Below are 288,358 nucleotides of genomic sequence, written 5' to 3' on the forward strand. Positions count from 1 at the left end.
TGGAGAGGAACCAAGGAAGAGGGGAATCAGAGCGAAAAAAGAATATAAAGGAAAGGAAGAAGGAAGCAATTTAGAATGAAAGATAAAGCTAGGAAGAAAGTCGATGTAGGTTGCATTGCTCTGTGTGTGCGCGCACACCCACCCACCCAAGGATGAGTATGAGAGGTGTGTTTGTTTCTAGGAATGTTGGCTCATTTCCTTGAGTGATCTGCTTCTCAAGGGCATATGATCTTCACTCCATGGATTCATAGGATTTGTGACATCACTAGAGCTTGCCTTGTGACATCACCAGGCCCTGCCATGTGAGCCCCAGGCTTTTGGATGCTGGAGACCAGGGAACCTCAAGGGCACTAGATCTGCTACACTCGCTCTGCCCTGCCAGGGAAGGAACATGGGAGTTGTGTCAGCAACCGCTGGGTGGATCCAACAGTCAGCTCCTTACAATCACAAGGGTGACTATTCTTGTTGTCATCTCCTTCATGATCAGTGTAGCTCACCTCTAAGTGTACATAGCTCAATTACAACCTTCTTCCTCAGATCAGGACAGCAAACAAGAAAAATTAGCATGGCATAATCTCAGAGAGGGTTGAAAACTGAAGTCCACATCTTTCTAAGTCAGGATGCCGTTAGAGGGAAAGAAACGAGTGTATATCTTGACCCTGATTTTAAACAACATTTGGATTTCTGAAACTATTTCACCCTTTCTGTGTGCTAAGTTATAATTTCTTTTTTATTCAGTCAGCAAGCTACAGAGCGGTCAAAGAAAACCCATAACTACAGAAAAGCATGTGTGAGACCAGGAAAAGAGCAACTGAGACACTCTTTCCAATCCAAAATTGTATGGCATGTAGAGGGCTCTTAAAATACAATATGAGAGGCTTTCATATTTTATTTTATTTTATTTTATTTTATTTTATTTTATTTTATTTTATTTTATTTTATTTTTTGAAAAGGTATTAGTTTCATGTAATCCAGAATTTGTAAAAGAAAATTCTCAGAAAGGAGGCATTGGAATGTGGCAGTAGACTAACCGAACCACTTATCTCAGACCTGATTTATTGTAAAATTTAAAAAACCGAAACATCTAAATAAGCCAAGGAAGAGCTCTGCTCATTTATCAGAGTGAACATGCACTGTTAAGATAAGGGAATATGATCTGAGGCACTATTCCTGGCAGGTGTGGGTGTTGAATGGGCATTCCAGGATAAACTTGGAGATGAAAAGGGAAACTCCTAAATTTACATGGATTCTTAAAAGGAAATGCTGGTAGGTGAAGCCAGAGCCAATGAAAAGAAGAGCTAGCCCGATTGGTTGTAAGATCATAGAATCTTAGAGATAGGAAGGGACCGCAAGGGTCATCTAGTCCAACCCCCTGCAGTGCAGGAATCTCAGCTAAAGCATCCGTGACAGATGGCCATCCAACCTCTGCTTAAAAGCCTCCAAGGAAGGAGAGTCCAGCACCTCTTGTCTGTTCCACTGTCAAACAGCTCTTACTGTCAGAAGTTCTTCCTGATGTTGAGTCAGAATCTTCTTTCTTGTAACCAATCCATTGGTTCGAGTCCTCCTCTGCAGAGCAGGAGAAAACAAGCCTGTTCCCTCTTCCGTGTCACAGCCCTTAAGATATTTGAAGGTAGCTATCATACGCAGGTGGCGCTGTGGGTTAAAGCCTCAGCGCCTAGGACTTGCCGATCGAAAGGTCGGCGGTTCGAATCCCTGCGGCGGGGTGCGCTCCCGCTGCTCGGTCCCAGTGCCTGCCAACCTAGCAGTTCGAAAGCACCTCCGGGTGCAAGTAGATAAATAGGGACCGCTTACCAGCGGGAAGGTAAACGGCGTTTCCGTGTGCGGCTCTGGCTCGCCAGAGCAGCGATGTCACGCTGGCCACGTGACCCGGAAGTGTCTCCAGACAGCGCTGGCCCCTGGCCTCTTGAGTGAGATGGGCGCACAACCCCAGAGTCTGTCAAGACTGGCCCGTATGGGCAGGGGTACCTTTACCTTTTTATCATATCTCCTCTCAGTCTCCTCTTTTCCAGGCAAAACATAACCAGCTCCTTCAAGCGTTCTTCAAGGCAGGTGTTGAGGGGCTGATGAGGTAGTTCTCCATTAGCCCTAATTCGTCTCCACTGGTTCATGCAGACTGTCAAGTACCATATTTTTTGCTCTATAAGACTCACTTTTTCCCTCCTAAAAAGTAAGGGGAAATGTGTGTGCGTCTTATGGAGCGAATGCAGGCTGTGCAGCTATTCCAGAAGCCAGAACAGCAAGAGGGATTGCTGCTTTCACTGCGCAGCAATCCCTCTTGCTGTTCTGGCTTCTGAGATTCAGAATATTTTATTTTATTTTGTTTTCCTCCTCCAAAAACTAGGTGCGTCTTGTGGTCTGTTGCGTCTTATAGAGCAAAAAATACGGGTACTTTGTGTACAGCAAAAAAAATAGGTTTGTGCGATTAAAGTGGATTAAAACACTTTGTTGCCCTTGTGCAAAAAACCCCACTTTTTGCAGTTAGGAAAGTGATGAAGAAATGCCTTGAACAGTGTGGAATGCATAAATGATTGATTGGTGAGAAGGTGAATATACGGCCCGTAAGCGAATCAGGGTGACTGTAAAAAGGGATTGGACAGATTTGTGGAGAATAAGGATATGAATGGCTACTGGTCCAGTCTCAGAGGCAGTACAGCTCTGAACACCAGCTCCTTGAGATTGTGAGCAGGAAAGGGCTCTTGGGCTCAGGTCTTGGTATCTGGTTGGCTGCTGTGAGAACAGAATGCTGGGCTAGATAGGCCTCTGGTTTTATCCAGCAGCCAGGCTCCTCTTATGTGTGTCTGAAAAGAGAACAGAGAGTTTTAAAGGGTTTCCCCTTCCCTGAAGAAGTGAGAGGAGACTGAGAAGCATTTATCCTTCTTCCATTTAAAAAAAGAGGAAGTAATGAAGCTGAAAAACCTTACTTGTCTGAGAAAAGCTGCCTGGATGATCCAAAATAAATTTTAGATAAAAAAAAAATGGGGGATTTTGAAACAAACGGAAGTTGAGGAATGTCATGCTACTTGGGGAGGATATAAGAACAGAGCCTATTCAATTGCAGCTCTGAAGTCGTAGCAGGCACACCCTTCAAGAGAGGTCTGCCTGTGTTCCTCCTGGGTCTCCTTTCGAAGGCAAGTGAAAACATTTTTATTTCACCAGGCATTTGGGATGTAACTGGAAGTGTGCTTTAACTGTTGCTCTGTTATCAACAACTTTCGTAAAGACTCTCCTCCCTGAAAGAGAGGGGAGTGCTTGTGGGCGGGAGCCCGAGCACCGCCCAGCAGGGGGCATTTGCCCCCTGCCTCCAGCTCACCTGGCTGGCGCTCACGCCCCCCCTGTGGCCATCCAACCAGGTGCCACGGAGGGGGCGTGTTCAGCAGCCTTTTGCTGCATCGCCAGCCTTTCCCTGGCCTCATTCCTCGTCGTCCCGTTGCGTAGCCCTCGTAGCAATCGTCACAACTTTTGTGGTATTGGTGGGTAGGTTAGGCATTGGAATAATGTGTTGTGGTGTGTCGAAGTCTAGGTGTGGCCATCGCCTATGCCTTCAATGTTTAGGGGTATTCCGTTAAAGGAATCTGGCGGTCGTGTATTCTGTCCGATGCCTGCTTGGTGGGAGGCCATGGCACGACCCTCGGTGACAGCAGGAGGTGAGCCTATAGTTGGATCAGCATCAACAGGCTCCACCTACTGGTGAATAAACCCACTTGTTCCGATCCAATGCCTAAGCCAATACCTTTTCATTGCTGTAATCAATAAAGTTGTGGCCTTTTCTAGCCCATTAACCTTATATCACGTGTCCTTGTGTCTTCATTTCACTTTGCAGGGTCGGGTCCTCGAACCACAACTGTGTATCTGCATGCAAACTGTTCTGGGGGGTTGGAATTGTATGGAATGTTCAATATTTGCAGGGAATGACACAATTGGTGGATTATTTTCCTTGCAGGGTAGAACAAATTTATATGTTTGTTTGTTTGTCTGTTTGTTTGTCTGTCTTTTAAAATTCTTGTTTATTTATTTTAAATAGCGCTATAACACCCCTTGCCAAATTTGGATTCAGGATAGTTTGCAATGACTTCCAGATGTCGTTGGATTCCCAACTCCTGTCATAGCCAACCATTGTTCATGCTGGCTGGAGCTGAAGGGTCATAGATTCCCCGCCCTTGTTTTACACCATTAACAGTACAACCCTATACATACCTACTCGGAAGTAGCTTCCATTGAGTTCAGTGGGTTTTCTTCCAGAGTCGCAGTCTAAAATGGCAGAAAGCTATAAACTACCATATACAATTAAAAAACACACCCAACTACAGTGGTACCTTGGATTAAGAACTTAATTTGTTCTGGAGGTCCGTTCTTAATCTGAAACTGTTCTTAACCTGAAGCACCACTTTAGCTAATGGGGCCTCCTGCTGCCGCCGTGCCGCTACCGTGCGGTTTCTGTTCTCATCCTGAAGCAAAGTTCTTAACCCAAGGTACTATTTCTGGGTAAGCGGAGTCTGTAACCTGAAGCATCTGTAACCCGAGGCTCATAACATACTAGTCCGTAGGGAGTGTTGCAAACTTATTTCAGATCTGTGCGAGCTTACTAAATAGCAGCTGTATTGTTCTGTAATTATTTCACCAATAGGTTGACTGCATCTTTGCGAGCGAAATTCCGGAGGAAGTGAGGACAGACAGCCACATCTACCTATTCCGTTCCACAACATCGTGTGTGCAATGTCCTGCTTTTAAAATGAGTCCTGCCACACAGAGGGAACTAATCTGAGAAGATAAGCAAACAGCATATTGATCCAGTCAGATCATATAGGAGGAAAAACACCCTTTCCCTAAGGAGCCACAGCCAGCATGACAGAGGTAAATGTATAGATGGACTCTGTTTTGTTTTGCACTCTTTAGTTTTCAGCCAGCCTCCGAAACAGGTGATTGCTTTATGCTGCTGTAAGTCTATGCGTACAAGTGATCTGAAGCCATGGCACTGAAGAAGTCAAGCTATCAATGCCTTCAGCAGCACTGCAGAATCAGGGCAAGAAATAGGTGTACACAAGTCTGAGCTCATCTGTGAAATCTCTTGATGGCCTTGGTCAAATGATTCTTTCCCAACCTCAGTTACCTCTCTCTGATGTGATGATACTGATGTCCTTGTTGTGAGGATGGGTGAAGTAATAGTTGTAATTAATTCTGTGCTGTGGAAATGTTATAGGCATGCTCGTTCCAGGCTGACGACATATGGTGGAGTCAGCATGCTGAATGAGCTAAGCACAGCTGGGTCTGGAAAGTGTGCATAAAAATGCATTTAGACTAGGGAGGGCGACTTGAACAGGTGCATAGATTAGGCAAAACTGCGTTAAAACATGCATATTTTGAGAAATGCATATTAAAAAGCTGGTGAACTTTTCATAACGGCATTTCCCCCCTAAATAAATAAATATATATCACAGACTGATGCAGAAATGTTAGAAACATATATAATTGTAGAGTTGGAGGGGACCCCAAGGGCCCTCTAGTCCAGCCCCCTGCAAGGCAGGAATATGCAGGTGGCCCATATGGGGATCAAACCAGCGACACAGGTGGTGTTAGCACCATGCTCCAACCAACTGAGCTAACTGTCGTTGTGGCAAACTGAATTTAAGACTGGGAATAGTGTGAAACTGAGAGAAACTGAAATTGGCAGAGTTGTACACCCCTAGAACCTGCCAGTGCCTGAGTGGGGATGTTCAGGAAACCCCATATAATAAGATACCTTGAGCTCAAAGGAAGAAATGTAAGGTATAAATGCTCCCTCCCCAGAAATGCTAGGCTGGCTCTCTCCTTGCTGCCCTTCTGCTGGCAGGTGAAGACTTCCTTATTCCTACAGGCTTTTAGGGACTGACTGCTCTGAATGAAAATTTCATTGTAATTATCTGTATGTTTTTAATAATAATAATAATAATAATAATAATAATAATAATAATAATATATTTATATCCCGCCCTCCCCAGCCAAAGCCGGGCTCAGAGCAGCTAACAATAGAGCTTATATATATGTGTGTGTGTGTGTGTGTGTGTGTGTGTATAGTTTTAATTCTATTAATGTTTAATTGTTTTTTTCCCTATGTTTTAAACTGTTCCTATTTTTACTGTAAGCTGCCTTGAGTCCCTTTTAGGGAAAAAGGCAGAATGTTAATGATAACACTAATACTAATACTAATACTAATACTAATACTAATACTAATACTAATAATACTAATACTAATACTAATGTAGTCAATAGAACAGATATCATACAATACATAAGGGCAAGTTGCTCCAAATCTTACCTTACATCCTCCATTAATTCACTGGCCACTATTTCTCAGTCTCAAAACCCGTTGCTTTAATAATACAGTGGTACCTTGGGTTAAGTACGTAATTCGTTCCAGAGGTCCGTTCTTAACCTGAAACTTTTCTTAACCTGAAGCACCACTTTAGCTAATGGGGCCTCCCGCTGCTGCCATGCCGCCGCTGTGCGATTTCTGTTCTCATCCGGAAGTAAAGTTCTTAACCCGAGGTACTATTTCTGGGTTAGCGGAGTCTGTAACCTGAAGCGTATGTAACCTGAAGCATATGTAACCCAAGGTACCACTGTATTGACCTACCTTACAGAGTGGTTGTTAGGCTTGGCAAGATTATGTGAAGTGCTATATTTTCAGCCCAACCCCATTGTGTGCTATATTTCAGATTCTGTTGAGTTCAAGAGACTTTACTCCCCATATACAGCCTGACTGAGAGGCCACAAGTCTGTGATGCTTTCTAACGACTTAAAACTTCCACACTCTGATGAATGCAAAGTGACCATTTTATTTACTGGACCCCAGGGAAGCTTTCCTTATTTTAACAGAAGTTAAAGGCTGGTGATGGAAAGTGTGAGTGGCTCTCCGTGTTGCCCCCGCTTTTTATTTCCTTTAGATTTTCACGGTCAGGAAATGATGCTAATGGCAGGGAAATGCCTGTTGTAACGTGTCTTTCTGTCTCTTTCAAGGAGGAAATGGAAGATAGCGGTCTCGAAATCGGACTTTTTTACTACGTGTTGATGTGGTTTGTCATCTGCTTCGTCTGGTGGAAATGGAGAGCAGGGCAGAAGTTAAAAGATATGTACCTTGTAGGGAAATATGTGTTCATCACCGGGTGTGACTCTGGATTTGGAAAGCGGGCGGCCAAAACCTTTGATAAGAAAGGGTTTCAAGTGATTGCTGCCTGCCAGACTCAACAGGGAGCCGCCGAGCTGAAAGCAGAGACTTCCAGGCACCTCCACGCTGTGCTACTGGACGTGACAAACACAGAGAACATCAAATCAGTTACGGAATATGTTAAAAAAGAAGTAGGGGATAAAGGTAGGTGACAGGCACCTGCACTCTTCCCAAAATCTACTAAATGCAGTGCAGACCCCAAGAGGGCTCCTGCACATTTAAGAGAGGCATAGAATTAAGGGCTGCTGTGAAGGAGGAAGGCTTAGTGCACAGAATTTCTGCTTCTGTGCAACCTTAAAGATATAGCCTCCAGGTACATATCTGCTAACCTGCACAAAAAGCCAATGAATTGTTTTGGTATTTCTTAGGTTTTTCCTTTCCTTCTTAAAGCAAGTTTTTAATTAAACTTACGGTTTGGGGTATAAAGTAATCACCATGCATTGTGGCTTCTGTCCACTGGGTGAGGGCTCATCCACACTTCTGCTTGCCCCATGCCTCGAAAGCATGGGTCCAAGTGGTTTTCCTGCTTTTTCCCAGGGAAAATCCCCTGTTTAGTGCTAAATCGAAGCAAACATCAATCTGGAGGAATGCCCAAATTGCCATTTGCTCCGATTGAGCACTAAAGAGCAGCTTTTCCTGGGGGAAAGAGGTGGGGCAAGAGGAAGTGTGGATACCTCCTGTGTCTCTTAGGTCCAGACTTGAAATTATTTGTATATATAATTGTTGGTAAGTCTTTTATTGGCTGTTTTGTGCAGAGTGAGCTCTCTCCCCCCCTTCCTGTTTCCACAGCCTTCATGTTTTAAAAGCATAGAAAGGAAATTTGAAGTAGGTTGTGCAATGATGTGGCAGAGTGTGGGTGAGGCTGTGAAATTCTAAAACTTATTAAGAGGCTTGTTGAACAAAATGGGCCTTACTTCTGAGTAGGTATGGGGGTAATAGCATGTGAGCAGTAGAGAAAGGGGTGAAGATTACAGGGAAATTGCAGGCATTTTAAAATTACGGCTTTTTATTGTTGTAAGCTTAGTGTTGTAACTCAATGTTGTAATTTAGTTTAGACACTGCCACACAAACCTTGACTCTTATTAGGAGCGGTATTGGCTATGGCAGGGTAGAAATAAAAACGGTGGTCTTATTTTTAATAAGGGTTTTCTGCAGGAATTCTTCCAGGGTTGGGGGACAGTAGAAAATGATAGGAATGTATGAAATGGCATGGAGAAAGGGGATAAGTAAGTCTTTTTTTCTTCTTCAAGTCTCATAACACTAGCACTCTAGAATAATCGCTCCCATAAGAGGCAGTGACGGCCACCATCACTGGATGGCTTTAAAACAGGATTAGACAGATCTATGGAGGACCAGGCTATCAATGGCTACTAAGAACAATAACTATATTCTCCCTCCACTGTCGAAAGCACTGCAGTCTGCTTCTGAATACCAATTGCAGGAAACCACAGGGGCAGAGAGTGCTGTTTTGCGCTCAAGCCCTGACCGTGGGTTTTCCGTGGGCACCTGGGTTGCCACTGTGAGAACAGGTTGCTGGCCTGATCCAGTAGGTTCTTGTTATGGTCCTGGGGAGCAGGCTAGTTTCTCATAAACCAACAAACAAAAAAACGAGAAGAATACCTGCCTGATTTCAAAACACTTTAAAGTTGCTCTTTTTAAGGTCACGCCGCTGTTCGTGATTTGGATTTGTTATTAACTACGTCCTGCGTAGGGGAGGCACTTTACTATTTTATATGGCAAGCTCCCTCATATGACAGGATGCAAACCGAAGTATTGCTTTAGTGAGTGAGCAGTTACTTGTATGTGTGGAGATAATTGTCCTATTCAGAGCTTTCACATTGCCCTCATAATATTACAATACTTATCAGCAGTGGCAACGCACACATTCATCAGTGAGTTTCCGCATGATGAAATGTCAAGTGGTGTGCATGCGTGTGTGAATTAGCCCTCGCTCACTCAGGCTAAAGTGTTCAGAGTAAAGAAATGGCATGATTGTGAATTGCTACCAATTAACATAGCTGGGTTACTGTTACGACCTTTCTGTTTTTACGTAGATGTAATGATATTTATATACCATTATGATGTTGATCTTGTTATCTGCCTTTCGAATAATAATGATAATGGGGATGTTAAATCACAGAAATCAATTTTTCCAAAAAAGTTTCATTCTCAGACATAATAAATTATCTTTTTCTTTGTTTTTTAAAATATCTCTCTTCCCCTCCCCCCATAGGTCTGTGGGGCCTGATCAATAATGCAGGAATTATGGGAGTATCAGCACCAACTGACTGGCTGACCATCGAGCACTATAAAGCACCGATTGATGTTAATCTAATAGGCCTCATCAATGTTACTATACACATGCTGCCATTGGTGAAGAAGGCAAAGGGAAGGATAATAAACGTAACCAGTGTTGGAGGTGTTCTACCAATATGCTCAGGTGGTTATTGTCCATCCAAATATGGGGCAGAAGCATTCACCGACAGTTTAAGGTAAAATGATAGCTAATGGATGGCCTTCATAATGCATACATGATTCAACCCAAACTGAGCATGGATTCAGTGCCTGCATGCAGTGGATAAAACAGGGCTTAGTAGAATTCTGTTTCCACCATGCCACTGCCCTCACCACCACCGACATCCATCCAAATCTATCTCCCATGCTACCTGAATCAGGGGTCATCCAGCGAAATGGTACACCCCTGAGACAGTGCTCCTTAATATGTATCAGTTCAAAAACTAATGTAGTTCTTGGTCATCTGTTTTTTTTACTCCACTTTCTCCACTTTTCCTACATTGCAAGATATTAGTATATTAGACTTATTTGGATGTAAATCATGGGCTCCTCCTGCCCATGTTCTGTCTGGTGTCTGTTCACAAATGATATCTTACTTGAAACATAAGTGCACATCATGAAAAGGATTTGAAGGTCTGTGCTGAACATCTGAACCCAATGTCTTCTTGGGTTGCATTGGGCGCATTAATTGTGAGGCAAGAACCAATTACCAAGTTATTGCAGAGAATGGCCCAGATCCCTGGGATCTGGTGGAGCCATTAATATAAAATGAATGAAGAGATACAATCTGGTTTAAATGTCAAGGAGATAGGCAGGAGTTGATATGAGGACATGCATGATGGATCTCTTGTATTTGTGAGGTTTACCACAAGGACTCCAAAGGCATCCCATGACCTTGACTCATTTTATATAGAAACTGAGAAGTTTCATTTATAAGATCTTTGTGTTTGTGTGCAGAAACTATAATGTGCTGCTGACAGAATCTACATAGCACTTTCTCTAAAAATCCGCCCACATTATTGACAAAAATTAATGACAGCTTTTTACTTTCTTTGCAGACAGGACATGAAACCATTTGGAGTGAATGTTTCTTGCATTGAGCCAGGGCTGTTTAAAACAGGGCTTTCTGACAGAGACATGGTCATGAGACAAAAAATGGCTGTTTGGGACAGTCTTCCTCAAACTATACAAAAGCAGTATGGTGAAAAATACTTAAAGGAAGGTAAGCCATGAGTTGCTTTGTTTTGTATTAATGGAGAAAGGGTCTAAACATAATACTGAAGTAGTCAGAAGTAGAGATGCCATCAAAGTTCACCCAAGCCTGGTTGAGAAATTAACTTCCAGGTTACTCAAAAAGGCACCTCAAAAATAGGAGAACTCTGTGACTGAGTCAATTTATGTCATGGTTTTGTTTTTAATGCATTGAATATGTCTCACTGAAAAAAATGAGAATAATAATTTTAAAAAGATATTTTCTGTGGCTCAGATCAATATCTAGGACAGAGAAGAGTTCCTAGCATTCAACCTCCTCTCATCTCCACCAGCCCACGGTCAAAGCACACTCCTAATCCTTCCCTTCATTTACCAGAGGTGAATGCAGTAGCGACAACATGTAGTAGAAAGGAGGGAAGCTTTATTGCTTCCTTCCCTCAACTTCATGCTCCACAGTATACATCATGACTAAAGAGTGGTAGGCCTTGGAATCGTCCCAAGGATTACCCACAATGCCAATAGACCTTGCAAAGACTTCCATGTCCTGCCTGCAGCACAGCTGGATAATGGAGAGAGAAGGGAAGGGAACGAAAGGAGATAGGAAGCCTTATTATTTAACTGCAAGTAACAATATGCCAATGCTCTTTGCACAGTGCAAAACTAGCTGCACGTCAACAGTACCTCAAATAAATAAGTAAGGATTGCACAGAATTAAGACTCTTGAAGCTTATTGCTGCATATATTTTACCTCCCTCTCCTGGTTTCATTCTCTCTGCAGATGCAGTAAAGAAGGAGAAACTAGTGAAGCTGTGTCAGAATACAGACATCTCATTGGTTGTGAATTGCATGGAACATGCCTTAATGAGCAAATATCCAAAGGCCCGGTACAGTGCAGGCATGGATGCTAAGATTCTTTGGCTACCACTTTCAAAAATGCCAACGTTTGTGCAGGACTTTGTACTCATGAAGAACAAAGTTCAGCTGCTTGACCCAAATGCTGTGTAAAATTGCATCCGAAGAAACTCCAGCTCGTGCTTTTTCAAGCTGTGCGTACCGAACAATGAAGATGAATACCGTACATCTGTTTTCACAGGTGATCAAGCATCCAGATATGTTGGCAATAATTGCTTCTCTTTTCTTGTTTACCCCTTTTTAAAAAAAGCAGTTGTCATAAGGACTGCTTTGCCCAGTGGTAGTGAAGGCAGATCTAAATGACTCAGGCTTAGCATTTGCCAACTCAAATAAATCTTAGTGAACCGACCAGTCAAATATTGTTCGAGTAATAGTTTGAAATTATTAGTTTGTCAGAATGTTGTCAAAGTACACAGATAATTATGCCCGTTGCAAATGCTACAACCTGTTAACAGAGCCTGGTTCCTCCTAAGAGCTCTACCCAACACCTGGGAGGTATCTCTTTCTCATCACACAGAAAATACTATTGACTTGTACTATTGACTTCCCAGGAACTTATGACTTGTCCCATTTTTCCTTAACAAACATTTTCTGGTGCTAAATGCCTCTGAGCATATTTTGGCTCTCTTTTCTTCCCAAAGGCAATAGATCCTTTGGGGGGATGGCTTCCAAGGGCCCCTGAGCATATATAGAACATCTTTCCTTTCTGAAGAATGTGTTCCCTTGCGTATCTGAAGATTGGAAGCGCATATCCCATGCCCTACCCCCAGGCTGCTTGGCTAGGGTGGTCTATGGGGAGGCTAGTAGAGCAGAAGTGTGCCAACTCCTTCCTGAATGAGTGGCTGGCCTGGCTGGCCCATGAGGCAAGCTGAGACTCCCAAATCAGTGGCCAAATGTCCTGAGCCGGCCCTAATGAGCAATGAGTGATCCTGACTCTTCCAAAGCTGTACGCCGGCTCCCTCTGCAAATAAGCGAGATGAGCGCCGCAACCCCAGAGTCGGCCATGACTGGACCTAATGGTCAGGGGTCCCTTTATCTTTACCTTTACCTTTACCTTGTAGATGGTTCATCCAAGGGTTTATAAGTGTTGAGCAGTAGGAGACATAAAGATTCTGCTGCATGACGGGCATACACTTTCAGTTGTCTTCGACTTTTCAGGGGGTGGGGGGGAAAGAGGACCTTGGGGCTGAACTTCAATCTGCAAACCAGTTCTTTGTGTGGCTTATAAAATTTACCTGTGGGTGGTTTACCTTGCAGGGAGGGGGTTATTTTTTTGGGGGGGTTGGTTGTTCTTGTTTCTATTATGCATTTTGTGTTTTGTCTTCTGTTTTTATATTGTGAACTGTGCTGAGATCTCAGCAGTTCTCAAACCATGTGGCAGGTTTCTCTTCAAGTGGTGCAGGTCACCCTATTTATGGTGGTGTTGGTGCTAGATATTCCAGAGAAGGACAGAGTCCTGAGACAGGTGAATCCTCCTCCTCCAGCTTTGATCCAAAATCTGGGTAAGTGGGTGGCAGCTGGGTGGGGTGTAACTGTCAGGAGCTCGTCCTATGCTCACGTAGGACCCTGGCAGAGACACATGCCCAACTGGCATGTTCTCTCCCTCCTGGTCAATCGTTCGGGAGCTTCAAAAGCTTTCTTCAGCCCGAACATCACAGCGACCGATGCCAACAGACATCGGCACACTTAGGGAGCCGCTGAGTCTTTGCAGCTTGCGTAACAGACCTCAGCATTTTGGCTAATCTACTTTATTTACATATAAACACACATGGAGCACTGCAACATGGATCCCTCTCTCTCTAGCACCAGACAGCAAAGATAAAAAACAAAGGACAATAGTCCCACTTCATGAAACACAGTAACACAAACATCCTGTCTCCATCACTTCCTACTCTGTGGAGTCAAAACATCCACTGTCATGTGATAGACAACAATCCTATGACTGCAATCACGGAGCACGAATTCTAGCAGTAACTGCATCCTCACTCCAATTGCTTTGTAGTAATTATACGTGTGTGTGTGTGTGTGTGTGTATTTAGGAGGGGTGAGCAACATATCCTATTGTATTCTTCTAAGTTCTCCAGTCCACACATCTGTGATCACGACTGTAGAACACGAAAAGCTCTGTGTGTTCACATTTGAAACAGATTATTAGTGTTGCATTAGGAGAGCTTGCAAGGTAGAGTAAATTCAGAACAACTTTCAGTTGTTTGAGGAAAGCTCCTCAAATAGCAGCCAGTATAAAAACATCTGTCCAGTCTAATTTTTAGAGTCTGTTAAAGCTAAAATAGCCATTTTAGTGCATCTCAGAGAATTATCATATGTATTGTATTATTGTTTTTTCCATGCAGGAGTCATTAATTTATTGTGTGTTACAAACTATACTGTTCTGTATTTCAATATTACGTTATTTGTACATTGTAAATATTGGTAACGTTTTGTTAGAAGCAACATACTTGTCCCACACAATGGTATAATGCACACTAGCTTGCCATGTTTATAATTGTTCCTTCCAATGGACATAAGGGCATTCATAGAATAAATACTTGAAGACTATCAGAGTAATATGCCTGAAGTGCAATAGGTTTATCCAATGTTAGTCCTAAACAGAGTAGACCCACTGAAATAAATGGACCCAAGTTAGCCATTTCTATTAATTTCAATGTGTAGGGTTACAGACTAATGGATTTTGGAGAGGGCTCTATGAAATTTTACTTTTGTGTCTTGTTAATATTTCTACCTCAGTTTAGGCATGGCAAAACCACTGAAGCTATTTTTTTCTTTTCCGTTTTGCACTTTCCATGCAATGGGCAGTTGTGTTTGCTTGCTTCCTCTGTCATTCATGAAAGCCTTTGGTGGGTTTACATGCAAAAAGCTTGTGATTCTTAACTGTTCAGTGCTGTTTAAATAAACATACCTTTCTCCCTTAGGAATCATCCTATATATACTAATAGTGAAGTCTGTTCTATAAGTGCTTGTCCTTATATGGCCAAAACAGTACCATCCCCACAGAAGAGGGGAGGTATCAGCACACTTGGTGTAACCCCTTTGCAAAAATAAATGGAGAGGATAATCCCAAAACAGGCCAATATAAATAGTGGTTTAATTTACTCTCTAAAATAAAGCCTTAAATTAGTCCATATGTTTCTATAACACTGATATGCAATGGTTTCTTGTGGAATAACAGAATTTCCAGTTAATATAAACTTCCTTTTGATCTATTTTGAGAATCAAGACCAGCCAGTTGTCATGTCAAACAAGTCCTTGGGCTGATGGAACTACAAGTTCCAGGGTGTGTAATATAGTCATGGGATGGCCCCATGAACTTACTTGCCACTGGTTGGTTTCACGGTGACCTGAAAGCCTGATCACTTTTGGTTTAGCCCCAAGGTTGGAGATCTCATGCCTACCTTCAGGAAATCACGTTATGTAGTACACAAAGTACTTAACTATTCTTATTAGGCTACTTCATTAATTACTCTATTTGAGAAACAGAGATCTGTGGAAATAAAGAGCAAGATTTTGGGGAAATTCTCAAGGAATTCACCAAATTCACTTTCCATGTGTCTATGTTTAGATCCTATATAGCCTTATTATCAGGGGCAGCCCATCTATGAGGCAAGGTGAGGAGACCGCCTCAGGCAGCAGGATCCGCAGGGTCATCAGATTCCAATGTAGATCTTTATTTCCCCCTTGTTCCTGATGTAGATCTTCACTCACCCCTTCTTCCCTGGCAAGGAGGGATTCCATTTTGTGGTTTGCCTCAGGTGCCAAAATGCCCTGGGCCAGTCCTACTTATTATTATTACCTTTGCTGGAAATCGTTTTAAGCATCTGATAATAGGCTTCAGAATAATAGTGTCTTTCAAGCAAACCTAAGGTTTAGCTCCATTGCTCAGGCTGAAAATAAAGCAAGTGTCCTTTTTCACAGTTAATATGTAACTTACAAGCCTCCCATTTGCAATGTTTTATGCTGCCCACAGAGTAAAGAACTCTAGTCCATCTGTCTGCCTTTGGTGGTGTTGTGGGTTGTATAAGGCAAGACAAACAGTCTTTAAAAAGGAGCTAGAGATTAATGACCAAACACACATTTCCTCTGTTTTGAAAAACTCCAGTCAGTAACTAGTGATCCTGTTGTGTAATAACATTAGTCTGTTATCTCCCCATGAGCAAATCACCACTAAGCTCTGCTATTCTGACAACACTGAAAACTTGTTGAAGAACATACAAAGGAAACAAGTACCTGATTTCAGACATCCCTTCTCATATATAATAATAATAATAAAATATTATACCCCACCCATCTGGCTGGGTTGCCCCAGTCACTCTGGGCAGCTAACAACACATATAAAAACATAATAAAATATCAAACATCAAAAACTTCCTGATACAAGGCTGCCTTCAAATGTCTTCTGAAAGTTGTATAGTTATTTGTCTCCTTGACATCTGATGGGAGGGCATTCCACAGGGTGGGCGCCCTGTGCCTAGTTCCCTGTAACTTCTCTTCTCGTAGTGAGGGAACTGCCAGAAGGCCCTCAAAGCTGGGCTGAAGTGTTCAGGCTGAAGGACAGGGGTGGAGACGCTCCTTCAGGTTTTATGTTCTATCAGTTCTGATAGTAACAACCCCTTGTTTGATAGGACAGAACTGCCCAGACCTCACACTGCCCTGGATGGAAGTAATTTGCATGTATCTGTGCATTGAGTCTGGCACTCCCTTGAATTAAGGAAGCTTCCTAAAAAAACAACAACAATTATCCTCAGAAATTTTAACCCCAGGATCGCCGTCCTACGCATGTCTACTGGGAAGTAATTTAACTGCATTCAATGGGATTTTCTTTCAGGTATATGTGTGCATAATACAGATTAGCAACCTGTTATAAGGGGTCACATGTGACTTGAGCTTCACTTTACATGGCACCCTTCCCCCGCCACCAGCACCTTCCAAAGCTACCCAATTCTTCCATCCCATCAGTCCCCCCCACCCCGTCCTGTTCATTTTCTTCTTATTTTTCATTGATTTTTTAAAAATGGTTTTTTATGCATGCATTCTTGGAGAAGACTTATTATCTGGAGCTATTCCAATCAGTTTCAGAACTGAATCAATCTTGGTCTCTATCAAGAGACAGAGACAAAGAGACAGGGGAAATGAGACCTTGTTGCTGCTGCATCTTGGGCGTTTAGTGGCTTTGGACACCATCAATTATGCCATCATTTCTGAGTCAGTACATTGGGGTGGATATTGGAGGCACTGTTTTAAGGCGGTTCTGGTCCTACCTAGAGTATCATGTCCAGAGAATAGCACCAAGGGAGAGCTCCCTGGCCCCCTGGTATTTGCAGTATGGGGTGCCACTGGGTACCAAACTCTCCCCAAATTCTCCGTGCTGCTGCACTCAGGGCCTGCTAGTGGCCTTCCAATAAGCAAGTGGTTGGTTACTGAGAGTGCAGGATGCTGGACTTGGCCTGATCCAGCATGGCTCTTGGGGTGGTTGTTGTTGTTGTTGTTTTCCATCTATGTAAAGCCAGTGGGAGCGGTCATTAGGAATTTCGGGACAAGGTGCCAATCACTATGCTGATGACGCCCAGCCTCATTTCTCGATAATATCTGAGTCAGGTGTGGCTATGTAAGCACTGGATGAAACAGAGGGCTGGATGTGGGCCAATAAACAGAGTTTCAGTCCTTTCAAGATGGAACTGCTGTAGATGAGAGACGTGCCAGTTGCCTGTCCGGGATGAGGATGTGTTCCCACTAAAGGAACAGATCAGTAACTTCATGTGCTCCTAGATCCAGATTTGACTACGTTATCTCAGTGGTTTAAAAAAGTTTGTAATGCCCAGTGCTATCTTTCTAGAAAAAGAGGTAACAGAACTAGGGTTGGTATATCTCAAAAAGTAAAATTTCTGACACCCGCAAAATTGTTGCACTTTTTTGGGGAACAAACATAAATTGTTAAGGGAAACCTCCCCCCCCCCAAAAAAAATTGTGATTTTAAGCTTTTGGAGCTGTTTCCACTGCTTCCCCCATACATACGGGTTTTCCCTGACATTTTTCTGTTTCAGCAAAATTCCCCCCTGACACCATTTTTATACCCAAAAATCAGGACGTCAGGAATTTTCCACACGTATGTCAAGTCTAGCTGGAACTCGCCATGAACACCTCCCTCATTCTCTTAGAATGGTAATGGCGCCCACCTGAGAGGTGCTGGAACTGAGTTCTGGCAAGTCCTGGCTGAAAAAAAACTCTGGTTATACCACATAGATCTATTTACATGATTATTCAGTATAAAAATTGATTTTTTTTTAAAGTAACCCCATAAAATTTTGTGGTGCTTACTTTTCTGGAGACCTCCATAGGACTGGAAAGTCTAATCTGATGTAGCCATGGTGAAAATCAAAACAGGGCAGCCTTTATTCTAGATTAGTTAATCCAGTTAATCCAGACTTTTGTCACTGGTTCTATGCATTAGCAGCCTGACTGTGCCACTACAGTGGTACCTCGGGTTACAGATGCTTCAGGTTACAGACTCCACCAACCCAGAAATAGTACTTCGGGTTAAGAACTTTGCTTCAGGATGAGAACAGAAATCATGCGGTGGCAGCGGGAGGACCCATTAGCTAAAGTGATGCTTCAGGTTAAGAACAGTTTCAGGTTAAGAACAGACCTCCAGAACGAATTAAGTTCTTAACCCGAGGTACCACTGTATTAGCATGAGGCTCCTGATGGATTATCCCTGAGGGAATGTAGGTCTCAACAGAGGCAGACAGACAGACAGACAGAGGTTCTTTCCCCTGACTGTCTTTCTGGAATTAGTAAAGGTAAAGGTAAAGGTACCCCTGCCCGTCAGGGCCAGTCGTGACCGACTCTAGGGATGCGCACTCATCTCGCTCAAGAGGCCGAGAGCCGGCGCTGTCCGAAGACACTTCCGGTTCACGTGGCCAGCGTGACGAAGCTGCAACTGGCGAGCCAGCACATTTATCTACTTGCACTTAGGGGTGCTTTCGAACTGCTAGGTGGGCAGGAGCTGGGATCGAGCAACGAGAGCTCACCCCGTTGCGGGGATTCGAACCGCCGACCTTACGATCAGCAAGTCCTAGGCACTGAGGTTTTACCCACAGCGCCACCCGCGTCCCCTCTCTGGAATTAAATGTTGAATAAAAGTACATTATCTTTCATTAATGACTGCCTGTTAGTGAAGTTTGTTCATCTGTGCAATGAAGGCTGAATACACACTATATTTTTAAAAGTACATTCAAAGAATCATGGGAACTGTAGTTTACCTCACAAATAGCTATAATTCCAAGCACCCGTAACAAACTATGGATATGTGCTTTAAAGCTGTGATGTGTTCATAGCCAAAGAATCAGTAAAGAACTGTTTGTTTTCAAGAGATGTCTAATTCTTTATTCTGAGTAAAGATGATAAATTCTTATAGACAGAGGACATGGTTATCAACAGCTGCTTCTACTCTCAGATATATTATGCCTCTGAATCCCAGTTGCTGGGAATATCCTCTGTCCAGAAACAGTGGTGCTGCTGAGGCAAAAGTCCAGGCCCCACTCAACTGAGCATCATTATTACCACATTATGAAATAAGGGCATCTTACCAAAAAAAAGCAGCAGGTATGGGAAACCTTTGGCCCTCCAGATGTTGCTGAACTACAACTCCCATCAGCCCCAGCAAGCATGGCAAATGGCCTGGGATTATGGCAGTTGTAGTTCTGCGACATCTAGAGGGCCAAAGTCTCCCCACAGCTGGTCAAAAGAGTCTCCTTATGTAGGCTTGCCATATGTCCTCTTTTTCCAGGGCACGCCCTCTTTTTCAGGAGTATGTAAAATGAGAGTCGTCACAGCGACACATAGCTAAAAGCAGAAGTCGGCAAATGTGTCCTCTATTTTGCTCTTCAAAATATGGCAGCCTTGATAGTTGAAGCTGTGTGCATTAGCACGCATTCCCATCGAAAGAGGTGGGTCTCCAAAAGGTCATTCTGTTCAGAGTCTTAAATTATCTAACCACTTCACTGTTCAGAAGCACTTTAGGAGTTCCACAGAATTCACACACCTATTTCTTCGCCATAAGATGATACTTACCTCACAAGACGTATTTTTACAAAGTGAGACCAAGCAGTAGGTGAGTCACATTCCTACGTGGCGGAGCATAAATGAGTATAAGATCTAGTCAACTGATTATGTGAGCCAATTCTATGAATTCAAGATCCAATCTTCATGGGTGTGACCCAAACTTGACTACCAGTGATAAGAAGGCAAAACAGAAAGTGCAGTGTAACTAAACACTAATTTTAGTCATTCCCCACAGCACTGAGTATGTTTATATAATAAATCTCTCATTCATTATACGATGGGCTCATGAAAAAGTACAAAAAACTTTCAAGGCCCATAGAATATATGTTTGCAGTATGCATAGCAAATCTTTCATGCTGCAATTGTATCTTTCATCTGAAACTAATTACAACCTAAACCATTTAGCAGCCCTGCACATGCACAATATCTTTTATTGTCAAGTGTCTTGTGTTTCCATGTTAAAATTCATAGGTAAGAATGTTCCTGAGGTAAATATTTTAATGTGTTATTCACAGACATTCCAGGAGCTGTAGACAGAGTTCCAAAATCAGATAGGACTTACAGAATCATTGAGAAATGCTGACTTTTCTAGAACTGCTTTCTATAGCGCTGGAAAGATGTGACCGTCCAGATTTTATTAGACAACGGCTCTCATCACACCTGACCATTGACTATTTTGGTGCTGATGGGAGTTGTAGTCCACAACATCTGGAGAGTCACAATCCCTGCTATAGATAAGAAGCTGACAGACTTTTCGTTCTTGCTGAATAAATGTTGCGACACCAGCCCACACTCTGCTTAAGCAATTTCCATTATTGCTTCAGTCATTTCAGTTCCGTTGAGTTTTCTTTCGATCTCTGAAGAAGCCAGAGTGTTATCTCAGGCACAGGTGAGATGTGATTCTGTTTTGGAAGTTTTCTTTTGACTAACAAATGAAGTCATTCATAAATCTGTATTGCTAGTAGCTATAAACCATTGCAAAAGCAGTAAAATGCCTACTAGCACAGACATGACATAGCTAAATCTGTTTAAAAGACAATCAAAATTAAAATGAACTTCGAAACTTCCTGAGGTTGCTGTTAGATTTAGCTGCTGAAATGAGTGAATCACTTTGACAAGCCATTTGGTTCAAAACTCTCACTCAATTTATTTATTTTTTAAAAAATAATTTATTTTTATTTTATTTTTTGCTGCAAAAGGGAACAAAGCAACTTGATAGGATAAATATGCATATTTACTGCATAACAAGTAAATCACCATGGGAAGAATTCAGCGTCACACTAATGAGATCTCCTTATCAGTGTGAGCATTTCTGCTTGTCTGGTGGAGCAATTTCCCCCTCTTCCTCAAAGAGAGGCAGACATACTTGCTTGGTCATTTCAGAGCCCAACACACTCAATAAAACTAGCTTTCCCCATACTCATTCTCCACTCTGATCCAGAGCTTCACATCAAATCAAGAGTTTGTCTCAGAATTTCAAATTGCCGTTGGTGCCATGGCTATAATAAATGTTGTGCGGATGCCTGATTATCGTCTTCCAAAGCAACTACAGTGGTACCTCAGGTTACAGACGCTCCAGGTTACAGACGCTTTAGGTGACAGACTCCGCTAACCCAGAAATAGTACCTCGGCTTAAGAACTTTGCTTCAGGATGAGAACAGAAATCGCACAGCAGCGGTGCAGCGGCAGTGGGAGGCCCCATTAGCTAAAGTGGTGCTTCAGGTTAAGAACAGTTTCAGGTTAAGAATGGACCTCCAGAACAAATTAAGTTCTTAACCCGAGGTACCACTGTACTCTATTCTGAACTTAAAAATGGAAAGCGTAATGCTGGTGGTCAACAAAAGAGGTTTAAAGACTGTCTCAAGGCAAATCTAAAAAAAAGTAGTATAAACACCGACAACTGGGAAACACTGGCCTGTGAGTGCTCCAGTTGGAGAACAGCCTTTACCAAAGGTGTCATGGACTTTGAAGACACTCAAACTCAGAATGCAAGGGAGAAATATGCTAAGAGGAAGGCACGCTTGGCAAATCCACACTGGGATCAACTCCCACCCGGAAACCAATGTCCCCACTGTGGAAGGATGTGTGGATCCAGAATTGGCCTCCACAGTCACTTATGGACTCGTTGTTAAAACAGTGCTTATGGAAGACAATCTTACTCGGCTACGAGTGATCACCAAGAGAAAGAGAGAAGTAATGATACCCTCCCTACATGTGTTGTTTCTCAAATTTTCAAATATGTAGCCAGGTTCTACTATTCAAGTCCAAAAACCTGCCTGCCAGATAATGAATGAAATAGTTTATTGGGGATGCTGTGCAGTTAACACCCACAAGATGGCAAGTCCCTCAAATCATTTCTTAATCTATTTATTCTTTGAACAGTACAGGGAGGAGATCTGCACACAAATGAGCAGGGGGCAGCTTTCAGATTTCAAAAAGTTATTCTAATTTGAATTGGCACGCCTTCTGTTGGCAGCTGAGGTGGGAGAAGCATGCATTAAGGATATAAATCAGGCTAAGCCTGAGTGAAAGGGTCAGCTGGGGTCACTGGCATTAAGATATCCACCGTCTCAAGGACCTGACTAGTGCCAGTAAATGCCTGGAAGAAAATCACAAGACTGCCAGAAAGATGTAACTGTGCAGATGCTACTGAGAAGCCTCATGAGTTGAAATCCCAACTACCATCCATTCTGAAACCAGCATAAAACCCGAGAATTGAGTGTTCTGACCCTGCAATGAGCTGGAGAGACATCTCTGCAGAGTGTAAGTACAAGTCACGGAACAAAACCAACGCCTTGGCAAAATGGTTCAGAAGATATCGCAGTCAGTGTATTGACAGGTGACTATCACATATAGGCTGAATAATCAAAAATAGGTCCCACTCTATGAGTATTGTATAGATGATGATGGTGATCTTCATTTTATTTAATTTATTGATGTTGTTGCTGCTGCTGTTACATTAATATCCAGTCTCTCTTCTACCATGGAACCCAAGGCAATGTCAATGTCTTTCTTTGATAGTCATCTCAGGAAAGTGGTGGCCTCAGATATCGTCAGACCAGGCCCTGAGATTTGTTCATTGGTGCTTCCTAAAGTAAGTGTATTTAGGCTCGGTGTCTTGCTCTTTCAAGGGAACAATCCTCAGTCCAGTGGTACCTACTCACAAGTAAGTGCACATAGGGCTGAAATCCTTACCAAAACAATTATGGATGTGCCTTAATGATTCTGCCTGAGCTCCCTCCCCCATCACTTAAAGCAGGTCTGCTCAGTTGATGACCCAGCAAGCTAATTCTACCAAGAGCTTGATAATGGGGATCCTGCCTGGGGTGGCATAGACAGGTTGTCAAAGACCTGGTATACCACCGTCAACAGCTGCTGGGTGAGCTATGTCTGGCTGAGTGGGTCATGAAATGGGCAGTCCTGATTTAAATTCCCCTTTATCTCTGGCCTGCATTTCATGTGGCTGCTGTAATTGGTGCTCTCCTTGAGCCTGCTGGTTATAATTAGTTTTCTATCTGACAGAGATTTAAGAGATAAAAGGCTCATGGAGATAGATCCATAGGTACTCAATTGCAGTGCCTTACTAGTATCTTATGCTGATGAACATCAGCATAAGAATTTCCTGGTGAATTTCCTGGTGGGAGGATAAGTGGAGATACCTGTGGTGTTCCTTAAATAATTTATCAAGCATTTCTACCAAAGTATCAATGTGGGTATCGCTTTGAGGTAAAGCTTTTTTCTGGCCCCACTTATCACTAGCATGTGCCACTCAGAATGTGGCTTTACTCACTTCTGACATCAAGTGTTTAGGGAAGCACTGAAGGACCACATATTTCTGTCTCTTTCTTCTTGAGTTTTGTTCTGCTGATGGTTTGTGTGCTGTGTCTTTGTATTTTTTTAGGGTGAACGTTTGTGATTTATTTTTACCGGCTCTTAATTTTCAATTTTTTTTGTACTGTACTGTATTTTAATTGTATGACACCTTGGGAGGGTTTAAATAATTACTGTAAATCAGGGCATTTTTTCAGCCGGAACTCAGTTCCGGCCCCTCTCAGGTGGGCGCCATTGCCATTATAAAAGAATAAGGGAGGCATTCATGGTGAGTTCTGGCACCAATTTTTTTTATAGAGAAATAGGTAAAGGTAAAGGTAAAGGTACCCCTGCCCGTACGGGCCAGTCTTGACAGACTCTGGGGTTGTGGGCCCATCTCACTTAAGAGGCCAGGGGCCAGCGCTGTCCGGAGACACTTCCGGGTCACGTGGCCAGCGTGACAAAGCTGCTCTGGCCAGAGCCAGAGCCAGAGCCAGAGCCAGAGCCAGAGCCGCACACGGAAACGCCGTTTACCTTCCCGCTGGTAAGCGGTCCCTATTTATCTACTTGCACCCGGAGGTGCTTTCGAACTGCTAGGTTGGCAGGCACTGGGACCGAGCAGCGGGAGCGCACCCCGCCGCAGGGATTCGAACCGCCGACCTTTCGATCGGCAAGCCCTAGGCGCTGAGGCTTTAACCCACAGCGCCACCTGCGTCCCCTTTATAGAGAAATAGCATTGCTGTAAATGTTTCTGGCTATATTTGCTGACTTTATTGCTTACAACTTCCCTGTGTAACTCTAACAACATGCCAAGATATCATCATTACATCGCCTCACAATTAAGAGCATTCATTTGCCCAAGCAAACATGTGTTTTGCATGCTTCATATACAAAGATGTGCAGATAGAAAACTTCCTTGGCATCACTTGCTGAATAAACACTGTGACACATTTTTGTTACAATGGTCAGGCTAATGAAAGGCAGTCAAGAAAGAGAGAGAAAGAGAGAAAGAAAGAAAGGCACTCTCACACCATGCTAAATCTAGTCTCTGATAGATCAGACTATAGATTGTCAGCACCAGTATCAGCATACAAAACACAAAGCAGAGGGGTCATTATACTCACCAAAAAGAGCCCAAAGTTTGCGGTTTGCTCAGGGTTGCGATCTGTTTCCATTGCAGAATGGCATTGTGGGAAGTAACAGAAAGAACACAGTCCTCCACATCACTTGAGAGCCATCAAACTCCCCTCCCCTCTCCCTTCACTATCCTGTGTTCATCATTGCCCTGAATACTAATGAATGTTCACCACAATGGGCACTGCCCCAACTGCTAACTGAGCTCCCTTTTTTCACATTGAAGGGTTTTTCAGATGGGAGTTAGTGGCCAATATAGAGCAGATGCCATCTTGAAAGCAGCAGAGAACAATTGAGAAACTGCTGTGGAGGAATCTGCTCCTCCAAAGCATGTTACTCTTGGATACTATTCAGGTTGTGCCAGAAGTCTCTAACTGCCAACTTATACTGATGGGAAGATTCAATGAAACTGGAACGGGAAACAAAAGCCTCTGTGAAGTGCCCAAAAGACAGGGGGCACTTGTGGCAGATAGGTCCACACACTGCTGTCCTGATGTTGTTTCAGATGGCGGACAGATAGGGATGATGGCTGTCATCCTTTCCATCGCGGTTTGCTGGTTCATCAGAGACTGCCTAAAAGTGGAAGGACTGAGGGGGAAGTATATTGTCATCACTGGATGCGACAGTGGCTTTGGCCATGCTCTGGCTAAGTACCTCGACCAGAAAGGATTCCGCATCATTGCTGCGTGTCTCTCAAAGGAAGGGAGCCAGGAGCTACTAGCCAACACTTCCTTGTCATTGCAAACTGTGGAGCTTGATCTAACGGACCCTGGCAGTATTGACAAGGCTGTGGAGTTTGTCCGGGCAGAAACTGAGGGTGTAGGTAAGCAGCCTATAGAACGCAGCCTTGCTTTCAAAAGACAGGGGGCACCTCGAGGCAACCTGAATTGAGCATCCATTCAGAATGGTTTGCTCAAAACTTGTCCAGATGGTCTACAACGTCTGTGGGGTTTAAATGACATACGCTATTTCTCGAACATTAAGCTTGATTTGAGGCACCTGGGCTCCAGAATTCCCTAGGTATATGCATTTTAGATTCATTTCAGTTTTTAAAACACAATTATACACAGTGCAAAATGTCAAGATAAAAGTATTGTTCATGTGATATCATTTACTTCTGCTAGTGTAAGAATACATAGTGTAACAAATTACAGCCAGAAATTTTTCATATATAGATATATAGTGTAACAATCTGAGGTCAGGACAAGTCTCCAAACCCACATTACCAGTTCATTCTCTGATATCCTGTCCATGCTTCTTCACATTTTTTTTTATTATTATTCCTAAAATACTCAAACAGGACTGTATGGCTTGGTAAATAACTCTGGGAGATCCATACCCATGGCCCCCACCGACTGGATGCAGCTGGATGATTTCTACAAAACCCTGGATGTCAATCTAATGGGGCTGATTGGGATTACCTTGAAGCTCCTCCCCCTCCTGAAAAAAAATAAAGGAAGGATTGTCAACGTGTCAAGTGTTCTGGGTCGCCTGGCATTTCTAGGGGGTGGCTATTGTGTGTCGAAATGGGGAGTGGAGGCATTCTCTGACACTTTGCGGTGAGTTGCCGTGGACTTGTGGGTGACAGATGGTAGATTACTACTGTCTCTGTGATCATAGAGTTGTAGAAGGGATCCCAAGGATCATCGAGTTCAACCCCCTGAAATGCAGGCATCTCAACTAAAGCACCCGGGACAGATGACCACCCAACCTCTGTTTAAAAACCTCCAATGGAAAGAGGGTTCACCACCTCCTGAAGGAGTCTGCTCCACTGTCCAACAGTTCTTACTGTCAGAAAGTTCAATCACATCTGTGACTGCCTGCAACTCAGGCTGAACTGACTGAAAAGTATAATTGTGGGTTCACGTGGAAAAGAAGACAGGAAGGTCAAAACTCATTTGTCACAACTATTTATAATAGTCAGTTGTAGGATTACTGTGGAAGAGGATGCATCAGGGCTACAGCATGGAAAAAGCTAAGTCAGGAGCATTTGCTTCCTGTAATGGTGGCACAATCTTGGATTTGCAGGAGGCAATATGCAGGCACAGATTCCACCTACAGGACCCCATTCTGGGTGAGAAGCCAACACGCCAGCACTGTCTGCTTGACATGCATAAGGTCCCATGTTCAATCCTCAACATCTCTGGCTAAGAGGATCTTGGGTAGCAGCAGGTGATCTTAATCTCTGCCTGGTATAGCTTGATCCCATTTATTCCAATGGGAAGGGAACCATAAGCAAACAAATAAGACTCACGTGGCCTAACTTTTACCATTCTTTTATTAACATCCAGCAGGACATTGCATATGCCACGTGCATCCTCTTCAGTTTCACCTGCCCCACAGCCTTAAGATTGCACCATTAATTGGATTGGTAAAACCCACCACAAACTGATGAGTTTTTAAAATTTTTCTCTTAGGAGGGATATGCATCATTTCGGAGTAAAGGTGAGCATTATCGAGCCAGGATTCTTTAAGACAGGAGTAACTAATATAGGGGACATTGAGAGAGACCTACAAAGACTGTGGAACCAGCTGACTCCAGAGGCCAGAGACTCATACGGGGAGAAATACTTCCTTGATTGTAAGTGCAAATGTCCAGCACAAAAATTTGGGATGGTTTGAATGCCTGCATTTTATTCCAATTATGTGATGATTTCTGCAAGGATTACTTGGCGTTATACCAAACTTAATTTTTTGAAAATGAATGATTTCCAGCTTCGAATCATTTTGTTGACTGTGATGGGAAAGAGCTTCGGTTTCGATAGGGAGGTATGGGGTGGGGTGGGAGGGAGCCTGAACTGTTTCCCGAGTTGGAATGCCATTGATCAAATGCATTGGGAGATACATGCGTTTTCAAAAGATCACACTTCATGAAGGCAGAGAAAAGTGACCATGGGGAATTATTATTTGGAGCACCAACTCATAGCTCAATGGTAGTGCATAGCTTTGCATACCAGAGGCCCTGGGTTTAATCCTTGGCATCTCCAATTAAAAGGACCAGGTAGCAGGCAGTAGGTAGGATCTCTTCCTGAGACCTTGGAGAGTCAATTACATGATAGACAACTAGGTAGGCAAATAACTTCACCTGCCATAACTTCACCTATGCTCTTCAACTTAGCTTTCACAGGATCTAGGGACAGGTAGGTTGCCGTGTTGGTCTGCCATAGTCAAAACAAAAGAAAAGAAAAAAAATTCCTTCCAGTAGCACTTTAAAGACCAACTAAGTTAGTTCTAGGTATGAGCTTTCGTGTGCATGCACACTTCTTCAGATACACTGAAACAGAAGTCACCAGACCCTTCTATATAGTGAGAAGGTGGGGAGGGGTATTACTCAGAAGGGTGGTGGGAATGGGTGATCTAGGATCTAGGGAGGTCTTATAGATCCTGTTATAGTCAAACATTACAGGTCGCATCCAAAATATCTTGCTATATGTATATGCCGTCTCTTAAACTGGATTGCATTGACAAGGGAAACGGAAGGGCACCTTCTGAGTGTAAAATAATCTTGGTGAATTGTGAGGCAGGCAAGATCTAACAAGCTGCTGAGCCTTACTGAATCAGCATCTTCAGTGCTGAAAGTCCTCCCATTTTGTCCAAACTGTTAATGTGCTACTACGAACAGAAACTGGCAAAATGCAACTTCACAATGGTACCTCTAGGACAAGACTGGCACAGCAAGACACCCCATGGGACACATTTAGAAAAACAGGTGCACAGATGACTCAAGAAATTGTGTTAGCTGCAGGTAATGGGGTTTCACGCTGTATTTTATGCAGACCTGACTGCTGTTGAATGAATTAGGAGTTGCTGAGTTTTATGCGGAGCATGACTAGTGGGGTAAAGTGTTTGCATCGCTGCTTTAGAACTACAGTTGTGTCTTGATCTCTGTTCCCTTAGCTTTAAAAATCTGGATTTTCACTTGATTTGATGGGGTCTTTTATCTTCCTAGCAGATTTAAGGCTGCAAAGGCTATCCATGAGAAGGCTGTGTGATCCTGATGTTTCTAAGGTCACAAAGTGTATGGAGCATGCCTTGACCGCCAAGTACCCAAGGACGCGCTATGGAGTTGGATGGGATGCCAAGTTATTGTGGCTCCCGCTCTCCTATGCCCCCACGTTCCTCTCTGATGCGATGCTGAGAATGCTTTTTCCAGTTCCAGAGGGTGACAGTAATCCAGCAAAAAGATATCAAATAGATGTTTAAGGAAAGTGAATGTGCCTGCATTTTGTTTTTTTTTAAATTATTTTTATTAAGCTCTTTTTCATGAGAAAAGAAAATCACAAAGAAAAACATAAAAAACAAAGCAAAAACAAAGGAAAACAAAGGTAAACAACGTCAAAAAACAAGACCCAAACTCACCAACAAATACAACAACCAAAAAACACTAACAAAGAACACACCCACCCGTCACCAACAGTGATTGACTTCCCTTCAAAACGGCTTGAGTTGTAATCCCACATTATCTTCCTACGGGGTATTTTTATCTCCTTTATTTACACCTCTCAAACTTTATGTATCGCCCACTGAAATTTTAATATTTCCTAAGTTTGTTTCCATATATATAAAAAATTTGCTCCAGTCATTAATAAATTTTTCATTTTTCTGCTGCCTGATCTTCTGTGTCATCCTTGCTAACTCTATATATTCGAATAATTTGGATTGCCAGTCCCTGATGGTTGGAATATTAGGGGTTTTCCAGTTTTGCGCCAGCAGTATCCTGGCTGCTACCATTGCGTATTGAAACATGGTTTGATCTTCTTGTCTAATCTCCTTCCCAACCATCCCTAGAAGGAAGGCTTCGGGTTTTTTAGGGAAGGTATATCTCAAGATCTTTTTTAGCTCGTCATAGATAAGTCCCCAAAACCTTCTCACTTTTTCGCAGGTCCACCACATATGGTGGAAGTCTCCTTCCTTTACCCTGCACTTCCAGCAAGACTTGTCCCCCGTCTTATACATTTTCCCCAGTTTCACAGGGGTAAGATACCACCTGTACATCATTTTTTGTAAGTTTTCTCGAAGGTCAACACATGCTGTAAATTTCATGTCCTTATTCCAGAGTTTCTCCCATCTGTCGAAGTCCAGATTGTAACCAAGGTCTATGGCCCATTTGGTCATCACCTCCTTTACCTCTTCATCCTTCATATCCCAATCTAATAGTTGACTATACATTTTAGATAGGAGTTTGGAGTTTCCTTCTATTATTTCCACCTGAAATCTGGACTTTTTCTCGCTCATCCCTATTTTTTTATGCTCATTCCATAGGGAGTTAATTTGGTAAAATTGCAACCAGGTTGTTAATTTATCCTTCAGTTCTTCATAGGGTCTGAGCTTCCACCCTTTATCTGATTTTACCAATAGATCCTCATAGGTCCATCTTTGACCTTCCATATTAGGTTTTTTAATTGTCAGAATATCAACTGGTGATAACCACCACGGGGTGTCTTTTTCTAGAAGTTTCTTATTTCTGTTCCATACCTCGAGTAGTGCACCTCTAAATATGTGGTTGGAGAATCCTTTATGGGCTCTTTCCTTATCTTGCCATAGATACGCATGCCAGCCAAATCTGGCATCGTACCCCTCCAAATCCAGCAGGTCTACATTTTTCAAGGCAATCCAATCCTTGATCCAACACAGACACGCGGCCTCATAGTAAAGTTTCAGATTAGGAACGGCAAATCCTCCTCTGTCACTACGGTCTGTAAGTAATTTAAATTTAATTCTTGCTCTCTTGCCCTGCCAAATGAATCTGGACAGGGTTCTCTGCCAGTCCTTAAATGCTGTCGTGCCCCTAATCACCGGAATATTCTGAAAAAGGAACAGCAACCTTGGGAGAATACTCATTTTAACTGCAGCCATTCTGCCCGACCAAGACAATCTTAACCTGCCCCAGGTGTCCAGATCTTTTTTTAATCTCCTTCCAGGTCTTTTTGTAGTTGTCTTCTACTAAATTTATATTTTTCACGGAGATCCAAATGCCCAGGTATTTCACCTTCTTCACCACCTTAATTCCTGTTTTCGACTCTAGCAGATTGCTTTGCTCTTTAGTTAAGTTCTTTGTCAGCATTTTAGTTTTGACTTTGTTTAGCCTAAAGCCGGACAGATTTCCAAACTCCTCAAGCAACTCTATAACTTTACCGATACTCACTACTGGTTCTCCTAACGATATCACCAAATCGTCGGCATATGCTTTTAGTTTATATTCTTTGTCCCCTACTCTAATTCCCTTTATTTCGGGCGTTTCCCTGATCTTATTTGTAATCACTTCCAGTACCATAATAAATAGGAGGGGGGATAAAGGGCAGTCCTGCCTTGTACCCTTCGAGATCACAAATGAGCTAGTTAAATTGTTATTAATAATTAGTTTGGCCCTTTGTTCTGCGTAGATCGCCCTTATACCCTCCAAAAAGGGCCCCTCTATACCAACCCTCTCCATACCTTTTAGTAGAAACCTCCATGACACATTATCAAATGCCTTTTCGGCATCAATGAAAATTAGGGCTGCGGGGACATCGATCTTAAATTCCAGGTACTCCATAATATTTATTATATGTCTTACATTGTCCTTTAAATGCCTGTTAGGGAGAAATCCTGTTTGGTCTTTATGGATAGATTTCGATAGGTATTCTTTAAGCCTGTTTGCCATTATTCCTGCAAATATTTTATAATCATTATTGAGTAGTGATATCGGCCTATAGTTTCTTATGTCCAGCTTATCCAGATCTGATTTGGGGATTAACGTGATGTGCGCCTCTTTCCAAGAGTCAGGCACCGAACCTCCTTGTAGGATATTATTTATTACTTTGCAGAGAACCGGGACCAGATATTCTTCTAAGACTTTGTAGTACTTTTGGGATAGCCCATCAGGGCCTGGTGCTTTCCCTGATTTCATCCTCTTAATTATTTCCTTGATCTCATCAACCGTTATTGGTTTGTTTAAGTAGTTTTTCTCCTCATCCGTCAGCTGTTCTTTTCTATTCTTTTCCAAGTACTTATCAATTTCTTCCGTGTCTTCCTCTTCCTTTTTATACAAGTTTTTGTAAAATTGAAGAAACCTTTCCTCTATTTTAGCGGGGTCCTCAAGTATTTGTCCTTCTACTTGGATTTTGTTAATCACGTTCTGTTTTTTCCTTTTTCTAAGTTGCCACGCCAGTAACCGCCCCGTTTTATTCGCAGATTCAAAATACTTTTGCTTCATTGATCTAATTCTCCATTCTACCTCTTGACTTATCAATATCGAGTATTGCATCTGCAACATTTTATAGATTTGTTTGGTCCTTTCGTCACTAGGGTTCGTTATTAATTTTTTCTCACATTCCCCCAGTTGCTTGACTATTTCTTCCCTCTTTGATTCTCTTAATCTCTTTCTGAATGCATTTTGCTAAATAAACAATCCTCTTAGGACCGCCTTACTGGCGTCCCAGACTACATTAATTTTTGTTTCTTTATTCAGGTTCATTTCAAAATACTCTTTAAGGGTAATCTTAGCCTTTTCAATTATATCCTCATTTTCAAGTAAATATTCATTCAATCTCCATCTATATGGGCCAGATGATTTACATTTTATTTCCAACAGTATTGGATTATGGTCAGAAAGGGTTCTGGGTTGTATTTCACATTTCATTGTTCTTGTTGATAATTCACTTGAAACCCAGATCTGATCGATTCTGCCCCAACTCTGATGTGGTTCTGAAAAGTACGTGAATTGTTTCGTTATTGGATTTTTATGCCTCCAGATATCAATTAGGTCCAGATTCTCTTGTAGATTATTAAATGATTTGGGGAGTTTCCCTTGGTTCGATTTCCTCTTTTTCCCATTTCTGTCTAATTCTGGAGATGGTACTCCATTCAGATCTCCAAGCAGAACTAACTTGTGGTTTTCTAGTTCTAATAACATTTGCTCCAGTTTTTTAAAGAAATCTGCTTTCTTTGTATTGGGTGCATATACGGTTACCAGAATGTGCCAACATTTTGAAGCAAACTGTTGTCTCCACGGTGCTCTTATAGACTCTTCTATCTTGCCTGGTGAATATAACTTCTCTGAAATTTCTAATCACAAAATCATAGGATTGTAGAGCTGGAAGTGATACAAATCTAAATGAAATAAAATACAACTGCTCAGTGTTGAGGGAAATGCTCATGCTGGGAGTGAGTCTTGGCACAAATTAAGCCCAAAGAGTTTACAATGCCGAGCTTCTTAGATTTTTTTCTATTAGGAAATTATTGGTTCAGTACATGATTTGATGGGCACAATGGTCTTGGAAAAGGAACAGGATAAAGGTTTTGTTTGTTTAAGGTTTTCTGATTAATCATTAAAAACTAGCTCAATTAAAGTTTACCTCCGTTCACCAGAAAGAGAGAAAGCCACACAACAGGACAGTACAGCAGCTCAAGAAAATCCCATATTTTCTTCCATGCTACTTTGTGTGAATGCCAAGCAGGGCTCAGGATATTGAAATTAGATTTCTGTTAAATGCCTTGAAAGATACCTAAATGGAACTTCCCTTCAAGAAATGGCTTCTAATCAGAAAAGGTTGTTTGTCCTTGTGCCAGGCCCAAGCTATCATCAATGAAAGAACTGAGATCTTAAAGCTGATGCAAGAGCACTGTTGCAATATAGATGTCTCCCAAGTTTATTACCCATTCATCAGCATTTTAGTGCAAATTTCTAATAAGCACATTTTAATACACAGCTTTGACTAATGTACATTTTTGCAAGCCATTTACCCTAATATAATGCACTTGGGATGTTATTTTTCACTAACAACATCATTATTATATATTATGCCGTTCCCATAATATATACATTTTGATAAACATTGTTCATCTGGAGAACTATACCACAAAATCCAGGTGCATGCAAATTTCTAAGGCTAGCTTTCTCCTTTTTTTCCTTTGCACCACTTTATTTCTTTAAAACTGAACACTTTTCAATAATACACACACACACACATAAATGGCCAGCAATTTTAGTTCACATATCATTTGGGGGAAGTGTGAATCCGATAGATTCAGCTTTAAACATGTACTGAATCAAACTTCTCCATTCTTGGCAGCAACAGACCTTTACTCCTCCTGCCAGGCAGTTTTGCAACTGACCTCTTTGCTGAAAAGCTACCTGAATAGGTCTTCTATGTGATTATGGATGTGGCTATTGACGTTTCTGTGCTTGGACTAAGTAAGTGCATTTGAAGTCACCACAATACAAAGGAGGGGCACCGTGGCCAATCACTAGCTCTGTCTCACAATAAATGACAACCGTGTCCTTAAGAGAGGAAAACGCCTTGATTCAGCCACAAAGCATTTCCACCATGATCACCCTCTGCAGACTTATTTCTACTTACTTGCATTTGGCTGCTAACAATCCCATGGACCTGAACTGAACAGTGTACATTTATTTTATCTTATTTGATAAGTTTTATATATTGCTTAATCAACAACAAAAGTTTTCAGAAAGCATTCATAGGGATTTTTTTTTTTTAAGTTGAAGTTTTCTTGTTCCAGGTTCCTGAACTTATCTGTGCTTAAAAATAAATAAATAAGAATTTGGGGAGTTCACACCTCTTTAAAAAATAAAGTCATGCCACAGCAAATGACCACTTCAAATCTTTCCGATATGCACGCGATTGTGTTGCAAATTCCCTTTTCTGCAATTTTCTTTCGAACTACAAACTATGTATAAGCATATCTACCCTTGGGGAAATGGTGGTTGTTTCTGACTTCTGAATTCTACCCAGTAGATGAGAATGTGGCTCAATGCTCTACAGTCCATCAATGATAACACAGGCAATGATAAAACACACATTAGATTTATTCAGCAGCAGCATTTTCCAGTTTTCTAATCAAAGTACGTATCAAGGTAATAAAACCAAGCATATTAAAAGAGGGATAGCATTTGACTTGTGAGAATTCAGGTATATATATATATATATATATATATATATATATACACACACACACACACACACATATACACGTGCTCCAAACAGCAGAAGTCTAGTCTGTTATGAATTTCGAAGCCTGGTGTTATTCTGAGTAGCTAGGTCAAGAACACTAAATGGCAGCTCAGACTATTCCTGGAGTGGCACATACAATTTTCCTGAAGGGGTTCAAATTATGGCTACAAAGCAGTCTTGATCAGTAGTAAAAACTAACAAGATGTATAGTACAAGGCTGTATCAGTAAAAATGGTTTCCCTTTCTATTGTTGCCCAGATCAGGAAATAAATAGTTGACAAATATCAAAAATGTTCACATGAAAAACATCAGAGACAGATCATTTTAAAGCGTACCAGTATTGTTCATATTGCTATGGCACAGAAATCAAGCATTTTGGATAGCAGACTAAAATTGGTTTTAACCATACACAAATGACTTGCAGAGGCTTCAGCTGAGAATAGAACTCTTCCATTGATGACCAGGAAAACAAGTTGCTAAATTAAATGTGGATGCAGCAAAAATGTAAAGCACACCCCAGCTTCCTACAGACATTTGGAATGACAGTGTATAAAACTGGGACCTTAAGGAAAAGATGATGTCTGAGGGAAAGAAGGATTCTATTCCCAGCAGGAAAAATATTAGCCCGAGAAAAACATTCTGTGCCACTTGTAATTCTTTTGTTGCCCAAGAAAAGAGTTGTGGAAAGTGTTCATGTTCTGTTTCTTATCATACAAAGAGGCACCTATTTTTCATATGCTCTGGTATGTAAAACAGAGAAGGATAGAAGCACCAGTGCAGACTTAGCAGAGCGCTGCCTATAAATATATGCTCTGAAGGTTGTTGCAACTCAGCAGAGGGCCACCACCTTCTCCTCTATATTATTTAGTATAATTAATTACATAGGGGGCGCACCCCTCATGATGCAGTTTCAGAATAGATTCATACGAAAACATCGACATCCAGATAATCTTTCAGAAATTTACAAATGTACAGTATATTTATAACATTACTTTCAGAGAGTGTCAGTGCAAAGATATACATATAGTACACCGTGATAATTGCTCATAAAAATAGGCATTGACATGTGTAAAAAATAATAACAACAAGGCATGGTTTCAACAGAAGTCTCCAGCTAAAGGCTAAATATATTTCTTTATAAAGAGATGTGAACCATTTTTTTTCCTCCTTCTGTTTACAAAAATATATGTGCAAACGAGTGTGCCTAATTATTCCCTATTTGAGCTAGTTATACAACAGAGTCCTCTTTGACGAGATTGGCGGTGTCTTTGAACGAATCCTCAGTTGCTGTATAGGCTAACGGTTGATCTCTTTTGAGAATGATCTTCTGAGGCAGTGATGGAGATGGGGGAGGGACACTTTCAGCATCTCCCCTGTGTTCCTTATCCATCTGAAACAACAAAATGTATTGTACGATATGCTCTGAACATAGCTCTCCTCAATTGACGCCTCAGTTTTAGTGACATAAGCAATAGATCAACACACACACACACACACACACATTCTGTGTGTGTGTTGATCTATTGCTTAACGTGCTTTACAGAGTAGAGAATAGGTCTGAGGGACCTAAAATCTATCATTCAACACAGGGGAAATGGCAGAGGCAGTGGAGACAGGGAAGCAAGCAGCAAGTCACTAATACATAGACTTAGTTACAGGCTCTGTTACACCTGGGCATGGGAACTAGGGGCCTGTGGCAAAGGCTTCACAAACATGGTGGGTACTGAGGAAGGATCTGAAGGCGGATTGAGAATTTTATTTATCCTCCAAGGCAGCCTTTCTCAACCTGTGTGCCCCCAGATGTTGTTGAACTACAACTCCCATCACCCCTAGCTAGCAAGGCCAAAGTTCAGGGATGGGAGTTGCAGTCCAACAACATCTGGGGACCCACAGGTTGAGAACTGCTGCTCCAAGGATCTCAAGGCGGTGGACATGGTTCCCCACCTCCCCACTTAATCCTCACAAGACCCCTGTGAAGTAGATTAGGCTAAGAGATGGTGACACTGACTTTGTTGTCAGGGGCAGTTCCAAGCTTGTGGAGGAGAAAAGTAGAGTGTTCTCTTTGTGGGTGGGGGGGAGAGAAACTGAAGAACTTCAGAAAGGGGGTGCAGCGGCAGAAATGAAGCTTGGGGACGGGCCTACTAATCTGCAGTGAATGGTGTATCAGGGAGACCTACTAGTGACCAGAGTGCTTTAATTCCCGTCTCATGCTCCCTCTCCTCTTCCTTTGTGACTCAAGTTATGTAACTCATATATCTACGTACGCACATTCTACTCTTTGTAATCTCCAGTCCTCATTCCTTCCTCTTGTGGAATGTATTGCCACAAAACTGATCAGTACATATGTACCAGCAGCGAACACTTTATGTGCCTCTGGTTGAGGAGCAAATCATTCACATGCTTGTTGCTGCCAATCCGGAAGTGGCTCAAAAACAGAGTGGAACGGGAGGGGTGGGGATGGGGACTTATGCAAGCTCTGCTGATGCACATGGGAGTCAGGAACGGAGCCCCCACACAAAATGATCTCTGCCTGTAGTCTCATATCCAATAATCTTACAGGACATGCAGCAATCCTTTCTGCTATGCCCAGAATTCTACTATCTTACACATTCCAGAGTACACACTGCTGAGAAAGAGAGCAGTGCAGCAGAGGGCATCCCTGCTGAACTGAGGTCCCCAGAGAATCTGACCTACTTCTTAGCACTTGATTCCAGTGGGAGATGTGTTGGGCTAAGGCCTGGGAGCCCAAATCCTACCACTGTCATGGTGAGGTTCATGTTCATACGCATGGCATTTATCAAAGGGTCCATGCCCTTCAAAAAATGGCTTCTAATCAGAAAAGGTTGTTTGTCCTTGTGCCAGGCCCAGGTTATCATCAATGAAAGAACTGAGATCTTAAAGCTGATGTAAGAGCATTGTTGCAATATAGAGGTCTCCCAAGTTCATTACCCATTCATCAGCATTTTAGGGGTCCATGCCAGTTTTATGTTTTAATCCATCTGTCATAATGACAAACCAAGAGACAGACAGACAGATGTCATCCGGCACTGCCTTTTTTGTGTGTGTGCCAATAATGAATTTGAGCAAATTGACTTTACCTCTGAATAGATTGGATTTTCAAAGTTAGTACTCTGCTTCAGTTTTCTTTTAAAGAAGCTCCACTTTGACTCCTGGAAGTGTAAAAAAAGAAGTTTGAGACTTTGCACTTATTTTTAGATCAATGGTGATTCAACAAACAGAAGCTGAAAAACGAAACTATTCCAAGAAATTAAAAAAAGTCTGACTATTTAGCACCTGGTTTAACCAAATGACAAGGATGATCATCACGGTTCCTGCAGCACAGACTGAGGCAAAGGTGGAGAGAGGAAAGACTAAAACAGATGCATGGTGGAGTTAAACAGGCACAACTTTTAGTTATCAGATCTGAACCAGGCCAAAGTGTGCATAAAGTGAGACACAAGAGGGCAAGAATGGGTGTAAGAGGAGAAATAAACAGGCATAAAGATGCAGATATTTACAAGTGATGTCCACCTTTAGTTTTTGTAAACAAAGCATTCTTGGTACATATCTAAATTATATGCAGTATCATGGAAGGCAAATATTATTGGATGATATCCAATGAAGCAATAATTAGAGCAGACCCATTGTAATCAATGCACTTAAGTTACTGACGCCATTGATTTCAATGGGTCTGGCTCCGAGTGTGCTTAAAATTGAATATCCCACATTCATGAATCAAGCGCTGTATGGCACACAGAGCTTGACATCCAAGGGCTCTACTAAGCAGGATGCCTCATTCTCCATATTCAATCCTGGCACATTTTGCAGGAACAGCCTTCTATTACCGGTGATGCATCTGTACTTGCAGGAGGCTGAGGAGCACTGGGAGATACTGGCGTGGCATATACTGGATTCTCGAAATTTTCATTCCCTTCGCTGCTGGAAGCTGTTACCTGTTGACACAAAAGTGTTTGAGAAAACAGCAAAAACATGCAAGCTATTTTGTTTCTTTATTGCATTTATATACTAACTGCACTCAAGGTGGTTTTAATTTTTAAAAAATAAATACTAAAGCAAATAATATAAAATGTAACATTGACCAGGTGTCATGGACTGGTTGGACACAGAGGAATGGTGGGAGGAACCAGCTGGGAAACCACCAAGGGAGTGGTGGCGGGACAGTGATGAGTGATCACGGAGAGAAGAGGGAGAAGGCTGGGAGGAGGAGGTGTTGGAAGATGAAGAAGTAACAGGGTTTAGTGAGCAGGGAGAGTCTGTGGCAGAGGGAAGTCAAGAATCAGGGGGCAGAGGCAGATGCTGAAGCAGGAGAGTAGGAAGAGGGAGGTCAAGAGGCAGATATGAATCAGGCTGGTGAAGAGGAACAGGTGTCTCCTGCTGCTGCTGTGACAAGCTCCTCTCCTCACTGGTCTCCCAGAACCAGCAAAGGCATGAAGAGAGAGGAGGTGAGATTAGCGCCACACAGGCACAGTCTCCAATTGCTTGCAAGAAACTTTGGAGAGCAGGAGACGTAAATATGGCTGCTGGGAGGCAGAGACTTTTAGTCTTGGCAACAGATTTCATGGAGTAGGGACCTACAGGGCATGAGCTGCTGCGTTCCACTAGGCCAGAAACTCAGCCAAGTCTGTGAAGATTGTGTTTCACTAACTCCAGCTTTGAATTGTGCGATTTACTGACCAGCTTGCTCTGGGATACCAAGGTTGGGAAGGAGGGGACAGTTTAATTGAAGGAGCCCCTTGGTGTCTTCTCTGCCTGCCTCCCTTCTTCTCTTCCTCCTTCTCCTCACAGGAAAAGATGGTGTCCGTTGGGTGCTCTGTGTGTGTGTGTGTGTGTGTGTGTGTGTGTGTGAGAGAGAGAGAGAGAGAGAGAGAGAGAGAAATGGGACAATCTGAGCAGAGCAGGCCCTAGTGCTGTCTTGGGCTGCCTGCCTTGCTCTCAAACATCTTCAAACCTACAGATGTACTTTCCAAAGAAGGAAGACTGGTGAAAGCAGTATCAAATGGTTAATAGGCTAAGAAATATTAAAGACCACCTATTATGTTTGTCCCTTACTTGTGTGGGAGGGACTACGTTCATGTCCCCAGCTCCTCCGTCTTTCGTCGTGTACATCGGGTTCTCAAATGTGATTGGCTGCTTCCCAGTTTCAACAGCAAAGTTTTCATTCTGAGAACAACAGTGAGATGCTCACTTCCAAATAATATTGTGTGGTTTTCAAAAAAGTTTTAAGCAGAGTGGAACTAATGAACCCAACCTAGTCATGGTCATTAATTTCACTGGGTCTCCTCTGAGTAAAATATAGCTGAATACCACACATTAATTTTATAAATTCTTAAAGCAAAACGTAACAGTAACATAAGAATTCCATGTAATTTTAATTCTTCTGGGATAAATATTTTCTCTCTTTTAAAAAGAAAAAAACCAAAATATAAGCATTATATACTCTAGAATATATTCAACCCAGCATGGAATTTACTATACATTATTGTTTCCAGTGACATATGAAAAGAATAGTGTATAAGATTATCAAATCAAGCCAATTCTCCTAAGTGTGGCTGAAGGATGATGCTACATAAATCATTTCAACTGGTAAAAATAAAAATATTTTCCCATCAGTCACTAAAAAATGCCACGCAACAGAAGGCAAGGTTCTACAAATCAAACATCTTGCAAGAAAATACACCCAAAACCATAATTTCCAAATAGATACCGCACTGTAGAGCAGGGATGCAGGAACCTGTGGCCCTCCAGATATGATTGGACTACAACTTCCATCATCCTGTGCTGGCTGGGGCTGATGGGCTTCGGAGTCCAACAATCACTGGAAGGCTGCAAGCTCCCTCTCTTGGGTTCAACCCCCCCCCCCAAAGAATCAGCTAATTAATGAAAAACAGGAGGATTTATTTATTTTTCATGGTGGGAAAATGGCTACTTTTGGAGGGCATGTGCATTAGTCTTTGTTTTAGACTGGTAATTTATGTTCTCCTTGAGGACAGAAGGTTAGTTGGAATGTGGAAGGGTAGGCTGAAACTTCAAATGAGTATCTGACAATGGAAGAGATTCACCTCCTAGGGGAATACCGTAAAAAACCCATTTTAAGGAACTAACAATAAGAATACTGCAAACATGCCGTCTAAAAGCTGGCAAGAAAATTACGGGAAAATGGGGAACTGAACTCTCTTCCTCAGGGCCTATGAGGCAGAAAAGGCAGGACATGAAACTGCTCTCTGTCAAAGGCACCGCCAGCTGCCTTCCTGTTTTGAAGGAACAGAAATGGACAGAGGAGAGCCAGAGTCTGTTTTTCCTCTCAATGGCAGAAGATCAGCCTGCACAAGGAGGCTGAAAGGCAGTGCGTTTTAGGATATGAAACCTCAATAGTGCCAGTTGATAGTAATGTCAATTCCACTGTGGCCTGGAGCAACCTGCATTGAGAAAATAATATTTACTATATCCTATATTTGTCTGGAAATGTATTCTAGGGTCAGGAGGTGTGTGTGTGTGTGTGTGTGTGTGTGAGAGAGAGAGAGAGAGAGAGAGAGAGAAAGCCCTCCTACAGTTTCCTGATCAACTAGAATTCCAGTGTACAACATTCCCCAACAATTCCATGTGTAGAGAATTTGCCGGTGCGATTTTTGGCATAGTTACGGGATCTTCAATATAATATTCAGAGACAGCACAACCACCTCTGAAAACACAACTGGCTCTTAAACACACACATTTATTTCAACTGAACATGTGCAAGGGAAGTTCCATGTGAACAGGGTGGTTCAAATCCAAGGTCCACCAGGGTGAGACAGTTTGGATCCAGTGGATCTGAGGATTTCTGGGCTCAGAGGGCCTAAGCTGCTTTTAAGTTCTCACCCTGGCTGAACTGGAGATATGCCAGCGTAAGTTCTGCAACCTGGTTTAGCTGGTGGAACTCAAGTCAGTGTTACTTACGCCAAAAGTGGTGTGGCAGGGGAATCATGGGAGCAAGGAGAGACTTACACCTACTCCAACCTCCTTTCAGCTCAGGCACGTGACCTAGCAACCTTGCAAACACTCAGCCCGGGGGAAAAGGATGGAGTAAGCTAAATTTCTCTAAATGTTTGGATTGGGGGAAACATGTACCAATAGCTAGGATTGTTCTGGAAGTGTGACCCTCATTTTACAAAGTATGCCCATTTTTGGTAGGCAAAGCATTTCCCCATCACAATACTACGGTGAGAGGGCAAAATGAGACACTTCATATGGGAAGGGGGGGGGAATTCTTACCATTTGCATTGCTCTGTCAATAGCAGATTCCGCTCCAAAGCCAGACCCACCAATGTCCATGGTCACATCAGCTCCAGGGCGGAATGTTACCCCACTGCCATTTTCCGTGGATTTTACAAGAATGCTTAGGCTTTGAAAATAAGAACATTTTTAAAAAAAAAAAAAAAAAACAACAACCAGCAGAAGATGGTTTAATAAACATTACCTCCTCATCGTGTCTTTTTTAAATCAAGTTTTAATTGTTTGGAACTGATGTGGTAATAATAACTCATATGATTAAAAAAAGAAAAGTCAAACTATTTCTTGAAGAAAGGCATTTCTAACACTGCAAGCAGAAGTCTCCATTGCTACTTAAGCTGAGTCACTTAAACATATCTCTACCGTGAGACAAATGTCCTCAGAGGTAAGGGCTGGAAAAGTGTGGATTTGTTGATATGGCAAGATATATGGGTTCACTGCGAAAGCTACACATGGCACCTCCAATCTTGAACACAGACAGCCCCTGTACCCATGTTTCTTGCTCTGTCCCTTCTATAAGCTGACTCGTGAAGAACGTCTGGGTATGTATTGGAAGGGCAAATAGGGCTCTACAAAGACATGGCAGATAGCCAACATAACTAAAAACTTCTTTATTTGTTATCCGGGATGAACAGTTGAGCGACAGCTGGATGATGCCGTCAGTTTTCAACAAAGACTTTGTGAAGGACAATGCTATTGATTATTGGTATGCAGAGACAAGTGGAAAGCAATCTAGGCACTGGAGTCCAGCACTCACAAGGTATCAGTAGCTAAATCTGAAATCCCAGAGACATGAACCAGAAAATGCACATAGAGTTGTGTCTACTGTGACTTCATGTTTCTAAGAGTGTCAATAAATTCTTGCTCTTCCTCCAATTCAAAGCAACTCTAAGCATATTTTTCTTGCAAGTGAACCACACTGAACACGGTGGGACTTACAGGTAAGCATATATATAGGACTTGCAGCTGCAGGAAATGATGCTTCGAAACATGTATGGTTTTGTTGCTTGTTATTAGCAGAGGCCATTGTGAACCACTTTTAACACCTTTAATGTGTACAACAGCAATATATTGAGACATTTAGACCTTGCAATACCTACCTTGGAAATTTGGGAAGCGAAGGTAAGAGAGAGCCCGTCCGTCTGTAATTTAAAAAGCCTCCCACAGCCAGCGATCCAATGATGATTGTCAGAATGATGGTCAACAACACGGCCACTGCTGCTACCAAAGAAGACAAAGGGTAAGCGAACAATACGGAAGATACCGCTCAGATGTCAACACTGCCTCAAGAATAACTTATAGATTGGCTCTCTCATGCAAATGTTTTCAGGCCTGTGCTTGGTTATTCTGGATAAAAGTATAGTTCAAAGCTTACTTGTCCCAGGAGGCACACCTCGCGACAATCCTGCTTCGCAGTAATTTCCAGTATAGCCATACGGACATCTGTAAAAGGGAAGCGAGATGCCTAACTGGAATTGACTACTAAAACATTGGCTCTATTTATTGCCCTCTGTGAGGTACATTGGCATGGCATGGTTTTTCAAACTCATTCCTTAGTAATTACATGTTTCAATGGGAGCACACACACACACACACACCTCTGCTGACTGTTTACTTGGAAATGAGCATGTAGGAATGCTGAGTCACAAATGAAAGAATTCAGCTTTGTAAACATTAAAGAAGTTTCAGTGGAGTATCAGTGGCCCCTACAGGCTCAGCTGAACGCAAGTGTGTGTGTTTCTTTTTTGCTGTTCTTAAGAGATATTCCTTTAATTGGTAGAACAGGCATCTGAGTAACTTGTCCTCTGACCCTTTCTCTTAAAAATAAAAAACTTGCTGCATTTAAAATTGTCCATCTTTCATTGTCCAGCTTGCCGTTTCCTCATTTCCGAGGCAGCAGATATTCAGCTTTACAAACACCTTTAGAATGAGGTCTTAAGAGCTACAATGAGCAAAAGCCTCATTTGAGGTGAGGTATCTGTTCTTGGGCTGTACCATTTCAGACTACTTCCCCTCATATAATTTACCATATTTTTTGCTCCATAAGGCGCACCGGACCATAAGGCCCTAGTTTTGGGAGGAGGAAAACAAGAAAAAATTATTCTGAATCTCAGAAGCCAGAAAGGCAAGAGGGATCTGGCTTCTGGGATACCATGTGGCTGTTCTGGCTTCTGGGATAACCGCGCCAAGCCTCTTCAGGGCAGCGGGATGAAGGCTCCCCCTGCCCGAAGAGGCTGTGCACGGCTAAGGCAGAAGCCAGGGCAAGCGCGTGGCTGAAGGGGCGCTGCGCAGTTCTCCCTCTGTGCGCAGCACCTCTCCATCGCAGGAGAGGCGCTGCACAGAGAGGGAGAACTGCGCAGCGCCCCTTCAAGCGAAGCTGGAGAAGGAACAGAAGGAGACCCTTCTGTTCCTCCTCCAGTTTCGCAGGACAGGTGTGTCGGAGAGGCGCTGCACAGAGAGGGAGAGCTGCGCAGCACCCCTTCAGCGAAGCGGGAGGAGGAACAGAAGGGTCTCCTTCTGTTCCTCCTCCCGCTTCGCTGAACGGGTGTTGCGCAGCTCTCCCTCTCTGCGCAGCTCTCCCTCTCTGTGCAGTGCAATTCGCTCCATAAGACGCACTCACATTTCCCCTTACCTTTTAGGAGGAAAAAAGTGCATCGTATGAAACGAAAAATACGGTACTCCATGCAAATTCAAAGGTAGAATAGGGTACCCTACAGCTTTCGCCCCGATGTGCTAGTTTTGAATGTGTGCTGTGGGATGAGGAAACATTCAAACATTCTACACACCCCTTCCACCTGCAGCTTGAAATGGCACAACCCATCAATGCATACAGCTTATCAGTGGGGCTGATGCTCATTGATTCTGGTTTTCAGTACGCATGAGCACTGAATACATGAAGAGGCTATCAAGAAAGCACTGACTAGACCTGCTCCCATAGCCACTGACATACATGCGGGCCATGATGCGCCCTGGCCAATGCAAGATTGGGACCAGTCTGAGCATACGTAGATGCGTGGGGTTCCCTCTATGGTGATGGAATCTGCACAGAGGACTTTGCTAATGGGCACTCAATAGAATTCCAACTAAACAGAAGCTCTGGCTGACCAGGATTCCTGCTCCCATGGAGGAAGCACTATGTGGCATATATGCATATAGCTCGCCCATCAGACTAATGCTGTTCGTGTGTCAGCAGGATGATAGTATGCGACTGGTGTACATTGTTCGCGAGTCGTCTTGAGTGCATACTGAAGAAAGGCAGGGTAGGGAAATTTTGTAACAAGCATCTCTTTTCGCTTGCAGACTTTGGTGATGTTATAAAGAGCAGATCTTCATGTGCTACAAATCTCACCTGGTCCTTCCATATAAACTTACTTGCATTTAGGAAGCCCACTTTCATCAATGTAGCATGTCCCTCCATACATGCACCTACAGGCAGGAGGCATCGTAGGAGGAGATTCAATGGCTATAAAAATGGAAAGCATGTGTTAATAGTCTTTATGTACTCTGCAAAACATAAAGCACCTTATCAATCTCCAATTATTTCCACCATTTCTGCCTTCTGGGAAATGATTTACAATGAGATTAAGAAAGTGCTTAAGTGCACTTTTCACAAGAAACCAGAGGCATTTCTCTTGGGTATGGTCGGCCAGCTGGTGCCGAAGAAGGATAAGAATTTCTTTTTGTACGCTACTACGGCAGCAAGGATTCTCCTAGCAAAGTATTGGAAGACACAAGAGCTACCCACGCTGGAGGAATGGCAAGCGAAAGTGATCGACTTTATGGGACTGGCAGAAATGACCGGCAGAATCCGCAACCAAGAGAAAGAGACTGTGGAAGAAGATTGGAAGAAGTTTAAAATATATCTTAAGAGTTACTACAAAATTGAGGAGTGCTAAAATGCTGAGGGAGAGGAAGACATAGAATTGCAGCGGTAAATTGTGTTTAGTTTAGGCTGAAATTGAAAAGGAGAATGAATTTATATTTAATTGGCTAAGAAGGGTTGCTGAACAATTGTTTAAAATAAAGGATGCAAAAAGGGGAAGGTATGGGGAAGTCCGGGAAAAGAGGTTTATGGAAATAAGGTTAAGAAATTATGATTTTTTGTGTTTGTTTTTATGTTGTTTTTGTGTATGTTATAAATTTGGAAATTAATAAAAATTTTATTAAAAAAAAAAATTATTTCCACCATTTCTTTACCTGCATCGCACTCTGTCGAACTGCCTTCCACAAAACGAGCTCCTTGTGGGCAGGCACAGGTGTATCCTCCAGGTCTCAGCAAGCAGAGGTGGCTGCAGACATCCTTGCATGGATTGGACACTGTAATGATAAACAAAGACACACCTGAAGATCTTTTAGGAGAGCTAATGGGATCCTTCCAACCAGACAAGAGAAATAGGTTGGGAATATGGAAGCTGTAGACTCAGTGGAGACACAGTGCTGCTCCATAGGCTTGCAGACTTGTCCCTCCCCGTCTCTCGGAGACATTCTCCCGCCCTGTCAGTTTCCGAACCAATCGGTCATGTTATCTCTGCACTGGTGTTTCTGTCATTCGCAGTTAGCGCCAAGCCACAGTTTGCAGCCATGACCAGAAACAGATATTTCACTAACAGTGGTTAGTGAAAACACAGGCAGTCAAAATGCAAACCATAGTTAGTTACAAAGCTCATAGGAAGGGAAAGATGGCTGCATAAGAGGGGAAGAGAAAGGAACAGGGAGAACCAGGCAAGCCTAATTTCCTAGAAGAATTAAGTTGGCGCCAACCTCCTAGGACAGAAGCAGGCACTACAATATTAATGTGTCTGAAGAACACCTTGAGTGTTTTGCCCCATTTCTATCCATGGCATACACCTCAGGTAGTGTCTTGCTGTTTTAACTACACTCCTATTTTTTTTTTTAATAATATTTATTAAAGATTTTCAAATATAACAAAAAAAGAAAAACATCCAAATTTAAAACCTTATTTTCATTGGCTTCTTTCCAGGACTTCCCCTCCCCTCCCCCTCTTGTATTCCAGTTCTTTCAAATAGATTCAACAAATTCTTACCCCAAATTTTAAAATTATTATCATTGGCCCAATTTAAAAAATATTTTCCCATCCCCTAAAATCGACCTGTTCCCTTCTGCGAGTTCCCCTCTTTAATATGCAATACAGATTAAGATAAACAGAAAAATAGAAAAAAGAATAAAATGTAATTTAACACCCTTTGGATTCCAAATTTCCCTCCCCCCCTTCCTGGTTGCGTTCCCAATGTCCGTCACTGTCTACTGTCATCCTGGAGCTCCCACATCTAAACCACAGTCCTTCACCAATCCGCTTTGCCGTCTTTTTATTAGTCTTTGCCGTCTTTTGGTCATCTGTGATTTCACATGTCCAATCTTGGAAGGAGTCTATCTTCCAACTTTATCCAGTTCTTGTTATTCTTGTTGTTCTTATTGTTCTCTCTCCTCCTCTTTTTTTTTTCCCCTGCTCTCCTGCAAAAATGTTCTAATTCCAAAAAGTTTCTAATTCCTCTGCAGAGGCTTTGTTATTCAGGAACAAAACATTACGTCAAGTCCCTTCCATTCTTCAATAGATAAATCTATTGTCTCCTTTAGTGTGTAGACCTCTGTAGACAAAATAGTGTTCCATTTCTGCAGTTTCCCAGGCGATAAAAAGTCCTATTCAAATTCAATGCCAACAATACTTGTAGTGTCCCACAGCTCCTCTAGAGGGATTATAATAACTCAGTTTCCTTCCCGATCAGACCCAACAGTCAAAGTAACTTATTATTCCTTGTTTTAAACAATTTATATCCAATTTGTAACAAATGTGACCAGCAAAGTCCTCGTAACAAAGTTCTCTTTTTGTTCTTCCGCTTTGACAGCTCCTTTGACAGCTGTCAAAACCTCTATTTCTCCTCTCCCGGCGCTCTTACGGATCGCTCCCGGGGTTTCCGGGGGGGGGGGGTTGCATTTTAGTTCACATTCCACTTTTCTCCTCCAGCCCAGTCTTATAATTTTCCATCGCGAAATTAATAACTTTATCAAAAAAAAAAAGGTTGTGCTCGATCTTAGTTGTCAAATCCTTTGTTTTAGCTCCTCTACAACAGGGGGGAGGCTGACTTCCTTTTTGCACCTCCCCCGCTCACTCCAAATTTAAAAAGAATTTTTCCCCTTTTTTAATCCAATTACTCACGGGTTATTCTTTTAAAGTCCAAATTTTCAATGGAAGAAGTCAGCGCTCTCCGTCGAATGGCATGCGGCTTCGCTCGGCAGGGGAAGCGGAGGACTCACAGCACCCCCCCCCGTCACCCACTCCGCAGCCTTTAAAAAGGCTCCTTCGCGGGTCGGGGGGGCGCAAACGGTGCCCGTCGAGTCACCATGCCCATGGGTTTCAGCGCCCATGGTTTTTAAGGGTCCCCGCGTCGCCGGCGCGGTAGAACCCAGCCCCTGCCGAGCAGGCTCCCTCCGGAGCTCGGAGGGAGTCTGCCATTCGGCGATGGCGCCAACCCGGAAGCCTAACTACACTCCTAATACATGCTATTTCCTGTCCTCCCCAAATGGCAAGGGCAGCTACGAAATAGTCCATGCCTGAGATGGGCAATGCAGGCAGGCAGGTGAATTCATTACTGCCTCTGCCATGAGATGAACATGATGTACAAATGATAAAAAGGTAAAGGTACCCCTGCCCGTACGGGCCAGTCTTGACAGACTCTGGGGTTGTGCGCCCATCTCACTTAAGAGGCCGGGGGCCAGCGCTGTCCGGAGACACTTCCGGGTCACGTGGCCAGCGTGACATCGCTGCTCTGGCGAGCCAGAGCCGCAGACGGAAACGCCGTTTACCTTCCCGCTGGTAAGCGGTCCCTATTTATCTACTTGCACCCGGAGGTGCTTTCGAACTGCTAGGTTGGCAGGCGCTGGGACCGAGCAGCGGGAGCGCACCCCGCCGCAGGGATTCAAAATGGGAACAACGTGCTTCCTCTCTGGCTCACAACCAGCTTTCTTGGATGTTTTAAGAAATACGATGCCGTTATTTTCTTCCAGTTGTTGGTCTAATGATTGAATTGCGAGAAGCTTTGTATGAAGAGCACCCTTCCAAAATGGTGCTGCGCAAGGTGGGAAGCCTCTGTCCATGCAGATATGTGCTCAGTATTCAACCACGCCCATCATTCATTTTGTGGGCAGAGGCCAATTCCCACCTTGCCCTTTCTCCCCAGACAGGTGATCAGAAATTCTTAAAATGGACAGTAATAACCTTCTCTTTTGGGCATGTGGAATCTCTCTCATCACATTCCAACGTGTGCAGCTTTCCAGGGGCCACAGGAGAAACAGAAGTGCCTCACCCAGAGGAAATAGCCCCTCCTTTATTGAACTCCACCTCTCCTTCCTATTCTCCGTTTGTGCCATGAAGAACCATAACAACACCATATCACAAAGGGGAGAAAATTGTGTACAGTGGAAACAGGAACAGGAAGAAGGCTTAATTTACAGTTCAACCAGAAAGGCTTATTCAGCAGCTCACTCGATGAGGACTCTGGCCAGCACCAGTTCTATGCTTTCAGAAACACCAGTATCATGCGCGGAGAGTTGTTGTAAGCTATTAACATTTACATAAGCACTAGGGCAATAAAACTATTCGAATGTATACAAGAATTTATGCTTTTTTCTGCATATTTTCCTTTTTATATGTATCTTTGTTTGCTCCTTCTCAATTTTCCTTCTTTTTTCTGTATCGCTTTATTTCTTTTAATTGAAATCACCTTAACAAAATATAACTACTTTAAAAAGCAAAGATTCATAGATGATGCACTATACAAGGCTGGCCATTACCTGACTGATTGCATCTGTGCTGGTGATAGATACGGACTTGAGTAAGCCAAGGGTTTATAGTCAGCATTTTTACTTTCTCTCCTTTTCCAAATTTGTCTTCTTTCCAGACCTCCCCTCTTTCCTTAGATATCCAGTATAGGTGACCCTCGAAGACATCAAGGCTGTACGGGCTGCTAACTTCTCGGTGAAATAAAATAGTAGGTAAGTTAACATGCAAAAGGAGAGCAATGTTGTTTGTCTAACTAACATTCTTGAAACCAAAGTATACCTTCCTCCACATCATATTATGGCCATTTTCTAAGCTTTCCTTCTGGTGGAGATTAATGTATGCTTTGGAAGCAAAATCACAGTGACCTGTAAGAATTTCACAAGTAAACCAGAAGTACTTTCAAAAAGACTTCAGGTTTTTCCTTCACAAATGAAAAGAGCACAGGAATCTGCACCACTTGCCAAATCTATACTGTTGCAGGGGTTCTCAGACTTTCTACTCTGGCTGAAAATTACAGAGGCAAGCAAAATGGTGGCAAACAGAAGCAGAGCTTGGCATAATCTGCAGGCAATTACTGACATACCTTTTTACTGAATTCTAATCCATCTTTGAAAATTGCTGAATTATTTGTTGCAGCATTTTGCTTGCGGCAAGAAATTGCACAGCTTAACTTTCCTCAAGATAAATGCAGACATTTGCTCTGGAGGCATTGCTATATGTTCTGGGGGTGTTTTACCCATCTCCTGCCATTTCTTCTCATATTCTCCTTTCAATGTTCAATTTGCACCTGTTCCCATACACTCACTGCAAACTGTATGTTTCATTCATCCCTCCTCCCTAGTTCCCTTCACATTCACTTCCTCCTATAGAAAAGCTTTCCCTTCTTATACCCTTGCTTTCTATCCCCAATTTACACTACTACTAATACCTCATTTTCTTCAACACCTCACCTCCTTTGGCAACTTTCCCTCAGGGGAGAGCCCTTCCTCCTTACCCCCGAACTTCTCTGTTTCCTGGCCACACCTTTACAAGAAGTTATTGGTACTGGCATTGGTTGAACCAAAAGCACTAATGGTTAGGGATTGGTGTTGTCAAGTGTGGTGGCACTGAGCTGGCTATGACACAGAGGGCCACTTGAAAGTGTGAGTAACTGTAATAGTGCAAGTCCCTTGTCCCTCACTTCATCGATAATAACCAACCTGCCCCCAGCCATCTGCCACCATAGTCTCCCAAGTATCTTGGAGAAAACTTGGATTAAAATTGCCTCAGTCCATGTTCATATACATACGTCCATGCAGAACAATCTTCCTGTCTGTTCCGTCAAATCTCATTGATTCAATTAGGTTTTCCTTCATATCACTCCAGTAGATTCTGTCATTGTTCAAATAATCAACTGAAAGGCCAGTTGGCCAGCCAAGGTCTTCAAAGACCAATGTCTGCCTCTGCTGCCCATCCATCCAGGCGCTTTCGATTTTGGGTTGCCTTCCCCAGTCAGTCCAATACATTAGCCTGAGGAAAGGAGAATCAGTATTTTTAAATGGTTAGATACAACATAGCAAAGCACACAAACACTATACAGAAAAAGAGAGAAATCTCCATGAAATGAGAATCAAGTCGGCAGGAACTTGGCAGTTCATGGCTGACCACTTTTTCCCTCAGAGAAATATGCTCCAGAGTCCTTTTGTAGCTATCCAACTTTATTTCATATTATGTGCACACGGCTCTGTTTATCTGTTCTTGCTGCATTTCATTTTATTGATTATTTCTACAGTATTTCTTTGCCTCTTTTATCCTTTCTGCAACCTTGTAAGTAAGATTGAGAGATTACGATGTACCTAAAATCAAGACAATGGTTTTCACAGCAAAATATCCAAACTATTGCCTCTCTGCTGTGTCATGAAATTATTTTTTGTTTCTAAGAACCATTCTCTTTTTCTCTCTTTTGTGTTTTCCACCAATAATTCCCTGCTAAACTATTTCTTTACAATGTGCTATTTCATGTTACATTGATAAATATTCCCTTTAAAATGATAAGTGACTCCCATCAGAGGAGATTGGCGCCAATAACTCAGACAGACACTAATTATGCTTGCTGTTTCTAAGCTATGCGGACTTTGCCAATGCACAGACAGTGGAGCCCAATACCTAGGCAAAGTAAAAAGCTACTAATGCACATCAATATGAGGATGATTTGCTTTTGAAACTTTCCCACAATGTAAGGGTTCATTGTGGCCTATTTTGTTTGTTTGTTTGCATGCTGCTTGCTTTTTATGCCCATTTTTACGACCATCTGCTGATGAGAAAGCTATCAGCTGCGCTAAAACAATTATCATGCAACACAGTTAACCCCGAACTGATGTACTGCTTGTTATATGTAATTGGAGTGTAACTGGTGACTTTAGTTATTTATCAGTTCCGTTGTAAAGAGAAAACAGCAGAATTCAGCCCAAGGGTCCCAACAACAGAGGGGAGGGAAACCATCTGCCCCACTTTGCTGAGGTCTGTCTCTGCTTCCAGTCGTGACTTAACAATAACCACGAGAAGTCTTGTGACATTTGCCCATCGCAACCTCTGTTAGTTATTCAAAGTATTTCAGGTAACATATAGAATATAGATATTAATGTGCATTCGATATTTCCTATTCATTAGATATTTTAGACAGTTCATGCAGCATCTCCTTTCATTTATATTCATGCTTTAAGCTGCCAAAATGCTTACCCAAGTTTGGGGTTGACAGCAATAGCTGCTGGTTGGTCCAGTGAAGAGTAGACGAGCCACTTTCGGTATCTCCCATCAAGCTTTGCCACCTCTATTCGATTTGTCCCAGAATCAGTCCAGTAAAGGTGCCTAGTTGAGATCCAATCAATTTTTTTTAAATAAAAAATGAACTGTGTATTTTGTCAACATCAACTACAGTGTATGGGAAAGGCCTTTAAAAAATATTCAGTAGTAAAATGCCAAAAATTCAGAGACAATGCCAAATAAATGTGATACAATGCACACGAGTTTATGGTTGCTGTGTGAGAGATGTAAATCCCCTTGTTCTAACCCCCCTATTTGCTCTGGGTTTCCCTCTCAGTCCCCTGGAACAAATTTGGGTAGGCAGGGAGAAGTCCCACTTCATGAACCAAAATTGTTTCACTCATTAAATCACATTGTTGGGATTCAAAACCTGGTGTCTGGAGCTCACAAAAGAACTGATATTAGATCTGGAAGAGATATCAGATCTAATGCAGATGTGGGAGATAGGATCTGATTGATGGGATTCTCCCCCCCTGCAGACCACTTGTGGGTACAGACTGGTTCATCTGTCAATCATCTGATGTCACAATGGGCCAACTTCAAAGGAAAAAACTCAGGAGTGCTAATTCAAGCTGTGTCTGATTTTAAGCTGGAGCTGTAAAGTGTGCCCCTGATTCTTCCTTTTCATCAAAAAGTCACTGCTTTTTTAATGTGGCACCTTTTTGTGTGAATTTGGCATAGCAGAGGATTAAAGAAAAAAGATGGCAAATTCCAAACGTGCTGCCATTTAGATGCATGGGGGACGGGGGAGAGTTGTGCTCCTGACTCTTCCTTTTGGCCATAGCTTTAAGTTTCTCATGCTTGATGTCGTACACCTGGTAAAGTGCACATGGGTTGCCCAACATGGCAACCTCTGAGGTCTGGGAAATGTTTAATTAGTGGTTCCCTCGCACTGGACAAAAGGGCATTAATAATCATTAAAAGAAATAATAAAAAGAAGCTAAAGGTCAGAAATCAATCCTTCATTGTTTCAAAACAGGTAGAGTACCCTAGATGAGCACCTGCACTGATGGTTGGGACATACATGTTTTGAATGAGTCCAGGACTTTTAACCAAAAAGGTTACTCTATTATCAAGCTCTTCCAGCCTGGTCTTTGACTCCAACCCCCATCAGCCCCAAGCTGCATTGCTAAAGCTCAAGGATGATGGGTATTGTAGTCCCAACATCTGGTGGGTACCAGGCTGGGGAAAAACATTCATTCTCATATATATATATATATATATATATATGTGTGTGTGTGTGTGTGTGTGTGTGTGTGTGTTTTCAAAGATGAATAAGGTTTTCTGAACCATTTTTATTCAGTTTTTGCTCTTACCTCCCAACCCAATCCACAGCTAAACCAACAGGACTGACCAGGTATCTCAGGTTCAAGTCAACATCTTTCACGGGATTATTTCCGCTGCTTTCAAATGTGGGGATATAGGCACGTTTGATGGAACCAAACTCTGAACCACGCCCCATAATGCTGTAGTATATGACACCTGTGGAAAGTTCAGAGATCACTTTCCTTTTTTCTGTCATTAGAAACAATTCATCATTTACTCAGGTCAAGATCAGACCCTAAGGTCACCCAGTGCTTCTGTTGCAGATATAAGGCAAAATATAAGTGAATTGCCCCAAATCCTGACTAGCACTTAAAATGGGCACTTTTAATGAGGGGAACCCCATAGCACCCTAGAGACCCAATAACTTTATATCCCAGAGAGGAGACTCAGAAACAGGTAACAGGGAGATGGTTATATGTGACGTTGAATCCGCTCAAAATATTTAATTAACGAAGCTGCTGTGTGGGTAGAACAAGGTCTGCTCGTGTAACAGGACTTTCCATCCCTCCCCTTCTCATGTGTGCCCCCTAAATCTGCTCCGGAGGGTTGGGGGGGTAACCAGGTTTAGGTGGGGGAATGGGAAGGGGCATGCAGGGGAAAGAGAGGGGATAAAGTCCTGTTGCACAAGTGGACCTCAGCTCCTGCTAACATACCCCAATTAGAGTACTGTTGAATTCCACCCATTACTTTTGTTCCTGAGGCCAGATTAAAAAAAGAACCTTCTTTTTTAGTTAGCTGAGGGATAGCCGGGGAAAAAAAATCAAATATACTCACTGAGGCCTATACCCTCAGGATCCCAGTGATAGTCTATGGCTTGGATGTGCTCCTCATTTTCAATATAATCAGAATACTGCTCAGATGACATATTATACCTTCGAATGCGGACGTTGTCAGGCAGGAGTAATATTGGTGGGTTACCTGAAAAGACAGTTAATACATTTTGTCACTCCTGTGTTTAGCAATTATTTCCATCAGGGAATTCAGGGTAAATAACTGATGTGTCAAAGTTTCTGCTTCCATTTTGAAGAAAACATTTTTTTCTGAAACTCTTGGACCACTTTGGACTGGAAAGGTTGGAAAATTTGGAGGCTGTTCTGCAAATATTCAATGTTTCCCCTGCTATGGATTTTAAATCCTTGCTATCCCATAGTTATACTTGGTAGCATTGTTTCTTCAAACAAACTTTCTTCGAAGGTGAAGGGTGTCAGGATTCAAAACATTGTTTTTTATATCAGTCACTTGTGCAGACCTAATGAAACTGGATGACCCATTTTATCTTAGAATAGCAGTCCCTTGTACAGTAACACAAACAGCTTTCAAAAGTTGCCTCAGTTTCAAAAGTACCTTGCCACACGGCACGAAGATGCTCGAAAAACAGGGCACTATGGACAGGGCATTTTTTGAGTGGTGATGTCTTGATGGTAGAACACCCTCTGAGGAATGGCTGGCTGGCACCTATATTGTGATCTTTTAGACCAGTGTTTCCCAACCTTGGGCCTCCAGCTGTTTTTGAACTACAATTCCCATCATCCCTTGCTACTGGTCTTGCTAGCTAGGGATGATGGGAGATGTAGTCCAAAAACAGCTGGAGGCCCAAGGTTGGGAAACACTGTTTTAGACACCAGTTGAATTCCAGTTAACTTTATTTATTTATTTTAGTAGTATTGTAGATCAGGGCAGCATTTCCCCCCTCTTTCCAGGTTTTTAAGCTGCTTTTTTTTTTTTTTTTTTGGCATCATTTTTGTGTTTTCTGGGTTGTGCTTCTAAGGATTTTCTTTCCTAAATTATCCTTTTCATCAGTTATGAAAAATCCCTTGTGTGAGTCTTAACGGACTTGCTATATAAGCCTTCTGATTTATTATTATTATTATTATTATTGCAATTCTGGGCGGAAAAGATATAAAAATAACCTGGGTGGAGAAGTTATTAAAAAATTAATCTGTTTTAACACACAACGAGGTCGAGAATCATGCGTGTTAACTTGTCTGCCTCTGCTTCCTTTTCTTCTCTTCGTTCGAGGCAAGAGTCCACCTCCTCAAATTCTATCACGCAAGGGATTCACTACTTTGTTTTGGCTTGCACCTAAACTTACAAAGGGTTAAACCATGGGCAGAAGAGGAACATACACTCAAGTCCTACCCAAGAAGCATGGGCTGCTCTTCAGATTCTCACATGATCAGAATGAAGAGCAGAAGGAGGTTTTTAAGCCTGCTTTGATTGAACGTGCTTAGAAACTTGTCCCATGATCAAGAACCCTCACAAACCAGGGTTCCTGCTACTCACGGGGAGTATGAATGAATCATTCTCAGGGATGATTCAACCCCTGGCCAGCACTTTCTTGATCACCTGCCCTCGGGCAGAAGATATAGAAGCATGATTAGTCGCACCAACAGGGTAAAGAACAGCTTCTATCTGTGGGCTGTTAGGCTGCTGAATGAAAAGATAACAACAGGGCAACTGACTTTCGGGTTTGGGGTGTGTGTGTCAGTAAACGAGGGGAATTAAGACTAAAAGAGCTGAGTGAGGGGTGCTCATGTAATTTCACTGTATACAAGTTGTACAAGTGACGATAAAGTATTTCAATTTCAATTTCTCAGCACCTTCTCCCTTGAAAACCCTCTTCAGACCTTCACACCAAACAGTGTGACAATCTGAAAAGCAACTCAGGGGCGGGGGAGACATTAGGGGTGGGGCTTAGATGTACAACCCTGCCCCATCCACAGTTTAACCCAAGGGAATTCAACTGACTGGTCTTATAAAGGGTTTATCTTTTTTCTATCTATGCCCCACAGTCCATGAACCTATATTCAGGTAGGTACCATGTTGGTTTGACGCAGCAACACACACACACACACACACATATATATATAAGCTTTCGTGTGCATGCACACTTCATCTGTATCTGAAGAAGTGTGCATGCACATAAAAGCTTATACCAAGAAAAAACTTAGTTAGTCTCTAAGGTGCTACTGGACAATTATTTTATTTTATTTTTTATAGTCCATGAACCATACATGCCAGTCTGTCAGCAAAGTGTCTTTGATTTATATCAATATAAGCTGCCTTTAGAGAAATTACTACAGCTAATTTTCTCTTGATGACAACCAGCTACATCATGAACAGCCCTTTTGTTCTCTGGAAATCTGCAAGGCTATCTGCGAGGGCAAGAGACAGGACACTGAAGATGTCACAGATAAGTTTTAGTTTGTTTTCAGATTCAGCGGCGTAACAGCAGTCAAATGGTTTTACTGAGCCTTACAATCATGATTCTACACAAATGAGTTGGGAAGAAGCGAGCAGAAGACAACAGACAGCAATGCAATGCAGCATGGTGGCCAAGAAAATAAGAAAGACTTGTTTCAGAAGACAGTTCATGGTGCTTAGTTTTAATTTAATTTGGCTCTAATGGAAATGCTGGCTGAGCTTACCACTGGCAGCACACTGGTCTCCCTGCTGATCTCCAACAGATCTGAATCCCTCTGCACAGAAACACTCGTAACTTCCTTTGGAATTCTTACAAATCTGGGGGCATGTTCCAAAGATCTCACACTCGTCAATGTCTGAAGGCAAAGAGAAAGTATTATAAACTTAATGACAAAATAACTGCCTTGTTGTCGCAGCAAAGGCCTATATAATGTATCAATCTTTTTATCACAGGAATGGGCCTCTTTAGCTTCTCTTGACTCTCTTTCTTGTCTCCCTTGCTTTGCTCAGGTCCTTTTCTTTTTAAGCCCAGGCACCCAAGTTCTGGGTCCATCCCTGCCCAATATTCAACTCATTTTTTCTCTCTTGCCTTTTCTATTTCCTTTTTTCTTTTTACCATGGTCCATTCCAATTTTCTTCTTTCCTTTAACTTCCCCCTTCCTCTTTTCTCTCCCTCATTTTATGAATATTCAGACTATGAGCTTACAAGAATGGAACCTGTTTTATCTTTTTGTGCATAACGCAGCATTAAGAATAATGACAGCAGCGGTAGCCATACTGCGCGAGCCTGTAAAGACGTATGTGCACAGACATTTTATTCCATTCATTGTTCTTTGGATCCAATCCAATGCACTCTGCAAGCAGACACTGCTTTTCAGTGAGAAACTACAGTAGCCATTCCAAAGAAAATGAGTCTTCACAGGTTTGAAGAGGAAACCTACACCAGCAATCCATGGCACAGAGAAGTATCACCCTAACCGGTTAGGCTCCAAAGAGCAACACAAGGGAACCTGCACCTAAATGCTATGAGAACCTGCACCTAAATGCTATTAGGAACCTGCACCTAAATGCTATGAGAAAAACAGGATTCCACATAAATAAACAAAACATCTCAGTGTGATGAGATGCTTAGAGAGCTGGCACAGAATTTTTTATCTGTGCCATAATGAAAATGATGAGAGAGTTTATTAAAACTGAGCAATTTGGAGATAGAAATCTATTTCAAGATGAAAGGTACCATCACAGGTATTTCTGTTCAGTTCACTGGGGCTGTATCCAGGTCTGCAGGTACATATAAATCCCCCTTCACTTAAGTTGGTACAGTTGTGTTCACAGATATTTTCAGCACAGGTCCTACCCGTTCCAGAATCTAAAGAACAAAACAAAACATAGGTTGCATTTTAATGAGAAACTGAAACAAATTTCTCCCCCACCTCTGGTTCTTAATAATAATAATAATAATAATAATAATAATAATAGATTCAGATCCTCAAAATGCATCTACTGAACTCCTGAAATCTCATTCCAAAGAAAATTTTTGTTTTTAGTTGTTGTTTTGAACTATTAAGGAACATTCCGCCTGATTTCCTCCACTGTTTAAAATTCTTTACAAATAGAGGCTGATAGAACCTCTCCTCCTTCACAGCTGGCCTAAGCAAAATATGCCAGTAATGTAGGGATGTTGCTGGCATCCTTTTCTTCTGTGGGATCATGTGGGCTTTAGCTCACATGTTCTTTGAGTTGTGTCGTGGATGGAAGGGGCTCACCCAGCCCTTCAGCTACATTAGGACCATCACTGCAGTGAACATCAAAGAAGAGGGATGGAAACAGATGAGAAGGTGCAGGGAGCGAGGGAGGCACACACATCAGGTATTAAGAACAGAGGACTGGGGGAAGAAGAAGGCTGGGTTTGCATTCCAGGATTTATTCTGTTCCTGAGGATTTCTCAACGTTTCCCAATAACACGGGCACACGCAAAGCTCTCACCTCAACACTGGTTTTCCTCCCCATAACAAACGTACAGTTTGAACTCAGTGCAAGCTACTGCGGTACTTACTGCAGCCTAATTCATCAAAGTGGTCCCCGCAATCGTCATAATTATCACATACGTAGTGTAGTGGGATGCAGTTTCCATTGCCACATTTGAATTCCTCAGTAGTGCAAGGCTTAGGAGTGGGTTCTCTGCCTGCATGAAGATAATGCACACACATACCTCTTCACACAAACATATGTCCCGTTTTATAGCATGCATATTGCAGACGTTGCTATACAAGCTGTGTTAGGGCAACTTGGCCCAATCCCCTGTGGTGGGCTCCCACACACATCTCAGCTTTTGTCTTCCCAATACCGTTAAAGCTACCTGTCCAGCCTTGAGAGACACTCACAGGGAAATTCCAGAGTTGGGCTTGATTTACTGTTAGGCTGAAGAACACGCATGCTGCCAGAGCTCAGAGTGTGCTCAGTCTCTGGCTGCTAAAGCCCCACCCCCACCCCCGGCTTACAAAGCCTTTGCTCATCCGGGAGGTATTTCTCTCATGGTTGTGCAAAGAATCTGTCAGCCTAAGAATCAGGCAACTCTTCCCCAGCTCAGATTTAATCTGAGCCACTAAAGAATCCAGGCGCTGTCAAAGCTTGTCTTTTGTTTCAGTTCCTCTCTCAGAGCTCAGCTTACAGAACTTCAACAGCATCCCTGTAGCTTACTTATTAATATCACACACATCTATAATGTCTGTATCTGAAATCACTGCCTTCCCACACTTTCCCCTCCTTTGATGCAGATTTTTTTAGCATATCAGGGATACTCAGAAAATGAGAGGGAAAACTGAGGGAGTGGAAAAGTATGAGAAAGTAGTGAACTAGAGGAGAATTTCATATAGACAACGGAGAATTCATGGAGGTACTAGCCACACTGAATGACAGTATGGATGAGCCCATGTTTCATTCATAGCTATAAAGGTCTACAGTATATTCATACTACTGGTACTGAATACAGTGGTACCTTGGTTTACAAACTTAATTCGTTCCGGAGGTCCATTCTTAAACCAAAGTGTTCTTAAATCAAGGCATGCTTTCCCATAGCAGCAGGGGACTCAATTTACACTCAACAGGAGGCAGAACATGTTCTGCTTCCAAGGCAAAGTTCACAAACCAAAACACCTACTTCACTGTTCTTAGACCAAAGTACCACTGTAATTGGGGAATAATGACATATTTCTTGAAAAATACAAGCCACTGCATGTTCTTTTTTATCTAGCAAACATGTTTGTGAATTAAACATTAAAAACAGTAGGATCTAAGAGCAGCCTTAACCTAGAATTACTGTTGATCATCATTAGGCACATTCATCTCTTAATTCCTGAATGTTATGCACACTGATAGACCTACAGTGCTCTTCTTTCTCATCGCTTCCATCTCCACAGTCGTCCTTTTGGTTGCACAGCTCATGGCTATAGATGCAGCGGTTGTTCCCACAGCGAAAACGGAACGGTTGTTCACATGCAATATCCACTGAAATAAAACAGGCCAGTGGTTTCTAACTTGGTTTATAGGATACAAATATAAAAGCTTTATATTCAAAATGCCAGGCAGCAATCCTAAACTGCAGTCCTGGAGCACTGCCAGAGAAGAAGGCAAGGTCTGGCTTTTTGTGTCGTCTGAACTCAGGCTCGCGGTTTGTTTCTCTCCAAGCAAACCACAAGAGGCAACCAACGTTTGGGGGAAACAAACTATGAGCCCAGTTTCGGACATGACCAGTCAGGCCATTGCTTGTTTCCTTGAAGTACCAACAGCAGGAGCAGGTGAGGGCTGAAGCACGTGCGGTTTCATGACACTGCTCATTGACATCAAACCATTTGTTTATTTTAGCCATGATTTATCCAATGCCAGTGTTGCACTGGCCTTCATCAGGGCAAAAGGACTGAAAGATCCTGCACTCTCCCAGAGTTCCTCCCATCTCTCTTTTGGTACTTTGGTTCTCTTGATATCATCTGACTAATGTAAAATGATGTGTGTTAACACAAATACATGGGGGTCCAGAGCTCATTCCTGACTCCTGAATTCAAGCTAAAAGGCCAAATATAATAATCATGTTTCGTTATACCCACATTAGCCCCACTGAACCAGTCACAAGATAGGCAAACTCTGTGAGGTTCTCCTGGCCCAGAAACCTTTTGAGTTTCCAAAGGGGAAGCAGACAAACCAGGAAGAGGCAACAAGAGTTTTCATGTGCAGGAAAAGCCTGCATTTCACTGGCTGTGTTAGGACTTTAGACATGCACTGAAGTTTCTGTAAGAAATGTACAGGCCAGAATCCTAAAGGCTTGTGTTTCTCTTTGGGCAGCCCACCATGCCACATAACAATCTGCTTTTGAAAGCCAAGGGGAATTTCAAAAGGATATTTTGACATGGTGCAGCAATTGGGAACCAAGAGCCTGTGTTTCAAACGCATCCTACTGGATATGCCCAGCCCTTTGGCATGCACTAAGAGAGTTGTATGGGGTGGCGTTCAAGGTGGGGTCGATTCAGGCTTTACATTTTTCTCTCTAGCTTACAGCATAAGTTAAGTTCTTCGTCTGAGCCATCTCCACAGTCGTCGTCACCGTCACACTTCCAGTATGGCTGAATACATACATGGTTTCTGCACTCAAACATTGTGCGTGGGCAGTACGAGCCGTTAGGATAGCGGGTGGCTGGAAAACAGAAACGCCTTCTTTTAATATCAAAATCTACTTGTCCTCATAATACTATGCAGACCTGTACCCACTGATTTGTGGGTCATCTTCGGGAGAAGAAAAGGATAAGGAGTAAATAAACCCTACACAAATCCAGAGTGAAATCCCTAAGATGATTGGATGGTGCCTGTTATGTCTCCTTCTGGCAACTTCTGCAGCCAAGCTGGTGTCAAACGTATTGCTCTGCTTCCCTTTGGACCACATCAGTGAAGCCAAGAGGCGAGTCCTGTCATCTGAATAGCCCATGATCGCCATACACACTGCCCAGGCTTGCACCCCGGGGAGGTCACTTTGGTGCTGCTTACGCAGCAAAAACAGGTCAGGAGGCAGCAAGTTACAAGTTACCGGTCTCTGACCCATTTCAATTAATGGACTTAGGCATTCATGTTAATTTCAATGGGTCCAATCTGTATAAAGTAGTACCTCGGGTTACATACACAACAGGTTACATACGCTTCAGGTTACAGACTCCGCTAACCCAGAAATATTACCTCGGGTTAAGAAGTTTGCTTCAGGATGAGAACAGAAATCGTGCTCCGGCGGCACAGTGGCAGCAGCGGGAGGCCCCTTTAGCTAAAGTGGTGCTTCAGGTTAAGAACAGTTTCAGGTTAAGAACGGACCTCCGGAACAAATTAAGTACGTAACCAGAGGTACCACTGTATACCTTAGTTGGGTACAACCCTGTATCATTATTTAAGCTCTGCTTGAGAACATTCAGCATTTCTTGGAATCTTTCTAATGGCAGAAGAAGAAAAATACTAAAATGTTTCATTTCTCCCACCCCACAGAAAGGAGAAGTTCATAAGGGATTTCAGTAAGTTTCTGCCCCAGATCTAGGCACTCACGGCAAGTTGCTTCATCAGAGAAATCCAGACAATCGGCACTTCCATCACACCGGAAACGTTCTGCAATGCAATGCCCACTGTCGCACTGGAAATAACCTGGGTGGCAGGTCCTTAGTTCTACAAAGTAAAATAGACTGGCGTCAAAATGTCTCTTTTACAAAAAGTGCTTTTGTAATGTCATATTTGTCAGTTTGCATTTCTTAGTGCAGAAAGTATTGATCTGATGCGTAGAGATCTTTCCTATTCTAATGAATTCAAGAGGGTTCAGGAAGCTTCTCTGTGTGAAAGAAACAAGCAGAAGGTTCATGATGTTTGGGTTATTTCTTCAGAGAAGAAGAAGAGTTTGGACTTGATTATCCTGCCTTTCACTCCCTTTAAGGAGTCTCAAAGCGGCTAACAATCTCCTTTCCCTTCCTCCCCCACAACAAACACTCTGTGAGGTGAGTGGGGCTGAGAGACTTCAGAGAAGTGTGACTGGCCCAAGGTCACCCAGCAGCTGCATGTAGAGGAGTGGGGAAGCGAATCCGGTTCACCAGATTACGAGTCCACCGCTCTTAACCACTACACCATGCTAGCTGAGTACAGCTGGCTTAAACTGGTTATCTTTTCTGTCAAGGTCATGTTGACTATAAAAGTAAGGCCAGAAGGAGCCTGAGTTTCACTTTCTCTTTCTATCTCTTTTCCTTCTCGTGTGGTGTTCTGTACATAGTATGCTTAGTGTTGAGGTTTAGTCTTATTATAAGTTATTGTAAGTTAAGTCTGCTGCAACTGGATTTCTTATGGACAGTGCCAATCCTGAATATATTGAATTTGTGACCATTATGCTCTTTTGCCTTCAGTAGCAGTAAAACTCTGCTGGATGAAATATAATTGCATCTGGTCCATTTTTTGGGACTGCTGCAACGTGCTTAAGTTTCCACTCTGCTAACTATACATTGGAGTTCTACTCCGGATCAATATTAAGTAGAATTCCATGACAATATTTTCAATATGACGTTAAATTTATTGCATAATCCTTTAGGACTACAGACAGGGCTTTTTGGTGGTGACCCCAACATGTTTCAAATTCTATCCCCAGGGAAATACATACTGGTCATTACTGTTTTTTAAAAGAACTGTGGTATTTTCATGATTTATATGCCTATTTTTACGGAATTGTGTTTTGAAATTTTATTTGTAAAAGTGAGGGCAACATGCTTTGAAAGACAAGCTGGATTAAAACAAACAAACAAATAAATATGCTCAAATTGCAATACCCACCACAGTCCCGTTCATCTGAATTGTCCTCACAGTCATTGTCGTGATCGCATATCCACCGAGAAGGAATGCAATGCAGGTTGTCACACCGATATTCACTTTCTGTGCACTCACGGGGACCTTGCAATGAAGAGATGCAGCATACATGAAATGTGTGGCGTGTTTTTATGCTAAGATGTTTCACAAGCAACTCGGCCCTGCGCCCATTTACCCACTCCCAACGGAGGCTAAGGGTTTAATTAAGCTATCCTTGCCGAATTCTAGTTAACAGAACTGGTATGTAAGAGTATAAAATAACAGTTTCAATGTTGGAAATGTCATCTCCTTGGCATTACATCTCACTATCTTTAGTGTTTTGAGGACTGCCCTGTGAATTTATTATTTGCTGCTTAGGTGGATCGGACTGTGAAATGGATTTTGCAAGGGGAATTACTTGTCACAGAGATGGCTATCTTTAGCGATATGCTGAAACAGTGTTTCCCAAATTTGGGTCTCCAGATGTTGTCCCCCTCCTACAATTCCCATCATCCTTGACCACTGGTCTTGCTAGCTAGGGATGATGGGAGTTGTAGTCCAAGCAGTGGCGTAGTGTGGGTTGTCAGCACCCGGGGCAAGGCAAGTAATTTGCGCCCCTAACCCGTGGATTTGCGCCCCCTAACCCTAACCCCCCCTGCACCCCCCACGCTACGCCACTGAGTCCAAGAACAGATGGAAACACAAGTTTGGGGAACACTGGGCTGAAATAACCACTATATATCTATATCTACCCTAAGTTAGACGAGCATTTGTTTTATTTCTGTAATGAGTGATTTTATATTATGGATTTTTTTAAAAAAAACCCAACAACAACTGATAGGTAAGCAGTGAAACTTCACACACATGCACACCTAAAGGTATCCATTAAATGTTATGGGTGAATCCTAGATTCCCACAATGAAGCAATATCCAACAGTGATACTTAACTTCATACCTTGATCCTGAGAAAACTGTACAAGCATGAGGATTTTTAAATAATTAACATGCACCTCGTGTCGAACTTAATGCAAAATGCACCATTCAAACAGGCAGCCTTTGGCTGCAAGGCTATCAATAGTCGGAAAGGAAGGAAATATCTTACTGCAGTTTTGTTCATCAGATTCATCTCCACAGTCATTATCTCCATCACACTTCCACCGCAGTGGGATACAGCGATGGTTATCGCAGCGGAAATCTCCCAAAGGATCGCAAGTAATCTCCTCTGCAACACACATACACAGTTTATATTTGACAATACACCAGCACAGACTAACATGCTATTCTCAAATATGAAAACAGGTACAGCAGACGTGGTACAATGAAATGTCAAGCAATTTAGGTAGGTTTTCAAAGCGGCTTCTTAACATATATACTTTGTGGAAGAGGAGAAAAAGCTTCCCATAATCCAAGTATTCTCTCTGTGTCTAGCTTTTGCAAAAGGTAAACAGAGTGCTTTTCACTGCAATGTGTGATATAACTATCACAAAGTGGAAGAATTTGACTTCCCAAAATTAGAAAATCATCCTCCAGGCTGAGTATATCTTCAGTACACTCAGCTGATCAAACCTCTCAATCACCACATCTTAGCATAATAAATGATTTAAAAAAAAAAAAAATGCTGGAGAAGCTGTAAAGAGCACCACCTAGATTCTGGAAACACTTGCCAAGCACAACTCAGCTTTTGGCTGCATTTTCTTGTCACACTAAACCATGGTTTAGTAAAATGCACAAGAGGAGGAAGGTGCTGCCATGAGTTCCAGCCTCTGCCCCCCTGCCCCGCGGGGTGAAGCAAGAAGGCTTACTTTAGCAGCATTTATTTACTTTCAGTTTAAAAACAAGCCATCTTCAAACCTTGGATTATGAGGCTGGTTTAAACTGTTTAAACTGACCACAATTATAGACAAACCACAATCTCTGGACCACACAACAAACTGAGACTCAGGAACACAAAAAGTAAACACTGTCAGAATTCTCCTCCTAGCAGTGCAGGGAAAGGAGATAGGGAAAAGAAGCATATTAGTCTTGAGGCTTGTCCTTCCAGTTCTTGCATATCTCACCAAGCCATGTTTTACTGTGACATGCAAATACAGCTAGTGTCTAGCTACCTGCAGCATTCATCCACAAATACCACATTAAAGATTGCCAAAAGCAAAATATATACCACTGAAGGAGAAGAAATAATGATGGCAACAGCAAATCTGGGAGGCTCGAACTACAGGTGAAGGCAACAGCTAACAAGCATGGGGAGCAAATTTGTCTCCCAGACAAAGCATTATGAACTGTTGTAAGCTGACCATGAAAACATATCTGAGCCTTGTCAGCTTTGAAGCAGAATGTACACCTTATTTAACAGGGAAGGCTTTGCCGCCTTGCTATGATTACTGTTTTTCCTTCTTCTGATGCCTTTGAAGTATCCAAAATGGATGCAACGAGAGGTGGTATAATGGTTTGATTTAACTAAAATGAATCTTTATTTAGTTTAAATCTAACCATCCTTTCACCTCTAGGTGCAACCATCATGGATGCTTCAAATGAAGTTCAAGGAAAAGACAGCAATGGTAATAATGCAGAAAACACTTCCCATTCACAAGTACAGATAACACTAATTGCCTGGACAGTGTGACCCAGTGACCGAAAAACTGCTTCAGATAACTCAAGACATTCACATCAGCTATAGCCAAGACTGTAATTATAGTAAGTGACCTCCAAGGTTACATCAAATGACAAGCATCAATTAGAGTGACATGCCGCTAACAGGGTTTTCATTGCACCTTCATTTGCGGCCTAATTTGTGAAGCAGGTATAAATGCAAGTGCATGGAATTTTGGCCAAGGTCATTGCCATTGCTTCACATCTTGAACAGCGTCTGAGGTACACAATGATTTTACAGGTACATTTTGCAGGCCAAAAACGTACCGCAGCCTTGTTCATCGCTGTTGTCTCTGCAATCATTATGACCATTGCATACAGCCCAGAATGGGATGCAACGGTAATTTGTTCTACAGCTGAATTCTGTGTGGTTATCACAACGATAGGCAGGGCCCACTGAAATAAAAGGAAGAGTCAACATTTGAATACTTTGCCTTTTTACGACAGCTGCTGCACACCGCTGCCAAATACATTTCAGAGAATGTGTTACATGGGATAGACAATGTACAGACACCATGGCCTGCCCCAGATTTATTCATATTTAAATGTACAAAAGGGCTTTTATACTTAAAATGAAAATGATAACATTGCAAACTTGTTTTGGTGCCTGAGGCAGAAAATATAAATGGTAGCCATGGTCATTGGTATGTGGAATGCCCTCCCATCAGATGTCAAGGAGATAAATGACTATACAGTGGAACTTCGGTTCCCGAATGTCTCCGTTGTTGTACGTTTCAGTTCTCGAACGCTGAAAACCCAGAAGCAAATGCTTTCGTTCTTGAATGTTTTTCAGAACTCGAACGTGCAACGCGGCTTCCGCTGAGTGCAAGAAGCTCTTGCAACCAATGGGAAGCCACGCTTTGATTTTTGAATGTTTCAGAAGCCAAACGGGCTTCCAGAATGGATTTTGTTTGAGAACCGAGGTACCACTGTGCAAGTTTTAGAAGACAACTGAAGGCAGCCCTGTACAGGGAATTTTTTTTTTTATGTTTGAGGTTTGATTATGCTTTTATATTTGTTGGAAGCCACCCAGAGTGGCTGGGGCAACCCAGTCAGATGGACAGGGTACAAATAATAAACTACTTCTTCCTCTTCCTCCTCATTATTATTATTAGGGAAAAAACTGACCAATTTGCCATTTGTCTTCTTGTTAGCTACTCTGGTTTCCTTTAAGGAGGAAGGACAAGCTATACAAGCAATCCATCAGCCAATCAACACAAGCTGTGCTCTACTTACTGCATTCATGAATCGGCTCGTCCGAGTTATCCCCGCAGTCATCGTCCACGTCGCATTTCCAGGACTGGGGGATGCAACGGCCATTGTCACATTTAAATTGGCCTGGAGGGCAGGTCCTGCTGGCACAATGAGAAGCATCTTCATCCGAGTTATCACCACAGTCATCCTCTCGGTCACACTGCCAGGCTTCTGGGATGCATCGCTTGTTGGCGCATTGCCACTGATGAGACTCACACTGGTGATTGGCTAGAAGGCAAACATAATTGTGGTATTAGTAGATTACTTTAAAATGAAATGAAATGAAATTGCAGTATACTCTCACTTATCCAAACTGCTGCAGGGATAAAAACAAACCAACCCTATTTTGATCAATGCTGCTGTTTAGCTAAATGGGAGTGCTATACAATGGTACCTTGGGTTACAGATGCTTCAGGTTACAGACTCCACTAACCCAGAAATAGTACCTCGGGTTAAGAACTTTGCTTCAGGATAAGAACAGAAATCGTGCTCCGGCAGCATGGCAGCAGCAGGAGGCCCCATTAGCTAAAGTGGTGCTTCAGATTAAGAACAGTTTCAGGTTAAGAATGGACCACTGGAACAAATTAAGTTCTTAACCCGAGGTACCACTGTATAAACAGAGAAAAGACTGACATGGAGATAATATATGTTGGGTAAACTACTAAGACTGGGTGATATCTGGTTTTCAACATTGTGATATATCACCAGCTAAACATCACAATATACTGATATGTCATGATATCGGATATAAAGATGGAGCTATGTAGAGGTATTGGCTGGCTTAATGGTTTTTCACACGTCATGATTCGCTGCTCCCTGAAGGAGGCAGGGGAGAGTTGAGCTGACAGAGTTAACAGGGGCTGCAGGAATCGAGAGCAGTGACTGGCTTCACAGTTTTCTCCACATTGTGATTTTTGCATAACCCTAACATACCTCATCAATCACAACTCTGTATATGAAATAAGAGTATACTGTACGCTAAATATCTCAATGCAACACGTACTATAACTCAAAATAATGTGAGCTTAAAGAATACATATACAATCTCAATGTCACCGGGTTCAAGAGTTCAACTGTAATGTACTGATGCTGTGAGTTAACTGGACTGATTGCAATTTCGCATACTCTACTGATCAAATTAGCCCTAACATACACCATGATTCACAATATATTGCAAGATCAAAAATTATGAAACTGATATCACGATATGGACTTCAAACCATTTTTGGACAATATGTCAATATATCACCTAGCCCTATAAACTACATGTCAAGACAACAAAATCTTTGTTAGTGGGAGTGCCTTGTTAACAGGTTATTTAACCATACTAGTTTCCTCTTCATGGAACAAGTAATTTCTAGACCCATTATTGCTTGTACCGAGTAACAGGTTAATTTAGAGCATGGATAGGCCAACTAAGGCCCAGGGGCCGGATCCGGCCCAATCGCCTTCTAAATCCGGCCCACGGACAGTCCGGGAATCAGCATGTTTTTACATGAGTAGAATGTGCCCTTTTATTTAAAATGCATCTCTGGGTTATTTGTGGGGCACAGGAATTTGTTCTTTTTATTTTTTTCCAAAATATAGTCCGGCTCCCCACAAGGTCTGAGGGACAGTGGACCGGCCCCCTGCTGAAAAAGTTTGTTGACCCTTGATTTAGAGACTTAGCACTTGCAACATACCACAAAGCACACGATCCTCATCTGATCCATCAGGGCAGTCTGCCAGGGCGTTGCACAAGTAATGGGAACTCGTACAGTTGCCATCATTGCACTGGAACTGCCCAACTTGGCAGTACCTGTGAGGGCATGTGGGCGGTTCGTCGGAGCCATCCCGGCAATCTCTCTGACCATCACATTTCCACCATATGGGAATACACCTACAAAACAGAGAGACGCCATAATGTTTGTTTCAAGGAGGCAATGCCTTTGACATATTCTATAGTCATGTTTATTTGGAAGCAAGTCTCACCTGAGCTCAATGGAACTCAATTCCTGGCAAGAACACTTAGGATTGTAAACACAAGAGCCTTTGGGATGATTCCCATCATGAATTATTAGTGTTTTCTTGTCCCAAGGCTTCGTGCATGCATTTATAGTAGCCCCTTCCACACAACTGAGCCTGTCCTAGAAAATACTGCATGGGCATGTATACTGCATGGGCATGTATGGGCATGTGTATTTATAGACTGTAGGTGATTTCAGAGGTATTAATTTATCAGTGTCATGTATCCTTCTTCCAGGTACTTTTCTCCTAAGTACTGCTAAGACTGCAATGCTCAGTGAAAAGGGCCACCCTTCAAAGAGCTACACAGTCTTATGATCAGGAATGTGATAACCCAGGGATGAAGGGTTTGGGGGCACCTTTAATGATTAAGGAATTGGGCTACTCAGCGGCTTATACAGTGGTACCTCGGTTCCCAAATGGCTTAGTTGCCGAACAAATTGGCTCCCGAACGCCACAAACCCGGAAGTAAGTGTTCCGGTTTGCGAATGTTTTTCAGAAGCCGAACATCCTGTGCGGCTTCCGCTTGAGTGCAATAAGCTCCTGCAGCCAATGAGAAGCCACGCCTTGGTTTTCAAATGGTTTCTAGAGTCGGACAGACTCCCAGAATGGATTAAGATTGAGCACCAAGGTACCACTGTATAGCGCCCCAAAAGCAAGCGCAGAAGCACAACAAGCAACTGTGCCATCCCACCATCATTTTTCTCTCTCCAGCCACAGCCACGACTACAAGAGATAGAGGGAGGCTGTCAGAAGCATGGCAGGCTGTAGGCTGTAAGCTTGCTTATTTATTTATTTATTTATTTATTTATTTATTCATTCATTCATTCATACATACATACATACATACATACATACATACATACCCCGCCCATCTGGCTGGGTTTCCCCAGCCACTCTGGGAGGCTCCCAACAGAATATTAAAAACACGATAAAACATCAAACATTTAAAAACCTCCCTAAACATGGCAGTGCCATGGTGTGACAAAGGAGTGGCAACAGGAAGGAAGTACAGTCATACCTCATGTTATAGACGCTTCAGGTTACGTCTCTTCAGGTTGCGTCCCGCAGCAACCCGGAAGTACTGGAAAGGGTTACTTCCGGGTTTCGCTGCTTGCACATGCGCAGAAGCGCCAAATTGCGCCGCGCACCTACGCAGATATGACGCTTCAGGTTGCACTCTTTTCAGGTTGCGAACGGGCCTCCGGAACGGATCCCATTCACAACCAGAGGTACCACTGTACTAAGGCAAAGAGCAGCAACGGGGCACAAACCTGGAGAAGTAGAAGTGATGTATCATTGTCTGTTACCTCTGTTCACGAATTCTATGCTTCCAAGTGCCACCAAGACTTGGAAGAGCTAGTGCAGCATAGTGATTAGCATGTCACACTAGAACTGGGGACACCCAGGAACAAATCCCCACTCAGCCCTGAAGCTCTGATGGTGACCTTGCATCAGTCACTCTTCCCTCTCAGCCTACCTTTCCCCTTAGTGGGGATAGCTAAGCTGTCTTGGGCCTGAGAGCCACGTTCAGCCTTGGCCAACCCTAGGGAGGGTGGGACACATGCCAGTGATGGGCGTAGCCACTCCACACACTCTCTGTACCAATCAGCTGAGGAGAGGGTTATTACCCCCTTCTCTGCTCATCAAGTGATTGGTCTGATTACCAGGGGTGGGGCACTCTTCATCTCCATTAAGGCTCTGGGCTTCATTCACCTATTCTTGTGTCTTAATATACAGCCACTGCTGCCTAAATTGTGATGGGGTGGAATGAGATTCCTGAACTGGGAGTTTCACTGCACCCCCCCCCCAATGCCCAGCCAAATGAAGAAGATAAAATGAGAGCGAGGGCCAATGCCATATTTGAGTCCTTGGAGGTAGGACATGTATATGTGGGAAATATTCACGTGCGACGTAAATAAGCAAGTAAAACAATGGTGTGTGATTTATATGAATACCTTTCACTGTCTGCACAAAGGAACTGAGTGCTGGAACACATCGGAAGGCAGTGAGCAGTGTTTCCAAACTGTATTACCATGAAGTTATCTGGACACTCACAGGAATAACCATAACCACCACTTTTTATTAGGCACAGATGAGAACAACCACCATTGTTGGTCCCGCAAGGATTACTTACTAGCAAAAGAAGACAGGGGGCAGGAGAAAGAAAATATAATTATTCCCCGGCAAAGAACAACCCACAAATGAAACTATTGCCACTTAAATTGCAAAGAATGCTTTAATCTTTGGTGGCACATGTCAACTTGCATTCACGAACAATACTGGGATTCTTTCCCATTGATACATATTTGCAACAAATTCAACGTACCAAAAGGTAATACTGCAACATGTATCTTGGCCTATTGGACAGATGTACCCTGGCTATGTTATCTGGGTTGAACTATGGATTGTGCCCGTATTTCATTATAAGGAAGGGGAGATCCCCATGGTCTCTGAAGAGCATGAGAACAAGTATGGGCTTGAGTCAAGCAAACCAAGGCTCAACCCAATGAAGGAGTTTAGTTTAAAACATGCTATCAAGAGAAACCATTGCTGATTCAAATCCAGGGTCAAACAAGAAGTTGAGCCAAGTATAACAAGGTATTGTAAGTTAGGTGCAAGGGACCAGCATCAGCAGAAACACAACAACCAACCTGCCAGCAGCTTTTTCCTAGTCCCTGTTATAGGGTTGCTGGGATCAAAACAGACAAGAAACATCCAAATTTAATTAATTCAATTACCCTTTTAGAATAAGTGCAACAGTGCATGGGCAGGCAAGGATCCCAGATGATGACACTAGCTATATTCAGGGGAAACACTAAACCATAGTTTAGAACTTGCACGATCCCTCTCCCCTCTCTCCTTTCCATGTGAGTAAGAAGCAGTTTTTACTTTTAGTTAACCATGGTTAGCTGTTTGGTCCAAACTGGAAATTGTGACTATTGATGATTAGTTTCAAAACAAGGCAACTTCAAACTATGGTTTATGAAGCTGGCTCGTTTAAACTAACCACAGTTAATGTTAACCACAGGTCCTAGCAGTGGAGTCTGGTTCATTAGGACAGATGGGGCACTACCCCACCAACTTCAGCCTGCCCCCACTTCCCTTCCTTCTTTCTTACAATCCATCCAATTGGGGGTGTCACTACCTGTCAGCTCCCTCCTCCTTGGTTTCAATGTTGCCCTTGTAAAACTTGGCAGGGGGGATGACAGGGACGAAACAAAAATTAGTTGGTTCTACCTATCATTGACTCTGGCTCCACCTACTCTTGGGCTCCCTGCCTTTTCCCACACTGGTCCCAATGAGTACCAGCTGCCACTGGGTCCCAGTATATAAGAAACAGCAAATTGTGGTTGACTAAAAGCTTCTGAATTCCTCCTCTCAGCTGGGTGGGAACAGGAGAGGGAAGTGGTATGCATAAGCTCAGAAAGAAGTTAAGCTTATTTATGTGCTGCTGTGGGTTAAACCACAGAGCCTAGGACTTGCCGATCAGAAGGTCAGCGGTTCGAATCCCCGCGACGGGGTGAGCTCCCGTTGCTTGGTCCCTGCTCCTGCCAACCTAGCAGTTTGAAAGCACGTCAAAGTGCAAGTAGATAAATAGGTACCGCTCCAGGCGGGAAGGTAAACGGCGTTTCCGTGCGCTGCTCTGGTTCGCCAGAAGCAGCTTAGTCATGCTGGCCACATGACACGGAAGCTGTACGCCGGCTCCCTCGGCCAATAAAGCGAGATGAGCGCCGTAACCCCAGAGTTGGCCACGACTGGACCTAATGGTCAGGGGACCCTTTACCTTTACCTTTAAACCATGGTTTTGCATCACATCCAAATGCAGTCATAATATTTACATCCAAGAGAATGCTAAAAAAAATAAAATCATTCTATGAGGGTGAAACATTCAATAAGAACCAGACCCCTGAAAAATGCCTATGTTGTCTCACACCTTACTTCTGAGTTACATGCAGAATTCAGAGGATTAGACCTTGAATAAAGAATGAAGACACCCACATCAGTAGAATGGATTGCTTACCAAGTGGCTGCCTGTATGGGTGATAGACGTGGATATCAAAAGGTCTGTGAGTGGTGTTTACCAGAACTGCCCTGCCTGATCCATTGTACTTATTTCCCTTTTCAACTGTCCTCGTGTTCCAGTCAGTCCAGTAGATGGTGTCCTCAAAAATGGTAATTGCAAATGGGTGAGGTAATGTCCCATCGTACACCGTATGACGGTGTTGGCCATCTAAATCGGAGTACCTGCGGGAAAGAAGCATGCATGGGTAATGCTGAACTTTTTTCTATTGCTTTAGAGCGAGTGAAAAAGAAATGTAACCAACTATGTTCTTCCAAGGGTCTCCAAATGGAACCCCAGACATTCTGTTCACACAACTGATTACCTCCACTCAGTTCCACCTCCTGTGTTGTAAAACAATGCCTCCCTAAGCATTCTTTCCAGAAGATGTTAGTAAGATGAAGGTTCAAGTTCAGAAGGGCCTGTAGCTCAGTGGGAGAACATCTGATCTGCATGCAGATGGTCCCAAGCTTCATTCCTTGGTCTCTGCTGGTAGAGCTTGCAAAGACTCCTTGAGGGAAACCCTGGAGAGCCAACTGCCAGTCAATGTAGACAACATTGAACTAGAGGGACTTGGTAAAAGGCAACTTCCTGTATTCCCAAGTTACCTCTCACTACCCTCTAGAGAAAGAATGACCTGTCACCTCCAACTTTCTATGTTGCTTACCTTTTGCTGTCTATGTGACTAAAGATATTTTTTTAAAAATCAGGGGCATGAAAACATATTGGGTTGCTGAGTGAAGTATTGGGCGTAAGAATCACTGGTGGAACCCAACCTCCAACCTCTTCACCTCCAGTCAGATCTGCAATTGTAGTATTTTGACTCCCTCGCCTGGGATTCTAGAGTGGACAGGAAGGAGGGGAAGAAGGCAGGCCTTTGAGATTTTAGCTCCTCTGGGCCAGATCTAGGAGCTACTCTGATCTCCATTCTTGTCCACTCCCACTGAGCCATTTGGCGAGTAAACAAGTGGCTGGAATGCATGCTTGGAGCCCTCAGAAGAACGAGACTGGGAAATGAAATTTCCTCTTTGTCTTTCCAAGGGTTCCCAGGCATGCCCCTAGGTACAGAGGCCCCAAAAAGATGGGTTATACCTACCCATAGACTGGCATAAGGGACATAACAGTCACAGTCCCTAAGACCACAAGTCTCATGTTTCCCATAGCTGCTGATGGAAAGAAAAACGCTTCCATATTATCTGTTCCCAGCCTTTGGGATTTCAAAGAGTGCTTTCCATAGGCTTCTTCACCATTAAGAATGTAAACAGCATATTCATATAATTAAATAAACAACTATCTGACTTTCAGAAGACATCTGAAGGCAGCCCTGTTTAGGGAAGCTTTTAATGTTTGAAGTTTTATTCTGTTTTTAGTGTTCTGTTGGAACACTAGAGTGGCTGGGGAAACCCATCCAGATGGGCAGGGTACAAATAATAAAAAAATATTATTATTATTAATTAAAACGATAGACTTGAGCTATATGCTATGTACACCAGGGCTAGGGAACCACAGGCCCCGAGGCTTGGTGTGGCCCCTCTGGCCTATTTATCTGGCCCTCAAAACTCTCCCAGGCCACACCCCTCACTGGCTGTTCTATGTACCAGCTGTGAGCGTTTTAGTCTGATGCCTCTGAACTCAGCTAATGCTTCTTGCTCGCCTGGATGGAGGATGAAGAGAGGGGGGTGACTGTGTATAGAAACTAGCCAGCAGAACAAAGGTAGAATTAATATTTGCTGCTTCTTGCCCCACCCTCTGCTGACATGTGACCTTTGGAAAGTAGCCCAAAAAGAAAGGCAGCACTCAGGCTGTGAAAGCCTCACGTCTGATATACATTTATATTTTCTGCTAAATTTTAAACACCCCAAATTCCTTTCTGCTGTTTGTCCTCTATACTTTGATATGTTTTAAATAGCTTTAAATCTTTTCCCTGTTGTTCACAGACCTTTCTTATTGATGACATAATGCAGAATGCTAAACTACCAAATCTGTCGACAGACTACTTTGGTGACCGACTACAGATTTTCAGATTTGGGTGGAAATGCAACGCAGAAGCGAAACTGATGAAGACATTCCAAGAGAAGCAAAACGGTTTGCTCGTAATTTTCCTATTTGTTATAAAGCATAAACCAAAGTATATCTCTCCAAAACATTTTGATGTTAGTGACAAACGCCCATAAATTGTTACAGCGGCGCAACTGAACTAACATATATTCTAAATGGGTAATCATGGTTGTGTCCCTTTAATAAAGCTGAAGCAGACTAATTTGGCAACCCCCAAAATTTGGTATGAAGAGTTACCCAGTTGCTTTATTCTTCTCTATGTACGTACTCAATGTAGTTTAGGTGGGCATCCGCCCAGTAGAGCTTGTCGTTGGTGTAATCTATGGTGAGTCCATTAGGCCACTCTAACTTGGTAGAGATAATCACAGTCTTGTTCTTGCCATCCATTCCCAAGCGTCCAATATATGCTCGTTCTCCCCAATCTGTCCAATAGACCTGCCTGGTTAAACAGATACAACGTAAATTAATCTAGTCTTCATTTGTAATGCAATAGCACATGCACCAACGTAAAAATCTGGTGGTTTGGAAGGAACAACGTGTGGGAGGAGGCAGGGAACCCATCAGGTAATGTATACTTTTATTTCATTAGTTATAAGTAAAATTGGGTGAAATCCAATGGTGACTTTGTGTGAGTGTAACAGACTTCTACAACAGGACTTCCTCTTCCTCCCCTCCCCAAATCTGCAGACTTGGTGGCTTTCTCATACAGCTATATATACTTCCCCCAATGTATATGTATTTCTGTAATATTCAGGTTCGGGTGATTATCAGCTTCATTCTTTCAGTTCTAAACTTTGCCTCTTTCATTGCAGCACTGCTAAATCGGAATAAATGAGTAGCAGCGTGAGTAGTAGATAATGCATTCAGCCTTACCTCTGAAAGAGGTAGATAAGAATGATCTCCAAGCAAGTACGTTAAATGCATTCAGAATAATAATAAAATAATAAAAAATAAAATTTTATTTATATCCCGCCCTCCCCAGCCAAAGATGGGCTCGAAATCTGTGCATCTCATCGTGGATTTTAAAAATGCCCTTATTAGCCTTTATCCCAATGGTTTTCTGCAGTCAGGATACCATAAAACAATTGTACTAAAAAGAAATAATCCTGGAAATAGCTTACCCATATTTGGGGTGAACAACAATAGCTCTAGGGTACTGAAAACAGAAGGTGTTGTTGCGATCCAAACACCGATCAACTAGTTTTTTCCGGAACCGACCATCAAGCTCTGACACATAGAGGCAGTCCTTGGAGGAATCTACCCAGTAGAGTTTTCTGAAATATTTTACAAGGTGCCTGTTACACAGAGTCCTCCTCGTTTTATTTATTTTATATCAACTGTTGTTTTTCCTTAAGGGTTGCCAACCTTTTTAGGCCTATGTTAAGGTTACCACAGGGACGCAGGTGGCGCTGTGGGTAAAAGCCTCAGCGCCTAGGGCTTGCCGATCGAAAGGTCGGCGGTTCGAATCCCTGCGGCGGGGTGCGCTCCCGCTGCTCGGTCCCAGCGCCTGCCAACCTAGCAGTTCGAAAGCACCTCCGGGTGCAAGTAGATAAATAGGGACCGCTTACCAGCGGGAAGGTAAACGGCGTTTCCGTGTGCGGCTCTGGCTCGCCAGAGCAGCGATGTCACGCTGGCCACGTGACCCGGAAGTGTCTCCGGACAGCGCTGGCCCCTGGCCTCTTAAGTGAGATGGGCGCACAACCCCAGAGTCTGTCAAGACTGGCCCGTACGGGCAGGGGTACCTTTACCTTTACCTTTAAGGTTACCACATTTTTTTTTTTTCAATGAATCCGGGGACACTTTTCAACTTCCTACTAAATAAATGGATTTTGTCAGGGGACTGATTTGTAATCTGGGGGCTGTCCCCAGGAAAGGGGGACGTCTGGTAACCTTAGCCTATGGACATATTTGGGTTATTGAGCAAGCGCTGTAGCCATCAGCCTGTCTCTGGTCACTTCTCTTCCCCATCCCACAGATAAGTTCCTCCCCACCCAAAGGACACAAAGAGAGACGCTGTGTGGCAACCCACTTTGCTTTCCCAAGGGATCTTGGGAAAAGCCAATAACAATAGACTTAACCTAAGCCCCACCACGCACACTGCTACTGATGCAGCCCGCCATCTGTTAAGGACTGCATGCAAAGGACTGTGAACAGCAGGCACAAGTGAGATATGCATGGCTTTCTTTGATTGATTGATTGATTGATTGATTGATTGATTGATTGCCATCATAGCCCACCTCCTCTGTTGACTGAGTGCATTTATACCCCTGCCTTTTCTCCATTTCAGCCTCACAGCAACCCTGTGAGGCAGGTTAAGCTGAGAGAATGTGACTGGCCCAAGGCCATCCAGTGAGTTTCATGGCTGAGCAGGAATTTGAACCCTGGTCTTGCAGGTACAATACTCTAACCACTACACCACAATGGTCCTTCTAACTCACATTTAGAAGAAAGCCTGGCAAATTTTGGAGAATGTGGGTCGAAACATTAGTCCACATTAAAATAATCACCTCAGCAATGACTATTGCAACATACTGAGATTTACCTGCCAACCCAGTCAACAGCAATGCCTTCCCCACTGGGCACGCCATCATTTATGATTACTTCCTTGCTTGTCCCATTGAAAAACATTCTTTCAATGACTTTCCTGCCCATATCAATCCAGTACAGCCTTTTCTCCACCCTGTCGAAGTCCAGCGCCACCACGTTTCGGAGTCCTTGCAAAATGAGGGAGTAAGACTGGCCATCCGTCGTGAGATTTCTCAGATAGTAGCGGTTGCTGAAGATGAGGTAAGGCGAGATGTTGCTATTTTGCCGGCAGCTTTTCCCATCCGGCTCCCGGATGTAGCCCGGCGCGCACTTGCAGATATAGGAGCCAATGGTATTCTCACAAATCTGGCTACACACGGATGGTGTCTCGCTGCACTCATCAATGTCATCACAAGACCTTTCATTTGACATGAGCCGATATCCAGGACGACACGAGCAATAAAAACTGGTCTGGGTGTCTGTGCAGTCATGGTCGCAGCCGCTGATTGAAGAGTCATTACATTCATTTATACCTGTAGCCAGAAAACAGAACAAAATAGATCACTCAACTTTCATCCGGAAATAATGCAGCTGCAGCATTTCTGCACTGGTCTCTGCTTGTACATTTAAAGAGCTGCCATTCTGCTCTTGGAATGGGTTTTGATTAGCGGAGAAGCCCACTAACGCAAGCCAAGGAAAGAGATTCCTCCCTGCTTCTCCTTCCTGCTGCAGCCCCCCATGCCACTAATACCACCAATCTGCTCCACATGGTTAGGTGACCTTTCAGAACTGCATGGGAGGTGGTGTAGGGGGAATAAGAGAAAACTCTTTCACTTGAAGTTCCCTCTGTTGTTTCACAAGCGCAATGGCAGCATTGGATTTCACTGGAAATGTTCACCTTGTGTGTGCCACAATTATATTATATATAGTGACTGATTGCATCAACTGTTGAATCAACTACAACAGGAGCAAACATCCGGGCTGCACAGAATGGTCATAGTTGGTTTCACAGAACACAACGGTTTCTTATCCTCATCAGTCCTGATAGACCAGTAATATGTAGATTCTGTCACCTTTGTCTTTAGGAAACTGTAAGCAGAACAAACTGCTTCCCAATCCTCCTTCACTAGGAGTTGCCTCTGCTGGATCACCTAACCAATCACTCCTGGGCATGTGGTAAGATGAATCTGCTGTATGAATTTGCTCTTCTAAGAACACTGGGTTCTTATATACAGTGGATGTTAACTAAATGGTAAGATAAACCACCCAATTTCTCAAGCTGAAGGTGAACACTATACAGTGGTACCTAGGGTTACAGACGCTTCAGGTTAGACTCCGCTAACCCAGAAATAGTACCTTGGGTTAAGAACTTTGCTTCAGGATGAGAACAGAAACTGTGCGGCGGCAGCGGGAGGCCCCATTAGCTAAAGTGGTACCTCAGGTTAAGAACAGTTTCAAGTTAAGAACGGACCTCCAGAACAAATTAAGTTCTTACCCCAAGGTAGGTAAAGGTAAAGGTAAAGGTACCCCTGCCCGTACGGGCCAGTCTTGACAGACTCGGGGGTTGTGCGCCCATCTCACTTAAGAGGCCAGGGGCCAGCGCTGTCCGGAGACACTTCCGGGTCACGTGGCCAGCGTGACGAAGCGGCTCTGGCCAGAGCCAGAGCCAGAGCCGCACACGGAAACGCCGTTTACCTTCCCGCTGGTAAGCGGTCCCTATTCATCTACTTGCACCCGGAGGTGCTTTCGAACTGCTAGGTTGGCAGGCGCTGGGACCGAGCAGCGGGAGCGCACCCCGCCGCAGGGATTCGAACCGCCGACCTTTCGATCGGCAAGCCCTAGGCGCTGAGGCTTTAACCCACAGCGCCACCTGCGTCCCGCTAACCCAAGGTACCACTGTATAAATACCTAAGTCAAAAGGTTCTATACACACCACATCCTTTCTCATCGCTGTTATCAGAGCAGTCATCCACTCGGTTGCAGACTTTGACCAATTCAAGGCAGTTCCCATTGTCACACTTAAAATGATGGGGAGAACAGGTTGCCTCTGGCGTAGCGCAGAGGTGCTCCAGCTCATCTGATTCATCGCCACAGTCGTTGTCCCCATCGCAGATATAGGCTTTGGAGATGCAACGGCCATTTTGACAGGTAAACTGATACTGTGCACAGGGCTGATAGACGCAACCCCTCTCGTCACTGCTGTCACCACAGTCATTACGCCGGTCACACCTGGAAAAGAAATCCAGTTTTGGAACGTTACAAAACAGATGTAAACTGCCAGCCAGGTAGAAAAGTAAGTTCTGGTTAATACGATCCAGGGGGTGAAATGCTAGTATAAAACAGCTGAAATTCTCATTTCTTCAACCACTGGAGAAGTCTATCTGTTGCAAGCGCTAAGTTGCAATGTATCAGATTGTTCTTTGCTCACACTCCTCTAGAAAAATACCTCCTTGCATATCTTCCTCTGAATATTATCCACCATTTCTCTGTGGCAGCTGCCATTCCCCACCCCAACCCCACCCATAATGCCTCAAACTAACACTACGTCTAGAGCATTGTGGAGGAAACAAAATGGTGTCCAGGCTCCCAACAAGTTTGAATGTTAAAACTTGGAGGGGAGGAAAGAAGCTGTGCCGTTGCTAGTGGTGACCCCCATAATCCTTGAGAAACTATTGAAGAATGTCTGCTTTCCCTGGAGAAATTCAGTATAATAGTAAGTCCACATTATTCTCTCTGCCGGCAAATAAGGTAGAGAATTTTGAGAGGTCTTTTGCACACTGCTCTGGTATGGTGAAATGACCTGATCTGAAAATCGTGGCAGAAGTAGTGCTCCTTATTCAAACAGACCAGAGAAACTATTCCATTGAAAAAGCTCCGCTTCAAAGGGATTGCATACAAAAAGATTTCAGGGAAAGCTTCACAAATGTTTTGTTGATCATGATAAATGAAGATGCTGAACAGGATGGCAATAATATCACCCAAAACTGCAGTATATGCGACTTCTGATCAGGCAAATTCTGGAGGAGTATTCTGGTTGGGCTGGACAGGGCATTTCAGCACAGCAAGCAAATAGGCAGAGAAACTCCTCCATAGACATATTTTTCCCTGTCCCACATGTGAGCATAGAACTCTACCTTCCACTGCTCTAGGTTCAATGTTATAGCATCAAACAATAGCGGTCTAGCATCACAGACTTTTGCCAGCATTCCAGCATAGGTTTAAGAAAGAGAAAAAGTTTATTAATATTATTATTAAATTATATACCTCCCTTCATCCAAAGGTTACAGGGCAGTTTACAACACAAAAACACAAAAACAACACACATCTCTCACACAGACATGCACACACATTTAAAAGGCCTTAGATCAGAGTTTTCCAAACTTTTCAAGTTGGTGACACACTTTTTGGACACAATAATTCAGTTTTGAATCATTTTGTGACATAGTAATTCAGTTTTCCTAGTAAACCAAAGGTTAAACTAACTCTTTCTAGCTCCAGGAGCACGGGGAACATTTGTGCGACACACTGAAACACTAATATGTCGTGACACACAGTTTGGAAAGCTCTGCCTTAGATTGTTTAACAGCCAAAGGCTTGGTTGAAAAGGAATGTTTTCATTTGGCACCTAGTAGGTAGACATCAGGGACGCGGGTGGCGCTGTGGACTTGCCGATCAGAAGGTCGGCAGTTCGAATCCCCGCGACGGGGTGAGCTCCCATCACTCGGTCCCTGCTCCTGCCAACCTAGCAGTTCGAAAGCATGTCAAAGTGCAAGTAGATAAATACCGTATTTTTTGCATTTTTCGCTCTATAAGACGCACCTAGTTTTTGGAGGAGGAAAACAAGAAAAAAAATATTCTGAATCTCAGAAACCAGAACAGCAAGAGGGATCGCTGCACAGTGAAAGCAGAAATCCCTCTTGCTGTTCTGGCTTCTGGGATAGCTGCGCAGCCTGCATTCGCTCCATAAGACACACACACATTTCCCCTTACTTTTTAGGAGGGAAAAAGTGAGTCTTATAGAGCAAAAAATACGGTAGGTACCACTCCGGCGGGAAAGTAAACGGCGTTTCCATGCGCTGCTCTGGTTCGCCAGAAGCGGCTTAGTCATGCTGGCCACATGACCCAGAAGCTGTACGCCAGCTCCCTCGGCCAGTAAAGCGAGATGAGTGCTGCAACCCCAGAGTCAGCCACGATTGGACTTAATGGTCAGGGGTCCCTTTACCTTTTTTAGGTAGACATCATTTTTCACTAGATGCAAGCTTAATGACATGGCACTGGGGCTGAGAGTTAAGTGACCTGTATTTGGTTACACGGTGAGCTCTACGCTAAAATAGGACTTTTAAGTTCAGGCTGAGGTCCTTTACTATTAGCTGTACTTTCTTTGCCGAAACTGCCCAACCCATCATAAACAAACCTGTAAGCGTTACGGATGCACAGCCCGTTGCTGCAAGCGAATTCATTGCCCATGCACGGTCTCCTTGTGCAGTTCTGGTGCTCGTCGTAAGCATCGCTGCAGTCAGCATCACCATCACAGACCCAAGCCCTAGGGATGCACCTTCTTAGCGGGGGCGCATTGTTCACACATGTGAACTCAGAGTCTGAGCAGATGCGGTTTGCTGGGGGGGGGGAAGCACAATATTTCAGCAGCTGGTTTAAACTTGCCCTATTAGTCATTTACACAAGTCTCTTGTCCCTGGCCCTCAACACCTCTTTGACCTCCCAAAGTCTTCTGCAGCCCTGCGTTTGCCAAGAAAGATGTCTAGGGGGTAAAGAAGCAACGTTATAATGTCATAACGGTAAAGCAGGGGTCAGCAAACTTTTTCAGCAGGAGGATGGTCCACTGTCCCTCAGACCTTGTGGGGGGCCGGACTATATTTTTTTGGGGGGGAGGGAATGAACAAATTCCTATGTCCCACAAATAACCCAGAGACGCATTTTAAATAAAAGCACACATTCTACTCATGTAAAAACACCAGGCAGGCCCCACAAATGTTTTTATATGAGTAGAATGTGCCCTTTTATTTAAAATGCAACTTTGCATTTTAAATAAAAGGGCACATTTTACTCATGTAAAAATACACTGATTCCTGAACCATCTGTGGGCCGGATTTAGAAGGCGATTGGGCCGGATTTGGCCCCCGGGCATTAGTTTGCCTACCCATGCTGTAAAGCTTTTTGTTTGATAGGTACTTACCACAATTGTGTCTTTGGTCCTCGTCGCTCATGTCACCGCAGTCATTGTCACCATCGCAGATCCACGTTGCTGGTATACATCTGCCATCGTCACATCTGAACTGTTCGCTTGAACAGCTCCGCACAGGGGAAACTGGAAAAAGAAGAACAGTGTTCGCATTATTCTTACTAGCACATTAAAAGTCATGTTCCATGTGACAGTCACATTCAGACGTAACACTAACTATGGCAAAACTAAAACCTCAAAAGGTATAAGTGATTGTTTTCTCTTGGCCAATGCTAGCTAAACCTGCGGCCAACAGATGCATTAGGTGGTGTAGGCAAAAGGAACTTGCGGCACTCCTACTTTGGAATGTGCACACACCAGCTTGGTTGTGCAAAGAGGCGTATCTACGTTTTGTATCTAGTACAGGCAATTCCCCATTAATGCACATTCAAGTCAAGCGTGCCTGTGTGCACACGCATCATCACAAATCTGGAAGTGGCACTTGAAGGGGCAAAAAAGGCCCCCCAAATGTGCAAAAAAATGGCACAAAAACAGCTTCCAGCAATCTCACAAGACTATGCAAGTGCAATCCCAAGAGCCTTTGCACTGACCTTTGAGGCCTGCGGAGAGTTGGCTTTTGAGCAAGAAGGTTTAGAGCGCATCTGGCAAGTGCTGCTGGGGTTCTTAAGGGTTTTTCAAAGGTTTCCAGATGGTTCAGAGCGTATTTGTGGACTTTTTCAATAGTGTTCCCAATATATGCGATTTCACTTAAATGTGCAGTGCCTCAGAACACAACCCCCATGTAAATAGGGAGTTGCCTTTAGTGGCTGGCAGGGCTGGGGGGCAGACGATGTTCCTCTCCATCTTCCCACTGCCTCTTAAGCTGAGGGAGAGGGGTCTGGTAGTGGGGGTGCAGAGCAGCACTGTCTTGTTCTTTGGATTTGACTTGCCAATGCCTGGCAGAAAGATTGGCCAGTCAATTAATTCATCTCGTTCTCTACTCAGGGCATACCTTTGCAAACGGCTCTGTTTTTAACTTCTCACTTACCACAAGAGGTAGGCTCATCTGAGCCATCAGCGCAGTCTACTGCTTGATCACAGTACCAATGAGCAGGAATGCAACGCCCAGAGGAGCAGCGGAACTCGCTGCTGCTGCAAGTCAGCGAAACTGCAAGGGTAAAGAAAAAACACAACTTCTACGTTTTGTCTTATTCTTTTGCTTTAGATTCCCAACTGTGCGGAGTTGTATGTCTTTTTTGTCCATGATTCTCTCTCTCTCTCTCTTTTTAATTATTTATCATTTTACATCAAATAAAAAAAGATATTGTTTCACATCAAATTTCAATACCCCGTTCCGACCGACCTCCCTTTCGGCGGTTGCTTAAATTTATAGTACCTTCACTGAATCTCCTTGTTTAAGCTTAATTATTAATTATCCCATATATATTAAAAACTGATTTTATCTCACTGCACATCTTTACTTTAATCCTGCTAAAAAAAAATTCAATAAATGAATTCAATAAATGATTTCCATTCTTAAGTTAAAGACTATCATCTTGATTCCTTAATCTTCCAGTGAGTTTCGCCATTTCTACATATCCCAATAGTGATTCTCTTATTTAAGGAGCTTCTGTCTTTTATTTAAATTCTGTAAGTTATGCAGTATAGCCATCTCTCCCTCCCTCCCTCTCTCTCACACATGTTAACTGTGTCTTTTTCAAGGCAATCCAAAAAAGCAAAAACAAAGAAGAGAAGCTACAAGAATGTTTGGCTTTTCACCAGAAATCAAGCCAGAGTCGGAGGAAATGGAGGAGGGTAATTGGGGGGAGCCATTAGCTTACCGCAGTGAGTTGGGCTCTCATCACTCATGTCTCCACAGTCATTATCCCCATCACAAAGATATGTTCGAGGAATGCATATGTTTGTGCTCTGACATTTTGTATAACCAGGTTGACAAGTACGGTCAGCTTTAAAGGGCAAAAAAAAAATATTAAAGAGTTTTCGATTTCTTTTAAAAATAACATGTTTCTGTTTTTCAAAAAGTAATTGCACACAGCCCTACTAGCGTTGTTCTGGGATGAAATTTTGAAAGGTACCCTTATGTATCTAGTAATCAATCCCAGACACACCTAATATGCCTTCTCCAAGACTGAGCTAATATATTCACTCTGAGGGCAGTAGTTTAACTATCTCATGCTCATGCTCATTATCTGTATGTTCAAAATAACTATTTTATCCATTGATATATGCTCACTATTTAAATCAGATATACATTCTATGGAACCATGATTGCAGCTTTTTCCTGCCTCTCTGCTTTCTGCAGTCATTTAGGAGAATTATCCAAAATGTGGTAAAAAGCACTTTTCAAACTGCATCTCCACGGAGCAGATTTCTATCTGTTAGACAGAATAGACAGGTTGTGCCTCATATCATGAGAGACAGAAACTAACTCACATGGCATATTTGGTCAAAGCTGGACAACTTTAAGTGAACCTAGCAACATTTGTCATCTGTCTATAATATTTGTATAGAATGGTTACATATATATATATCACAATCCTTTCTAAATTATTTGCCAGATTTAACTATGGATTTTCAATGCGAGTATTTAAAACAGTTATGTGAGTAGTAAAGGCTTGAGTCAGTTTTCCCTTGTAATAATAATAATAATAATAATAATAATAATAATAATAATAATAATTTATTTATACCCTACCCATCTGGCTTTGCTTCCCCAGCCACTCTGGGCAGCTTCCAACCAAATATTAAAATGCAGTAATACATCAAACATTAAAAGCTTCCCTGTATGTGTGCTGTATGTGTGAATCTGATCTTCTGTCTTCCTAAAGAGCATCTGCCTCTTGATTCAAAACATATATTCCTCCATCAGCTACAGCCAACTGCTCTATAAAAATGTCTTGGAACAACCAAGCAACAATTGGGACACCTGCTTCATGTTAATCCAGCATCACAACAAAGACCCTGGTTTAGCATTTAGTGTTAAGACCGGCTTATCCTGCGACTCACCAAGTCGCAAACAACCTCCCAGCAAGGTATCATGGCCAGAGGCATGCAGAAATAAAAAGCCTAGAGAGCCCCTCATAGCCCAGCCTTCAAGACTGGTAAACACTGCACATTTGGGGTTGAATAGTTTTAAGGGTCTATCTAGACTGCAATCCTAGAAATCATTTGTAAAGTTCATGCATGGAAAGGAACAGGATTTCCTTTCGACTGAATGGGCACACTATTGCAATGCACCTGAGAGACAGCTGCTAGCAAGGGGTGGGCTTCATGGCAAGGGCCTTATTCACCTTTCTCCTATCAGTCCACTGATCTCTAGGTTCCAAGAAAATTGGCTTATGCCACCGTAGCTACCAAAGGCACTATTTGTTTCTCTGGCAAACGAGACAGTGTTCCTTGACAGTTCCACCTCCATCTAGTAGAATTGTTATTGAAAATATGTGTCAAAGGTTTCACTGATGAAAACTCTCTCTGCTGGTCTTGCGATATAAGTAGAGAGAGGAAGACCGAAGACCCCTCTCCAGCACCACAAAACTCGTTCTCTGATCATTTCAGTCCTATGCACAAACTGTACAGCCAACAAAAGATGGCGTCAGGCCCACTGCACTACAGGAGCATTGCTGGCTACTGCTCCATCAGCAACCAACCAGAGGTAGAAGACATGAGGAAAACCCACATCTTAAGCACTTGGTCTAAAAAAGCTATGGGGCTAGGTACATTGGGTACATTAATCATTTCCATGAAGGAAATGCCAACATTCCCATTAATTTCAAAGAACTAACAAATTGGGGTGGTTATAAAATATGCACTAATGATACGCTATATGATTCAGTCTGGGACACATTATCCTTAACTGGCCTGGTTCACGTCACATTAAACTAGCCTATTTTAAAACATGATTCGACTTGAACAAGCAGTGTTGGTGCACACTTCTCTAAAGCTCTTAAATTGTTCCCTCCCCACTCCTGCCGTGCCCCGAAGGAAGCACACCAGAGGCTGGCTTTTCATTACAACTCTCAAACAAACCCACAGCTGGGAAGCCAAGGTGATCCACTGCAACACTGCTTCCAACCTCCATTGTCTGAGGCAAGAATGTTTCTGGATAGCAGTTGCTGGGAATCAGAAGTTGACAGAGAGCTCTTGCTCTCAGCTCCTTCTTACAAGTTTCGTATGGGCCGGCCACTGGACTAGATTCCCATTGGCAGGGCTCATCTTATGTTCTTAAAGTTTGTCCTTGATTTCCCTGCCATGGTTTGTCTTAGGAAACAAACCACAGTCACTGGTTCACAAATAACAGGAAACCAGCCCCTCATTTGTTTGTTCTCTGGCTCAGCAGGAAGAGCAGAAAAGGAAGCAATTAGGATCATATACGCTTATTTTTCATTCCTTAAACATAAAAATCCAAACCAAACCAATTCCCCCTCTCCTCCTGCCCCGAGAATTGCACAACAAATGGCACCATGAAATACTGATTCAAGTCCTTGCCATAATGTTCCATGGTGGCAAATGCAATAAATCAGTCAGTCTCAGGTGCCAACAGACAATCAAACAGCAGCCATTCAGTTTTTCAATGTTACTTGTAGATTTGACAGTGGTCTGGTTTCCACAAAACACTATTTCAAACTATGGCTCAGTGAGAACAAGCAAGCTTGCAAATACCCAGGAGAAAATCATGAGTATTTCACTCTTCCCTCAGCCCTGCTACTGCCATACTGCCAGAGCGAAACTATGGTTTGGCATGGCATTAAGTGCGAACCTGAACTCATGGTTTGTCCTGCTCCCAAAAACCCATGAGTTGTAACCAAGGTTTGCTCTTGTTTTACAGCTCAACAGTTTGCAAAAAAACAGATCCCAGGTTTGCATAGCATCAGGAGGACTAGCAGGAAAGGAAGCTGCCATGATTCTCTCACTGGGTACCTACCTATTTGCTCATTCTTGCTATGTCACAGCTTGGTTTAGCGTTACATGCAAATGATACCATTGTGTCAAAAATACAGTTTTTGCAAAGTGCTTTCTTCTTTTCTACAGAATATTGATTGATTGATTGATTGATTGATTGATTGATTGATTTAAGAAGTTGTTTCTTCTTCTGTAGCCTAACGAGTGAGATCCTAAAGGACAATACATAGTTTGTAATCAACTTACGGCAGTTTCTCTCATCTGACGTGCCATTATCATAACAGTTGTTTACACCATTGCAGACGTATTCAAGAGATATACACCTTCCATTACTGCAAGTAAATTCTGTGTGGGAGTCACAAGTTCGGAACAAGCAGCCCACCTCATCACTGTTGTCTCCACAGTCATTGTAGTGATCACAGCGATAAGCGTAGGATACACACCGCCCATTGCCGCAGGTGAAAGCTGTTGGCTGACAGGTATGAAAAGCTGAAGGGAGAGAGGAGGCGACAAAGCAATGTCACTGACAGAAGAGAACCTGAAGGCCTTGACAAACACATCAAAGAAATACACACACACACAGCACTCGGTTTGTTTTACCTGCCAGGGCAAACACGGCTGCAAAACGGACTGCATGTAAAATAAAATACACACCTTGAATCAGTCAGATATAGAAGGCAATGCATTTCTTTTTGTTTCTACATGAATGATAAATTTCCAGACATTTCAAACCCCTGTGAACCCTTTTTTGCCCTAAATAAAAATGTAATGAGCCAGAGAGAAGTTCAAATGGAAGGGCATGGAGGGAGAGAGTAGATTGGAGTGCTATAGCTAAGACAGCAGGGCTGCAAACTTGAATAAAATATTGGGAGGGAGCAAGACCCACCCCAAATAATCAATCACATGACACGGTGCAACCACACCATTTGAATGCCCATCAACTTTGGCTGGGGCTCAAATATTTTATTTGGGGCTCCTATGTAAGACACTGCCCTAAAGTTACAAGGCCGCGTTGCCATTAAAAAGTCAATGGAAAACACGACTTTTATTTCACTTCGTAGATCCACTCCCAATTCTATAACTGAGTGTTACAAGAAAAGGGTCTTCAGATGCACCCTCCCCTTTTTCTCCCTCCTTGCTTGCTCAGCATGGAGAACCGTCCTACCAGGATGGATTTATGCACCCAATGGATTTCATAGAGGGGAATGGTAGCTTAGAGTCCTAACCCTGCAAAATCTTTGAGGAAGAAACAGTCTTAAGAAATGTTTAATTGTTAGTGAATTATTTAAGGACATCTTCTACTCCAAAGCGCTTCTCACCCCCAAGTCTCACACATGCAGACTTTTTCTCAATTGGGCAGATACTTCCCAGCCCTTCTGAAAAATCAGTTATTTTTCTCTACACTGTTCAAATTGAACAAGGTAATTTAGTTTCAACGTTGCTGTCATGTCCTTCATAGTAACCAAAGGAGTCTTTTAGCTGTTCGTTTTTACACTAAAAGAATTACATTCTGAATGAGATCAGCTCTTGTACACAGCCCTCTTCACAAGTCCAATATTGACCAAACGAATATTGGTTATTTCTCAAACTTTTTCCAAAATGTTTCCGCTTCCCACCCCCAAATCAACAGCAATTAGGTGAGAGCTTGATTCGATCAGTGCTTACCACACACACTTTCCAGTTCGTCACTGCCATCCCCACAGTCATTATCGTTGTCACACTTCCAGCGTTCTGAGATGCACTGGCCATTCAGACAGGTGAAGAGCCCTTCTCCACACCTTGTGCCATTGTCCACGATACAATGCTTGTTGTTATTGGCTAAATACCAGTGTCCTTCAGAAGGGCACTGACACTCGGCACCAGTTGGACCTGTATTTAATGACAACAAGAAAATGATAACAGGCCAACATCTCTACACTTTCCCCAGAATGTTAGTTCTCACACACACACACACACACACACACACACACACCCCTTCCTTTACAGCACAAGGAACTCCATCCATTAACTTTGTACCCTGAAGTACAAAGCCACTTTTATGATAATGAGTCCACTGCAGAGTTAGGGGTTTCAGGACTGCAAATATTACAGTTTATGTCAGCATATAAGAAGGGTCTCTTCAGGTCTTTTGCTGCTGAACGTAACATGGCAGCTGTGCAAAGTTAAGTTTTCAAATCTGCTTAGCACTAACTGAGTTCTCCTCCATTTGGAACCAGTGGGAATTTAATCACTGGCTTCAAAGCAGACATACACAAGACAGCAATTTTGGAAAAAAAACAGAAAAATGTTGATGTCGTGGGCTTATGACCACACTGGCGTTTTCACCCACAATGGTGAAACTGGAGTACAATTTTGAGGAAAATAGCATCCCCATAATAACAATCAATCCTTCTTCAGACCAATGACATTTTGAGCAGCTCAGAGCTGTAAAGCACAGAGGACTGTGTTCATACCCACCCACTACTGTCACACAGTGCGCCTGAAAAATGGCTCCTGCCTGCCCCCAACTCTCCACAGTGGGTTCCTAAGGCCAGTGCCCCATCATGAGAAGAGGAAGGAATTACTGACTTGCATCTGCTGTGTGGGTGTATTACAACTGCTTTGAGGCATTCCAGCAGTCTCAGTGCACACACTGTATCTTTGAAGCACATTGTTTCCCTCAAAGAATTCTGGGCAGTGCAGTTTACCCCTCATGGAGTTACAATTCCCAGCTATCCTTAATGAACTACAGTGCCTAGAATTAAAGGTGTACTGTGTGCCCAGCCTAAGTGAATGCTGCATTTTCCCCTGACAATGCAATAAGTATTGTCTGGAAATAGGAGACTGGGAGAAGCTGTGATAGCCATCTTCAAATATCTAAGGGGCTGTCACATGGAAGAAGGAGCAACCTTGTTTTCTCCTGCTCTGCAGGGCAGGACTCAAACCAATGGCTCCAAGTTACAAGAAAGGAGATTCTGACTAAACATCAGGAAGAGCTTTCTGACAGTAAGAGCTGTTTGACAGTGGAACAGACTCCCTCTGGAGGTGGTGGGCTCTCCTTCTTTGGAGGCTTTTAAACAGAGGTTGGATGGCCATCTGTCATGGATGCTTTAGCTGAGATTCCTGCATTTCAGGGGGCTGGACGAGATGGCACTTGGGGCACCTTCCAAATCTACAATTCTATGATTTTATTCTCAGCGCTAGACAGTATGCAGGTTCAATCCATGACAGCTCCATGGATATTAAAAGGATCAGGTAGCAGATGATGAGAAAGATCTCTGCCTGGTATGCTGGAGAGATGCTGCAAGTCAGAGCAGGGAATACCATACTAAAGGGGCTGATTCAGTATGTCTAGTTTATTATTTCAGCCTCAGGTATGGTTGGGTTTTGCCGTGGCTTGGCTTTGTTTGTGCCAAGTGATAAGGTGGTCCAAGCCAAAATTCCATTCGTGTGCAAGCCTTTAAAATAACAATTCCTTCTGCCAATCAGACGTTTTGCTGAAACCCAGTACTCCGCTACAACGTGCATTTTAATTGAAGGCACCATGAAATATCTTACCTGGTACACAGATGTGACTACAACCGCCACTGAACTGATTACAAGGATTGGTGCACTGCTGTTGCTTGCTTTTGGCCCAAACGTGAATATCCATTGGTCTGGAGGGCAGGCTCGAGAGCATAACCTTCTGATCCGACCCGTCATATTTGTTGGCGCGGTAAATGCTTCGGGTATTCCAGTCTGTCCAGTAAATGTGCTGATCAAAGAGGGTCATCGCAAATGGATACAGGGCAGTGCTAATAATAATTTCACGCTCTGCACCCGTAGTGGAGCTACGCTCAATCCTCTGCCTAAAACAAGAGGACATGTTAGCGTTTGAACACAAACCATGAGCCTGTAGCATTCCATGCAACTGTGAGTGTCTACAGACCCCACTGGGATGTTGAAAGATACAGCCCAGGTCTTTGTTAAAATTGTCAGTCTTTAAGATGCTGCAAAACTATCCATTGTTAGTTTCAGGACTCTCCTGCGACCTACATTCAGTGGTCTCCAATCTCTTTTCCCCACAGACCACGTGAAAGTCGCTGAGACTCTCCAAATGCTTTTTTCTGCCTGCTGTGGGAATTGCAATGAGCTGCACTAAATTCTGGGTGGTTTTTTAGAAGTATTTTATGGCTTCTTTTATTTCTTCTATCTTGTACTTCAAATTCCACAGACTGCAAATTGTAATACAATACGATAATAATGTTAAGAAATAAAAAGAAGCCACAAAAACGCAAAAAAGGCCATTTAATTCATATTAAATGTTCTGTCTCTCACCTTCAACCACAAATCCACAGCAATGCCATGCGTCACCCAAATGAAGCTCATGGACCATAGTTTGGGAGCCCCTGCTATAGCCATTACACGAGCATTTACATTAGGGCTGGGTGATGTATCGATACATCATCCAAAATTGGTTTGTAGTCCACATAATGGCTTCATAATATTTGACATGGTGATATATTGCAAATCACAACGTTCATGTGCTATGTAAAAAAAATTGTGATATGAGAAAAAAAAAAGTGAAATGGCTCATCACTTCTCTCATGATTCCTGAACTATAAAATAACAGCTGTAACAATATGCTAAAGGTAACTAAAAATGTATTCGTTTTAGACGCCTAAGTAGCCTAAGTAGCAACTGCTGCCAGATCATCTCTACTTGGTGACATCCCTATTTCAGACACTGTGATATATCCATATATCGTGCTGTTTAGCTGATCATGATGTTGAAAACCAGATACTGCCGAGCCCTAATTCACATTATTAACATTTCTAAAACACTTGGAATCATTAGTATTTACTCTGAATGCAGTTTCTACATTAATAAACAGCTGCATATTATTTAAACCAAGGACCCTATGCAGCCATCTGACAGAAGTTGAGAAAGCCTAACAGTAAAACATGCAGCAAATGGAACACAAAATACGTACAATCTTGCATCAGCCCAATACAGCTGCTGTTCCTCATAGTCAAGGGTAAGTCCATTTGGCCATACTAAGTCGGTGCTTACAATGGCAGTCCTGAAGTTACCTCCAAGTGTGGCTCGCTCTATCTTAGCACTGGAACTCCAGTCGGTCCAGTACATGTACCTGATCGACAATACAGTTGACAATTGGAAAAGGAGTCAGAGACAGTAAAATAATTCATTTTCACCTGGAACAGCAAGACACCTATAAGTAAGAAAAGGAAGTGGGGGGGGTGTATATGGGGTGGTGGATAAAATTGCATCTTCTTCTGTGCCTTGGCTTGGAGGATAGGCACTACAAGTCCCATTATCCTTGGCAACTGGCCCTGCTGGAGCTGATGGAGGCTGGAAGTTGGAAAATCACCAGTTAAGGGAAGGAGGCCCTAAGCAATCCTTGGGAAAGGAGAAGATCACAAAGAAGAACTGGATATATTTTTAAAAAAACTCCCATATTAATGCTAGTCAGAGAGACAAGAAGCTATACAGAAATGGGCATCCCTTTTTCCATCACACAAAAAATTATAACTTACCCTCTGCAAGGATCCAAGACGATGGCCCTTGGTCGTGGAACACGGGCCACCACAGAGCGATTAGAGCCATTCACAGCCATTGAACTGATAGTCTGATTTAAATAGTCACTGTAATAAAGCCTGTTGCTGATCCAGTCAAAGGCGATGCCATCCGGAGTTCCCAAATCTTAAGAGGCAGAGAGCAATACAATGTAGGGAACAAATAAATTCCTGCGTGAAAACCACCATAAGATGCACCAAAAACGCTCTTATTCAACAGTCTTCAATGGGACTTTCGTTAAGCTATTCACCATGACCCCCAGATCACTTTCCTGGTCAGTCGCTGACAGTTCAGGCCCCATTACTGTACCTGGGAAGACTGCTCATTGTAATCCCCTCTCGTTTTTACCACCACAAACAATTTGGTGCCGTCACCAAATTTAGATGCCTCACACTAACCCCTACCACAAGATCATCTACCCCAGAGCTTTCCAAACTTTTCAAGTTGGCGACACACTTTTGGGACATGCATCATTTCACGACACAGTAATTCGGTTTTGCATCATCTTGTGATTGCAGTAATTCAGTTTTACTAACAAACCGGAGGTTCAACTAACCCTTTCCAGCCCCAGGAGGAGTGCGGGGAGCGTTCGTGTGACACACCTACACACTGCCTTCGGAGCACCAACATGTCACGGCACAGTTTGGAAAGCTCTGATCTACACTATCCATTTATTCCTCTTCTATGCTTCCTGTAGGTTAACCAGTTACTGATCCATAAGACCTGTCCTCTTATCCCATGACTACTAAAGCTTACTTAGGAGTCTTATCAAAAGCTTTTTGAGTGTCAAGTATATAATGTTCACCCGATCACTCTGGATCACTTTGAACTTTCACCTGAGTAAATATTTATAAGACTAGGCTGCAATAAAACTCCTGGTTTCTGATGTTTAATCATATTTACCTGATGCCACTACAGTAGGGTTACCCGTTCCTGAGAAGATATTAACATAACTGATTCTTCCTGTGCCTGCAGGAGAGCTTTGCGTAAAGTAGATCACATTGTTCACACTGTCGTAGTCCAGAGCTACTGCAGTTCTCAATACGTTCATTGTACGAAACGGAGGGCTGTGATTCTCAGGGTCCAGATGGATGCTGCTAATGGCGTTCTCCAAAGCAAAGATCAGGTAGTTGTCCGTCGAGACAGAACACCTCTTGCCGTCGCTTTCTAGGAATCCAAACGCACACCCACATTTTGGCGCTTGCAAATCAGGTAATGCAAAGCACAGGTGAGAACAGCCTCCATTGTTCTCCAGGCAGGGGTTGTTGTTGATGTCGGCAGGCGACAGCGACTGATAATGGCTGTTGTAAATGGTAACATCCCTCAGCCAATCAATGTTGTCTCTTATAACTGATGGCGGCTCACTATTGCCTGGCTCTTTGCTGGCTTGGAAGATTTTCTTCAAGTTTCTATCCACCCAAATCATAGCATTTTCAAAAATAGTAATGCCGTAGGGAGTTGGGTAACGGCTGCCGTAGCGGACGATCTCAGGCTCTCCACCGTCATGCGGGATTCTTGCAATCATGTCTAAAGAATCGTCCACCCAATAAATGTATCCATTGCTGTGATCTACTGCTAAGCCACGTGGGGTCACAATGCCTTCAGAGACCAGCACAGTCCTGTTAGTGCAGTCAAGAAGGGCACGTTCTATTTTGGGGTTCTGTCCATAGTCTGCCCAAAAGAGGAATCTGTTTTTGGGGTCGACTACAATATGCCTCGGCATATCCACAGTGGTTTTAAGCAGAACGCGGCGATAAGACGTATTTAAACGAAGAACTTCTACAAATGTCTCAGTCAGGAATGCATTGGTAAAATAGAGATTTCCTATGTGCAATGAAATAAAACAAAGCACTAAAGTCTAGTATGATAACCTAGTACAGAAAGTATATAATTTTTCAGGATGGTCCTGTATTGTTCTTGATTTTAATCAGATTTTTCTTATTTATTCAAGGTGTTTATTTCAACCACTTTTTAGGGTCAAACTCTTACATCAGTTTCCAACATACTAAAAAAAGGTGTTACATCTGAATACCTAAACCATGGTTAACGGATGCCCACAAATCATTTAGGTTTGAACTGGATTTGCAAACTCTGTGGTTTGCATGATTAAATTTTACATCTTTACTCAGCAAACCATGGTGAAGGCAGTTTCCCTGGCTCTTCCTGAAGGGTTGCAAGCAGCTATACTTGTGTCTTCCTACACACATCCTTCCAGGGCCAGCCTTAGATTCACAGATTTCACATTGTTTCACTTGAATTTCCAATTGCCCGCATTCATATGTAATGCTAAACCATTTATTAACATTACAGGAACAAGCACCAGTGAGTCTCAGGCTCCCCTCCCCCTTCTCCTCTGTAGGATGGATCCTTATTTGTCCCCACCACTGCGGGCCAACTTTGACAGGTGGGCAGGACACAGTTTGGGCGAAATAGCCTCATGGGTCAAACTGAAACCTTTGCCATGCTACATGTCTCCCTTAAGCTGTAGGTTTCCCATCCCTGCTTTAACGGGTCATTATAATTATTCTTCATGTTATTTGATTCTTGGCGTAAGTGCTTCTGAAAGATAAGTATTAGAAACAAGTTTGTTAAGCAGCAGTAATACTGACCAGCTACCCAATCAATTGCAATACCACGGATTCCATTGAGTCCTATGCCATCTGTGATGACGTTCCCAAAATAAGAACCGTCTGGCTTGATTTTACGTATTGCATTCTGAGACGGAGTGCTGCTGCTGCTGCTGAAGTCACACCAGTAAATGAAACCAGAAGGCATGTGGACATCCACATGTAGCACGTTTCTCCCTGAAAAATAGTGAGTAAGGAAGCAGGTCGTTTAATTCATTGTATTAAAATGCACTGCTTAGGTAATGGAAAAGCTAAGGTCCCAATGAACCCTGACACTGTCAACAACTCTGAGGAGCCCACCGTTCAAGCAGAGCCTCTGCATGCCAGCACTCCAGTCGTGGCACCAGAGGACTCCATACTGGTTGCCTGAATTTTTACAGCTATATCACGGACCACAAGGTGGAAATCCTCAGGAATACAAGAGCAGAAGAAACAATGAGCCAGACGGGAACTCCAGAGGCACCAGAAAAGTGCCCAGCTAGTCAAACAAGGCTTCTCAGAAGGAAAGGGAAGTCTGTGTAAATGCCTGTGCAGATCAGGGCCTGGCTGACAGCCGGAAAAGGCTGTAGCATCTACCAGTGTTTCCAAATTTGGGTCTCCAGCTGGTTTTGAACTACAACTCCCATCATCTCTTGGTAGCAGGACCAGTAGTCAGGGATTACGGGAACTGTAGTCCAGAAAGAGCTGGAGACCCAAGTTTGGGAAACACTGGCCTAGATCCTATTTAATAAGATCTCGGTCTATGTCATTCCTGGTGCACCAGCTCTCCTGGGGCTCTCTTCTGGAAGTCTTCCTTGTGTTCAGTCAGCACCTGAGTTTGTACCCTTTACAGACATGCTGACGTGATGTTCCACAGAGAGTATTTAACACCTGAAACCACTTAGCAAGGTGTTTTGTCCCAATAACATGGACAACTTCCACTCCAATACTTGTGGCCTCTGTAGCAATTGTGTAGAAACTATGCATATGATTGGTGAGGACATTTAAAATGCTACAGTAGAGAGGATGACCCTGTGGCTCTCCAGATATTGTTGGAATACAACCCCAACCAGCATGGCCAGTGGTCAAGGAGAAAGGCAGTTGGGAGTCCAGCAGCATCCCTGTGTTATGGTCTCCCTGTGTAGCACTGCTGTACAATTACTAGAATCTGAATCTGCCCTCTGTTCGTTCCCATGTTCCAGGCTTCGTAGATTCTAGATTATTTTCATTGAAGGTAAATTGGCTTAAATCGAAACACTTCTGCGTAGCTGGTTTGCGCACCTGACTTTTAGTCTCAGGACATTAAATACACGCGTTTTACAGGAAAGACACAGAAGGCATTATCCATCTGCAACAGTAGATTATGGCATTAAGCATAAAAGGATTTTGCTCGTCTCCTGTAATCTCAACCTACCCCTTCCTGCCATGGGGACCATGGCTTCAGAATGGTCAGATGCCTCTAAGCTAAAGCCTTTAATTGCAGACAACATGGAAACGACGACAAAGGAGCTGTAAGGGGAGCAGGTCCTGTTGTCCGGATTTAACCGAAACCCAGTAGCACAGGCACAAGAGAAGCGTCCACCAGGCACAGGCAGGCACAGTTGCTGACAAGTCCCAGGGTTGTTGCTGCAGCCGTTTGAGGAACCAGCAGAATCTATAAAGCAGGGAGAGAGAAGAATGCACAGGAACCAACATTTAACAGTGAGTCGTGAGCACCCTGAAGCAGTAACAAAAAAGGGGACGGCAATCTTGGATTGTAAATGAAATAAGAACCTTCCAAAGCTACTAGTAAAAAAAGAAAACGTATTTTTTAAAGAAATCCAAAAGTAACAACAGATTGCCGCAAGTGAATTAAACTCCCACTATATGGACCAACTTGTTAACAATAAACATGTATGAGAGAAGAATTATATTTGGCAATTTGTAACCTAGGGCCGTGGTTGTGAAGTTCTCTTCTCGGGGAAGCCCATTTGGAAATCTCTCTACCTGTCCTTAGTAAAAAGATGGAAGCATAGCTCGTCAGGTGGGCCATGGCGCAGTGGGCTGCAGGAGTGTTGCTTGAGGCTGCTATGTTTTAAGCAAGTGAGATTTTTTTTTTTTTACTCTGATAACTTTACTGGATTTGATAGGGTGTTTAAAAATAAAATAAAATTGTAAAGTTCCACAAGAGTCAAAACTGGCTGGTTTGGTTTGATAAAAGCTTTTAAAATAAACCAACGAACGGCAATAAATGTACAGCTGAAATGAAAAGTTCTTCCTTCCAATGCCCCAGATCAATCTGGATAGCTAACCTAACCCCAATCCAGTAATCTGACGCTTTTACCTGCACAGGTAAAAAACCCCTGTAGTTAAGACTTGTTTCCTCTGGATTTTTGTTTATTTAGCTATTATTTAAAGCATTATACTTGGTGCTGAGGAACAAGCTCAACAGCAATTCAAAATTAGGAATTTGTGAAACCTTCTCACAGGTGACATCTTATACTCACTGTCTCGATAATACACCCGGAGGCATTTCAATCCTGAAACATTGTCTCTCAACACCACTTTGTTTGCTCCTGTGGACTTGTCAACCCGCTCAATGACCTCATAATCCCGGTCAGTGTAGTACAGGAAAGAACCATAGACCGCCACTCCCCACGGGTGAGAAAGGTGAACAACCAGCGTTATCCGATTAGTGCCATCCACGTTCCCTCGTTCAACCTAGGAGGTAAAGGACGTGGACTGTATTACAACTGACTGCGAAGTCAGATCTCTGTCCACAAGAATTCCATGCCTGAAATTAAAGTATATCAAGGTCTGGCAGTTAATTTTCCACCTCCCTCCCAGTTATGAATGGTTTTCAGAAAAACCCAAAAGTCATCCCAAATAAAAACCATTTGGATCATATAAACAGAAGTGAAAGCTCCACTGGATACCATGGGACTTAATTCCGTGGGTAGACATTCACAGAATCGTTCTGCTAAGCATTCCTATTAACTCTAGAAATTAATCATCCGCTAAAAATTTGCAATGCAGAATTTATTCCAGAGCTACCCGAAGCTGCACACTAAATACTTTGTGATGGATCAATCTCTTCCCTCCTCAACGTTAACCACCTCATCATTTCTGTTTTAAACTCATAACTCTTTGGCTGTGATAAGTAGCAGAAGTCAGACACACAAACATACCCAAGTTTATATGTGCATACATACCACTCCGGTGCTTGTGACTGGCCAGTACAGCTTTTGTTCCTTGATATCAATGGTGATAAACTCCACATGGTCCAGATTACCAGTGAAGAGGGTTTGGATACCTGAGCCATCCATATTTGCACTGCCAATCTTGGCTGGGACCCCACTGTCAGTTCCATGGTCCGTCCAATACAGCTTCCTGCAATGTAATGTTATTTCAATCATCAAGCAGGAAATGAGGGTTTTCAGTAACCAATGTGTGTGTGTACGCATTTAGAGGTCTGGCATTCTGGTTGCAATCCTATGCACACCGACCTAACAGCAGGCTCCTATGGCCTCAGACTTTCTTCTGAGTAGGCCTTCATAGAATTGCTTTGTGGAATTCTTATTGAAGTGTGTATAACAACACTCCTCATTTTATATTAGTACAAAACGACGTGTTTTACTACAGATGGTGTTTGGACATAATGTTAAACCGAATGGCTTAGTGTTACAACAATTACGAGCCTCAGTAACCCTCAGGCTTGTTGGCTTCCGCTTCCTTCTCTTGGCCACAAAGAGACCGGAAGCTTCCTCAGTTTAATGTGCTGTTTAAACCCGAAACTGTGGTTAAACTTAAGTATGGTTAGTTGATGGGACGGTGGCGCTGTGGGTTAAACCACAGAGCCTAGGACTTGCCGATCAGAAAGTCGGCGGTTCGAATCCCCGCGACGGGGTGAGCTCCCGTTGCTTGGTCCCAGCTCCTGCCAACCTAGCAGTTCGAAAGCACATCAGTGCAAGTAGATAAATAGGTACCACTCCGGCGGGAAGGTAAACGGTGTTTCCATGCGCTGCTCTGGTTCGCCAGAAGAGGCTTAGTCATGCTGGCCACATGACTCGGAAGCTGTACTTCCCTCAGCCAATAAAGCGAGATGAGCGCCGCAACCCCAGAGTCGGTCACGACTGGACCTAATGGTCAGGGATCCCTTTACCTTTACCCTTTATGGTTAGTTGAAAGAAGCCAGCTTCATAAACTGTGCTTTGGAGTTGGTTTGTCTCAGCTAGTCTCAGCTAATCTGGAATCCAGTGATCAGGAAAGCAGGAAAGTGACCTCCCTGGGACACAAACCTGGTAGCCAGGAATATAAAACCTTGATAGAGCCAGAAACAATTTATTGAACTTACCCGTGAATGGGATCCAAGGTTATACCAACTGGACTTCCAGATCCTGCAGCAGTACCATCATTGGTGATTAGTGTTTTTCGATAAATTACTTCTCTGTGGAGCGTCAGTACCTACCCAAATGAACCATATGGCACAGAAATTAAGGAAGGCACTTTAAATCACAATTTGCACACTAGTTGGCACAGCAGTGAACCTGTAACTTAGCTGAAGTGTTAAACCAAATATTTTTTAATCCTAAAATTGTTATCCTGAAGATAATAATGGCTTACCTCAATGGATTGTGTGGCAGGATTACTGTAGTACAGATTTCCAGATATCCAGTCTAAAGCAAGGCCCATAGGGGAACCAACAATAGATGCTGGGGCAAATACTGTCCTGTTTGTTCCATCTGACTTCACTCTATGAATTTCCCCCTGAAGATAGAAAAAACAAATGCCAAGAGTAGAAAAAGCATGAATGTCTTGCACATGTGCATTGTATAGTGTTACAAGCTCTAAGGAGGAATATTTGGATCTACTACAACTTGAATGTAAAATAGAACCAAATAAAATAAAAGCCCTCAAATTAGACACTTTCTATACATAGAAGTTTGTCCCACTGCACAAGGAAGTGTATTTAGGATGGCAGCTACTGTCTGATAAATGAAAATAAATGTGCCGGTCCTAAACAGTGATATGGTAAAGAATCAGAGTAGAGAGAAAAGGAGGCTCCAAATGCAAAGAATCCTGAGAACCGCAGTTTACCCCTCACAGAGCTACATAAACTACAGTTCCCAGGATTCTTTGGGGGAAGCCATGTGGTTTAAATGCTAGTCCTACTCTGTGTAGACCCACTGAAGCTTATGGACAGATCTAATTTGGGTTCGTTAATTTCATTGAGTCTACTCTGAGCACGACTTAGCTTAATGCAACTCATTGTGCATGAATGCAACCTTGATATAGTTTGCCACCATAGGGGGCTCTTTCAGCTAAAATATGAGTTACAAGTGCAGTTAATAATAAATTTTTTTTAAAAAAAAATAAAAATTGCAGGCCTGACATTTGGCAGCTCTTCCAAACAAGCCAAATAATGAATTAGGCTTTCGTAATAGATTGCAATGAATGACCTGCTTCACAAGATGGTGTTTGCCTACCTGCCAAGCGCAGGGTGGCAAAACAGGCAAAGTACAATAAGCCATTTGGGGCTGCCCTGCAGATAGAAGTCAGCATGCCTATCAATGGGCTAAAGCATCAATTCCTTACACCAGTTTTTACAAAGCAGAGCGCTTCCAACCAACAGCTATACAAAGCAACTGCATTTTACTTACTGGATTTTCAACCCAGTAGATCATCTGTTCTGAGTCGTCAAAGTCAACATCATATCCATTCTGCACTCCTGCTATTGGAACCATTGCATCATTGGTCTTTTCCTCGGGGTTCAGAGAAATGCCGTAAATTATGTTATCTCTTACGGCTATAAGGAACGGCTCTTCAACTACAAAACAGCATGATAAGCAGCAAAATTTTATTCTACTGTATTTATTAAAAAGAAGAAATTGTAATTCTCTGGCTTGTTAAATTTTGGGGGGAAATTCAGCTCATTGAAACACATGTATGAACACAGTAGAACGTTTTATACCAGGTCAGATTATTTGTGCATTCAGCCCAGTATTATTGGCTCTGACTCACTGGCTCTCCAGGCTCTGCTACGAGGTATTTTTATTTAATTTTAATGGAAATGCCTGGGATCAAACCTGAAACCTTTAACATAAAAGGTGTGTCTCTCCACCACTGAGCTTTGGTCCCTTCCTATAAGGCATCCATGTCATCAAAGCACTAATTTTGGAGCAGTCCTCTTGAAATCGGCATCCAAGAGAGACTCAATTCTTTGTCACCTTTGCAGCTACTCTGCGTTTCAGCAGCTGTTGCCCTATTTTTTGACTTGCAAGCACGAAGTCAACTCCAATAGCAGATACTTTCCTCTCCCCACACAGCCCTTCAGAGATCAAAGTGTGGCCTATCACAGAGGCCTGAAATGTCCTGAAATTCTGAACCGCTTGCATATTAAGAGAACCGGACCAACGTATTACTACACAGCTCTACTGTTTAAAAAAAGGGGGGTGGGGAGCAAAAAAAATGGTTTTAACAGCTTCACAGTGAAAGGAGGGAAACACAAAAATGTTCAAGGGTTGCATATCATGGATCAGACTGCCATGCGACGATTAAAAAACAAGAAAACAGTGCTGCTTGGGACTTTGTGCTTTTCTGTCATCGTGACGGTTTGCAATATTGGCTCCACCAATTAGCTGTGTAGACTTAAACAATATCACTGTGGTGAAAAGAAAACAATGCAAGCAAACGCGACTCAGTGCAGTCGCTGAAAGTTTCTTGTTGGCAAGCTGAACTAAACAATGTCAGCAAGGATTACAGCCCCAATCAATCTCTGCAGGGGAAAAGGTCAAGCCCACCCCACCCCACCCCCATTCTTTCCAAATCCTGAATGAGAATGTGTAATACTTGTGTTTGCTACGATCTGCTCTTCTCTGTTAAAACCACTGTGCAGTGCATGTTAACTCAGAAGCTGAGTCCTGCTGGGCTGTATCCAAAAGGTTCTTTCCATCAGTGGAAAGAAGTCCTTCTATCATTTCTTCCATTGAGGAAGCTCATTGTCCCAGAGAAAAGGGAACCTTAGGCTCCTAACCACTGTTTCCAGAGATGCTTAGTCCCAGGTATGGAGGCATAGGATTGCAATGTTAAGCATCCTGTAAGGATGCTCAAATCCCATGGGAATCTATCCTATTTAAGTCTCATGACCCACGGCCTGCCCGAGCACCTCCAAGGAAGTTAAGTATTCATGTGCATTATCAAGTCCAATTGACTGAACGCTTAACATTTATCATAATACAGTATGTTTTCAGTGTATAGCAGAAAAGTCTACAGAACGTGGAGTCCTACACATATTAAATGCATGTAACGCAAAGTTTGAAATGTTTTCAAAATACATGCCTACTGATTCAGGTTTGGCGGTCTAATTTTATAAACTGCATTTGCACAGTGTTTCCTGAAAACGATAACAACAAAATCTGGGAGATTTGCTCCCCTATACTCTGCTGAAATACCAGACGGGGACTAGAGAAGTCTTTCCCTGATAGTGGCATGTTTTGTGATTTTCCTTTTCTCTCCAGCTACAGTTCCTGTGACCCCACCTCTCATGCAGTTCACATGATCAGGGGAGAGAGTCCAGCCAGATGGGCAGGCGCAGGAGTAAAACCGTGGTCCTGATGCAGAAAGCAAGCACAAGTGGCTGCAGGGGGATGAGCTGCAAAAATTGATACCTGAGAGAGAGAGAAATAAAAGCATTGATAAGGTAAATTGGGAAAAAACAGAGAAGTAGCGTGGCATGATATGAAATGAGGGAATTAGGCAAGACCACTGGTTTGTCACATCTGGCTTTTTACATCAAGCTAAGACTAGTTATTGATGGTGTCGCGGTACTATGTCCCAGAATCTTGGTTTGCATTGAAAACCTTTATTTTTAGGTTATACTCGATGGATGGAGTGAATAATGTTTATCTATAGCAGACAGACGAAGAATTTGAAGTTCTTTAGCTTCTTACCTCCTCTCTCTCACTCTTAAATATTTTTTTATTCCTTTTTCTCTATCTCTTCCCCTTCCTTTCTCATTTTAGTTTGGACAAAAAAGGATATTTGACAATAATCTTTGCATTTTTCTTTATTAACCCTAATAAAAACCTTTTTTTAAAAAGAAAGAAAAGAAAACCTATACTTTTAGATCAACAGTAGGGATTTGCGAGGCAAGCTGCTTATGGGGTCCTTTAAATAGGTCTGTTTTCTCTTAACTCCTTGTACTCATGAACCTCACCCACGCCAATCATTCAAAGCATCCTTATACCGCTTTAACAATCATGGCTTCCCACAAAGAATGCTGGGAACAGTAGTTTTCTAAGGGTCTCCTAACAGTTGGAGCTGCGCCTGTACATGAAAAAAATAAATAAAAAATAGATGACCTGACATCATTGTGACATCAGGGGACTGAGAGATGGACAATCCCACCCACATGTCAAAATGGCCTGCAGGGGCTAGACCCTCTTTCCCACCCCTGCTTTAGCGCTGTGGCCCTGGAGAGTTTGCCCAATATCATCGCTGGAAGTATCCAAAATATTCTTGATGTCTACTAATATTTACACTGAATGGTTTTGCTTTTCTGCTGCAAAATCGTAACTGGCTGAGCTTACCGGCTGGTTGCTTCACGGGATGAACTGCAACAATGCCCAGAGGCTGGTGGATATTATAAACCATCACAGTTTGATTTCTTCCATGCCACTTGTTGGCTCGAAGTACTCGGTGGGTGTATCGGTCCGTCCAGTATACAAAATCTTCAAAAAGGGTCAGCGCGTGAGGATGCTGCAGCACCTAAAAGAAGGGCAAAGGGCTCGGTTTCATTTTAACACTGTTGCTATTACAGTTGTTACTGGTATCCAGAATAAGTGGCACAGCACAGAAATCTCTACATCTACTCTCAAGTGTAATTTCTCCCACAACCTGGTGAAATATGAGAAATAATGTAAGCATTGCTCCAGGCTGCAAGACTTTTATATGCTAAGCACAAAGGTGGAAGGACCCATTATTGCCAACAATGGAAGAATGGATGTTAAAATTAACTGACTTGGCTGAGAGATGTTGACATGTTTAATTAACATGTTTAATCAGAGAAAAGCCATTGTTAACATTTGTTAAAGACTGGAAACCTCTCATTGACCTGTTGAGTGAAAAAGAAATAATGACATTTGGATTTGAGGACTGAAGATGATGTTTGTTTATAGAAAGTGGCTTTGTTGGGTCTCATATTGGAGGGGATGAAGTGAATATTGTTAATAGTGGACGGACGAAGAATCAGGAGTCCCTTACCTTCTGGATTTTATTCCCCACTCTCTCTTTTAACCTCTTTTCTATTTCTTTTCCTTTATTTCTCTCTTTCTCCTTATTTCTTTCTCTTCCCCTCCTTTTTCTTTATGTTTTTATTGTATTTAGATCAAAGTCTTAGTTTGGATAAAACAGAGGAAACAATATTTGATACTGTTTTGTTAGTTTTCTCTATAAACCCTAATCAAATTTATTCCGAAAAGAAAAAGAAAGAAAGAAATCATATAAGCCTCACTCCTCAGTTTTGCTCTCTTGTGCTTAGATTGAATAGTTCTCTTCTTATGAAAGCCATGTTTTGGGGTCCCAAAAATCACGATACGGTGGGATGTCTGAATTCTGCAAATGTGTTAAGTCTTTTTAAGTTCAATAGACTTTGTCAGCCTTAAGCCAACACCTACAAGACAAAGTTGCCCTATGTTCTTTCTCTCAAAGCACTGCATCCCATACAGGAACTAGACAGCAAGCCACAGGACTTTTTTTTAATAAGTGACTTTTAAGCAATATATTGTAGGCTAATGGCTTCAGAAATCTGTCATGGTGCAGTGGACAGGTGTTGGACTTGGACACAAGAGTTTTGGAGTAAAGTCAGGAGATTGGGACCTGCTGCCTCACCACAGAAGAACACAGAAGCCATTTGCACCATACAGGAATCCATGGTCACACCCTGCGCCCCCGGCCAATTTTCTTGTTTTTTTCCTTTTCATACCAAGTCACTTGCCACCACCTGGCGCCTGTTGTTTCCATTGTAATCACAGAAATCAATGTATTCGAGATAGGCGTCGGCAAAATACAGCAGCTTGTTTGGGTAATCGATGGAAAGTCCATTGGGCCAATAGATCTTCTTACTGACGATGGTGGTTCGTAATGTGCCATCCATGCTTGCTCTTTCGATTCGGGGATTCCGGCCCCAGTCTGTCCAGAACATCACGTGAGCACTGTGGAAAACAACTGATTAACGATCGCAGGAACAATGGTACCACTGGTACAGTCTGAAATGTCAAAGGATCTCATTCACAAAAGCCGCTTTTGGTGTATTGAAAGGTGCTATAGTGTAATGGCTAAGAGAGAGAGCCAAGGGCCAGAAAGTCCCTGGTTTGAATCTTGCCTCTGCCAAGAGCTCACTTAGGTGGCCTTAAGGCAGGCCAAGCCCTTGGCCTTAGTCCCCTGCCCAGCTTTCCTTGGGGCCCAAATGGGGCTATTTTCTCCCTAATTTCTCTATTTTTAGGGCAGAGTTCAGACAGCCCTACCCAGAAACACTTGTCATCACACACTGCCCCTAGTTTCAGCCTTGAAATCAGCCTCGTCAGGGCTTCCGAAATGTAATAAGCAACCATATTAATTAAATGAGACTTCGTCAAGATGCTTGCTGTGGTTCCGACACCAATACATTTCCACCCAGACCTGAAAAAAGTGGAGCTGACTGCTTCTAAACAAAGGAGTCAAAGATATATAAACCTCAGTTTATAAAATGTGCAAAGGAGGAAAAGATCCTGCATTTGCAAAAGAGAGAGAGAGAGAGAGAGAGAGAGAGAGAGAGAGAGAGAGAGAGAAGCATATACTCTTTCAAAAAAATACATGCAGAGCAAGGTGTCTCAGCTCATGTTTCCTTATGTCCCTTGACCCCTTTTCTCAAAACTTACTGTCTATGGAAAACAAGGAGCAAAAAAAAATAGTATCTAGGTTGAAGCAAAACAGCATCTCTGCTCTTGGAGCAGGCCCAGCAAGCTGCTATTTCTCCAGAATGCTCCACTGTTTCTGAAATTGAACTAACACAACATAGTTCATGGAGAATATATAAAGTCGGGATTGTAAAGCCCCTCAACTCTTCAAATAATCTCTTATGTAAATAAGTGGCTGATGCATTTTCAAATATACCATGCAAACAATAAAAAGTATTTGCTAAATGTATCTATGATGACTAACCCAAGCTGGCCAAAGAGTTGGATTTATTGGGCTGGCATGGTTGGGTCAGACCATTTCCTACAGCTTATGGAATAGGAGGACTATAGAACATAGCCAGAACTACACCTAATGTCCTATGAATTTCACATTCCCTGTATAAGGAGCTGCTTAACAATGGGGTGAACTGGAAGTGGTCAAGTGGCACAAGATGGCCAGTCTGATCCAAAACCCACAGATTTCAATCTGCGTACTTTGCTTAGGGTTAAGCTTTGGACAACACTTCTAGGAGAATTCAACGACAACTTCTGGGAATGTGGTCAAGTGACTTGACTACTACACTTCATACAAATACCAGCAAATGGTGATATAACACTACAATTTGTTCATTCAGTAATTCTTTGCTAAATTGCCCTTCCCAAGGAAGCAAGTATCCCATTGTCGAAAGGTGCCTTTTGAAAAAAGGAGAAAACCTTACTCTGTCCTGGGATCTAACACTAGTCCCCTTGGGTTTGTTACATTTTCACTGATCAGCACTGTCCTGTGGCTCCCATCGAGTCTGGAGACCTCGATTGTCTCAAGAACGAAGTCTGTCCAGTAAAGATTGCGGCCTACCCAGTCCACTGCGATGCTTTCTGTTAAGGTAACACCACTGTCAAGTACCTGCCGGAAACCATGAAGGAACAAGTTAGTGCTCTTGCAGTTTGCTACAGCCAAAATGAGTGAAAATTAATGAACTGTCTATGGAAAAGAAAAGGAGCAGCTTCGTTCTTATTGACAGTAAAAAGAGAGCTATGCTATGTAACTCATGTTCCCAAAGAGACTAATTCACTGCAATGAAACAATTCACTGCTATTCTAAAACTACTACAAACAAATGGCTTATGGCTGGAAGCAGTTGGCCTGCTCTCATATTCGGATAGTATTTGAGTAATGTTAAAGATACATTAATAGCTCAAGAGAAGCAAGAGTACTTGGCAGTAGCAAAGGGTTAAACAAAAGTCACAAGTACTATCAATTACGTACTAGGAAATACTAGTGCCCTGTGCAGTTTTAGCTTGTTTCCTTTATTATGGGAAGAATCTACCCAGCAGTGTGCTGGAAGTAAAACTGCTGTACAAAACCCTTAGAGACGGATTCATTCAAAAACTTGCAAGCATCAAGAAAATGAAAGCTGCCTTTGGGACCCTTGCAGACTGAAACAAGGGACAGACATCAAATGAAACAAGCAAATCCTCTACCCAGTCTGCAACATTTAGCAGCCATGCAAGCTTATCCCCACAGTGCATAACAGAGCTCTGTTTTCTACTCCCTTTCCCAACAGTGTACGTACATAACAAGCACTAAGGCAGGGCACTGTGAGAGATGGGTCTACCACAAATTATGATGTCAAATTTCCCACATCTGGGGAAATCACAGAGGTCAGCACATGCCTTTGTGCAGCACTTTTCACTCCACTGGGTCAAAGAATGCAAACAATGGCGTTTGCCATGGGAGTAAGTCCTTTCATGCATTACACAAATGAAAACAGCTGGCTCCACCATTTCAACACTTGTGCACTTCATGAACATCTATAAAGAATTTAGCTACAGCACAAGTGAAGAAGTGGACACACACACACAGGGGCGCCATGCAATCGTGACATGCGGCCAATGTCTGCATTCCATGAGAGACTTACAACTTTCCTGTCTGTCCCATTCTGGTAAGCAGTCCAAATCTTGTCCTGTGTGGTGTCAGACCAAAAGATTCGATCAGTAACCGAATCAAAATCAACCGCGACAATGTTCCTTCCATCACGAACCAAAGAATAAATGTGCTGCGCGTGGGAAGTTATGTTGTCGACAACAATTTGGTTACGGCTTGCCACCAACAAGAGGAGATTCCCAAATTCTGCAAAAACAGGCAAAGTCATGTAAATTCTGCAAAAGTTTTTTTTTAAAAAAACAAAAACCTGCTGGAGGAAAAGCCAGTCATAAAATCGCCACCCCTGGACTAGTAGTGGCCTCATTTCGTGACAGGAACTCAGCGGCAGAGCATATGCTACAGAGACCTCTAAGGGATAGCTCAGTCAGTAAAGCATGAGACCAGGGGTTGTCTAGACCAGGGGTTGTCTCCCTGGTCCCTACCACCCACTAGTGGGCGTTTCAAGATTCTAGGTGGGCAGTAGGGGGTTCTATGGCACAAGCTGAATCCTCCTTCCATCGAGCACTGGTGGGTGGTAAGGAAATTTTACCATCAAGAAAGATGCACTAGTGGGCAGTAGGTATAAAAAGGTTGACTATCCCTGGCCTAGACAATGCTATGCTAGATGGGTCCAAGAGTCTTAACTCGGTATAAGACAGCTTCCTCTGCTCCACAAACAGGAATGGGAATGTTCTGTCCATGAAGAAAGTGGCTCTCCGCTTGTGGAATGCTCTCCCCAGGGAGGTTCGCTTGGCACCTTCATTATACACCTTTAGGCACCAGTATCCATCAATACCCTTTTTAATTTTTTTTTGGGGGGGGGGTTATTTGGTTGTTCCACCCTGAGACCTGCAGGTATAGGGCAGTATGCAAATTTAAGAAAAAATAAAAATGTTATATACAGTACTTTCCAGCTGGAAGCAGTTCCTCTTTGCCATCTAGAAAGAAAGGGTTTAGGGGGACCCTCCAGTGAAATGCTATAATTCACACTGAGACACAGAGGGAGGGCTTCCAGTCAATGAGGTCCAGCTCCGAGGGCCTTCTGGCGGTTCCTTCACTGCGAGAAGCCAAGTTACAGGGAACCAGGCAGAGGGCCTTCTCAGTAGTGGCACCTGCCCTGTGGAACACCCTCCCACCAGATGTCAAAGAGAACAACTACCAGACTTTTAGAAGACATCTGAAGGCAGCCCTCTTTAGGGAAGCTTTTAATGTTTGATGCACTACCATAGTTTAATATTTTGTTGGAAGCTGCCCAGAGTGGCTGGGGAAGCCCAGCCAGATGGGTGGGGTATAAATAATAAATTATTATTATTATGTGCAAATAAATATAACCATTGACTGCGTGCCAATTTAAATACGACCACTGTCTGCCTGCTAATTTTTAACAACTGAATTTAAACAGAAAACGCTGAGCAACCAAACGAAACACCTGCAAGTTTCACCAGCTCAATCCCACCCCCAACTCCTTTTCTTATTTAATATGTTTCAGGTGACTTAACAGTGGACAAACTTTTGCCAAGGCCACAGGATAGCTAGGGACATGGGGATCTACAAGTGCACTTGTCTTTATGGACTTATCTTTGCCTTCCTCACCTGCTACTTTGCAAGTCCTCCCATTGGGTTCCAACACATAACCTTCGTCACAGTAACATCTGGAAGACCCTCGTTCGTTGTGGCAGTGCTGGCTGCAAAACCCTGGAGGGTCACATTCGTTGATGTCTTCGCAGGTTTTGGAGTCGTTGGCCAGCTGGTACCCAAAGGGACAAGAACACTGAGCGCCAAAGGGGCCTTGGATACAGTCATGTGTGCATCCGGCATTATTATCCGTACAGCTCTCCTGGTCTGCAAATAAATGGGAGAAAGACATAAACCAGCAGGTATGAAAACCTCTCAATTCCCCTAAAGTATAGAAAAGAGAGTTGTAACAAATGCAAAGCAACAGTGCCTGCTCTTATCTAGGAGTAGGAGAGATTGGGGAACCTGGGGCCTTCCATATATTACAATTAGACTCCCAACTCCCATCTTCCCTGGCTGGGGAGGTTGGGAATTCAACAATATCTAGAGGGCCACAAGTGCACTAAATAAGTTATAAGTAAAAGGAATGTATACTGATATGTATACATATAACTAACATGTTTGAGGTAAATTCTGAGCCAATTTGGAAGGTATTAACACTTATAGCCAACACGGAAGGCCTGCTTTTCCTGTGGGCTGTCATTGCTGAAATGCCATCCATGTAGTACCAGAAGCAGAAAAAGATTTTGAAAGGTATCGTCAGCTAACAGGCATCTGAAAATAACAACCGGTGCTCAGAATCCTCAAATGGCATAGCAAGAAAACTGATAGACAGAAAGCCATCCTAGCTTTTAAAAAAATAATAATGAGGAAAACATTACTTCAAAGTCCCAGCTATGGTTTCCACAAATGAACCACAAATACTTTGTTGCCTATATGAGTTCTCCCCACCTCCCACTCCCCACAAACTAATTGAGGTAAATATGGTATTGGATGTTATGATGAGATGCAAAGTCAAAATAATTCGCTTTTTACTTCATGATCCTTTCAAACATACTCATATACTAGCAGGTCACTTTGCTAGTTTAAAGTCTAAAATCTACATTTTTTCCTTTAGCAGCAGAGGTGGTGAACCTGTGGACCTTCTGATGTTGATGGACTACAAATCCCATCATTCCTAACCATCAGCTATCTTGGCTGAGGCTGATGAGAGTTGGGGAGTCTGGCAACATCTGGAGGACCACAGGTTCCCCACCGCTGTTTAACAACACAAAAACGGATCAATTTAGAAGTCTAAATGTAGGCTGCAACAAGCTCAAAAAGAACTCGGATTGCCCACCCTCTGCCACCACTAGCACATAAAAAGGAATGGTTTAATACCAGAAATAGGAATTGTGGTAATTGGAGGCTTATTTTTACATAATCAGGTATGCAGAGAGAAGAATACAGGGTTGGTGTAGCTTAAATCTGAGTTGCTGTTTCTTCCTATCCCCCCACAAGCTCAAGGTGTCAATTTGAAGACAAAGTGAAGTGAGAACAAGAACATATGGCTAGTACAGTGGTACTTCGGGTTACAGACGCTTCAAGTTGTGCACCGCACCGAACCCAGAAGTACCGGAACAGGTTACTTCCAGGTTTCAGCACTCGCACATGCGCAGAAGTGCTAAATCGCGCTTTGGGCATGCGCAGAAGTGCTGAATCGCAACCTGCGGCGCTGCAGGTTGCGAACGTGCCTCCCGCACGGATCATGTTCACAACCCGAGGTTCCACTGTACAGAACTTTTGGCTCCCCTTTGAACCCTTTTAAGTGACTGTGGCTGTGATAGAGAGGATCAGTTATGGTGAACACATACCAAGGGTTTTCTGCAATTGTTTTCTATCTCAGCCTGTTAAATGCCCCCCCCCCAAAAAAAAACCCCACAAAATGATCCTGAAAGTTGGGGGAATCCCCACAGAGATATGTGATGTGGCAGAATAGTTAGAATTGAAAATTTAGCTGGTTTCATGTGCACATGTGAAAGCACTTCCTTTGCACGCACACATAGAATTCTGAAGATGCCCAAGTGAGAGGAGTGGAGATTTATCTGAAATAATGCAGCCCACTGAGCTATTGAGGATGAATACATGGCTGCCACATTCTGGAGTTCCCTCCTCAACTCAACAACCCTCAATAAAGTTTGTCGGTTCAGAAAAAAAAAACCCAAACCCAAATCCAGTGTCTTTGAAACCTTCTCAGGAATACCTGTTTCTGTAAACAAGCCCTTAGCTAACAAATGCAATTTGGTGTCAAAATATTAATCTAGTATGCTTTAGACTCATACCTGGCTGAGGCTCATCTGAGAATGTGCATTGATTAGAAAAAAAGGAGGAAAGAAAGAAAGAAGTTAGGATTAAGTGTAAATCAACACTGACAGTAATCATCACAAACATGACTTCTGGCCGCTTGCCATTTTTTGAGATTATCATCAGATAAAAGTTAGAAATTGTACAGAAAATATTAAAGACCGGATGAAATTTAATTTTAATTAAAAGAAACTACTGATTATGTCCCAATCTCATAGACAGTGAATTTAACAAGTATTTGAAGATATAAGCAAAGTTTGAAACACATTTAACATATTAAACTCAACCGAAGCACTGCTGAAAATAAAGAACATACAGTCTTGCACAGTTGCAAAAGGTCTGCAAGTTATGGTGAGGCCATGCAATTGCGGGCTCCAGATATTGCAATTAATATACAGTAAGCCCACAATTTATGCACATTTAACTTGTCCACATTCAACTTTATGTGCATAGCATAAAATAATAATAAATTAAATTAAAAAGCAGACAGAAAGTGGCAATCCCACTTGCCACTGAATGTGCTTTGTCTATATTCAATTTTGGCTTTAGGCACCATCCCTGGAACGTAACCCCCACGTTAAGTTGCAGGTTTACCATACAAACAAGTATATTATACTTGATTGTGAGCTTTATGTATTTTAAAATTTATTATGTTGGTATCCCACTCTTCCTTCAAGCAGCTCAGGATTCCATATATAGCTGTTCCCATTTTACCTTTCACAATGACCCTGCAAAATAGAATAGGCTGGATTTTCCTAGGATTTTCCTGCCCCATACAATATCCAGGCATTTTGCAGGTCCATCCTGCATTTGCCCTTAAAAAAAAAAGTAACTTACTGCACAAGGGCGATTCATCGGCTCCATTAGGGCAGTCAGCAAGATTGTCACATACTCTGCTGAGGTTTACACACATGCTGTGGCCAGGACATTGCCACTGCCAGCTGGGGCACCGGAAAGGCTGAGTGGGACAGTCTCTCTCGTCACTCATGTCGCGGCAGTCGTTGTCACCGTCACAGACCCAAGCACGGTAGACGCAGTTCCCATTGTCACAGTGGAAAAGGGAAGGAGGGCAGGTCCTGGGGGGGCATCGATGATGCTCATCTGAGCCATCCACGCAGTCGGGGTGCCCATCACATTCCCAGTTGGTAGGGATACAGTTACCATCCGACTGACACTGGAACTCATTCTGATGGCACATCCCAGGTGGCCTTGTGGCTGAAACATAGTCATACGAAGCATGTGGGAGACAGTCCACGCATTGGTGGGAAAGCAAGCAGAGCTGTGGCACACATTTCGGATACAAGGGGCAGCAAATTTTTGGAAATTAAGAGGAATTGCAAAAGGACCACCCTTGACATGACAGAATAACATATCAGAGACTAGATTCAGATAGGTTGCCATGTTGGTCTGACACAGTGGAAATAAATTAAAAAATTGTCCAGTAGCACCTTAGAGACCAACTAAGTTTGTTCTGGGTATAAGCTTGCGTGTGCATGCACACTTCTTCAGACACAGATATCAGAGGCTAGTACACATGCCATTTAATGTCTGTGGACAGCAGCAATTTTACTTATATAAAAATATAACCAAACATTTTGGATATGCCTTAATACAAAAACTTGCACCTATCTCCTGGCCTTTGACTGAAGTGCGGGACGTTTTTCTCTTGCTAATTTTATTCCTTTGCTAAGCATGCTGTTTTAAATGTACATTCTATATTTCACTTCCTTTTAGTACTGTTTTATCTTGAAATGTTTCAGATATTTTAAGTTTCCTGTTAATTATGTTGCTCTTAATGTGTATTTTGTATCTTGTTTTCTTCTATAATATTTTATTTTAGAATGTTCTCTTTGATTGTTTTGATGCCGGTTTTAAACTGATTTAAGATTTTTTTCACTTAAAAATATAAAGTGGTATGGATACTTTGTAGTTTTCATTTGTTCAAACATCGTTCCCTCTTGCTGCCATTATAGTGTTGATATTTCTTCTTTTTTCTGTATTTATTAAAAAAAGGAATTTAATGCACATCTCACTGAAGCCATTAGGAAAGCTCTTGTTGATTTCAATGTGTGAATTGTTTCTAAAACTATACACAAAGCAGTTCAGTATAACAAAATCTTGACTCAAATTTGGATTCAGAAGACATGTGAGATCTAACCCATGTCATGTTATTATTGGAGAATGCCACTTTATTATGCGCCTCAAGCTGAGTTATTGCAGACATCTCATCTTGTCTGCAGCCAGCGTGTTCAATTCTTCATAATATTTCACTAGTAACAGGGAACCTTGTCTGTTCCTATGGTCAGGACCAGTCCTGTCATTATGGAGAGTGAGGCAGCTGCCTCAGGCAGCATACTTTGGATGTCATGAAAGGGCAGCAAATTGCTAGTTATCCAATCAATCACTGATGTATTTTTACTGCCAAGGAGGAAAGGAGGTATATATGGGATTTTCTCCCTCAAGTACTTGGGTAATAAGTAATTTGACTTGGGAGGACAGACATCTGCTGTTCTGCCTCAGGCAGCCAAATGTCTTAGGTCAGTTCTGTACTTACGACAACCAGCCTCATCTGAGTGATCGTTGCAGTCAAAGACACCATCGCATTGGTAATAATTGCTGATACACTGGTCTCCACTTGCACATTTAAACTCATTGGAACTACAGTTGTAAACTAAAATAAAAAAGAATGATTATCTCAGGTTTCACTTGGTGACAAGCTTTTGGACAGTTTCTCTGCCATTGTACTAAGAGCAAGAACATGGTAGGCAGTGATTACGACTAAATATATATCCCTGGGGATTCTAGAGGACAGGAGGAATGCTTGCATCGCCCACTTCCCTGAAGTACAAGAAGAAGAAGAAAAAGAAGAAGAAGAATTTGGATTTGATATCTCGCTGTATCACTACCCTAAGGAGTCTCAAAGCGGCCATCAATCTCCTTTCCCTTCCTCCCCCACAACAAACACTCTGTGAGGTGAGTGAGGCTGAGAGACTTCAGAGAAGTGTGACTTAGCCCTGAAGATGAAAATGTCAAGTGTAAGGAGGAGGCAGGTGATACTTAACTGCAATCATGTTCATCCGCTCCATCTACACAATCCTTGTCACCATCACACACATAAAATGGATCGATGCACCTGTGATCAGGACACTGGAACTGACCAGGCTCACATGTCTCTGTGAAAGCTAAAAAACAAAACACCAACTTAATAGAATACAGTGGTACCTCGGTTCTCAAAAGTAATCCGTTCCGGAAGACCTTTCGAGTTCCGAAACTTCTGAAAACTGAGGCACAAAGGGTGGCCTGCAAATTCAATTGAGAAAATTGAAAAACACACAGAGGAAGATGGAAGCATTTACTTCCGGGTTTTCGACGTTCAGGTTCTGAAACGCTCGTCAATGGAGACGCTCAAGAACCGAGGTACCGCTGTACCTATTTTCCCATAGCCCTATTTTGCATTAACACACTATGCAGCATATTACAGAGCTACAATCTGTGCAGCACCATGTATTTTCTAAGAAGGAAAATCTCCCTGGAACTAGTTTAGTCTAGAACTAACATAGGAATCTGCCTTAGGAGACCACTGGTCCTCCTAGTTCAGTGTTGCCAATGCACACTAGCAGTGGGTCCCCAGGCCTTCAGGGAGGAGTCATTCCCAACCCTAACTGCAGCTTACTCCTACTAAGCATGCTTACAATGGTAGCCAGAGCTGTGTAGAAGCTGAGCTGCAGAGAAAGAAAAGCAAGGACTTTGAAGAGGGGGCTGAGGGTACCCTGGAGCTAAACTATCTGGGGTTGTTCAGGGCCTGGATGGGGATCACATGGACACTGCTTTGGGTTTTAAAAGGCAGGAGAGGTTTTGGGCTGTTGTTGCAGAAGCAGATTGCTGAGAAAGACTAAGCACAGCGCTGTATCCTCCCTATTTGAATGCTTACTGCAGTTTTTTTCATCTGATCCGTCACCGCAGTCATTGTCTGTATCGCACAGCCAGATTCTGGGAATGCACTTGCTGTTGTCACAGGTGAACAAGGCTGCCGGGCAGGAAGTGGGGCCCTGCGTGGGGCAGTGGAGCTCATCGCTACTATCGAGACAGTCGTTGTGCTTATCGCATCGCCACCGGTTAGGAATGCACTGGCCATTTCTGCAGGTAAAGGCCGACGAAGCACAAGAATTGTCTAAATGAGAAAATAAAATGTTGAGAAGCTTTGAGTTATAATGCCACCAAAACCAGCCTTCCTGGCTACCACACAAAGATGTTCCACTCAATGTAAAAACACAATTTGGAGGGTGAGGGGGAGAAAACTCATTAGGTCTGAGTAACATAAATGGTATTTCATTCTATTGCCTATTACTGGTGTAGGGGTTTCTGTCAGCATCGTGTGGGGAGGCCCTTTGTTTATGTATTTATTTATTTTTACTGAGAATGCGAGCTCTCTTTTCCCCCAGCTGCAAGAAGTCTATGACAAAATTGTCTCTCACTAAATGTAAACAAAAAGACTATGGATCGAAAGTGGAGACACAATAGATGCACCTTCCCCTGCTTATCTGTTTTGTAACACACAAAAATCATGAATAAAAACTAATTTTAAAAATAATAATAATAAATGGTATTGAAGGCTTACACTATGTTCTCCAATTTCTTCCAATGGGCGGACTGCAACTGAGTAATTTTTGAACAAAAGACGTGACATTGGAGGGATTGGACATTGGACTTACTGAGGGATCCACAGTTCTGTTCATCGCTGTTGTCGTGGCAATCATCCACACCATCACATCGATAGTACCTGGGTACACACCTGCCATTGCCACAGGAAAAGGAGTATGAACCACACTGTAAAGTGGGAGGCTCGTTGGATGGATCCTCCACACAGGTCAACTGGTTAGAGCTCAGTTTCATTCCATAGGGGCAGCCACAAACCCGCTGAAAATTGGGCACTGGGAAGCAGAAATGGCTGCAGTCTCCATTGGGATTTGTTGCTCTGTTACAGTAGTTATTCCCTTCGAAAACACAATGAAAGATTAATTCGGAAGATTTGCAACACTACAGAAACACTTACAAAACACCCCCTTTCCCGATGAAGGAAAAGATTCCTGAGACACAAAAGGTAAACGTTGAAAATGGAAGGGCAAAAACTTGTGAAAATGTTTAAAGGAGTTGAACAAATAATGCTGCTGCAAATCAAGATGCTTCGACATACATCCTTGAAAAAGTACAATAGATAAGCTTACCTATTTGAGACTGAGCATTATATGCTTTCACGTGCATGATATTATTGATTCCCCTCCTAATAATAGTCATTTCTCCTCCATCAGACTTTCGGACCCGAACTATTCCACCAAGTCTCCAGTCAGTGAAATATGCATAACCTGCAACACCCAACCAAAAAACCAAAACATTACGGAGGTTATTATTATATATGAACAACAGGAATGCTCACATGCCAAAGCTGACTGGGCATATGTACTGGTTTGGATCCAACTGGCTGTGAGCCGTGTTTGTGGGGGTGGTTGGGTTTTTTTATTTATTCCACTTTTTCTGCTGCCGCCCCACCACCACCACCACATGCTGTTCTAGAGGTTCCCCCAACTGGAAGGAACAAACTGGAAGTGCAGTACAGAGAAGGGGGAGGCAAGAAAGCCTTGTTCCATTAAGCCGATCTCCACTTAGGGAAGTTAGGGTGCTAGTCAATTCTCAACTCTTCCTCAGAATTAGTGAAAGCCAGTGTGGTGCAGTGGTTAAGAGTGGTAGACTCGTAATCTGGTGAATGGGGTTCGCGTCTCTGCTCCTCCACATGCAGCTGCTGGGTGACCTTGGGCTAGTCACACTTCTCTGAAGTCTCTCAGCCCCACTCACCTCACAGAGTGTTTGTTGTGGGGGAGGAAGGGAAAGGAGAATGTTAGCCGCTTTGAGACTCCTTCGGGCAGTGATAAAGCGGGATAGCAAATCCAAACTCTTCTTCTCTTCTATCCATACTGCAAAAGTGATCTCTAGACCATTGTGGAATTTCACATGGGGAGTTGGGTGATGCAGCATGAAAATGAATGTGTGATGTGAGGTTCAGTCTATTTCTCCACATACTTGCTCCAGAAAGAGGCCATGGTGAATGGCATTGTTCACATTTGGTGATATGAGCAAGCGACAACAACAGCTTTTACAGCACTGAGTTTCAGAACCAACATTATTTCCCTCATTAAAAACAAACAAACCCAACCAACCAACAACAACAACATACTGGAAATCAGACAGAAAATGACCGAAACTTCACTTGCAATGTCAAGAGAGTCAGATACAAGGCTTAAACCTGCATTTTCTGTTTGCATGTGTATTTCAAAAGCAAATGAAGAAGTGAAACCTCATAAACTGGAGATATGGGAACCTGAAGCCACCCAGATGTTGTTGGGCTGCAACTCCCACCATCCTTTACACTTTGGGACATGCTGACTGGGGCTGGTGGAAGTCGGAGTCAAAACAACACCTGCAAGGCCACCAGTTCCCCACCCCTGTTGTAAACAATCCTTTTGCAAGAAAACCTGCATTTCAATGCATTGCAACCTACTATATTCCAAAAGGCTTTCATACCGCGAGAGACTGAGGACCGCTGTGAGGACTCAACATAGATACTGACCTCCAAAGATAGTGAGACCAAACGGATGTGTCATCTGATTAATTCGTTCCAGCGTCTTCCTGTCCAGCCCATCAAAGGTACTGTGTTCAATCTTATCAAAGAAGGCATCCACCCAGTAAAGCCTTAAAGAACTGAAAGAAATGAGAGTTTTATTTGAATTTTTACAGAAAAGTAGTTTGCCTGCGGAGACATGCAGGTGGAAGGTATATTCCTCTGTAAATAATTTCCATCTAACTGTTATTCATCTCAATGGAGGTTTCTGCACCATAAACATCCAGTGCAAAATTAGTATTTTGAGGAGGATGGAATGTTCCAGAATCCGCCTTCCACAAGTCCCCTCACTGTTTTCGCTGCACCCCTTTCTAATGAGGCTTCTTCCTGGGATACCTTCCCTGTCAGTTGGGGCCCACACAACAAATGTCCTTTTAAATGTGTTGGGGGAGGGGGATATGGGTTTGTTTTGTTCTTGTTTTTTATTACGTATTTTGTGCTTTTACTTTGCATTTTTATACTGTGAACTGCCCTGAGATTTTCAGATAAAGGGTGATGTACAAATTTAATAAAACAATAATAAAATGATTATGATTCCATACAGCCATTCAGAGTTGGATCAGTTGCATAAGTCAATCCAGAATGAGGGCAATGCCTTCTGGCTCAGCAATGCCCTCACTTCGGAGGTGTGAATGTTTCAATCTCCTTTCAAAGCAAACCTTGAGGCAGGGAGAACACTGGAAAAAAGGTGCCTATCACTACAGATCAAAGCTTTGGCTAAGGTGCCCTCTCCCACCCTTTCAGCCCAGCCATAATTGAAAACTTAAATCTGTTGTTCGGAATGGCATTTCATAACTTACTTCCCTACCATCTAAAGTATTTCAGCTTTTGGTGACAAACTAAAAGCATCTGTAGTTTGCAAGAAAATGACTTGACTATCAGCATTCTGGAAGAAATGGTCGTTTTGATGCTGCATTTGCTGTAGTGTAAAGATTATTTCTGCAATGTCCGCTGGTTGTATAATATCTGCTTTTAAAAATCCTTGTTTTGATTTGATTTCTTACCTCCAATCAATAGCTAAGCCGTTAGGCCAGCCAAGTGTTGTGTTCACAATTGGTAAGGCATGTGATCCATCACTCCATGCTCTCATGATCTTAGCAGGCCGGAACCAGTCCGTCCAAAATATGTATCTGGAAATAATAATAAAATACACTGAAACTACAAATAGTCATCAAAATGTTGGTATTTCTCCCTGGCCTGTCACCTGCAGTGCAATAAAAACCCAACCCCCAAACTAAAAACGGTCTTTTAGACATAGTACTTACTATGTTCTGACACTTGTTCTTGCTATCGCTTATAGAGGAAACAAATTTAAAAACAAACTGAACTCAACTCAACTCAACACTCACTCACTAAATAAAAGGATAATAATGGATTGGATTCAGATTTCCCTTAAGTGGATTTCACAAGGCACTACACTGGAGGAAGGGATTGGCAGGCAATTTTCATCTATTCCTCTTTCCCCATATGCCCCCCACAGTGCCATTTCCCATGATGTTCCAAAGGGCCCTGTGACCCTGCGGGGTATTTTGGGAGGGAAGTGCAATGTGCTGCAAGGGGAAATCCACGGAAAATTACCTAGGGATAACTTGACCCTAAATAATAATAGTAACAGTAGTAGTGGTGACTAGTTTTCACCAAAACAAAAGTTTAACTCAATAGAGAAGCAAGTGCCAGCCATATTGCTAAGAACTGGAGCATTCTCTCCCCATCCATTATGGATAAACAGCAATAAATAAAAATATTATGGCTTCTTGTTACAGATCTGTCAACAGTTAACAATATGGAAATAAGGAAATAGATAGGAGGAAGATTTTTCCATAGTATAATCAAAGTTACAAGACATTCACAGAAGGTTTAAATTAGCCTCTCGCCCAGAGATAATGGGAACTGACACCAGCTGCATAACCAAGTGCCAGGAGAGGGAGCCCCCATCATCAGAGGCAGTACGCATAACCACATTAATAACCTCCGCATGGACTTTGCATTCTGAAATAACTTCTTTTTTCCTCTACAAAGCAAAAACATCAGGCTGGGATTTGGCCCTCAGAACGGAGTATCAGAGACTAGGTAAGTGAGAGACATGCTCTAACACTCCTCCAAGAGAGTTATTTATAAAGATAACGCCGTGGAGATAACAGGAACTCTTACGCTGCAGTGAGTTCTGTTCCAATCCAAAGAAAGAGCACAGAACAAACGCTTCTTGGTTTTTTAATAGATAATTCTGCTGAATACCCCTTTTGTGTTGATTTTGTACCACCTTGCGTTTTGCTCTGGATGTTGTAACTGGTGCCAGGACAACAAGGAGGAGGGGGAGGGATGCCTGAACAAGGGGAAGATATCTGAGATGGGAAAAGGAGGCTCCTGGACTGAAATCAGCAAGAAGTATTTTTGAAATACAAAACCACATGGCCCTTAAAACACACACAAACAGTAGTTAAAAAAAAAAGTTGGAGTCAATCTACAGTTTCTGAAATATCATGTGGTACAGCCCTCCTGGACCTGGTATCACTTCAGAATGGAGGTGGTGCAACAGCATGGTTGAATACCCACATTTTTAATAGCAATCCTGCATGTGGAAAAACAAGTTACAGTAAAAATCGTTTCTATACCATTTCCAGACAGGGGACTATTGACGCAGAGGAGCATTCTAGCACATGATGCACTGCCTGCCTTCTAACACAGCAGCATCGCAAAAGGGCTTTACCTCGTTATATTTCTGAACACACAGCTGAGTGTTGAGACTTACCCAATAACAGGATGAACCACTATTGAACGAGGATTATTCAGGTTCTGAACTATAGCTCTTCTCGATTTATCAGCCAATCTCATGACACTAATGCTCCTATATGGAGGGTCCGTCCAGTAGATATTCTTGGAGATCCAATCAAAAGCCAAGTCTTCAACTCCTTCCACTCTGTTGGCTACAAGGATTTCCCTGCCTGGTGTTCATATAAAATGGACATAAAATTTATGAAAAGGGGAATGGGAAACTTTCTATTTAAGCGTTATATGATAAATAGTTAACTATTTGTTTAACCTCTTCCCCTCTGCAATCCCCAGAGTGAGTGGCCAGTGGATGGGGAAGTAAGCAGTAGATTTCTATTGCATCCTGTGTTCATTGCAATCAACGCTGCTTCCGTTCTGCTACAGTTTGATTTCCACTAAAACCTATGTTTTAGAACCTATTTGCCATGGCCAGAACTAACCTAATTAATTAATTCCAGTGGAAGGGCAACATCAAAACCAATGCAGACTACAGCACAGCATTTACAGACTAATAATAATGATAATGAATACTGCTCCATTCCTTACATAGGTGGAACATGAGAATCGCGGCAACTTCCACTCCCATTTCCATAGGAATGCTATGGAATCCCTATCTATAGGTCAGTGGTGGAAAACATTCTCTGTATGCAAAAGATTCCAGGTTCAATTTCATGTTAAAAGAACTGAGGAACCATACTTAGGAAACATCTCAGGCCTATATTTTAGATTTAGAAGGCCCATGGGCCAGATCCTGCCCCTGGACCTTAGTCTGCCTACCCATTCCTAAGAGCCCAATCGTCTTCTAAATGTGGCCCACTGACGGTCCGGGAATCAGCGTGTTTTTACATGAGAAGAATGTGTGCTTTTATTTAAAATGCATCTCTGGGTTATTTGTGGGGCATAGGAATTCGTTCATTATTTTTCAATATATATTCCGGCCTCCCACAAGGTCCACAGTGGACCAGCCCCCTGCCGAAAAAGTTTACTGACCCCTGCCTAAGAACCTTGAAAAGCAGCTCCCAATCAATGCAGACAGTATGGAGCTATACGGGCCAGCAGTTTTATTCTATATACAGTCTATAGAGATGAGCTATTTTTGCTCTTTCAAAACAGCAGTTTTGCTTTGTAGTCTGAATCAATGGGATCAAAAGCGATGATTACCCATTTTTCCTGCTCAGTTCAAGATGCTAAGATAGGCAGAGGAGGAAATCAAAACAGAGAGATTTGCATCTTACCTGTCCCATCGGTTTTTTGTTTATAAATTATGTCCTTAATGGTATCAGAATAGAAGATGGTATCCTCCTGGGCGTAGAAGTCAATCCCAACAAAATAGGAAGGGGTCCCTGTCACAGGGATGATCACATCTTCCTGGGTGGAAAGATTGAATGGGATTCCACGAACAGCTAGCTGGGATGAGAAGAGCAGAAACTGCTGCACAGCTGTTAGGGGAAAGAACACAAAAAAATCAGGCTCCAATGATCCTAAAATAATAGTTAGTTGAAGTTAATGCTTTTAAAAACATAACTGAGAGGAGAAAATATCCATGCAAGAACATCTACCAGACAAGACGAACTCAATCAAAATTAAAAAGTGGAGAACAGAAAATTACAACAAAGCATGTATATAAACTTAAACAAGTACCCAATCTAAAGGCATATGATGTTGTCAACTTGCTGAAACTAAGCAGGCCTTCATCTGGCCAATGCCTCCATCAGAAACTGTCTAAAAAACCTATGTTGTGAAATTTGTGATGGAAGAAAGGTGGAATATAAACGTGATAAATAAATAAAATAAGGGCTAAACCCAGCAATGGAACTTTGCCTGCTCTAGATCACAACAGAACCCAATCACACGCCCAAATCATTTCTGAAATGTGAAGTATATGCAGGATGCAAGCCAAGGAACTGGGATGGGCTGCAGATAAGGGACTATATTTGAAACACAATAGTTCCCACCACGTGGAATACATTGGGCAAGCATAGGAAACATGCACAACACCCCTGTGGGGAGATGCGAGTAGTCCCACATGCACTCTGCTACATAATGGTGCACAGCAGCTGTGAGGATTGCACACACTGAAACTGAAAAGCCAGCTAGCAATACAGCCATCCATTCAAGCATTACTTAAGAGAGTCAGTATGAGTCCTTACCAATGCAACGTCGTCCGTCAGCATGCAAGTCAAAGCCCAACATGCATTTGCAACGATAGCCAAGACCATCATTATCTGTTTTGTGACTGAGAACACAGATCTGCTCACACCCTCCATTATTGCTACCACAAGGGTTTCTTACTGGAAAAAAATAATACGGTTACAGCCTTACCAAACTAAATCAAATGTTAGGTTTTCATTATGTTTTTAATTTCATTGGTACTTTTTACCTTAGTGCATGAAAAGATTAGGGACAAAATATCAGCTTTCCTCTACTGATGTTGAGTGCCTCCTATAACACATTTTACATGGTCAACTCCTATTAAATCTGTTCAAATTTCCCAACCGTCTAAGCATTTCTGAACTGATTCTCAGCATATTGCAGACTCACAGATTTTGGCTTATTAATTTTTTTCCAAAGGAGTTATTCTTTCTACATATCAAGTACATTTAAGTCCCACTGATTTAAAAGGGAAAGCTAAAAGCATTCCTCTCTCCTATTGAAAACAATGGGACTGGAATTGCTTAACTTCTTGGATCAGAGGCTGTCTCACACCTAATTCATCTGAAATTAATTCATTCCAGCTAATAAGGAAATGCCGCTCTCCCCTTTAAGAGTAGTTAGAACAGTATGCTTAAAAAAAGAAAAGAAAATTGCACACACACACACCAGTGTCCCTATTTTCCAGGGACAGTTCCGGATTTACCAAAGCTGCCCCAGTTTCTGATTTGATCCTGGAATGTCCCGCTTTTCCTTAGAATGTCCCTATTTTCACTGGAGAAATGTTGGAGCGTATAGAGATAAGTAACTTATACAACCTTTAGAAGACATCTGAAACCAGCCCTGTATAGGGTAGTTTTTTATTGTTTAATATTTTATTATGTTTTTATATATGTTGGAAGCCGCCCAGTCAGATGGGCAGACTATAATCAGATTATTATTATGGAATAGGATGTCCCGATTTTCATCGGAGAAATATGTAACATACACACATCTATATGCACATATACTCTCTCTCTCTCTCTCTCTCCATGCCAAAATATACTTCAGAGGCTGGCTGAGGTCTAGAAATCCTCCTGTAAAGGGATATTCCATACACAGACCTTCCCAAAAGATTATCAGCACTGCCAGCTTTAACAATACTTATCACTTGCAAGATAGGACAGGGTGCTTATAATTAATATCCCAGCTGCCAACCCGTAAATAAGTATGCTGTGATGTTACAGGTAGGTAGCCGAAAATAAAATAAAATAATTCCTTCCATTAGCACCTTAGAGACCAACTAAGTTTGTTATTGGTATGAACTTTCATGTACATGCACACTTCTTCAGATAGTGTACATGCACACGAAAGCTCATACCAAGAACAAACTTAGTTGGTCTCTAAGGTGCTACTGGAAGGAATTTTTTTATTTTGTTATGCTGTGGTGTGAGAGCTGACAGGATGCCTGAAATTAAGTCTCCTGGAGATCTACCACCACAGTCCCTCAAGTGTGCAGTGATGTCAGAGCTGACAGTACTGCTCCCTTCGACGTCAAGGATGCGACCAAACCAACAAGGAGAACAGCTCACATGCAGCCCAAACTGCTAGATGCATGAAGTATCTCTTGTCCTGCATGCTGTTGTAATATTCATTGGGCTCCTTCTTCCCTTACAAGTGCAAAGATTCCGTTACGTCGGAGATGGGGAGCCCAAGGGCCTCCAAGTCCTATCCGTCACAGATGGCATGGTCAATGGTAAGGCTGCAGTTTAGCCAGACATGCCTTACATCTGTATTTTATTCTTTGAAAGCTTCAAGGGAATAAAGCTCACCCATGCCAAGCATTCGTACAACGCAGTTATCACAACTAATAGCCAAATCTACGGCATCCAATTGCACCTTCAGCCATTTTAAAGAGGCTACTTCCCTTTGGCTCCCTCATTTGACTTACCATAGGGCTGCCTGAGAGCATGATAGACTGTCACTCCATACGGACGCAAGGAAGACTGATAAATAACTTGTGGGTTAGAATCCTCAAATTTATTAGCTTTCATCACCGCCATCTTTGTCCAGTCAGTAAAATACACATTGTGTTCAAAAAGGCTTATTCCGTAAGGATGAGGAATCAAGGAGCCTCCGTGAGCTATTGTTCTCCTGTTTGTGAGTCAGAAAGAATTATTTTTCATTAACAAAATCTGAAAATGAAGACTTATAGTCAGGCAAGATCAATATTACATTCCATCTCTGGTTAAGGTGGCTTCACAAGGGATTTAGCAACTGACTTGCGGAATCATAAACAAATACGCACACTGAGGGTCAAAGAAGAAAAATCATAGAGGAGAAAAATACTGGGATGATGTAAAATTGAAAAGACTGAACAGGACATCAAGGAAGGGTTATAAGGGGGTGGTCAACTAGATGAGCATTTTTTTTTAAAAAAAAGGAAGAAATTAAAGAGCTCAAACCAATAAAACCAATTTAACTGCTTTACTGGATCAGATTAAAGGCATCCTGTTCTCACAGCGTTGAAACTGAAGACTATGGGGAACCCACAAGCAGAACCTGCACACAATGGCACACAATTGTATGCTTACAATTCTCAGCAACTGTTCATAATAATAATAATTTTATTATTTATACCCCGCCCATCTGGCTGGGTTTCCCCAGCCACTCTGGGCGGCTTGCAACACATATTTTTAAAAATTGTAAAACATCAGACATTAAAAATTTCCCAATACAGGCCTATCTTCATGTGGCTTCTAAAAGTCAGATACTGTAGTTAGTTTATTTCCTTGACATCTGATGACAGTGAGCACAACCATCAGGACTAGTAGCTATTGATAGCCTTAATGGACTTTGGAATTGATTGTGGCATTAATTATGAAGCAGGGCTATTGGCAGATTCACACCAAACATTTAAAGCACATCTGCCATACATTTGAAGTATGTGACTTCCCCCAGAGGATCCTGGAGAGTGCAGTTTTTCCCTCACAGAGCTGAATCTCCCAGCATCCTTACCAAACTACAGTTCCCAGAATTCTTGAGGGGGGGCTGTGTGCTTTAAATGTGCATTTGGGTGTGTGCTTTAGCTGTATGTGTCAGACGAACTGCTGCTGTACTATATCCAAACGAATCGAAACTTTTGCTTAAAAGGGCATTTTTTAATGTTATCTTAAATATGCTGCTTATACCGAAGCATCTCATTTACTTTTATATTAATAAACTAGCAACTGTTCCTCTCTGGAAGGAATGTTACATCTGAAGTTCCAGGCAGCAATAAGTAACAGGCTTTTTTATCTGAAAGGTGGGGGAGACTATTCTATTTGCGTTCCTGTTTCACTAGACAGTGGAAATGACCTTGAAAAGTCCAGATTACAAGGAAAAACAAAGATAGGACTTTAAAATTAAGTTCTCCGCTGTAAACAAAAGGAGCAAATGGGATGGAAGGCGCTGTGTGGGTGCCAACTCCTTGGCATCCAGAGTTGTGCAGAGTTGTGTACAGTATTTAGGGATTGACATTTCCAGGAGGGATACAATCATCTCAAGATCAACATTTGAAGCCCCCAAAACCATTCCCTTCCCCTACCCAAGAATATGCAAATTGACATGGGCGATGAAATAACCTTCTGCACACCTACAAATACTAAGGATTAACACAATATTCTTATCCTTATTCTCTCCTATCAATGCATGCAACAGGGAGAGCCTACCACTTTTCTGTTAATAATTTAGCCCAGGAGTTGCCAGCAGAGTCCTTCAGATGTTGGTTGACCACAGCTCTTATCAGACCAAGCTAGTATGGCTAATGGTAAGGAATTATGGGAGTTGCAGCCAAAGAACATCTAAGGTTAGCTACCTCTGGCCTTTTACTGCTCACAGATCCAGGGACAGTGGTGAATATCTAAAAAAAATCCCAGATGTTTCATAATATAGTTTCAAATATTTACCCATCTGCTTTATAATCCTGTGTTGATTTAATGGAAATCCATCACACACAACTCTCATAAACTGTTAGGAAGATTATCATTGGAACAAGTGATAGTACAAATAAATTACCAACTAAAAATATTGATTAAAACTTCTTCCCACCTCTGCAGTCCATCGTAAGTTACAGTTTCGATGTAATCAAACCGGCTATCCACCCAGTAAAGTCTCTTTGATACAATATCCAAAGTTATCCCAGCAGGCCAGCCTAATTTTGTTTTAACCAAGTCTAGGCGGTTTGTTCCATCCATGAAGGCTCTTTCCACTTTCGGGTCACCAGAGAGACTATCCCAGTCTGAGAAAAATAAATAACTATAAAAGGAAAGAAGAAAAGAAAAATCCACTGAGTGCCTCTCAGTCTTCACAGAAATACTAAAAATAGTCTTGTGGCACCAGACCAGCCATTCTGCTCACTGGCCAGGATAGGACACATGAGGAACTAGGGTCAGTGTATGTGTTACACCAGCCACCAAGAAATGCAAATTCTTACTACATCAGTCCCTCAAACTGCATGGAGGAGCTCCCCAGTAATGCCCTCTGTCCCATGCAGAACCATTGCAATGAGAAGACGATTCCCAGCATCTTATGCAAGCTGATTTAGTGTATACAGTGGCCTAACTACAGCAGAGACCAAGGCCCCAATCTACTTACAACCAGTTGATTAATGTAGATTGCCTAAAGCAACAGAACTTTAAGGATGCGTCTGTCAGATGGATATATCTTCTAAACTTGAGCAAGCTAGATATCAACTAAGTTGTCTTTCTCATCAACATATGTATAGTTATACTAAATCTCTTTGTAAGAAGACATTTCTAAGTAAGGTCACATACATACCATACCTGTGAAGTTCATGGCTTCCTCCAAAGAATCCTGGGAACTTTAGTTTCTCCATGAGCGGTGGGAATTGTATCTCTGTGAAGGGTAAACTATGGTCCCCATGATTCTTTCAGGGAAGCCATGTTCTTTGAATGCATGGTCTGCATGTTGATATGAGAGATAACTAATTATCACTATCTCCATTTTTATGTTCACACCCATCTTTCCCAGGCACTGATTCTGCAGCAAGTACAGTGGTACCTCGGGTTACATCCGTTTCAGGTTACAGACTCCGCTAACCCAGAAAAAGTACCTCGGGTTAAGAACTTTGCTTCAGGATGAGAACAGAAATCGTGCTCCAGCGGCACGGCAGCAGTGGGAAGCCCCATTAGCTAAAGTGGTGTCTCAGGTTAAGAACAGTTTCAGGTTAAGAACGGACCTCCGGAATGAATTAAGTACTTAACCAGAGGTACCACTGCACTAAGAAGGTGCCTGCCATCTCCTGCCACAGACATAAACACAGTGAGTTGCACCATATTTCTTCCTCTTCTCTTGGATTCAGCAAAATGTTCCTATCACCACTCTTGTACTGCTGCACCGGAACACAGTTGTTACGGCAGTGAACAAAGGAATGTAAAGCAAAATAATGCAATTCTGCAAGAGGAAGAGAACACAGAGCTGAAAGCTCTATACCATCATCCGTTCCTATTTATTCCACAGTCCATGATATTTCAAAAACTTTATACAGTTTACAAACAGAAGGGATTCTGTTTAATTCAGCATTATATCTTACCCAACAGTAGGATCGACAGCTATTCCTCTAGGGTTTCCCAAGCTTTCAGCAATAAGAGTTACTCGATTAGTTCCATCCAAATTTACCATATCAATTCTGTTGACACTGGTTTCTACTATATAGAGCTTGTTGTTAATCCAGTCCACAGCTAGGTTTTCAGGTGTGTCGACTGAAACATTTAAAACTTCATGGATTTCTGAGCCATCAATGCCAACTGAAAAAACCTGAAAGTAAAGTTTGAATTACAATGGTGAGGTCTTTGGACATTTAGAGCCCACTCTGAATACAGGTCTAGAATCAGCAATCAAACTTTTGTCTGCACAGACCACTTGAAATTTGTTGAGTCCCTTAAATTATTTTTCTGCCTGTTGCAGCAATTGTAATGTGCTGTATTAGATGCTGTGTGGTTTTCACTGTATTTCACTGTATGTTTCTTTTATTTCTTATATACTGTATTTTATTGTAAAGCAATTTGAATTCCATAGAATTCAATACAAGAACAGAATAAAATACAACACGATATAAAAAACAAAAGAAGAAAAATACAATTAAAAATCAATATGAAGACTGAATGTGATGGATGTGCCATCTCCCATCTTCAACCACAAATGCACAGACATGTCATGGGCAGATGTTCTCCACATCACTACTAACAATTTGTTCTGAGAGACAAATCCTTCCTGCTCCCAAATATAGGTTTTTTTGTGTGTTTTTTTTAGTAACTGGACAGCAGAATATTTTTAAGGGCATTTGCAAGGCAAGAGAAAAAGCAACTTGTTCTTCTTAACTCATATTCCCTATCTTTTTAAAGTAATTACTCTTGAACCATTTGGATTTGAAGCTGAATAGACCTTTTGGATTATATGAACTTAATATAAGCAATGCATAAAAGCAATGGAATAAAATATTGGCCCATAGCACAACACACTGTCAATATTTCTTACCTAGAGCTCAATTATCTGTAATATACTTTAGGAATATTTGATTTTTATCTCCTCAGAGAACACAGTACTTTCACATTTTAAATGATCAAGTTTCAAGAAATTGCAAAGGAAAAAATACACTCAGTTTTGAAAGAATGTCTACTATTTCTCTTAATTAGGTTTTTGGACTCCATTTCCAATCATATTAAGAGTTGCTCAAGATAGTACTATAGCATAATAGCGTGCTTTGTTTGATAAATCACATGTAAGAGCATAGCTTGCAAGTGCGGTCATTATCATAAAACCATCTCAAAGTTCGTTTTTGTTGGGAAACAAAGGAGGGCCCTGCATCTGTTCCGAGAAATGAAAAGTTATCAACACATCCTGCTCTTGGATCCCTCTGCTCCAAAAATGCCATTTTGCTCGACATTTCAACCTACCTTATCTTGCACTGTATCTGTCCAAAATACTCTACGCAGCTGAAAATGAAAGTCCACACCGACGGCGACTCCACGGTTCCGGGATCGGACTAGAGTCTGAAAACTGCGTCCATGAACATCTCCAACCAGCAAATCACGGCCATTAGAAAAAATAACTGAGGCAACTCCAGCTGAAAGAACAGATGGCATTAATGTGCCATTTCTTGTGCAGTTGGGCATTAGCTAGAAAATTACAGAAAGGGTGCGTAACGACCAATGGTTAACTGTGACAACTGGGTGTACCACCAGCCTATAAAATATTAACTTATGGGCATACCTATTCCATACATTTTCTAGAATCTGGTTCTCTATGGCAACCCCAATATTAAGGCCCAATTTACACATGAAACAGAGGGTCATGATTCCCAGATTATCTAGATAATGGTCTATACAGTTATCTGCTTGTATGAACAGGTATTCATGCGGTTTGTATCATAGCCCTATTCCGAACATTTTTCATTTTCTATTGCTTCTTAGGTCAAGACACAACCAAGACCTAATCCCACCACCACCAGTTCATACAGGTAACTAACTATATTGCAGAAGTGCCCATATGGTTACACATTGTGGGAGAAGTCACATAACTGGTTTAACATGTAAACTGGGTCTCACTCTCTGCCCAATTTAAAGCACCTGCCCAATTTAAAGCACTTTTAAGCATCACCTATTTCTGTTGTGGAGATAAATGCACATTTAAGAAAGCTGCCACATGCTGAGCCGGACAACTGGTCCATCTAGTTCACGCTGGAATTTCTTTCTGGAGATATAATAATGGAATGTGGAACCTTCTGCATGCAAACCATAAGTTCGGCCACTGAGCTATGGTCTTGTTTAAACCTCTCCCATCTAAATCAATGGGACTTAGAAATCCTTCGTGGCGGGGGGGGGGGGGGGGGCGTGTCTTTGTTTTCATTACTTGGTGAAGGATGCTGGAGGGACTTGCTGCCTGGACTTTCAGCAACAACTGGCTAATAGGTAAATAAATGGTGCAGGCAGTGACAGCAAAGTGCTGGGAGGCCTTGCAAAACTTTAAGCATCCTTGCATTACACTCAAGGGCATTCTATTTATCACAAGCATATAATCGGCTTTCCTTTCAAGCACCTGCGAGATGACAAAATAATGTTAGCTTTCAAAGCATCGCTCAAGGGAGAAAGATCAGCTCCCAGAGCTACTGGCTTACATGAGGTATTGGCTCGGCAGTGGCGGTGATGCTCCAAGACGTAACCTTCTGCGCAGTGACACCGATGGTGGCCAACGCGGTCTTCGCACACTTGGTCACAAATGCCCCACGTCTTGCAGTCGTCAAAGTCTGTGACACAGACAAGATTGCAGACATTGCCAAGCACATTCTGCTCACAGAATTCATCACTTTATTTCTGCCTATTTGCAGAAGTCCTATCTTACACAGATGCACATGCTTGCTTACTAACAGAAAGATGCCCATCAGATTCAGATGTTATAAACACATGCCTCTTCCATATTTTCCAGAAAAATACCCAAGACTTCTGAGAGTATTTTGAGTAAGGGGTCCACAGGACACAGCAGCAGCAGCAGCAACCACAACACCCAGCTCCTCTATGTGGTTGCATTAAGTTTCCATTCTCCTTAAACTCACCCCAGACTGATGCCCATCTTTGGAAAACCACTGCCTTGGCTAAAATGTGGGCTGCCATTTAATAAAGATGGCACAGAGTAACTATATGAGGCAGCATGTAATGTAACAGGTGGGACATTGGGTTTGAACCCAGGTTTCAAGTTTCAAGTTCAAACACTGGCTTTTGCTGCCCAGCCATGAAACAAACTGGGTGTCCTTTTGCAAATCACAACTCCTCAGTGCTCAGTCTACCCTGATCAAAATGAAAAAGAGATATATCAATTTATATGCTCAAATACTTATTCAAACCAATCCCAAGCACTTATTTTACAATAAAAACTCACAGCAACTCTAAATTAAATCAGAGGTAAGGTAACTTGCTCTGTGATTTGTGAAAACCACCTTTCTTAAAATGATGGGGACCGCAATGTCAGTAGCTACAAGAGACTTCACAAAACCATGCTTTAGCAGAAGGGATAGGTCTAACCAATTTTTTTTAAAAAAAACAATTGTGTGTTTTTATTAGGGGTTTTTCAGCTGCACTACAATCTTAACAATGAAGCAAATCATCTAAGTTTTCTCTTCTGACATTTCAGAAATCACCTTGAAGCCAGACGTGCCTCTTATTCTCTCATCTCACAACATTTATAACAGGAGCAAGCAAAAATCAGATTATTGACACTAATTTGGACTCGGCTTTCAGCATTAGAAGATTAAACTCCTCCATCTCAGAAACTGTAAGGACAACTGAAATTGGATTACTTTGCAGGTGAATGGCTTTTCGTTTGCAGTCTGAGTAAGGCAGAATGAAGAACAAACCAACAGACAAAGGTCTAGTCCTCAGGGAGGATGGGCTTGTACCACTTTAGACAGGGAAGCTCCCAAATTTGCATACTCCTTCAAACAAACAAAATTATCCACACATAGAAAAAATAGGCTGACAGGAAGAAGACTGGACTGAACGCCTTCTTCTCTGCTAGCTAGTTTTCTGAATGATGGAAGAACATTCAGCTGTCTGAGAAACCCTCCTTCCGCCATCTATAGTCTGAAGTGGTACTGTCAATATGCACCTTAAGAGAACTAGGTCAAAAGGTAATGGAGGATTACACGACCTTATTGTTCTAACTTACACCTTTAAGCATCACACACTGCAATACTCTGCCTTGTCACGCATGCAGAAAGCCCACTGCTTTCACTGGGGCATCACCATATATATAACTGAAGACAAGAGTAACACAACAAGCGAAAAAGGCAAGTAGAAAATCACGGGCTGTGCCATACACTGGAAAGCAAGCTACCATTTTTCTTCTGCTGCATTCGAAGCCCCACATTAAAGTCCCACGAATACCTGTTCAGATATGGGGCACAGCTCCAGTACTAACACAGTATCCCTGTCCAACAGAAATTCACACCACCAGAAATGCATTGATCTACTATTTGGCAAAATGCAAGCTCAACCACCCCATTGATACTTGTCAAAATGGTCTTTATTGGGAATAAAATGATTTAAATCATTCATGCTTCGCGACATCTGACACAGCTTGTGTACCTGTATGTTTCTGGAAAACATTTCTATAGATTATGAAGAAATATCATGCAATCAGATGGTCACTGGTGTTCTTACATTCCCATCAACAAAACTATGAATAACTTGGAAAGCATTATAAACATCTCAACAGGTTCCACATTAATAGGGGTGTTAAGCAAGGTTTTGCTGAGATGTGTCAAGTAATGGTTATAAAACAGGCAAGCTTGAAGTTAAAATGCATGAAACTGATTGCTATCAGGTAATCAATCAATGGGTTACAAAAGCTGAACCCGTGAGTCACTGTAACAAAAGAAAAAATGGGTAGTAGCAATAGCTTTAGAAGATTGAAAGTTCTTAACATCCATGACAATTGTGGGGAGGAAGTTAATAGAGGGACAATCAATATCTCAACATTCTTCACTTACCAATGCAGGTGCGGCTGTCATTGCTGCTGATTATGTATCCTGCAGGACAATAGCATGTTCCTCCAGAAGGGGAAGAGTGACAGCGGTACTGGCAGCTCAACGCCGCACAGCGAGATATGTCTGCCAAAAACAAAGTCATTTTGAATATCACCCTTAAGACACAGTATGAGCCGCTTGGTTCTGCAAATTGAATCGTACAGGTATTTTGTCACACACACAAACACACACACAATATCTGTTTCAGCAAACAGGGAACAAATGGGGAACCTTAACTATAAGCCAATGTGTGCACAATACAAAGACATCACTTGGGAAATGTGGCCATTTTGCACCATGAGCTCATCCAACAGCTATGCTCAAACACATAACTACTAGTGTGCAATTCAAGCTTAGGAATCGCACCCCAGTAGTTATGTGTTGGATGATTCCAGGTAAGCATTCATCTTAGGGGACCGCCACTGATCTCTGTAGACAAATCATACTTAAAATTATTGAGCCGACTTTTATGTGGAAGAAGCATTGCAAAAAATCAGGAATAGTGTCCCAGACTTTGTGAATGCAAGTTAAACAAAGTCTTGCTCCCTTTTCTTCTTTCCAATACTAGGTTCTCAGAGATGAACCATAGTTGCCTAGATGGCAAGACTGATCCTTCCATACACTTTTGCATGTGCTATTTACTCACTGCAGTGTCTGCCTGCAGTTATGTTTGTTTCATCTTCTCTGCCTGGACAGTCCGGAGTCCCATCGCAGACTTTGCCAATTGGAATACACTGTCCTGACAGAGGGCAGGCCCATTCACCAGGGTAGCATTCTCGATGCCCGCTCTCTAAGGAACAGAAGAGAGAATCATTACACAATATCAAATAGTATTTCAGGTTTGAAGAAGCATTTGTTATTTTGAGGGGTGGGGTTGTCATTAGCTATCTGAGCTATAGCATAACTAGAAAAGCCTCCATCAGCCAGTCTTTTACTTCTTTCTGCCTCTCTCTTTCAGCTTCATGGTACTTAAGAAAACAAACTTTTCTATTATTTCCAGAGACCAATTCACACATTATGCAGAAATGAACCTGGGTTTGCCTCCAATCACAGCTCCTTGATATGCCTGCTTGTAAGATATTCCACGTTTGCAAATCGTTATCACTCATAATCACACATTGTATGTTGAAACATAAACTTAAAATGCTCTAAGTACAAATCTAACAAATCAAATGGATGAAGTGGCTTCTGTTTCTGCAGGGGGGAAAACAGTATGGCAGAATACAGGCTGAATTTTAAAAATACTGAGAATGTGTGTGTAATGGTGGAACTCTTACTGATTTCAGAAACATCTGTCAAGTTGAACAAGGGATAAGTAACTGGGATGGCATATAGGGCCTCATGTTCTTCTGCTTTAGGACAGCCTGTGGTCACACCATTTGGACAAATATGTCTTGGGTTCCACATACATATCTTTCTAACTAGGAATTAGACATTTCTGGCATGTATTATGCGTTTTGTGGCAGACAGATTTTTTTTTAAGGATCTTGTCCTTTAGGTGTATATTATGATTTCATCACTTACCACATTGTCCCACTAAAGCACCCTGAGTTTAAACAAAATCTCTGATATTACATCTTGAGCGCCAATGTGCAGTTGAGGATTGATACGTCATAGTCTAATGTTCTGGACTGAACTTGGTAACAAAAGCTACATATTGCTTTAAAAATGGACATTGTAAAAGGGGGTGAAAAAATATGGCAAGTTATCTTCTACCTGCATTCGTGTAAATCGTCACCCAGAAGGGGCAGGAAAGTCATATTTGCAAATGTCACTACTTTTGAAGTCAGTTTGTTTCATTGCTTACCGCATCCTATTTCATCTTCATTATCTTCACAGTCATCATCTCCATCACATATCCAGCTCTGATGAATACAGCGACCACTTGGGCAAGTGTAGAAATTCCCTTTACAAGTTGCATATGCTGAGGAAGAGAACAGCAAAAAATAATAATAAAGAATTCCCCATATGCCAAACTTTTCACACTACCTCTCTGGATTCTAGATATATGTACATGGAAATAAAACTTGCTGGAGCAAGCTCAGACCACCAAGGTTTGGTGCACAATGCTTCTGCTGCCTTCTTAACTTCTTTCTTTTCTACCAGGCCTGCAAGCAGGAGCACGGACAGCTGAACTGGATGAAAGCAGTAGAGCACAGCAGGCCAGGAGGGGACCCACAACCACACATTACAAAGGCAGGAGAAAGACTGTCTTTAGGAAAGAAGCAGAGGTGCCTTATATTCCAGCCCTCAAACAAATCTTCCTTCAAAGAAGCTACCTCCAAGAGCACAGAGTGGAGAACATCCCCAGTATTTCTAACCTACCGTAAAGCAACAAGTAGGAAGAATTTTTGTCCCATGTTACTGAGCTCAGCTATGTTGACAGAGATATGTCCCATCTAGGGATTTCAGTAGCGGGGCATCATCAATCTTCAGTGTACATGCGCGCGCACACACACACACGTTTGAAATGGTCCAGGTTTGAGTGAACCTGCTCCACTGCGGTAAAACTCACAGGTACGCTGTCCAATATTCTAAACAGTACATTTCATGCTTAATTCAAGCTCAGCCTCTAGGTCAGGTATGGGGAAGCTGTGGCCGTCCAGATGCTGTTGAACTCAAATTCCCATCAGCCCCACTCAGAATGGCCAAGGATGATGGGAGTTGTGGTCCAACAGCAATTGACGAGCCACAAGTTCCCTATCTCTGAGCTGTAAAGTAGTGAAAGAAGCCCAGGTGAAGACTGACGTACTGCAAGAGTTTTCATCGCTCCTGTCTCCACAATCATCATCGTGGTCACAAACAAAGGCTCGGGGGATACATTCTCCATTTCCACACTGAAACTGGGCATTGGAGCATCCACGAGCTGAAAAGAAGGAAAAACACATGAACATGGCCTAGAAAGAAATGCCAGCATTTTGGTTATTATGATCAAGCACACCAGTTGAATCCTCCATGGTGGGCATATGCAGTACTTACTGCAGTTGGTTTCATCAGAGGCGTCTCTGCAGTCCACATTGCCATCACAGCGTTGGCTTGCATTAAAGCATGCTCCATTGGAACACGATAGCTGATCACATGTTGGGTACTCTGCAAGGGGAAAGATGCTTTACTCTAATGCATCAGAGGAAGTAGTTAGGCTGTACATCAGCAACGGTGGCAGATGGACTCCAGCTTCCATCAGCCTCAATCACCATGGCCTATGATCAGAGATCTTTGGGAGTTGTGGTCCATCATCATCTAAAGCAGGCATAGGCAACCTTCCTGCTTCCAGACGTATTGGACTACAATTCCCATCATCCCTGACCACTGGTCCTATTAGCTAGGGATCATGGGAGTTGTAGGCCAAAACATCTGGAGGGCCAAAGGTCACCTATGCCTAATCTAAAGGGCCATCTATTCCCCTTCCAGCTGTTCATTGTGTCACTTAATTTTGCTTTCATTGTTGCTTTGTGAAACATCCATCTTCGTCCTTCTTTGCCACTGAGCTCTTGAATCATCCGCCAGTTTTCCCAAGACTGCAAGCAATCTATGAAGTTTGCTTGGGCATTATTTGCTTCTTCCCCAGAACCAAAACCAACCCAAGACATTTCACTGTCTGTGACAGAGCAGCAAATGGCAACTGAGTAGTGATTTGCTAACTAACGAACGGCAAAATTTCACAATGCTCAAAATCAGCTGCCCGAGGCAGCAACCTCACTCTGCCTAATGGTAGGGCTGGCCCTACCCAGAACAATCCTAGGAAGTGTTTGGGGGAAAGTGCTTGTGCACGCACTCACTCCTACTTCTCTCAGCACCACAAGAAAATGTGATTGACCAAATGGAAGATCTCACAGTGTAGGATCTGCTCTCACCAACGAGTTTAAAATTTCTTTAAATACAGCTCCCCATGTTCAGATGACTGGGGGAATTCAGATGTTGTCATTCACTTCTTATTTCTGGTTCAAGCTTTGCAAACAAAGGGTACCTGCAACTGCAGAGCTGCAGAACCTCTAGACCTATAACTACGATAGCATTGTTTCCCCTTAATCTTTGCCATAGTTCATTAACTATTACTATTTTAATTCACTTGAAGATTTTTATTTCAGCTTTATTTTTAAAGCACAGTTTTTTGTTCCAACGTTTCCTATTGTGTTTCTAAATGAAGCAACAGTAGTAAAACCTTATGAGCCCAGGGCAGGATAATCATCGGGGACAGCTGGTCATTAGGGGCTAATGGGATTAATCTTGACAATATTGTAACAGCTGCTAGCTGCTCCAGAGACAGTGGCACATATATGTGGTGTTGTAGACAGTGCAGTTGAAATGCTTCATGAACACATTCTTCGACCAATCTTCAACCTGGTGTAGCTGAAGGCTCCAGCTACTACAGCATGAAAACCACGGGGAATGCTCAACATGCCCCAAAAGTGGGAAATGCCGGCAGTGATATTCCTTTGCCATTGATGATGCTTGGATTTGTGCCTGGTCCTAGAGACCATCTACAGCAGCAGCAGAGGAGGAGGAACAAAACACCCACGATTTCAGCAGCATGCACCAGCACACTATGTGTCAGCCATAGTTTATTTGGGCATCAGTTGGCGTTCTGATTTACATAGCAAAACTGTGTTGGCCCAACCACAGTTTCCCTACAGTTTAGCAGCACAGCGCAGAAGCAAAATAGTAAGTCATAGTTGGTGCATTAAGATGCTTGTCCATAAAAATGGCAATTACAGGCGTCAAGAAATCAGGTTAGGGTTGGGTTGTATGGAGGCAGAATGTGTACTTTCCTGAGCTAGTAGGATGCATGTAAGGTAAGTCTGAACAGGACTGTAATAATAGCTGCTACAATCTTCAAAGACCTGGCGTTTTAGAGTTTCAGAGCTTCAGCTGGGGTGGGGAATAGGGTTGAAGCTTGGTTACATTTTGTTAATAGGAAAGCATGAAAGAAATATGGGATTAAAAATGGCTCCTATAAAATTAAGGGAAAATTTAAGTGTAAGGCAATTAGACCCACACTTTCTATACTCTTCTGCATGCTTTCCTTCTACATTCTTCACAATGGTTTTATCTGAAATGTTCTTGAGAGAGAAGCCAGGATTCTAAATCAGAGCAATGCATTTATGTAAGTGGAGAAAACCATTATTTTTATGAAGCAGAAACACTAATTAAATGGACTGGAGCTGAAATACTGGTCTGATGTTTATCTTAGCCTTTGCATGGGTAGTTTTTTCTTGCTGTTAATCCCATTAGCAGTAAAATGGGCTGTGGCCTTCGATCTGCTTGTTCCATTTTACTTTGCCTGTAACTGCAGAGCATTGTGCATTTGACCAATCTCTTAAATATCATACCTCATTCAGAAACATTGTTTATCTCCTGCACAGTTAAACCTACCTCCAGCAATGCCAATTGCCAAATAGAATAAAGGCTCTTCAAATTCTGCTGGAGAAACCAAATTCTTTATGTCTTTATTTTCAGAGTTGTTTCAACAGCAGCTCGTTGCCTTAAAAGTTCTAATCCAAAGCTCTCCTCGTCTTTATTGGGTGACAGTATTTTCGTTCATGGGTCCCATTCTTTAATTCTGACTTCAAAGCACTGCTATTTATCTTTACTTCTATCGAACATTATAGCTGAACCCAGTCCACTGGCTTTTGCAAGAGAATTTTATACAGAAGCTAGTCACAGGCAGTCACATGCCTCATGACATTGGGGACATTTTTCTACAGGGATTTTGCAGAAGGGGTGTACGTTGCTCTATTAGTGAACCCTATTAAATGGCCTTGATGCATCAATAAATCTGTGTAGACAGATCTTTCCAGGGCTGAAGATCCTGCCACATGAAAGATTCTTTGAATGGAGTGTGGTAAAAGAGAGCTATGAGGGGCTCATATTGTTTGTCACTTTGTCCACATTGTATGCCCTCCAAAACATTAGCACACTTTTGCTATTCGCTGCCATTAGGTTTCCCATAATCAGTGCCATGCTCCTATCTTTAAGACCCCACACTAACAGGCACCTCCCTTCTGTTGATTAAGAAGGTTTGTCAACACCAACCCTTTAATTAGTCATAATGACTGTTGCTGAAAGATATGAAGCCTTCCCTCAGTCCAAGGCTGAGTCTACCACTCTGTAACAATCCCAGGATTTATTGGTCCAAGGATTACTAAACGGAGATCAGGCATTAACCCTGGGTCTCCCACACTGCTGTGCAAAACTAATCACCTTAAAGCAATGACAGGCCCACTTAACTGATTTGGCTGAGAGCGGGCTTTAAAATTAAACAGAGAACTTTTGAACTTTTACACTTTAATTTTCGTGCTTCACTGACAAAGTTTAGCAAAAACTACAGCATTCAATTAAATCCACTGACTGAAGCATAGCCAACCCGGTGCCCTTCATATGCTGCTGGACTACAAAGCCACTTCTGACGTTAGGAAGAGGTGGTGTTGCGGGCTTCACGACCCCAACACACACGCGGGGCTGGCTTCCAGCCCCGCACGAACAGGGGAATCCGCGGGCAGCGTCATCTCCCAAGCCAGCCAATCGGCTGGCTCGGGGGCGTGGCTTGCCTCATTTAAGGCAGGCGCAGCCCCGGGATCTCCCTCTTTGGGTCCCCGCAGCTGGTAAGGTTTTCCCACCCGCCCGCCCTTTAGGTTCCCTTTTGACCTTGCTATGGACCTTGGTTGGTCGCCGTTAAAGGGCCTGGTATTATTATTATTATTATTATTGGTAGGAATTTTTTCCACTTGGCAAATTGGCACCGGCCATTTGGTTTTTCGCGTACCTCGTAGTTAATCATCACAATTCACTTGGTTTTGGTGGTTAGGTATTGGTAGGGGTATTGTTATGCAGATCTGTTGTGGGGGAGGAGCGCCATCACCTCCCCCAAATATTGAAGGGTAGTCCAGTAAAGGATTCCAGGGGACGTGGCCTCGTCCGAAGCCTATGGAGGCCAGGGCCTAAAGCGCACCCCCGAGTGGTGACCCCCGGGGGAGTCCCTAGTTGATGTGCATCAGCAGGGCTCCCTCTGCTGGTGTTAACCCTTCCCAGTCTTCAAGCAAGCAGTCTGAAGCCGGATAGTCTGATAGGACCAATGCCTAAGCCGATACCGCTCTTTACCTGTAACCAATAAAGTTGTGGCCTAATTTTGCCCATTAATCTTAAATATCTGTGTCACGTGTCTTTATTTCTGCTGGTGGGAGGCGGGAACTCACCACACAACTCCCATCATACCTCACCATAGTCTATGCTGGCTGGGGCTGATGAGAATTGCAGACCAAAACACCTGGAAGGAACCACAGTGGCCTAATTCTGCTGGATAAATGAACTGTCTCTAAGGCACGTTGATGAGAAATTGTTCTTAGAACTCACGGAAATGGTGAATGGAAATCATTATTGGAAAGTCATTATTGACCAGAGGGAAGAAAAACCTTTATCACAGCACTATGAGGATATCAGGGAAGGAAGCAGAATGTGGCAAGGAAGGCAGCAGAGATGCTGCCCATTCATAATACATCTTTCAGAAGTTCCACAATTAATAGTTATGTTCCTATAGACTACCTTTGTCTACAGTTTTGGGAAACACAGAGTGGTTTGTCCAAACTAACATCCTTAAGGTTCCACCTTTGGTCTAATGTACGTACGTAAATTGTTTCACAGAAATACGACACACAATATTGTTGTTGTTGTTTGTCATACCCACTCTGGTGGTTAACACTGCTGGGTAGGATAACAATAGGCAATAAGCCATGGTACTCAGAGCCCATGTTTAATAAGCAAATGATGCAAGCAGATGTCCATGATTACACTGTAATCTCCATAAGCTCTCTGCTGCTCGTTTCTTTTTAGCCAACTCTTGTAATGACTAGCTGGGCTGACCCTCATTTGTCAATCAAAAGGGTGGAAATCACAGATGGTGTGGAAACAATGGGAAAGAAGTTAGTTTGGACACATCCACCCAGAGACTTAATCATTAAGAAAAGAAGAAACAAAAACATGCTTTCAAGTAATCAAGTTTTCCTCTACCAAATGCACATTAAAAACTATTTTCTCCTATAAGGACCACACTTGCCAAGATATGAAACTTCTTTCCAGCCCTAGTACTTGGCTCCTTAAACCACTGGCATACTCAGTCTTTGAAGTTGTCTGTGGTTCTGTTACATGGAAAAATTCCAAGCTGGCTTGTCTTGGATGCCATTTATTCCAGTTTGTGTCTGAACCGCTTACCGTTTTGGAGACGTCATTGATTTTAGCGAATGAAAGGGATAAAAAGCTGTTGGCTCATCATAAACATGATCTTTCCTTGTGCAAGCCTTTCAAATGTTTTTTGCCTCATAGATAAAGTTGCAGCCCTGGGTTTGCTGATGTTGTTGGGCTACCACTAACACCATCTCTGAGCTTTGGCTGAGGATGATGGGGGTTGTAGTCCAACAACAGCTGGAGATCCAAGGTTTGAAAATGCTGAGCTAAGGGGATGAAGAGGACTACTTTCTTTTCCAGCTTGCCCTCCCAAGTACTGAGGCCATGCTATATGTTCACAGTAGTTCTAAAAATATATATTAAATACCACTACAGATGAGTTTCAACGTCTAGCTTCAGCTATTTTATGGATATCACTTGCTACAGATGCAGAACTCATGGCAAACACCATCTTCTATGTATGAAATACTATCACCAAGCACTACAAAAGTGAGTATCAAAACAGGAATGGCAGGCTGATGTGGCTGGTGCTCACCACCTGACAACCACAGGTTCCAGCATCCTATGTTTACTTTGGCCTAGATTTTGTTACCTACTTCCGGAGAAAACAATATGTGGTTATGTCCTAGGCAGGTGGGGGGCACCTGTCTCACAATCTGTTTCATGGCAAAACTAATTCACTCTCAATATCTGTCAGGTATGCCAGAAAAGCAAACTTGAGAGTAGCTTAAAAGTACAATAAGCATCCCTTTGAAAAAGGCAGCCTCAGACCTGTGTTATAATTAGACTTTTCTTACACAACATTATCATTCAACAAGGACCCTTCAAGAAGGACTCTACACAGTGACAGCGGACACAGCAGACTGGTTTTGCTCTCTACTTTCTGGCTCCTATACACCTAGTGCTTTAGCACTTCTACATGACTCCCAGTGCCTTCTCTCAATTTCTGTATCAAACTGGGAAAGAAGCATTTCGCTTTCTGTAGCCCAAATAAAAAGTACTTGATCTTCATTTGAATAATGGGGTTCTTTGAAATGTTTGCTTTACATCCAAAATTCAAAGTCCATAGATTATGTCAAGGATGGGGAAACTGTGCCCCTCCAGAATATGTTGCTTGACTACAACTCCCATCATCCCTGACCCCTGGCCTTGCTGGTTGCAGTTGATGGGAGCTAGAGTTCAACACTATATGGTGGGCCCCACCTCTGGCTAATATGCAGGTGTCCCCAACTGTACCTTTCTGCATATACTTGTTTTTCCAAACCAAACTGCTTATGCTAACTTTGGGCTGTTATCTCTTTGTTTAGCATCAGAAAAGAAGAAGGGAGGGAGGGAGGGAGGGAGGGAGAGGGAGAGAGAGATTCTTACAAACCATACCCCACAACATAGCAATAATTCAGGTAATAAGTCTTAAAACAATGTAGCTGTTATAAGAGCATCAACACTAATCCATGAAAGAATCTGCAAAGAAATTTTGATAACAAGAAGCATATTGTGGCCATTTCTGTCCATCAACAAACCTCTTAATCTTACAAATTGATTAAAATGCCAGCGAGACAAGGGATGAAACCAAATCTAGTGCTAAAGATTGAAAAGTACTCACGGCAGCCTCTCTCGTCCGTTTCATCTGTGCAGTCTTTGACTCGATCGCACCTGTATTCTCCTGAGATACACTGTCCGTTTGTACATGTAAACTGCTGACTGGAGCATGTTCGCCCAGCTGCAAAACACAGTTTGCTTAGAAGTGCATCACTTATACAGAGAGAAAAAATATTACTTTTTCGTTTGAAGCTGTTTCTTATCTCTCTCTGTATCCCTTTTTTTTTTACTTTATTCTATTTTCTACTATGTATTTTGTAAAATGGTTTGTCTGTCTGAGGTGGCAGAGGCAGTCTTCTTCTACGCTTGATATTGGGTGCCATTTTGGATCAAGATGGCAGACCAAGCCATTGCAAACAGCACAGATTTGGAAGGCTCTGAATATACTGTTGCCAAATCTGGTGTGATGGTTCCAAACTGCGCCAATCCGGATGCCTCCGAAGATGCACTGTCGCCCAATTTCGTGTTATGCTTGCAAACTCGATTCCTTTATGAGGTGGTCCAAGGACTTATCAGTCACTTCTCTCCTCAGTTTTATCACAAAAGATAAAACACCAGCTGGAGGAACACCTGCTGCCACCATGCCTACTGCAAAGGATGCCCTGCGAATACTTGAATTATGTGTCCTCACTCTCAGAACAAAAATTGAACAGGGAAAAACAACGCTGTCACTATGGCTCTGTTGTAAGCAGATGGATTCACTTTGAACATTTCAGAGCCTTAGAAGGGATTTGCAGTCATATTTCTCATGAACAAATCCAAACAAAGTGCAGTTGGCTGCGGCCATTACTTATCAACTATCACTGATAAAATCCTTCAGTCATAAAGGTAAAGGTAAAGGGACCCCTGACCGTTAGTCCAGTCGCAGACGACTCTGGGGTTGCGGCGCTCATCTCGCTTTACTGGCCGAGGGAGCCGGCGTACAGCTTCCAGGTCATGTGGCCAGCATGACTAAGCCGCTTCTGGTGAACCAGAGCAGCGCGCAGAAACGCCGTTTACCTTCCTGCCGGAGCGGTACCTATTTATCTACTTGCACTTCATGCTTGTGAACTGCTAGGTTGGCAGGAGCAGGGATGGAGCAACGGGAGCTCACCCTGTTGTGGGGATTCGAACCGCCAACCTTCTGATCAGCAAGCCCTAGGCTCTGTTGTTTAACCCACAACGCCACCTGTGTCCCCCTTCAGTCATAGGAACCCGCTAAACATCAGCCTGAAGGAGAAGAATGAACAACCCCTGTTCACTGTGGTGCAATGGCCAGGTGAGAGAGATGCTGCTGTAACAGTAGGTTTCCTGTATCAGAAGAAGGTTGGACTAGACTGTCTTTGAGGTCACTTTTAACACTTATGGTTCTGTGAGTGGATGGAAAGAGTAACACTGGGCTACCTTTTGTGAGTGTCCAAAGTGTGGCTTGCTCTCTAGTACAATAGTTGGGTGACCACACACAGCAAGCAACAAGTGCATCTTCCTGAAAATGACTCGAAAACAGAAGCAGGACTTTGCTTTACAGCCACTTCCCAAAGGTCTTGAGTTAATGTGTAGACGTGCAAAACTAAAGCAAGTGTCATGATTTAGTCCAGTGATGGCTTAGAAATGCCTGGATTTTGCCCTTTACTGATTCCTTAGTAGATGTGTAACTATTTGTGGCAGTAGCCCCTAGTCAAAGGGTGATGAGGACAAAGAACAAGGTGAGCTTGTCTTTCTCTTCTAGAGCGTGCTAAAAATAATAATAATCTGAAAGTCTTATCCTTGGTCAATAGTCCAAATCTTGATCTGCAGCACAACTGGGGAAATTAGTTCCCAGAAAGTGAGTATCTGAGCAGAATTTGGGTTGGCTTAGCAATTCCCGTAAATAACATGAGCACAGGGAAAATTTGAATATTGTCTGAACATAAACCCACAACAAGCCCTCCTGGACCCTAAACTTCAGGGCAAGTAATTGCACTTCTTTATCCATCCAAATGCATCCTAGCAACTCTTGTGAGATTAGTTGCTCTTCTTCCCATTTCACTATGTTTTGGATTGAATTTATGATTGCACTGTTAAGGTCCCTAAAACGAAGTCCAAAGGTTAGCTTCTTTCCACAAAAAGTCTTAAAGCAACTTACAAAGATAAAAACCCACAACCCACCCATCAACAAAGGATTGAAAGGTCACTTAATGGGTAAAATAGGATGCCACCTTCTATCAGATTGGACCACTAGTCCATCTAATTCACTATTGTCTACTCTGATTGGCAGGAGCTCTCCAAGGTTCAGACTGGAGTCTTTCCCAGCTGTACCTGGAGAAAACGGAGATTGAATCTGGAACCTTCTGTATACAAAACATTCGTGCTGTACAACTGAACTATAGGAGTCGCTGCTAGTTCATAACTTACGACATTGTTGACGTTCATCAGAGCCATCTTCACAGTCTTCTTCATCATCACATACCCATGGCAGAGGAATGCACTCTCCGTCGCTGTGGCACTGAAACTGATTTCCTTCACAGGTGGGATGTGCTAGTGAGGATAAGCAAATAATGTTTGAAACCACCAGCTTGGATGTTAGGTAAATAAAGAGATTTAGCTACTAAAATGGCTTCAAGTCTTAACAATATGCTCTTGGTGCAAGTATGCTAGCTTTGTCATGCCATTTGGCTGGGCTAGACTGGAAGACACCTTTCCGATGCCACAGTAACGGAGACAAAAACTTTAATTTGCCTCTGGCAAAGTTCTCCAGTTTTATCCTCAGTTTATCTTAGAAACCAGTGGTGGTCTCTAATAAGGAAATACAGCCACACTGTCAATGTCAACATACGTAAGTCAAACAGGTGCATGAGGGAGCAGACATCATACTCAACAGATGTGTGTTACAGTCCTGGAATACCCAGTTCCAGAGAGTCCTACGAATACCAATTCCCTAAACATACCATGGAGGGATGGAAAGCAACTTCCTTCTCTTCTTAAACCTTAAATACCTCCACATTCACTATGCCTGTCTTATTCTGACTTTAACTGACTTCATATTGCATCTCTTCTCAATTAACACTTCATGTTACCACCTAGCCCTCATTGTTGACAACATTTTATAATCCAAGAGACATGGGAGACTGTAAGAGAAAGCCAAAGCAAAACAGACCCAGAAGGAAACATATATAACAGTCTTAATCACTCAGTTGATTCAACCAGTCAACAGACCTCACAATAAGACCTAGACATCCATTATAAGATCAGATAACTCTACTGACTGGAGGGTAAACATGGTTACATTTATTTGGATAAAGTCTTAGCTTGAAATTCTAAGTTCTGCCGATAAACAGAAGACTCACATCTCTGCATCTCAGATGAAGCTCTCTCTCCTCCCTCTCCCAACAGCTCTGCCGTCCAATCCACAGCTACCTCTTACAAATGGGAGTTATGGGTATTCCATTACATAGCTTTTATCTGTCATCCCACTAGGGTTAAGGAAACAAGGGCTCCTTTTCCTCCCTCAGTACCCCCAGTTCTCTAAAATAAGAGAGAGAGAGGAGGAGGATGCTCCCATGTGGGTGTTGACTTTTATATAGAAGCACTTATCAACCAGTACTCTAACATGACAAATTCCATTTACTGTTTTACTCCTTGAATTAGTAGTCTTTCCCCCTTATCTCAGTCCAACTGGAGGCATGTCAAGCCACCAGCTTCAGTCCACAAGCTAAATAAAATCACTTAAATAAAATCTATAAAGTTGTATGATGACATCATGGGGCAATTGTAGAGTCCATCTGAGAGACTCCACAACCAGCCACCAATCCAAATAAGGTTCTACATCTCCTTTTTCTATGCAGCTCCTCTACAAACATTGTGCTGAGGTCCTCCATAGTCTCCAGCCATTCAGTAAGCACTCTCTGCTTCCTTGCAATTCTCAGCATAATTGTAGAAGTGCGGCAATGCTCACTATGCCACATGCTAGAAGAAGGTGGAAAGTTTGAGAGGCTACAAGGGTAGGGGTGGTTAAAGTGCCTTCCACACAAAAGTAAAAAACAGCCTTGCTGGGTCAGACCAAAGGTCTACCTGGTCCACCATTCTGCTTCTAAAGATGACTAGCCTGACTAGACCTGACTATACACAAGCAGAACACAACAACAACAGTCTCTGGGCAGGAAAAAAATCATTTAATTATTGTGGCTTAACAGCCACTGGTAGATCTATCCTGTATTAATTCATCTTCTTTTTCTAAATCATCTAAGCTAGTGGCCATTACGCTAATAGCAACGGCTAGATTTTATTTTATTTTTTAGCACAGGGCATGGGTACACACATTTTGAATGAGCTTAATTTCACTTACGGCAGCCAGCTTCATCGGAGTCATCCGAACAGTCCCTTGCTCCATCACATCTCCAGTCGGCGGGGATACAGCGTCCATTTCCACAACGAAACTGTCCACTTTCACACCCTGAAAGCAAGCAATACAGCTTGTGTCCTTACTTTTGTATCAAACAGCAAGTACAGTGGTACCTCTGGTTGTGAACGGGATCCGTTCCGGAGGCCCGTCCGCAACATGAAAAGAACGCAACCCGCAGCAGTGCGTCTGCGCACACGTGGGTTGCGATTCGCCGCTTCAGCGCATGCATGTGATGTCATTTTGCACATCTGCACATGCGTGAGCAGCGAAACCTGGAAGTAACCGCGGACGTAACATGTGGCATGACTGTAGACAATATGGCTATCTTCAAACACAGTCTTAGAGAATGCCCCGCCACACATAAAAAGGCTGAATTCTGTTTTTAGTAGTAGACCAATGTGATTTCACACAAGGCAGCCACAAGTCAAACCATGTAAACACCAAACCAGAAGTTATCTACCTGCTCATATTTTTTTAATAATGACGCCCACTACTGCTGTGTTGAGAAGCCAAAAAGCACTGCGACAAAGCTAACATTACAGCAAGCGTTGAACCCATTTGTCACAAATAATCCACACACTTCTATTTTAAAATATAGTGTCATATTCATGAGATGTGTTTGGACCATGCCTTTAGATCCTCTTGCAGAGAGATGAGATCTAGGAATCTATCTACCAGTGACGTTGGGAATGGTTTTCTATGGCTGGAGAGCCATTCCTTCGTCTTAACTCTGTCCATACAGATGGTTGTAAAGCTGCTATAGGAATGCACAGTCCAACATTGGTAATTTTTATCTCTTCACATGCATTTATCCAGGTACAGAAGAAGCCTTCAACCAGTGTATTTCAAAATACCACTATTACATTTATCTGTTATGAAAATGTCATTATATGGTATAAAAACGTGGAAAATCGTTCTATCCAGTGATGTGTAGAAAAAAATTCAAACAAATATTTTTCCATGGAAATCTTTCCATTTTTAGAAATGCATTGTTTCTTTTTAAAAAATCTATTAGTAACATAATGAAAGGAAATAAGATGTCAAATTTGGCAACTGGAATGGGCAGAATACTGGTGCAAATCTAAAAGATGTACAGTGGTACCTCAGGTTAAGTACTTAATTCGTTCCGGAGGTCCGTTCTTAACCTGGAACTGTTCTTAACCTGAAGAACCACTTTAGCTAATGGGGCCTCCAGCTGCCGCTGCGCCGCCGGAGCACGATTTCTGTTCTCATCCTGAAGCAAAGTTCTTAACCTGAGGTACTATTTTTGGGTTTAGCGGAGTCTGTAACCTGAAGTATATGTAACCTGAAGCGTATGTAACCTGAAGTGTATGTAACCCGAGGTACCACTGTAATTCGTTTTTTGAGAAGGGTTTTGTGTGCTGGATTATTGCTAAGGCAGCAGGAAAATACTTTAGTAATATCACAAGGTGGGTAAGCAATGCTGTTGTAGGAGAGATTTGTTCTAAATTAACAAGGCAGTGAAAATGACAGGCAACTGGATAGCTGTTCGCTATAAACACGTTCAATCAAGTCGTGTTTCATGAAGTTTCAGAAAGGATGACAGTTCAAAGGGCAAAAAGCAGCAGCAAAAAATAACCTCTCTCATCGTCTGTCGGACCAAACAAAATCTTGTCTCGTCTTATTAACCAAGTGTTAAAAAATTACTTATTTCCAATTACAACTCATCGGAAAGTAACTCATGAGAAACAGGCAATGCCAGTAAATCCTTGAACTCACAATGAGATAAACAGACAACAGATTATCTAAGCTCCGACAGAAAAACCAGGCATATCACCGCTCATAAACACAGCTAAGTGATGCACTCCTTTGGTGTATACCGTAGGCAAACGGCTTTACGTGAGGAATGTTCAAATCTGATTGTCTGGTAGTGACATGCTGATTTATAATGTATCCTACAAATGGTCAGATATTTCGCTTGGATAAATGGTGGTACCGGGTGGTACAGGAACATGTACACCCAAATACCTTCTAGACTAATGCATGATGGTGGTTGGTGGTGCAGGTCTGGGGTTGGTGGGGCAGGTCTCTTATCAAGTACCTTTAAAAGCACAACAACCTCCCTTGCAAAAAATGCCCCGAAGGAATGTATAAATGCATGCTGGAATCTCTGGCCCTTTGATTGAATTCTGCCCTGCAAATGAGAGAATCTTGGGGCTAGTTAAAAAAAAAACAACAAACCTGAGCTGTTAACAAAGCAAGCAAGAAAGAAAATTACAAAGTAAATGGTGCGTACGTGAAACAAGCAAACAAAACACCGCATTTACTCATTTAATATAGCACAGGTATTGTGTATGCATTGCGATTTTAGGAAGCACGCTGCCCTACAATATATGTGTCGCACAATTCCATTTAAGAATAACATTGCCGTTTTTTCAAAGTGGAAAACAGCAGGATTAATTACTAAAGCTTAATGGAATAATAGTAACCCTTACAGTCATTCTAACATTACCCAAAAATAAAAAATAAAAAACCCAGCCATTCATATCTACACACAGTTGGTGTTGTAGCAATGCCCGCTTGCACAATTCATCAGCAGACCTACTATAATTCACTTAATTATAGCATGAGTCTTTCCAAACGTAATCTTCTCTGCTGGCTTATTCCATGAATGCTGCAGCCTCAAACTATGATTGCACAAAAGCAAAACAGCCTGGCACATGGGTGATTTTATGCTTTCTATTCACTTAGTAGTCACCTACAAAAAAAAAAAAAGTATTCTGTTAAGCTGGAAAGGGTCCTTTGAGGTGAGAAATGAAGGCTAGTAATCAATAGTTTAAACGTTTTTTGTCACAAACGGGCTTAAATACATGTTTCACCTGTGAACTAGTAAGCAATAAATTGCAGTCAAAATGTAATTTAGCAACCACAGCCATTTATGCCTATGATATACTCAAAATTTCAGTACAGTACAACTAACCTAGATAGTGCAGATATATATCTACATTGTAATTATAATCCATAATTAATCTATTTTCTGTACACTGCCTTGTTGCTGCACACGAAAGACACCACAGAAATCTTTTCATAAATGCAAATAAAATTAATACAAAAATTGACATTGTGATAAAAATCATTTTCCCTACAACAAAAACTGATGACCTTCTCGATCTGTCCTTGGTAGTTGAGAATATAATTAATAACATTTTCTCATATTTTGAACCAACCTCTGAGGTAGCTTAGGTCCCTTGTTTATATACAGTATGTATTATATATGTATCTAGGATACCTTCACATAGGGATCTACTGCCATGCCATCTATAGTTTAGCCCTATAAGACTGAGATGAGTTCAAAGGAGAATAAAGAATTCCTACATAATTAAGGGCTCATTCTTAACCTCTATGATCACTAAAGAGCAATTAGTCTTTTAACCGTTTGGTTCCCTCTTTGTATTGCATCAGTGCCTGCCCTGAGCCTTCAAATAATATAATCATGATAATTTGGCCCAGTGCTTGCTCCTACCATGAGACAAGAGTGCCAGCTAAGGCAAATCCAATTGGTATGTGACATTTGGAAAGCTATGAACCTCCTCCCTGCCATGTTGATTGTCAGAGTCATGGTAGGGGGTCAATGGGGGGATTTCGCCCCCCACAATGTTTTTGCTTGCTTGGGTCATTCCACTGGGGATTTTAATTAATGCTGAGAGTCCTTGTGGGCCTACAGCCTCCCTTTCCCCTTTGATCTGCTTCCCCTCATGCTGAAAGCGGTATTAAGCATTATCATTTTGCCTTTTAAGTTACATTTAAACAGCAACCAAATGCACAGACCAAGCTTTCAAAATCCACAGAACTCCAAAGAACACTTGTAACTGCAAGTGTAACCTGGTGGACAACAGCCTCAGCACTGAGAGGGGGAAATTGGGCTCATAAGAAGAAGGCAAATAATTATTGACACTTATTTCACAGGCAATATTTACTTCCTAATAAGCCCTTTTAAAAAATGGCAGGGCAGGAATCAGCTGAAGGCTGCCAAAAAAAAAAGTTATACTAATGAGCTAATTTTCACTGATTTATTTTGACAGCTGCTTCTTTCAGGCTAATGACGGGGCATGAGGGATACCTGTAGGAAATTACCAGTATGTTTCATATACACAATAAAGCAATTAAATCAAAGGTTGTTTTGAAACCATCCACAACATGTATCTATGAATAAAGTAAGGCTGAAGTTCTCGCCTCACTTACTTGGGAATACACCCTGCTGAATTCAATAGGACTTATTTCTCTAAGCATGGTTAAAGTTGCACTGTGGAGTTATGAGGGGGAAACCATTGAAAAAGGAGGGTTTTCCTGTTCCTGTGCTTTATTGTTAGTATATTTTCACAGTCAGGGCCAGCCCAAGATATTTTGGCACCTGAGACAGACCCCAAAATGGCGCTCTCTTCCCCACCAGGGAAGAAGGGGTAAGGGAAGATCTGCATCAGAAACAAGGGAGGAAGAAAGATTGAGCTCAGGATCTGCTGCCCCGGTGAATCCTGCTACCTGAGGCAGTCGTCTAATCTTGCCTCATGTGTGGGCCAGCCCTGTTCACAGTGTATATTATCATTCAGAATAGGAACATAGGAAGTTGCCTTCTACTGGGCAGACCATTGGGTCCATCTAGCTCTGTACTGTTTACACTGTCTCTCCAGGTCAGGGCTTTAGGCAGGAGTCTATCTCAGCCCTAAAGTATGCAGGCCTAAGCCATTTCTGGGTCTGAATTGTGCCTGGAAAGAATTTGGTAACCAGTACAGCCCTTGAAGGCCAAATGTTGTATGCTCCTGTAGGCAAGCACCCACAACCATTTTCACTGCTACATTCTGGACCTACTGCAGCTTCCAAAGACACTTCAAAATAATCCCATACAGAGTGCATTGCAATAAATAAATCTAGATGTGACCAAGGCATTTGCCAACTCCTTCCATCTAGATGTAACTAAGACATTACTTCTTCTTCCAAAGATGGATTTACCCCTCTCTGTTCCCACTCAACCAGATCTCTCCCATTTGCCTTAATCAGCCAAGAAGAGCAAGAGTAAAGTGTATGCACACAGGTTTCACTATCTGAATGCTTGCTATTTGAAAATTCACTTATCCAAACATCAGGAAAGTAGTACTCAAACCTCACTATACACACCACAGATTCAGACAGCCAAACAGCCAGACCTGAGTGGGCAACCAAGTCCCCTTTATCAACTTTTACCAATCCTTGGTATAACAAACATGTCATAACTCAGAAAAGTTTCACTGGATGACTCTGTGGATAGATAAGTTTTAAAAAAAGTCTATCCTTGACTACAATTTGTACTGGGTAAAAGCTCCCATTTTATCAAGTTGGAGATTTTTTTCCCAATGCAAGCTGCTAGTGTGAAGGTACCGATCCAGACCAGAATTGAAGCAGGAGACAAAGTGTTAAAAATCCCATACCAGAGTTCCAAACCAGATTAAATATTCCACCTATTTCAAAGTAAGTGTGCTTAGATTTGTGGTGCAATTTTAAAAAAAGAGTTTTATCACAAATCTGGCATCTTCGTACCCCAGTGATTTGGTTGAATAAAATATTCCAAATCTCTACAACAAACATGTGGACTTCAAATACTTTAGCTACACCATCCTTGGATAATGATGATGATGCTGTGAAAGAAGATTTCTGCCCAAAGGAATTCTTTAAGGCACCTTACCTTTTCCATCTAGCAGACCAGTCATCAAAACCCAGTGGCTTTGAAGCCCAGTGCCAACACTGACTGCATCAATCACTTACTAGTGCCACATACTTTCTCCAAAAAGATAACTAAGTGACAAGATCTTTCCTTATCTTTTCAGCAGTTCTTTGGAATTCTTTTGCCCCTGCACTGAAGCTTGCAATACGAGGCAGGTCAACATTCCAAAAATGAAAGAGATATCTGAAGACCAGAGCTGTCCTAGTCAATGGACCAGAGCATGAGGCTGTTTCGAGATTAAGAACACAGAACACAATTCCTGAAACTGAAGGTATCCCTTAAAATAAAGTTCCTCTGGAGCTTTTCCTAGACTGTTAGGGGTATAAGATTGCTTGTTTAATGGTGATGAATTGTCGTTTTATTTTAAATAGCTTTGGTACCATATTTATGTGCATGATTGTTTTGTGCTACCTGAATTTTTTTAATAATCTAAGAAATGAAACCCAGCATTAGTGAAAAGAGGGTGGTGGAATGGATGAATTGTCTTATCATTCATCCGCGCGCACAAACCTAAAAAACAAACCACGCTCGATTTTTTCTTCTTTCATAGACATTAATTCTTGTACACCACATCCACAACTTTTAAAATGCCCGTGGAAACCAGGTTCGTCCTTTACAGCGACAAAATACCCACTGTTGTCACGCATCCCGATCACAACTAAATGTTTGTGCCCACAGTGATTTGTGAAAATGTAACTTCTACGTAATAATTATAATAATATTGAATTGCTAGCCATCCTTCACCACGAGGTCCCAAACCGGAATACAACCATTTAAAAACGCAGCATTAAAATCAGTTAAAAGCAATTTATAGTCAAAAGAATAGGGTGGGTCCTAAAAATATGCATCTCAGGTGTCAAAAGCTAGTGTCTTCAGCATACGTACAGTGAAAACTATATAATGAAGGTGCCAGGTGCCCTATTGTGGAACAGTAATCCACAACTTAAGGGCTGCCACAAGGAATGCCCTTTCCTAGACTGTCACACACCTCTCCCAACCTCTGAGGGCTGTGAAGACCCCCTATGCCAACCTTAACACCCAAGAGGTGTTAAACGATTGACAAGATCCATTTGGAGTACAGTGGTACCTCAGGTTACAGATGCTTCAGGTTACATACACTCCGCTAACCCAGAAATAATACCTTGGATTAAGAACTTTGCTTCAGGATGAGAACAGAAATCGTGCAGAGGTGGCGCAGTGGCAGCAGGAGGCCCCATTAGCTAAAGTGGTGCTTTAGGTTAAGAACAGTTTCAGGTTAAGAACAGACCTCCAGAACAAATTAAGTTCTTAACCCGAGGTACCACTGTCTCAGTCTGACAATTCCCAGATACCCTGTAACTCTCAGATACTCCCATATATTGTCACAGCAGCAATTAGCCTACAAATAAATACAGTGGTACCTTGGTTTGCATACACCTTGGTTTGCATACATTTTGGATTACAAACACGTCAAACCTGGAAGTGTATGTCCCAGTTTGCAACCTTTTTTGGGATTACAAACCTTTCTTTTTTTTACAAACAAATTTTTTTGGGAGGCCCCACTGGCAAAAGCGCACCTTGGGTTACAACCTGTTTTGGTTTACAAACAGACCTCCGGAACGGATTATGGTTGTAAACCAAGGTACCACTCTGTACATGCAAATCTGAAGACTTTGCACACAGTTTATCAATGTAAATTGAAGTCAGAACTACAACAGTAGAGTGGTATACATATAACTGCAACTCTCTTGCAACTGAATTGCTTATTCCATAACATTTATACACCGCTTGACTGCAAATACAAAACAAATCCTCGAAGCGGTTTACGAAAGGATAAAAAAATGACATTATCAGTGAAAACAACTATTTAAAACATTGCATTTTTGCAAATAAGCTCTAATGTCTGCTACCATGTGTGACACCACATAAATTGTATTGCAAGGTGGAAAGGGGGACATCTACCCAAAGGTCAAAAGATGGATATGTGAAGACCCTGGGGCAGTTCAAATGCAATAAAAATCTATTTCACGTATCACAAATAGTTGAAGAGATAAGTTCGCCAGAAGCGAAACTTTAGAAATGCTGAGGGGGAGAATGCCACACAGAGGTTGTAAAAATCATCTCAAAGGGTCAAATTGAACCCGATGCCGTCCACACAGCTGTTAATTTCTAAATGTAAATTGCAGGGGCTGTGGGGATGGTCTGGAGGGGAACCTGGCATGGGGCATAGGTGGGCTGTAACACTTTTTTCTCGCCCTGTGGGTCCAATCCAGATCAGGGGACGGGGCGCGCCCATGCCAGTCATTTGCACTGGGGAGGAAAGCTCAGTATCAAATCCCTTCCATGGCTCGAAGGCAATTGCTTACTATGTTTGTAAACCGTGCTATTTCCACTCCCCCACCCCGTTCCCCCAGTTTAATACAGTCATAAAAGGCCTATAGATTCATGGCTATTAATTCCTCTGCATAAACCCCAGAATTTAAGAAATTCAGAGCTCTAATCTGCTGAAACTAAGCAGGAAAGCTTTTTGTCTTCAAAGGAAATAAAGTTTAAAGTCTCCTGCGGGCATGAAGTTCAAAAGAGCCCACATGGTAAATGAATTAAAAGAAATTCATAAGCCTCACGTGCTACTTTCAATTAGCATTTTTAAACGCTGCTATGAATGAAAATAGTCTGCTAAAAATACAATTTATTTCTCGCTATTTTTTTAAAAAAATGTTTACTTAATATTCATCTTCAGATGCAATACTGGTTTAAAGGTAAAGGTAAAGGTACCCCTGCCCGTACGGGCCAGTCTTGACAGACTCTGAGGTTGTGCGCCCATCTCACTTAAGAGGCCAGGGGCCAGCGCTGTCCGGAGACACTTCCGGGTCACGTGGCCAGCGTGACATCGCTGCTCTGGCGAGCCAGAGCCGCACACGGAAACGCCGTTTACCTTCCCGCTGGTAAGCGGTCCCTATTTATCTACTTGCACCCGGAGGTGCTTTCGAACTGCTAGGTTGGCAGGCGCTGGGACCGAGCAGCGGGAGCGCACCCCGCCGCAGGGATTCGAACCGCCGACCTTTCGATCGGCAAGTCCTAGGCGCTGAGGCTTTAACCCACAGCGCCACCTAGTTAGGAACAAAATTAGTCAGTTTTACAAAGGTTACTACCAATTCTGATAGAATTATAAAAGCAAATCACTGTAGCTAGTTCTCCCACAATGACAAGCTAGGTATGCAGTAGTTTACTGTGAATGATCTACATGCTGGTACATGCTGTCCCATCATTCCTGCCAGATGTGGCTGACAGGGAGGGGCAGCACTGTGGATCTGGCTTCCAACTGTGCTGCCACAACAACATACCAGGATGATGTGAGGGCTGGTTAGGTCAGCAGCAAGATACACAGTTCTGGCACATCAGAAAAGCCAATTCAGCACTTCCACTGGTGCACCTTAACTGCTCCCATGTTGCCATCCACCATCCCTGCTCCCCTCCCAGCCCAGAACATAGCAGTGACATCAGTGCTGGAGGTCCAGGTCTTCAGTGGCACCCCCCCCCCCAGCAACTCATGACTCCTACTTCCATTTCTCCCACAGCACAAGCGGGAGAACATGGCTTCCTAGGACACCCAAACGGAGGATCATGGGCTGTTTCACCCAACATGGCAGGATTCACAAGCGAACAACAAACCCTAGTTTATGGCTAGCTAGCAATCCACTGGGAAAACAAACCGCAATCTCAGGTTCTGATGTCATGGGAAGCCAGTGTTAACTGCGGCTTCATATGTGGTTCCTCCTGCCCACGTCAAGAGAGGAGCAAAGCAGGACAGATTGGGCAACACACATTAGCACAATGTTTGCTCCCAATAAAAACCATGATAAGCCAACAGACTTGGCTTATCGCCATATACGAACACCAAGCCTCTTCTACTACCATGCAATTGCTGTTGCAAATCTTCCTCGAACATTAAAACAACCGAAAGCTCACCATTAGCCCAACTTCATATGTTATGAGATGCTTGTGTAAAATTACCATGTACAGTAGCGCAAGCCTGATTTGCAGAGAGGTGGGGCAATAGTGGCTGTGTCAAGCTGCAAGTACATATGTTGTGTGATCCTATGCATGTTTACCTGGAAGTAAGTACCACTGTGTCCAGCGGAGCTTCCTACCTTTTAAGTGTAATTGTTTTGCAATTACATTTTATTAAGTTTCAGCACGTACAGTCAAAACATAATTTTGTCTTTTATTTTTGTCAACTTCCCACCTCTTTTTCTACAAAGTTGTTGTTTATCTCCTTCTGCTGCACCCTATTTTCTATCTATCAAATCATAACCACAGTATTATAATCTAATTATCTACCCAAGTATATTTTTAACAGCAGCCCGAGTGTGGAAGACACATTCCGCTAAGGATTATACAAAGGGGACATGAGATTTTAAAGATAGGCATCAATGATCTCCTGAGGCCTGAAGGAAGTATTTCTTCCGGATATATATGTAACAAATGGCCTCAGATTTGTTTCCCATTGAAAGGGCTGATACATGTTCTAATGCCACAAAGTTTACATTACTTAGTCCTGAAACTATACTGCAACATTTCAACATTTCTAGAAACGCAAAGCCAGATCTTTACCATTCCAGCAGATGAACTGGAGATGATGGGCTATATAAAATTTCCTACCTGCCTTAACATCACATAAAATAACCTGTTGTTTAAATCAGCCTTGATAATAACTGACTAAATGGTTCGTATAAAGATGGTCCCTATAATGGTGTTGCTGTTGCTGCAATAACTAGATAACATTAAGAAGCACACACTGTGAAAATCATACACACCACTAAACATTTAGTTTTTCCGAAGTATCACTGAGTTGGAACAATGTTCTACCAAATACAAACTGTGGAGCAGATCCTTGCAGGGAGGGACCAAACCAAAGTTCCAGTGTGGGGCTGCATCCTGAAGCAAGTAGAGTCTTCCTCCCCAATTAGCCAAAATCTGGATAGATTGAATTTCTTCTGGGAGAAAGCTCTCACCAATTCACAGATGTGTAGGGCCTGGAGCAGCAGAAGTGGCAGGGTAGGCTCACTGTCCCAACACTTTGTTGTTGCAGTTTACCTAAACAGGGCTGGGGTGGTGGTAAGGTTGGAGCTGTGCAGGTTGGTGGTGCCTCTGCCCAGACAGGGGGCTGCATTCCCCTTGGAGCACCCACAAAGGCATGACATCACCACCACCCCAATCTAATCAAGTCCCGTTCATGTAAGCTGCAGTGACAAAGGTATTGGGACAACAGCTCCACTCAACGACTATACAGTGGTACCTCAGGTTACATACGCTTCAGGTTACAGACTCTGCTAACCCAGAAATATTACCTTGGGTTAAGAACTTTGCTTCAGGATGAGAACAGAAATCGTGCAGCGGCGGCACAGCAGCCGCAAGAGGCCCCATTAGCTAAAGTGGTGCTTCAGGTTAAGAACAGTTTCAGGTTAAGAATGGACCTCCGGAACGAATTAAGTACTTAACCCGAGGTACCACTGTATTCTTATCATCCCAAGCTGATTTTGGAAGAAGCAAGGAAAAGCTGCTATTTTTTCGCAATGTTCCCCATATCTATTTGTGCGGACACACATACGTTTGAGTCCTGCCACATTCTGTCCCTGCCCTGCTGACCGAGTTCCTTGAATTAGTAGCGCCTGCTGGAATGAGCCTGGGGGTCCTGGTTCTTTGATGGATTGTGAATCATATTAAACAAGTGAAAGCTTATTCTGACTAGCCCAATATCCTGACAATAAACCATATATTTCAAGAATGGGAGAAGCCTAGCCCCTGATCACTAGGAGGTATCCCAAACATTTTTGTAAGAACATGGTTCCAACAGTGCCCCAGAATTACAACTGAGCAAGGTGAGAGAATCAGTGCTACAGTTCCAGAAAGTGCTGAATACAGTGCAAGTGTTCAGACAATTTCACCAGATATCAACTGGATTTTTTTTTTTAAGCACCCAAACCTTGAAGCAACTCATTTCCATCTGAAATGAACCAAGGTGTATTGAAGACATGCACAACACAATGTATGCTTTCAAAAATAAGGCCCATACTGAGAAAGGGCTGGATTCCATTGTTACAATACTTCCCAGACTCCTGAAAAATGTCATGGATCCACACCTCCTCGCCAACTGAGAAATCCACAAAATCTTGTTAAATCTGAATCAACACTCACAAGGCATTTAAATATCGTGCTTCAATGAGCTTCATGTTCGTTCATTCATAATCAAATATAAATACAGTACTGCCAAAGTGCATTGAGTAGACATTGTTTCACTGTTCCACATTCATTTTAGTCAAAACTTAAGTTAGACAAATAGTTCAACTGGCTCAGAACTATCTATACTGCAGCTTGCCAGTGTGGCTCCCTCCACTACAACTCTTATCAGCCCCAGCCAGCATTGCCAACAGTCAGAGATGACGGGTTTTGTAATCTAATAATATGTGGAGGGCTTAATGTTGGCTAACCCTGGTCTACACACTGGCTGATAGTTGCTCAAATATGGAGAATGCCTATACCTCACTGTTCTTGGCAAGTGATGCAAGTGTTTCAGAGAAATAAGGAAAGAAATGGATATATTTGAGGACAAAAGGGCCTTCAATCTGCAGGACAGAATTGAACTGTTAACAAAATGCTATATCTGGAGAAAAGGACCAACCAAGCCCCGGTGCAAAGGTACAAGTGGAAGAAGCGGAAAGGCAACACACCATCTGTTCTCCCCAGTCTAGAGCCCCCTTGTGACGTACAGCAGGAAAGACTGACAGGAGGTTAGCAAAGACCCCGCGCCCATATGGCTGAAAGGATTGGTGCCACTGGTCTACCTCCATTGTCATCTGTGGCAGAAACACTTTCGACTGCCCACATATTCAGACTGTGTGGGGTGAATAGACCGCCCCAATACGAGGAGTGGCCCTGATTGAGCCAGTATCCCTCCTGATTGAGAAAACCAGCGCTATTTTTCTAGAAAAAGAGGTGCCAGAACTCACCATGAACGCCACCCTTGTTCTCTCGGAATGGCAATGGCACCCAATCTGAGAAGTACCAAAACTGAGTTCCGATGAGTTCCAGCTAAAAAGAAGCCCTGGCTATAGGATACCTGGGTAGGACTAAAGTATCTCACCAGGGGCTACTACCAAGTTTGCTGAGGAGTTTTATATTGAAGGTTAACACTCAATTGTTACACCACAGATCCCTCCTTGTGTTCACCTGCCTCTTTCACCTCATACAGGAGGAAGAGAAGGGGCATGGGGCTCAGAATACTGCTGGCACAGAAATGTGCCCTCTGCATGCAGCCTACAGCACAATGACAAAATTCAGAGGTACGAGTGGAACAAGGGTAGGGTATGCTGGAGCTTGTTTCACCAGCAGATCACAGAGAGTTGGCTCAACATCCTGCACACAATAGCCTTCAAAAGTCCCAACTGTCAACCCAGGGACTTTGGAGCTATGTTCAATACCGTGGAGATTCTCCCAAAGCTTAGCTAGTTGTTATTTATTTGTAGACGTGCTGCCATCAAACAACTATACTTGTCTTTGTTGTTACTAGTTCAAACAAAACAAGGATGGGAAATAGTCCAAGCAAGGCTGAAACTTTGATGGCCTCAAAGACAGAACGGAGGTGGGATAAAATTCTTCCTGAAGAAACACAGTGTGATCTTGAGCGTTACTCATTATCAACATGTCCACCTCCTCGCTTGCCAAAAAAAAATTCCTATGTGCCTACCTTCAGAAGCCTTTGACAGATAAAGCAAAATGTCCTGAAATCAGCCCAATCCATACTTCTCAAAACCTAATCACTAACACATAAGCACAAAGGAAATGAAAAGAATCTGTCTCTTTGGTGCCCTCACACATGGTCAGGAGAAGAAGGGAGTTCCAACTGTGGAACCAGACATATATTTAAAGTGCACCCTGTCGCTAACTTGAAACGAAGAGGCAAAACCTGAACAGCTAACAAAGAAAGCCATTCACACTCATGAGGCTAGAAGCACTGTTGCTAATTTCAGACAAGTGTGTTGTTCCATTCACTTCTAAGGGCAATAGTTTTAAAAACTATTATGCTTCACAATGACCAAAAAAATGATGCATGAATAGGCCTTTATGCAAGCCAGTACATAATGCCCAGAAAAAAATATACGGTATTCATAAGCAGAGTCTGTTGTGGTTTCAAATATCTCAACTAGATTATTTTATTGTCATGCTGAGATGCAACCCGCTGAAAGCAACCATGTGAGTCTTCAAACTGAAATAAAATTCTACAAAACTAGGGAAGTTTTACAAAAAGTTTGTGCATCTCAGCTAACACTGTTTCACCCATTTGTTAAATTTATCTGAACCAATTCACTGATGATCAGAGTGGCAGAAGTTATCAATCCTTTCCAAGTGGTTACCACTTCTCTTCCAAAGGAAGTACTCAGTTACTGTTAAAATGTGTATGTTAATTTGTTTAGATTATGCAGGTACAGTATTAAGTATTTTACTGCCTAGCGCTAACAAAAATACTGATACAATTCCAAAAGCACACACATACACACACAGGGGAGGGGGGAGAGGAAGAGGAGACTTCGCGCTGAGATTGAGACATTTGTCATCCCAGACATTAAGGTTGTCTTCAAATGTCACATTTAACTTATGGCCCTCTCTTAGCACCTACCAATTAATCAATTTTTATACTTTTGGTAGGCATCCTAGAAATTATCAGAGCTCCTCAGCTGCACTTCCTGCTTGCCATACTGACGGCAGGACTCAAACATTCAGTGCAGCAAAATTTTGCCTTACCTAAAATGATTAATTACAATTTGCATCAAATATTCAAGTATACACACCACTCTGCCAATAATAGCTTGGTAAATATGTTTGTACTATTGTATCCACATGAATCTCTTAAGACATTTGAACTGTCAAAATGCATTCATCTGTTGTTTAGTACTCTGAGTGGGGGTGGATAAGAGAGATCCAGTCGCCGGTGCACCTTGGGACCACCAAGACTAAGTATTGTGACCAACAGGTGATTTGACACATCCTCCTGCTTTTGCAAACCTGCCCCCCCCACCGCCCTCATCAATCAACATACATAGCTGGTAGGTTGTGCTCAGTTTGGCAGGTTGAAGGTCTGATATAAATCAATACTACAGAATAAAAAATGGCTGACTGCGTTTCAACAAATAGTACAGCAGTTGCCAAAGGTTTCCAGTGAATACAACAACTGTTAATCTGAAGAAGGATCTGCTTCCAACCTTCCAACAGTTTTGACTTCACCCCCAAAGGCGCAATTCCTCCATTGTCTCCCGAGATGGACGGATGCCAGCAGCAACTCTGCAAAGTACGGGGTGTTGTTGTTTTGCCACCCCGGTGAATATATACAGAGTGCTGCACATCTCTCCCAAAGCTTTTTCGGCAGTACAAAACATGTACAAGGTTGCTATATAGCAACCCAAACCTCCAATCCACTGTAGTTGGTAGGAAAGACCCCCCCCCCCGGAAAGAAGCACCCCAATGTTTCCAAACAGTGGGTGGGCAGAAACTGGTGGTGGCAGCATCGCTGCCAACTGCACCCCCTGTACTGGTGGGGGAGGCACAGCCAGCAAACAACGCGTTGGATCCTGAGCCATCTCTGCAGTTGTCATGTGTAGGGTGCAGTTCAGACCTCTTCACTGTGCCAGCCTAGGAGCTAGCACAGCAAAGGGACATTTTTTTCTCTCTCCCCTCCCCCAGAGGGGTATCAAGGGTACCTTGCGCCCTTGGCAAGGAGCTGTATTGCCCAACCACCACCCACAAAAATTGCTTTACCACACACCTTTGTGTTATGGTGCGAGAAGGATGGGAAGCTCTTCCCACATTTGATCTTGCCACGACAGCGATGGCGCGTTGCAACACACACAACTATGCACTCTATAGTCCAATAGGCGATTTTGGGGGGAGCAGGTCTTCACCCCTGGCAGGGGCTGCTTTCACCAACTCCTAGATACGCCTCTGCCCCTTCCATGCCTTCCAGCCTGGTCAGCACAAGCAACAAATCTGTGGCCCCGAGACCTTCAATATATTATTGTGAAATGCATGTAGGCATACAGTGGTGCTTTGCAAGACGAAAAGAATCCGTTCCGCGATTCTCTTCGTCTAGCGGTTTTTTCGTCTTGCGAAGCAAGCCCATTGACGGCTTAGCGCTATTAGCGGCTTAGCGGCTTTTAGCGGCTTATCGGCTTAGCGGATAAGCGGCTTAGCGGCTTAGAAAAGGGGGGGGGAAGGGGAAAAAACCCGCAGGAACTCGCAAGACATTTTTGTCTTGCAAAGCAAGCCCATAGGAAATTCATTTTGCGAAGCACCTCCAAAACGGAAAACCCTTTCGTCTAGCGGGTTTTCCGTCTTGCGAGGCATTCGTCTTGCGGGGCACCACTGTATTGTCTTACCTTCGCGCAAACTAAAGGTGTAAACCAATGTACTTAATCAAAGCTGTCAAGCAGCTTGTTTTCTTAGCATTTTGCTAGTAAAGACATTGTTATGTACTGTACTACGCTTGGATCCTAGTAGGATCCTAGAATGCAACAAGTGATTGGCTTGAAGAAAAGACCAATCAGGCTCCAGGAGTAAGTTAATCAGTCTATTAGGAGTGATTGGCCTGCAGGAAAAGACCAATCAGGCTCCAGAATCAGCCAATCAGATGGGACTCATTGTGTAAATAATGTATATAAAAGCCTGAGGTTTGGGGGGCAATTCAACCAGTGTTTTACCAGCTGCAATAAAGAGCATGAAATCACTACAGGACTCCGAGTATATTTCAGACATACCCCGACATTTCTATATAATTTTTTTCAGATACAGAACAACGCTAATCCTTCAGTCTCTTGTAAGAACTGGAAAACCAATAAAACATTAAAAGGGCCATGGTAAGTCAAACGAAAGGACAGCCACTTACTTTGGCATTTACAAGTTGAGTTCTTGAAACAATACAGAATCACAGAATTGTAGAGTTGCAAGCAACCCCAGGGCCTAATCCAGTCCAACCCCCTGCAACACAGGAATCTCAACTAAAGAGCATCCAGGACAGGAGGCCATCCAACATCAGCTTAATATGCTCAAGGTGCAAAAAGGATTTGATTTCAAAAGATTTTCCAAAAATGGTTAAACTATGGAAAGGTTTGTGTACTAATTGCTCCTAGCTTTTGAGTCTGATATATTGACTGTCCTCTGGGCAAGTTAGCTTCAACAATAGTAACACCCAATCCATATTACTGAGATGGGAGCAGCCCGTTCCGTCTCCCGTTTCGGAACCACGACTAGCAATGCAGCTGCTAGCATTAGCTGATGCAAAGTCCTGGAACAGTGCAGTTCCTGAATCCGAAGCCAAACCATTTGCTAGAGAGGGGCTTGATCTGAACCCTTTAGTTGCACTAACCTGAAGTTGGCACAGCCAAACCAGACAAGAACCACCATTTCCATCCTGTCAGCAGCGTTAAGTTGGCAGGACTTTTGAGGGAAGTGGTGGTTCCACCACTCTGAACAACTCCTGGGCCGTCAGGGTTGCTATGCCCCTAAAATAAACAACTGAAAACCAATGAAGTGAAAAGGTGAACTCAATTGTTCAAGCAGAATTTGATCATACTAGGAAACCTGAGAAACACCATCAACACATCACAAGGAATAGACTTTAATTTTAAAATAATTTAATGTGTTGGCTGTTCATGCTCCAATTAACTCTGGCTACAATCCCATGCACATCTACCTGCGAGTAAACCCCACTGAATACAGTGAGACTTATTTCCGAGTAAGCATGCACAGAATTGCAGTCATGCTGCGATACAACACACTGAACAAAGCTTGCATGGCCATAACCAGATAAAAAAATTGAGCCACAAAATCCCTGACCCAGACCTTTTAAATATGCATACCACACATTTTCATGCACATATTGTGAATGTTAATATTGTGTGCTTTGTAATTGTTTTATACTTGCAAATAGCTTAGAAACCATCTTGACAATTATGGGGGATATAAATTGATAGTAACGTTTTCTCTCAAACATATGTCAAAAGTGGCCAGACAGGTGCAGTCAACCACAATGAAGAATGTTCAACAATGTCTGAAATTCTTTGCAGTAGAGCGAACAGTCTTCTTCTCTCTTTGGTGGTCAAGCTAGATGAGAACATTCCAGCGCTCTTTAAAAGGAATGAGGCCAGTGATCACCTGCCTTGAACTGATTCCCATGACAGGACTGTAAGACTTACTTGATATCTTATAATTCAGGTAACCCAGGCTGCTTCATGATGGAGTTAAAAGTGGGGAGAAAACGCAGAGTGCCAATGATGGCTATCTGCTTTAAATGTGGCTTATGATATAGTCAGTACAGTGGTACCTCGGGTTACATACGCTTCAGGTTACATACGCTTCGGGTTACAGACTCCGCTAACCCAGAAATAGTACCTCGGGTTAAGAATTTTGCTTCAGGATGAGAACAGAAATTGTGCAGTGGCAGCGGGAGGCCCCATTAGCTAAAGTGTTAGAACAGGTTAAGAACAGTTTCAGGTTAAGAACGGACCTCCAGAACGAATTAAGTACTTAACCCGAGGTACCACTGTAAAGCCAACGCAGAACCTAAGCAAAGTTTTCTTTAGCTGCCAGTGTCATCTTGATCAACTGACTACAGGCAAACTGTTTTAGGCATGACAGATATGAGCAGAGTGCTGAACCCGGAATTGACCTGAAAACGTCATCAAATATGTCCCTAAAAGGGTGGGGCAGGCGCAGAACAGAGTGTTTCAATTGCACAATTCCATGCAAGTGTGCAATGATTCGGAACACAAACACACACACCCCAATTTGGGGTTGCCTGTAGTGGCTTCCTAAGACTACTTGGCAATCTCAAAGCAGCTGTCTCTAGTTCACAAAAGTGTAACTGTGTGCCTCACAGTAACAACTTCCAAGGAGGGGTGTTTTTAATCATCTTCAGAACATACAGGCAGCAACTGTTTTAGGTGCATGTGATATGGGCACGACTGCGCACACACACATCGCGCCAAACCCGGAAGCGACCCAAAAATGTCATGAAAAGGGGTGGAACAAGGCCAGGGCAGAACAGGGTCTTTGCAGGTTTTCTCAATTGTGTTTCAAATATGTGTGATTTCATTTAGACGTGTGGTGCCTTGCAATGTAACCCCCGCATAAATTGGGAGTTGCCTGTATTCCAAAGGACTTTAATCACTGTACCTTTCTTTCGGTGCCTTTCACTGTCCTGGATTCAGGATGAGAAAAAGAACAACAGAACCTTTCGCCCCTCACCTAAGCCAAAATTTCCTACAGGCACATGGTCCTGAGCTACTTTGTTAAAGGTAAAGGTAAAGGGACCGCTGACCATTAGGTCTCATCATGACCGACTCTGGGGTTGCGGTGCTCATCTCGCTTTATTGGCCAAGGGAGCTTCCGCGTACAGCTTCCGCGTCATGTGGCCAGCATGACTAAGCCGCTTCTGGCAAACGCCGTTTACTTTCCCGCCGGAGCGGTACCTATTTATCTACTTGCACTTTGACGTGCTTTCGAACTGCTAGGTTGGTAGGAGCAGGGACCGAGCAACGGGAGCTCACCCCGTTTGCAGGGATTCGAACCGCCAACCTTCTGATCGGCAAGTCCTAGGCTCTGTGGTTTAACCCACAGCACCACCCGCGTCACTGAGCTACTTTGTTAGGCTGTACCAATTTATTCCAGATTCGATTGTGGCTTCGTGTACATAACTGGATTTTCGCTTTCTATAAAACAATGGGGTATCTCACATCCTCATGAGAGCCATGGGAGTAAAGCTCAGGTCAGGGTGCAAATGTCATAAAAAATGAGATATTTAGGTTGAAATCCTATACTACACATTCTCATCAAGGAGATAACCTATGTATTCTTCATTGCCCCCACCCCAATATTCTGTAGTTTATTAAAAATCTTCTAAGTTTACAAGAAAATTGCAAGACGTTTTGCTAAGTTTGGCAAAATATGAAAATTGTGGAGGTGATGACTATATGACAAAATCCTGTCCCTTCCCCATTCCCTACCCTGGCACATGAAGAATCTATTTATTAAATGTATAGCTGTCTTCATTTAATTCAGGGCTGTGTTGGTTTGCCAAGAAGTCTCGTATCTGGGCACTGACCCGAGAAATGCCTAATTCATTTTAACATGCATCTTTAGATCAGTATAGAAACTACTCCAACCGTCCTAAAACTTACTGTAGTTTCTTCTTAAATGCCAAGAAATAAAAGTTTCCTTTGGGTTAATCTTACATTCAGGTTGTGTCAGCTAAAGTAATGCAAATGATCCGGGGTCAAATTCTGAAAGGCTTTCCTTAGTCCACTGCATTTGGTAGAATTTTGCAGGAGTAAGCACTTTAAAAAGGAAAAAAACTTAAGGGGGGGGACCCTTGAGCTAAAGGGCAGCAGGTTTAGCTCTTCATTATCTAAAAGAAAAATAAACACGGTTGGTCTTTGATCTGCCAAAAACCTAACACTGCAAGAAGACAAAGATGAGGGGAAAGCTCAGAACAATACTACTTCAGGTCACAATGCCCAGAAGGAAAGGGAGAAAAGGCTTTACTGGTATTGCTATTTGCTGTCTCCCCTCAAATGACTGTTCTAATTTCCTGTAGAACACATGGAAAGTAAATTTGGATTAAAGTGGAATTGTGTTACTCAAATTTCTAGTTAGCTCAATATATAAAAGAAGGGAAGTCTTTCATGGACCTGGAAGTGTTAAATAGATTGCATGTCTATCTTAGCTTAAGTCTCCTTAGATGCCCAGTACCTGTTTGTCTTCAGTTTTGCAGCTTAATAATTGGCTGTAACTTTAACCACTGGCAAAGTGGAATTTACCGTAAGTCTAACCAGGTGTCATCTAGTTACTGCTTTCAACATGTAACTGAAATTGTCCTATTCTTATCCTATTCTCCACTTTAAGTGATTACTTAGCAAATTCCTGATACGCTTCCCTGCTTGGGACATAGAAAATGAGTAAATTATTAAAGAAAGATTAAGGGAAGTACAAAAACCAAGCACCATTTATTCAAAAATACATCACCGATAAAGATTCTCTAGTTAAATGATATTTAATTTGCTGTCAACCTATTAAAAGACTTGCAAACAGCTTCTTTATCTTCTTCTGGGAAAAACCCCCATAAAATTAGACAAATAGTTTATAACCTTTTGCTATACTTATTTTGAGTAAGAGTGAATCTGAACCGCTATTCTTAACACCCACCAATGTTCTAAACAATTTAAAAAGAATTAAAGAGAAATCTAAACAATACTGACTATTAATGACAGAAATATTAGCCTAGTACTCGATACTCTTGAATAAAGCAAATACAAAATTGCTATCACTACAATGAGTGCAAATTGTAAAAATTACTACATTTATTCAACACAAAATGGTAGTATTTATTAAAATTTTATGCTGCTTAATATAAAAAAATTATCTAAGACATTTACATAAAAACTGTGAAAATACAACAACATTCAATCTAATTTCCTAAAAGCTGGGAAAAAGTAAAATGATACATCACAACTAAAAGTTAGCAGGATACAAAACAATAAATTTAAACATTTAATATCCTTTATATCCTTTCCCCCTGTGAGTTAGATCCTTCATTCTTGATCAAAATCAAATCTCCATTACAGACTTTCCACAAGAGTACAGGACATAGCCCAGTGCATAGCAGTTTATTTGGCTCAAGGCTTACTAAAAGTCCTTTATAATATAATTTTTTCCTATACTAGAATGGAACAGCACAACTCCAGAGAACATAATGGGCTGGTTCAAACAGAACTGGAAACTATGGCTTCCTGCTATGTGAAAGAGTTGTAGACTCATGAATGCCCCCACACCAGAAGACGAAATTGGAAATCGACTTCCAATTTTATCAAACCCTGACCAAGCCAGTATCAAACCACTGTTTTGGATTCCAGCTTGTTCACAAACCCATAGGTTAAGCAAACTATAGTTCAACTCATTTGGATGCAAGGAAGGGCTGTGAATAGTTTACAGCTGGAAGTGGTGGCTACTCATTCAGAGATTCAGATGTTCTGTCATCTGAGTAAATACAAACCAGACAACCCTGGCTGTCTTGTTGTCTGTGGCATTGGCACTATCACAGTAAGGATTTTTAGTTACAGACTTAATTTACAAGCTGTGTGCTGCTATCCCTAGTTATTTACTGAGATAAGCATACCTGAGATAACAATAGCCCATTAACTATCTTCCACAGAATGCTATTCCAACAACCTTAGATGCCGAGGTTCTGTACACTAACATCCCCCACAAAGATGGGCTACAAACTAGGGATACTAGCCTTGATGCTGCCACAGCACATCTGGATAGCATGCTTTCCCACTGTGTCCTCACCCGCCATTATTTATGAGTAGGGTTATAGGGTTTTAAGTTAAATGCATTGCAATTGGCACCAAACATGGTTCTACCGTGCCAACAATTCATTTCCCAGTACCTCATGTTTACCGGAGATATGCTTGGCATCATCTAGATCAGCGGTTCTCAACCTGTGGGTCCACAGATGATGTTGAACTACAACTCCCATCACTCCTAGCTAGCAAGGCCACAGCTCAGGGATGATGGGAGTTGTAATCCAACAACATCTGGGGACCCACAAGTTGAGAACCGCTGATCTAGACCCATCATCTAGGTTCCACCAGAATTCAACCTATCCTCAACCTGAGCTTGGAACAATCCATTCAGCAAGTTAATTTTCCAAGCACCATGATGCAGTTATGAGGACAACCATCACCTAATACCATAAACTTACTAACCACCAGTGCTTTTCTTTTCAGGGGTACTCAAGGGCACATCTTTATGTTGTGTGGCACTTACTGTAACGACTTCATGGTGAGTACTTGCACCTATTTTTCTAGGGGGGGGCACTGCTAACCACATCAGCTTGTTTTCAACTAACTCAAATGTGCATCACACAATCCATCAATTACAGTCATGCTCTACAACACAACTACATTTGTTACAGCTCATCAGACAAGAGCTAGTGCTAGAACAACAACAGGGCGTCTTAAAACTGCAGTAGTCACCCAATTAAGTTAAGAATCAGATTGAGAAGCTCACACTGGTGCTCAAGAGAAAACTGTTATGACAGGTCCAGAAGAGAAATTGACAAAACATTTCTTGTCAATCACAGGCCCCAGCCAAAATGTAACTACAACCCATTCAGAGTGATACTTCACCTTCAAATGCCTTGGGGAGGAGACCAGCTCTTATTTACAGACTGGCCCCTATTCTAAAATGGCTACTCACCTGCAACTATTTAACAAAGATGCAAACCCAGGAACTAAGCTCTGGAACGAACTCAGAGGCAGACTCTGTTCCCATATTTATTCAGGTAACGCTATGACAATACATGGCAACATCTGCCATACTATCACGAGGTTCATTCACCTGCTCAACACCCAATGTGTTCACATATGCAATTGCCTGCCATGATGCCTACATAAATAAAACAAGCCAATGTTTCAACACAAGCTAATAAATGGGCACAATTCTGACAATCAGGAATGACTTCATTAAGAGCTTCCATCTTCCAGAAGGAGAATATTCCAGTCTCCCCAGAAAGGGCACTCTGCTGCTGACTTGAAAGTCAACATGGTTCAACAAGACGACTTTAAAGAGAGGCTCACATTCAAAACTGCTGAACGAGAATTTGTCAGGAAGTTCTAGCCTAGATGGATCATTCAAAATTATAGTTCACAACAGCTGTTGAATTAGGATAGCATAGCTAAATGTTTAACATTGCTGTTGGGAATGCCATTGTGATTGGGTCAGTCTGTTTTTTTATCTTGTATACCAGAAGCTGGCAGGTAGTGTACTGAGATCTCTTGATAGCTTTCTGGGTAGATAATGTACAAATTACCGATTTCCAATTATTTAACATGAACAACACAAAAGCTTTCCTGATTTGAGGAAGGGGGCGAGGAGTGGATTTTTCTGTGAGCCTTATAGGGTGGTACTCAATTATCTGTTATGAGTAGGCGCACTGAAATGAATGGATTTGTGTTAGCCATGTTCATTCATTTCAATGGGTCTACTCTGAGTGTAACTGTTGCATGGGGTGGAGGGGAGGAGATGAGAAGATTCAGTAGCAAGGGAAGGACAAAGGTTCCACACACACACCAGTCCCTTACCTCCCTGGCACCTTCACTGAAGCGGACTCAGGGCTGGCAGCCTTGAATCTGAGATTTTTGTACTGTACTTACATTACTGTACTGTATTTACATTTTGTACTGTACTCTCTGGAAGAAGGTCCAGAGAGAGGAAAGGTAAAAGGCACCCTGTTCTTTTTCTCCCTTCTAAAACATCCCTGCATAGTACAAAGAGATTGGTTCTAAAGAACATACTTTCCCCACCACAACCAATGCTTCCCCAAGACAATTTGTTAGGAGCCAGGCTAATTTCCTCTTCTTTTAATACTACTGTACTACTTTCTCTCTCAATTGCCACCACAACATTCTGAGCATCCTGCAAACTCACAGGTCACAGGAACCTCTTAGAAAGTTTAACATTTTGTTTTCCTTTTAATTCACAAACTTACTTCTATATACATATGTATCCTCCCTACTATTATATATTTTTTTGAATTTTTTATTGATATTCCACTTGCAAAATATACAAACTTAAACTGCATAACAGCATGCAACCTACATGAGTGTAGGCAACATAAACAAAAGAAAAAATGAAATAAAAGTCTTAAGTTTTATAAACTGGATCGAGAGAGAAAAGAGATGGAACAGTTACAATAACAGTTTATTTTAGTTACACATATCATTTAGACTGGCAAACACAGGTAAGTAACATTGTAAGCATGTCAGTGATTTGGTTTGACATATTTTTGTTTTCGTATTTGAATAACTGGCCAGAAACAATCAAATTAGCAAGAAGGAGGGGGGGATAAAGTAAAGTATATACACCACACTACATTCATTGTAAAAAAAATTACAGGTCCTGCTCTGCCATATGTGTAATTCAGCTGAACGTTTTCCTGCTTGGCGTTATACAGAATGGTGTAATATCCAATACTTGGCATCTACACGACAAAAGCTTACATATGGTTATATTGCTGAGAGTCGAATTCTGCTCTCAACCATGAATAAGAGACAACTTATGAACTAGCTCTTCTGGATAGAATCCAGAAGGGATTTGCATTTAATTAGGAATTCCAGATTCTCGCCATGGTTCCCACTTCTGAAAATGGAGCATTTTTCAGAGCATGTCATACTAAACTCATGTCTGGTTTAAAAAAATGCCTTTAAGGAGGTCGGAGGTCAGATTCCAGGCGATGTCCACGGGGTCTCAGACAATAGGTTCCCATATGACGGACTCTGCATATGTGGGCCAGCCACAGGTGGAAGACAGCATGCATTACTTGTTAATCTGTCTTTTTTATAGGGATTAAAGAGACCGATTTCGGAAACCTTTGCTAATTAGGCTTACTAAGGCAGAAATGGTTCTCTTTATTTTGAGCGACGCCAACAGATTTGTGACACATAAAAGTGGCGCTTTGAAAGAATCATAGAATCGTAGAGATGGACGGGACCATGAGGTTCACCTAGTCTAACCCCTTGAATGCAGGAATCTTTCACCCAACACAGGGCTCAAATCCATGACCCTGAGATTAAGAGTCTCAGGCTCTACTGACTGAGGTATCCCGTGATCACACAGAGTGAGAGAGAATATTGCAATAAGTTGCACTGGAGATTCAAAGGTCTAACAGAAGTTAAGCTAGGTACAGTATAAGCTAGCAGGTGACACTTATGAACTCTGACTCCCTTGCTTTACATAATTGATTGTGCGCGGTATGTTATGGTTCACAGTTTGGCAATTTGTAATGTTATAGGTAAAGGTAAAGGAACCCCTGACCATTAGGTCCAGTTGTGGCCGACTCTGGGGCTGCGGCGCTCATCTCGCTCTATAGGCCGAGGGAGTTGGCGTTTGTCCGCAGACAGCTTCTAGGTCATGTGGCCAGCATGACTAAGCAGCTTCTGGCGAACCAGACCAGCACACGGAAACACCATTTACCTTCCCGCCGGAGCGGTACCTATTTATCTACTTGCACTTTGACGTGCTTTCAAACCGCTAGGTTGGCAGGAGCTGGGACCATGCAACGGGAGCTCACCCTGTTGCAGGGATTCGAACCGCCAACCTTCTGATCGGCAAGTCCTAGGCTCTGTGGTTTAACCCACAGTGCCACCTGCGTCCCATTTGTAATGTTATAGCCTTTAGTTAATAATAAATAATAGTAATAGTAATAACAGCAACAACAACAATTTTATTATTTATGCCGCGCTCATCTGCATCTGTCTGGGTTTCCCCAGCCACTCTGGGCAGCTTACAACACATATAAAACCACAGAAAAACATCAAACATTAAAAACTTCCCTATACAGGGCTGCCTTCAGATGTATTCCAGAAGTCGTGCAGTTGTTTATCTCTACAACATCTGACAGGAGGGCATTCCGCAGGGTGGGTGCCACTGCCAAAAAGGCCCTCTCTGATTGGTTCCCTGTAACTTCACTTTTCACAGTGAGGGAACCGCCAGAAGACCCTCTTAAACTCATTGGTATATACTTGTGTAATTAATAAAATTGTGGTAGACTGCACAAAAAAGTCCCATTCCTTTTTCTCTTTTGCCACTTTTAATTTTTGTGTTACTTTTTCCAGCAGTGCTGCCTGCCATACAACATTATACTACTGCTCTGTGTTCTAAAGATTTCCAGGATCTGCCTATGCTTCCTTATTTGTGATTTGCTCCATGTCCTGACCATATAAATTGAGTAACGCCAAGCCAAGGGCCATAGGAATTATCTGTGCCATAATCAGTGATCTCTCTCCAAATATATGCTTCCAAAGTTTTTCTACTCTCTGGCACACTCCTGCCACAGGGCACTCCCATCCAAAGTAAAAAATGTTGGTACATAGCTATACTAGGGCATCCTGCACATGGAACAGCTATTTGGTTTTATATAGGATAGACGCCCAGGAGTTAAATACCATCCCGTGTACAATCTTGAAAGTTCTTTCCCTGGTTGTTGCTGAAAGGACTTTGGGCCATAGTTTATTCTGTTCCTCTTCTTCTATGCCATTTCAGTTTGAATTCCCACCAACTTTTCAAAGTTTGTTGAGGACGGAATTGTGATTCTATAATTTATCTACATATAAATGAGATCAGACCCTTTATCATTGTGTTTTCTCCCATGACTATTTTCTCATATGCCGTTAATTGTCTCATAACTTTTTCTTAAAAAAAATCTGTACATTTGTTAAGGAGGATCTTAATTGGTGCCCCAATAGCCATGAAATTTGAACATTCTCCAGTTGAGTTTATAACTCAAGTTACTGTCAGCGGCTGTCCTCCTTTGTAATATGCTTTTTTAAAAAATACAACTGTTTTTCTTTCCCCACAGCCACGTTGTAAGATCTATACTTATTTTCAAAAAACAGGTGGCAATGAAGTGAAATTAAAGGAGAAAGACGCAACGCTAAGACCTTTGCCCATTATATTCAAATTATAAATGTTGTATGCCAGTGGTTTTCAACCAGTGTGCTGTGACACCCTGGGGTGCCTTGAATGATGGTCGGGGTGCTGCGAGCAACACTGGCCTCTGTCCCTCTTTCTTTCCTTCCTTCCCTCCCTCCTCTGACACCCTCTCATGTCTCTGCCTCCCAAAGGCTTGCACAGCTATTTCTTGCAGCAGCCCTGGCTACAAGCTCCCCAGGCAAATGGTGCCTCTGGGGCTGGCCAGGGAGTGCTGGTTGCCAGGAGCTGAGGCAGCCTCAGAGTAAGCAAGCAAGCAGGCGAGGGAACCCAGCCAGCCAGTCCACCAGCCCTTGCCGTTGGGAATGGACAGACAAGTCCCAGGCCTCTGTGGGGCACTGTGAGGAGGCACCTCTCTTTGGCACAGGGGTGGGGGCAGCTCAGAGACCAGAGGTGGCATCTGTGGCTGCCCAGAGGGCTCCCAGGGAGAGGTGAGAGGAGAGGAGACTGAGGGAACACTCCCACAAGGGAAGATGTTTCTAAAAAGGGTGAGAGGCTGCCAGCTGTGCAGGCAAGGGGTGACAAAACTGATCCCCCTAGGGGTACCGCAGAAATAATGTACAGTTGATCAAGGGAGCCATGGACTCAAAAAGGTTGAAAACCTCTGTTGTAAGCATTTCATGTTCATGTAAACATGAACAGATCCATAAACCAATGTTTCCTATGTTCCTAGCTTACTCAGCAAACTTTGTGGTCGAGCAAGAATTTGAACCCAGGCCTCTGAAGGAGCATCTCTACCCGCACTCCAGCCCGGACACTAAAGTCCAGCTCCGAGGGCTTTCTGGTGGTTCCCTCACTGCAAGCAGTGAGGTTACAGGGAACCAGGCAGAGGGCCTTCTCGGTAGTGGTACCCGCCCTGTGGAACGCCCTCCCATCAGATGTCAAGTAAATAAACAAATATCTGACTTTTAGACGACATGTGAATGCAGCCCTGTTTAGGGAATTTTTTAATGTTTGATATTTTATCGTGTTTTTGATATTCTGTTGGGAGCCACCCAGAGTGGCTGAAGAATCCCAACCAGATGGGTAGGGTATAAATAATAAATTACATTATTATTAATCATCATCATCATCATCATCAGTCTAAATCCAGCACTCTAACCACTACACCATACTGGTGATAAATATCACAGACTTACTACCCCCCGCCAATCACACATGCGCATACCAAGAATGTTGCATTTGGTACAATATATTAACATGACTTAAACCTACAAAATGTGTCTCTGGGCCCTGATGTGATGCTCAGAGCCCAGAATTTCCCACACAAGTAAGGTTTGGGAATGAAAATGCCCTCTCAGCAGTGTTAGGGGGAGAGGGGAGGGGGGCCTGAAAATTCAAAGACATGCCAGCCCTTCCTTGGCTCCAGACATTAATGAAAATAATAACTGCAAGGGAATTAGCTTCCTGCCCATGTTGACCTTCTCAGTGGGACCTTTTGCAGGTATCTGCCTCCCCCCCTCGGAAAGAGGGTGCTGTTAGCAGCAGTTGCTGTATAATCACTTACTTGATTCCTTCTAAGGAGCTTAGGCTAAGAGTTGAGCAAAGAAAGCAGATTAACAGTTTGAATGCACCCACACAACCAACACACACACACACACACACACTGGTGGCTGGAGGGGGCGCTCCCCAGGCCTACAGATGTGCCCCAAGAAATCTAGTCCTAATCCTGCTTCAACAATGGGGTTTTCATTAATTGTAGGGTAATTACGCTTTGCTTGTGCGGGAGGCCAGAGAGGGAGAGGGGCAGGGAGGAAGGGGCTGCCATTACAAGGTGGGAATGAGGCTGTGGGAGATAGAGCTCCTCCATCCTCAACAGTCAGATTAGTACCAGGGGATGAAGAGGAAGGAGGAGGTGGTGGTGATGCGGCCAAAGGCTCTGCCAGTCACATGCTTCCCGGCGTTGCCTAGCAACAGCAAAGCTCAGAGAAAAAGTTCTCTCCTCCAACTTCAAATCTGCCAGGGAGAGCCTGACCGATGGGAAGGGGGCTTATTATTCTGCTTTGGACAAAAACAACCACCGTTCTTTGCTTTGCAAAAAGGAAACACACAGACACAACCCCTCCAGCCTACAAATTTGCACAAATTTCCCTCCAATAAATACATACATACATATATATATATATGTATATATTCAACAGTTACAAAACTGTTGAGAGGATGAACTCGCGAACAGAAACGCGGGCCGGCTGAGCGCGCGCGGGGCAGGGGGCGGGTCCGGGTGCGAATTCGGCGCGCCTTTGAGCGAGCGCGTTTGTCAGGAAAATCCATCCTCGGCGATGGAAGAAGCTGGAGCCCGCTTCTTTGTCGCTTGTCAAGCGCGTCCACTGTTGGGAGGGAGAAAGTTATTCTCCGTAGAGGACCCGCTAGGTGGAAAAAACTAAAGGAGAGCAAGCCCCCTCCCCCCCCCATTACCACCCTCAGTCCTCTCTTTCTCCCCTCCACCATAAAGACAGGGAGAGAACTTGCCTGCCCCCTCCCTTAAAAAAAAACAACACTTAAAAGTTGTGGGGTTCCCCCTGGAGCTGCAAAGGCGCGGGGGGGGGGGGCTTACCTTGGCAGGCAGCTTGCAAGATGCATGCAGCGAGCAAGGCGAACACTTGGCAGGCAGCGGCTGCTCCGCCGTCCAGGCGCCGTCGAGGTCCCATCTGCGCGGGGATGCTTGCAGGGAGCCCTCGCAGCCACTCAGCTGGCCGGGCTTGGCGAGGAAGGCGCGCTTCTGCAAGCACCTCTCGGGCTGCCCTCCCTCTGTCTGTCTGCCTCTCTCTCTCTCTCTCTCTCTCCCCGCCCGCCCTGTCTTTCCCGATCCCGCTAGTTGCAGAAGAAAGGCGCGCTCGTCAGCTGAGGCATCGCTTGGCCTCGACGCTCCCACCCTCTCCAGACATTGCATAAAGCTCTTTATACCCGCCGGCCCCGGAACTAGCATGAGGCATTTGCTCCAGGCCCGGGAAGCCCGGGCAGCGCTTGCCCCTCCCTTCAGTTGCACTTTGCAACCGGGGCGTGCGGAGATGCAACTTTGCAAGCGAGGGTCCCTGGCCTTTGCAGCAGGAGCGGTCTGGGGCAAGGATCACGACCCAGCAATATTGAGCAAGTTTCAAGTGGGACTTTTTCGCGAGGAGCTGCTCCCCTCAAAGAAAGCTTGTCAAGGGTGGGGGTGAAGGCAAGATTTGGGGGGGTCGTTTAAAATGGGAGAGTTTTCATTTCATTCCAGTCATCATCATAATTCCTTATACAACAGCTGCAATATTCTATTCGTGTTGACACATTAAATGATTTATAAAACTACAGGTGACTATACCAGTAAGGTTTTGGAGCACAGAAATAAAGAAAACCATCAATTCTCACATAATTCCAAATTATAGAATTGGGTATTTGAATGATTGATTGTATTATAATTTGGTATTGTTATAATGAGGCTATTATTGGATTATAATTGAAAATTAATTTTAAAAATTATAAAAAGAAATTGGAGAGATTTCTTTTAAAAGTATGAAATGCTTTATAAATGGTTCCCAAGTGGCAGCTAAGCAGCTAGCCGGCCATAGAGGGGTGCTTAAAACATGTGTGCTACAGCCCCAACACGAATGCCCCATACAAAGTACTGTTATGTTAATGTTATTGTTTCAGTGGACCTTCATCTATGGGTTCAGTGACATGTTTTCCCAACGTACATTGTCTTCACATGACTATATTTGCTTCGGTTATGCCCACCTGCACATTTTCAAACCAGCTGTATTATTCCCAAATCTGTCCTGGAGTGACCTGTGTCATTTCTCTCTCTCCCCCCCCCTCCCCAGTCCCCATTTTCCACCTCTCTCCCCCTGCACACACACACACACACACACACACCCCAACATGATGAATAGGGAATAACTAAATAGCCCTAGAGCTATGGAAGAAAGGGTAGCTGAAGCAAAGAAGTTTTGAGAAACCTAAAATGCATGTGCATCCTTTCACAGTCAAGTACGGAGAATGCTGGTTCTTGTGAATTCAGAAAGTACATCTTCATTAACAGATAGGATTACGTACTCCGATGTTATTCTTGATTTAAGGAAAGAGCTCTCCAGGACTGTAGTAGTTATAAGTTATTGTTGTGAAAGATTGTTGCAACAATTGGTGTCACTGACCATGGGCGTAGCCAGGATTTTTGTTAGGGGGAGCAGGCTTTTGGGGGGGGGCAGAACCTCAGATTTCTATTGATGGGGGCAGCTGTCCCCCCCCCCCCTTGGCTGTGCTCATGTCACTGACAGTTTTTCATTAGTGATCCTCAGGTGTTTGCAAAAATTTCAGGGATTACTGTGGAGGGTGGGGATGCAGCTTAGTGGTAGAACAGTGCTTTGTTTGCAGACGGTTCAAGGTTCAATCCCTGGCACTTCCAGAGAGACCTCTGTGAGACACTTTGAGGCTTAGCTGATATACATCAACCCAGAGGGTAGGATTCTAAACTCTCAGTTGTGGATTGTGGCCCATACTTAATATATAGCACATCAAAAGTATGAATGCACCCTGGTAACTACTACTAAATCAGATTAGTTTACTATGAAAATAAAACAAATGTATGTAGTTACTACAGTTATTAAAAATGAATCTCTGTTTCAGTGGATATTTGGTTGTGTCCCCATCTGTCTGTCCGTCCGTCCCCCGTCCCCGTCCCCCCGCAGCCATCAGTTGTTAAAATCTTAATGATTTATGCAGATCTTCAGAACATAATGGAAGTGGTCTTACTGAACTCTTATTGCTGACTGTTTTTTTCTATTGTAATGTGTTGTCGTGATTTTAGAATTGTAATGTCAATGGTGCTTGTGTGTTGTAATTTATGGAGCTTGTTAGCCACCCTGGGCTCTCTTGTGAGGAAGGGTGGGATACAACACAGTCTGCATCACCCACAGAGTATCAAACACAATGGGAAACATTTTTTCCGAGTCTCAGGTGTTTCCTGTTAATACAAGGTGTGGGGCGGCTGTCAAAACTAGAAACTAATTTCCAGCCCAGAAACCCTTTCCTCTGGAGTTTGTTACTCATTAAATTACTCCAAGATCACACCCAAATTAAGTAGATCGTAGACTGCAGCTAGCATGAGCAAGTGGATGAGATCTATATTATGGCTGTCAACCTAGTTCATGCCTGCAGGCACCTTGAGTTCTTCTCTGTATGATTACTACACGCTTGTTGATTGGCAGCTGTATCCTATGTGCAGCATTATGAAAGTTCTGTACAACTCTGCTGTGTTTTTTCCGTCCTCCCTGCCCCATCTCTTCCTATCCCACTAGTTGCAGAAGAAAGGCATGCTCATCAGCTAAGGCTTCAAGTTTTTTATATATTCCCACCCTCCAGACATTGCATAAAGCTCTTTATACCTGCTGGCCCCAGGCACAAGCATGACACATGTTGCTCTTCTTTGGTGACCCATCATACATGCAATGTCACAGCCATCCGGTTACATCTAACCTTAGCTGAATTTAGTTCTTAAACATTCTCCCGTGGTTAAGATCACAGAAGGGAAGGGCGTCTGTTGCCAAGACCTGTTTTTTGTTGTCTGATGTAGAGAGGTATATATCCTTTAGAACATCCAAATTTCTTACCAAGGCTTTAAAAATTCATGTAATAAAACTGAAAGGGGATATGGGAAATGATTTATTCTGTAAAGGCTGGGGAGTAGAAATGCAAACCACTATTATTAGCAGTATTCTTGTTATTCTTATTTTTATGTGCGTAATGGCTGCTCACTAAACACAATAAATCAAACTGAACTGAATTTAGTTCCGGTTGAAATCAGTAGGACTTGACCTAGTTGTTACTAACTTCATTCAGCTAACCTAGTCTGGTTCCAGCCTATCAAGTGATTAACACGCATGTGTGAACCTGCCCATATTCAGCGAAGCACAAGACAGTTACCGTAATTATTTCTCTTCCTTTTTTACACGCACATCTAAATACAGAAGCCTTGGATGGTAAATATTATTTAAATATTCTAAATTCTTCTGGTTAAATGTATATACAACTTAGGAATTTTTGTTTTGTGTTTTGGTTAACTGAGCTCGACACTCCAAACCTGCAGTTCAGTGCACAGGAATAAGGTCTGTTCTATGAAGGAAACAGTTGCAGATAACTGTAATTTGATGTCACCATGTGGAAGACAGACCTCCTGGCCCAGGAAAATAAAGGGCAGACGTGTTACAGAACGTCACAGTTTGGGTATGCATTAAATTTTGGCAAAAAGTGGTATATTTATTAATCAAGCAACAGAAATGCAGCCTTTACAGTGACACAACTTGCTGAAACCTTAAAAATTGCTGAGGTGTGTGCATTTTTAACCTAGAAGCTGAGAACTCTGACCGAAATAGGATGCCTCTGCTAATACGTGCTCCAAAGAGTAATACTTGGTTATATTACTTTTTATGATTCCTTATGCTCTCAGGCCATATCCAGGGCTGTTAACTTGTGGGGGGGGGGGGGGGCTTTCACACGATCAAACTTCCCTGCTGGATGTTCCAAACGCAAGGAAGAGCCCATGCGAAATTATACCCTTTCAAATGTCAGACAGCTGGGAACTGTTAGTTATTTACTGGAGAGCCCTTGTCTCTCAAAATCCCAGGCTCCCTCTTCTTTCTGCCTTGATCGCACCCTCAAGGACTCTCTAATAACCTCTCAGGCGTTTCCATTAGAGCAGGGCTAAGGGAAAGCAGAAGGGAAAAGAGCAAGAGTGTGCAAGGTTTCGGCAGGGGTTGTGATTTATGCAGGTTCAGGGCTGCTTGGGTAGTGGTACGACACAGCACCGGGGTCAAGCCACAAGAAACACTGGGGGCAGATCAGAATATTCAATGAGCTTCCTGGCACCTCTGAATCACAAAGAAGGGATCAGATCTTTCCATCACAAGATCTAGAGCTGCTGAGAGGGGAAGGGGAGGAGGAGGGAGGGAGGGGCTCTCCAAATCTCTCTCTGCCTGTCCGCCTGTCTCCATTCTCTACAGGCCAACAGCTCCTGAAACATTCCTTTCTGCCCCGAAGGGCTTTATTCCCCCTGCTATTGTTGTTTGCTTTGTCTTGCAGGGTTGCCACTGGAATTCTTGTCATGGTTTCACAGCAAGGCACAGGCGGCTGGAGGGGTAAGCTGGCCAGACCAAAGCAGCTGCAATGCGAGTCTTAACAACAACAACAAAAATCCTAAATCAGGGGTGGGGAGAGGCAGGAATCCATTGACAGCAGCCGATCTTGCCCACCCCCACAGAAAAAAAAGTTGCAATGGTCACAGGTTGGCTACGTGGAAGCTGGCAGGTGAGCATGGCCAGAGAAGTCCCGAGTTGCCCACTTTGCACGAGCACGTGGGTTTTAAGGAAGGGGTTATTATTATTTTTACATGACTCGGGAAATTGAAGATCTGAAGTCTTGAAAGACTCGCTGTTAAGAATCATAGAATTGTATGGCAGTATGGTCTCATAAAATCGAAGAGCTGTAGAGTTGGATGTGTTATCTAGTCCAACCCTCTGCATTGCAGGAATCCCAACTAAATTATCTGTGACAGGTGCCATTCAACCTCTGCTTAAAGATCTCCAAGAAAGGAGAGTCCACAACCTTCTGAGGGAGACCGTTCCGGTCTCAAACAGACCGGAAAGTTTTTGCTCTCAGAAAGTTTTTCCTAGTGTTTGGTCAGAATATCCTTTCTTGTAACTTAAAGCCATTGAAGTCTCTGCAGGAGCTGGTGATCTTACCTGGGAAATGGGGAAGGCTGTCTTTAGGTGACCCGGAAAAACTGTCTGTGGACAAACGCCAGGTCCCTCGGCCTGTAAAGCAAGATGAGCGCTGCAACCGTTTGCGACTGGACTTAACTGTCAGGGGTCCTTTAACTTTACCTTTATAGGACAAGAGAGGTGCCCAGGATTCCAAACACGGTAGTGAGAGCCATCTTTTCCATTGAGGAACATGCTGTGTGTTTAGGAATGTGATGCCTGCTTGCTAGCTTTTCTGCAACATCTGAAGGCCACGTTGAAAAAGGAAAAAGATTTCTCCCTCTTCTCCTTTGCAGGCTGTTGAAAGGAAATGGAATGTTCCCTGGCCCTGTGCTGTGTGGCTTCCTCTGAGCATATGTCACTCAAAGGCAAATTAAAAGGCAGTGTAAATATTGTTTGGCGGAGATCAAATAAGCATACAAGTGTAATGCCATTTTTTCGCATTAGAAAGATGCAGAAAATGTGTTCGAGTTTTATTTCAGCATGTGAACACATCTATCAGGGTCCATTCCAGTTCTACAGTTCTATGACTGTATGAAAATAGCTTGTTAGTACAGTCAAGAGTCAGAGGATGGTTTTCTAGGAATGATTTTATCCAGATACCAATAGCTCCTGTCTTCTGGAATAAACCTGTCTTGGAAGGGAACAGGGATGGAACTGTGATTCAGGGTACCTCTTTGAGAGAACAAGCAACATTATATTGTAATTTTATGTTATGAACTGCTCTGAGATCTATGGGAATAGGGCAGTGTACAATTTGATAAAAATATATATATATATATATACACACACACACACACACACACACACACACACACACACACACCTGTACATTAAAACACACTATAATCCATTTAATGAAGACACCAGTTACAAAATTATTGGATACATGGCTACGGTACTTACAATTTCTTACTTCTTTTTTTTTAAAAAAGAAGTAACATTCAACATTAAGTTAACATCAATCTGGGTCTTAAGGCATAATTTTTTTAAAAAAACCTCAAATTATTTTAATAGCATCTTCACCTTTAAGACGATGGTGAACATGAATTGGTCCGATAAATGTATTGCCCCAATTGTTCTGTGGGGTCAGTACCTTTGCCAAAAATCTGACCTCAGTGAAGTGTATCGGGAAGGGAAATGATACTTCTGATAATCTGAGAAGATATGAAATGATTTGGACTGTTTCCCCAGTTTGGGAAATGTTTGTTTTTGCACTTCGTTAGTTATCAGAAAAGCTGATAGTGCCTTCCTGTTCGGAGTAGTTGCGCAATCTTCTGGTAAATCAAACACTTGACCTGGCCACTAAAGTTAAAAATTTGAATTCGGATCAGAGTTCACTTTGTGTGTCAAAACGAATCAAGCTTTTGAGATAGAGGCGTCTTGAAATTCAGAGAGGATAAATGATTAAAGAGGGACAGAAAATTATGGCAAAAGCCAAACTCCAGTTTCCTAAATAGGTAAAGTGTACAAATGAAAATGGGGAAATAATTGTTACTTGCTGCAATAAGCTACATCCACAGTCAAGTCTTGGGAAAACATCAAAGCTTTTATGAAAAGGAAACATTTTTTTGCACCTTACCTGACCGCTAACATAAACCTTCACTTAGTGGTACAACACCAGCTTTGGACACAAAAGATCCCAGGTTAAATCCCCAGCATTACTGTATTTTTTGCTCTATAGGATGCATCCAACCATGGGACACACCTTGTTTTAGAGGGGGAGAACAAGGGCGGGAAATCTCCCCCTCTTTGTGCAGCGCCCCTTCAGTGAAGCAGTAGGAGAAACAGAGCCCCTTCCATTTCTCCTCCTGCTTAGCTGAAGGGGCACTGCGCCTTAGCTGAAGGGGCACCTACCCTTCAGCGAAAGGAACCTGAAGCCTCCAGAGTGCACCTGGAGGCTTCAGGTGGCTATCTTTGAAGCCTGAAGAGCAAGAGGGGTTGGTGCGCACTGACCCTTCTCACTCTCCAGACTTCAGGGAAGCAACGTGAAGCCTGCGGAGCTCCCTCTGCACTTCGGAGGCTTCGCGTTGCTATTGCTGAAGCGAAGGAACCTGCATTCGCTCCATAGGACGCACACACATTTCCCCTTAATTTTTGGAGGGGAAAAAGTGCATCCTATAGAGCGAAAAATACAATAGATAGAATTGTAGAGTTGGAAGGGACCTCGAGGATCATCTAGTCCAACCCTCTGCAACGTAGGAATATGCAGCAGTTCCATATGGGGATCGAACCTGCAACCTTGGCATTACCAGCACCACGCTCTAGCCTACTGAGCTGCCCACTAGCACCCTAGGTAAGGCTGTACAAATTAAAATACTGCTCTCTGAAATCCCAGGCAGTACAGATAGTTCTGAACTAGACAGAACAGCAGTCTGACTCAGTATGAGGCAACTCTCTGTGTCCCTATGATTCGAAATACAGAAAGTTCAAAGAAAAAGTACAGGCAGCATCCTGAACCATTAACACAACTGATAGCCTGACACTGCAACAGAGCAGCTGAAGAGTTATTCATCCATTTTTTCTATAGCAAAGCACCAGTGCCACACAACACTGCATATTTCTCCCCAAAAATTTTCTTTGGGAATGCACAATGGTCCTTGCCATTATGAGAACAAGCAGCAGCAAGCCTTGGGCTTTCCTTTACGCCCTAGGAAAGATTTGGTGCTTCTGTTTGTCTCAAACCACATTTTCTCTCTCATTCAAACATGGCAAACATTGGTTTGGGGAAACTACAAGCCTCCCTTCAGAGGTTAATGTGTCAGACTAGGACTTTGAGTTCCTTGGAGGGGAAAAGTGGGATATAGATGCAATAAATCAATAAATGATATAATGTGGGAGTGGGGCTGTGCCAGTTAGATTCACTAACATTACACCCTCCAGCTCCCCCCTTGGCACCTGCATCTATAGTACAAGAATTTGCCCCAGGGAAGTCCTTGCACTATTCCCTGGGTAGTAGGGCAAAGTGAAGCATGCAACACTGGGGACAAGGTAATTGGTGTGGCCCATATCCTGCACCGTATCAATGTGTGAGCAATATTTCGGAAGAGGGCTATTGTTTATCCAAAAGCCAGGACCCCAAACCTGGAGCAGACTGTCTTTTGAGACCCTGATTTGACCAGACACTCTCAGGTAAAAATGCACAATATGATTTGCTGCCAATTAGCATCAGTGTCCAGGCTTTATTTCTCTCCATTGCAAACTCACAGAATGGCCACCCAAACAATGTTTTGTTTTGCTTACGTTACTTTATAATGATGATGTAATGATGCTAACATATCGGGGAATTTTCTGATTAATATCATTCACTCCCATTTCAGGATTACTGAGTGTAGCAAAGCCTTGTGCGGCAGTCCATTTGGGCACTGAGGCATGGCTATTATTATTTTCCTATTAATTCCTTCTATAATGTATTTTCTAAGTAATTTATTTTATGTGTGGAATAATAGCAGCAGATAAAACATATGTGAACCCAATACCATTTCATCTGGTGTTAGGAAGCAGTACATTTTTGTATCAGTTGCAAACTACTGGGGGGTCCCTCCAGATTGTCCCCCCCCCCATATGTTCTGCAACATGTCATTGACAATGTTGCAGAATGCATTTGTGGTTGGATTTCTGAACAGTCCCACACAACACTCTGCCTTAAAGTGACCTTTCCGACGCTTACAATTTATAGTGGTATAGTTGCATTATATTATTATTATTATTATTATTATTATTATTATTATTATTATCCTTCATCATGATTATTCAGTTAGTATTCTGAAATCATGTACTTAAAAAAAGAGGAAAAGAAAACCTTTTTATTATAGTAGAAAAATGGTGACTCTTGTGAAAGATCTGGAAAGGACCCTCGATATTCTTTCTGTGTGGAGCAGTTGGTGTTTGGGTGTGATTTGAGAGACATCTGTTTTGCTCCTGACAGGTGTGAGCTGTCAGTTTGCGAGCTCACTTCACAGGAGAGAGATGGCAGACAGAGACACAGGTACCGAGTCAAAGTCCTGGCCATGACAGCAGTCATTAGCTGCCGACAAACTTTCATCACAATAACCAGGTTTGCCAGAGCTCAGACAGGCACACAGTTCCCCTTCTAATCTCCTGTACTCCCATAGAGTTAGAATTCCGGAACACTAGGCAGAAAATAGATAAAGAAAGCAAGCCGCTAAGGGGCTATTCCCTTATGTACTTATGCTCATAACGCCGACATTCACTTGCTGGAGGAACATAAATCCATTGGTGGGATGGGGGAACCAGCACTCTGAGTTGCCCTGTGCTTCTGAGAAGCACAGTGTGACAGGCTTCCCTCTCAAGCCTGGGGCTGCAGAGGGAGTAGGGGATCTCCCCAGCGCTTGTTCTGTGCTTGGGGAATCCCTGGAGATCCTAGGGTACAATACCAGAGACGGATGATTCTTGCCTCCCACTGCAGCGCCAAGAAGGAGATGTACAGTTGAAACAGGGGATCCTCTAACCAGGTTCTGAGATTTGGAGATGAGACTTGCCCAGGGGAATCAGTAGGCGAGGGGCAAAGGGAAGCATCCCTTGTTATTGATCGTTTCTGTGACGTTAACATATGAGAGTGCTGGAGGTGAAATAGTTAAACAGGTTACCCAATCAGAACCCAGGGGGGTGGAGTCAGAGGGACTATAAAACCAGCTCTAGGAGGGGCGAAGGGAGAGTTTGTTGGGAGTTGGGTGGTTGGTTGCTTGGTTGGAGTGGGAGTGGGAGTGAATTGGGTAGGTCTGTGGGTAGGTTGAGTTAGTGTAGCGAAATAAGCTGAGTCAGGAACAGTTAGGTGCTAGGAAGACAAGTAAATATCTGAGAGGTGGTTTAGTGAGTGAGAGCAGGTAGCGGAAGTTATAGGTCTGAATAGGCACTACATGACTGTAATTGACTGATACCGTTTATGAAACCACACGCTTGTTAAACTGCAATAAATAAACAGAAGTTTATCTTCCAATTTAACCCTGGCTGGACTCAGTAATTTACCAGGTAGGGCCTGGGTGGTGGCAGCGAGAAATAAAGTGGTGGCACAGGGATCAATAGACTAGAAATGTCCAGGGACCCTGTGTGATCGCCACAGTTTCCTACTTCAGCCCTACAAGGCCAGCACAGTGTTGGAAGCCCTCTGTTCATCTTGTAATGTGTTCTGTTGGGCACCGTAGCTCAGCATCGTGCCCTGTGAGTGACAGAAGCCTTCCAGGGTGTCTCCAGTTGAGGGCTTTCTAAGTACCTGCCACCTGACCCTTTATAACAGGAGGTGCCGGGAACTGAAGCCAAACGCTTCACGCAAACCATGTGCTCCACCCCATCCTCTTCTTGAAACTCCACTTGCAACTCCACTTGGAAAGATGCTTTTAAGATGAGGAGCAAGAGCAGAGAAACGCAAACACACCCTCTCTAGAGCTGCTGGTGCAGAAGCTGGAACCGTGAAGTGCCCAGGCCGAAGCAAGTCGCAGGCGGCACACGCTCCACTCTGCCACATTCAGCATAACTTTAATCCTGAGCGGTTAACATTTCTTTGTAACCCTACCTCAAAGTATCAGGCAGTTTATAAGGGGCACCATTGAAAATAGCCCTGTTCCCCATAATCCTTTGTTAATGACTAGGTACAGTAGATCTGTTTTAATAGTCCAAAGTTCATGAAGCGGAGGCTTCAGATTTCACTATGATTTATGGTTATTTTATTCAGGAAATGGTAAAAAAAGTCAGCATGTGTAATCTTGATTCTCTGAACTTGTCTGTCCTGTCAGTGATTATCTGTCCAGTTCATTTGGATATTCCAGCTATTGCAGCAGAGGTACTATTGTTGCAGGTGCTGTTCACATTATAAAAGCTATGAAATTATTATTATTATTATTATTATTATTATTATTATTATTATTATTTATTTCAGTTTATATACCACGCTTTATCAAAAGATCCCAGGGCAGTGTAATAAAAACTCATTACAGAACATCAATTTTGAAAACATAATAAAAAGCATACTGACGGACAGCCTAATAATAACATAGTCATCATTACATTCCTTTGACGGTAAGGTGGAAAAGGAGCTTCTTTGCCCCACTGCAGCTCTGAAGGTTTTCACAAATAAAAAAACAACAGTGCAACCCATAAATAATGGTGCAATCCCATATATTTTCCACCTTTAATTAATCTTAGAGCAACCTCCACCACCTAAAGCAGGCTTCCTCAAACTCGGCCCTCCAGATATTTGTGGCCTACAAATCCCATGATCCTTAGCTAGCAGGACCAGTGGTCAGGGATGATGGGAATTGTAGTCTCCAAAACATCTGGAGGGCCGAGTTTGAGGAAGCCTGACCTAGTGTTTAGGGCAGGGGTCGGCAAAGTTTTTGTGGCTTGGGCCGGTCCACAGTCCTGCCGATGCCACAGTGCGTGCATGCGCAAACGCTATTTCCAGTGCTCCTTCTGGTGCAGAGGAGGCGTGCACAGCTTCCCATTGGCTGCAGGAGCTTCCTGCAGCCAATGGGAAGCCGGCTAGCATCACGGAAGGCGGTCCCTGCTCTACGCCTTTTTAGCGCGGCGTACAGGAGCTTACTGAGTGGGTGGCAGGGGGTCCTCAAGCGGGCAGCGGGGATCTGTGGGTCAGTTAAATGGCCCTCATGGGCTACTTGTGGCCCATGGGCCTTATGTTGCTGACCCCTGATTTAGAGGCATGGTAAATCTGAAGAAACCTATCCATTCTTAAGGAAATCAGCCCTGATTGCTCACTGGAAGGACAGATTGTGAAGCTGAGGCTCCAATACTCTGGCCACCTCATGAGAAGAGAAGACTCCCTGGAAAAGACCCTGATGCTGGGAAAGATGGAGGGCACAAGGAGAAGGGGACGACAGAGGACGAGATGGCTGGACAGTGTTCTCGAAGCTACAAACATGAGTCTGACCAAACTGCGGGAGGCAGTGGAAGATAGGAGTGCCTGGCGTGCTCTGGTCCATGGGGTCACGAAGAGTTGGACACGACTAAACGACTAAGCAGCAACAACAAATCTGAAGACCAGACTTGGTTCCCCACAACTAATATTCATATCCTTCATGAATCTCTATGGTTCTTTTGGAGGGTCAAGTTAACCTTCATGTCATATGGCATCCTTACTGGCACAAATCATTTAATCAAATCCCCGCATTCCTCAAATCCACCCACACAGCCCTAGGAAAGATTTGACACTTCTCTTCCTGGATTGTCTCAAACCACATTTTCTCTTTCATCCAAACGTGACAAACATAGCCTTCTGATTGCGTGTTCAGACCTTTAAACCTCCCCCTTAAATAAATTCAGACAAGATTCAAATTTTGTTTGGTTTTTGGTAGAATTTAGGGCACAACTTTATTGATTACAGCAAGTGAGTGGTTGCATAGGCTCTGGTTCGACTAGCTCCCTGCACCGTTGCAGGCAGCACTGACCCAAGGCACCAGCGAAGGTCAGCCTAGGGTGAACACCTGGATAAGCGGAAAGCCAGGAACAGGCTATCTCCGCCACCCAAATGCCCCCCAGGACTCAGGCACGGGCACAACCCCCTCTCAGGGGTTGACCAAACCAGCTGAGTCCCTGGATTCCTTTAACGGAATACCCTTCACATAGGGATGGCGAGAGCATTCTCCCATCCCTATCACCTGAACCAGAGCCTATCCGCAACCTTACAAGTTGTGACGATTTGCTACGCAGCAGGCAAAACCCAAATGGCAGCAGCCAATCAGCCATGGGGAAAATTCCTGCTGTGCCCCTGTCCCGACAGATGACACACGACGGCATAGCAAGGTCAAGCGTGCAGCCCGATGCACACACCGAAAGAGAAAGCTCTGGGTCACGTGCATAGGTATATATAGGTCCCTTGATCCGTTTAGCTTCCGTCCCATTGGCCTGATTGACTCCAGCATCAAGTGGACCTACCAATTGGGTGTTGTGGCTATACAATCAACCCACCCACAACACAGGGTTTGGTTGCCAGGTCTCACTGCAACACGTGCCCTCTTTAAGGGAGGAACTGCTATACCAGTTCCTGGAAACCACAGGAAGGAAGAATGTTGTTGCGCTTTGGTCCTGTTTAGGCACATCCCATAGGTTTCTGGTTGGCCACTGTGAGAACAGGATGCTGCACTAGATGGGCCATTGGGCCTTATCTAGCAGGCTTTTCTTATATTCTTATTATGGGCAGTATTGGCGTAGCACTGCTGTAAAGAAAAGGTTGAATTTGAAGGATGGATGTAGTGAACTGGAGCTGTTCTTTGGGGCCTAGACAGACAAATTATTTAAATGAGACCCAATCCTGACATGGAAATTAAGGGTGTGCCTTAGTTTCCTATCAAGCAAAAGAATAATTACTGTAGGGCTCATTAATTTGTTGCCGTTTTGAGGAAGGCACCAAATTAGCTAGCAGATATTCAAAAGATTTGTGTGGGGCTTGTGAAGATGCTTCTCTCTATCTTTGCTGATGACATTAAGCAAAAGGGGGGGGAGTTACGGTAATATTTTTACATCTGCTCGTTTAGATTTATGACAGAGCTGTTCTGCTATCACAGCACTTACTATAGCATGGTAATTTTAATCCACTACTGTCAAAGTGCCCAAAAATGATGCTGCTTTAAAAAGAGTTATTAGGAATGTGTGAGCCAGCAGAAAAAAAACATTTGTCAGATTGGAAAACCCATTCAAACAATTTATTACATCAGCAACTAATTCATGCCTCTCCGCTAGAGTAAAGCAAGCCTTAGAAAGTGTTTAGGAAATTGTGTGTGCCTACAACACGTGATTGATACTCACATTTTTATTTGTTCACATAGGAGGCTGAAAATATATGAGAATACTAATGGGGAGTAAACTCAGCTCCTATTTAACCACAAAAGAATGGCTATATTTATGTCATAGCTTATATGTCAGAAAAGTTAATATTTCATTGGGAAGCTAGCTCACTTTGTTTCAAAAAATATTTCTCCCATCTTAAGAGGAAGGTTTGCTTAAATTGCCTATTGTTCTTCATGGGTAAGTCCTTCAAATATGTGTCCTTGTCTGAGGGACACATATTGAATATTTCTCTCTCACATACACAAAATGCCCAACCTCAGCCCCTGCACCAGCAACTGGATGATAAAAAAAAAAGGATGTGTTGACCTTTAAGAAACCATCCTAATTATCTCAAGGTGCAAGAGATAATGGCATTTATTTGTCTGAAACCTTTTGTTGTCTTCTCAGGGGAAAAGCTGGGTTTTGCAGGATTTGCTGGTGGAAGATCTTGTTATCTGGGGAAAAAAGTGACTCAGTTCCCTAAATGAAGGTAGGGGTCATCCTTCCCTTAATGCATTACTCCACATGGTGCTTGAGAGAAGAGAGTCTGGTTCTTTTATGCTTATCATGTCCGGGTGGGTGGGAACCTGCTGATAAATAGAAAATCTCTTATCTTAAAAGCTGCACTGTCAGGAAGGAGACGGGTACCAATTCTCTTTTCAGACTGCACTTACTCCAAAGCCATTGCATTCACTTCTCTGGAGATCATTTTGATTTTGTTTTTTTGTTTTTTTTAAAGGCCTCCGGTAGTATATTGAATCCCTTGCTTTGTCAGAAGAATAGAGCTTTTGGAACTGGGCAGGTTCATGGGGAGAAAAATATAGACTTATACACAGGTCTGTCAGAGCATGGTGGTGGGACTCCAGATGTTGTTGGACTTGTCAGAACATGAGAAGAGCCTACTGGATCAAGCCAATGGCCCTTCTAACCCAATATCCAGTTCTCACAGCAGCCAAGCAGGTGCCTATGGAAAACTGGCAAGCAGTCTCTGAGCACAAGGGAACTCTCCCGTCTTGCAGTTTCCAGCAATTGGTATTAAGAAGAAGAACATAGCCCCATTATGGCTAGTAGATCTTGCAGGATGCGCTGTGGTCTAAACCACTGAGCCTCTTGGGCTTGCTGATCAGAAGGTCGGTGGTTCGAATCCCCACAACAGGGTGAACTCCCATTGCTCTGTCCCAGCTCCTGCCAACCTAGCAGTTCAAAAGCACACCAGTGCAAGTAGATATATAGGTACTACTGTGGCGGGAAGGTAAACGGCATTTCCATGTGCTCTGGTTTCAATCACGGTGTCTTGTTGCACCAGAAGTGGTTTAGTCCTGCTGGCCACATGACCTGGAAAGCTGTCTGTGGAGAGACACTGGATCCCTCGGCCTGAAAGAGAGATGAGCGCCACAACTGCATAGTCGCCTTTGACTGGACATAACAATTCAAGGGTCCTTTACCTTTTTTCCTATGTAGACATTGACAGCTTGATCCTCCATGAGTTTGCCCATTCCCCTTGGGAACGAGTTTCATTGTTTAACTATGAGTAGTGCAAAGAAGTACAACTCGTCTTTATCTTCCAACGTTCAGCTTCATTGGAGGCCCACTAGTTCTAGTGTTATGACAGGGGGAGAAAAAACTTTCTCCATCCACTTTCTGTGTGCCATGAATAATTATATAAAATTCTAGGATGCCACTTCAAATTCACCTTTCCTCTAAAGCCTCAAATGTAGCAACCTTTCCTCAACGGTGTGTGTGTGTGTGTGTGTGTGTGTGTTACTCCATTCCTATGGATAATTTTGGCTTTTCTTTTCTTTTCTGACTCTACAATATCCTTTTTGAGGTCAGGCAGCCAGAACTGTACACAGTATTCCAAATGCAGTGGCACAATAGATTTGTATAACAGCATTACGACGTTGGCAGCTTAATTTTCTCTTCCTTTCCATTCTCTCCTTTCTATGAGAGCTTCGCTGAGGTGGAAAGTACAGGGTCGAAAGGCTGAAAATGAAGGAATGAATTAAAAGATGAATGAAGAAAATGGCAGCTTCTAAAAACATGCGTGGGTAGAAATCGGTCAATTACAGAAGGTTCCCAGGGTCAGATTTTGAAACCCAGAGTGGAATTCAATATTGTGCTAAGTGTGGTATGTACATGGAGGACAAAGTGTCCTTGCACAACATGATTTCCCCCTCCCTCCTCTACCTGTGCTTCCTATAAACTTGTTCTGGGACCTTAAGTACACTTGGAGAAGTCTGAGAGCGAAGGCAGCAGGAAGTCCCATTCTGCAAGGAGATGTTGTTCCACACACATAGCAACGCAGTTGACTCCTGCCCTCAGTGTCCAGCTCTTCAATTTTTAGAATCTGCCTACAACTTGTGGCTCTCTGAGGATTTTGTAATAAGTCAATGGAGGCCTGTTACAACTGCATCTGCAAAGTTTTAGGGAATGTGCATACCATAAAATACTTTAAAGCACACGACTTCCCCTAGACAATCCTGGGACCTGTAGTTACCCTGTCACAGAGCTATAATTCCTAGCATCCTTTATAAACTGCAGTGACCAGGATTCAGGGAGGGGATGCTTTCAGTGTGTGAGGTGTATGAAGCCCACATTTTTCAAAGCGGAGGGTATTAGCTGAAAAACGAAAGTCCGTTGAAGGTGCTTTTATTAAGGATAAAAAACAGAAGAATTAGACTGCATCTCTCAGCTCTTATATACGATTTTTGATTGCCTGTTGCAACATTCACTTTTGTATGTTTTGAATTTGTGCATTGCTTTATTGTCTTAGGTGATACTCCCACAAGAGGTGCTGGACTTGGAGTTTTTTAAGCAGAGCTTGGATGGCTATCTGACATGGATGCTTTCGCTGAGATTCCTGCATTGCAAGGGGTTGGACTAGATGACCCTCGGGTCCCTTCCAAGTCTATTATTTTACGTACAATCCAGCTCTTTTTTTGGATTCTTCCCCAGGTGGAGAATTTCTCCCTTCCTACCTTCCACCCCATGCACACAAAGAAGCACAATTGCATTTGCAAGTATGTTGTTGGAGGTAAAGCATATACACCTGTTTCCCTTCACTGGTTTCCTCCCTTGCTTTGGATCAAGTTAAACATTTCTTCTCTTAACCTTTACATCTCTTCATGACCTTACCCCCTTCTTATCTATAATCTCCATTGCTTTCTCTCTGCTCTCCTCTTCTGTCCCTCTGCTGATCAAACACTAATCTTCTCCTCTGCTATTTCTTGTCTCCATCCTTGGGGCCCCTGAAGTATGAAACTCTGTTCCTTGAAATAATTGGCTGGCCTTTTCTTTGTCTCACTTAAGGAACTTATTCAAAACTCATATTCCTCTCCGCTTGTTTTCTCTGGATAATCTACGTGGATTTTTTGTTTACTTGGTAGCCTCTCCCAAATTCCTGGGTAACTTATTGTATTCTTTAACTTGCCTTCTTTACTTTTAAAGTCTCTCCTGGTTTGATATTGTACTCCCCTTATTCCCCCCGCCATCTTGTGAATTTTAGAAGGTGAGCCTGCAGGTGCCAACATGCTGCCTTCCAGATATTTTGGATTACAACTCTCACTTGGATTACAATGGCAGTGCCGACTGCGTCTGGTGGGAGTTGTTGTCCAAAACATTTTGAGGGGGCAAGGTTGGTGAAGGCTGCTGGAGGCAATAAAAAGCCTAATTTGTTTGTATTTTTAAATTTTCTGTACAGGGTCTGGAGCATATTAATTAGGTGCTTTATAAAAAAAATAGATAATTATTTATTCATCAATAAACAAACCTCCCCCACAGAACAACTGCATTTATAAAAACAATGAGATATATAAAACCCTTTGAGAAACAACAACAGCTGCAGCAGCACACATATAAAAAAAATTAATTTGGATCCAATACTGAGACCACCACCATCATGCTGTGGAGGAGAGTCCTAGAATAATTATTGCGTGTTGGTCTTCACACATGAATATCTAAACCAGGGTAGGGGAAGTTTGCCCCTTCCCAATCCAGATTTTGTTTGACTACAACTCCCATTATCCATAACCACCGACCATATTGGCTCTGGCTGATGGGAGCTGTAGTCCAGACACAGTTGGAAGGCCACCTGTTGCTCCTTCTTGATCTGAAGAAATGCAAGGACGGAAATTTTAATATTTTTAAAATGTAACATTTAAAATAACCTGCTATGATTCATTACAATAGGGCTGGAAGAAATTTGAAGAAATGAAGGATGGAGAGCTACCAATCTTTCCTCCCACTTTATATGAAATGGGAAAGGGTGACATTCTGGCTCAAACACACAAGTACAGACATTGATTTCTCTCCATTCTTCAGCATCCTATAATCTCGGTGCTTCACGTTCCAGTCTGTAAAAGTGCCACAAGACATGAGCTTCTTCTTGTGATACTTAATTCCTACAGAAAAAAACGCCTTGTAAACAAAAGGCATTTGTTGTTACCTAATGATACATTGGGATAATGGAGAAGAATAACTCAATGGGGATAGATTGAAAGTTTAATTAAAGGATTACAAGACCAAAGAAATCATAGACTCACAGGCTCATCATTATGCTGGAGAGACTGGATAACTAACTTGCTGAGGCAATTTTGAAGTAAGGTGCATCTAATGCAAGCTGGCTGATATGCATTTGTACCCTCTCTGAACCAATTCTACTTCAGAATATCATTATCATTATTTGTCATTATTTGTCAAATTTCTATACTGCCCTTCATCTGAGGATCACAGGGCAATTTACAACATAAAACCAAACAAAATACCGTACATACCATAGTAACAAACAAAAACAATACTCCTTCCACACACACAGTTTAAAAGGCCATAGGTTGTTAAATTAGCCAAAAGCCTGGGAGAAGAGGAATGTATTTGCCTGGCACCTAAGGATATGTAACAAAGATGCCAGGGGAGCCTCCCTGGGGAGAGCATTTCACAAGCGAGGAGCCACCACAAAAAAGGCCAGTTATTGTGTTGCTGCTCTCTGGACATATTGTGGAGGACGCACATGAAGAAGTGCCTCAGATGATGACTGCAGGGTCTGGGGCAGTTCATATGGGGAGAGGCGGTCCTTGAGGTATTGCAGTCCTGAGCTGTATCCGTTAGGAGAGGACATGTTGCTTATCAAAAGAAATAAGCAGAAAGCTGCTACACCTTGGATATACCCTAAATCACAAGCTAATCTAGTTTCCATAACTGACCAAGCAAGCACATTTTTTGATATATACCAAACTGAGGGATTTCTAATATTATCCTAATATTAATATTACCCTTTTCTGAGGTGGAAGCAGTCCTTTACACTAGGCTTGAGATGTCAAGACTGGTGACTAGTAACCTGGTTTTGGATGGCATTTGAAAGGTTAAATACAAACTGACTAATGTAGGAAAAGTTCCAGTCTCAATCCATGCATGTGATACAGTTCAAGAGCCCTGATGTCCAGGAAAATAGAAATGTTTACTCTCCCTGTATTCTTCAGATACTATTATTATTATTATTATTATTATTATTATTTAAACCCCGCCCATCTGGCTGGGTTTCCCCAGATGGCCTTTACTTAGGAGTGACACGAAATTCTAAAAATGCAAAGCACATGAACAGCTTGGGTTGCTAGCTGCTAGTCTTGACATCTCAAAGCTAGTGTAAAGGACTACTGTAGCTTGTCTTGGCTGCTGTCAGAGCCTTCTTAAAATCATCTAAATTTGAATCAAGTCTGGCACCTAGTGGCCACATGTGGAAAATGATATCTCAGAGGACCAAATTAGATGTATCGGTTGCAGTTCCACATAAGTCACATAGAAAATTAAGGTGTGTGTGGAGCAAAGGGATCTGATTTAAAAGCAAAAAGAGGTGAGGAGCGTAGAACTCTCTGTTATTTCACTACCGCTTCTTTCTATAAGCACTTTACTCCCCGCCCACCTAAGCTTAGATAACAGTTGTGATCTTAGCTGGGCAAAAAGCATTTTGGGAAGGGGAGAGTTACCAATGGATCACTGCGTAACCACCTAGGTTATTTTGTAATCCCATTTGCTCCGAACACTGAAGGAAAGGAGAGGAAACCTTTTGACAGGTTTGCAAAAAAACAAAACAAAAAACAGAGACAGATCAAAATGGGGAAAAATAATAAAACGTATATATTTCAGAGATGTTAAGAAATGGATGGAGTCTTTCATGGCGCTATGGTCTCATATGGTAGAGTTGGGAGGGACTTTGAGGGTCATCTAGTCCAACCCCCTGCAATGTAGGTATCTTAACTAAAGTATCCATGACAGGTGCCATCCAATTTTTGTTTAAAAATCTCCAAGAAAGGAGAGTCCACAACCTCCCAAGGGAGCCCGTTCCAATGTCGAACAGCTCTGTCAGAAAGTTACTCCTGATTTTTAGTTGGAATCTCCTTTCTTGTAACTTGAATGAATTCCTTAGTTCACATCCCATCCTCCAGAGCAGGAGAAAGCAAGTTTGCTCCATCTTCCACGTGTCAGCCCTTGAGATATTTGAAGATGGCTATCATATCTCCTCTCATTCTCTTCTTTCCCAGGCTAAACGTACCCAACTCCCTCTGTTAGGAATGTTGGAGAATTATGACAGAAACTTAAATGGATGCAGAAATTCCTACTTTCCGCATATTTCCTGGGCTGGATTTACTTCATGTGAATCTATATATAAAAAAAGTAAAGATGTCATCGCACAGCCCTCATTGGAGTATTTGTAGAGCCAGGTCACAATCTTGGATTTGCATGAAGTCAAGGCAGGGTAGGAGAGCAAAAGTTAAGAGAGGTTGCACAACAGCAGTGGCCATGGCATGGAAGTGAGAAGACCACTGAGAGGAGGAAAGTGGTGCTTTAAAACAAGAGTATGTTGAATAAAGCAGGGTTGGAAGGAACTGAGAGGAATATGCCAGTTTTAAACAATGGCAAACATTTGAGTAAAGTACTGTGGAGTATTTGATAGCTATGCATCCTTTATCTCACAACTGAGCAATGGAAGAGGGAGATGTTAAGAGTATGTTGAGAAGGATTGGACACTGAAATGTGGCTATTTTAAACAACGGCAGGCTTTTGAGTAAAGCGAGCAATGATTTGTAAGAGGGGAGTGGCAACTAGAACAAAATTTGAGTACAGCAAGAAAGGACTTTGTCAGGGCAACCCAGTCAGATGAGCGGCATATAATTATTTATATTATTATTATTATTATTATTATTATTATTATTATTATTATTTCTGCTTGTTAAAACTAGTTTGTTTGTGTTTTAAAAACAACCCTGCAGTGTACCTCAGTCCCTCTTTACTCAGACCTCTGCCTTTTTAAAAACACACACACACACACACACACACATACATTTCTCCCCTCAGTGGTACTCCACCCCCACCTTATTCCCACCACTTCCTCTTGCATCATAGTTTTCAGCTTTTTTTTACACCTCACAACCTGCTTCTTTGCTGCCAGGATCTGTAAGCAAAAAACCTATTCATCCCCCCCCCCCCCCCCCGCTACACACACATACAAATGTATCAGTTCTGCAGTGTGGGTTGCCATGCAGTTGCTAAGGCTTGAACTGTTATCTCCAAGGTTACTGCCAGCATAATTGCAAGGCTTTATTATACAAAGGTCTCACGCAAGTTGGGTTAAAGATGCTTAAATTAAAAAAATATATGAAAGGATGTAACAAGAAGTTTGATGTGTTTTAAAAGCACTATACGTAAAATAACAAAACAACAACAAAAAACACCAATGCGTATATCGTAAGCATAAATATCTTGAGCAAGAATTGCCTTTCTAGGTTGCCAAATACACAAGTTGGTCACAGTGCTTCTGCCCTGGATGGGATTGCACCCTCTGGGAAGGAGTGGTTTGGGAATTCTCCTGGATTCAACACTTGTTACTGGAGACTTGGGCAAAATGCTCCTGAAACAACTAATAATTACTGTGTTCCCTGCGACTTTCTGATACTTCATTTTGTGTTAAAACGATTAAAATGAATCATTTGCTGTGTTTAATGCAACACTGCGGAAAGTACATTATTAAAAGTCAGCAGATACACATATATGAATAGCTGCTAAAGCTTGGATAGCTGCCTAGCTTTAGCTATAATGTTATTTAATGGAGTGCCTCATTATGAAGCAATGCCTTAGGCTGCTTACAGTTGAATTATGCATTTCATGTAGCAACATATCAGTATGTCAGACTTCTGGCATTCCTGTTTTTTTGTTAAAGTTTTTCAACATCATTAGAGATGGATGAGTAGCTTGGAAAGGCTCCAGGCCTTTGCAGGTCCACCGGCATATTCTTCGCAAATGCTTTGGTTGTGTTGAGCAAACACATCTACGTGAGTAAGAAAAAGCTTATAGACCTGAATAGCTTTTGACCCCATGAAGCTCTGAACCTTGATGACAGCATCTCGGCAGTCATCTCAGTCATGAATACTGCTGTACTTACTCAATTCTGCATTGATGGATATCCTAGGAAGACAGAGATAGATAGATGATCGATAGATAAATAGAGATAGAGATAGAGATAGAGAGATGATAGATAGTCATTTTCAGCAATCAGAAGAGTCATTTACCGCAGTGTCACTTTTTACAATAGTAGAAGAAATGAATGAAAATGGTTTAAAGAAACTTTAAGGAAGAAGAAATAGGGGAGGGCAGATCCTCAGGCCAGAGAGAGAGAGAGAGAGAGAAAGAGGGGGGGGGGAGCTTGGGGCACAGGTGTGGCATCATTCAAGTGAATCACTTTTGTTAATAAATGGGATAAATGGATACCAAATCATGATAAATTTATCAGTTTTGATTTTCTCCCATGCCTTTCTTCTTTCCTGGGTCAGCTTTCATACAAGGCTAGTTGACAAACTCTTTTGTACCAATATGATAGCTGTATACCTGAAGGAGCATCCCCACCTCCATCGTCCAGCCTAGACACTGAGGTCCAGCTCCGAGGGCCTTCTGGTGGTTCCCTCACTGTGAGACATGAAGTTACAGGGAACCAGGCAGAGGGCCTTCTCAGCAGTGTAGCCCTCCCTGTGGAATGCCCTCCCATCAGATGTCAAAGAGATAAACAACTATTTGACTTTTAGAAGACATCTGAAGGCAGACCTGTTTCTGGAAGTTTTTAATGGCTGATGTTGTATTGTGTTTTTAATATTTTCTTGGGGGCCACCCAGAGCGGCTGGGGGAACCCAGTCAGATGGGTGGCATATAAATAAAATTCTTATTCCTATTCTTATTCTTACTTAAGGGAGAGATGTTCTGCTCCTCTCCAGTTCCTGGGAATTTCTAGCCGTATCTCCACAAGGAACTTCATGACCAGCAGTTTGTAGTAGTTAGGTACAGTACATCCACTCTAAATACTGAGAGGAGAGCTAAAGTTAATTCAAGAATAAGCACTCCATTGGTCAGGAACAATGTGGGCTATAGTCCAATGAAGAAGAGAAGAAGAAGGGTTTGGATTTGATATCCTGCTTTATCACTACCCGAAGGAGTCACAAAGCGGCCAACATTCTCCTTTCCCTTCCTCCCCCACAACAAACACTCTGTGAGGTGAGTGGGGCTGAGAGACTTCAGAGAAGTGTGACTAGCCCAAGGTCACCCAGCGGCTGCATGTGGAGGAGCGGGGAATCAAACCCAGTTCACCAGATTACGAGTCTACCACTCTTAACCACTATACCACACTGACTTCTGGAGGCCACCATATTGGCTAGCCCTGAACTGGATGGGCCCATGATCAGATCCAACAGAGATCTTCTTATTTAAATTCCTTAACAACATAGCCTGTTACGTACAAGTTACAGGAGTAATTCAAAGAAGGTGTGCCTTGGGCCACCGTTCTAATCATTCTTACCTGGAAGCCTGCTGCATTTAAATCACCAGACATCGTTTCCAAAGTATGTTAACACTGAGGGCAAGGCAAGCGACTGCATGCACGCTTTAACCTCAGCCTGCAGGTACAAAAAATGCACACTAAATGCCAAGGTTGGGTCATGGTTTTTTGCCATCTGCCCTGCAAATCACTGCCAGGTTCAATGGTCAAAAAACTGTCCCGAGGCCATGAAATACTACAAATAACATTTTGTTTACTTATAGTCCACAGCATGCACATCCCCAGAGAGGTTCTTCTGGCACCAAGTTTCTTGAAATCCTTTTTGTTTCTCCGGTTGCTTTTTGCCAGTGGATTTAATTCTGTTTTTCATCTGCCTATGATGCTGCTGGGGAAAGGCTGTAACCTGTTATATTTTTCTAGAAAAGGAAGTGCCAGATCTCCTCATGAATGCCTCCCTTGTTCTCTTATAAATAGGTAAAAAATATGTAATGGCAATGGCGCCCACCTGAAAGGTGCTGGAACTGAGTTCTGGTGGATTCTGGCTGAAAAAAGCTCTGGCTGCAACTCAGTGGTAGAGCATCTGAGCTGAATGCAGAATGTCCCAGTTTCAATCCCCAGCCTTTCCAAGTAGAACTGGGAGAAACTTGAGACTGACAATCCTGAAAAGTGGCTGCCAGTCCGTGTAGACAGTACTGAGCTAGATAGAACAATGGTCTGCCTTAGTATAAGGCATCTTCCAATGCTTCTTTGTTATGTTTTGTCAAACTTTCTGTTTTGGGTTGTTTAATTCTTTGTTTTTTGTTTTAGCATTATATTATGAGCTGCTCTGCGAATCTTTGCATTGAAGAGGACGGAATGAAATAAATACATAAATAAATGGATGCCAAACTAACTGACTTTTTCCTGGTTTTTCCCTGTTGTGCTGTGTTTGTCATCATCATCATCATCATCATCAATTTTATTTCCATTAATTTGCTTCCTAGGAAAATCCCAATTTTTGAATAAAAACATAAACAAAATATATGTATAGGATGATCTCAGATAGAGAACGATGTAAACAAATTCATATAAAAACATTATTTAATTCAATACAGAGGCAGACTGAAAATGATTGTTAAAATGATTGTTATTACTATTTTTATTATTAATATACAAGTAAAAAGAAGTCGTTAGGTCAAATAAAAAATATCAATTTAATTTTCTGTGTAACTACAGAAAATCTTAAAATTACACATGCATTCCCCTTACTTCAGCACTTAAAAGTATATTTCAAGTTGCGGGTTATATACGATATATCATTTCAGGCAGCTACAAGTCTGTAAATGCCCGATGTAGCATGCAACATGTCACATACCAGGAATTCTAGTGAGAATGTTGTCATGTGTTATGTGCACTTGGCCATAAAACTTGCGAGAAATCTGCTAAGCCACCCAAGCAAGAAAGCAGCTGGGCAAAATAAAATTTTGTCCCGAGGCAAAACAGAACTGCTTCATGATAAGAACACCATGCAGCTAAGAAGTTGCTACTAAATAAATATGCACACACACACACATACAAAGGCATGAGTAACAAATGATAATTTAGGTAGGGGGATTTCTTGCTTCTTACAGATCCGTATCCGAGTTTAACATGTTTCTTTTTGGGGAAAGCATTGCTGCATTGTTCTGTCTAGTCCCTCTTCAGCCAGCAACAGAACTTATTTCTCTATCTCTATCTCTCATTTTTTAAGAAGCGCACTTCTTTTGAAAACTTTAAGGATTCAGTCGTGCTGTTTTTCTTTTCTTTTTTGTAAGGTTGTCCTAGGCTTGAACCCAGATCCAGATAGACTACTGAACTGTGATTTCTGCAGTAATTTTGCTATCTGGGGGAAATGCAAGCAGGAAACTCCTCTCACAACATTTCAAGGGAAATGGGGTGATACACTGGCTAATTATTGGGGGATAATAAACATGGAAAGGGACGTGGGTGGTGCTGTGGGTTAAACCACAGAGACTAGGACTTGCCGATCAGAAGGTCGGCAGTTGGAATCCCCGTGACGGGGTGAGCTCCTGTTGCTCGGTCCCTGCTCCTGCCAACCAAGTAGTTTGAAAGCACATCAAAGTGCAAGTAGATAAATAGGTACCTCTCTGGTGGGAAGGTAAGCGGCTTAGTCATGCTGGCCACATGACCCAGAAGCTGTACCCCGGCTCCCTTGGCCAATAAAGCGAGATGAGCGCTGCAACCCCAGAGTCAGTCACGACTGGACCTAATGGTCAGGGGTCCCTTTACCTTTACCTTTAATAAACATGGATTAAAGATGTGAATAACATCACATTTATTTTAGTTCTGATACAGGTGCATGTTAAGATTTTTAAAATATTTGCTGTACTGTTAGGTAGATGAAGCAATTCTGGGTTTACCCATCAGGGCCTATAATTGAGTGAGTGAGTGAGTGAGTGTTTGTGTGTGTGTGTGTGTGTGTGTTTGTGTGTATTCTAAGCAAGTAAGCTACTTTAACAAAACAATTAAGAAAATATGAGTTCTGTAGATGACACATGAGACCACATTAATTGTTGTTGCCCCCGAGACTCAAGTCCAGTTTCCAGGTCTCATGAAAATTGAGCTATGATGCCTCTCGTATTAACCTGAACTATGGAACAAATATTTCTCATAATGAGACCTAGGTGCAGGCATGTTTGACAATTGCATTTGTATAAATGAGGTTTGCACTGCACCACACACAGAGAAACAGTTTCTTCTCCGCAGCTGAAAGAAAAAATGAAAATCATTTGCCCCCAATGAGTTAAACAACTTTTTTGAGTCCAGGTGTGTGAGTACGTAGGTGGGATATAAACTTCGCCATACTACCACACATGGGTTTACTTAGCCTGGGGATGAGTAAAACAAGGGCGAATAAATGTGTCCTGGATGGAATTTGAGTCAGTGTGGCTGTAGCTTTCGGTGGAACTAGATGATTGGAGGAGTGGTCCCTTTCCTTTGTCAAACTTTCTTCTTCTCCTCCTGCTCCCCCCTCCTGCTCCCTCTGCAATTCACTTCAAGAGTGGAAGGCTCTGAGCCAGTAATAGCCTAGGCAGCGACCTCAGGCAGAAGTCTCTTCTCCCAGACACAGCACTCGTCACCACAGAACTTGGTGCATCCAACAAGACAGAGGTAAGAACCCTCTCTTGCCCGCCCGCCCCCAAACGACTGCAGTGTTGTGCAAGGGCAAACTGTGCAAGAATTAAGATATCTTTTATAGGCACCAGCCTTTTAGCAGGGAGTCGGATTGCTGTAGGCTTTTTATTGCTCATTCCTCAGACGGTTTGAAACCAATACACAAAAGATAGATGAAGCAGATTTATGTGTCGGGAGATCGTTATCGCCGCCAAAAAAAAAAATCAAATCCATGTGACTGGCACTTTCTCTGTGTTTATGCTGGGACTATGTGTGTAGAATACAGGGCAGTGAAATCTCTGCAAGGAGGACTGAAACTCCCCAGTTTTTGCCACCAGCAAGCCATAAAAGTGACAGCAGAGGAAACTGTAAAACTAACTGAAGGACAGAGGGACAGGGCTTGTTTATATCTCTGGTGTGAATATTATTCCTTTTTAAATCCCAATTTCATGTTTGGAAACAGCTCCCAGGGGTGAAATTGAAATTGTTGCAGTATGCGAGTTATTATAGAATCAGGTACTTGACATTGATTTTGGCATCAAACACCAGGCCTTTGGGCAGCTGTTTATATGCAACAGATTCCTCTTGAATGAGACATACTGATCTATATGTAATGCATCCCTCTTAAATAGAAACCTACGGGTAAAAATTAATTTGCGGGTGTAGATGCACAATCTGCCACATTCTTTGTTGTCGTGGTTCAAGTTTCAAGCTGTGCCACCACCTCAACCTATGGAATTGGTGTACAGCTCTGCCTACCTGTCCTTCAGCTCCACTGTAGACCTTTTGACTGCTTGCCGTCTTTTGGCAGCAGAGTGGGATAAAACCTATGGAAATAACCCAGTGTGGCATAGTGGCTAGAAAATTGTACTCATTGGCGTAGGAATTCAAATCCTTGATCTGCCAGAAAGCATTCCAGGTGGTCTAGCGCAAGTTATTATCAATCAGCATACCTTGAAGAGCTACAGTAAAGTACTTTCTAGATTATTGTTGTTGTTACTTATGACTATTCGGTGCCTCTAACCTAGATGCTGTAGTATTATAGAATTTAAAATGAACAATCTGTCCACATGTTTGCAGTCTACAGACTGTTGGTGTGTGCGTGGAAATGAAATATAACTTAAATGCTATGAGTTGCTTGAACTCCTTGGAGGAAGGAGAAGATATAAATTTTCCAAATAATTTTTTTTAGACATAGTAAATATGGCAAAACCTGTTGCTGTATGCAATGGTATCATTGCAAGTGACATTTCCTAGGAAATGTTAGATGAATGTATCGTGTGCTTTTATTTGTTTATTTAAGGTATTTATATACAGTGGTACCTCTGGTTATGAACTTAATTCATTTCGGAGGTCCGTTCTTAACCTGAAACCGTTCTTAACCTGAGGTACCACTTTAGCTAATGGGGCCTCCTGCTACCACCATGCCGCCGGCACACGATTTCTGTTCTCATCCTGAGGTAAAGTTCTTAACCCGAGGTACTACTTCCGGGTTAGCGGAGTCTGTAACCCGAAGTGTTTGTAACCCGAGGTACCACTGTACTGTTTAATCATTGACATTTATAAGCAATGTACATTAAATTACAGTACATTTTAAAAAGCCATCAAAGAACAATTAAAAATCATCATAAAACCTTTTCACTAAGGTGGTAACAAGGCAATCTCCATTTTGCAAGTAAAAAACTAGCTTTTGTTTGCTTTGCATTTTTGTATTGTGTGCTTTGTTTTGCTTTCGCAATCACAATTTCTTGTGTCTTTTTGGCCAACAAAGCAAACCATGCCCTCTAGGTTATGGTGGCTTTTGTTCCTGCTGGACCACCAAGTCTTTTTGGCACAAAACACCAACGAAGAAAAAAGAAATGGAATCAGAAAACAGAAGCCCAAACCATTTCTCTCAAATGCAGTAGAAAAATATCCCAATCCGAGTGACCAAGGTGACTACTTTGAATTTTAACAGATTCTTTGAAATGGTCGGTTCTGATCCCAAAGTTTATCTGGATGGGATTGCTTTGAAATGTATTAAAGTCTGAACACACCTGCGAGGAAGGACTGTGGTGAAGTGGTAGGCAGGAGTGGCCAATGTGATGGGGTTGGTGCCACTTCCCAACAGTGGTGTTGCTGCTACTTACTGGGAAGGGGCAGGGGTAAAATACAAAACAAAATGGCAGCTGCTCAGATTCACTTCTCCCCAAACTGTATTTCACCTCACCCCTGAAATATTGGCAAAATGTCGATTTCAAGGTGGGTGGGACTGCTGAGAAATTTCTGAGAAATTGTTCTTGTCACTTCAGCCCAACTCTAATGGGAGTAGCATTCTCTACAGTTATCAAATGATTAACCTAGGCCACGTTCACACCATATATATAAAGAAGAGTTTGGATTTGATATCCTGCTTTATCACTACCCGAGGGATTCTCAACGCGGCTAACATTCTCTTTTCCCTTCCTCCCCCACAACAAACACTCTGTGAGGTGACTGGGGCTGAGAGACTTCAAAGAAGTGTGACTGGCCCAAGGTCACCCAGCGGAGTGGGTGGAGGAGCGGAGATGCGAACTTGGTTCACCAGATTACGAGTCTACCGCTCTTAACCACTACACCAAACTGGCTCTCAGTGTGGTCTACTACAGTACCATTTTAAACAGTCATGCCTCCCCTCAAAGAATTCTGGGAACCGTGGTTTATGAAGGATGCTGAGAGAGTTGTTAGGAGGCCCTTCTCTCCCACCCCACCCCACTGCCACCCCAGAGCCCCAGTTCTCTGTGGAGAGGGTAGACGCTTTTGAGAACTGTAACAAACCATAGCTCCCGTAATATGGCTGTAATGTAAATTATTTACCTGGTGATGTGTTATTTCTAGATGAAGACTGCATTCTGGAAATGGCTTTCCTTCTGGACAGTTCGGAGAGTGCAAAGAACTTCAATCACGAACAACAGAAGAAGTTTATCTTGGAGATAGTGGACAGGATGAAAGGGCTGCAGCTCAGCTCTGGACGTTCCCTCAGCTGGAGGACGGCCTTGCTGCAGTACAGCAGCACTGTCCTCATAGAGCAAACTTTCAGAGATTGGAAGGGCCCAGATGCCTTTAAATCCCGCATCGCCCCCATCACCTACATCGGCCACGGCACCTACACCACTTACGCCATCACCAACCTCACGCAGCTCTACATGACCGAGGGGACTCACGGTAGTGTGAAAGTAGCTGTGCTCTTGACGGACGGAGTGGACCACCCGAGAAACCCAGATATTTTCTCAGCCACTGCCGATGCTAAACACCAAGGCATCGTGTTCTTCACAGTGGGGATGACCAGAGTGGCCGAGGAGGTGGCCAATGCCGCCAAGCTTCGGCTCCTGGCCAGTGTCCCGGCATCCAGGTTTGTCTTCAATCTGCAAGAGAAAGGAGTTGTGGAGAGAATTCTCAAAGAAATGGTAGGGACAAAGATTTCAGTGGGGCCTATATAAAGCGTATATTATACTTAACAGAATATAAGTGTACTCTGCACTTCTAGTATTATAATAATGGTGTCGCCTCTATCCCTGCTCTTCACCCCAGGAGTCCTTGTTCTCAAAGAGACCCCTGGTGGGGAACGTACTCAAAGAGTTCTGTTACCCGCCTTTCATCACAGGACTCTGCTGTGTTTTGCTTTATATGCAGTGTTTTCTTGCCTGCCTTCCCTTACATAATTCTTCTCCTGACACCTCCTGTACAGTGTCCACTTCTGCCTGTTCTTCTTCCTCTATTCCCTCCTCATTGCCTTCACCGAGACAACATAAATTTCTTTTGCAGTTCGTCTCTTTTCCTCCTACCTACTCGTAAATCTCTCTTCTGTGTTTCTCCTCTGTTTCTCCCATACCCCTCCTCCCTGCTGTGACCCCTAGATGCTGCCCTTTTATCTCTTGAAGGATGCCCACCACCACTTCCAGCTCCCACTCCTCAACTGTGTGTGTCGCCTCAACTGCAGCATTTCTCGAGCTCAAGCAGGGAGTGAGAACATCTGTCTCTGTCCTTTCACAAATGAGTTGTACCTAAAAACTGACATGAGCAGAAGGCCACACCCTTCACACAACATGGGTTTCCTCTCCCCTCCTTCCCATGTGGACGAGAATGACTGAAGAAGGCCACAGCTTCAACATTATCTCAGCTGTGGTAGTTTCTTAAACACACACACACACACACACTACTAGATTTTTTGTTGTTGCTGCACAGCTTGGTTTCACTTTTATTCACAAGGCCACATAATAAATTCTGAACTTTTAAGGTTTGTCAATTCAATATGAATGGGTCCTGACTAGGGCTGGGCCCAAGACATTTTGCTGCCTGAAGTAAGTGACAAGATGAAGTGTGTACCCCTTTGCATTTCATATGCGGAAGGTGACTGGATTGGACACTGACCATAAGAAAACATCCTCCTGAGGGCAGCAGGCTAGTTTAGGGGGTAGAAGCAGTATTTCTATCATGACCATTCATTCATTCATTTTATATATTTAACATCACTGCTTCTAAGTACAGTAAGCCCACAATGTACACAAGGGTAATGTTTCGAGGATCGTGCCTAAAGCCAATATTGTGTCTAGTCAAAACTCATTGGGTTCAATGGTGGGTGGGATTTCCAAAGCCATTTTCCCCAGATCTCTCTCTCCCCCCCCCCCATCTATCTATCTATCTATCTATCTGCCACGCCTGTAAAACTCAATGCGCACAAGTTAACTGCGCATAAGTTATAGGCTTCCTGTAGTTTACAAAGTACAAAACCAGTTACTCAAACATTTACATGTAAACATTCATAATCAATATTCACAATAAAAGAATCCCTTCAAAATTAATTGGCTTGCAACATAGGATTCTCCAATTTCCAGTGCTTGAACTCTGGGGACACATTCCTTACATGATGGTAGGCTTTTATACAGTGATATTTTACACTGCATTCCTAATTTGTGGGTTTTAATTGAATCCCTAGGGAGCACGTATCTATGCGTTGAACAACCAGAAATACCTAGTACTCTGCTTCTTCCTATGATTTGTTGTGTTTGTGTACAAGAAAGGCATATTCTGGCCCTATGTCAGGACCTTCCCAGCCAGCAATGTCTCTTTTTTCATTTTTCTGATAGTGTGCCTTGTTACTTATAAAATAATTAATTTTGTTTGCACTTATTTGTCTCCCCAGAAAGAACTGGCAGAAGAAGGGGTAAGTCTTAACTGTGAACTGGGGATGATGGATTACATTTACAACATTTTAAATTAAGAGTGGTGGTGAAACAACAAACTATCTTGCCAAAACTATGTTTATTACCATTTCAGTAAATTAAAACCAATAGAAAAAGAAGAATAAGTCTTGCTAAATGATGAGCACTAAAAAGTGACATAAGAAAATGTAAATTTGTTTGGTCTTTTATGCCTCTTGCAGTTTCTGGTTCCAGCAATAGTCTGAATATATCTATAATATACAAGTGAAAACACCTAATGCTAACTCCCAAGGGTATCACATAAGAAAATAAGAAGAGACTTCCTCCATCATGCCAGAAGCCATTTTAGCTTTTTTAGTCCAGTATTGTCTTCTCGGGACGCGGGTGGCGCTGTGGGTTAAACCACAGAGACTAGGACTTGCCGATCAGAAAGTTGGCAGTTCGAATCCCTGCAACGGGGTGAGCTCCCGTTGCTCGGTCCCTGCTCCTGCCAACCTAGCAGTTCGAAAGCACGTCAAAGTGCAAGTAGATAAACAGGAACCGCTCCGGTGGGAAGGTAAACAGCGTTTCCGTGCGCTGCTCTAGTTCGCCAGAAGGGGCTTAGTCATGCTGGCCACATGACCTGGAAGCTGTACACCAGCTCCCTCAGCTAATAAAGTGAGATGAGTGCCGCAACCCCAGAGTCGGTCACGACTAGACCTAATGGTCAGGGGTCCCTTTGCCTTTACTTTTATTGTCTTCTTACAGTGGATAACCAGATGCCTATGAAAAACACACAAGCTGGACACAATCACAATTACCGTATAATGTCCTGATTGTGGTGCCAAGAAATTGGCTTTCCAAACCATGCTGCCTCTGTTCCTGGGCATAATACAGTCCTCATGACCAGTAGACATGAATAGTCTTGAAAGAGGGGTTTGTCTCATCCCTTTTTTAAAAAGCCATCCAAGTTGGTGGCAGTCACAACATCTTGTGGTAGCAAAGACCAAAGTTAAACTCTGCTGTATATGAAAAAGAACTGAATCACAGTTGTTAGAGTACTTCTACACCACACAGACATTTGAGATTCCTTCCAGCTATATAGGACTACTAGAAAAATCTGAAATGGAGATATTTGTAAATTTATCACTTCAATTCAGCACCAGCCAGAAAGCTGAAACATGAACAAGAAGTATGGATTCAATAATGAAATGAGAAATGTAAGTTTTGACCATGTTGTGGGGGGAACTGTGAAAATATTGATTGAAAAACAGTACTGTAAAGCGATAGGATGCAGTTTCAAGATTAGATCTTTCCTACTTGTGGTTAAATAAATAAATTATAGGAAAATAAAAGAGCTGTAGAGCTTTCTGCCTAGGTGGGAAGTGATGATTAATTTGTATGGTTATTTCTATTCAAAGTGTCCCCAGCCTCCTATATGTAACTGTGAAAAAGGTGAAAGGGGTCTTCCTGGCCCTGCTGTAAGTATCTCCCCCCCCCCATTTACTTTCTTCTTATTTTATTAAAAAAATATACACCACTTGATTGTAAACAATTCCAGAGTGGTTTACAAAAACCGCTTATTTTTTCATTGGAAAAATAAAAAGTAAATCTTTTTGGTGGCATTATTTTATTAATTACCTGTTTCATTAAATGCATTAAATTTCATTAAATTCATTTTCTATTTCATTAAATACATATTCAGAGACAACAGCTGAGTGATCCAGAGAGAATAAGAGGTTCATTCATAAATGATAGGGTCCTTGATTGTGTGGAGAGCCTTCACATTCAGCTGTACAGATGAGGGCTACCTACATAACAGCTATAATGTAATGCTAAGCCAAACCATGGTTTAGTGTGAATATTAAAATGTAAGGGTTTTTGAGGAAGAGATTGCAGCTGGAAAGGGAAAAACAGCATTATATGATGGGGGGATATAAGCTGGCATGTTGATGCCAATGATGTGTGAATGTTACAGAAACCCTGCGTGTGTGAGAATCACCAGTCTCACAATAAACACCTGTCTGGAAGGGACTGCTTCATGATCTGACAAAAGACAGAAGAACCACAGGAAAAATATAGCATGGCAATGATTGGATGATGGTGCCATGAAGATGCCCTACAAAAAGCAACTGAGCAAAGCATGGCAATTCCACACTAAATGCCAAGTGTGGAAGCACCCTTAGAATCAAATAATGGTGCCCCCCCTTAAAGAGTCTAAGAGCACTTCCAGCTCTTAGACTCTTTGGGATGGGGTTCAATCTCATGTTGTGTGGTTGTAAGTGGCTTGGGAGGTCTTGTGGAACGCCCTGTGGAACGCCCTCCCATCAGATGTCAAAGAGATAAACAACTACCTGACATTTAGAAGACATCTGAAGGCAGCCCTGTTCAGGGATGTTTTTAATGTGTGATATTTTAATGTATTTTTAATCTTCATTGGAAGCTGCCCAGAGTAGCTGGGGAAACCCAGCCAGATGGGCGGGGTACAAATAATAAATTGTTGTTGTTGTTGTTGTTATGCAACAAGCTTGCTTCCCCAAAAGATTGGATATATTTATTTATTCATTTGCAACAAGTAGTGAGAAAATGCACTGGAAAGTGTAGGGTTTTGTCATGTATTTTTGTGCATAGCTGTCAATGTTTCCCTTTTTTAAAGGGAAATTCCCTTATTCCAAACAGGATTCCTTGCAAGAAAAGGGAAAAGTTGACAGCTATGATTTTTGTGCTTTTATACTGTAAACCACCCTGTGATCCTCAGATGAAGTGTGGTATATGAATGTAATTAACAACAACAAGAACACTTGCTTTAGCATTTTGTTGTTGCTTAGTCATTTAGTTGTGTCCGACTCTTCGTGACCCCATGGACCAGAGCACGCCAGGCACTCCTGTCTTCCACTGCTTCCTGCAGCTTGATCAAACGCATGTTGATAGCTTCGAGAACACTGTCCAACCATCTCTGTCGTCCCCTTCTCCTTGTGCCCTCCATCTTTCCCAACATCAGGGTCTTTTCCAGGGAGTCTTCTCTTCTCATGAGATGGCCAAAGTATTGGAGCCTCAGCTTCAGGATCTGTCCTTCCACTGAGCACTCAGGGCTGATTTCCTTAAGAATGGGATAGGTTTGAACTTCTTGCAGTCCACGGGACTCTCAAGAGTCTCCTCCAGCACCATAATTCAGAAGCATCAATTCTTCGGCGATCAGCCTTCTTTATGGTCCAGATCTCACTTCCATACATCACTACTGGGAAAACCATGGCTTTAACTATACGGACCTTTGTTGGCAAGGCGATGTCTCTGCTTTTTAAGATGCTGTCATCTAATTGCCCAGGGTGAATGCTTAATAAAAAAGGGCACCTGGAAACACCCTAATAGAAAACATATGTTCATGAAAACATTATTTTCTACCAATGAGCTGTTTGAAAGCTGAGAATGACCCGGGAAAATGCATTCTGACCAATGTAGCTCTTGCACAGATTGGAGCATGACTTGCTTTTAAGCTTCAGGTGTGAGAGGGAAATCTTTAGAACTTTACTTATTTCCTGCAATCATAGAATCATTTTATTGAGAATATAAACCAAGAGGTCTCTCTCTCTCCCCCCCCCTTTCTTTGCATGTTTAAACATGCAATTAACAGATGAAGTTTAAACCCAAGGCTTTCCATTTAACTTCCCTCTGTTGTTTTTCTGCTTCCAGGGTAAAAAGGGTCGTCCTGGTGATGATGGAGCCCCTGGTCCAAAGGGCGTGAAGGTAACATGACATTGGATTTAATTGAAATGCTCATTGATTAACATTAGTGATGGGAGCATGTTGAAATAAAAGCATGCTCAGTCACCACATGGCAGTTTACAACTGAGGGTGTATAAATCATTCTAAATCAGTGGTTCCCAACATTTTATTTTTGGGAGGCCATGCCCCACCTAAGCATCTCTAAAATCCTGATGCACCCCACCCCCCGTGACATATAATTATTATTCAAAAAGTGAACTCCTATTCATGTGGAGGAAGCCTAAAAGGCCATTAACTGTTAATAACTCATTCTTGAATTGCGCCCCTTAAAAATCAAATTGCCCCCCTGTGGGGGGGTGCCCTACGTTGGGAACTACAGTTCTAAAACATCCACATTTCTGAATATGAATTATGTTTTGCATTGAAGATGGAGCTAGTTTGAACAGCAGGGTACATTTTTCCTATCTGTTTTCAGCAATATATAATGTAATCTTAACGTAAAAGGACAACATTTTCACTGACTACAGAATGTTAAGCAAAGTAATAACCCAACACCCTGATGCTTCTAGGGGGAGCCAGGCTTAAATGGAATTCCAGGAAGAGACGGAACAGAGGTAAAAAATTTGTGTGTGTGTATTCTATTATGTATTTATTTGCTTTGAGGGAAACTCCATTATTTAAAAACAAACCTGCCCCATATATATCACTGCTCCTTTTTTATCTCATTTTTACTTTTTGGGTATATCTTCTTAAAATGCAAGAGAATATAAAGAAGGGTGTGAAGAAAATAACTTGTAAGCAGCAATGTCAAAGGGCAATAAAATGCTAAAAAAGACTGCTCATTCTACTCATGGTTATGTAAGATCCACTTTGAACAATAACTTAGCAACATGTAAGCCATTGCTACTCTCAAGTCCTAAGGTCTCACATAAAACCTCTGTCATGTGATTCAGGTTGCCCGCGTGCTTCCAAATCATGTCAGCAATATTTCTGCCGTATTTCCAGGACTGGAATGACATGGGAAATGGCTGGCTTTTGGCACTCGCAATGGTACCCAATGGCATTTGCAGTACCAGCTTTATTACATATTTTCATATCTGAAGCATAAATCAAGATAATACTCACTCTACACACAAGAGCTCATTGGTCTGCTTTTGGAGTGTTTTTCATCACACAGATCTAGTGATGGAAAGCAGTACCCATTCTGAAATTTGCAGAGCAACTTCTGAAACTTTTCTAGGGTTTGATTTCTCCTCCCCACTCCACCCCAAAGGCAAAGAGACCTTAATCACCAAATGCAAGCAAAGCAGGCTGGATGAAGCCAGCCAATAAATTTGTCATTTCTGTTACCCATTCTAAAACTCTGGATTAATAAGTAAGATTTATTTCCCTAGTACTTGCCATAAATTTGCTGCTGCTGCTGATATATGTATGTATACCCTTACAGATAAAATAGGAGCAGCTAAAAAGACAGCCGGGGGGGGGGGCAGGAACCAGAATTAGTAATTACTGTTTAGTGTCAGTAGTAATTTAATCAATATGCATTCTGCTCTTCTTCTTTTTCCCATCAGGGAAAGTCTGGATACAAAGGAGAAAAGGTACGATATTTCACCTTCTTGAATCAACTAGGTGCTAAAGACCAATACAGCCATATTGATTTCCTGGATTTGAGGACAAAGAATTTAGCATCTGAAATAGAATGGGAATGGGTGGGGGATAAAGCACTGGCAAGAACATTACACATTTTTCAAAGTAATGATTGATTGTGCTTTTCTCAATCTAAGGGTGAAAGAGGCGAATGTGGAACACCAGGAATAAAAGGCGACAGGGTAAGTAATTATCTGATGGTCAACTACATCAGATTGCAATGTAAGGACTTGTATAATCAGAAACTGTGCCGCTCATAGAACTTCTAGGCCCAGTGCTGCAATAGTAGTGTGAGCAATGTGTAAACATCACCATTATGATAATTATTATTAGGCCTTATACCTGTAGTCCACCTTTTCCTCCAAGGAACTTGAGGTAGCATACTTGGTTATCCCTCTCCTCATTTAATCTCCACAACAACCCTTTGAGGTAGGTTAAGCTGAGAGGCAGAGACTAGCCCAAGGTCACCCAATGAGCTTCATGTCTTAGCGGGGATTTGAACCCTGGTCTTCTAGGTCCATGTCTGACATTCTAACCACTATACCACACTGGGTGTCATGGGTAGGGGTGGGGAGAAAGAGAGACTTAAAGGTAAAGGTAAAGGGACTCCTGACCATTAGGTCCAGTCGTGGCCGACTCTGGGGTTGCGGCGCTCATCTCGCTTTATTGGCCAAGGGAGCTGGTCATGTGGCCAGCATGACTAAGCCGCTTCTGGCGAACCAGAGCAGCGCATGGAAACGCTGTTTACCTTCCCTATTTATCTTCTTGCACTTTGATGTGCTTTCAAACTGCTAGGTGGGCAGGAGCAGGGACCGAGCAATGGGAGCTCACCCCGTTGCAGAGATTCGAACTGCCGACCTTCTGATCGGCAAGTCCTAGGCTCCATGGTTTAACCCACAGTGCCACCTGCGTCCCAAAAGAGAGACTGACTGGAGAGAAAATAGTCCTGAAATGCTAGGTACATATTTGCAGAGAGCGTGATAATACAAACTGGATTTTTAAATATCTAGTTTGACGTTAGCCTTTCTGCCCATGTTTCAATTATCCTTCCACATTTGAATCATTTTGTTTTTCCCTTGCTGGCGATTCACTGTATGATTTGTAATATTTTGCACTGTATATGGGCTCACATATAATTTCTCCTCTTATCACTCAGGGTCCAGAAGGCCCAGGTGGACCAAGAGGCCTCCGAGGTCTTCAGGTAAATGAACAGAGAGTGGAAGTGCTTTGCTTCAAAACTGTGCTAGCTGCCATCTTTCTGAAGCTAAATTGTCCCTCCTCTGAATTATATGTTGGCTGTCAGTCACTAATGCCAACTCCCCATCCCATCACTCTTCGTGTCCCTGGAACTGTGGGCTATCTATATCCAACTGATCACTGCATTCTGCAGGTGAGGACTTCCTGTAGATACTTGTCATCAAGAAGTCTGTTCTGTACAGTGTAGGAATCAGACCTTTAGTGTGGTGGCACCTACCCTTTGAACTATCTCCTGTAGTGTATCAGACCGGTACCATCTCTAGTATTATGTTTTTAAGGCGCCTATTGAAAACCTTCCTTTTCCAACAAGGCTTTTAAGTGGAGATTTTTCTGTCTCTCTGTGTGTTTGTATTGGACTCGAAATAATGTTTTAATTGTTGGTGTTCTCATAGTTAAGTCACTTCAAGATGTTTTATGGGATGTGCTTAATAAATGAAATAAATCAGTAACCCATGGTTAACAAGCTGATGAATGACTGACCTTCTTCTGTTTCTTCCTGTATTTAGAGAACTAGTCTCTGTAGTCCTCTCATACCTTTAACAAAGGGGGTGGGGAACACACATGGGGGGGTTGTGTCACAGAGAAGGGAAAGCCTTTTCACAGCCATTTTCTTTAACCATTAGCCTAATATGGTTAAGGTAGCAATGCCCAAGTCAGGATTCTCCAGCAGGCTGAAAGACCTTTCTTGTGGGTTGCCAGTCTGCTAGTAATTGGTTTTATGAGCTAAAAGCACAACAGACAGAAAGAAACTTACAGATCAGGGCTTCAAATGGAAAAACAAATGCCATATGATACAGGTTTTTGAAGGCCATGAAACTAAAGGCAGTGTAATCATTTCCAGTGCAAAACGAACCAGGATAGACAGATGATAAGTGAATGTAATAGGCAAATATCACAATTATTTGAACACTGAATAAACTGTTTTGTGTGGATTGAAGTAAAACAGTCATATTCCTATTTAACGATGCACTCAACCAAGGTCTTTTTAAAAAATAAATAAAAAATGCCTTCCTGTTTAACAGGGTTCCCAAGGACTGCCTGGAGACCAAGGACCTGAAGGAATGCAAGGATCAAAGGCAAGACTCTTAACATTAATTTAATTCTAAACGCTGTAAGAGATTGCTGCTACCTTTGCTATTTTGGGGCCCACTTTTGCTTTCACTCACGTTGGCCCAGTTCATGCGCCATATGAAACTGGAAAACCAAAAACTGTTAAAAAGAAACATGGTGCCCTGCAGATGTTGTTGGACTCCAACTCCTCTCAGCCCCAGCCATCATGACAAATGGTATGGGATGATGGGAACCGTTGGCCAACAACCTATGGAGGTTTCCCCACTGGCTACCACTGTAAACCATGGCTTGGAAACCCACTGCCTTCCAGGTGTGGTTGGACTCCCAGTTCCCATCAACCTCAGCCACCATGGCCAATGATCAAGGATGATGGGAATTGTAATCTGGTAACATCTGGAAAGGCCCACAGGCTCTTCATCCCTGAGGAAAATGTTGCTACTATTCAGATATTTCCTCTGCTATGAATTCTATCCATCTTAGCTGTGCTGAAACTGACTTTTCCGGCTGTGTCTGCAAAACCACCAAATGGAACATCTAAGAAGCAAGAATCAACTCCGTTGTCATTCAACAGTGAGATGTCATAAGACATTCCACATCACAAAAAAATCCCCTTCAAGGCACTTCAGCCCATTCAGAGCTTTGTATGGCTTTAAGCCGCAGGGAACCATTAAAGTACAGCTCATAAATAACACCTTGTTGAGGCTTTTTATGACACTTGAATTTCTTCTCAAAAGCAAGAGAAAGCTATTTTTTCTCCAGGCCATCTCTCCAACAATGGGACAGTACATTAGTATTAATTAGTAAGAAATAGATCCACACACAACTGCTTTCTTCCACTTTGAGATTATTTTTGTTACCACGCTGTTCTGTATTCCGTGAGGAAAACAGTCTTCATAGCAATTCAGCTTGCGTTTGGCTTTCATGCTGGTTACTGTGCATGTAGCAACCCAGAAGGTCACATTAGACTCTTTCAAAAGTGTTTTTCTTGAGAATCTCATGGAGAGGGGGATTGATTGTAAAATCTGCTTCAAGTTGGGCACATGTGGTTGGGTCAGTTTCCATGTGGGCAATTTCCAATTTTGCATCTATTACTTTCATCCCCAATTAAATTTTAGTGTCATATTATGATGCGGCCAGGGTTAGCATGAGGTGGGGCATTAATTCCCTGCCCCCGAGCTGGATCACCACAAGGGCCCAGATGCCCAGTCGCAACACCTCCCACCACGGAAGGTGAGTGGTCCTACCCCCAAAAGCGCTGCTGTGCACTGATGAAATAGCACACTAAAAAAATAATGGTGCAATCATATGCTCAGTCACATCAAGACTGCTTTTCTTTTTCTTTTTCTGGCAGTTTATCAGCAGGGCCATGACATTGTTCAAGGGGCAAAAGATGCAAAGGAACTGAAAGCTGCAACATAGTGGGCACACTCTGGTTCCAGAATTGATTTTAGAAATTATCCTTGGAATTCACAAGCAGGGCAAGACAGGGCGGCGCAAACCAATGTTCAATGCAGGAGCACAACAGGGAAAACCCACCCATGTTTTCTACTTCTGCTAATTCCTTCTATGTTTGGATGTGTTTCCCAGTCTTCTTTCATTTATTATTCCCACTCCAAGCAATCTGCTAGTTTTATCATGGCAGAAGCATTATGATACATATTGCGAAAGCAATTCCCCCACAACTTACAAGCATTTAACTTGCGCACATTCAGCTTTACACGTGTGGCAAAAAATTAAAAGAGGGTTGAGGTTCCAGGAAAAATTGGCTTTGGCAATCCCATTTAAGACTGAACCCCAATTGACCATACACAATTTTGGCTTTGGAACTTAACCCCTACATAAGTTGTGGGCTTATTGTACCTTAGTTTAAGGGCAGGAGGGAGGGAGGGAGGGAGGAGCAGGTTTTCTTCTCTCTGAAACCCTATCAAAAAGTTGAAATCAGTTCTTTTGTTTTGCAATTTTCTAAAGGGTGAAAGAGGCCTGCCTGGCCCTGCTGGACTGACTGGAGAAACGGGAGTAGGGTTGCCTGGCCCCAAGGTAAAAATGCCAATCATATAGCCTATTGTGCAAAAGGACAGCTGCTGAAATAATATATGGCTGGATTAAAAAAAACACACAAAAACAACTTAAAACAAGGATAAATGATGTCTTTGTAATACCTGAAAGGTATTCTGGATGCAGTTCAAATACATTCATACCATTAAAAGGGGGGAGGGAACGCACAGAATGGTGTAACTCTCAGTAGTTTATTGGTAATAAAATTTGACATATATAGAGAGACAGGGGGCAAATGAAGTTATTATTACAGGTATCAGATTTGTTTTACTTCCCTCTAGTCTTCTTAATATCACTGTATTAAATCAAAGAATGCTGCTTCATTTCAGTGTCCATAATTTTGTTCAAATCCAAAAATAACATATCTTTTTCTGAAGGGTGACATTGGTTTAACAGGAAGACCAGGTCCTGTTGGCCCACCTGGAGTTGGAGAACCAGGTTTACCGGTATGTACTGTACGTGGGGAGATCACACAGGGGGGAAATCCCTTAGTAACAAATAATTGCACCTTTATATGCAAAAATCAGTGCACATAAAAATAAAGAGTGGCTCTGATCCACTCAAGGTTTGGTTCCTGGTTCTTTACTTTTTTCAGCCTTTCTTATTCAGCTTCTCTTACAAGTTCTTTTCAAAGTAGTTATTGCTTTAATAGAGATGATCTGCAACTCTGTGTTCCAGATCTTTCACCTCGTTCTCTTTCTGATTGCTTTCTTGTTTCTTCTGTGCTCTGCAATCTCACCCCATTTGTGTATCTGGCTTGTGGACATCCTTCTATTATCCTCTATGTCTTTCTTTGGCTCAGATGGAACGGGAGTGTGATTGTAGAAGAATAAGAGATACCTCTTGGTCTTTTCATTCTTTTATCTGAACAACTGCCAACTCTTGTTCTCGATGTCTCTAAGTTGTGTTCTTTCCTTCCATTTTCCATTTGTGTTTTTGTCTTCCATCTATGGAAACTATGACCACTGTGTTAATTCTATAATGCCTCTTGACTATGGTGATGCCCTCTGTTGTGGCTTCCTGTCTCCCACCTTCTTCTTCTTGACTTGTTTGTTCTCCTTTTCTATAGCATGTTCATTTTCAGTTCCCTTTTTGGGGGGATGGGGTTTACACTCTACTCATCCAGTTTCAGGAGCAGCCAATATGTGGACCTCCAAATACTCCTGGTCTCCAAGTCCCATTACCCTTGATTATTGGCCACATTGACTGAGGCTGATGGGAGTTGGACTCCCAACAATATCTAGAGGTCACCACATTGGTAACCTCCAAATTTCTTGTTCACATTTACACATCCACTTACCTGCTTCATTCCGAGATAGTTTCTAACTTGGCGTAGTAAATACAAACATAACTTTAGAAGTGAGAATGAAACATACTAATTAGCAAAAGGATCCTGGTAGTTCTTCAGTTATACTGACAGTGCCAGCCGCCCATTTTGTATACCACTTGTGGGGTGGGGGGGGTTGTTGTTTACAGTCAACACAGTATATACATTTTATGGAATAAATTTTAAACATTCATCTGCAGGGAAATACTGAGTTTGTTTTAGGAAGGAGGTTCGTCTCAATTTATGCAAAACTATAATATTTCCTACTAGATCAGGCCTACACTCTGGGCGAGTTTCCAGCACCATAGAACATGTGTATGTCATCAGCATCCTCTGCAATGCATCTAGAACAGGGTTTCCCGAACTTGGGTGTCCATCTGTTTTGAGGCTATAACTTCCATCATCCCTAGCTAGCAGGACCAGTGGTCAGGGATGATGGGAATTGTAGTCCCAAGACAGCTGGAGACACAAGTTTGGGAAACCCTGCTCTAGGGGTTCTGTCAAACACACACAATCTCCTCAGCAAACAAGAAAATATGGAAATAATTCCCTAGAATGTGGGCAAACCACTGCATCTGTTTTAAAAGACTTGCTTAACTTTAAGCTTGAGTGAGCCCATAAAGAATCTATTATTAAAGTTGATCTTATACTTGACTGCATTTTCAGGCTATTACAGGGTAAACATTGCAGGCTCACATGTTTAAGCCTTTTCTTTAATGGTGCCGGGAGCGGGGGGGACTCCTAGCATAAGCCAGTATAACTTGTTATACCTGGAGTTCATAGCTGTCTGCTGTTTGATGTATCATGAAAAAAGCTACTTTTGCTTTTCATAAATATAGCATTACTTTAGCAATTTAGGGCAGGTTGAGACTAGGCTCCAAACCACAAAGATGTATGAAGATCCTACTTTGATTGATTTGCTATTGATTTCCAGAATTTTGCTTTCAAAAACATTTTTACAGGGGCCTCAGGGACCACAAGGTATTCAGGGAGAAAGAGGATCTCCAGGAGAAGGGCTTCCAGGACCAAAGGTACAAAAGAGTTTTGCTTTAAAAATGCCATGGCATATAAATGACCTTTTAAAGTGTTTGTGCAAGCCCATTTCCAAACTTGGAATTATCAAAACGTACATAGAAATGTGTTGCTTTTCATTGTAACCCAGTCCTCAGAAACTGCATGCTGTAGCTGGAGACCTGTTCAACATCAATAATAACTTTAGCACTTAAGCCGTGGACACACTCCCATTTATTCTGCATTCAGTGCTCTCCCACCACAGATTTGGGAAGCTGTGTGCACATGACATAAGCCACAGTAAGAATCTAAGATTTTACAGTGACATAGGCCATAAAAAGAGCTGTCCCACTCCATTCAGTCAAGCTGCATCAGCTCTGGGCTTATATTTCTTTTCTTTTTTCAACTGTTTTTATTAGTTTTCCTGGTATAGAAGATAAATTTTGAGAAAACAATTGTTACAGCAATCTGGACTTATATTTCTTAACCAAGCGGAGGGAGGAAGCTGGATTAAAAGATAGAGTCAAGCTCCCCACTCCCCAGAACAACCTGGTACATGCTCCAAGAAGAGGGTAAGAGGTAAACAAAGCTGTTAAGCATTATGGCAAGGCTGGGCAGTTTTCAGACTTGAAGGATCTACTTTGTTTTTTACTACAACCTCAAGGTCCACCAGTCAGACCTGGGTGCAAAGTAGTGGTTTGGAGTAGAGGCTTTGAGGACATAGAGTTAAAGAACAAGGTGCCTCGGAACACATGTTCAACCCAGGAATTTGTTTTCAGAGCTGAGTCTGGGCTCACAATCCTGCCCCACCTAAATCTAGTCCTGGTTTCCCCTTCAAGCTTTCTTCATCTCCACAGCCTAATTTAGGCAGTGGGAAAAAGCTTTTTTTCCCCTGTTGCTATTGTTCAGACCATAATTCCTATTGATCTGTTACAAATCACCCTGAGATTCCCCAGTAGATTAGGACCTATCTACCTTTTGCCCACCTGTGGGGAGCTTCCTTTGCATGAGTGCTGTGGTTCCACAGGAATGCTCACATCCCTAATGGTTTTACAGTGGTACCTTGGGTTACAGACGCTTCAGGTTACAGACTCTGCTAACCCAGAAATAGTACCATGGGTTAAGAACTTTGCTTCAGGATGAGAACAGAAATTGCATGACTACGGCGCAGCAGCAGCAGGAGGCCCCATTAGCTAAAGTGGTACCTCAGGTTAAGAATGGACCTCTGGAACGAATTAAGTACTTAACCCAATGTACCACTGTATTATCATATCTTATAGCATCTTTGGTATGTTTTTATTTTTGTCAACTATTTATGACCCATCCTTCACCCCAAAGTCACCAGACAGGGTACACTTGCACATTAAAATCACAAGTAAAGCATATAAAGCCAGAACCAACAATTACTGTTTCAAATCAATATGATTAGGAATGCAGCCAGTAGCAGGAAAAAAGAAAAATTCAGCTCATCTCTCTTTTTATATATAAAGCTGAACATGCCTGTAGAAATCAAACCATTCCTGGGATGACATGAAGCAATTGCTTCCCTGTGAACACACAGCTACACTTCACAACAGCTTAGTGAAGTAAAGAATGCATTAACAAACTGAAACTACAAAGGAGATTTAAACAGGCAGAACAAATGTAATTAACCAATCTGGCATTTAGCCAGAACTCCACTGTTAATAGAACTTAGTTCTTCAGAAAAGCAAGGATGAAATGTCAACAGATATATGTAAGGCTACTCATACATCTTTGTACATTCGAGTGTTTTCTTATCTAGGCAAATTATAATGTTACATTTCCCATTTTTAAACAAAATCAAACCTGTCAAAAGGAAGAACCAAACATTTGGCCTGTTTTCAAGATTGACGGGTACTATTTTAAAACAAGACGTTTTAAAATATATATAAGAAATATTAGAAGGAAAAGACTGTTCCTTGTTGATAATAATCAACAGCCTGATCCGGCTGGGGTAATGTGGTTGAGAAAAAAGGGGGTTTCTCCACCCACATCTGTGGCTACATCAAGAACACAATGTGCAAAGGAATAGGAAGATGGACTCCCCAGTGGTGGATCTCTGTATCCAGTGGCGTGTGTGGTAGATAAGGCATTGGGATGAATCCTTAGTCTGTTTCCAGGGGTGGGGTGAGTTGGTGCATCACCCCTGTCCTTGAGCAGGTGCAAAATCTCAGGGTACTCTGGTAAATGGATCTGCGTGGAAGTTTATGTCCTGAAGCCATATGGAGAGTGGATGGGCCTTAGAACTTCCAATGGCGGCCTGGGGGCGGGGCAGCTTAGTTGACCTGCATCTTGAAGTGGCATGACCCTGTTCAAAACTCCAGTCATCTGGTAGGAGGCTGATACAGAATACACACCAAGCACCTTAAGCCAAAGCCTATCTACATTTGTAATCTATAAAGTTGTGGCTAATTCTCAACTCCAAGATGTTGTTGTCCCAATTTGTTCCACCTATTCACCGCCTCAGCCTTCCGTCCCCAGGAGCACATTGCACATGGTTCTGCAACACACAATGCTTAACAGAGAGTTGGTACTTTCAGTTTTAGCAGCACTAATAACCTGTCTGAGACCTTTTAACTCCTCTCTCTTATGGAGGGTGTCGAAGCGGGAGAAAATTCAGGCTCCTCCCCTCCCTAGGCATCTGCAGTTTTAAATTACTGGAAACCACCCTGATTTCACAAAAAAATGGTGAGTCTAGGCACCTTAAATAAATAACAATATTTCCCACTATAAGAGAGCATAACATTGCCAAAGAGTGTGCAATAGGTGAATCATGATCTTTACGTAGATGAATCATGTACATTAAGAAAGCCATGTTTGTTATATGGCAAGCGCTGAATTCTTCCCATCAATATGGAGAATTCAGGACCGGAACATAAACATTTGAAATGGAAAGAAGATAAATCATTTTATTCATCTCTTTGTAATGACTTTCAAATTCAACAGTGATCTCATCAGGTGGGCGGGGAACTCTCTTTGATGCACAAGAGAAAATCAACTTCAAGCACTGCCTTTTGCATTCTCAGTATTTTTGAATTATATCCTTACGTTGCCAGCAATCAGTCCATTTGTACTAAACAGAACTTTCAGGAGAAAGCACAGATCACATTTTCTAACCTCTATGCAATTTTGTCTTTCTATACAGGGAGATCGTGGCTTTGATGGTCCAAAGGGACCCCGAGGCCAACCAGGCATTGGCATAAAGGGTGAAAAGGTGAGCAGTAAATATGCCAGGGGATTTGCAAAGTCTAAATGACCTGTGACTGATACTAGTCACAAAGAGTGTAATGAAGCAAAATAAAGAATTTGCTTTTTCAATGGCGATTGAACAATACTGTAGTTTCTCAGATAGATTTATGCCCAATAAACTACCCAAAGCCCATTTTAACATCTCTTCATAGTAAAGTGTGAGATGAAATAAGAAGGGTTTCATTCTGTGGGAAAGTTAAGTTCTGGGGTACAAAAAGAAAAGAAGACTGTACACGTTCCTTACTGTGCCGGAGACAGCATCTATAAAAGGCTGGCATTTAATGCGTCCTAAGAAAATATAGCATACATTTGTCAATGTCTCTGTACTGAGACTATGCCAATGGCTTCGAAGGAGCTGGTCCAAATTGTACCTAGTGAATATTTACACCACAATCCTATATGTGTCTATTATAACTAAGTTTCAATTAGTTCACTGGGACTTACTCCTGGGTATCGGATTGCAGCCTAAGTAACTTGTATTAAGTAACAATGCTTTGTTTATAAGGGTGAAATTGGCCCGCCTGGTTTGCCTGGGCCTATTGGATTACCTGGTGTTGGACTTCAAGGAGAGAAGGTGAGTTTTGGTGCTTGCAGGTATTTAAAAATTGCTTAAGCCTTGCTTAGGGAACTCTTTCTCCAGGATTCATTTTCTGACATCTTCTCTAGGGAGTAGAAGGCCCCAAAGGACCACCAGGGCCAAGAGGGCCACCTGGACAGGGATTGCCCGGACCAAAGGTGAGCCAAGTCAGTGTTGGGTTTAATTCTGTGATTGGTCTGCATGACAGCAGACTCTGATTGGCTGGAGACTCTAGTCAGCTGAGAGCTGGCTGTGATGAGCAAGATAGTTGAAATTTGACAACTGGAGAAATTGAAGGAAAAAGTAGCTCTGAAGGAGTCTCCCCCTGTGTTTTATTTATCCTTCTATCGTGTATTATTGAGTGTTACCAGTTTCTTTTCACACCAGGTTCCATATGCTTTATTTCAGTCACTCTGCTGACAACCAGAACTGCAACTGCTTGATTTTTAAATAACTATGTGGGATTTTGGCAGAAATCCCCACCAAGCAAACTTCTCACGTGTGGGCAGTGTAATCAACAACAAATGTGGTTGGGAATGGAGTTTGGGCATAACAAGAAACCAAAGTCACTTGAAAACTGAAGTGAAAGCCTCTGATTTCCCTCTTCTCAGCCATGCTGGGCTCATGCACATAAAACTAAGCTATAGCTTAGTGTAATATGGAAGCCCTGCCAAGGTGTTCAGGATTTTATTTTTATCATTTCAATTTCCCAAGTATATAGTGGTTGAAATGGTGCTGCTCTCTATTGATGTACTCCCATCGTCTCTCTCTGAAGACGGAATAAGCCGAGCAGATGTTCTTTATGTTGCTCAAGCATTTCAAATCATTTTGTTTTGTTTAAGGGTGATCAAGGTTTACCAGGAGAAACTGGAGCTCCAGGAGAAAGAGGTCTTGGAGAACCTGGAGCAAAGGTAAAGTAGCATTCTAAAAGTTGTATATTAAAACTGTATAAAACTGCATTATAATAAGGCATTTAATTATTTTTGCATTGCATAAGTAGCCCTGTGTATTTAAAGTTCAAGGACTTAATTCTATTGTATATTTAGGAGAACTGAGTACCAGGGAGAACAGAAACAGGAGAGAGAGGGAAAGGCTCTCAACAGCTACTGGTCACGATGGCTATGTATTGCCTCAAATATCAGAGGCAACGTAGATCATTTGCTGGGAATCGCAAGTGAGGAGAACACTGCTGTGCTTGTGTTTTACTTGAGAGCTTCCAAGAGGCATCTGGTTGGCCACTGAGAAAGCAAAATGCTGGATTAGATGGGCTTAGGTCTGATCCAGTTGGGCTCTATTTGTGTTCTTAACTTTCCATTTCTCATTGACATTAGGGGGAACCAGGTTCTTCAGGACTAGCAGGTCTACCTGGCCTGCCAGGAGAAGATGGAGCACCAGGCCAAAAGGTTTGCTTATTTTATTTAAGCATGTCTGTTTCTAAAATTAAAAGAATTACTGTAAATGCCATTTGGCAAATCTAGGCTGGTTTCATCTATAACCAAGGGATTAGTTCTGTGTGATGTGATGCGTTGGACACACTCACATGATAACACCTAGAGAAAGAGATGGAAGGATCTGCCTATTTCATTTCTCTCGGTTCCTCATTTTTTCCCAATTTTAAATTCCCTTGTCCAGATTCCTGCAGCAATTTGAAATTATTATTTTCAAAAATCTTCAGCATTTAATGTGAATTTCTCCTAACAGACACCTTTTTATGCAGTTTTGCAAAACACTCAAATTTTTGCAAGCAATTTTCTTCATATAAATAATTTTGGTATGTTAGTTTCACTAACATATACATTATCCTAATAATATGCAGAGTTGTTGTTGTTGTTGCTGTCCTGCTTTTGTTGTGCTGTGGAGCAAAAGAGCCCCTCCTGACAGCAAAAATGCGGTAACACTGGGGAAGCATTGAAGAACAACAGATAAAATGGAATGATACGTGAATGGCCCAGTTTAAATTCACTGCTAATTCTCTATTATTGCATGAATGACACATTGCAGAATACACCTGCAAAAAACACACCAGTCTGGAGGGGCCATTAATGAGTCCTTGGTGAAGGGGAGAATTCCAAACAGGGACTTCTTGATTCACAGAGCAATATTTTAGCTGCTGAATTGCACCAATATATACAACGATATGCTACCACATTATTATTTTTTCTTTTGCAGGGAGAACCAGGATTACCTGGCCCCCGTGGTCCAGAAGGTGCTCCTGGAATTGGAATACAGGGTGAAAAGGCAAGAAGTTATTTATAATTGGTCATGGAATTATGTGTGCTTTTTATTACCTTCTCTGAGAAAGCTAAAGTAGCTTTTGTATAAAGTAGCTTTTTCAACTTTTTCCTAGGGTGATCAAGGTCAAAGAGGTATACGTGGATTATCAGGACCAACTGGAGTGCCAGGACCTGCAGGGGCTAAAGTATTATTATTATTATTATTAATTTATTTTATTACCACGTCTGGTGTCAGAGGTTGGTGTGGTGGAGCAGTTGCCAAGGGAGGAAAGGCAACAGCCCCTCCAGAAGTCCTTTTTATTATGCATTTGTGATTATTTGTGCTCATGAAATTACCTGGATGGCAATACACGATGCCACTTTCAGTACTGTTTGCTACTGCAAATGTTTTGTGGTGCTTCCTTTTTTATCAGTACTTGTCCCATAGTTTTCTTTTTTTAAAAAAATAAAAATGCTTTTTATTGGGGGTTTTGTGTTACAAAGCAAACAGGTAAACAGGGAATGGCACATCTATTGTCTCCACTTTCAATTCATGGTCTTTCTCACAGTTCATTTACATTTGGTGAGAGACATTTTTTTTCATAGACATCTTGCAGTTAGGGGAGAGGGGAGAAAGATGGGGATATTGGTCTTTCGCTCTTTTGCCTGTTCTTAGTGTAGCGGGTGGAGGGGGGTGTCAGCGTCACATGGGTAGGTTCTTTGTTTATATATTTATTTATTTTCATTGAGATTGTGAGAGGTTAGGGGTTCCCGAGCTTGGTTGGTTCTGTTTAGTTGATTGCGGTGTGGCTGATTTGTGTGAGGGAGGCAGGCTAGGTTGTTGGCACAGGTGAGCCATATTGATTTCTATGCTGTTGGAGGGGATGGGTCATTGTTCTGTTGTGCTGTGTATGTAATCAGGGGGAACCGCACTGGGGTGAAGGCCAAATTTTGCAACTTTTCATACTACAGTGGTACCTTGGGTTACATACACTTCAGGTTACATATGTTTCAGGTTACAGACTCCGCTAACCCAGAAATAGTACCTTGGGTTAAGAACTTTGCTTCAGGATGAGAACAGAAATCGTGCTCTGGTGGCGCAGCAGCAGCGGGAGGCCCCATTAGCTAAAGTGGTGCTTCGGGTTAAGAATAGTTTCAGGTTAAGAACGGACCTCCGGAAGTACGTAACCAGAGGTACCACTGTAATGCAAAAATGCCCCACAAGAGAGCAACAGTGGTGTGACTTGGAGAAGTGTTGGTGAACAGCGGATTAAGTGGGTGTGTGGTGTGTGGATTGTTCAGTATAAATCCGCCATTAATGCAGGATTATTGTGCCAATAAGAGAAGTTTCAGAATAGACTCACAAAAATAACCCACCTATCTAGAAAAGCCCACAGTGAAAACACAGCCCTCACTAAACCAAGGGCTCATCCTGAATTCATTTTATGTGGCATTTCAAGGCATAGGTCTGCTCTTTAAAGCTCTGTCCTTGACTGATTTCCACCCCCCAACCGCCCTGGCGCTTCCACTGGGAAAACTCGCTCTATACTGCTGAATTGAACTAATGGCAATCTGCAGAAAACCTGATTTGTTGTTTGTTCTGATTGGCGTTAAAGAGTGGGTTTTCCGGGGAAAGTAACAGGAGGGAGGTGAGAGCTCTTGGATACAGAGCTTTAAAGCTCAGACCTGCATCAAGAACGTGCAGGGCAAAAAAAAGTAAGGGTGGATGAGCCCTTAAGAGCATAGCTGTCAACTTTTCCCTTTTCATGTGAGGAATCCTAATCGGAATAAGGGAATTTTCCTTTAAAAAGGGGAAAAGTTGACAGCTATGCTTAGGCTTTGAAAAAAGCTTCACATCTCAATGATCTTTTATTAATTTTGTTTTGTTCCTTTACAAAGTCATTGCTGCTGCTGTTGTTTGTTTTATAATGGTAGGGTGAACCCGGTACACCTGGGCGTCTTGGAATGCCAGGTCTCCCTGGACGAGCCATTATGGGACCAAAGGTAACAGCCGCATTTCTGTTGCTTCATAATGTTCAGTCTGGACATAGTAATGAGCCTAGCAATGGTTGCAATTACAATGGTCCTTGAATCCGAGATATTATTGAGGCCAAGTATGGCAAGATTTCTACCTGAAAAGCAATGTCGGGTCAAAACCATTGCAAAATCTGAATGTGGATCATCATGCGTGAACATGCACATGTCTGTGTATGCACTGAAAAAATGCCAATCAGAGCTGGCCAAAAGAAAGACCTTCTCCACATCATAGAATTAATGTGTGTTCACGAGCATCACCTGTGCATGAGTTGTAATCTATTTCATATGGGAATTTTGTGACATTTGTAGCAGCCCTTAAATAAAGGCAGATTCGTTTTTTAAAAGGATAGTACATAATATTCAAAATTCACTTCTCTAGTTGCATATGTATATTTTTGGTTATATATGTGGGTTTTTTTAATTGAAGGGTGATCTTGGATTACCAGGACCTCCTGGCCCAGTTGGAGAACAGGGAATAGGGATTCCAGGGGCTAAGGTAATAACCAAATTGGTATACTCATTTAAATTTAAAAAACAAATTAAAAAATAGAAAATAAACATCTAGCAACTAATAACTGTTGAAAAATGTGAACATGTTCTTCTTCTTTTTTGCAAATAGGGCGATCGTGGACATCCAGGACCACCAGGACCATTTGGACCAAAGGGAGATGGGTACCCTGGCCCACCTGTAAGCAAATGCAATTTTGACAAACTACTTGTGGACATTTTCCAATAATGTGTGCCACCATGTTGGGGAATATGGGACATTTGTCATTGCAAAGCAATTTATAGTTAACCAATTTACTTTCTGATTTCAGGGCCTTCCAGGTCTTCCAGGAGCTCCAGGAGATCAAGGCCCTGAAGGGATTGGGTTACCTGGACCAAAGGTAAAATCTGGTAATTTAAAGTAAAATTATAAAATTGTTTGCCGATTAGGAGTTTGGTTTATTCAATAAAAAATGATTGTAGTGTTTTTATCGAATACTGTTGGAAAATGTATATTACAGTTCTTAGCTAAATATTACTGCCCTGATATATAAACTTCATATTTCCATATATCTCTGTCTCTATCTATCTATCTATCTATCTATCTATCAACCTTTCCCTCTGTGGTTCCTCTTAAACCTTGAATTTTTTATTCTGCTTAATTTGTTCTCCTTAATAATTCCTTCCCACATTGATTGCTTAGCATGATAGAAGTAATAATAAGGATGAAAAAGTAAAACTGGGCATTGGGAAAATTCATAAAAAAAATATTATTTTTTTTTAGGGTGATCCCGGTATCAGAGGACCAGCTGGTCTCCCAGGCCCAGCAGGAGAAGGCCTACCAGGGCCTAAAGTTAGTTATAATTACTTCTCAAATTGAAACGTATCTTTTCAGGAATAATTATTACTGTCTTCTTTCCCTATCTCTCTGCAGCTGTGATAATCTTTGCATTAATTTAGGAATAAATAATAATAACAGGCATTGACAGAGACAAAAAGTTAATCCAAAGTCCTAATTAAATTAATTTGCTGATTTAAATCATCATCATCATCACCACAGGTCAAAGTCAATAGTTCACAAACCACATCATCCATTGACCATTTAGAGTAACTTGTGATATGTGATGTATGGATTGTCGTTTAAGACAACGATAAAACATATTTATTTGGAAGTAAGTACCACTGAAATCAAGTGATGCTTCTTAGGAGATATATGGTTAGGATTGAGCTATAACATATATTGGCTGCCAGCCATGAACTCTCAAGAACTCACTTGTATCTTATAAACATTTTAAGTAAAAGTGACATGAAATGTGGCAATGATTATCACATTTTGTAGGCATAAAAGGATGCTATGCTGTTTCTCTATTCAGGGCAATGTTGGGCGACAAGGACCACCTGGAGCTTTGGGACCTCCAGGTGAAGGTATCCAAGGACCAAAGGTATTAACATTTCTTGCATTCAGTTTTACATGCAATTTGGGTTGGGCTCAGTTTTTGGCAATTTAGAGATGTTAAAACTTCTTTATGGGTTGATATAGATTGAAAAGACAAACCAGACCAAAAGCATTTGCCAAGAAGGTTGTCATTAATCAAGTCTGAAAATCAGAGGTTTGAATACAATCAGATACCACCATACTGTAGTTCCAACCACAAATGATGGTGGCATCATTCCCATGACCCACTGGGCAGCCTTTGGGTTCCGGGGGAGTATGATTGCAAAGCTGAAACTAAAAGGAATTTATGGAAGGGGACCACCAGGAGTGGAACTTGTGGCTTAATTTGACCCAATTTGACACAGCCCAGATACGGAAAAACTTTGACAGATTGATACCTCTTTCTCTGTTCTGTGGGACTGGGGTGCATGGTGGTGGAGCGATTTGTCTGGTTAATTCTGATAATGAATGAGAAGACTCTATCATGCCAAATACCGGTAGTTATGCAGACCCCTGAGCGGTCAGCATCCAGAATCTTACACAGACAAGTGACATTCAGCTTCCTGAGATTTAGGGGTGAGGAACCTGTAATTTAATGGTGAGGAACCTGTGGACCTTCATCATCTCTGATCTTTGGTCATGGAAGATGGAGCTGATGGGTCCTGGGTATCCAACAACATATTGAAGGCCACAAGGTGCTGTAGCACTTTGCCACTACCTACTCCATTGGTTTTCGGCTGGTGGGTTGCTGCTGACTACTGAGTCATGATCCAAAGTGGGTCACAACATCTGCACAAAAACATACATAGTGATGAAAATATTAATATGTGGCACCAAGGAGAACATATGCAGAATTCAGTCTGCGTGAAGTGCTACATTTGTTGGAATGTCTTTCAGTGTAAGCTTATTTATGAACAGACAGCTCAAATAAAAAACCTTTCCCTTATTTATTTATTTTTTACTTTTAATCAAATTTGTGTAACCAATGAAGGTTGATTTAGGGTAGACAATAAATGTCAATGATTCTGCCTTGCCTTCAGGGTGAGCAAGGAATTCAAGGAATGCCAGGACCCCGTGGGGCTCCTGGAGAAGGGCTTCTTGGACCCAAGGTATGGTATCAAAATCTAAAAACAGGTTTCTACCTGTTACCCAGTTTAGCTGTTTGAAGTTACTCGTAATCTATTTAAAACAAAAAAAAGCAGTGGAATTAATGTTATGGGCATTTTGAAATATATAGTATGGGAAGTTTAGACAATTTTAAATTAAGGGGATTAAATATACTCATTAATGGCTATGGGTCGAGATGATTATTTACTACCTCTAAGGTAAAAGGGTAAAGGACCCCTGGATGGTTAAGTCCAGTCAAAGGCAACTATGGGGTTGCGGCGCCCATCTTGCTTCAGGCTGAGGGAGGTGGCGTTTGTCCACAGACAGCTTTCTAGGTCATATGGCCAGCATGAATAAACCGCTTCTGGCGCAACGAAACACCATGATGGAAGCCAGAGTGCATGGAAATACTGTTTACCTTCCTGCTGCAGCGGTATCTAATTATCTACTTGCACTGGTGTGCTTTCGAACTGCTAGGTTGGCAGAAGCAGGGACAGAGCAACGGGAGCTCACCCCAACCTTCCGATCAACAAGCCCAAGAGGCTCAGTGGTTTAGACCACAGCGCCACCCGCTCTAATATCAGGGGCAGTATGTCTCGGAACCCCTGTTGCTGGTGATCACAAGCAAAAGAGATCTATGCTCCCTACCATCTGCTGCCTTTTAGCCTGCTTGATGGGTTCCACCTATTGATTCACTCAAAAGGAGTTTCTTCATACCTTGACCACTTAGAATGGTTGTGATTATTCCAGAAAATCACATCAGTTACACGGTCACTGACTACAATATCACGCTCTAAGTGCCAGAGTTCTCTCCCTTCTACACCCCAGTCTGCTGAGGGTGGAGTGGGGAGTTGGTTCGGTGGATCGGCCAGTTTGGGGGCTTTAATTATGTCTTGATGTGCTAAGTGGTCAAGAAATTAGGATGGATCAGGCATGTCAAGTCATGCATTTTTTAAAAAATGTATGTATTTGGAATTCATATGGTAGAGTCCATTTCTGCTGCAAAATGTAGGGAACTTTGACATAATACTATCTCGTCTTTCCCATCAGTGCATGTTGTTTCAAACAGAGGTTATTAATGTGATGCCTTACGAATGTTGTGTAATTAATTCCAAGGGTGATCGTGGAGCTGCTGGAGAAAGAGGAAGAAAAGGAGAGAAGGGAAACATGGGTGACCCTGGTTCAGCTGGAGAACCTGTATGTAATAATATGCATAAGAAATCATTAATACTTTTTCACTTAAAAAATCATCTAACTACAAATGACACACATTTGAACCCCATGGGAGTGGGAGGAGTGGCATGAAGGGGAACAATTTAGAGCAGGGAAAGCATTAAATACTCCTTTCTCCCAGGAGACTTCTCCTCTCCAAATTCCTTTCCCCACACAAGTATTTGTTGTTGATTGTTTTCTTTTTTTAAAAAATAACAACCCTCCTTATGCTGTTTGTTAGTTATAAATTAAAATCATTTAAATACAGCTCTTAATTTAAAAAATCTCAGAATGGTTCATAATCATGCTGTAACTTACTTAACACAGCAAAATAAAATACATAAAACATTTTCAACCTTAAAACAGTAGCAAGGAAATCATCCCACAGATTGTTCTAAGAGATTGGTGATTGGGAGTGGCCGCTGGGACCATATAACACCAGTCCTAAAGGATCTTCACTGGCTCCTAGTACGTTTCTGAGAGCAATTCAAAGTGTTGGTGCTGACCTTTAAAGCCCTAAATGGCCTTGGTCCTGTGTACCTGAAGAAGCATCTCCACTCCCATCGTTCTGCCTGAGGTCCTCCTCCAAGGGTATTCTGCTGGTTCCCTCACTGTGAGAAGCTAGGTTACAGGGAACTAGTCAGAGGGCCTTCTTGGTAGTGGCACCCTCCCTGGGGAATGCCCTCCCTTCAGATGTCAAGGAATTACACAACTTTCAGAAGACATCTGAAGGCAGCCCTGTATCAGGAGGTTTTTAACGCTTTATGTTTTATGTTTTTAGATATGATGTCAGCAGCCCAGAGTGGCTGGGGAAACCTAGCCAGATGGGTAGGGCATAAATAATAAAATGTTATTGCTATTTAATGAATGGTTGTCTTTTTAGGGCAGAACCGGAGCAAAGGGCGAGCAAGGTCTAACAGTAAGCAATTAATATTTTGGAAAGAAAATTCATTTATGCAATATTATCTCAATCTCTGTATGTGTCACTCAGCAGCTGTAAAAGATTTTTTTAATGCTTTATTTGAAGAAGGCATATATAGAGAAAGCTCACTGAATACCAAAGTATGTTGTTCAGAGTATTTCTTTATAATTTCCTGGCTAATGGGAAAAGGAGGATAAAAGAGGCCAAATGAAATAAAAATGACATTGTAGACATCACATATTTTTTTAAAAGTAGGTCAGAAACCATGGTAGCCATACAACACTAGAAGAAGAAGTCACAAAAATAAAGGAGTGTTTTTGCAGCAAGCCGACCAACTATTAAATGTGTATTTTTCAAAGTGGTGCTGTAGAGGGAACTGACCTGGGCTGAAGGAGGTGCAGATCTCAGTTCCAGGTGTGCTGATGTTGTTGATTCTGGACATCCATCCAGAGAGTAGATGGATCTTCACTTTCAGATTTAAATATACTTCTTGCTTGGGCTGCTCTGTCTTCACTACCCACGGCTGGATGTCTGGTCCTCCTGCTGAAAAACTGCACTGGTGGACTTTCACCTGCTCATCCACCTTGGCTCACCTTTGTGCTAAGTCAGTGGAGATGCTGTGCTTACTGAGATGGGGATGAGGTGAGGTAAAGTGATAGCAAATGCAGTGGCAACCCCACAAATGCACACACACCTGAAGCTCCCTTGAACTCACACCCATCTCTGTCCTAGCAAGCAGCACTACTGCCATCAGTAGTGCTCCACTGCACTCCGCACACACAAACACAAACATACCAACACTGCTGTGCTAAGTGGGACACCAAAGATATCCTATCTTACATCCTTGGGCAACTCAGGCAAAATTATTTGATGCATACAATAGCCAATACAGAATTGGCTACGGTAGAATAATCTTTGTGAAATGCAGGTGGTGGAAAAGTTGCCTTACTAAAATGTCTCCATTAGGAGAAATAAATTCTATATTTTAAGAAATGTGCTGCAGCATCCAATTGAGATTATAATATTCCCCTGCACACACAAAAGGCAGCCTATGAACTTCCAGGGGTATTCACATCTACTCTTAAAGCTCCTTAAGCCACGATGCATTGCAGCATTTAAGCATTGACTGAATGGTCCAGTACTTAAGTGCTTAAGCTTCATTGCATGAACAATATTGGCAACAACTCTGATGATGAAAAATGCCTGAAATCTGAGGTATGCCAGCAGAGGCCATGCTATAAATTGCTGGGAATAAAGCAGACGTCAGATAATGTATATGTGAACTCTTTGTCTTTTCTAACCTAGAGAGAAGATATAATTAAATTGATTAAAGAGATATGTGGTAAGTTTTCAACAAGCCTTCTCATTCCAATCCTATGCCTGTTTGTTCTGATCATTTCCTCCTCCCAGAAAATGATTATCGAAACATCTGCAACTCCAAGGGGAAATGAAAAGGTCGCCCAATCATTTGAGATGTCAATTTAATATTTAAAAATTTACATTTAAATAGTTTAGCACCCAAAAAGAGCCGTGAGAATTAGAACACTAACAGATGTCTGCCTTTGGCAGGCACTTTTAAATTTAGCCTACATTGCTAAGTCAAAAGGAGAAAGTGTTCTGTCAGTCCCCAAATATTAGCAGTGCTCGGTCCACAGCCCGATTGTGGCTAATCTTAGATTCTGACCTAATGGGGAGTGGCCAGATTCTGACCTATCGGGGAGTTTGTCACTGTGGGAAGGTTCTTTTGATTCCATCTATCACTGTGAGCACTGTGAATCTCACATTAGCAATAGATAATTTGAAAGTCTTGGTCATACTAAGGTCTCCATTAAAGCCATCAAGTAATTTAAATTGGTTCTGTTTCATCTGCAATCTTACTTCTATCCTAAGAAGAGTGTATCTGTTAAGTCAATTCATAGCAGGCTGCAATTGTTTTCCCTTTTTTAATTAAAAAATGCACTTATCCTCATATACGTCACACATCGGGAATATAGTATATAATTAAAGCAAGCCATATGGCCTATCTGAATGGATTTGGTTTGTTTTTCTTTTTTGCAGGCTGTGGTATCAAATGCAAGGAGATACCTATGGAGCTTGTGTTTGTGATTGACAGCTCTGAAAGTGTGGGCCCAGAGAATTTTGAAATAATCAAAGATTTTGTCACTGCTTTGGTAGACAGAGTAACTGTAGGGAGAAATGCCACCAGAATTGGCCTTGTCCTCTACAGCCTGGAGGTTCGGCTTGAATTTGGACTTAATAGGTACACAACTCAACAGGACGTGAAACAAGCAATCAGGAAGATGTTATATATGGGAGAAGGCACTTACACAGGCACAGCCATCCGTAAAGCAACACAGGAAGGATTTTTTGGGGCTCGAACTGGTGTGAGGAAAGTTGCCATAGTCCTCACAGATGGCCAAGCGGATAAGAGAGAAGCCGTCAAGTTGGATATTGCTGTCCGAGAGGCTCATGCAGCTAACATCGAAATGTATGCCATTGGAATTGTGAACACTTCAGACCCAACACAAGTTGAATTCTTGCGGGAGCTGAATCTCATTGCATCGGACCCTGACAGAGAACATATGTACCTCATTGACGACTTTAATACTCTTCCAGGTGATCATGGCTCTTAAAAGAATTACTGGTCCCCACAGATCATCTTCAAGCTTTTGGGTGCCTCCAGTCAAAGATTACCCTCTACATCCCTCACTAAAGGTCTTGGAACAACATTGTGGATGTAGAGTGTGCCATATAGGAAAGTTATGTTCATCCATAGATTTTATATCCCAAAGCTATAGAGATAGCTAACTTTTCTCAGGCCAAGGGCTGCATTGACCCACATTCAGTGCTCTGAGGTCTGCATGTCAAAGTGGCCATAACTGAAGTGTAAAAGCATGCATAGTTGAAGGGTAATACTGTATATGGATTTAAAAAACAAACAAACCACACCACACTAATAAGGAAACAGGACAGAAAAGACTTAAGAATGAATATAGACAACACTGACATGGACCAGAAATAGAATGGATCACCCAGTCCTTCTCTTGTCCCTTTGTGACTCAGGACATAAGCAAACAAGAATGAGAAGCTGAGGTTCTCAAAGGGAGAACTCTGCTAAGACCTCTGTTGTTCTCCACTCAGGGCAAGGGGGTAGGAATTAAAGCAAGACTTTCTTATGCAGTTTCCTAAAATTACACAAATAAGAATTTCATATTGTGGACCTATCTTAATAGTTTACTGCACCAGTTAATAAATGCTTAGGGCAAAATATACCAACTTTTGTGCAAGCACAAAAACATAAAATATGATGTGCAAATTATTGCTTTGCAGAGGGGTGGGTGCCATGCACTGGGGGCGGAGAGCAGGTGGGGGCATGGCTGGCACGTGCCCCGGGGGTGTGGCACGGTGGGGGGTTGTGTGGCATGTGTCGGGGGCGGCCACGATGGTACCATCCCCTCCTTGATGGTGCCAGGGGCGGTGTGTTCTCCCCGTCCCCCCTGTTCTTCCACCAATGTTTGTATGGTTTTTATGGGGGAGGGTGTTTTGTTTTTTCTATATTTTTAATGGTTCTTATTATTATCTGTAAACTGCCTTGAGTCCCATCAGAGGAAAAGGCTTATACTCAGAGCACACACATTGAAATTTATGGGCTTTATTAACCGAAGTCCCCACATTTCAAGGGGTTTGCTGAGTGAAACTTAGCTGGACACAACCCATTTACTTTGACATAAATGGCTATGCTTTGGGGGTTGCCATATGTGAAGAAAAGAATGTTCCAACAGCTATCCCAAGACTTAAGAAACAATTACTTTAAAAAAAAAATGTTTCAACATAGTGAAAATTACATGAGTAATATTATTTCTTGAACAAAATGTATTTTTTTCAACATTTGGGATTTTTAAATTGGTTTTTATTTTCTTTTGTTTCAAGCTTTGGAGTCCAAACTTGTTAACCAGTTTTGTGAAGATGAACATGGGGCCTTAATATATAATCGGATTGGAGCTGGAGGAAGCATAAATGGACCATCTATCCACTCAGTATCTTCTCGTTCTTCACAATACATATTGCACACAAACAGTAATAATGGACAGTCAGTTTTATCAAATGAATTTGAAACAACAGTGAAAGTGGATTCTATAAATCTTGGCCAGCCTTCTCAACCATTAATCCCGGTACTCATTGGCTACTGGATATTTTCTGGATTCTCTCTTTTTACTTGTAGTGATTATTATTAATTATTAAATTTGTATATCACCCTTCATCCGAATCCCAGGACAGTTCACAGCTGAAAAATACAAAATGATAAGGTTTTCTTTAAAAATTAGTTGCAAAGAACTGCCTTTGCAGCTCAATATTTTGAAACTGAATACTTATTTTCAATAAGTAGCTTAGTTAGCCATTAAGTTATTTCAATGAAGGATCTAATTCCAATGTTTTTAATTTAAAGGTAATCTTATCTAAAGCCTGCTGCAATCACCTAATTGATGCTTCATGTTTCCATAAATCAGGAAAAGACTATTTGAAAGCTGTGGAACCTACATTTTAGTCTTGAACTTGAAGCCTATATGACTTTCATATACAAAGAACCAACACAAGTGGTTCTTTGTGGACAGAAGTAAAATGAAGCAGGTCTCTATTAGGCTTCTCTGTATCACAGAATAAATATTTGTTTGTTTATCTATCTGTCTATCTATCTATCTAAGCTGCTGTTCCCTATAAAGTGACATGGTGGGTTACAGCAATGTAAAAATACAATATTAAAACAATTTACGATCAGAAGAATAGATGGAGTTCTAAAAATATATGTATCAGTATCAAAAGACGAGAGGTGCATCTTCAGCGTATGACAAAACTGAACAATGCAAGAGACAGATGCAGCTTTGTGGGGAGGGAATTCTTCAGTTTAGGGCACAGAGAATGTCCTCTCTGGGGCCACCACTCCCTGAATTTTGAGGGCGGTGGAACTACCAAGAGGTTTCTCAGCTAAGAGGGTCTGTAGGGAAGGAGTTGGCCTTTCAGATATTTGGGGCCTAAGTTATTGAGGGCAGTAAATGTTAAGTTCACTGGTGGTAAGTCCCCACTAAATTTTAAAATTAACAAAACTGAATTTGTTTCAGACCAAAGAATTGCACAGGTCATCTCATGAGAACTACAATGTGGAACCTGATGATCTCTCATCTTTGTCTCCTGTTAAAGGTAATTCTTTCTGCAATCTAGTTCTTAACAGGATATGTCTCATAGGCAAAACAAAAACAAACAAACAAACAAACCTCACCACCCTTTCCTTAAATTCCTAGAGGGGTAGCCATGTTAGTCTGCTGCAGCAAAAATAACAAATAATATTGTGACACTGCAGGTATTATTATGGCATAAACCTTCAGGGATTAAAATCTACTTCATCAGCTACATGACATATCATCCCGTCTCTTGAATGTTTTTTTCTCTCTGTGTGTATAACATTATATTCTGCAGCAGTTACTTCAGCACTGCCATCATTGCCATCATCACCATCGTCATCACCGCCGTTGGCATCGCTAACAGCAGAGAAAACGCTCCCACCTTCTCATTCATCAGCTTCCTCCATGCCACCTACACCCAAACCAGGTCATTACATGTATCAAAGTTTTAACGCTCTTCCATTTCCCCCTATATATAATAAAAATGTAATGATGTCGTTCTGCAACCCTCATTGGAGGATTTGCATTGCCTCCTCGCGATCCGGGATTTGCATGAAGCAGTAGCGGGTGTGGAAAATGAAGGCAGACGTTTGAGTAAAGCAAGGGGAGAGGGAACTGCAAGGAAAATTGGGTTATTAAACAATAGCTGAAGTTGGAGCAAAGTATAAAGAAGGTACAGGCGTCTCCCCGCTTACGTGCATTCGACTTATGCGCAACTGCACATATGCATGACGCCTGAAAGTAAATAAACACGTTTATACTGCAAAAGGGCGTGAGGGGGGCAAAAAAGAGGGAAAACAGCAAAAATTGTGCGAAAAGGGGGGAAATGGCCATCCCATGAGCCTTTGTAACTGCAATCCCATGAGTCTTTGCACAGATCTTTGAAGCCTGTGGAGAGTTGGGGTTTGGAGGGAGGCTTGGAGGGAGCAATTGTGGTGTTCAGTGGATTTTTGTGGGTTTCCAGAGGTTTAGAGGGTGATTACAGGATTTTTATATGTGATTTAATGTATACACGTGGTACCCAGGAACGTCACCTTCACAGAAGTGGTGGAGACGCCTGTCCTGTGGAATATTTGAGGGCTCCACACCTTTTATCTCTCTTACATGAGGCAGCTGAGAAAATGAGCAGGAATAGGTTTGAATATGGGAAGGGATTGACACAGAAAAGGGGTGGGTGGGTGTGTTTTAATAAGGGTAGAGAAAAATTGAGAGGAAAAGTTTTAAACAATAGTAGAGATGTGAGTAAAGCAAGATTGGAGAAATACTGAAGAGAAGAAGAAACTCTATCCATTTATCCATCCATCATGTGGGGGGGTAGCGTATATCGGCACTACCTTCATAAATTTAACTTCTAACATGGTAAATGTTTGATTAAATTTGAACTTTATTGCCACAATTACTTTTGTAAAGCACTATAATGAGAATAATTATATTTTGTTTTTGTTTTTTTTAAAGAAAATCTCTTGAGCCCTCCACAATGTAAATTAAGATTAGATCAAGGACCATGCCGTGTGTATATTATAAAATGGTATTATGATAAGCAAGCCAATTCTTGTGCTCAGTTTTGGTATGGTGGCTGCGATGGAAATGCTAACCGCTTTGATATCGAGGAAGACTGTAAAAAGACCTGTGTATTTTCCTCTTGAGGTAGGAACCAACAAGGCTTTTCTACAGACTCTTGTAGTTCTGGGAAGAGCCTGTGCTGACACTGCCCCAATATTTCAAAGAATGCTGCTTTCCTATGCATGCTTATGAGCGAGTAAGCCTCAGTGAACAAACTGGAATTTACTTATGAATAGACTTGTATAGGATCACACTTTCAAGGGCTTCATGATCGTGGAGAGGTTCATGTTACACTTGTGTGTCCTTTCACTCTCACCCAAGATCAGAGCTTCAGAAATAAAATTTGAAAAATCAAGGTTGCGCATGAAAAAGTAATTCTCAACATAATACAGGTTGTGTGACCTGTGCCACACACTGTCAATACCATACTGTTAGTAGTCCCACTGGTTTGTGGGCTTAAACCTGATGTTCTCAAACTGCATGGCGGGACCCACCCACCCCCCAAAAAAATCAGCTGCAAAATATTTGTAAGAGGGTGGAGGAAGGTTGTGACTTCGACCTAGCCAGAAGACAAGCAGCAGCTGGAGATCACTGTGTCTCAGGGGGTCTTCTCTTTTTTCCCTCCCTCTATGAGTTCCAATAATCTGCTAGAGGAAGAAGCTATCCTGCCACATCCTCTTAGAATAGATCAATGCCTTGAGCATCCTGAAGCTGCGTTGTTTCCTTCTTCTAATCCTGTCCCACACATCTGCCTGGATAAATAGCTCTTTCACTTTCCTATTTACCAGATTCTCTAAGCGAGGAAGAAGTCCTAACTCCTTGTTGTTGTTTAGTCGTGTCCAACTCTTCGTGACCCCATGGACCAGAGCACGCCAGGCACTCCTGTCTTCCACTGCCTCCCGCAGTTTGGTCAGACTCATACTTCAAGAACACTGTCCAACCATCTCGTCCTCTGTCTTCCTCTTCTCCTTGTGCCCTCCATCTTTCCCAACATCAGGTCTTTTCCAGGGAGTCTTCTCTTCTCATGAGGTGGCCAAAGTATTGGAGCCTCAGCTTCACGATCTGTCCTTTAAGTGAGCACTCAGGGCTGATTTCCTTAAGAATGGATACCCTCTAGCAAAGAAGAGAACCACAGTCTGGTGTGTACCCACCATACATTTAAAGCATGGCCCCACCAAAGAATCCTGTGAACAAATCCTGGCTACAGTTCCCAGTACTGTTAACAAACTACAGATCCCAGGATTCTTGGAGAGGATGTGCTTTAGATGTATGATGTGTACACAGAATCTAATGTCAATGATGCTCTGATAAGGAACTTGGTTACACTGGGGAGACAGTATAACAGGAAATTGTGAAACAAGCTCTGGACACAACACTCGGATTTAATTTTGCTTTAATAGAGAAATTCATATTTATCAGTACAAATTATATAACTTGTCCTGTTTTACAGATGGCTGAAGGATATTAACAGAGACGCTCACCAAGCAGAATTCAACAGAAAAGATTGTTAGCCAAGAAAGGGGAGATTTTGTGCAAATGTATTAAGATCTTTTTGTATTTTGTACTTGATTAACAAGAGGAAAGATGACCGGTATCCTCAAACCACTTATTCCACTGTAGTCCTACTGAAGTCAATGGAGCAGTTTATCTTCTATTTCCGAAACAGAGCTTACATGCAGGTGCAATGTTAAGACACATACTGAGCCCACACATACGTTCGGATTGTATCATCACACTGCTCAGCTGACAGTAAGGCCTTGTGTCATGGGAATGGGAAGGAAAACAGCCTTTAAATCTGCTTCAGATGGTTGGATTTAGAGCTGATTTAGGCGGTTTGGGGTGCCAACAAGGGGGGGGGGAGGGAAGATTTCTGAAAGCTGCCTCCTTTTCCGTTCTACTCACAGAAACCATACCATTGGATAACACCCTTCACATCTGAAACAAGCGTGTATGCTTTGTAGATTGTAAAACATTAACAAAACAAAAGTAAATGTTGTATCTTATATTGTGAATAGAAACTTCCCCATACTGAGGCTGATTTTACCCTGCCCCCTGCCACATTCGCTTTTAATTTAGGAGCTCAGCCGGGGCAATAAATAACCAGGAAACAATGGGGAGGAGTGATTTGCCAATTCAAAAGGGTCTCATTTAACTCATGGTAGAAACATGGTAGAAACATGATGTTAAGAACCCTGTCTTTTCCTGGTAATATGTAGTTTTACCCATGGGAATCTAGAAAGCTATATGGTACTATGTTTGCCAGGAAATGTTATAAATTCCTGTATGAGGGCTCTTTGTAGGACCTTCCCAAGAGCTAGCAGCCTCCAAGAACCTAATAGAGCCAGCAAAACTATAACCAATAGTACCACTTTCCTTATACACACATCAAATTCTCGCTCCACAATTTTCAGTTTGCCTGTGGACTATATTCCAGAATAAATGAGGATTTCCATCTGTTGGAATCTGCAGGTAAATGTTACTCAGGGGTAGAAATTAGATATTTCTTTAAGGCTGCAACCCTATGCACAATTATTTGCAATTAACCCCAAAATGGAAGCGTACTTCTGAGAAAGGAGTGCTGCACAGTTTAGGTTGCACAAGTTAATCCTAAAAACATTATTATACCCTAACAAACTCCTTGGTCATTTGCATCACTTGATAAACTAGTTATGCAACTTTGGGCATGATACATGACCCTTTTTTTTGCCTCAAACCGTGTCTTCTAGATACTATACATGCCTCATGATGTGCTAGAGGTTTTTCACCCATTGGACTAGTTCACATGTAATGCTAAGTTATGGAAAGAACCTCATCTCCTCTCTTCCTTAGTTTTTAAACAAGCTAACCTCAAAGCATAGGCTACAAAGCTGCCTTATTTAACCCGTTTGTTATAAGCCACGATCTCCGCTTTATATGTGATAAGCCAAGATTTGTGAAAAGTGAAAGTAACTGCTACAAGTCTTTTTTATGGCTGTGTGAGAGTAGGGAGCATACAAGTGTGATACTTTTGCTCTTGTTCCAGCTCGTGCATATAGCAGCAAAACATGGTTAACATATGCAACATATGCAAACTAGCTCATAGCGTTCCAATTATGCTGTTGAAAGTGAATATTGACAAGCAGGCAGCGTGGCAAAAGTACCTGTAAAGCTACATTAAACGTATCCAAATAAATTGTATATTAATATGGCTCAGTCCTAAAACTTGCTGAGCCAAAATATAAGAGATTAGAATGTGGGCATCAAACACTATGCCATGCTAGTTTCACAAAACTACTGCTTGCTCAGTAGAATACTGGCACTGCAGGTAGATACATCAGTACTGCATACATGTTTCAAAGTGGGTTGTTAATTTGTTACCTCTGTCAGCATATGCCCATAAATATCTGCATTCCAGGTTTGTTTGTTTTTTGTTTTGTTTACTAGCATACATATATCAGCATTAAACACGCAAAAGGTACTTTATGCATAAACTATACTAAAATACTTTTTGCACTAAGTGTATTTCTGTGCCACTAGAAAAATCTGAGTGGTGATGCAAAACTAACATCTCATCTCACTGTGTTAATTAAAAATCACTGTTTCTTTTAATCACGTCATATGAGGAAGATATTTAGAACTGAATGTTTGCTTTTGTGAAAATGTAACCAAGAATAAATAATATTCTTTCAAAATAGATTTATATACAGGCTGTAGTCTCTGTCCAATTCATAAGTTTATTTGGTTCTTTCAAGTGCCTTATGGATTTAATGTTAATGTTGCAATCTGCATGCTTACTTAAGAGAAAGTCCTTTTGAAGTCTGTGGGATTTCTGAGCAACCACACACAAAAGTGGTTAACAAAAATCTTAACTTCAGACACATTGTACATTATTTAAAAATATTGTAGTTGCTGGCATCTCAAACTTGTATTTAATATGCATGCACACCTTTCCACCAACTAACAGAATACTGGTTGTCACAATATTGGTATTTAGTGATATTTCATAGCAATAATAGCCTAGACATTTTTAATTTTATTTAATACATTTAATACCCTGCCTTTCCTCAAGTAGCCCAAGGGTGCTAAAAAACATGTTTAAATAATTATTTTAAAAAAACAACTTGACATTAATATTTTTTATAAAAAAAACCATAAAACCGCCAAACACTAAAACAAAAAGAAGAAAAATGCAATTACCCTAGAAAAATATAAGCAAAGCATTTTAAATCATTTCAATAAAGGAATTTTCATTTAGGCACCACCAGAATCCTTCCTATAAGTAAGGTTTTGACAATCCTCCGGCTGGCTGTTGGGAGATAAGCCTCCCTCCCTTAGGACGGAGCTTCCGAAAGGGGCGTCATCCCTAGTCCCAGGCAGGCATAATTTTTGAGAAGGTTTTTAAATCTTGTTAGAAAGCAATGCGCACAAATCCCACCGACTGGGCACGATGGAACGTTTATTATGGACGTTCCCTTTCCTCCAGGGAACTCCAGGCGGTTTACCATTATTGCTCTCCCCACTTTGATCCTTGCAAGAGCCCTGGGAGGTAGGCTCGGCAATAAATACATCCCTATCCAGGTCGCCTGGCATTCTTAGGAGCCCAGGAAACCAGTTTCCTATATGCACCGCGCAGGCGCGCCTTGGCATCCCTAATTTGATCCGCCGAGCATCGTTAACGAGAGCACGGATCGCCTGCAGCAGAAAAGCACGCACAGCCCTAGAAGCCCGGAGCATGCGCACAACAGGCTTCTTCGCGCGTCGCGCCGAGGAAGTTTGTCCCCAGCCGGCGCCCGTCGGGGAGTTGCCAAGGAAGGGCGCACGGACGCCGAGACGGGGCCTGGTGGTCACCATGGCGGCCACGGCGGACTCGCTGTGGGAGGACAGGGACGTCCGCTTCGACATCACCTCTCAGTGAGTGTTCTCGCGCGAACGGGGGCTCCCTTTTTCGCTGCGTCCCCCGCGCGGGAGTCCGCGACCTCGCTAAGTGGCCGTTGGCAAAGCGGCCGCTTCTTCCGGGCCTCGCGAGCCCGAGAGCGGAGAGCGCCGTTTCCTTCAAGTCTGTCAGCGCCATCTTGCGGGCGCCGAGGGTTCCGCCCTCGCCGTTAAAAAGAAAACTCGGGATTCGCACACGCGTCTTTGGTTCCCCACGTTCTCTAGGGCACGGCTCTTCTCGGGGCTCTTTTATTTGTTAAGCGAGCTTCCTCAGGTCCCTGGACGCCAACGGCCTCTCCGCTCCTGAACCCAAAAAAGTCGCGCTTGATATATTATTATGTCAATATCAATATTATTTATTGAGTTTATATAGTTTCCCTACACCTTTAAAGCCCGTCCGAAGCATATTTGTTGCTCCCTAAAAGAATTATGGGCGTCGTACTTTTAAGGAATTGCTGGGAATTGTAACTATCTGAGTCTTAATATTTACAGCGCCCAGGATTCTTTTGAAGGGGGGAGATGTGCTTTAAAATGCGGTTTGTATGCAGCCTCCGGATTAGATCTTCGGGTTAGCTCTTCTCCCGTTCACACAACCACTGTCTCTCAGGCCCAGCCTACCTCACAGGGTTATTGTGAGGATGAGTGGGGCTGGGAGAGGGACTCGTTGGAAGAAGAAGGGGATAAAAGAAGTGAAATCAAACGGGATAAAAGATCAAGGACAGTTATTAACTCTTTTATTTGTATAGTCGTAATTTTTCGGAACGTATTTTGTATAGCCAACCATCTAGCTATATCTGCATTTTATTTATTCCTTTGCTGTGGCTTGTGGCTGACGCAAATGAAGATTTTTTAAAAAACTGGATAAAGTGTAGCCTGTCATTTTTTAAACTGGTAATTGGTCAAATTGACAATCTAAACTGCAGCAATATCTCTCTCCATGGCTAATACTTAAGGAGAAAAAGGTGCGTCTGGCCTGGACAGAACAGACAAGTACGTGATTTTAGACTTGTTTATACAGGTTATACTTTATACAAACTGTTTCACCAGGTCTGTAAATATGTACCATGTGCCTGTTGATGCAAGATGGCTTGAATTCGCTGCCATGAGATGTAGTGATGACTATAAATGTTGGGACAAATTCATAGAGGATAAAAGAGTGGCTATGCTGGTCATGCTGGCCAGGAACTGACCATTGCTACTTGCCCTGGAGATGTGACCAATTGCAACTTCGTAAATAGGTCCAGGAAAAATTGTTAGCTTGCTGGGGGCAAGGAGGTTGACTGAGGAAGGATAGAGAGCCCTACCCTCCTCCAGCAGCCCCTCTGTATATCTGTGATGGGCATGAAGGAGGGGTTTTCCCATCCTCTGCCAGCTTGCTTGGTTTCTGACCTGTGCCTAGAGAAGGGACTGAGAACTTGGCCTGCTCATTCACCTGCATGGTATTCTGTGCACCCACCTGTTTGTGATTCCTTGTCACTGGTGGCTTCCAGTGGATTATTTAAATAACAAGATGGATTAATAGCACTTTAAAAAAATAAATAAACTTGTTTCTTTCAGAATGGAAACAAGCTTACCAAGATGTCACACATTCCTTATTGCAGGGAACTACTTTGATTGGAACCTACAGTTAAAACATTTGATTAACGTTTTCAGTACTCATGAGAAGTAATGCAAAATGCAGATAGGTGAATGTCATTGCGCAACTCTGCCATTTCAATTAGTGTTTCATTTGGAAAGATGACTCTATTTGGTTAGGGAGAAGACAAGTTTATTCCAAAGTCATTATAGATCTTGGATTTATGTGTATGCATGGTGAGCATTATTGTCCCAAAATGTTTCAATGGGATATTACTGGTGTAGTAATGTTCACCCCCAACCGCTTGCCCCTCCCATCTCCTGTCTCTGCTCTCCGGCCAGACTAGGACGCCCAGGGCAAGGTTGGCGGGCTAATTACTTTTTCCAAAACAGAACAAACACGACCCGGTAGGGCTGCCACCACTCCCTCTTGTCCAGGGGACCCAGAATCACAACCCAGGGAGAAGGCTGTGACCCGTTTAACCTGGCTGTCCCCCTGTTCCGCAAGCTGCATCCACAGACTTGCAGGCAGAAGTTCTACGGTAGAGTGTAACCAAGCGTAAGGCTAGGACTTAGCTATTCCCTCCGGAAAGGCACACAAACTAAAACAGTTTTATTCTTAAAAGGTTTATTTTAAAAATAACATAAAAACATGCTAGAATAGCAGGCACTCTTTTGAACGTTACAGATAAGAAAATAACAAAGGTACATAGTATAACTAGCTATACATACTCACAAGCTCTAACCCTCAATAGGATAGCTGAAATCTTTAGGACTCTGCAAGTTGAAGGCTTTTGAAGATCTCCATTTCAAAGGACGAAACGACGGCTATTAGGATGGAACAATAGAGCCGGGCATCTTTGCAAATTGCAGAGCGATGGCATAGACCGAAAGCAAAGAGCAAAGATCAAGACAATTCCCTGATCTTTTATTCACAGTTCGCACTTAGCGTCGTAACTTTCAAGCCAATCATAAGACTCAAATTATTTTTGAATACACCAATGACCGGCTTGCTGGTCAATCAATTTACTTCTTGACAGCTGGGCCAATTTGAAATCCAAACTTTAAATCAAAGGGGTTCCTCCCTTCCGTGGAAATTAGCCAGAGACACATCCCTAAGCAATTCAAGGACAGATAGCATCACTGAGGGGGGGATGTTTACACCCTCAAACTCAGGTGTTAGATCTTTTCATTAAATCAAGGCTTCCTTGGTTCCAATAAAGCTTTCAGCTAAGGAGCCATCTAGTCTAGAGTTTAAAGATACACAACTTCTTTCCCAGGGTCCTTGTGGCTGATGAAACTCCCACAAGGCTTCACTCCTCTTACTTGACCAAAGAATAATTTTCTAACTAAGACTAACTTTACTACAACTGGTTTACCTAAATAAAAGAAAACAAAGGGTTGAAGGAGCAACTTAACATGCAATATTGTTATAGGCAAATGAAAATGAGACCAGGAGAAGTTCTCATTGACTGTTTGGATCCTATTGAAGATACCAAAGGAAACAATGGAGAGAAAGGTACAACTTCTGCTTTCTATTGACCCTTTCTCCCTCTTTCTCAAGTGCTACCAGCACTCTGTTCCAAGCTAAAAGTTTGCAGGTTCTTGTCAGGCAGTTTTTGGAGGGTTATTTCCCACCTTCCGCCCAGCGTTATTTTATTGTTTCACAAATATGTGTTCTTCTGCATGCCTGGGGGATTCCCCACATATGTAGAAGCCATGACCTTATTTTTGGATTGCAGGATTTTGCTTCCCAAGTGATTGGCACTGGGCCACCTGAGTTTGCTATTATTAGAGATTACGATGATGTGTCGGTTCAGATGTCCAAGATCGCCATGTGTATTTATTTATTTATTATAAATATTTATAACTTGCCTTTATATCCTTTCCTTGTGATTTATGTAGTATCAGCTCCCTTTCTTCCCCTCCTGCAGATCTTAGATAGTATGTAGGTCCTGAAAGATTTTGATTTCGTTGCGGTAGTTTGCTTGCCCAATCTCTTTTTCTAATATAGTTGCAGTTCACTCATTTCTGCTTATTTTCTTGTACAGCAGATTTGAATGGGTTATTATGCTTAGAATTCTGCATAGGAAAATAGGAAGCTGCCTTATACTGACTCAGACCATTGGCCTATCAAGTTCCCTATTGCTGTTTACAGTAACTGGCTCTCTAAGGTTTCAGTCAGGGTTCTCTCCCAGTGCTACCTGGAGTTGCTGGGAGTTGAACATGGGACCTTCCAGATGCAAAGGAGATGTTCTACCACTGAGCAATGACCCTACCCCAAATAGTAAACTCATTCTCTGAGTGGGAACCCTTATGTAGTCAAAATATCACCATCCATGCACAAGAGGGAGGTATCAGTAGGCTTGTGGAGATTGTTAGATTTGCAGTAGTACAAAAGCGTCACAAACTGAGCAAGCCAAGTGACCACAGAATCAAAAGCTGGCTCTTTGGGAGAAAAAACAAAAAATGTGGTGGGGCTGGAATGGAGTATATTAGAAAAGGTCATGGCTTGCTGAAACCCAGGACAGGAGTGCTCCATATTTTGTGGCACATCCCACTTGTTTGTTTTATATATGTGACATTAATAAATGGATGGGGGATACTGGGTGTAGAAGATCCTGACTGAGTACATAGGATTGAGTAGGATAGCCTTTGTGTTTTCTGTCTGTCTAGTATTAGAATAATTTTGCTATAAATTAACTGGTGATTTCCTCCCCCCCCTTTTTTTTTTAATTTCCAGGCAGACTTTTGGTAACAAACTTGAGAATTATTTGGCACTCCATTGTATTGCCTAGAGTCAACCTCTGTAAGTATCCCTTCCTTTGTTTCTATACCATTTAAAAAAAATAACTGGTCAATCAAAAGCTTTTCTCCTTTACCTGGTGCTGCTGCTGTTTCAAAGAGAGACATTTACATCCCAGTGTTAAGTGCATATGCTTGAAAGTCCCAATAGTTTCAGAGCTGTGAAACACCATTAGGATCAGAGTGGAAGGCTCTGGTTTCGTTGTAACCTTCATCACTCTATTAACGTTATGTATATTATCTTTGTATTAGTAGTTAGAATTGACATAATTATTCCCGTGTAAACAATGCGTTGGTAAATGTTCTCAAAACATTCTGGAAAATACTGAAAATTCTAACTCTCCTTAGGTATATCTGGCATTCTTGAAAATAAGAAAGCCTTGCAGACTTTGCATTGTCCCTTACCAACTCACACTGTAATTGTCTATTTTATTTGTGGGGAGCACACAGTGTTTCATACTTCCTAAGGTCACTTCATATAAAAAGCGTTCTGATTCAGCATACGACTCATCACACTACTAACTTTAAATGTTGGACAACTTTCAGACTGATATAATATTAAAAAATTATAAATAAGGATGACGTACTGTGGCCAGCCTTCTTTCAGGTCCAGTGTGCTGGCAACCAGAAACTTGGTTTGCCCTTTACTGGGTTATAAAACTAGGTGGGCAGAAATTTTTCAGGCTCTTCTTATTTGCTCATGATCTTTATCAAGGGCATGTCAACTTAGCTCTAAAGCTGTTTTTCTACAGTGTGTCTAGTCTAGTAAGATACAGTTACCTGCTAACAAATAGTATTCTTCAAAGTGATGTTAATTCTGTTCATATAAATAGCATTTGTGGTAGCTTAGCCTTTTGTAAACATGTAGTTAATTGTGGACAAATGTGGGTTGGGACCTGAGACCATGGATAGACTTGGCTGGGGGGGTGGTAGGTCTGCACCATACATCTCTTATTTAAGAAAACTCTGACATCAGGGTTAACTATCCTCTGGCAGCAGCCACTACATCAAGCTTCAAGAAGGCCACTCTTAACAGTGTGCTCAGATACTTTGGCACTTCTTCTTCTTGAACTTTTCCACTGCCAACTGGTCATTGAAAGGACTTGAAACTAAGCTCTTGTACCTGAGATTGCTTATTTTTTCCTCTTTCCCGATCCATTTTCCTTTTGTGTCATGTCTTTTTGGATTGTTACCCTGAGGGAAGGAACTGTCTTTGTCTCTCTCTCTCTCTCTCTGTGTGTGTGTGTGTGTGTGTGTTGTAAGGTTTTTCGAAAGAAAAGTAAAATAAAAGTTTTGGAGATAACTATGCTGCACATGTCTTCTCAAAAGTAAGCAATGCTGTGTGGTTTCTGGAAAATTTATCATGCCCTACAGCAGGGTGACCCAACTTTTCTTTCCAAGTGGGCCCCAAGAGTACTTTGACATAGAATCTGCAGGCTCCACACTGCCTTGTTGCACCCAGGGGAGAAGGAGTGAGGCCAAAATTTTATGCCCCCTGGCTTTGGGAAGGCAGCACAAGGATGTGGGGGGCCCATCAAATGTTGCTGAGGACCACCAAAAAGGCATTGAGGGCCGCATGTGCCCCTTGGGCCACGTGTTGGACCACCCTGCCCTAGACAGTGATTAGCCTGCTTTTTTTACTTGTATTTAGTAAACAAAACCAAAAAATATTGAAGGTGCCAAACTTGGCTAAAACTGTTTTGGCGTTTATTGGTGTTTATTGTTACTATGAAACAGAAAATGTTCCATGGAAAAATAAGCACTGGAAAAATTGCAGCCTCTGGTTATTGGAAGCAAGTCTTATTAGACTGCAGTGGTATAAACAATTACCTGGGAGTAGGTTTCGTTTAATTTAGTTGAGTTTACCTGTGAATCGGTTACTATTATAGCAGCAGCACGTGTTCCTGCAGCTACAATTAGTACATAGCTGTCACACAGTGATTTCATTGGGAGGAATTCAATTTAATGGTTTATTTAATGAATTTAATGAATTCATCTGATCATTCCTTCAGAGCAAGCATTTCTGCTTGCCAGATGGAAATACCCCCCTCTCCTTCCCCTTTGTGCTGTTCTGGGATTTCTCCTGACCCTCCAGAGCAGATTTGGGGGAGGTGGGGTGGAGAGGGAGGAAGACCTGTTGTGCTAGCAGGAACCCTTGTGTTGGAATCAACTGGCACACCAGGTTAAGTTTAATTTGGGCAATTTTCTATTCCAGACAACAATATATACCAGACAGATATCTGGAGATATTCAGTGACATCTTTAACAATACTGTTTTTGTTTTCCCTGATTGCTTAGCTGTTGGCTACAATTGTTTTGTAAGCACAACAACAAGAACTGCTAACTCGGTGAGTTTACGAAACAAATTTTGAATTAGAGCGTATTTGGAAATATATAGCATGCTCTCGTCAAATGACATGATTTTCCAGTTCTTCTAAAAAACATTTAATTGTCAGCAAGTCTTATGAATTTCAAAAGCAACAAAAAGCCTTGTGACACCTTAAGGGCTGTGTAAGCAGTAAAGTCAGAGAGAAATGAAATGCAGAAAAATACAGACTACAACATTTAAAGCTTAGGGGTTATATTCAGCTAAGTCATATTCAGAGTGACCAGTTGATTTCAGTGGGTGCCCTCTGAATTTGACTTAGATGGATACTACTATGTCTACAAAATAAGTTTATGCAGAATAAGTAAAGTGAACATTCACAAAGTAGTGTTGAGTGTAACACAGATATCCTGGCACTGGTAAGTTAATTAATACTTGTAGTGGTAAAAGACAAACAGTTCCAAACAAACCCCAATTAATTACTTAAGTAATACTAGTAGTGGTATAAAAACCCTTTTATCTCGATTAGGGTAATAAATTCCTGAATCTAATAAAGTGGACTCTACTATGCAAAAGCTTGTAGCAATTGATTAGTTTTTAAAGTGTGAGAAGACACTTTTGCTGCAACAGACTAACATGGCTACCACCCTGGAAATTGTTACTGGTTTCTGATTATACTGAGAATACATAAATATTAAGATTGTTAATTTCTTTTGGAAACTGCGGTACTAATATACTAAATCTTATAAATCTTTTCTCTTACAGAAATTAAGAGGCCAGACAGAAGCACTCTATATATTAACCAAATGTAACAATACACGTTTTGAATTCATATTTACAAATGTGGTTCCTGGAAGCCCCAGACTTTTTGCCTCTGTTATTGCTGTACACAGGTACTTGAGCTTTTTTTATTTTAAAAAGTGTTAGTCTTGCACAGAAGCAGGAAATGCTTGCTGAAGCATAATCCTAATGAAGTTAGTTGGTTTAGTTGCATGTGCCATATAATCAATAAATGTTAGAATGAAAGGTTTGCATATATTTTGTTCAGTGAGGAAATGGTAATGATTTGGGATTGGCATGCATATGTATGCAAATACACAGAGCAACCCTTATATTTCAAGATAAGAATATTCTCAGGATGGGCAGATAAATGCCTTTTTAGGATAAAGGATCTTATTGAGGAAGGGCCACCCCATTGTGGAGGTTTCCCTTCAAGCTAAACTCAGGAATCTCTGGCATAATTACTTCCATGTTGCTCAAGTTAGAGGAGGCAAATTGGTTAAGTGAGGAGTATAAATATTTTTTTCCCATTTTTATCATTGTTTGAAACCATGTTTTATTATTCCTAGAGCTTATGAAACTTCAAAAATGTACCGTGAGCTGAAGCTGAGATGTGCATTAATTCAAAACAAGCAGTTGAGATTGTTACCCAAAGAACAAGTATATGACAAAATAAATGGTGTCTGGAATTTATCTAGTGATCAGGTACAGTGTAATATATTCATAAACTGAAATTAAGAATGTGATTTTTTTAAAGCCTTTCCTGCAAAATCTGACAAAGAAGTTCTGAAACCACCTTGTGAAACTGACTACTTGAAAAATACATGGCACTGAGGTTCAGCAGAATATTCTTAGCTCTTTAATATTTATGTGCAAGTTCTGTCATATTATTTGAATTTCATAAGGCTGTTTCCTGAGAACCGTGAGTGGAAGGAAGCTCACAGTAGGGGACTTCCCTGCCCACTCTACTGCCCTGTCCTCCAATCCCTAAAAGACACTCCTGAGGTTCAGGGGACCCTCCATTGTGGTATTGACTGGGTCACAAGGAGCTGCTGGAGGAGAGGGTAATTAACCAAAATTGGTCAGAACCATGTTAGGAAAGAAGAGCTATCCTGGCACAAATTGGTTCTGCCCAGTTTCAATCGGTCCACCCATCTTCCAGAGTTCTCTGTATCCCACCCCACCCCATTTCAGAGGGTCCCTGTTCCTGAGGAGAAACATTTAGAAGGCCACTGCAGAAGGTTGGAAGGTCACTTCCACAAGTTTCCTTCATCTTGCATTTCTCAAGATGCAACCCATATTCATTTGGCATGTGAAACAGAGTGTGGTGACTATTTTAGTGTGTGAAAATAGACACAAAAGTAATATTGCAGAGCAAAAAGTTATTTTTGTATACTGCTATTTTAACTTTGGCATATGTGTCTTGCATGCCATTGAATGGTATATTATTTTGAGTCCTGTAAATGTAATGGAAAGCTTCTTATACTGTACTATGGTTCAACCCTGGTTTGCTGCAGTAAGGGTTTCACCAATGGATTTTGTAAAAGCTATTCTCTTTACATTTTAAATGCAGAGGGACCTAATATAGTGTTATAGAAGACTAGTACCAACTAATTATAATTTCTCTCTTTCCTAGGGAAATCTGGGTACCTTTTTTGTTACAAATGTAAGAGTAGTTTGGCATGCTAATATGAATGACAGCTTTAATGTCAGTATCCCATATCTACAAATTGTAAGTACAATAACAGCACAATATTTTTGCCTAAATATTAATATGGGTTACCTTATTTTAATTGTTGTATATAGAATTTCCAAAGAAATACTATGGAATTTTTGGCAAGTGTCAATGGATATTAATATAAACTTGACAAAGCTGACAAATCTTAGAAGTACATAGAGTCAGCCTGCAGCTTGCATGGGGGGTTACATTTCAGGGATTGCGCCTAAAGCCAAAATTGTGTATGGTCAAAACACATAGGGTTCAATGGCGGGTAGGATTGCCAAAGTCTCTTTTTCCCAGATGCCCACCCCCTTTTTAGTTTTAATTTTTAAATTTGCAAAGCACATAGAGCTGAATGTGCACAAGTTAAATGTGCATAAGTTGTGGGTTTGCAGTATGTATTTCCTCTGGTGGTTGAAATGAATAGTCTTTTAGCTGGATGATGGTGGAAGGGGTACAGTGTCTTTGGTGTTAGAGACTTGTCCTGGATAAGTTTGCTGTGACATGCATTATCTAATATTTCCTTATCAGGCAGTGCTTATGCAGAAATACACTGATGGACAAAACTTTGTGTTTGGTCAGCTTTTAGGCTCATAGAGAGAACATGAAGGATATTCTACCTCCAAAATCGGCAGTCAGATTCATCTACATCTTTGCATCAGGCCAATAGCATTTCCTCTGTACTGAGGAATTCAGCTCATAGCTCACACTCTTTACCACTATGGTACACTAGTTCTTTTAAAACATGGGTCAGTTTATATGGTTTCCATGGTATTTCGCCAGTGCTGCTAGCTGAGCATTATAGTTTTTTTTGTCAGAGGCATATGAACAGAATTCTTATCAAAGTTTCCAGATAAGATATATTCCAACTTTTCAATGTTCTCAGTGTTCTTCTCCACTAAAAATTCATGTGCATTTATAATTACAAGTGACTGGAAAGAGAGTAATTCATGGAGTCAGTGTCAGTAATTTCAGTTAATTCTATTAAGGAGTCATATTTCAGTCATTCTTTTTAACAAACAATTTTTTTGTTTCTTTTTACTTTTCAACCAGCGTTCAGTAAAGATCAGAGACTCAAAATTTGGCTTGGCACTTGTCATTGAGAGTTCTCAGGCGGTAAGAACTCAGTATATTGTACTTCCTTCAGTTTTTTAATCATTCCATACAAAACTCTATTAAGACATTTCTAAAACATCTTCAATCAAGCACCTATACTTGGTGGTATTTATTCCTGAGGAAGTTGCTGCTTTGATTAGGATGTCATGGTAGTATGATCTTTTCAATCTGAAGAGCTTAGTTATGAGTTCACAGAATAATGACTATGATAAATGAGCACCAGGTGACTAATCAAATCTCTGAATGAGACACCAGCATATCAGCTTGGTCACTTGCTATTTTTGAGTGCTGTGCCCCTGTAAAAGTTTAGAGTCTTGAAATGATTTGCTCCTTAGTAGTTCTTGGGAGTAGAACTGTTTGTGAATAAATAGCTTCAGAATCACAATTTTGAATGTGTCATTGCTGATTACTTTCCACATGGCACAGTTGAGATTAATACTTAAAAATAGCTTTCAACCTGGAATTGTTCCGTTGTTTTTGTAACACTATATTTACAATTATAGCCATTCATAAAAATATGGTGACTAATAATGAACATGTAATGCAATGCAAAGCCCCACTAAATTGCTATATTTATTTAATATAGATGTTGTATTGCGTCAATATATCTGAATGTTTTAAATACTTGAGCATGATTCAATTTGATAATGCTTTGCCTCATCTTCCTAATAAAACTGTGGCTTATCGTTGATACAGTGTAACATTTTGTAGCACAGTTCCAGCCAAAATGGTTTTACTGAATTTGGGTCATCATACTGTGGGATAGCAATCGGATATGTTTTCTTTCAACATATACTCTCTTACAGACTGGTGGTTATGTGCTTGGATTTAAGATTGACCCAGTGGAAAAACTAGAGGGAACAGCAAAAGAAATAAAATCATTGCATCAAGTCTTTTCAGTTAATCCTATATTTGGCGTAGATTACGAAATGGAAGAAAAGGTATTCCTATTTTTAAAATACGATTTATAGAAATTAAACCAGCTACTATTTACTTAACAAGATTTAAAGATTAGATTGAAAAGTGTTTTCTTTCATTTATTAATTTTCAGCCTCAGCAGCTAGAAGATCTGACTGTGGAACAAATACAGGATGATGTAGAGATTGAGGCAGATGAGCAGACAGATGCTTTTGTGGTAAGGTTCTACAGAAAAATAATAATCCTCTGTTGATTTACCTCGAATTCTGTAGTCCTGTGCATACTTTGACCCTCCCCTGAACTCTGTGACGCAATTCACACATCACCGTAAATCACAGTTAATGGCTTACTGTAAATGCTGCCTGATCACTTCCACTTCACTCCTGCGCTAGTGTGTGTGGGATGATCAAGCGGAAAAGCTTGGCTTCTCTCCCTGACACACCATAATTGACAAGCCAAAAAAAAAAACATGATCCCCATTTCTGATATCACTGTAAACCTTGTGGCTTGATCCTCCCACTTGCATTATGGGAGAGAGAAGTGGAAGAGATTGGACAGCATTTATGATAAACTGTGAATTATGGCTTACTGTGACTGGCCCAGCATAGCTTCCTTCTGACCTACAGGGTCAGGGTTCGCATCACTTAATGTTTCTGATCCTATGGGAAGATTACAAAACTTTGTGGAATGGATCCAAATATGCCTAGTGCAAGTGCAGAGGGACTTCTGCTTGTGGAAGGCAGCCCCACCAAATTGGTTCCTGTGCTTCCAAAGCCCCTGTACTCAATCCCACATTGTTTCCCACATTGGAGGAAGGGAAAGGAGAATGTTAGCCGCTTTGAGACTCCTTCGGGTAGTGATAAAGCGGGATATCAAATCCAAACTCTTCCTCTTATTCTTTCAGAGGGTCCCTTGACACTTGGGAGCAGGTGTTTTTTTGGTAATGGAGGACTAGAGCGGGGGGGGGGGTGTGGCCAGGAATTCCCCGCTGCATAGGATTCATTTCTGGGTCCAACCCTATATTTCACAGAAAAATTCTTGGTTGTGAAGAATGGGAGACTACTTGCAGTAGGTTATATCTTGCTCACCTGCATGTTTCATACTCATTTGAGTTTGTGATTAAACAGAGTGGCTCCATTTCAGCTGGCAATCCCTTTGAAGCTATGCTGTTCTTGTGGTCCAGCTGCATGAAGTGATAAGAATACACATGATTATTTTTTACCCTGTAAAAGACAAACAAAATAAAACTTCTGAGGTCCTTTAAAAGTCACCTTAATTCCAGAGACCCTTGGGAGCAGGAAGGGGAAATCCTGTAGCACAGGCAGAAGTCCCTTGCACAGTATAGTGAGCACCTGTGACAATACATCTGTTACAATCACACTGGATTTTTCAAAGGTCAAAATGCTATCACATATCTTCTACCTCTTCAGTATGCCTTCAAATATCTGGTGAGTTGCTGAGCACCTTTGGGTTCCTTACTTCATTAAGGAAGGAAATGTGAATAACTTTCTCATGTGAATATTTCACTCTTTGTTTGACAGTCACCAAAGACATGACACTAGAACACATTTCTTAAAGAGTGTTAATGCTGTTGAAATAATCAACAGTCCTGACCTCTGTTTCAGTGTGGTGTATCAAAGTGAAAAAAGCTGTTTTAATTGCTGCTCACAATTGCTGTAGGTTATGTGTGATCAAAGCATTTCCTTTGTGTTTAAACTAGCTGGCAGAAAACTGGCAGTTGAAAACTGGCAGAAAAAATTACTTTGTTTAATACTATATTTTATAAATCTGTCAAGGCGAAGAGATTTTTCTTTTATTTGATAGAGTGTAAAATGGAGTTACTCATACTGAATAAGGGGGAAATGAAACAAAATGGCAGTACATGGTTTTAATAACCACTTCAGATATAACAGATAATTAAACAATTAGATCCAAAAGTATTTAATTGAACTGAGTTACTTGGTGTCTGTGTTTGAATTAACAAATGTTCAATTCTTAGGCTGCAGTACTATCCAGTTACCTGGGAATTAGCCCCATAGAACTCAGTGGGGCTTCTCAGTAGGCATACACAAGGTTGTGCTGTTTATAATTAAAATATTTAAGATGATATATAATGTTAATTGTAGGCCCACTAATTTCAGTGGGTCTGCTTTGAGTATGACTAACATTACGTAGCACCCTTAGACAATTACTTTTTAAGGTTTTAATTTTTTTTTTTACTTTTCTGTTGTAGGCTTATTTTGCTGATGGAAATAAGGTATGGTTTTATTTTATTTTTAGTGAAAACTTAATAGTGTGTTAGTTCCTAATGGCCTAATTGATTATACAGTATTAACCTTCGTTTTCTTGCATTTCCTCTCTTCCTCATTTCCTGAAAAAAAGCAACAGGACCGTGAGCCTGTTTTTTCTGAAGAGTTGGGGCTTGCCATAGAAAAACTAAAAGATGGCTTCACACTGCAAGGACTCTGGGAAGTAATGGGTTGACATTATTTTAATGCAACATTTAATTAATCTGTTTAGTCTCTAAAAGTCATGTATTGAAAAAGCTACAGCTCCCTGTTTTATAGCGATTATATTTACAAGAAAACTATTACAACAAGGAATAGATAATGATGTACAGTGAATAGTTGTCATGTTATAATAAAATATATTTGATTATATATTCATGGAATGTACAGTTTTGTAAAAGTATACAGTGCTTTCAGTGGTTACATTTAAAATTATTTAAAAATATTTGATTATTTAGAATATGTGTTGGTCTCATATGAGTGTAAATAAAAATATTTTTAAGGAAATAACATGAGATAATATGTGGTATTTCTGAATTTCCAACTATGACCCAGTCATTAAATCTTACTCTTACTTCCACCAATTCCACCAATATACTGCACATTCCATTACCCTGGTTGTATGCTAAGAAATGAAGTTTACTTTTATGAATTCTACTGGTGACAAATGTTGAATTTGTCTTGTCATTGTACCTTTTTATCTGTTCAATATTTATTTCCATTTTACTTACTAACTATTACCGAGTACAGATTTGGTGCACACTGACCACACCATTTGTGATTCGGCTTTGCCAGTAACATTACGCCTGGGGATTCCACTGAATTCCACCTGGGAATTCCACTAAATAAAGCTTCACAGTGATAAATTCCACCCATTGTCTTCAAGCGAGTCCCAAACAGAATGACATGTGTATGTGTGTGCGCACGCACATGTAAAATTGCATAATACTATAGTTCATCAAAAATTTCATTCCAGCTTTGTTTTTGTCAAATTTGTTTACCTGTAGGAGTATCACAACATAATTTTTCCATGCAGTGAACCAACAGTATGCTGCATGCAAAATTAAATGTCAGTTATTGTTTGAGAGAGGCAGCTGCTAAGTTTTCACGAGACCATACCATGCACACAATTTCTGTAAATGGAAAAATGTCAAATGACTTGTTCATCCAGCTGTTATTTTAGCAGCTGATCTGTTGAGTATACATTGAGAAAAAACCCAGTTAATCTTTCCTAAATAAGTATGTAGGGCTAGCTCCAGATTTAAGAGTGTAATCCTATGTCTACTCAGAAGTAAGTTCTGTCGAATTCTGAGGTTTACTGTCAGGTAGGTGGAGTCAGGAATGCAGCCTAAGTTACACTTTAGGTCCCACTGGAATCATTGAAACTTCAGTTACTCATGACTGAATTTTTCACTTCCTTTTCAATGGAGCATAAGTGTGACTAACTTAGTCCTACATCCAACCCAAAGTGTGACTAACTTAGTCCTACATCCAACCCATTTCTTCTGATGAAAGTTATATTGAAAGTAAAAGGTGAATTTCAGTAAATTGTATAAAATTGCAGGGTTGGTCCATTTAAAATTAGAATTTATATGTCAGTAGTAGAAGAATTGCACCTATTGATTCATTTAAGCCACTGTGTTCCCAGAAATCTTACGTTCTTGCTTTGACTCCAGCAGCAGCTCCTTTATCATTCTTGAATGATATGAAAAGTACACCCAGTCTGGCTAAGCACACATACTAGATCACTGACATTTTGGGATGCAATACTGTTTTTATTTTAAATCAGTGGACATTTCCCCATCGCTTAAAGGGTGAATATGTTATTAAATGAAAGTAACTTTATATTTGTATCTAGCAGATATTTCATTGGAATTTGTTTTCATAGGCATAGGCACTGGCCTGATTTTTCTGAAACAATCTTTTAAATGAATGCAATGACTCACTTATGAGTGGCTATCATAGTTCCACCTGCTGGCTTCCACATTTTCCCATCTTGCTTGAGTAATATTAGCATTTTAAAGACCTACTTCATAGTAACTGCCTTGGTTCTAATTCTGCACCTTTGCTGACTACAGGTTCTAACTATATTCTGCAAGTAATCTTGGTGATTCAGTGTGTGTAACCAAGTAAAAGTGGTTCCCTAGTGACTAAAAGCAACAGTTGCTTCTTTCAACCCATGACAGCTGCAAGCTCCACTCTTCTTTCCACACCATCCACCCTAAATTCCAGCTTGTGAAAGTCTGTACCTATATTTAGCTGGCCAGATTAAATTACAGAAGCTTCAGGCCGGGCAGAGCACATTGATCTGCCTTTTTCAGGCAGACCTAGGTACCAGCAAGAGGGCTCTCCTACCTCCTTGCCCAGTCGTTCCACAAAATGGATTCCCGAAGAGAACTTGCGGAAGAGCTTCGGCTTTATCAATCCACGCTTCTTCAAGATGGCCTTAGGGAACTTTTGGAAGAGAAAAAGTTTGTTGATTGTTCCCTAAAAGCCGGGGATAAAAGTCTCCCTTGCCACAGACTGATTCTGTCAGCCTGTAGTCCTTATTTCCGTGAGTACTTCTTATCGGAGCAAAGCGAGGAGAAAAAGAAAGAGGTGGTGCTGGACAATGTCGATCCTGTCATCCTAGATATGATTCTTAAGTACCTTTATTCTGCAAGCATTGACCTCAACGATTCTAACGTGCAAGATATTTTTGCTTTGGCAAGCCGCTTTCAAATCCCTTCCGTTTTCACTGTCTGTGTTTCTTACCTCCAGAAGAGACTTGCTGTTGGCAATTGCCTGGCCATCCTGAGATTAGGTCTCCTCCTCGACTGCCCGAGACTTGCCCTGTCCGCCCGTGACTTTGTGTCAGACCACTTTGTGAAGATTTGCAAAGAAGAGGACTTCAGGCAGCTCGCCCATCACGAATTGATCTCCGTGATTTCGCCAGACAGCTTGAACATCGAAAAGGAGGAAGTGGTTTTTGAGGCTGTGATGAGATGGGTGCAAGCGGATAAAGAGAATCGAGCGAAGAACCTCGGAGAAGTGTTTGACTGCATCCGCTTTCGCCTGATGGACGAGAAATATTTCAAGGAGCATGTTGAGAAGGATGAAATCATCAAAAACAACCCAGATCTTTCAAAAAAGATTAAGGTTATTAAAGATGCCTTTGCTGGGAAACTGCCTGAGCCAACCAAAGGTGCAGGCAAATCGGGCAAAGGAGAGGTTAATGGTGACGTGGGGGACGAAGATTTGCTTCCTGGTTACCTAAATGATATTCCAAGGCATGGAATGTTTACTAAAGACCTTATTCTTCTCATAAACGATACAGCTTCTGTGGCTTATGACCCCACAGAGAATGAATGTTACTTGGCAGCGCTGTCGGAACAGATTCCCAGAAATCATTCCAGCATAGTCACTAAACAGAAGCAGGTTTATGTAGTGGGAGGACTGTATGTGGATGAAGAGAACAAGGAGCAGCCTTTCCAATCATACTTTTTCCAGGTATAAATCTCTGGCTTGTTTGGTAAGGGAAGAAATAATTGAACTCCACATGCTAAAAACATAGCTTTTGTGTGGCTCCTTTGGTGTGCAACTTTTATGTAGGAGCTGTACATCCTGTATTGTCTTTCTAGTTCAAGGTCATAAGAGTTTAGAAATCCAAAGGTGCATAATAATTTTATCCTGTAATTTTACCATTGATCCAATAATTTCACCACTCCTTCCAGATTACCCTTGATCCTGTTTTGCTTTCTAAACTGTCTGATTTCCTCTATAATATTAGAAGATTCTCCTCTAAAAGCTTTTTAAAAATACATTTGTCAGCAACACCAACTGTGTTGGTCTACAAAATGTTATTGACGTGAAACCAAAATTGTACTGTATAACAGAAGCTGTGGCATCATGTGTGCTCTGACTTAAAATCACAGCTCTATCCTGGTGAAATGTCTGAAAGAACCTACTCACATGCAGTTCATACTTGCATAAATATGAGCAGAGTGGGGGCAGAGCCAGCAGGAACAAGTGCAATCCCACTCCCCTTGAATGTCTGCTCAGATGAACATCTGAACACGTGTAAAGTGGGTTTTAAATTCTATTTAAAGCACATGGCTTCTCCCAAAGAATCCTGGGAACTGTATTTTCTCCCTCACAAAGCTACAATTCCCAGAACCACAGCCCCCAGGATTGTTTGGGGGATCTGCCCATAGTTAGACATTCTAATACAGTGAGTCCTAATGGGTATAACACCTGCTACACACACACACAGAGAGAGAGAGAGAGAGAGAGAGAGAGAGAACAATTCCAAGGGTCTCCCCATTCATTTCAGCAGCAGCAGTTCATATTTATGGACATTGCTTTTGCAGGCTGTGTGCATTCTGGGTACATGTAAACTTCTAGGTCAAAATGTGCTACATTGCTCACTTTGTTGCTGTTCTTTTTTAAGTTCCATCACAATGTAAACTTTCCTGTCAATAACTGAGCCCAAATATCTTAAGCCATTGATGGAGTGAGCAAGATGGCTCATTTTGTCTGCAGTACTCTAGTTTTGCGTTACCTGCACAAGCAGCAGATAGACCCCCACATACTTTCCCTTCCCATCTCTTCTGGCACAGCTGCAAGGAAGAGATTTAGAGGCATCTGTGTTCACTTTTAAACCAATTGGAGTTCCTTGTTGCATCGGAACAGTTTGATTAGTTTCAGCAATTGTTAACCTGTATTTTCTAACAAGCCAAAATTGTAAGCCTGTTGGAACAGGCCATAGTTTAAAATAACCAGTGTTTCCACAAGTTCAGGCATAACAAACAACTGATAAATGGAGGATCCTATTTGCCCTTCAACATATTATAAGGTAGTTTGTATGTTTCGAGCCACTGTCCTACAGTAATCCACAGGACTTGGTGCCATCAAAAGGGTTTCCCTGATGACCTGGGTTGTTGGACAGGCTTCTACACAAGGTGGTGGTCATTCAGGTAACTGCCATGTTTGGTCTTTATTAGTCCAGCTAGCTGCTTTTCTTCTATTTCTCTATTTACTCTTTATTCCTTCTACTTTTTCTTTTATCAAACCCCCACCCTACTCTTAGTATAGCCTCCGAGTGACTGGGGCATATTGTAGCTGCTCACTCAGCCAAGGCTCTGTCTTGGCCCATCTTTACACAAGCTGTATTTAAATTTAAATATTCATCCACTCACTTCACCTGTCTTGTTCGGATTTCTTTCTCTCCTGCTCTTACCCAACACCCAAATAATTCAGTTCTGGCTGCTTTAAAGGGAGTGTACATTTTCATCCCAGTTCATGTTCACGATTGCCATAATAATGGACCTCCTTTTTGCAATTGGCAAAATATTTTGCAAAAAAAGAGAGCCTCCTATTCAGCTCAGCCCAGGGTGAGGTACTACAATCCAGAGATAAATTCCCCACCTCTGTGAAAAATATGTCCAGGTAAGTAGAAGAATTGGTGGGTAGACGGGGGAGATAAAATAGTTCTTGGAAAGTTTGAATGTAAAACAGTCATAAAAAAGGAAGAAAAATGTATAGTCAGGAAAACATAGCAAGCATTATTAGGGCAGGGCATAGTTTAGTAATTTTCAAAAGGTGCATTGGGACTCGCAAGTTTGGTACAGAGGTCTGGTGGGGTGGAGGACGGTATAATCAAGATTCAAGTTGGGGAAGCTTGTGGGATGGGACTAAAGAAGACACACAATGCATAAAGGTTTTTAAAATGGGGAGGAGGGGAATGTTGTCATGGATCAGATCTACTTATTTGTAATCTCTATACAAGCCTACAGATGATATCTCTGCTGGCAGAGTCCCATATGGGAAACATTTAAAGGTAGGCTAGAGTTTTGGTAGGTTAGCCCTCTCCCAAATCATGTGCACACATCCAAAGGGTGTAGCTCTCACCTTCTGAGTTCTCTTTCCAGAAGTACATTCAGAGTCTTCACTGTATGTGGTTAAAAGTCAGGATGGGAGGAATGGATTCTGTACTGTTTCTTTTCTTCACCTGCTTATTCTACCTTTTATCCTTCCTTCCTTTGCACAGTTTACTATTACCTCTTTGAGCACTCTTGTTTTACCATCTTTCAGGCCTATGTACTCTTTTGTATGTCTTTTTGTATGTCTTTGCTAATACTTCTTATTTTGATTTTTTTGGGGAAAAATATAGTTGGATACCATCACTTCTGAATGGGTTGGTCTTCCTCCGCTGCCATCAGCCAGGTGCCTGTTTGGACTAGGTGAACTGGAGAACAAAATCTATGTAATTGCAGGCAAAGACCTCCAAACTGAGGAGTCTCTGGATTCTGTACTATGCTATGATCCCACGTAGGTGCCTTCATATTGTTGTGTTTACTGGAGCTTCTCGTTGAATTTTCTGTTGCCTTACTGGGTCCTCTTCCATTCCAGATCCCTCAAATGGAATGAGGTCAAAAAGCTCCCCCTCAAAGTCTATGGCCATGCTACTACTTCACACAATGGAGTTGTATATTGTCTTGGAGGAAAGACTGATGATAAGTGAGTACTTCAAAAGTGTCCCAATGGTGGGGAGGGGGGCATGGTAAAACGTTTCTACTTGTGCCCTGTTTCAACCCCTGATTAACCTTGATTAAAGTTGGTGCCCATGTAACCATAACTGAAGTTAAAGGCAGTGGGGAAATTCTGCTGCAGAGAGGAAAAGGGCTGGAACCCATGATCGTATGAATTAGTATTGATTGATTGATTGATTGATTGATTGAAAATATATACCACCCTATACCCACAGGTCTCAGGGAAGTTCACAATTGCATGTCCCATTGCATGTGTCCAGTGTCACCATACTGGAGGGGTGAAATCTCAGCCTATAGTTTTAGAAATATCCAGCATTGGTTTTTGGCTGTGTGTATATTATGCAACATTCTGGGAGAATATGTTGATTTGCTCTTGAACTATACTGTAGCAACAAATTGGCTGAGGATGGCAGAATTAATGGAAAACTTGTAACATATACAGAAGAGACCATGGCAAGTTAATGAAATGAGCCACTGCTGAAAAGAAGAATGGGTATTCCATTAGTTAAATATCATGGGAGCGGAACATCATCCTCTTTGTATGCCACCTTTCCATAGTTAAAACCATGCTCAGGGCAGCTTACAGCATAAAAAGATTTGCATAAATGTAGTCAAAAAGAATAAATAAAAAGGATGCCAAAATGTACATGACCAAACTGAACAATTTTCACATAAATCATAAGTTCTAAATGTAAAGATACAAAAAATTAGTATCAACAACAGCAACGAAAACTCCTAAATAGTACCCAACCCAAGAGACTGCTCAGCAGCCTCAACCTTTGTAGCTGGAGTCAGTCCGGGCCCTGCCCTCCCATGCCAGGTGGGAAAAGGACTGCAAGGCTGGGAGCAGGTCTTCCATCTCAAGATGCTGTGAGGTGTTTTCTCTGAGGACTTTTGATCCAGACCACAGAAGCCAAGGCAGCCATTCTAAGAAAGGATAGAGAAAAACATTAGGAAGTTGACATCTGCAATATAAATAACAGAAAGAACTCAGGATACAAATTAATGCATTATCTTCCCATTCAAAGTCATGGGATGTTAAGGTGTTTGGCATATCTATCTAGAAGTTCTTTCTTGGTCCTAGCGTGTTATGCTTGGATTGGATTTGAAACTATTTTCCAAATCCGAATGCCTGTTATCCTCGAAGTGGAAATGTCTTGCAAGATGTTCACACCTTTTCGTTGTGACCGCCGAGTTGTGATTTCTGAGAACAATTCACGTTGTTTCTTTCTCTCCACAGAAAATGCACTAACAGAGTGTTTGCATACAATTCCAAGAGGGGAGACTGGCGTGATCTTCCCCCTATGAAAGTGGCTCGCTCTATGTTTGGCATCGCTGTCCATAAAGGCAAAATTGTGATTGCAGGGGGAGTTACCGAAGAGGGCCTCTCCGCTTCCGTTGAAGCATTTGATCTCACCACTAACAAGTGAGTGTGATATGCAGTCTCATTCTCATTGGCCACACCTATGCTGGAGCTTTCCCCACTACAGATATGCAGAAACCCACTACCAAATTCACACAATCTGTCTTGGAAAGGAGTGATTGTGTTTAGAATGACAGTACCATATTGCCTCCCTTCTTCCATAAGCAGAGGCAGCCAATGCAGCAGTGATTTGGGGGTAGGCAGTTGAAGGAGTGGTGGTGTCTTAGCGGTGGCATTGCGCTCATTGAGATGGGATGAGGTGACATGGCAGGGCTGGTGGAGCTCTGGAGCGCTTAGCAGCAATGGTCCTATAGATGGGTGTACACCTGCAAGGTGACCGCCACCCCGTCTTAGAAACTGGGATAGCAAAGCAAGGAGCCAAATGGCTTCTGGGAACTGGGTTGTGGGTGCCAGAATAGAATGTTTTGTCGCCACCAGGGTGGGTGGGTCGGCAACACTTTTTATTATTTAAATAAGCATTAACTAATTATTATTAATTATTAACTAATTATTTAAATAAGCATTAACTAATTGCGGGACGCAGGTGGCGCTGTGGGTTAAAGCCTCAGCGCCTAGGACTTGCCAATCGAAAGGTCGGCGGTTCGAATCCCTGCGGCGGGGTGCGCTCCCGCTGCTCGGTCCCAGCGCCTGCCAACCTAGCAGTTCGAAAGCACCTCCGGGTGCAAGTAGATAAATAGGGACCGCTTACCAGCGGGAAGGTAAACGGCGTTTCCGTGTGCGGCTCTGGCTCGCCAGAGCAGCGATGTCACGCTGGCCACGTGACCCGGAAGTGTCTCCGGACAGCGCTGGCCCCTGGCCTCTTAAGTGAGATGGGCGCACAACCCCAGAGTCTGTCAAGACTGGCCCGTACGGGCAGGGGTACCTTTACCTTTTTAATACGCAATTCACATAAGTGACACTTCGTTAATAGAAATTGTTAGCAGAAATTGTTAATACATGTTTAATTTGGTGTTTGCAATTAAAATATTGGTACCGTACTTCAGTTTTCAAAACGTTCTACTCTTCGTTGTTGAACTCCTCATTGTCTGTTGTTAGCGTATACTTCAGAGCTTCAAAGCACATACATTTCAGAAATCCTCAAGTGTCAGCCAGGCGCAAAAAAATGGCACCCAGATTTTTTGAGGTGTTCCCAAGTGGAGAATCTTTAGGTGCAAAATGCGCCTGGCGCCCTGATAATTTCGAACCCTGCTGCCACCCCAGAACTCCCCCCGTTTTGGCACCATCACCTCACCATATGTTGGAGCTTGGCCAGAGGTTTTCCAGCATATCTGAGAAAGTGTGGGTTGTATCCAACATTTTCACTTCATTCCTTGAAGGAGTTCTGCTCACAGAAGGAGTCCTTGCATGAATGAAGTGGAAACAATATATATATATTTCCTGCTCTGCTGTTATACTAAAGTTATGTTTTAAAAGTGAGCATTATCTAATATTTGTTAAATTACAGATGGGAGGTTATGCCAGAGTTTCCACAAGAGAGAAGCTCCATTTCTTTAGTTGATCTGTCTGGCTCCTTGTATGCTATTGGAGGCTTTGCTATGATTCAGCTTGAAACGAAGGAATTTGCACCTAATGAGGTGAACGACATCTGGAAGTAAGTTGCATGAATATTACTCCTTTTGCTAATCAAAGACGGTAACTGCATACATGTTGGCCAGCACTCCTGCTGAACTTAATGGGATGTGCTTCTGAGTAGACATGTATAGGATACTGTATGAGAGACTAAAATATTTCATATTCACACTGCACGAGGTCATCTCCAGAATCCAGTGAAAAACTGCTGCTTTTGTAAACGTTCTAATGTCAGCTTATTTTTTATTGACAATCTTTTGTCATAGTATATTATCATCTCATCTGAAGCCTGTTAATTCCATCTTTTTTTTTTTGCTATGAAATATTACTCACTTCAGAGGACTAAATAATCTTAACTTCAGGTTAATCAAAAAATTGTCTAAATGCTTTACAGATCGCAGGAGTAACCTCTTTTCCCACAAACAGGCCAGACTCTTTGCTTGAGTGGTGGATGGATTCGTCTATCTTTTATGCAGGGTTTATGCTAGATTGCCTTTCAAAGGCAGTGTTTAGCTACAGTTTTGTGCTGGCCCCACACTGTCCCTGAATCTGCTCTGTGGGGAAAGAACAGATTTAGGGACCGCATGGGCAGAGAAGGGGAGATCATTCCAAAATTATCTGCATAGTGCGGTGTTGAAAGCACCCCTAAGTTTTTTGGCCTAACATGTTCAAAATAGAAATAAACCATATAAACTGATGCAGATAGCTGATTCAGTTAAGAGTTGACACTATTACTTGAGTTGTGAAATTTTAAAGCAGGGATCAGGAACCACCGGCCGCCCTGGGTCATTGGATTCCTACTCCCTCCCATCGCCCCCTTTCAGCGTGGCCAACGGTCACGGATAATGGGAGTTGCCCAATAACAGCTGGAGGACCACAAGGAAAAAGAACATTGGGAAATAACAAACAGTTCCAGAGCTGTGAAATGAGTCACTAAATCAATGATGTACTATGGAGAATAAAGCCTTGTCATAACTGGCATTTTATGTTGGGATCCTAATGCATGGTTGGTATTTGTAAACATAGAAAGGGATTCGTTGCTCTGTGATCTCAGGTGCCTACTTATAGTAACTTTTGTCCATGCAGGTATGACGACGAGAAGAAGGAGTGGTGTGGGATGCTGAAAGAAATTCGCTACGCTTCTGGTGCCTCTTGTCTTTCTGTTGGCCTGAATCTCTTTAAGCTTTCAAAGCTGTAAAGTGAAAGGAAGATTGACTAATGATGATTTTTTATTTTTTATTGTCCCCCTCTGGTTTTGTTGTGCAAGCTTACCCTATACAGAGATTGAGAACTACCTTGATTCATTAAACTGTTCATGTATCTGTCTTATACGTATTAACTTCTGTAGGTGCCCAATGCCCCCCGCCCTCAGTTTTTACTAACAGTTTGAATTTGAAGTAAATTCTGCTGTAACACTGAATAAAATTGAATTTGACTAAAAATGAGTCTGGGAGATTTCACCTAGAAATGGTTCCTACCTGTGCAATTTTTGCTGTAGCCTCATATACAAAATATGCTTATCGCCCCAATCTTCTAGGCTGTCTTGGATTGTTATACATTTCAAAACTATTTTCACATAAAATGGGCTTGGAGCTTCTGCACCAATCACAGCAGAGGACTTTACCGTAACTTGCCTTCCTCTGCTGCCTGAGGATTGGAAGATCCTCTGGCACACTACAGCATATGGATCAGGGAGTTGCAATAGGAAGGGACAATTTCTAAAAAAATATATCAGGGAACTCCCCTCTCCTGCATAAGCGGAAATTCCCTCTGCCTGGTATTCATTTAACTGTATAGCCAATTCCTGTGCTTGCATTCTGAGAATTAGGTTATGGAAGCCGCCTCCATTTTTTAAAGATCAGCTTGGCTTCCCCTTAAAATATGGGGGTGATATTTGCTGAGTTGTGGAGTTCTGCAGGTTTAAAGCATGGGCCAGCCCTGAAATAGGAGGGGGACACCATGAAATAAATGCCAACTATTTGGAGGAGCAGTTTGCCTCTCTGCAACGGACAAGCAACCTGTGGTTGTCACTCACAATGCCTGGCAGACTCAAGCACTTGTGCTATTGTTGCATGTCTCCTGTTCTTTCAACTGCTGCGGCAGCAGCAGACCCAAGGGGAGATTCATACTGGGAAGGAAACATTACTGCAATTCACCAGCTCTTAGCAGAGGAAGATAGTTTTTAAATAGCAACATGACACATTTACTAGCTGGAACCAATTCAAAAATCAGAGTGTGGTAGCTTTCTAGTTCACCAAGCTAGAAGTAGCTCTGTAGAAGGAAGAAGCAGGTATAAAGGTATCATAAACTGAGGGGAACTGGTAACTGTGGTTTACTTTCACTTACTTTGACCTAAAGCGAAATTTCAAGGTGCAGAGACACATTCCATCCTAATGACTTCCATTAGGCTTTTTGTTCCATTGTCTTTTATTGCCCATTTGTATGCATATGAGAAACACAAATGTATCTGAGCTAAGATTCTGAGAGGTCAGTGTATGTATGATTGATATTTTCCTATGGGTGGAAGAGGCAGCTCTTTGTGCCTCAAGGGGAGCAGCTCTGGAAGTTCTCCAACCCTTGGGGGGGGGTCAGAAAGGAGGGTTACAGATGGGGAAACACATTCTCATCTGCATTGGAAGAATTATCCAGCCATTTCAAAGAGATGTAGTGGAGCATCAAAATCCAGGTCCAAATGTAAATCCAGAGGCACATCTGCATAGCCAGCAGGTGTGTGAACCTGCTTCCGCATGTGGGTCAGCTTTGTGGAACTAGAGCCTAGTGTGCGTTGTGATGATTTCAGTTTTAAAAAGGGATTTCAGTAAAGCCACATCAGGCTGAAAATATTTAATGTTCCATAGTCCATATAAAATAACTTCATGATTGTGTGTCTTCTTCACGTGATCGTATCAAACCTTTTCATATATTTTATTCTTTAGATACTCCATCCATGCCTCCTTTGATGACAGCTCCATGGAATTCCATTCAAAATGAGGGATCTGAAATAAAATAAAGTTTACTGTAGAAATATAGCAAGGGAAACCTATTAAGATACTTGTTTTTTAACAAGAATCCTTGTTGTATTGGCATAGTTACACGGCTACTTCTGGATCTGGTTGTAAACTGATTTGGAGGGGAACATGATAAGTGAAAACATGTTCAGACATAACACTAGTCAGTTTCCTGTTACGGAGCACTTGGTCACCTAACTTTAGGAACTGGACAGTATTCCATCTGCACTGAGGCTAAAGAACAAGATCATGGGTAGGCAAACTAAGGCCCGGGGGCTGGATCCGGCCCAATCGCCTTCTCAATCCAGCCCGCGGACAGTCTGGGAATCAGCGTGTTTTTACATGAGTAGAATGTGCCCTTTTATTTAAAATGCATCTCTGGGTTATTTGTGGGCCATAGGAATTCGTTCATTCCCCCCCCCCCCAAAAAAAAATAGTCTGGCCCCCCACAAGGTCTGAGGGACAGTGGACCTGTGGACAGTGGACCCTGCTAAAAAAGTTTGCTGACCCCTCCCCTAGGCAGCTTCGCCAAAGAGCAAGGATAATGAATTGTTGTAGAACAACATATGGAGGTCCACAGGTTGTGAGATGTACTTGATAACAATCTTCCAACTGTGTAATTTTTTCAACGTTTTTTTAAAACTCAATGTAAGTTCTCTACCTTTTATACAATTGTGTAAGTTTAAATAACCTCTCTTACTTTCCTCAAACCAAAGCCCATCTTTTTGCTGAAGCCTCTGGAATGACTGTCAAGTTCTAAGTCCCACTCTAAATCCAAACATGAGCAACTGGGGGGGGGGGGAATGGCATCTTCTTCCTCTTTTTATTCCTGCCTCTGTTTCCATCTTTTCCCCTTTGCTGTCTCCCCTGCCCCCCCCCCGGCCTGTTTTTAGATTGTAAGACCATTTGGGAAGTGGTGGTGGTGGTGGTGGTAATAATAATATTCAGCTGAGAACAACTTGAGAAGAAGAGATAGCAACCTTTGGAAGAAGGGTGGAGGACTGAATCCAACTAATTTTCAATGGGTCTACCCTGAGTAAAAGTTAGCAGAACACATCCCTGAATATTTATGATAAAAAACTTTCAAATAAAGAATATTGACATATTGTCAGATAAACTCTGCAATTATGTGCAATACTGAAACAAAATATAGAGAACATACCTGAACAACGTGGTATCCTAGAATCTCCAAATGTCGCTTTTTCATAGCAGTTTCTCCTTTCAGGTGATTCAAGTTCTTACAAAAGGCTTTTGAATCCAGAAAATCCACTGCAATTCTAATACAATACAATCGTATGTGCATGATTATAAGTTCAACAATCTGAAAACAGAATCTACTCAGAATCTAAAGTGAGCCATTTAGATAATAGGGGCAGAAAACTCCTGAAACTGTATGTATGTCTCACCTCAGAAGTGAAAAGTGCCAAGGGAAAGTGCAGAGTTTTATCATATTAAAATATGTATTGCAATGTTAAACTGTAAATGCATCAGTCTCTTCTGAGCAAGGGGCCTCTGAAGGCTGCTGCCTCCAGTTTCCCTGCCAAGGAGAACTTTCCCAGTTCCTTTCAGTAGAGTGAGACAACCTATGTTTATTCCTTTGCACACTTATAATACCTCACTCCACTGAAATGGAAAGGTTAACCCTGAACAAGAGATATCTGTCACATCTCAATGTGCATCTGTCTCTGCAAATATGTGGCATATGTACAGAACAACAATAAAATCTAACAAGGTTTCTTCAGAGCAAATAAAGTTCAAGGAATACTGAAACAGGTGCTCTTTAACAACACAGCCAGTTAGAAATTAACTTTCCATTGAGTAAGTAACTAAAGCAAATATAGGTTGCCCTATCAATAAGGAAGGGAGTTTCTACATTAGGAATGGTGTAGACTTAATGAAGGTGTCTATCCGGAATAAACTGCAGTAAATTAATAGAGGAAATGAAATATCCTTTTTTATTTCAACTCAGCTTGCCTTGGTCCAAGAACCCTAAGGGCCTTGTAATAAAGCTTAGTGCATTTCACAATGTAGCATTTTATTCCAAGTCAAAAATTTTAACGGCTGAAGAGCACACGCAGATGCGAAGATGCTTCCCAGTTTAAATGGCAGCAGAAGTTGGCACTCAGGTTCAGGCCAAAGTAAGGAGCAACTTACTTTAAATGCTGTTATTTTAAATGTTGTTGTTAGCGACTAAAGTTGTAAGTGCAACTTGCCTCTCACTTACTCTTTAGGAGCAAGTGGAGTCAGATACGTACAATGGGACAGATCAGCCTTCCCTGAATTTGTATGTGGCATGAAACAGTATGAAAGTAGATGGACACAGCAAAAACCACCTCTGAGCTCCCGGCGGCAGCCCTTTCCTTCCCAACAACAGGCCATCTTGCTCCCAGTGCATTCCCTTCAAGTCAGCCATGACAACAATCTGTTCGGTATGTGGAAGAGGCTTCTTGTTTTTATCAAGAATACACTCAAAGTCTGAAATAAAAATTATCATCTCAGGACTTGTCACAATAGGAAGTTAACGTTTACAGTGGGGCATGACTCCTCCACCAGTGCAATATTGCAAACCACAATGTTACTCAAGCACTACTACTGTATAATCAGACACATGTATATACTTAAGAGCTGTATACTTAAGAGCAGACTCTTAAGTAAAGCATGAAACAGCTTACATGGGGCTCCAGTGATCTACAATCCAGGTACTCACCAGGCTCATACTTTGCTTCAACAATACTTTAGCTCCCAGAGCACTCACTCACTATTTAAGGTTAGGATAATAGTTACACAGGCCACCACTTACAAGAAAAGAAAAGAAAACCTATAAGCAAAACTTTTCTGTTACACACAGGCTGACTATTTACTGCTTATGTCACTCCAGTCCCATTGATTTCAGTAGTACAACTTTTCACACCAAGATCCTGAGCACAATTACTTGGAAGGACGTGCTACTGATTTCAATTAAATATGCTCCTCACTGGGGCTGATTATCCAAAAGATGCAAAGCCTCACCCAACCGCATTTTTATCCATGGCCCAACAGTTTCCACAAGTTTCATGCAAATGCAGTAGCTATTTTAAAGGGAAAGTTAGGGAGTGGCCTAGTTGTGAGGAATTCTGCTTTTTGGGGGCGGGGATCAGGGGAGGAATTTTCACAGCTGCACTCAAAAGGCTGAGGTAAAATACAATTTAAACTTTAAAACAACATGAAATGCTACAGAATTGGGGGGGAGCACAGTTGTCAAGACTCTCATACTACCTCATTGCATCCAGCAACTGCAAGAGCCTGGTCACTGTATCCCGTACATTGGTAACCAAGAGGCTGGATTAATGCAATGCGCTCTATATAGCTGCATTGTGTGGTTTTAAGTAGAATTGTTGTAAACTGCTGTTTTGTTTTTTGAATAGCATATAAAGAAGAAGAAGAAGAAGAAGAGTTTGGATTTGATATCCCGCCTTTCACTCCCCTTCAGGAGTCTCAAAGCGGCTAACAATCTCCTTTCCCTTCCTCCCCCACAACAAACACTCTGTGAGGTGAGTGGGGCTGAGAGACTTCAGAGAAGTGTGACTGGCCCAAGGTCACCCAGCAGCTGCATGTGGAGGAGCGGGGACGCGAACCCGGTTCCCCAGATTACGTGACTACCGCTCTTAACCACTACACCACAAAAGTATACAAGTACTACTACTACTACTACTAATACAGTGGTACCTCTGGTTACGTACTTAATTCGTTCTGGAGGTCTGTTCTTAACCTGAAACTGTTCTTAACCTGAAGCACCACTTTAGCTAGTGGGGCCTCCTGCTGCTGCCACGCCGCCAGCGCACGATTTCTGTTCTCATCCTGAAGCAAAGTTCTTAACCCGAGGTACTATTTCTGGGTTAGCGGACTCTCTAACCTGAAGTGGTACCACTGTAATAATAATTTTATCATTTATACCCCGCTCATCTGGCTGGGTTGCCCCAGCACAAGAACTGGCCCTGATGGTGTTTGAGGCATCCTTCTTTGGTATCCCTGCATCAAACCACTCGCACGGGCCCTCCTTTGGGCCTGTGAATCAGGACAGGCCTTCAATAAGGAAAAATAAATAACACTGCATTCAGATAACTATAAATAGATTGTCTGGAAAGCCTCTGGGATAGCCAGGACTTGCTTTGGATAGCCAGGACTTGCTTCAGTATATGTGAGACATGTTTTGACAAAGTTTCCCATGAAACGCTGAACCACAGAGGATTTCCCATGAATTAAACACCCACCGATTCCGTAGTAGTATGGAGTGAGAACAGACACCTTGGCAAAGTGGCTTCCTCCCAAAATTTCTCCCAGCAGTCCGTGAATCTGCTGTTGCAACGTGCTAAGGCTACCACTGCCTGTGGGTGAAAACAAAAACAAAGCATAAAAACCAGATCAGAAGCAAAGGGAAGACAGAACAAAATATCACGAATCACTTTACAAGAACGACGCGTGTTACGTTATCAGAAGGTGGAATCCAGGTGATGCTCCTTGAGCGTTTGCTCCAGTAGAGGCATCTGCTAAAGGAAGAAGGGAGGCCATCTTTGCCAATTTGTCCCCCCGCTCCATGCCATCTCCCAACCCATCCTGGAGATTCCCCAACCCTCCAGAGCATATTTTCAGAGGGTGCTATGGGCTTCAGTGGGGAGAGGAAATGGGGGGGGATCACCTCCTGCATTCTTCCATTAGGAGATACGTTATGCAAGGGTACCAAATGGATATTACCCTGAGCTTGTCAGCATCTTTTCTGTTTTTTTGTTTTTTTTAAAAAAAGAACTTCATATAGCACTTCAAAGTAGGCTGACAAGGTCCTAACTGAAGTTTAAGCCATTTCTGAAATGTTCTGAGTTTTAATAAATATGACTCTGTAAAGGTGTGTTTTTTTAATGCACTGAGGCACCCATAATGCAACCGTCATTTAAAAGGTTAAATATTCACCTTTTCGCTGTAGTTGCTGGCAGTAGCGCTCATGAAACCACGGAATTTGAAGCTCTGGGCACTCCAGACAGACCGCTCGGTTCAGTTCCATCAGCCGTAAGCGGACCCTCCGGTTTAAGGAACCTGGTAGCGCTGGTTTTTTAAAAAACAGAGCCAAAAACGAACACTATTTACACCACTGTACACTTGACAGCACTTCTGTAAGTACAAAAGCAAGCAGCACAAAGGACATGGCCGCAGAAGCAAATCAAAACTCTCTTAAGCTGCAATCCAACCCCCACCACTGTACACTGGGCTGCGGGGGCACTGGACTGAACAGAGGCATCCCTCTGCTTGCTTTTGCTGGCTCAGCCAGCCTCCTGTCAGGATGCTGTCAGCGGCTCCCGGCTGGTTGCCCAGGAGATTATAAAGAAAAGGAAAAGTTTCTTACAGTCCCTTCTTTATTTCAATCTTTACAGAGAGAGGCTGTAGGACCCAGCCTCTTGGATAATAGCATTGTCCCAAGTGAATCCACTAAGTGCCCTCTGTCTTTGAGCTCTTTGCTCTCCTACTTTTAAGGCTCACCGAGTCCTGGCAGATAGATAGAGGGTCTGAAATGCTTTCTAATGACAACATGTCAGCCAGCTGCTCTGGCTTTCCCATGATTTCCCAAATCTGCCTCTGAGCTGCTTCCACCTTCAAACCCCTGTTGTAAATCTATACTGTCTTCCTCTTCCTCCTCCCTGGGTCAGGATGGGGAGGTGGTCTCCACCATTCCTCCTCTGCCCAGTCGCTGACACCTCCACTGGTACATACCTCCTGCCTTCCATTCACCCTACCCCCGTTCGCAGAGCCCAATGGGTAGCCCACAAAAAGGGGCCTTCTGAGGGCTAAGATGGCCTGGGATCCACAGACTCCCAAGCTGCCCTCACAGCCAGCTGGCAGCAGCTCTAATATGAAGTTGGTACAGGTATGGGGTCTGATATGCCTCCCCAACACCGCCTTCCAACACTACTCTTGTGAATAGCCAGGCTGTGGAGGTAGCCTTGCAACTCTACAGCAGTTTCTGAGAACTAGTAGCGCTTTCTAAAAAATGAATCCATGCAGAAGGGAAAAGACATTGATCAACACAACCTTACATAGAACCCCGTTGAATTCATACTCAATGGGTATAGGGCTTCAGCAAAAAAAGCAACAACCAGAAGTCAAAATTCACTCTGGGTTTCTTTATGAAGCCGAGAAGCATTGTTACCCTTTTTGGCTTTCAAAATAATCTGGCTGTTTGGAATTTTGAGGGCTCCTATCTACAAGCATTTCAAAGAGACGATAGAGAAGGTGAGGAGAGCTTCATTCCTCTTTTCCCCTCTGGGAGGGAAAAGGAAAATCACTGTTCTGTTTTGGTGCTGCTGATGCAGAGGACAACTTCCTCACAAACATAGCCACAACTCGGGGGGTCCACCATGCCTTCTCCTCCTTTCCCCATGTAGAGAGGGCACAAGGCGGATGAAAGTAAGCAAGTAATAAAGGTATTATTCTACGCACAGAGAACAAAGCTTCACTGAGAAAAGTGGGACTTACATCTGAGTAAAAATGGAAACTGCCAGATGACATGTAGTGGATTGGTTAGTACAGAAATGCCCAAATGAATAAATGAAGTCTCAATCGGATGAAAATTTATAGTTGAACAGACTAAATTAAAATGCTAGTTTTAACTGTACCTTCATTTTAAAAATAAAATGAAAGTAATGTTTCACTCCTGACCTAGCTTGGGGGAGCATTTATGGGAAGAACTACCTGACTCAAGGCTGCTGTATGATTCTCTTAACAAGTAACCTCATTTATAATCACAACTGAAAATCCTTATTCCTTCAAGCTGGGTGGAAAGAGAAGACATTTAAAACACAGTATAGCCTGAATCAGATTTTACTTCCTTCCTATGATGGTGTTGGGGAGTAGTATGCAAGAAAAAGAAATACTTAGTGGATTGATATTTCTCCTAGGTAAGTAATATCTGAATTGCATGTTGCTCACTCGCTATGCAAGAAGGCAGAGTATGTATCTGAAGAAAAGAATCATCGTGCTTTGCCCATTTTTACATGTGGAGGATTTGGTCACGCCCGCATATCCCATTAAACAATATTCTAGGGAAGCCTCAGGCTCAACCATGGTTTGTTGTTTCTCAACTGGCAAACCGTGGTTTGTTGAAAACAACCTAACTCGAACATAGGAATATTATTCCAAGGTAGATTATTGGAAACCAAGAAGACAGTAGTATCAAAAAATGCAATTGGCAATTCCTGTTCTGAGCAAAAGAAAACACATACACACAATCTCTTACAAAATGCAAGAGTCTTGTTAAAATTTGTAATTATTTCTTACTTTCAAGTTGGGCATCTAGTTTGGCCAGAAATTCGATGTTAAATATAGCCTTTATCACATTCTCTGGAAAATACTCAGCAACAGCCAAAGCAAAACCAAGCAGCACAAGGAGATGCGGTTCAAAACTACCTGTATAAAACAAATATATTAGTGTATCCTTTAACTGACAGTATCTCTGAAGAAGTGGAGAAACAGATAGGAAACTAGAACTCTCCACACCCATACAATCACACAGAGTCCCTTCCTTGCCACAGGAATTTATCATGGGTGGGGATAAAAGTGCATCCCTGTTCCTTGCTCAACAGCTATACCTAACACACAAGTGACACATGAACAAGGCTAAAATGTTGAGTGTTTTTACATACATTTGCTTATTTATTCTGCATCTGGAAACTGAGGTTCGGATTTTATAATGGTCCAGAGGAACAGAAGGAGCAGGGATACAGAGACTGGGAACAGGGTGGGTGGAAAACAGTGGGGAACCATCACAGAAGGAAGAACGTGGTAGCAAATGTCACAGTCCTAAAAACGACCCGATTAACTGTACACTGATAGAGCTTATTTTCACGCTGTTGGCCTTGACGTTAACTTGGACAGAATAATAGATCCCTCGCCCACATCCTCTCCAGCATGGTTTATGTAAGAAAATCACTGCTAGTACTCCCGCACTTGTATTCACCCAGTCCTTGCCTGCCAGCCCCTTCTCCATACATTGCCGTGCCTAAGGCTGTGCAACTGGGTCTTCCCACATTGCGAGCGGCACATTTGCAGCAGCAGCTTCATAAGCGCCCTTTACAGGAAATAGCCAAATGAATCTTTGTCTTAAAATCTGTGGGGGTATTTTTGTATCAGCAAGCACAAATCGTTTAAAATGTGCTCCTGCTTAGCGCTGTGCTCATTTTGAAAGATGGGGAAAGGAAGAGCTGCCACTTCACTGCTCACCAGTTTAAATTCATTCTACCTGCCGATGTTTAGAATAGTTAGCACAACGTCATTGTCGTCCCCCCCCCCCCGGCCTCCCAAAAAACAACAACAAAAGGTTCTGAATTATATCAGTTTTCTTTGATTCAAAAAGAGATTTTATTTGGCCTTGTGCGCTCATCACACTGCCAGTTGGCACCTGGGGGAAATGTCACCTGGCTACCATTCCTCTCTGATGAACTTACCCAAGCAAGAGCACAAGTGCTGAAGGCAAGCCTCAAAAAACTCTTCACTCTGGGGAGGATCGTAATTTAGAGTAGCAAAGGGACGGAGAAAAGAGTAAATCTCAGAACTGTAAACCTAGAGAAGAAAGCAGGGGGTGGAGGAGAAAAGGACAGTTAGCATTCACCATGTATGTCTGCCAGATTTTAATAATTCCTCCAATATACCTGAAGGAGCATCTCCACCCCCACCATTCAGCCTGGACACTGAGATTCAGCTCTGAGGGCTTTCTGGCGGTTCCCTCACTGCAAGAAGTGAGGTTACGGGGAACCAGGCAGAGGGCCTTCTCAGTGGTGGTGCCCACCCTGTGGAACACCCCCCATCAGATGTCAAGGAAATATACAACTACCTGACTTTGAGAAGACATCTGAAGGCAGCCCTCTTTAGAGAAATTTTTAATGTTTGATGTTGCGTCATGTTTTTAATATTCTGTTGGGAGCCGCCCAGAGAAACCCAGCCAGATGGGCGGGGAATTATTATTATTATTATTATTATTATTATTATTATTATTATTATTAAAAAAGCAACAAAAGTTAAGAAGGTGGTCTGTAAACATCGAGTTCCTTCCCCACACATCAGTGGGGCTTTGTTGAGCCGACAGCTGATTCCCCCATTGTATGCAACTTCACTGATGCACACGGGGATTTGGAATATAAGACCCGTGTAAATGGGGATATGATTTCTATAAAATGGGTCCGTGTCTTCAGTCTCTCCCTAATGTGAGCAAGTTATACATGTTCCCGGGGTAGCAATCAAATCACTCAGCGTAGTGTGCAATGCAGACCCAATACACCGGGGGGGGGGGGGGACACAGCTCTCCAAATAAGAATACACACGAAACATAACACTGCATGCTGTTTGTACTATCACTTTCAAGGGAGATGAAATGATCATGTGTCGTTAGTACCTTATCTATATGCTGAACGGTAACGGCAGCTATTCTATCAAGTAATGGAACGCAGAGATAGGAAGTTCTGGCAAAAAAAGATGACAACTCTGTCACATTTGTCCATGTAATCTGGTCTGCCAAGCGCTGAAGAGCAACCATGGTTTCCTCAAGGAGCATTTCTTCAAACCAGTCTCCAGATATGTATTTCAACTCATCTAACAGAAGATCCAGATTGTTGGCTTTCTGAAGTCTCTCAAGTGCACAATTATTCACTTTTTGCAAAAGTTTTCCGTACTGCACCGAAGGGCTTTGCTGATGGGGCTGATCACGTCGAATCCATTTCATAACAGCTGTGGCAAAGGAACTCAAATCACTCAGGCTGCACTGAGGCATTACAGCCTCCATTCGAGTGACTATGACTTCATCCATGTAGGAGTTAGGAAGCATGGAAAGAACACGGATGAGCATGGAAATATCCATCGGCACGACATTAGTGTGTAAACAGCTGGAATGCAAAACAGAGAGATATACATCTGTCAGTGATGAAGAGTGAAAATCGGCGGGCCACAAATATTTTTTAGTGCATTTTACACCCAGGTCAATTGCATATTTGTTTGAAAAGAAATCCGACCGATCAGGAGCGAGCAGCGGGTATGGGAGGCAGTGGCATCATTGTGGCTTACCAGAAGGAAGATGTGGAGCAGTGTGGCCAGCCCCTGCTGGTGTGGCCAGCACCAAACTCCGTGCCACCTCATCCCCAATCCTGGTAAGCTACAGTAACACCAGTGCTGGGAGGCGAACAACCAACCCACCCACCCACCAGCTGCTCTTGCCACCGATATCATTGCAAGCTACTTAAATCCCTAGTCCTACACACTGAAAATGTGAAAATAGGAACAAATACAGCAAACTGGGTCAGACTGAGCTTATTACCTGATGTAATTCACTTATAATTCCTTAGCAAGAAACTGTATCCACTGTATCAAATTTTAAAAGGGTATGAAAATTAGAGAAGTACCCTGTTCAAAGACATTTTCAATTGATTAATTTATCAATTAAATGGACATTTGCATAAAAATGTTATTTCAAAAGCCAGTAGTGTGCTTTATTTAGAAGCGAGATATTCTTCCCATGTGCAAGAGGAAGAATGCCTTCTTAAGATGATCACTGCAAACTGCAAACTTGATAAGTACAGTGGTACCTCGGGTTACATACGCTTCAGGTTACAGACTCGCTAACCTAGAAATAGTACCTCGGGTTAAGAACTTCGCTTCAGGATGAGAACAGAAATCGTGCTCTGGTGGCGTGGCAGCAACGGGAGGCCCCATTAGCTAATGTGGTGCTTCAGGTTAAGAACAGACCTCCGGAACGAATTAAGTTCTTAACCCGAGGTACCGCTGTACTTCCTGGTCCATGGGGTCACGAAGAGTCAGACACGACTAAACAACAACAGCACTTCCTTAAATTCTGCTAAGGAAGAAGGGAAGGATTCAAATGTAACAAATTAATAAAGAAAGCGATCATCAGAATATATTTGCTGATAAAATGTGCTTTCTTACCTGGTGAGCAATTTCTGTAATTTGGAATAAATCTCAGGATTGGAGCAATGAAATAGGAGGAGGGCGTAGGCCAATTTGGCCAATTCTACTGGTTTGTAGAGATCCATATGTTTGTAAAGCAGAGACACAATCCTGAAAACCAAAAGCAGATGAGGCTAAATTTCAGGGTGAAATTAAAACCCTTTCAAATAATAGTGAAGATGTATTTTACAAACTGCCCTGGCCCTGAGATGCACACACATTAAATTACAAGATGGATCATAAATCTATTTTGAATGGAGTATCTGTAACATCGGCACAACAGCAAAAGCAGGCTGCTTGGGATCTGTCAATGCTTTCTGATAACGATGTCCTGCATTTCATGTGCTGTTATGCCAGGGGTCACCACCATGATGTCGTTGGGTGCCATTGCGCCTGTCAATACCTCTTTGCAGTGCCCACGAAAAGACATGGTAAATGTCCCTTCAAAAATCCACAATGCATGATAGAATGTTTACTCTTCCTGCTCTGCTGCTGTCTGCAGTGGCTAAGCTTCTTTTACAATGAGCTCACACCCTTAAACATGCCCACATTTCACTAGATCCCAGAATTGTACATTTTGTATTATGCCATATCCTCCATGGCAGCTATTTTGCAGCTGGTACCCTATGGCACTCCCTCAGATTCCAGAAATGACCATCCCTTTCCCTGAAAGGCTGGCGATCACTGGGTTATATTCAGAAACTTGAACAAAGTTGGGATACCCATAGACTGCTGCAAATAGATATATTGTCTTATTCCAGCAATAAAAATGGTATAATCTGAAAATCAGATCCATATTGGCCTTGCCTTCACTGGCAGAAATCTGGACTCCAGTCCTTAATTAAAGAACGTAGTTAATAAAAGGATGATTGGATCCAATGGTGCCTTCCATTTGTGGATGTTTCTTTGATACGGTAGAGGCTAATATTAATGGAAATGGGAAAGCAATTTGTATTTATCCCCCTTTCTCCTGCAGCCCCTTGCAACATTTGACCAAAACAAGTCAAACACCCCTGTCGTTTACCTAAGTGCCAGCTGAATCCCAGAGCCTTCTGTGAATGGAAGGAGTCAAGCTGGGTATACCATAGCATTCTATAAACTAAATTCACTTTTTCAGAGAAGGGAAGAAAGTGTTACCCGCTTTCCAAGACATTGGACCGTATCCAACAGACACAAACAACATATGAGTGAAAAGCACCTCTACTCATATATGGCAGGAGGAAGAAAAATGTCATTCAGTTGGAGGCCCTCATACTTTTAGGGAGACTAAAAGTTTATGCTGGTCTTGATCCTGGTCACTGTATTTGCAGCAATTTCAGGGCACCATACAGAGAAAGGGAAAACACCAAGTAGATGAAGGAAAATTATTTTCTCTCTGCTCTTTAATTTTTACCCCAAGCCACCCTAACAGGGAAACAAGATGGGATGTTAAATACCTTCTTATATTTAATATGCATGCTTAAAATTGTAAATAGCTGCTGTGAGAGGGATCTGAAATTAGGAATGCAACAGGTAGGTGGGATTTAAGCCTTTTCTCTCCTGCTGCCATTCTGATGAAAACCTCTTCTCTAAAGCTGCTTATTGGCATTGTAAGAAAACCTCCTATTGGCACTATGGGATTCTTTCTGGCCATGCAAAAAGCAGCCTCAGGGGAGACATTTTCCTTTTTAAAAGCAGGTACATTAAGTGTAAAGATGCATTTAATGTTTTGCCTAGTTTGGCCTCAGGCACAAAGTAGGACAAAATAACTATGCTGCTTTTGTTCACCATCTTCATTGAGGTTTACTAACACCCGTTGTGTCAGGACATGTCTTGTGCACATTCCAGCATACATTTCCACAAAAAACTCTTAAATCAAATGAGCTTAATGTCAACCAAACAGTGATGAGTTACACCATAATCCTAGTTACACCATAATCCTAGGCACGCTTACCTGGATGCAAGTTCTGCTAAAATCAATGGGACTTGCTTCCAATAGATGTGTTTAGGACTGTGGTGTAAGGTAAGTCAACGGCATATCATATAGTGCAAGCATATTCAGCGTTCTGTATCGGTCATTCTTAAACTAAACAGAAGTTACAGATTTTTCACTTTCTGCATTCTGAACAGTCAGAAAAGGGAAGTTACAGAAATTGAGAACATTTTGAGTCGCCATTTTGTACTGAAGGTTTACTTTTGAATCAGTTGTGGATGTCTGATTTCTGTTTCTTGCATAGTGTCCGCCACTGCCAATGTTTGCTGATGGTCAAATTCATCTGCCACTAGTAGAGCAGTTTCAGTTAACCTAAAAATATACATACAAAATATTACATATTTCCAGCAGTTTAAGAGGTCACAGAGTTGTGTATATCACTCTTATTTCAAAAAGGGAAAGAAGCATGCTTGGGGAAATGGAAACAGACTCCATAAAGTGAAGCTTTTAATGTATCTTGAAAGAAAGAAAGATAACCTTAAAATACACACACCTCCAGTAAACATTTAGGATTAGAGGTTCCCCAACAGGGAGCATTTTAACTTAGGGTCACACTGAATGAATAATATCTTCAGGAGCAGGAGAATGGTGTGGTTCCTTTACTGATAACTATACAGTGGTGCCCCGCAAGACGAACGCCTCGCAAGACGGAAAACCCGCTAGACGAAAGGGTTTTCCGTTTTGGAGGCGCTTTGCAAAACGAATTTCCCTATGGGC

At 42.3% G+C, this 288,358-nt stretch overlaps 7 protein-coding genes across 15 annotated transcripts in view; 5 read left to right on the plus strand and 2 right to left on the minus strand.

Moving 5' to 3' along the window:
* Positions 1 to 294: 294 nt before the first annotated feature.
* Positions 295 to 11,998, plus strand: DHRS9 (dehydrogenase/reductase 9). 2 transcript variants are annotated; one of them, XM_079982297.1, is made up of 6 exons: positions 295 to 452; positions 4,646 to 4,872; positions 7,015 to 7,366; positions 9,456 to 9,714; positions 10,576 to 10,739; positions 11,508 to 11,998. In XM_079982297.1, the coding sequence occupies exons 2-6, from the start codon at positions 4,864 to 4,866 to the stop codon at positions 11,732 to 11,734; spliced, it is 1,011 nt and encodes a 336-aa protein (XP_079838423.1). In that variant the 5' UTR covers positions 295 to 452; positions 4,646 to 4,863; the 3' UTR covers positions 11,735 to 11,998. The 2 variants fall into 2 exon arrangements, with proteins under 2 accessions (XP_079838423.1, XP_079838422.1); XM_079982296.1 differs by lacking the exons at positions 295 to 452; positions 4,646 to 4,872 and having other exon boundaries at positions 6,964 to 7,366.
* Positions 11,999 to 22,339: 10,341 nt separating this feature from the next.
* LOC307218710 (retinol dehydrogenase 5-like) lies at positions 22,340 to 28,883 on the plus strand. Of its 3 annotated transcripts, XM_079981454.1 has the most exons (5): positions 22,340 to 22,480; positions 25,167 to 25,484; positions 25,962 to 26,220; positions 27,079 to 27,242; positions 28,611 to 28,883. In XM_079981454.1, the coding sequence occupies exons 1-5, from the start codon at positions 22,453 to 22,455 to the stop codon at positions 28,862 to 28,864; spliced, it is 1,023 nt and encodes a 340-aa protein (XP_079837580.1). In that variant the 5' UTR covers positions 22,340 to 22,452; the 3' UTR covers positions 28,865 to 28,883. The 3 variants fall into 3 exon arrangements, with proteins under 3 accessions (XP_079837580.1, XP_079837578.1, XP_079837579.1); XM_079981452.1 differs by lacking the exon at positions 22,340 to 22,480 and having other exon boundaries at positions 24,661 to 25,484; XM_079981453.1 differs by lacking the exon at positions 22,340 to 22,480 and having other exon boundaries at positions 24,661 to 25,484; positions 28,614 to 28,883.
* Positions 28,884 to 34,448: 5,565 nt separating this feature from the next.
* LRP2 (LDL receptor related protein 2) lies at positions 34,449 to 179,910 on the minus strand. Its single transcript, XM_079974771.1, is given in 81 exon segments — positions 34,449 to 34,557; positions 34,623 to 36,004; positions 37,713 to 37,784; positions 38,460 to 38,567; positions 39,685 to 39,795; positions 41,884 to 42,013; positions 43,002 to 43,122; positions 43,277 to 43,344; positions 45,274 to 45,364; positions 46,099 to 46,218; positions 49,711 to 49,887; positions 50,988 to 51,208; positions 52,418 to 52,546; positions 53,818 to 53,983; positions 54,602 to 54,745; positions 57,256 to 57,387; positions 58,269 to 58,400; positions 59,088 to 59,216; positions 60,416 to 60,538; positions 61,581 to 61,718; positions 62,606 to 62,722; positions 63,866 to 63,982; positions 64,980 to 65,099; positions 66,794 to 66,922; positions 67,763 to 68,008; positions 69,463 to 69,659; positions 71,743 to 71,920; positions 73,809 to 74,032; positions 76,174 to 76,344; positions 77,027 to 77,179; positions 78,448 to 78,964; positions 80,365 to 80,660; positions 82,846 to 83,047; positions 83,626 to 83,757; positions 84,659 to 84,778; positions 85,452 to 85,577; positions 88,777 to 89,019; positions 90,196 to 90,399; positions 92,068 to 92,357; positions 93,482 to 93,640; positions 94,047 to 94,212; positions 94,990 to 95,910; positions 96,696 to 96,890; positions 98,107 to 98,346; positions 99,179 to 99,392; positions 99,884 to 100,061; positions 101,026 to 101,135; positions 101,295 to 101,438; positions 102,332 to 102,498; positions 104,210 to 104,338; positions 105,260 to 105,437; positions 106,654 to 106,882; positions 108,325 to 108,509; positions 109,524 to 109,735; positions 111,122 to 111,370; positions 114,224 to 114,601; positions 115,941 to 116,057; positions 116,449 to 116,568; positions 117,318 to 117,557; positions 118,099 to 118,380; positions 118,612 to 118,749; positions 120,009 to 120,139; positions 121,064 to 121,189; positions 122,809 to 123,001; positions 124,064 to 124,267; positions 124,979 to 125,119; positions 126,910 to 127,112; positions 129,048 to 129,254; positions 130,552 to 130,775; positions 131,915 to 132,084; positions 133,135 to 133,263; positions 135,502 to 135,621; positions 136,184 to 136,327; positions 137,345 to 137,461; positions 138,290 to 138,403; positions 138,517 to 138,627; positions 145,319 to 145,435; positions 147,688 to 147,810; positions 149,618 to 149,725; positions 179,521 to 179,746; positions 179,749 to 179,910. Coding segments are annotated over 80 exon segments (14,259 nt in total). The 5' UTR covers positions 179,893 to 179,910; the 3' UTR covers positions 34,449 to 34,557; positions 34,623 to 35,842.
* A 25,945-nt stretch (positions 179,911 to 205,855) lies between these two features.
* On the plus strand, positions 205,856 to 246,641 carry LOC307216253 (uncharacterized protein). Of its 3 annotated transcripts, XM_079976343.1 has the most exons (37): positions 205,856 to 206,453; positions 208,228 to 208,390; positions 209,313 to 209,881; positions 211,618 to 211,638; positions 213,037 to 213,096; positions 215,306 to 215,359; positions 215,908 to 215,952; positions 216,910 to 216,936; positions 217,123 to 217,167; positions 218,142 to 218,186; positions 219,265 to 219,318; positions 221,282 to 221,350; positions 221,746 to 221,814; positions 223,658 to 223,726; positions 226,873 to 226,941; positions 227,482 to 227,550; positions 227,643 to 227,711; positions 228,396 to 228,464; positions 228,885 to 228,956; positions 229,723 to 229,791; positions 229,901 to 229,972; positions 231,702 to 231,770; positions 232,231 to 232,299; positions 232,423 to 232,491; positions 232,622 to 232,690; positions 233,074 to 233,142; positions 233,663 to 233,731; positions 234,765 to 234,833; positions 235,948 to 236,028; positions 236,927 to 236,962; positions 238,271 to 238,307; positions 239,024 to 239,581; positions 240,896 to 241,137; positions 242,083 to 242,161; positions 242,438 to 242,569; positions 243,598 to 243,789; positions 245,156 to 246,640. In XM_079976343.1, exons 2-36 carry the CDS (start codon positions 208,234 to 208,236, stop codon positions 243,786 to 243,788), a joined length of 3,612 nt encoding a protein of 1,203 aa, XP_079832469.1. In that variant the 5' UTR covers positions 205,856 to 206,453; positions 208,228 to 208,233; the 3' UTR covers position 243,789; positions 245,156 to 246,640. The 3 variants fall into 3 exon arrangements, with proteins under 3 accessions (XP_079832469.1, XP_079832470.1, XP_079832471.1); XM_079976344.1 differs by lacking the exon at positions 205,856 to 206,453 and having other exon boundaries at positions 206,786 to 208,390; positions 242,441 to 242,569; positions 245,156 to 246,641; XM_079976345.1 differs by lacking the exons at positions 205,856 to 206,453; positions 242,438 to 242,569 and having other exon boundaries at positions 206,786 to 208,390; positions 245,156 to 246,641.
* A 1,812-nt stretch (positions 246,642 to 248,453) lies between these two features.
* On the plus strand, positions 248,454 to 262,654 carry BBS5 (Bardet-Biedl syndrome 5). Of its 3 annotated transcripts, none has more exons than XM_079981523.1 (12): positions 248,454 to 248,595; positions 251,628 to 251,710; positions 252,935 to 253,000; positions 255,295 to 255,344; positions 256,088 to 256,215; positions 256,672 to 256,807; positions 257,739 to 257,834; positions 258,876 to 258,938; positions 259,745 to 259,879; positions 259,990 to 260,073; positions 262,090 to 262,113; positions 262,239 to 262,654. In XM_079981523.1, the coding sequence occupies exons 1-12, from the start codon at positions 248,534 to 248,536 to the stop codon at positions 262,338 to 262,340; spliced, it is 1,029 nt and encodes a 342-aa protein (XP_079837649.1). In that variant the 5' UTR covers positions 248,454 to 248,533; the 3' UTR covers positions 262,341 to 262,654. The 3 variants fall into 3 exon arrangements, with proteins under 3 accessions (XP_079837649.1, XP_079837650.1, XP_079837651.1); XM_079981525.1 differs by lacking the exon at positions 248,454 to 248,595 and adding an exon at positions 248,704 to 249,606; XM_079981524.1 differs by lacking the exon at positions 258,876 to 258,938.
* Positions 262,655 to 264,446: 1,792 nt separating this feature from the next.
* Positions 264,447 to 273,129, plus strand: KLHL41 (kelch like family member 41). Its single transcript, XM_079979031.1, has 6 exons — positions 264,447 to 265,633; positions 268,296 to 268,453; positions 268,535 to 268,642; positions 269,915 to 270,100; positions 271,563 to 271,709; positions 272,774 to 273,129. Exons 1-6 carry the CDS (start codon positions 264,524 to 264,526, stop codon positions 272,883 to 272,885), a joined length of 1,821 nt encoding a protein of 606 aa, XP_079835157.1. The 5' UTR covers positions 264,447 to 264,523; the 3' UTR covers positions 272,886 to 273,129.
* A 967-nt stretch (positions 273,130 to 274,096) lies between these two features.
* The window catches only part of FASTKD1 (FAST kinase domains 1), a 22,655-nt gene continuing 8,393 nt past the window's right edge, over positions 274,097 to 288,358 (minus strand). For both annotated transcript variants that reach the window (XM_079977799.1, XM_079977800.1), the window contains exons 6-15: positions 287,843 to 287,953; positions 285,649 to 285,780; positions 284,108 to 284,594; positions 283,164 to 283,278; positions 281,998 to 282,126; positions 279,640 to 279,771; positions 278,946 to 279,059; positions 277,029 to 277,170; positions 275,858 to 275,972; positions 274,097 to 274,683 (exon numbers count right to left, since the gene is read on the minus strand). In XM_079977799.1, coding sequence (XP_079833925.1) covers positions 274,594 to 274,683; positions 275,858 to 275,972; positions 277,029 to 277,170; positions 278,946 to 279,059; positions 279,640 to 279,771; positions 281,998 to 282,126; positions 283,164 to 283,278; positions 284,108 to 284,594; positions 285,649 to 285,780; positions 287,843 to 287,953 — 1,567 coding nt within the window. In that variant the 3' untranslated portion in view covers positions 274,097 to 274,593. The remainder of the gene's footprint in view (positions 274,684 to 275,857; positions 275,973 to 277,028; positions 277,171 to 278,945; positions 279,060 to 279,639; positions 279,772 to 281,997; positions 282,127 to 283,163; positions 283,279 to 284,107; positions 284,595 to 285,648; positions 285,781 to 287,842; positions 287,954 to 288,358) is intronic.

Source organism: Podarcis cretensis, assembly GCF_951804945.1.
Source record: "Podarcis cretensis genome assembly, chromosome: 1".
NCBI lineage: Eukaryota > Metazoa > Chordata > Lepidosauria > Squamata > Lacertidae > Podarcis > Podarcis cretensis.

Coding starts and splice junctions, on each gene's coding strand:
- DHRS9 (XM_079982296.1), top strand. CDS start 6,979: ATGCCTGTTGTAACGTGTCTTTCTGTCTCTTTCAAGGAGGAAATGGAA. Junction 9,715..10,575: donor GCATTCACCGACAGTTTAAG/GTAAAATGATAG, acceptor CTTTCTTTGCAG/ACAGGACATGAAACCATTTG. Junction 10,740..11,507: donor TGAAAAATACTTAAAGGAAG/GTAAGCCATGAG, acceptor TTCTCTCTGCAG/ATGCAGTAAAGAAGGAGAAA.
- LOC307218710 (XM_079981452.1), top strand. CDS start 24,992: ATGTTACTCTTGGATACTATTCAGGTTGTGCCAGAAGTCTCTAACTGC. Junction 25,485..25,961: donor GGCAGAAACTGAGGGTGTAG/GTAAGCAGCCTA, acceptor ATACTCAAACAG/GACTGTATGGCTTGGTAAAT. Junction 26,221..27,078: donor GCATTCTCTGACACTTTGCG/GTGAGTTGCCGT, acceptor TTTTTCTCTTAG/GAGGGATATGCATCATTTCG.
- LOC307216253 (XM_079976343.1), top strand. CDS start 208,234: ATGCCCTCTAGGTTATGGTGGCTTTTGTTCCTGCTGGACCACCAAGTC. Junction 213,097..215,305: donor GGGGTCTTCCTGGCCCTGCT/GTAAGTATCTCC, acceptor TTCTGCTTCCAG/GGTAAAAAGGGTCGTCCTGG. Junction 227,551..227,642: donor TTGGACTTCAAGGAGAGAAG/GTGAGTTTTGGT, acceptor CATCTTCTCTAG/GGAGTAGAAGGCCCCAAAGG.
- BBS5 (XM_079981523.1), top strand. CDS start 248,534: ATGGCGGCCACGGCGGACTCGCTGTGGGAGGACAGGGACGTCCGCTTC. Junction 255,345..256,087: donor CAACAAGAACTGCTAACTCG/GTGAGTTTACGA, acceptor TTTCTCTTACAG/AAATTAAGAGGCCAGACAGA. Junction 262,114..262,238: donor ATTTTGCTGATGGAAATAAG/GTATGGTTTTAT, acceptor CCTGAAAAAAAG/CAACAGGACCGTGAGCCTGT.
- KLHL41 (XM_079979031.1), top strand. CDS start 264,524: ATGGATTCCCGAAGAGAACTTGCGGAAGAGCTTCGGCTTTATCAATCC. Junction 265,634..268,295: donor TCCAATCATACTTTTTCCAG/GTATAAATCTCT, acceptor GGAAAAATATAG/TTGGATACCATCACTTCTGA. Junction 268,643..269,914: donor GGAGGAAAGACTGATGATAA/GTGAGTACTTCA, acceptor TTCTCTCCACAG/AAAATGCACTAACAGAGTGT.